Genomic DNA, 254,087 nt, shown 5'->3' with positions numbered 1-254,087 from the left:
AGAGGAAAGCTAAAGATAATGCCGGTTTGGTTTTGCTTTTTTTGTTTTAGTTTGTTTTTTCTTCTCTCATTTTGCAACTTCCTACAAAGGAAAGAACATATTAGTGGCTTGCAGTGGCTACTGGTTTAGAGGAAAGGAAACTGAGGGTTTCAGAATTAACCCAGTTCATCTTACCTAGCTGTGGTCAGTAAACAAACAACAAATACAGCATCTCTTAAACACTTGATATTTATCCATTTATTTGCTGTTTTTCACTAGGAGCCCATGAACTTAATAGGAACATCCCTGAAAGGTGGAAGCCAAAGGCTTTTTGTGACCATTTCCATCAGGATAGAATATCAGTATTCAAATATCGTATGCCCTCTGTTATGATGTAAAACCACTGTAAGGACATGAAATAATATTCTCCACCCCACTCCCCCGAATGCTGATGGTGGCTGGCAGGTGAAATAGGTTCATTTCAGTGTTTTTGGAGAGTGTGACTTTCATTTCAAAGGCTCTAAGTAGTAGTATGCTAATTCCTTGTCTTGGGCTATTAAAGCATTCTATTAATTAGGCTTAACTTACAGTGCAGTCACTCCTAGATCAGTTTCACCACCCCCCGACACACACACAACGGAAAACACCGTTAAAAGCTTGTAAGTTGACCATTTGAGTGGTGCATTGTTGTCTCCAAAATATAATCAGGCAAGGACTGGACATTGAGCAAAACTAAAAAAAAAAAAAAGTTGTGCAATGATCTTGTTGTAATAGTTTAGGAGACTGTCTAAATAACATCCTCTTCTCTTGTCAGGGAACATTTAAAAGTGACATTTGTGGCTTTAAGTTTTACTTTCTAACTTTTATACTTTTAGAGAAGTGGCAAAATCCACGGGCACCTACGCATGATTTCTTCAATGTAAGTAAAAGACACAGAAACAAAAGTAAAATGCCTTCATTCTTCCTTCTTCTTCCTAGTCCTTCAAATTCTTTCGAGGAGTGTTTAGTTGCACTTAATACAAAAATATTGTGCGATCAGGAAAACCAGGTCTTCCCAGTTTCAAGCGAGTGTCTTCTGAGTCCCATAGCTCTGTCTCTCCGTGAGCACCATGGTTTCACTAGGAGGAAAGATTCATGAATCCTTTTCAGTCTGATTTACTTTCCTCTTATGATTTTCCTGTGTCTGCTCTGGCCTGGGGTCCCAGAGTTGACTACTCCAAGTACATGGCAGCCCCTCTCCTCAAGCCACTGAGCCATTTCCATACCTACATCTCGACCACATAGTGGATCAGCATTTTCCAGTGCACTTAATACTTCCACAGTCTACCTGAATTTTAGTGACCCCCTCCAAATTTATGTGTAGAATAATCTGAACTTCCCTGAATTAGGTATGTGTATTACCCAATACCCTCCCCATCCCCTGCTTTAATAATAGCAGGATCCTGATTTTTTAGAAGATTTTATTTATTTGACACAGAGAGAGAGCGCGCAAGCAGGGGGAGCAGCAAGCAGGGGGAGAAGCAGGCTCCTTGCTAAGGGGAGAGCCCAATGCGAGCCTCAATCCCAGGCCCCTGGAATCATGACCTGAGCCAAAGACAGAAGCTTTACAAACTGAGCCACCCAGGTGCCCCTCAAATAAAATAGTTTAAACCTAAAATTGTGATTCTGCTTTACTTAATATAAAAGACAGGTTATGGGTCACAACGATATTTCATGCAAAACTTGGCAAGGCAGAATTTTATCCACCCCAGAGTTTTTAGAAGTGAAAGTACTGCACTGGTTATTATGTTGCTCAGTAAAGCTGATAAAGTGAATGTTTACATTCTGATGACCACAGAAGCCTAATGCAAAAGAGCATTGGTAGGGCAAAGGTGTGAGTATGTGCTGTTGCTGTTATGATATATTTATCATACTTGTGCTCTGTTGCTGTTGTATTAATTTTTTCATCAATGTGTACTGGAAAAGAGCAAGTGGCTCTCCAGGTGAGTTGATTGTTAACTTGGAAGTTACTTAATCTCCTGGAATGTAACCTTTAACTTTAAAGCATGTCATGACCTCATCAACATGGTTGTTGAAGGAAATCCCAATTGTTTAATCTATAGGATAGTTAATCTATGGGATATGGGTATTACAGGGAATACAATGTTTTCAATTAAGCTGCATATGAATTTACCCCACTTGTGATTAATAAAAAAAATCTACCATCATTTTAGTGGAGTGTCTCTTATTTTTTTTTTTTTTTTAAGATTTTATTTATTTGACAGAGATCACAAGTAGATGGAGAGGCAGGCAGAGAGAGAGAGAGAGAGGGAAGCAGGCTCCCTGCTGAGCAGAGAGCCTGATGCGGGACTCGATCCCAGGACCCTGAGATCATGACCTGAGCCGAAGGCAGCGGCTTAACCCACTGAGCCACCCAGGCGCCCCTGGAGTGTCTCTTATTAATCAGAATGCTCCTTTCACCCTTCTTTGTCCAACTTTTTCTTGGAGGCTCTTCAAAATAAAGGTGCTTCTAGCAATTTAATATGTAAATAAAATGTAAAGCCTTACCCGACCATAGTATTCCAACATATGAATGGACCAAATTCATTTAGCCATACCCCTATGGGTGGATAGTTAGAGCGTTTCCAACATCTTCCCTTTAGAACAATTGCTTTCAGTAGAAATTCTAGGTCAAAAAGCATATGCCAAAAAAAAAAAAAAGGTATATGCAATTAATATTTTTTAAAGAGTTTATTTATTTATTTGACAGAGAGAGAGAGACCATAAACAGGCAGAGAGTCAGGGGGAAGCAGGCTCCCCACTGAGCAGAGAGCCCAAAGTGGGGCTCCATCCCAGGACCCCAGACCATGACCCGAGCCAAAGGTAGCAGCTTAATCCACTGAGCCACCCAAATGCCTCTGCAATTAATATTTTGATATATAGTTATAATTTATCTTTCATAAAAAGGTTGTTGATATGTATCTTATTTACTTTAAGAACTTTAACTTTTAGGGGCGCCTGGGTGGCTCAGTTAGTTAAGCGCCTGACTTAGGCTCAGGTCATGATTTCGGGTTTTAAAGATTTTAAAATTAAAAAAAAATGCTTTCTTTGACTAATGCAAGAGTCACTAAAAGGATATATTGTTAAACAGGAAAAAAAATGCAGAATACTGTGTATAGTATGGCTCTCTAGGGAGGGGAGGAATAAGAAGGAAAGAATCGTTAATATAATATTTATTTTTAGTACTTTATTTAAAAACATCTCTGTATTGACTTATTTTCTTACTATTGCTTTCTTAACATTAGAATTTGGTAGAATTTGGCTGATCACTTCACCATTCATTTCTTATCAATCCCCTGCCATTTTCCAAGCTGAAAGGTAAAACTTCATTTTAACTTTTTAATATTTCATTTAAAACTATTTCTAAATAGCTTACAGAAGTTACAGAAATAGGGGTACCTGGGTGGCTCAGTTGGTTAAGCATCTGCCTTCAGCTCAGGTCCTTACCCCTGGGTCCCGGGATCTGGGTCCCTGCTCAGTGCAAGTTTGCTTTTCCCTCGCCCTCTGTCCCTCCCCGCTTCATGCATGTTCCCTTAAGCTATCTCTCTCTCAGATAAATAGATAAAGCTTTAAAAAAGAGTTACAGAAATAACACAGAGATTCTTACATACTCTTCATTCTGCTTCCCCTAATTTTAATATCTCACACAATCATAGTGCAATTATCAAAAGCAGGAGATTAACATGAACACAATACTATTAACCAATCTGCAGACATTTTGCAAATTTTGCTGATTGTCCCACTAACATCCATTTTCTGGGCCAGGATCCAATATAGGATCTTACATTACACTTAGTTACCAAATCTTTTTAATCTATTTATTCTGGGGCATTGTTCAATCTCTTTCATACTTTGAAATAGTACCTGGTCAGTTATTTTGTGGAATGTCCCTCAACTCAGGTTTGTTCTATGCTTACTCAGGATTAAATTCAGGTTACGCATTTTGGGCTGGAATTCACAAATTGACGTTATATCTCTGTGCATCACTTCAGAGGGTACATGATGTCCATACATCCCTTTACGGGTGACATTACCTGTGATCACTTGGTTAAAATGGTATCTGCTAGGTTTCTCCACCATAAAGTCACTATTTTCCCCATTATAGGGGTTTTTTTAAAGATTTTACTTATTTATTAGAGAGAGAGAGCATGAGAGAGGGAGGGTTAGAGGGAGAAGTAGACTCCTTGCCAAGCAGGGAGCCTGATCTGGGACTCGATTCTACGACCCAGGGATCATGACCTGAGCAGAAGGCAGATGCTTAAGTGACTGAGCCACCCAGGCAGCCTTCCCATTATAGTTAATAAATATCTAAGGAGGAGATAATCTGAGACTATGTAAATATCTTATTTCTCATCACATTTTAGCCCACTAATTTTATCATCCATTATTCTTTTTTAAAACTTACAGTTGTGGTTCCTGGGTGGCTCTGTTGGTTAAGCATCTGCCTTATGCTCAGGTCATGATCCCAGGGTCCTGGGATCAAGTCCCACATAGGGCTCCCTGCTCAGTGGGGAGTCTGCTTCTTTCTCTCCCTCTGATCCTCCCCCAGCCAGTGCTCTCTCCCTGAAATAAATAAACTCTTAAAAACAAATAAAAGTAAGGTTACAGCTTTATTAAAGTGTAATTGACCTAGCATAAAATTCACCAATTTTAAGTGTACAATTCAAGAGTTTTAATTCATTTATACAGTTGTGCAACAATGATTACAATCTAATTTTCAAACACTTCCATCATCCCCCAAAACCGTCTGTGGACAATTGGTCTTCTCTCTACCCTGGGTCCCAGGCAAACATTGATCTACTTTCTATCTTTATTTATACAATCCTGTAATTTTTCTCATTTGTTTCCTTGACTTTTCACCCTTGTTCATGTGCACAATAACAGACATAGTTACTTCAGGAATGAGAAGACTTAAATCTAACACATTGTTAGCTATTTGACACAGGACACTGATAAGCCTGGAAGTCAAGAGAAATGTTGAGTCATTCAGACTTTGACCTCAGACTAAAAATGGACTTCGGATAATCTATATATTAGCAGGATCTCAGTGGTTCTCTTGCTTTAGATCTTCAGTTAATTTGTAGAAGTTATCCCAATTAAATTCTCTCTGTGAATATGTGAAGTCAAAGGCATAATCTTTGATATTTTATAAGCATTAAGTAATTCTGATTTTATCATATCAGCACGCCTTAGAAAAATGTTCTGGTCCAGAGGTTTTTGTTTCTTTGTTTTGTTTTGCTCTGGCTTGTTAGTTTTATAGGTCCTTGCTCATTGGTTTGCTGTTTAAAATTACTTTCATCCAGAGCCAACTTCACTAACCCAATGCAATATAATTTCAGAGATATTAGGTCTCTCCCACATCCAGGAGAGGATGAAAAAGCTTCATTGCTTTAACTGGTAGATTATGGGCCAACTCTCTCCCCCAGCTATGTTTTTTTCATAAAGCAATGGTTTAAAAATCAGGACATTTTTCATTTGTAAAAACTTACAGATTTGTCTTCTCTCAAAAAGTCCTTAAATTTTGTGATACATGTTTTTACAACTGGAGCTAAATAGGGACAGCCCACTTGAGGAACAGAGCACGTCTTCTTTGGTTTATTGTGTCCATACCGATACCCCTTCCCATCTTTTTTTTTTTTTTAAAGATTTTATTTATTTATTTGACAGATCACAAGCAAGCAGAGAGGCAGGCAGTGGGGGGGGGGGGGTAGCAAGCTCCCCGCTGAGCAGAGAGCCCGATGTAGGGCTCGAGCCCAGTACCCTGAGATCAAGACCTAAGCCGAAGGCAGAGGCTTTAACCCACTGAGCCACCCAGGCACCCCTCCCCATCCCATCTTATCAAGACTGCTTCACCTAGTCAAGCTCCTTGTACAGCCCCACTGGGCATTTGTGTTTGTGATCCTAAGTTGAAGCCTGAGCAATAGTTGGTGTTTTTTTATTTTAATTGAACCATAAACAATAGATAAAGTTTACCAATCTTAAGTGTGCAGATGAATGATTTTTTTAATATAACCACAGATTTATACATAGGAAAATGTAACTCTCTCTCTCATTTCTCACCTACACATACACCCGGTACCCACCACTCTTTCTGTCTCCCCACACTCCCCATGTGTGTGTTTGTCTTGGTGATATTAATATTTATTTGAACATTATTTGAATAAGTGAAAATTATATTTACACTTGAGCCTCATGGTGTCCTGCATTTGTTTCCTACTCAATTTTCATTTTCCCTGAAATTAATGTTTTTCTTGTTTTTGTGTTTCTAGTGTTGCTTACTTACTATTGTGTACTTATCACTAATTCACCTTAAACTCTTACACACTTGTCCGAAATGTCCTTTTCAAAGATTCAAATGGGTTAGGTGTTCCTTTAGTTTTACATCCTCAAAAAAAAAATTCTATTCTGGGGTCTATAACACCTTGATAGAGAACTTCCAGGCTTTAAAACCAAGATGAGGATTTCTGTTATTTAAACCATGCACTCTGTGCTATTTCGTACACCAGCCCTAGCAAACAAATGTATAGTGTTTGGAAATTGCACAATGACGTGTCTTGGAGTGGGTCTAATTTCATCTAGTATCTGGACACTCAGTAGCTCTTCCAATCTGCAAACTCATGTCCTTTCCTTGAATTTTCTGGAATTATTTTGTTGGTGATTTCCTTCCTTTGGTTTTGTCTGTCTCTCTTTATGGAACTCCTCTTACGCAGCTATTAAACTTTTTATTCTGGTCCTCTAATTGTCTTTTCTTTTTTTTTCAACTATTTTCCTTCTTTCTTTTTTGATTTATTTTCTGGGAGATTTGCTCAACTCGATGATGTGCCCTTTCTCTGAATTTTTTATGCTGTTATCATATATCTTTTTAATTTCCCAAAGCCTCCCTTAATTCCTTGAATAGTCTTTTTAGAATTACATAATATTCTAATTTGTGGATATAATATCACCTCTGATCCTTCTGTACATATTAATAATAGTTTTCTGATCCCATTATAGTTTTGCTTTCTTCCAAGTTGCTTTTTTTGTTTGTTTGGTGTCTACCTTTTGATAAGAGAGAGAGGAGAAAAAAAAAAAAAAACCTCTCTAAAGGCCTGATATAAAAGGGAAGGCATTTTAGATTTCTTTCTGAGTTAGTAGGACTGTACATAAACTTGGTTTGAACCAAAAGCCTGGTCTAGGGCACTCCATGGTTACGTGGTAGGTCTGCCTTACAGAGGAGAAGCCTAGGGGAAAACCCATCTTGTTCTTAAGATATTAAGCAGTAATCCCTGTATTCCTTGATGTTAACACTTGTGATTCCTGCCTATAATCTTTTGAGCATTTTACAAAATGTAAAAATGTGTCTAACCCTGTAAAACCTTTCAATCTCATTCACTCTCGTACCACTTTCTTCCCTATGAAGAGCATGTTTCCAGGGCAGTTGTCTTAACTTGGTCTCAAATAAAACTTTGTTTCTTGTACTAAAAAAGCTTCTGGGAAATTCTGGTCCCACAGTGGGGGTTGGGGGCGTTGGGAGTCTCATGAACTGATGGCTTCAGTTTCTGGTACTCTGGCTGGGCCATTGAATTGGGACATTCTTTCTAAAATTTGTTTATTTTATTTAAATTCAACTAATTAACATATAGTGCATTATGAGTTTCAGAGATAAAGTTCAGTGATTCATTGTTGCATACAACACCCAGTTCTCATCACATTACATGCCCTCCTTAATGCCCATCACCCAGTTACCCCATCATCCCTCCCACCTCCCCTCAGCAACCCTCAGTTTGTTTCCTATGGCTAAGAGCCTCTCATGGTTTATATCCCTCTCTGATCTCGTCTTATTTTATTTTTCCCTCTCTTCCCCTAGAAGAAATAATTGGGCACTCTTGATGTCAATATCTTTATGTCCTTCCTCTCCACTTGGTCAAATACCCCAGACATTCCAATCTCCAGGTCTGGAATCAGAATGGACGTAAAAGACCTTGGCTTTTATTTGGTTACAAATGTTTCCGTAAGTGTTCACAGAAACCACCTCCCTCAGTTCACTGCATTGAAATCCCATCCCCAAATGTGCCAAGCGTTCCCCAGAACGTGATGCTCTCTATTACTTTATCCAGTCTCTGCCAGGCTGGGAGAGGGCAGTAATCTGGCTCTATGTTAGCTAGGGCATCTAAAGAGATCTCACTGCTTCTTAAACAGACTTAAGAAACAATCTTCCTGTGTTTAGCCCCACTTGATCCCCATTTCCAGAAGTACTGACATTCCCACAACTTTAGGGAGGTCTGCGATGCAATCAGGCCTTCCCTAGCCTTCTGGAGGCAAGTTTTGGAATCATCTTTCTCAGATCTAATAAATAAGATGGCTTCTAATTTTCTAAAGTTTGTTTTATCTTCCCTCCTAATCTCATCTGCACTGTGGGTTTCTGCCTTAAAATAATAATTCCTTTACTATCATTACACTAGGTTTCAGAAGAAAACCGAAGTAAATGCAAATATCCAATCGATCACCCTACCCAGAAGTCCATTCTCCATTTTCACAAGGGAACTAAAAGCTAGCTCAGGAGTGTTTGAAAACAAACAAATCTGCTTTATAATTCTGCTGCTGGCCATCCCTACCCTTGGCATGTCCGGTAAAGAATTAGGTCCCCCGAACATAAATTATTACTCTGACTGGTGCTTTTATCTGAGCAACCACAAGTTCATTCACTTTTATGGTTCTCTTGTCAATTGAAAAGGAAGCTAATTGCTAGTAGCTTTAACTCTAGCCAAAGGCATCTTGTAAAACTCTTTTTATCTTCCTGGATTTTTTTTTTAAAGATTTATTTATTTATTTATTTATGAGAGAGAGAGAGAGAGAGAATGAGAGAAAGAGCATGAGAAGGAGGAGGGTCAGAGGGAGAAGCAGACTCCCCTCTAACCAGGGAGCCCTATGTGGGACTCCATTCTGGGACTCTAGGATCATGACCTGAGCCGAAGGCAATCACTTACCTAACTGAGCCACCCAGGCGTCCCTGGCTTTGGTCTTTGAATACTCATCCTCCCCCTCATCCCTCACTCCTGATTTTCTTCCAAAATAACAAAGCCTCCAATTTTTGAGCTCTCAGTATGGGCTAGGCACTTTTATATGCATTATCCCACTGAATCTTCACTACAACCTTACAATGTCCACGTTGTTGTCCCCCTTTTACACAGTGGGGAAACTGAGGCTCTGAAAGTTAAAGTTAAAGGATCTGTTTAATCTCGCGCATCTGTCAGGTGGTGAAGCTAGGGTTTGAATCGAAGTTGGCTTGACTCCTGACCCATGTTTACTCTACTAAGCTGTCTTACAGATGATTTCTTTCTGAGCTTTTTGAGTCTTTATTTTTAGGTCCTCAGCTCATTTATGTTCTCCTCTCCTTTTCCAATCCAACTTTTATACTATATGCCCTATGTCGGGTAATGGCATCCGGTTGCTTCAGCCTTTGTGAATGTCTACACCGCTCTCCTGCCTAACCTATACCTGGCCACCTACCTGAGGTATCACTTGCTTGGGGAAAGAGTCCATGGCCATCCTAGGATGCTTTTGGTGCCTTTTATGTGCTCCTATAACATACGCAGAATCCTACAGCACATATAGAAGCAGTGATTATCCTGTCTAGAAACTATCTCTTTACGTATTTATCTCTCAACTACGCTGAACTATAGGCTCCTGAGGACAACAACAATATTAACCAAATTCATACGACATGTCTCTAGCCTAATGCAATGCCTGGTGCACAGTGGATGCTCCTCAAATATTTTGTTGAATGAATGAATAAACTTATTTATTTATATATATGTATATATTATATATTATAACATATATATGTATATATATATATATCTTAGTTTGAATGAAAATATTTTCTTTTTTTTTAATTTTTTTTAAAGATTTTATTTATTTATTTGACAGACAGAGCTCATAAGGCAGAGAGGCAGGCAGAGAGAGAGGAGGAAGCAGGCTCCCTGCAGAGCCGAGAGCCTGATGCAGGGCTCTATCCCAGGACCCTGGGATCGTGACCTGAGTGGAAGGCAGAGGCTTTAACCCACTGAGCCACCCAGGTGCCCCGTGAAAAGATTTTCTAATTTGAAATGGTGTTCTATGGGTGCCTAGGTGGCTCAGTTAGTTAAGCATCTGCCTTCAGTTCAGGTCGCCATCCCGGGGTCCTGGGTTTGAGCCCCAAATCAGGCTCCCTGCTGAGTGGGGAATATTCTTCTCCGCTCCCTGCCCCCCACTTGCTTCTCTCTCTCTCTCTCTCTAATAGTCTCAAAAAATCTTTAACATAATAAACTAAACTAAAATAAAATGATGTTCTAATGATACTCTAATGTTTGTTAAACAGAATTTCATGAAAACATAAGTCTTTAGTGCTTTTCACTTATTAATAAGAGTGTAGATCCTATTTTAACGTCAACATTTTTAAACTGAGGTGTTGCTGTTAGTCTATAAAGTAAACTCTGATAAGTTTTCAAAACACGTATTGAATTTCACTCTGGAAATTTTAAAATGTGAATTGTTATTGAAATAAACTAAAAAGCCATCTTACTCTTGATAAAAATCTATCATGCCTTGAAGACTTTCATTTTAATTAAAATAACATCTACTACATAATTACAAAGTACAACGTAAGAAATATTCAGAGAAGTATTTCTGGTCTTCCCTTGTTATTGTAAATAGCCTGTTGTAGTTTTTCTTGGGGCTATGTGATAAAACTTCTCCCTCTGACAAGGTCTTGTCCAGGAGGATCCCTTAGAGGGCAGAGGACGCTAGCCATAGGAAACCGGAAGTAGCTGTAAAAGAATCAGTGAACACTATGAACACAGGTGCATGAGATAAGTGAAATAACCTACCAGAGAGAAATCTCCAGGAAAACAGTCTCCCAAAAGACCTAAGAAACCCCAAGTAAGGACTCAGCTTTGCATATCTATTGGGCACAGAAATTTCGAAGCTAACTCATGGCGGTATCCGTTCTAGAGTTCTTTTTTCCCAAAAACTTTTTGGCATCCTTGACATACAATGTTATATCCATATCAGGTGCACAGCATATGGATTTGGCAATTCTGTACGTTACTCAATGCTTACTGCCATCAGTGTAGTCACTGTCTGTCACCGTGCAACATTATTACCCTATTACTAACTGCGTTCCCTATGCTGTACTTTTCATCTCTGTGACTTAGTCATTTTTTAACTGGAAGTTTGTATCTCTCAATTCCCTTTATCTGTTTCTGCCATCCCCTATCTACCTTTCCTCTGGCTGCCATTGTTTAAGAGTCTATGTCTAAGAGTCTGTTTGTTTCTTTGTTCATTTGTTTTATTTTTTTTTACATTCCACATATAAGTGAAATCGGGATATTTTTCTTCCTCTGTCTGACTTAATTCACTTAGCATTGTACATTCTAGGTCTATCCATGCTGTCACAAATGACAAGATCTCATTCTTTTTACGGTTCAGTAATATTCATTGTACATGCGTCATACATACAGAGAGCTTATATCCTATCTTTTGATCCATTCGTCTCTGGATGGAAACTTGGTTTGCTTCTATATTTTTGTAAATAGTATTTGTAAATAATACTGCAGTAAACAAAAGGATATGTGTATCTTTTCAAGTTAGTGTTTTCGTTTTCTTTGGGTAAATACTCAGTAGTGGAATTACTGGAGCTTTCTTATATCTCACCATTCATTCAACCCCAAGAGGTCAGAAACTGGCTAGCCAGTCAGAGTGGAAGAAGAAAAGAGGAGTGGCGCAAAGTGAAGGGAAGAGCCAGCCATGCATCCTTCCCCTTCTTTGCAGCTGCAGCCAGCTGGGGGAAAATCTGTCATTAAAGATAAGGTGGAGTTTTTTCCTGATCTCAGACCTCAAGCTATATTTGCAGCTAAATTGTACCCTAGAGTAAGAGAAAAGTCATGGGACCTGCCCACATTCCCATATGGGATTGTCAAGGATTGTCCCCACTGAATGCAGTGGGTACCCATAAAAAAAGATGTGTTTTGGTTCCATCAATCAATCATACATTCACCTTATGTGTTACATGGGTTTTACTTAAGTATACTGTTTTTTAAGCGGCTGATTGGTGGAGGCACCTGGGTGGCTCAGATGATAAGCATCTGCCTTCTGCTCGGGTCGTGATCCCAGGACCCTGGGATCGAGCCCCTTGTCGTTGGGCTCCTTATTTGGCTGGGAACCTGATTCTCCCTCTCCCTCTCCCTCTGCCTGCTGCTCCCCCTGTTTGTGCTTTCTCTCCCTCTCTCTTTGTCAAATGAATAAATAAAATTTTTATAAAAGAAAAAGAAGCTGGTTGCTGAACCATGAGTTAGTCCTAGAAAGAGAATCACTTCAGGATCCTAAATTCCAAATGCACCTGCCCATATAAATTTTCTACTTTATCTGTCATTGCTTCCAGCTATCCCTCTCAATTCTTCATCCAAGCTAAACCTCCGACAGATAAAAGTTTTTAATCTTATGCTTTTAGGAATAGTTTCATTTTATTTGGAAGCTCTCAAACAATGGTTCTCTAACTATGATATGTAACAGAATCACTTGGAGAACTTGACCAATGTAGAGGGGTCTTTGCTTTCTCCATCCTACTTCAATGAGTCTGGGACTTTGTTTACTATTAGCTCTCTAGGTAGTTCCCACACTCGCAAAGTACGAGAACTTCTGTCTTAAAGACACAGATTGCTCCTGAATGGGACATAGGTTTGGAGACCTGGCAGTCATGTCACCTGGATCTAACATCCATATTCTATGTCTTAGTACCATGTAATTATGCTGTTTTAAGAACTGCAGTGATCACACAGTCAAATTGTGCAGTGATACTGCCTGCGACTTTGTGCGGGCAGTAGCGTGTAGGGCTCAAGAAAACTGAGTCAAGCAAATCTGTCCAAAGAACCACCACACAGCTTGCTTTTCCCTCTTCTGAAGATGTCCCAGTGCTTGTCATGGTACCTAAATGGTTATGGCGATATGGGATTTGGGAGGGGGGCACAGGGTAGAGTGAAATGACTGGGAGGATATTGGAGAATACTGAAATGGGAGAAAAGCATTTCAAAAATTCATATAAACTTTGGTTTGACGCTGACACTCAGCACGGGCCACCAAAATTTCTAAAGATTCTTTAAACCTGTCTGGTTTCAGTCCTTCCCCAAATGGCTCAAGATATTTAGAAAGATCATAGTTATTTAAAGAGAAATACTCCACATTGTTAATATATTAAAGGGCAAATACAATTAATAAGAAAAATGCTAAGATTTTAATAGACAAGTGGGACAAAACATAAATGGACACATCCCCACAAAACACAACCATGTCCTAAGATAACGTGGAAAAATACTCAGCTCATCTAATCAATACGCACCTAATTAAAACACTTCAAAATGTATTTTTAGGCTAGTAAACTTACAAAACTACAGATAAATGCTAGCATAAATGAGGGTAAAATGAAAGTCTTTTATTTTAAGCATTGCTTAGAAATTGTCATGAGCCAGCAAAAGTCAAATTTATGCTTGTCAATTTTATTTTTTATCTTTAACCTTATCTTTAGAAAAATTTTCAAATGTACAGAGCGGGAACCTTTACATAATCTTCAGCTAGGTTGGCCAACTGCTTTATTTGTGTTGTTTATCATCTTATTTTAATGTTATCAATATTATCGTTATTGTCATCATCAAGGGTGAGCATCTGAACGTACGTTGCAGACATTATACCTTTCTGCTGCTTTATCCTAAAAACTCGAGTATGTATCCCCTACGAATAAGGATAGTCTCTTACGCAACCACAGTATAAATATCAAATTTAGAAAATATAACTTTGAAATAATATATTGTTATCAAGTATGTAGTCAAGATGCAGATTTCGCCAATTGCCCCAGTGATTTTTTTTCTGATTCTTAAAAAAGTTTATTTTATTTTATCAGTGTTCCAAGATTCATTGTTTATGCACCACACCCAGTGCTCCATGCTCCATGCTCCATGTCCAGCCCTCCTTAATACCCACCACCAGGCTCACCTAACTCCCCACCCACTTCCCCTCCAAAACCCTCAGTTTGTTTCTCAGAGTCCACAGCCTCTCATGGTTTGTCTCCTCCTCCCCCAGTGATATTCTTCAGAGTAATTATTTTTCTTGATCTGAGGTCCAGTCTAGCATCATCCCTTATTGCCTTTACTTGCTCTGTGTCTGCAGACTCTCTCTCTCTCTTTCTTTAAGATTTATTTATTTATTGGAAGGGGTGGGGCCAAAGGGAGAGGGAGAGAATCTCAAGCCAACTCCCCACTGAGCATGGGGCCCAACGTGCTGCTGGACATGGGGCTCGATCTCACCACCCTGAGATCATGACCCAAGCCAAAATCTAGAGCCCGATGCTTAACCGACTGTGCCACCCAGGTGCCCCTCTGTAGTCTCTTTTCATCTGAACCTTTTCCTCAGACTTTCCTTGTCTTTCATGATGCTGACATTTTTTAGAGACTGCCTTGTTAGTAGAATGTCCCGTAACTTAAGTTCTTCTACTATCTCCTCGTGATTAGATTTATGCATTTTTTGGCAGGGTCTATAATTTTTGACTCAATAAATTCTAGTTCCGGGAATCTGCAAGGAGAAAATAATAGTAAACATGTAAAAGACAGCTTTTATGGCTTTCAAGGAGCACAAATGTTGAATAATAATAAAATCACAGCCCACATGCCCTGGGACGATAGCGGCTGTCCAGCAGTATGCTCTGTCCTTCATGGGCATTATCTTACTCAAGTTCTCAACAGTGTGAGTGTGGTAGGTTGTCTTCACTGTCTACACCAACTACCCTCCCCTTTGTCCCTCTTCTGTTTCGGTAGCTCAGGAGAATGAGTCGGAGCTCTTCTAAGCCAACCACAATCACCCACTCCTGTCTCCAGGTATGATTTTTTTCTTTAAGGAGAAGAAAATAGAGTGATGGGGAAGTGGATCAGTGGGGGTGGCCTAAGGGAAGTCAGTGAGAGAGCTGAGGTCAGAAATGAGGCAATGACTGTACCCCAGTGAGGCACTCCAGTGAGAGGCGGAAGGAACCAGACCAGAGCACCACGCCTGACTTTCTGTCCACCGTAAATCTTCCCTCTCTCCCTATCCAATATGACTCTTGGAAACCTGCCTAAATCCTTCTGTAGAGAACTGTGTAGGTCTTCATTCGTGTCCAGTGTGTGTGCGCAGGGTGCAAAACATGGGGATGGCAGTGCCAGATCTAGGAGGCCTGATCCTCACCACGCTGGGTCCGTCCTCTACTGGATGGTCCTCACCACGCACCTCCAGGTAGCAAGAGGCATCAACCCCCAGGAGACGATGACCTAGATACAGAAACAGCAACCACCACCTGGTAGAAGAAAGTCTCAACTCTTCTACAGGATGGTCCTATTCAGGCCTCGGCCACCTCCAAAGCTTCCTTTCTCTCCACTTGACTCTATGCCGGGCAGCTCCCCTTGTACTTTTCATTCTTGGTATGGACCATGGCTGGTCTGGGCTCTCCACTTTGGCACGCAGTGCTCCTTGTGCCTGCGACGTCCTGAGCGCCCTTCTCTGCCGGCGAATGCTTCCTTGTTGTTTAAGATCCAGTCCCCGTGTCACTGCGTGAGTTAAGTCACTCTTCCTCAGCGTCCGTCCCTCTGCCAAACACCCTTTCCACTAGAATAAATCACTTCCCCTCTGTGTTTCCGCACTCACCAGAGTTTTGGGAAACAAAACATCCCTGCCTTGTCACAGGAACCCAAGCTGCTTCTTTCCTTTGTAACGCATCACGTTCCTAGACCCTGAGTTCTGCGAAGTCCGGGAGCAAGTATTGTTCATTGTTTTGCCCTTAGTATCCCTTAGCACAAAGCCTGACACATGCATGGTCACCACTCAGTAATGTCTGGGGAATGAAGACAAAGCATACAGATGATAATGAAATAGTGAGTTAATGAATTAATGAATTAATCCAAGGTCTTTCTAGTTATAAAATGCTATGGGACGAATACTACTATTGAAATAACATTGCACGTTGGAATATGGGCTAAATCCTAAATTAAGAAAAATATAAAAAGTGTACAAATAAAAATATATACATTATTCTCATACATGTGTGTTTATCACCATGATCATTAAGGGAAAGTTTCTTATTCTATATTCTTTTCATACTTACAGATTTCTTGTGACAGTATAAGGAATAAAGTGGAGAAAAATAGGAATTCCAATTCTCATGTTTGAGTTATGGCTGGATTTAAATGCCAGCACACAAATCTCTCTGTATCTGTTGTCAATGACAAAACAATAATACAAACATATACTTTCTCATAATAATGTACCTGCTGGTTTCGTTTTTCCACCCAAGAGAGAAATACAGAGATTTCAGACAAAGGCACAGCTGAAAAACTCAAGAGAATAAGAAAAGAGTTTTACTTTCTCCCGAAAGACACAGGAATCTCGATCACTCCCATCCAAGTTCACTTTAACAAATACTGAGTGTGTGGTCTGTGTTCAATACTGAGTCAAGTGTGCATTCATTTATTCAATGAGTACTTGTCAAACACTTACTGTGCATCAAGCATTGTTCTAGGCAATAGAGGTAGAGCAGTGAATAAAACAAAATTCTCTGCACTTATGGAATCATATTCTAGAAGCATGAGGGATAATAAACATAAATTAATAAGTCTTAGAGTATGTCAGATAGTGAGGAAGTCCTATAGAGAAAAACAAAATTGGAGACGGAGTTAGAAGTGTCAGAGCTGAGAAGGGGGCATTCCAGTGTTAAACAGATGCTCTCAGAAGGTGACAGATGAACACATCTTAAATGGCTCGAGGAATAAAGAAGGAGTTGTGCAAATGATCACACTTTGCTCTGCAGTCCTGTGGACCTTAAATTCCACTAGGTTGTGTTCTTTGACGATGACCTACCCTTTCTAGCTAGTTCAAGGTGCTGTCACATTGAAAGACATACTCCTTCAGGTAGAGGTGGAGGGTATAAACTCCATTCAAACTTAGAAGGATCAGGAGAGACTGGCTAGGACTTCAGGTGAGGAAGGCAGGAAGAATGACACCAGCAAAGAAGGAAAGATCTTCTTTGCTTCTACAGAGAGGTGAGGTTCAGAATTAGTTACATAGGGTGGGTCTATAAAAAAACCAGTTGCAGAGAACACACTTGGTTGTAGCACTATGGGAAGTCACCAAAGTTAACTAAGCAGGGAAAGAAGATGATGAAACAAGTGTCTTAGTAAAATTCATACAACAGTAGAGTCTGATTCAATCAGAATAAAAAGAAGCAACGGACAGGGAGGCCATTAAAAACTTTTCTTTGTGCTATTACCCAGAGGTTGATTGCTGAGAGCTTGGCCCAAGGGGAAGGAGCGAGGACAAGGACACTAAGTAGGAGTGAGGTTTCTGAAGCATAAATAACAGGGCTTGGTGGATGATGAGACCCAAAGGGTAAAGAAGAGGAAGAAGTTAGAGCTGACGCATTCAGAGTTCAGAGGGAGGCAAGCAGATGGCGTCAGCCTGAGGCAGAGGGCTGGGTCAGCCCAGCGGGGGGTGACTGGCTCTGGGTCACACGGTTTACGAAAAGCTGGAGCCAGAATGCAGGTTTCCTGCTTTTCCCACCCTAGATGACTCCAAACTCCTCGAACTGGCAAACGGGGAAAGAGGGCCATCAGCAGAAATGAGTGATCACAAAGGGACAGCCAGGTTACAGATAACCGGGTAGAGGGGATGGAGAGTGTTAGTTTTAGGATAGTCAAGTGGACGCATTTAGGATTGGAAATGACTCTGTCCCTTACTAGTTTGTGATCTTGGGCAAATCACTTAACCTCTCCGAGCTTCAGTTTTCCTGGTTGCAAAGTAGGCATAATGTTCTCACTTAATGCTTGTAATTAACTAATTAATTAACATTTGTAAGGGCTCAAAACAGGCTCTCGTACAAGGTAAGTGTTATTTGTTTGTTAAATAAAATATGCAAGATGCCCAAGAAAGCAGTTGGCTTTCCAGAGACGTAAGAAGACGACATAGGGAAAGCGAGAGGAGAATTTGACATGATGGACATTACATCTGGTATAGAAGTCAAGGGAGGTAGATGCCTGGGTGGTTCAGTTGGTTAAGCATTCAGCTTTGGATTTCAGCTTAGGTCATGATCTCAGGGTCGTGAGACGGAGCCCTGAATCAGCTCTGTGCTGGGTGTGAGTCTGCTTAAGATTCTTTCTCTCCTTCTCCCTGTGTGCCTTCCCTGACTTCCCCACCCAGAGCTCGCTCTTTCTCTCTTAAGAGAAAAAAAAAAAAAAAAAGAAAGAAGTCTAGGGAGGAATTTTATGAAGATGAAAACAAAATCGATGACATAGAGATGCAGAGAAAGAGGAAGGCCATGAGAGGTCCTTGGTGTGGAAAGAAGGAGGCTTTCTAGAGTGCATTTTGGACAGAGTGGGTGGCCAAGAGAGACACCCGACTACAGGGAACTAAAGAAATAGTGAGAAGCCAGGGCTTTAGCTAGTGATCTGTGATCTGTGAATGTATCCCAGAGCAGAAACATTTTAAAAATAGGCATCTGACTAAATTAGTGGAAAACATACTCACAGTGAATTGTTAAAAGGCTATTGAGGAAATTTGGAGTCATTTCTAACCATCCGAGAATGGACAGCATGGAGTGTAATGCTGGCCTAACCTTTCTAATTAGGTATCCAATCCCAAGTTGTATGGAGCCTGATAGGTGTAAGGTGGGAGAATTTATGGTTCCTTCCCCCTTACCTACCCACCCCCTCCAGAAAAAGTTTCCCTTGATTGCAAATTCTGAAAACTTGAGATACTCTCATTACATTTTATTTGTGTTTATGTGGAAACCAGAATATTTTGGCTGTGTAGGCACACCTGTGTCACAAACATTTAGAAACTCCGAGAAACCATATGAAAGGCCGACCTGGTACACAGCAGACTCAAGATTCTGGTGTGAAGAATTGCCTACAAATCACCCATTTGCTCCCAGTTCGAGAAGTCACCACAGAATTGTTCTCTCAGCATCCCTAGATCTAAATGTTGGCTTACAGCTCCCAGTGCAGTAAAGAAACTCAGAATTTTTGAAAGCCAGAAACTCCACATTACAAAAAGCTTTCTTTTCTTTGGATCTTTTTTCATAGCCTATATTATCATGTTGGACGGAAGAACTTTGTCTTATGTGCTTAAAGGCATTGATTTTTTAAAAAAAATTTAAAAAGATTTTATTTATTTGACAGAGAGAAGAGAGAGAGGGAGAGCAAAAGTAGGCAGAGTGGCAGGGAGAGGGAGAAGCAGGCTCTTCACTGAGCAGGGAGCCTGATGCACGGCTCGATCCCAGGACCCTGAGATCAGGACCCGATCCCAAGGCAGATGCTTACTTAACTGACTGAGTCACCCAGGTGCCCCACAGGCATTGATACTTACAGGGAAATGTCACCTGACCTGCTCTGAGGAATTACTAATCTAACAGAGCCAGCCAAACTCAGAGAAAAGGAAGGTGATCAAGAAGAGACTCAATTCAGTCCTCAGGTGTTTTACTAATACATTAGGTTGCCAACGACAACCACACACATACGTGTGACTGTCATATGTGAGCTACCTGTGTAATTTAAACTTTCATTCACGCAAGCCACATTTTAAAGAAGGAAAAACAAACAGGTGAAAATAATTTTAATATTTTGTTTGCCTAATATCAAAACTATTATTTGAACATTCAATTAATGAAAAAAAATCACTGACAGGATATTTTTGCATTATTTTTTCTACACTGTCTTCAAAATCCGACGAGCATTTTACATAGCACACCTGAATTCAGACTAACCATCTCTTCCAATGGTCAGCAGTCACACTGGGCACCAGTGTAGTTCTGAACCAAAAATATCTTGCTTTAGTATTTTTTATTTTTTTTTTATTTATTTTTTTTTTTTAAAGATTTTATTTATTCATTAGTTAGAGAGAGAGCATGAGCACAGGCAGACAGAGTGGTAGGCAGAGGCAGAGGGAGAAGCAGGCTCCCCGCTGAGCAAGGAGCCCGATGTGGGACTCGATCCCAGGACGCTGGGATCATGACCTGAGCCGAAGGCAGCCGCTTAACCAACTGAGCCACCCAGGCGTCCCTTGCTTTAGTATTTTTTAAAGGGCAAGTTGCCAAACAGAGGCAGAATTTAGAGAGTGCTCTATTATAGCAAAACTCAGAGCACACCAGTAACTTGAAATAAACATGTACTTTCCCACTCTGGTGAGCATTGGGACTTTTCTGATTTTTCTTGAGTTGGGTCTGGCCTCTTAGCAAACTTCTCAGTCTGAAAGCGAAATAAACAGGGCCGCAGCATATTCTTGAACCACAGGAAAGAGGCGTGCAGGGTTTTCCCAGAGAAAGGCATTTATCCTTCTGTTGGAAAAAAAAAAAAAGAAAAAGAAAAAAAAGAAAGAAGAAAGAAAAAAAAAATTGAAGGGGATGTTAGGGAATGACTTACAATGTTTATTCCTTGGCTGGATTCATTATATTTACATCAAGTGCCCCAGGAAGGTTGCGGGACCCATCTTTTGGAGAAGCTGATTTGTAGGCTGGTTGGCTGGTTGGTTGGTTTTTGTTTTCAAATCTGCCTCTTCCCACCCCCCCCCCCCCATCCCCCGCCCCCCAGGCTTGGAACGGACCCTTCCGAAGGCCCAGCCCTGAGACGCGCAGGGCTGGCTTCCCGAGCCGGCAGCCGGGCCGAGGGCGCGGGGCGGGCGCCCAGCACGTTGCCCCTCGTGCCCACCCGCGCTGGCAGTCCGGCGGCTCCGGGCAGGTGGAGTTTCCGGCCGGGCCCGGGGTCGCGGGGCCCTCCGCCCGCGCTCGCTTCTGCCGGAGGTCAGGGCCCCGGCCGGAGCGCGCCGTCGGTCGGAGCATCCGGAGGGCAGTTCCGCGGCGTGTCCACACCCTCTCGCCCGCCGCTCGTTGCGTGCCGGGCCGGGCGCCGGGGGGCTGGCCGGGCTCGCGGCCGCCGCTCCGAGGCTGGGCCCTCCCCCGCGGTGACCGCAGCGCCCAAGGTGGAAATGCGGAAGTTTCCAGCGCCGACTGACAGATGAGGCTCGCGTCCCGCTCGGCGTGCGCTGCAGCGGCTCCGCGGCGCGCCGGGCCCCCGCCGTCCGCGCCCCGCGCCCCTAGAGGCCGACCAGCCGCGCGCGGGCCATGGCCACGCTGCCGGGCGCAGAGCGGCGCGCGTTCGCGCTCAAGATCAACAGGTAAGACGCGCCCCGCTGCGCCGCCGCACCGCCCCGGCGGACCGAGCGGGCACCGAGTCCCGGGGACGCCAAGGTGGGGTGCACCTGAGACCCTCGGAGCGTCCCCTGGCCCCTGGCGAGGCGGCCGCGCTGGGGCCGCTGAGCGCGCGACAGTCTCCGCGCGCGACGTCCCCCGCCCGCGCGCCTCCCTGACGATTCCAGCCCTCCCGGGTGTCCCGGCCACCAGCGTCCCTTCCCCGAGCGAGCCCTCGGGGCCACCTCCCTCCCCGACCCCGCCTCGCACAGGTGGCCGCTCCGGGCAGGGTGAAGGGCGCGGGGTGAGCTGTTGCTGGGCTCGCCGCGGACTTCCTTCTCAACTGCGCCGGCCTTGGAGGCCGCTGTGAGATGGGGCAAGTGGAGAAGCGGTTGCAGTCAGAGTTGAGTTTCCAGGCAGCGGCTGGAGGACTTTGGCTGTTCTGTGGGGCTCTTCACCGCCCCCCCCCCCCCCCCCCCCCCCCAAGAAGTTTGGCTCCTGTTGACTTCGCTATTTTTATTCCCTGGTCCAAAGGAGCTGTGAAGTGGAAAAAGTGATTTTTAAAAAATTCTCCACTTAAATAAACAAAAAGGAATGGCCTGTGGCTGGCATTTTTTGCATTTCCAGCGCTCCGGCAACGAGCGAAGGACAGTGAATCCACCTCCGCGTCCGAGGCATAATCCAAGTGGCACCACTCGATGCGAGCACGTTTGCAGCTCCAAGTTCTCGCCGAGGGGCCGCAGCTGCAGTCCCTCCGCTGAGAACTGCTGACAAGTATTGGGGGACCTTTTTGTCTTGCCCTGAGAAATTGACACTGTCCGGTGAAAAGATAACATGAACCTGGGCCTGAAGGGTCAACTTATTATTGTACGGTGCCCTCAGGGCTCTAGGACGTGTTATTCCTCTTTTAGCTGAGCCGGTGAGAGGGTAGTTGGCACAGTACGTGTGTAAGGAGTGCGTGTGGGGAGGTTGCAGCCACAGGGCATTAGACGCCCCCAATAGTCAGAGGGTAAGGACCTCCCCAGGGCCCACTCGGCTTCATTGCTGGTTGATGTCCACCTGCTGGGTAGCTGTGGGGAAAGCATTCTTGGTGCCTATTTCTTCATCTTTAAAATGAATTTAATTATTAATGTGCCTTATGTATTAATGTTAGAGTACTAAAGGTACTAGTTAAGAGGCATGAAGTCCTCAGGAATCTCTGCCTATGGGGATGTTTGTTTGTTTTTGTTTTGTTTTGTTTTGTTTTTGCATTACGGTTCATGGCTGTTGCAAACCAGAGAGGGCAATGAATTCATTTGGGGAGTATGGGAACCTAAGTGTAGTTAGTAATGGGTGTCTCACTTGCACTGCTGCGGCTCCTCTGTCCTGTGAATTTTAGGTCAGGAGGCGTGGCTGGGACAGAAAGATGTTGGAGACTGTGGGGTTTGGTGGAGTTGATCTGGGGGGAACAGCAGGGCCTGCACTAATGCTATAGACACTCGAATGCAGCCATGGGGTTGGACATGGCCTCGGGTTTAAGAATAAAGGTCTCAGCTGGTCTCAGGCCTGCTTGCAGAGTTGCCCCCTGCTACACATGGTGTGACCCCGGGCCTGTTATTTAATGTCCCTAAACATTGGTTTCTTTATACGTCAAAGGGGATAATCGTAGGACCTAATTCTTATGACTGTTGGGAAGGTTGAGTGAAATAATGTCTACACAGTGTCTGTAGTGCGTGGCTCAGAATACGTGTTAAATGTCAGCTGTCCCCATTGACATTGCCATCAGCTTCATCACTGTCTCTAACATCGTCATTTTTGAGAGCTGAGGGGGGAAGGGTAGGAGAGGAAGCTGACATTGGAGAGCACTTTGGGCTGGGTCTGCTGTTGCCAGCGACAGGTTGGAGCTGCTGGGGTGGGTGTTCTCCCTCATATGATTTCCATCCTGGTGCTGAGCTCACCAGACACACCCAGTGGAACAGGGTGTGTGATACAATTTGAACAAGAAGAGCCCCATTCAAGTGAAGTAGAGAAGGTTCCCTAATCCTCAGGCAAGGAAAAGGATTCGATATTCCTTCGGGGGTGGGGAGGGTCTGCTTTCCCTTTTGAAGCATTTGTGTATCAGGTGAGCGTTATACGAAGGAGCTTAGCAGAAAGTATTGTGCAAAGGACTGGATTGGTAAGGACATACCTAGTATTAGTATCATATAAAAACTCACCCTTTATTGATCCCTTCCTCTGTCCCAGACACTGTGATGTGCTTCATGGCTTATACCACTAAATCCTTACAAAAATTCTGGGAGACTCACATGAAAGCTCATATAAAAGGACAATGAAGCCTGGAGAGGCAGTTTGCAAAAGGCCATGTGATTTGGTCAAGGCCACGCACGCAACAGTAGTAGAGATTACCAACTACTCCAGAAACTTGTGCTCTTAATTGGGCATATGAGCTATCTGGATGCATGAGCCGTGATAATTCCCCATAAAAGCAAGCAGGGAATTACTTTAAAAAAAAAAAAACTGTCATCTCATTAGCAGCCCTGACAAACTCTTCTGTGCTCTGATTGGTTTTTTAAACCACCAATGAGACGTTTTGCAATTTTGCAGTTGGGAAAGAGAATGTTTTCCCTTGCATGCCTACTCAGTGTTGAAATGTGGCCCTCACTACCTTTAGCATGGGTTCCTATTAGAAGTCCCTATTTTTTCACCTTTCTATTCAGAATGAGATGAACTATCCCTTGAAAAATGTTTATTGGGGAGGGGGGTAAAATCAGCATGCTTCCTGTTATGGAAATATTCAAATCTGATATATTAAAATTTTTATCTGTAAAGAGCTCAGTTCTGCCTGCACCAACCTCACGAAAGAGTGAGCAGACTAACTCACAGTGGGAAATGAGTGTCCCCCACTGTTCCCAAATTCTGTGGTTTCCTGTAAGCGACATTGCTCAGTTTAGGGGCAGGGCCAAAGCAAAATAGGAACCTGGGAACGCCCACCAGTGCCCATCCCCCATGATTGCCATGGCTCTCCCAGGCTCTGATGAAGCCTAAATTCCCATATTTTGGAAATCCACATGTTGGTAGAGAGTCCCATCCTATAGGTCTTTCTGTTTTGTTTTGAGCACAAAGTAAAATTGTATGATGCAATCGTATGACCCGTTACAGTTAAACACTTCTCTAGAACCCATGTCTCAGGGAGCTCCAGGGAAAAGATCTGAGCTGGAGAAGTAAAATTTAATTTTGTGTAAGTGTCATGTACTCCTTTTCCTTTCTATGTAATTGTGGCTGAATTCCTGTGCCCAGAAGAAAGACTAGGTTGAGTTAAGAAATTCACGGTAATGTTTGCATTTGGGATTTCAAACACCGCTGCCTTAAATGTCATAATACAGTCCTTGTATGAGCAACAAGTCTTATCAACTACCCTTCTTCTTTCCTGGCATTTAGTGCTTCCATAGATTATAAAAATTATTATTAATATTTTGAAATTTCATTAAGTGAAATCTGGTTTTCTTTCACACACAAAAGAGATAATAGAATCTGGCACATATTAAAGTAAAATAAGGACTCTAGGTAAAGAGAGCAAAGGTCAGAAGGCAGAAAAAACATAAAGGATCTTCTGGACACTCAGGATTGAAAGGAATAAATAATTACAGCTTATACTTATGGCTACTGTATGGCAGTTTAAATCTTGGCACATTATGATTCATTTACCCCATGAATTAGGAATAATTATTACCTCCATTTTACACATGGAGAAACTGAGTACAGAGAAGTCCTAAAAATTGTCCAAAGTCACAAAATAGCTAATGAAGGGCAGAGCTAGGGTTCAAATGCAGGCAGCCTGGCTTCAAAATCCCTCCTTTAATCTCTGTCCCATGCTGTCATCTCAGTTTTGTTTTAAGATAATAATAAAATAAGTAATGTTTATTCACTGCTCGCTATGTGCCAAGCATTGTGCTAAGAACTTTATCCATCTACATTGCACTGTTGTAGAAAAGGGACAAAATAATCACCATTATTTTATGGAAGACAAAAGCAAGGAACCACAAAAACATTGCATTCAAGAATCCCAATGATTTTGGACATAAGGACTGGAACAAGATGAAGGTATAGAGATCTCCCTGAGAAGTATATGTATGCTATCTGTGAAGATAGCATAGGCGTACAAATCTATGTTTAAATGTACATCAGCAGGGAAGCATTGCTGTTCGTTAGTAGTGAGGACAGAGTGGGGTCTTGGTGTTTTCTGGAACTGCTTGATTTGTCAGACATGTTCTAGACCAATGGCCAACACACGAGGCTTTAGGCAATCAAACTCAGGATTTTGGTCTTCACTTTCCGAATTGCTTTCTTCCACTTTCTTGGGACAGCTCCTTGAACTTTGGGCATCAAGTGCAAATGAAAGAACCTTCTGCCAGGGTGACATGTCCTTCCTTTGGAGTTCTCTTAGTTCTTACAGTTCACATGCATTTGCCGAGCGACGGTTCACTTCTCCATGGAACATAGATATATAATTGCATCATGTGGTTACCTGTGGAAAGCAAATATAATTGCATCACCTGGGGGGAGAGGTGGAGCTCCAGGGACCCGGGTTTCCCATCTCAGCTCCCCAGACACAGCTAGTGGTGGAATGGGGTCATGTAATGAGCTCACCATCTTCCCGTCCTCTTGTTTAACAGGGATTGTGAGGAGGCAGGGATGTGATGCTCAGACTTCTTGCCAAAGAAGGCTAAGAAATGGGAGCCCTTAGTTCTTTTCAGTGGCAAACGATCAGGAGCTTATTATGTTTTGGTCAGTAGGAAAGGGTTAAAGCAACAGATGTACTGTCGGTTCCCACAAGTGTCTAGTCTAATTTATTAGCAACCAGCAGCCACGAGTGTTCTCTAGGGTCTAGGGAAATACACACGTTTATACAGTTGTGGCAAGTGTGGTCCTTCTGCTTCTGGAGTTTGCTCTGTAGTGGTACAGTTGGCTGTTTGGACAACTTGGGGACACACAGACTAAAAAAAAGGCTGAAATTTCTGAAAGTGCATATGAAGGCATCTGTACGCCTGCGTTTGGTGAAATCAAACAAATTGATAAAGTTGGCATAGGATATTGTGTCTTATTGCATTCAGATCAGATGCAGGACCAAAAAAGCAGGATTAGTGGTGCAGAAACAGAGCTTCCCCTGCCTTCTGTTCTTTTCATCCATGTTCAACATCAGAAATAGGAAACAAGTAAGCAAAAATGTCGACTACCCATAAATCACAGCTACTAACCTTTGCATGTATATCCTCCCATTTTTTGTAAAAATAAGATCGTATTGTGCATCTGCTTTAGGGCTTTTTTTTTTATTTTAAAATACCCTGAACAACTTTCTATGTCAGTCAGTGTAGATCTACGCTATCATTTGCATAAGGCCCTGTAAAACTGCCCTGACTGCATAGACAATGATTTATTGAATTCATTTTCTGTTATTGTGCCTCAAGAGAGTTTCTAGTTTTTTCGCAGTAATAGACAGAGGTTGATGGAATATCTTAAACATACATCTTGATGTGTTAGTGCTACCTTAGAAATTCTGGGAGTGGCCTTGCCTTGTCAAAGGAAAGAAACTTTTTTTAAGCTTTTGATACACATGGACAAATTGTCTCCCAGAAAAGTTACAGTTACTTCTGCTTCCCCTAGCACCCTAGCCCGAAGAGTGATCATTTCCTCATATTCACACCCCTGGTGGGTTTTATCATTCTTTTAAATCTTTATTTGCAAGCTTGACCCCTGCCCTTCAATGTCTCTTACTTCTTCCTGTTTAGCTTCTCTGCCAGATCCCTGTGTGACCTCTGAAGTCCTGCTTCAGGGATTAAAATGGTCATACATTTCTCCTTCTTTTGCCTGATAGACAACTAAAGATGGTGGTAACCTCCATCTTCCTTGGTTTCTTCCTTTATTCATTGAATGGGTAGGTTAATGATAAAGGTAGATTGTTCTAGCAACTTAACTTTCTTCATTCTCTTTTAGATTCTAGTTGTCACACTTTCACTCACTTTCTACCATCACAATCTAATCTAATCTACCTGTCCTTTGCATAAACTCTTGCTCTTTGAGGTGAAATGGCAGGTAGGGAATCAAAATCCCTTTCTATCACAAATAAAATCCAGATGACGTCATTCACTGTGTTTCCTCTTGGGTCTGGGTGTACATAGACTGACCTTCTTCCACGCTTTTTTGGGTCCCTCTGGCTCTGGGATTGACTTTATGTTTATACGACCTGTTAGTGTCGCTCTGCTCAGAAGCCTGGAGAGGTTTCACCAGTGCTCTTATCATCCGAAGGATAAAATTTTTTGTTCTTCCTATGCAAGAGGTCAAAGATAAAAAATAGGGAACAGGTTACCTAATGGTATTCAGGCTAGACTGGAACTAGATCAAGAAATGCAGAACTGTAATCAACTTCTTTCTTCCATCTGTTGGCTTTCTGGTGCATGGATGAGTTGGAAGTCTTTGCAGATCCTAGGCTCATAAGTTGGAGGTCGTATTCATGAATGCACTCCAGCTAATGAGCCTTACTCTGTTCTAAGCGGGTCATGGAAGTCGTGGCCTTGCCTGCAAGGAACAAGGACATTGACCCAAGATTATGGACTGGGAAAGGAGGGAGACTTCCTTTGCCTCCTAGCCTTGCCCTTTGGGGCATTGTGCTTTTAAAGTGGTCATTTTGGCTTCGTGCTACTTATTCTCAGAATCCATCCAGAACATTCTTGGAGGTCCTTTAAGAATTGCTCTCAAAGTTTAGAGTACATTTATTCTAAAAAAATAAGCTCAGTGGCATGAAATCTTTTTCCCTTGACGGAGAATCTGCTTTTTCTCTTACTTGGAAAGTTTCAAAAATGTAGCAAATTTAGAGAGATGGTAACATGGCAGGTACCCCAGGGCCTGCTGGACAGAATGAACAAATGTGAACATTTGGTCACTTAAAAAAAAAAAGATTTTATTTATTTATTTGGCAGAGGGAGAGAGAGAGAGAGAGAGAGAGAGAGAGAACACAACTAGGCAGAGAGGCAGGCAGAGAGAGAGTGGGAAACAGGCTCCCTGCTTAGCGGGGAGTCCGATGTGGGACTTGATCCCAGGACCCTGAGACCATGACTTGAGCCGAAGGCAGAGAGGCTTAACCCCCTGAGCCACCCAGGTGCCCCCACTTTTTTCTTTTTTTTAAGTAAGCTCCATTCAGGTCTCTATCTCACGACCCTGAGATCTCGACCTGAGCTGAGTAAGACCAGGTGGCAGGCGCTTAACTGACTGAGCCACCCAGGTGTCCCAACATTTGTGACTTTTTTCTTAGATATCTCTAAATGGAAAAAAAAAAAAAAGGACATTACAGATAAATCTGAAGGCCCTGTATTCTGCTCCCCCATCCTGTTCTTTCTTTTGCTCCTCCAGAAGCCAGCACTACCACCAAGTTGTACTTTTAGTGTGTGCGCACACATGGGCACACATCCATAAATGATATATTGTGTGGTTTCTGGCATGAGCCAAAGTCATTAGCATTTGATCAGGTCTGTGAAATTAGATAATCTCAGTTTGAGTTAATGCAAAGATATGACTGTAGAATCACGGAGCTGGTTTTTAAAGGCCTCTTCGAGTAACTATGAAAGCAGTTGCCAAGAAGAACTCCAAAGATGATTTCAGGAGGACCGCTCTATCAGAATAGACTGCACGGCCCTTCTTGGGTGACATTGTAAGAAACAACCAATGAGGAGCGCCTGGGTGGTTCAGTGGGTTAAGCCTCTGCCTTCGGCTCAGGTCATGATCTCAGGGTCCTGGGATGGAGTCCCGCATCGGGCTCTCTGCTCAGCGGGGAGCCTGCTTCCCCCTCTCTCTCTGCCTGCCTCTCTGCCTGCTTGTGTTCTGTCAAATAAATAAATAAAATCTTTTTAAAAAAAAAAAGAAAAAAGAAACAACCAACGATAGGTATTTAGATGTGTACAGTCTGGTCATGCTTTTTTCAATCACTCCTTACATTATAGTCACATTATTCCTTTCCTGGAAAAGCCAGGAAATTAAAAAAAATTTTTTTTTCTCCATCTGATGATTTGCATTTGACCTGAGATAAGGAGTTGAGTTGATAACATGTTTATTTTTAAATAATATGTCATTTTTTAAAGATCTTATTTTTAAAATTTATTTGAGAGACAGGGAGAGCCTGAGCAGGGTTAGGGGCCAAGGGAGAGGGAGAGGGAGAAGCAGACTCCCTGCTGAGCAGGAATCCGGACATGGGGCTCGATCCGAGGACCCCAGGATCATGACCTGAGCTGAAGGCAGACCCTTAGCCAACTGAGCCACCCAGGTGTCCCAGTAATATGGTTTTTAAAACATAGAATAAAGAGTCTGCCTCATTGCCTGGACTTTTGATTAGAAAAAGTAGGTAGATTAGCAAAAGAGGGTATGGTGTTTGCTAAGAAGTGTGTGGCTTCTCTGGCATGGGTAGGACTGCACGGTCGGGCTGGATTCTCCCCTGTTTGAACAGGGAGATGTAGTCCCCTGGGACACCAGACCTCCCGTGAGAAAAAATGGGAAGAACGGCCATAGATAGCAGGTCTGTCCTCCAGATCACCACTTTGTTTTGCTGTGACAGGACGCAGGTCACAGGGCAGCAGTCTGCACCCAGAAAGCCCCTTCTGTGGTAGAAGTGTTTGAGCTGTCTGCCTTGGGTTCTTGGTGCTGTCCTTGAGAACTCAAGAGAAGAGCTCTCACCAAGATAATAGCCCCTCCCCCTGGGGTCCCGGGTCCCTGGGGAGGCCAACCAGAGCTGCCTACGGGGTGCTTATCACCGGGCAGGGATGTGCACCAGCATGACCGTCTGCTTTCCCTTCTGCTCGCAGAAAACATCAGGCTCAAAGTCCGCTAAAAAAGTACCTTCTCCGGCGAGTTCACAGACATGTTTCAAGGCAGTGGCGGTCATCTGTTCTCTGCGGGAACAAGATTGTCACCTCCCTGTTGAGGTCCTCACTGGGTTGCTTGACCTACTAGTATTGCCCTCTTTTGTTCCACATTGCTGCCTGCTCTCACTCTATCCCTTTACAAGGTGTTTCCACTTTACCTGTTGTGTGTGGCTCTCTCGCCAATCACTTTGTTCAACTCACAAGAAGTTTTTTTTATTGTATTTAACTTTCTCTAGGCAGCGTGAGGAGGGAAAAAGTAGCAACCAGTATCTGTTCCCCAGAATTCAGCGGGAGTGAGCAGCTTGACATAAGAGAACACAGGAGATGGAGTTCTTGTGGCTGGGTGGGGAGCAGGGCTGGAGTGTTGACAGAACCCTGGGCAGGATGGAGGGAATTCCACCAGCCCTGGAGGGGTTCAGCCAGGCCCAGAGGCATAGGGAAGGGAGGGACAGATGAAACTGGTGTAATGGGGAGATTAACTGGCCAACCAGGAGTGGAATGGGTAGGGTAGAGGGAGCTCAGTGAGATGGATCTGGAGGGAGCTGCAGTCATCCCCATGGTGAGGTGATGAGGTCTGAGATTAGGCTCTGGTCACGAGAAAGGACTGAGAGGGGACTGTGTCCCCAGATACTTCAAAGGAAATCTACTGGGCTTGAGAAACACCTAAATAATTACTCATTAGCTCGTGTCATGAACATTGACTATAGTCTGCTGTGTGCCTGGCAGTGTTTTAAGGGTCAAGGATAGGGCCACGAGCAAGACAGACAAGGTTCTTGTTCTATAAGAAGTCATTTTCCAGGGGTGCCTGGGTGGCTCAGTTGGTACAGCGATCGACTCTTGGACTCTTGATTTTGGCCTGGGTTGTGATCTCAGGGTCAAGAGATCGAGCCTTGCATCAGTCCTGCACTCAGCATGGAGTCTGCTTGACATTCTCTTTCCCTCTCTTCTGCCCCACCCCCTCTCACACACTTGCTCTCTCTCTGAATAAAATAAATAAACCTTTAATTAAAAAAAATAAAAGAGGTTATTTTCCAGTGGGAAAATCATAAAGTAAAGCAGGAAAGAAATAAGGAAATACAGCTAAAATGATTGCTATGCAGAGAATGCTCAAGAGCCACGTGGAGAGTGTGGATACCTCAAAAGAATGGACGAGGGAGGCCTCCCCGAGTGGGTCAGTGACGGGGACCGGGACTAGGCAGGGGAATCAGCAAGGGCCGTGGCTGGAGTAAGAGTAAGTCTGGTGTGCTGGAAGGAAAGAAAGAGCCCGTGTGTCTGGAGTAGAGCAGGTGAAGGGAGAGTGGGAGAGATGAGGAAGTAGGCAGCAACGAAATCCTTCCAAGTCGTGGGGAGAGTTTAAGTATTACTCCCAGTGCAGTGGGAAGGTTTCTGGAATAGAAGCGTGACTGAATTGACTTTTGTTTAAAAGTGCGCTCTGGCTTGCCCACAGAGAAGCAAAGGGTGGGGACAAGGAGTCCGGTTCTAGGGGACTGGTGGTGGCGGCAGCTGGGTCTGCAGGGGAGAGGGCTGTCAGGTCAGAGATACAGCTTGGACATTGAGCAGATGAGTTAGATGTGGTCCAGGAACAGTGGGAGAAAAAGACAAATCACCATGTCTCTGGGGTCGGAGTTCTGGGTGGACAGGGATGCTTTTTTTTTTTTAAGATTTTATTTTTTATTTATTTGACAGAGATCACAAGTAGGCAGAGAGGCAGGCAGAGAGAGAGGAGGAAGCAGGCTCCCTGCTGAGCAGAGAGCCCAATGCAGGGCTCGATCCCAGGACCCTAGGATCATGACCTGAGTGGAAGGCAGAGGCTTTAACCCAGTGAGCCACACAAGCGCCCCAGGACGTGGATGCTTTGCACAGAAATTGAAAAGACTGGGTGAGGAGCAAGCTTTCAGGGTGAATCAAGAGTTTAGTTGGAGGCATATTACATCTAAGATGCTTATGAACAATGCAAATGGAATTTTCTCTTATGTAGGGAATATAGTAGTAGGAAATTTCCTATTATGTAGGTTTCTGAGACTCAGGAGAGAGGTTAGAGCAGGATACTTAAATTTGCAAGTCATTATCATGCTATTTTTCAAAACAGAAGAAAAGAAAATATTGCAGTTATCTTGATAGATTTTGATAGCCACAGAGCTGTGTGTATGGTATGAAATCATTCTTATTGAAAAATAAATATGTATATATCTCCCTGTAGAGATAACAGATCAATGCATATGATAAGGAGACCAGAAGGACATATGTGGATGGGTTATCTGTGTTACACCTGGGGAGTTAGTTGTATGACTGATGATTTTTGTTTCCTGGCATGTGAAGTGTGTGTTTGCATGGTACGTATATTTTCCAAATTTTCCTACGAATTTTTGTAACTGGGAAAGGTGAGGTTTCTAAAAGAGATAATGCCATGATTTCCATTAGGGGGAAACTGGATAAGGATGGTGGCAATGAGTCATTATGAAAACCTGGAATCCGAGTAAGTTTTGGGTGGCTGACTGGGTACTTCTCTCGTAGAGTTTTTGTTTTTAAGAGGACATGGGAGGCTGCGCACTGATTTATAGTTAGCCCTCCTGCCCTGTGAGAGGATTTTACTTTTCACCTTACTGAAGGTGATGTGGTCACTTGGAGGTGAAACTTCAGGAGCCAGCCTGGCCTTTGCCATGTCCTCTTTTCCCCATTCTGCACCATCAGCAGTGTTCCAGATGGGTCCGCAGCCTATGCCCGGGAGTCAGGACAGTCAGGGGAGGCGGCGCTTGCTCTCTGGAGGTCTTTGTATTTATAAACCATGAAGATTTTTGGACTCTTTGTTATGACAGCATAACCAGGCCTACTCTGATCGATACAGAGAAGCATAAAATACACAACATATCTCATAGGGTAGCTCGAGATGTAGTCTTGGAGCTTGCACAAGAGGTCAGGATGGCACTTATTAATTAGGAAGTCATCAGTAAAGGTGGGAAGATGTAGTGGGAAAAGGAAAATAATGGGACACGGGCATGAGCCCCTGCCAGTTGGTATGAGAGGGAAAAGCTGCAAAAAGAGAGGAAGAAGAATTGGGCTCAGACCTGGCAGACAGTGTAGTGCTAGAAAAGCAAGCTAGTAGGGCAGTTTGAAAGGTCAGAGGACAAAGGAAGAGCCGTTGGGTTTGCCTTGCTGGTGGTCAGCATAAAGGTCTGAAACGGTAGTTTTAGTGAAGCTGTGGGGAAGGAAGTCAGATTTCAGAGGGTTGGAAGGGAGTCAGGGCAAGGGAAATGGAGGAAGCTGGTAGCTTTAAAAAGTTCGGACGAGGCAGAAGAGAAAGTGGGACATCGGTAACCAGAAGGTTCGAACAGACCTTTGACTTTGGCGCAGACGTCACACGCATGCTTGACAGAGCATGCTCTGACCAGAGAGGGAAAGTGCACATAGGTTTCATTCCCATAAAATGAGTCTTAACACGTGGATAAAGATAAGATTCGATACTGCCTGATAGATAAAAAAATTTTGCTTTGTGCCGCCGCTGAGACCCTTAACGATAAATACAATATTCTGTTTATCTGTTCTCTTGGGGGGAGATTCTGAAACTGTCTAGACACTGTCAGGTGTTATCTTTCAGAACTGAAAATCCTTTCTATTTTATTATCTTTATGTTTCTGTGCTTGAAGGACAAAAATTATAGGAAGGAGCATCAGGATCAGTTCCATTTTGCTACCTAACAAACCACCTGTTGTGAGTCAAATTGTGTCTCTCCCCAAAGATTCCTGAGCCCTGGTACCTGCGAATGCCATCTTGTTTTGGAAAGAGGGTCTCTGCCGATGTAAGCTAAGGTGAGGTCATACTGTATTAAAGGGGGCCCCACATCTAATCAGTGTCATCCTTATAAGAAGAGCCACAGAGCCATGGACACACACAAAGAGGCCACGTGAAGACAGAGGCAGAGACGGGAGTCACACCTCCACAAGCCAGGGAACGCAAATCTGCCGGCAACCCCCAGAAGACAGGGAGTCAAGGAAGGTTTCTTCCCTTGAGCATCAGAGCTGGAGCATGGTCCTGCCGACACCTTGATTTTGGACTTTCCCCTTTCCGGAACAGTGAGGGAATAGATAGCACTGGGTTTGTGGCAATGTGTCATGGCAGCCTGGGAAACTAATACGTTACCCCAAAGCTTATTGACTTAAAGCAATAGCAGTTTCTTGTTTCTCATGATTCTGTGAGTTGGCATTTCGGGTTGGGCTCAGTGGGACCATTCTGCTGGTCTTGCTGTGGTCATTGGTGTGGCTGCCATTATCTGATGGCTTGACTGAAATGGAATGTCTGTGATAGCCTCGCTCACAAGTTTGGGGCCTTGGTGTTGCTGTCCCTTTTCACACGGTCCTTATCCTCCAGGAGTCCGGCTCACTATTCCTTCTGGGGTGGAGGGAGCTTTCTAAGAGGAGGAGAGTGGGAGCCACAAGGCTCCTGGAGGCTGACTTTGGAGCTTATGCAGCATTCCTCCCACCACATTGGTTGGTTCAAACAAGTTACAAGGCCACCTTTAATGGGTGGGGAGATAGACCCACTCCCTCAATGGGAGGAGGTGTGGCGTGTTTGGCCATTTTAGTCTTTTACAGCACTGAAGAAAGCAAGCAATCATATTCTGCTTTAAACTCCATGGATTTCAGCAGAAGGTCTTGTCATTTTCTGCTCACATCACAATACCCATTTTACTGGCTGGGAAACTGAGAACAGATTTAATGGACTCCTTCGAAGTTACCAGTGAGTCATGCTTTGTGAGAGACTTCTCTGGCCCATGGAAGCCAGCTCTGTGTCTGGAAGAGCTAATCACAGTCCTGCCTGGAGGCAGGTGAATGAACGTAATAACTTCTTGGGTTTCTTTTAAATCCCATAATTACATCGATGGAGCCGAGATGGCAGAGCTCTCTGGTGCAGAGGCGAAGCAGCAGTGGGGGGATACTGAAGAGACAAGGAGCTTGGAAATTCCCAGGTGTCACTCCAAGGAGCAGGATTTGAGGCTAATGACTAGAAATGGGGTCAGCAAGCTCTTTATTTTCAAGAGATACCCTATGGGCTTAGAGGTTCGGTGGTCCAGTGTGAGTCCTGGCTGGGAAGCATTAAGGTGAGTAGAAGAAGAGAACACACCAAGGAAGGCGGAAAGATCAGCCTGTCAGGACGATACATGACTTGAGCTGTGTCTGAAGGATCACAGCTAGGATTGCTTTTAGCTGCTGCAGGAGCAGACAACCCTACAAAACAGTGGCTTCAACAGATGAGGAGTTTATTTTTCTTACATAACAAGAACTCCAGTGGTTGGCAATCCAGACTTGGTAGGGGAGCCCAAGATGCCACTGGAGACTTTGTGTCTTTCTGTCCCATCATCCTTAGTCTGTGGCTCTCATGCTCGTGGTCGTAAGGTGGCTCTTGAAACTCTACGCACTGGAAAAATATTGAGGACAGGAAGAAGACAGAAGGCCAGAGAGGCATGTTGGCTAACATTGCTCCCCTTTAAGGAACTTTCCCAGAAACTGGACATTTGCTATCTATCACACTTGGTGAGATCCCTCTGCCTACAAGGGAGGTTGGGAAATACATTTTTTAGTGGCCCAGCACATTGCCACCTCCAACAAAACCTGGGTTGAGTTAGAAGGAAGGGGATAATGGCTATTGATAGGCAATTAGCGGTCTCAGGCATAGTCTCCCTCCCCCCAAATTGCAGTGGGCATGAATCAGTGACAGGACTTCCATTGTAGCATTGTGCCACCTCCAACCCATTAATACTCATGTCAGATTCAGGCTCATCGAATTCCAGGATCCTAATGAGGGGGATGATCTAGATCTAATGAGCTAGGCCTCATGAGGAGGGTTTTCTGGGCTTATAGGTCCAGTATGATCAGGGTAAAAGAGCTGTCATAACAAGTAATTCCAAAATCTCAGTGGAATCACCCAACAAACATTTCTTTTATATTTATGTCACAGACTGACACAGGTTAGGTGGCTCTCCTCTAAGCAGTGGCTCTGAGACCCAGGCAGCTTTGATGTTATAGCTTGGCCATCTTGTAACTTTTAGATTACTCTGGTATCATTCAGCCAATGGCCAAGATGAAGAGACAGTGAAAGACTTTGTAGCTAATCATTAAATATCTCAACTTAAAAGTGGTACACATCTCTTCTGCTCACATTACATGGTGAGAACTACTTATAAGGCCTACTGATAGGCAAGGAGGGCTCGTGAATATGGTTCTTGTCTGGCAGTCACTTGCCAGCAACAGATCCTTCCCTGGGAATGGGGAACTTGAATCTTTGGGGGTCAACTAGCCATCTCTGTCACAGGGCCCCAGTCACAAATGAGGGGCCGTTAACCAAATGTCAGTGAACATACGGATAGGCCTGGTTTGCTGTGCTGTTGGCAGATAGATGAAGACCGTGGGGTCTAAGTCACAGGGATATGGGTGTGGAGACAACCAGAGAAGCAATATCCAAACGTCTATAGCTAAGCACCTGAGATTCCAGATGGAACCACTCAGAATATAAGGCATACCCATCCTTTAAGGCAGGGTGGCTGACAGTAGGAAAAAGAAAAACAATTTAAAATCTCATTGAAATTGAGGACACTAGAAGTACCATGTGAAAGCGAATCTTTTCTAGAAACCCTGCAGATTGGTAAGGAGCCAAGTTGCTCAGCACTTTTTTTTTTTTTTCTGAGAACACACATTTAAAAAGCATTTGAGGAAAAAACCAGAAGATTAAGATATTTTTAAAAGCTTTTGAGTGATTAAATGAGAATTTTTTATTTGACAGGAAATAAGATGTTATCTAAGAGAAAGAAGCATTCTAAAACATTCACTCCCACTTGAGGGGTAACCTTGTGATGGTCCCCGCTCCCCTCTGTGACAGAATTTTGATGAGAAGCTGAGTCACTTTGCTTTTTGTGACTGGCTTACTTTGGGTTTGAGGAATCCTCTTGTTTTATTTGCCTTTTAATCATTTTAGTGACCTGTGAAATCAATCTTCTCATTCGCGTTATCATTTGTAGTAATAAACAACTCAGAAAGCCCTCACTGGAGGGAGGAGAGAGCATAGACCTTCAAGTCAGAAACTTGGGGAGGCAAACAAATCTGATTCCTGTCCCCCTTCACTGATTCTCGGTGGGAGCATCTTGTGAAGGTTCTTTAATTTCCCTGAGTCTTTTTTTCACCTGTAAAACAGAATAATACCTATGTCATTGGGTCAAATGATATAATCTCTATGAAAATGGTACGTAAGTCAAAGAGCACAACACACATATTAATGACACATTAATAAAATGTGAATGAGTGCCACGTTTCTGTGATTAGTCAACGTGTCCTGTGTGATATACCTGCAACCAGGTCTCCAGCTAGGAAGGTGCTCAGAAAAGAAAACTAAGAGTGAGCACAGACAAAGTGAAAAAACAGCAAACACAAGGGGTAGAGAAATGTTAAAAACAGCTACCACCACAACATAAAGTCAGGTTTCAACCCATTTACAAAGCCTGTCCCCCAGAACACGCACGCACATGTGCATATGCACACACGTACACACCACACACGCATTGTAGCTCACTCAAATGGAAAGAGATGTAAAGGCCAAGGGGAAATTTGGACCTTAAATTTCCCCATGACCTCACATCTTCTGAAAACCGAAAGAGGTGGTAGACACACACTGTTGCCTTTTCCAAAAAGTAGTTACAGAAGTTCTGTGGAAAATCAGGGCAGTTCTGAAAGTCTGCAGAGGGAACGGTAGAGCCACTTAGATAAGGTTCATCCTGTGATTGCCAGGGATGTTTTATATGAGAGATGGGGAAGTAATATGGGAAGGCAGAGCCGTTCAGAGAAGATGTGGTTCATCCTGAAGATGACCTAGAAGATGACCTAGAAAAGCTAGAGTTATAGATTGGAGACTGCAGACTTGTTTCCTAGACTTTCCTTAAGTGAAGGATGGCTTCTTATGAGTAAAGCTCTATGTGCGAATTATAGAAAAAGCAGGAATGCACATGAAGCAAATATTTTTAAAATATTTTTTTAAAAGATTTTATTTATTTATTTGACAGACAGAGATCACAAGTAGGCAGAGAGGCAGGCAGAGAGAGAGGAAGGGAAGCAGACTCCCTGCTGAGCAGAGATCCTGATGTGGGGCTTGATCCCAGGACCCTAGGATCATGACCTGAGCCAAAGGGAGAGGCTTTAACCCACTGAGCCACCCAGGCTCCCCATGAAGCAGATATCTTTAAAATATAAATTATTTCTAGGGGTTCCTGGGTGGCTTGGCCAGTTAAGTGTCTGACTCTTGATTTTGGTTCAGGTCTTGATCTCAGGGTCATGAGATTCAACCCCTGCATCAGGCTCTGGGCTGAGAGTGGAACCTGCTTAAGATTCTCTCTCTCCTTCTGCCCCTTCCTCCTCCCTGCTTGCTCTCTCTTTCTCTCTATCAAATAAATAAATAAATAAATAATTTCTAGTTCTTTGACCAAAAGTTTGTCACTTTTAATAGCTTGATATATATATATTTTTTCCACACAATTATGTGCATATTTTCTACAAAATTTGAAGCAGACTTATAGACTATTTTGTAACCTGCTTTTTAATTTAAAAATATATTATGAACTTTTCATGTCACTAAATATTCTTGCATGACATTTCTAAATGAATGCATAATATTTCATTGTGAAGGTAGACTGTTATTTTTCTTTTTTCTTCTTGAATGATTCTTCAGGATAAATGCTGGAAATTGAACCACAGACTCAAAGGTTATTCAGTGATTTATATAGCTGCCCAGTTGTCTTTCTGGAAGGTTTTGTGTGACATCTGTCTTTAGAAGGAAATTTAATTTAATTTAGGAAATTTGAAAATATGGCATTCCTGAACTTTGCCTTAATTCTTAGGGGGAAGTACCAAAAGATGGTTTATGTCCAAATAGATACAAACAGGTAAGGTCAATTTTTTATAGATACCTTCAAGTAAAAAAATCAACCTCAAAGGATCGAACTGAAACCATTATTGTGATTGAGTCAATGAACCCAAAGATAAATTTGGTTTGGACAAATACTATTAATTCATGAAGTTTCCTTGTGGCCAGTTTTAAAATGAATGTTTTTCTGGATAATCTCAGTCCTATTTTAGGGTATCAGTATGCTGATATTAGTTACCAACATTTCCAGCTATACAAGAATCTATAAACTAGCCCTCTTGAGACAGTTAAATTCATATGTTCTTAAAGAGAATACAATTATATAAACGTATGAGATCACCTAGAAAAAATAATTTATTATGTACACTTTCTTTTTTATTGCCAGAGTTATATGCTATTTACGTTTAAGTCTGACATTTGGGGGTACCTGGGTGACTCAGTCGGCTAAACATCTTGCCTTTGGCTCAAGTCATGATCATGGGATTGAGCCCCATGTCAGACTTCCTGCTCATCGGGAATCTGCTTCTCCTTCTCTCCCCCCGCCCCGCCATCACTCAGTCTCCCTCTTCTCTCTCTCTCAAATAAATAAGTAAAATCTTTAAAGAAAAATCTGACATTTAACTCTCTATTATATCCCCTTACTAATTCATTAATTAACTCAACAACTTATTTATTCATTCCTCCATTTGTTCATGTGACAAATATTTACTTGAGCACGTACTATGTGTCAGGTACTGTTTTACCCTTGGAGGATATAGAAAGATCCTACCCTCATAGAACTTAGGTTCCAGTGAGGGAAATAGATAACAAACACACAGATCAACATATAATATAACGTCGAGTGGTGTTAAGTTGCTGTGAAGAAAATCACACAGGGTGAGAGCTTTGGAGACACCAAGTCATTTTTGGAGCAAACACAAATATTTGAATCTCAACTGGGTTCCAGTGCCCATTTTACCGCTTCCTGATCAGCTTTGAACAAGTCCTTTAGTTTCTCTGGGCCTCAATTTCCTTATCTATTCAAAGACATTCTTGTATTTCCTAGTGTTGTTAGGGGGAGTAAATGCGATTATATAGAAATTGCTTATCATGTTGGTGTTTGAGAAATATTATTCCTCTTTCTTCCTGTCTTTTGGGAAAGGGAAAATGATTTGGTATAAATAATTGAATTCTCTTGTGAGATGAAGAAACTAGCATATTCTTTATTCCATATTTAAGGAAGGGATAGGTAAAAATTTTTTAAAGTTTTTTTTTTTTTTTTTTTTTTTTTTTTCCTGAGCAAAATCAAATGCCAGCTTCTTCTCAGGAGAGAAGGGCAGAGTGAGCCTTTGCATAATTAGACAATCTCTAACATCCCTTTCAGTGCTAACAGCATTTTGTCCTCCCCTACTCCATCCACTTGAAAGGGTGAGGGCCAGGCGCCAGACTCTCCTTGAGAAGAAATTTGGGCCCCACGCTTATCAAAAATGATAGTAATGTGACTGTGACTTTTTAAAAAAAATTCTGTTTGGCTGAGAAGTAGAAAGATCAATTGTATACTGTGTCTTCATTGACAGGGGGAGACTAATATAAACTGGGGAAACTGAGAAACCAGTGGTGTGTTTCTCGCTGTGCCAGAAGGAAAGAGAGATACAATGTGGTCACTAATAATTATTTTAAAACATTAATTCTTGGGCCGTCTGGGTGGCTCGGTTGGTTAATAAGCATCTGCCTTAGGCTCAGGTCATGATTGCGGGGTCCTGGGATTGAGTCCCACATCAGGCTCCCTGCCCAGCAGGGAGTCTGCTTCTCCCTCTTCCTCTGCCCCTCCCCCTAGCTTATTCTCTCTCTCTCTCTCTCTCTCAAATGAATAAATACATAAAATCTTTAGCCACACTGTCCTTGGGGTGATCCGTGGTGGACGTTCTTAGGACAGCTGACCCGCTCTGGCCTGCCCTGGACCACCTCCTGTGGAAGACTGAGCTGGCCGTGTAGCCTTCTCCCATTGTCTCATAACCATGACCAACAAGAATGTTAATTCACCAGCTGCTCAGCTTAACAGATTCAAGAACAAGGGGAAAGACAGTGCAGAAATGAGGTGGTGCCGAATAGCTCCTTAGCTGAGGAAAGCTAAGAAGGTTGACCAGATGCTGAAAGGGGGAAGCATAAACTGATTTCCTGATGATGCTCCCTCAGCGCTGCAGGAAAACCACAACAACTAGGGCACTGTACATTGGTCTGTTGATGACATTGTCAAAGGCATACATAGCAACAAACTGGAAAGCCAGCTCCAGGCTGCTCAGGTTGCTAGGAAACTGCTTTCTAGGGAAGAACAGCCCCCCCGTAGATGCCATAATCCAGGCTGGTTAGATTCCAAAATTTGTGTCCTTCTTGGGCAGAACTGACTGTAGTCCCACTCAGCTTGAATCTGCTCGAGCTCTCACTACCATTGCTTCTGGGACATCAGCACCAACCAAGGCTGCGGTAGATGGAGGTGCTCTCCCAGCATTCATTTCTCCGTTGGCATCTTCCCATGCCCACATCATGGAACAAGCTGTGGGGGCTCTAGGAAACACTGCCGGTGACGGTTTGGTTTTTCGAGACTTGGTTATCAAGCACGGTGCAATTGACCCGCTATTGGCTCTCCTTGCAGTTCCTGACATGTCATCTTTAGCCTACGGTTACGTACCTAACCTTACTTGGACACTTTCAAGTCTTTGTGGTAACAAGAATCCTGCACCCCCGTGATCCTCTTCAGCTGATTCTTCCTACCTCACTTGGTCTCCCACATCACGATGATCCAGAAATACTAGCAGATCCCTGCTGGGCCATTTTCTTCCTGATGGTCCAAATGAATGGTCTGAAAACAGGAGTTGTGCCCCAGTTTGGGAAGCTTCTAGGAGCTACTGAATTGCCCATTGTGACTCCTGTCTTAAGAGCCATAGGAAATACTGTCCGTGGGACAGATGAACACACCCAGGTGCTAATAGATGCGGGAGGCTTGCTGCCTTTCCCAGCCTGCTAACAAACTGTCAAGCCAATATTGAGAAGGAAACTACATGGACAGTGTCAAACACCACAGCTGGCCACCAGGACCAGACACAGCAAGTTGTGAATCACGGGTTAGTCCCCTTCCTTGTTGGTGTTCTTTCCGAGGCAGATTTTAAGACTCAGAATGAAGCTGTATGGGCTGCTGAGAAACTAGGTGACATGGAGACAATATAATGATGGAAGAAAGCAGAGGTTTGGACCAAATGGAAGCTCTGCAAAACCACAAAAATCAGTGTACAAAGCTTCCTTAACCTTGACTGAGAAGGATTTCTCTGTAGAGGAAGAGGGAGATTGGAAGGTTGTGCCAGAAACTGCCCCTGAAGGCTCTCCGTACCAAGTTCAGGGTGGCACTCCTGGGACCTTTAACTTTTAGCTTGTACAGCTGAGGCGCAACGTGGTTTGTTGTGTGCTCTGTTTGGTAGGAGTTTGTCTTACGGTTTCTCTGCTAAGAACTCCTTTTCAATGTGGTTTGTTATTGAAGCACCTTTTACAACGAAGATCTACTTGACCAGTTCTAGACTGTACAAACTGTACAGAGCTTCTCCTCTCAGTGGGTTTCTTATTTCTATGTTGAATCTTCTCTCTTGCAGTATTCTTAAATAAAGATTAAATTCTACCTTTTTTAAGAAAAATCTTTAAAAAGAAATCTTAAAAAAAAACCTCAACATTAATTCTTGTACTTATGGACACCTCTATGTCCTTCCCATGCATGTAATTATATGTATTATTATATATTCATATGCATATAATTATGTCTTCTAGTATTAAATTATGTTGTTATAATTCTATAGTTCTTGTAATAGGCTAACAGGAGTTCTTGTAATAGGCTAACAGGTGAAGGGTGTTCTTCTGATCCCAAAGTGTGGATTTGGAAACAGAGGCTGGCTCAGGTTATGCAGTTGTGAGTGGTAAGGCAGTGGTGGAAACCCAGGTGTAGGAAACCCAGCTAAGGCCAGACCCGTGTGGTTAACCCCTTGCTTCTTGTCATCGCCAGCCCTTGCTGCCAGCAAGCTGGCTCGCCTGCCCACATCAGTTCTCACTGTGGCCCGGCCGTGGAATTTGTTGACATTGTTTTTTCCATATGCCATGATATGTTTAGTTTTGCCTCAGATGGGCGAGCGGATTAGCTTTCAAGAGAGATGGACCGTCTCCACTCTAAACACAACTAGACGTGACCTTCCCGCATCTGAAAACCCTATGGTAGAATCCTTTCATCACCGTGCACATTCCCTTTTATGGGGTTGGTTTTCTAATCTTCCTATTAGAGTGGTCAACACTGACTCAGTTTTCCTCTGGAATTAGCTATGAATAGAGATGCATTTTCAAACTTAAAAATTCTTTTTTTTTTAAGATTTTATTTATTTAGTTGTTTGACAGACGGAGATCACAAGCAGGTAGAGAGGCAGGCAGAGAGAGGGGGGAAACAGGCTCCCTGCTGAGCAGAGAGCCCGATGCAGGGCTTGATCCTATGACCCTGAGATCATGACCTGAGCTGAAGGCAGAGGCTTAACCTACTGAACCACCCAGGCGCCCCTCAAACTTGAAAATTCTAACTTTCCCTGCCCCCAAAAGCACTAAAACTAGGACGGATGTCCTAAAAACACTGCCCTGCCTTCAGAGACTTAATCAATTCAGTGATACAATGCACAAAACTTGATTTTCAGATGGAAAGGAGGAGAATATTTGGGATGGTGGGAGATGACCTCTCTGTATTTTGGTGTAACAAATGGTGAAACACCTCATTTGAGAAGTCTCTGCTGAGTTCCACCAACACTGAAGTGTTCTATACATCCACACTCAGGCTCTACCTTGGGCTTGTGTCCCTGGAGCCCCAGAGGGACTCCTTGGTTGTTTGGTTATCTTTCCCTATACTCTCCTTGGTATGCATCTTTTTTTTTAATTTTAATTTTTTTAAGATTTTATTTATTTATGAGAGAGAGAGAGAGAGGGAAAAGGGACAAGCAGACCTCATGCTGAGCAGAGGCCAATGCAAGGCTCTTGTCTCAGGAACCTGAGATCATGACCTGAGCTGACATCAAGAGTCAGATTCTTAACTGACTGAGCCACCTGGGTATGCACTTTTAAAAGAAACCATTAACATCACCCTGTTCTTTGGTCTCCAACTTTCTATCATCATATGGCCTGGTTCATTTACCAGATTTATTTGGTCAATATCACATTTCTTCCTTTCAAAGAAACACCATTCACCTATGTAAAGAGCTCTCTCTCTTTTTTCTTTTATCTGACTCAAATATCAGAGCCCAAAGAAAATCGGGACGTAAGTGAGGTTGCCTTTAGACCCCCTCCACCTTCCAGTTCCCTTCCCTCTTTGGCTCCACCCATTTCCAGAATGTTCTGGGGTTCTCATCCAGGCATGGTCTCCAAGGGTTCTAACATTTCCCCCAACCACCTTCAAAACCGGCCGCCGGCTGATGTGTTCTTCAACCTGAATTGGTTTGGGCTGGTGTGGACTCAGGGTGTTACTACTCATGGACTTAGCTGCGTTTTGACTGAGCTAAATGCAGGGTTGCTGTCTGAGGAAGCAGAACTAACTCTGGAAAGTAGGGACTTTCCACAGACATCATCACCTTAACAGATGGGCATCTGTGGCCTGATCTAGCTACCTCAGCCTGGGTGCCAGAGTTGGTTACGGGCACCACATGTTGACTTACCGGAGAATGATTACACAGAGCAGGGAGGAATGCGATACCCCATCTTCTCCTTTCCCTCTTGAAGCCTGGTTGTCTTTGTAACTGCTCTTTCTCCTGTAATTACCTTTCCTACCTGAGAGCTCCCAAGACAGGGTGAAGGCCCAGGCAAAGGAATATGGGGAAGATGCCCAGGATCTTGGGCCGGGGCCAAGAACGGCAAGCCTTCAAGTCCAGAGCTAGCCCTATGGCATGACCTTTTGGGGACAGATCTTCCTTCAAATTTGCCATGGTGAATTCTCTCCAACCGTAGGCTCTCTAAAGCAGCACAGAGACAAGCCTCCCCCCAACACGTAGCCTGCCTCTGACCACAACTTGTCCCTTCCAAAGGTAAATGCAAGAGAAAAGTCAGTGATGTTTTAGATGGTTGTCAGCTCCCATTGGACAACCTCAGTACATTTTCCTTAAAAATGTTTAAAATACAATATCAAACCTTTCTTTTCCATGCCTGGTCGGTGAGAGTGTATCGAGTCTGCCATGTTAATTTTGGCCTTTCAGAGAACATGCTGTTATTTTTAATTATACCATCGAGACAATTCGTAGCATCCTGAAAACTCCATGAAGTTGCCGTTGGCCCAAAGTCCCTCTCCCTTATTTTATTTTATTTATTTATTTGACAGATCACAAGTAGGCAGAGAGGCAGGAAGAGAGAAAGAGAGAGAGAGAAGAGGAGCAGGCTCCCCGCTGAGCAGAGAGCCCGATATGAGGCTTGATCCCAGGACACTGAGATCATGACCTGAGCTGAAGGCAGAAGCTTAACCCACTGATGCCACCCAGATGCCCCTCCCATCTGGTTGTGCTTATACAACCACAGGCTATATAAGCAGGAAGCATGTCTTGGGACCATCGGAACCTCTCAACAGATTCCACACTCTAAGATCTTTTAAGTTGTCCTGTGTCTTGGACAAGCATTTACCATATCTTGAGGGGCATGTGGAGCTCAAGATGTGAGGGCAAGAGAGGGCTGAGTTGTTTATTATTAAACTGACAGGAAACAGCCCAGGCTCATTTGCTGCTGCTTTCAGCTGGGCAAAAGAGGATAAATTAATTGCTTTATAGAAACTCCTTTCTGCATTCCTTAGGAAAAAATTTTCCATGTAAGCTAAATGATCAAACTGAGCAGTTTTCGGCTCAACAACTTTGACATTGTCCCTTGAAAGAATGAAACAATTAAAGCAACTGATTTCCTCGGAGAAAAGGCCAATTGTAATATCGGTACTCTGCAGAAAATATTCACAGCAGACTCGTCGCACGATCTTGTAATACCACGTAATATTGGGTTTTTCCTTGCTGGGATTTCCCCACACCCCCCTGCCTTTTTTTTTTTTTCTTTAATGTTTTAGGCATACGATGTACTCACTGAGCGCACCTAGGTGATCCTTTCCCTCTCGTTTCCAGAGTTATCCCAGTATCACCATTTGGGAATAAACAACATTTAAAGGACCCAAAGGGGAAGAGAACCAATTAAAAAAAAAAAAAATCGAAGACAGTTGGCTAAGAGAGTTGGCAGGATGTGTATAATCCCAGGGAGGGGTTTCATGAAGAAGGAGAAGGTCACTAGTGTCTGATGCAAACAAAGGTCAAGTTAGAACAGGACAGGAAAGAAATCACTGGTTGCCCAGGGAATGGTCATCAGTGGCTAGATCAAGGATAGCTTCTGCAGAGGGGTGAGGGTGGACGCCTCCTCAGGGCAGGGCAAGGGAGCAGAGAGGAAGTGTAGGCTTGGGGGTCAGGGCAAGGGGAGAGAGGAGCTTGACGATGAAGGTTTTCTTTTCAGATGGAACTGAATTGAGCCGGTTTCTAGGAAGAAGCAAGGAGTCAGGGAAAGGAGGGTGCTGGCCAAGACAGGATATGATGTTGCTATCAAAACTGAAATAAAAATTTCTGTTCTGGGTGCCTTTTCTGCCTTCCCCATCCCACATCCCAGACAAATATTTGGTGCATGAACAGATTTTGGACTTCAAAAAGCTCCACTTTTATTATGCTTGGGATTTGTTCCTTGGTGAAACGTAAAGGGACAAAACTGTACATACAAGAAGAAAATGGTATTTGGTGGAAACTCTCCCTTCCCTAATTGCTCTTAAATCGTTGCTCGTATGGATATTTGGAATATATTCCAAGGCTGCTTACCCCTGGAAGAATTCATGTTGTTGGAGCTGAGTTCAAAGTCTCAAAAACAAGCCAAAGCCTGTTCCTTTCAGTAGTCAGGATAAAGTTTAATATCCTTCTTCAGAAAGCTTTCACGCGTTAAGTTTGCCACTGCTAAGCTGCTGGAAAGGGAAAATGCCAGAAGTTTAACTCCTATAGCAACTTTCTGGTGCAAGTTACATAACCGTTCTGGATTTGAAAAGCAGAGGTAATAATACCTACTTCTTGGGGTTGTTGTGAGGATTAAATGGGCCAATTAATACAGTCCCTGTCAGACAGTAAGCATGTACTAAGGGTGAGTAATATTGGTTACAGCAGCGGGCTTTTCTAGGTTGTAAGGGTTACAGACACTGTCAGGTTACCTCTGTTCATAGTGGATTATTTAAAGGATACACCACAAGGTAAGGAGAACAGGAGACTACTTACCCAGCACACTGAGTCTGCAAATCTAAGGGCAATTCTTTTTTTTCTCTCACTCTCTCTCACTCTCTCTCTCTCTCCCGCCAGCATTTACAAACTGCAGGTTTCACATGAAAATCCAAATTTCCAGTAGCACTAGGCATATTCTGCAGCTCTGTCTGGAGCTCAGTAGTCCCTTACATCTGCACACAGGTCTGGGATCTCAGGTTTGCCAAGATTAGTGCCAATCCCTGCCAAAAGTAGACATGAGCCCGAGGCCTCCATGTAAGGCCATGCAGGTTGCTCACTGTGCAAGGCACCCAGCTATTGGGCCAAATATGGGCTAAGTTCCTATAATCTGCAAAGGGCAGTTATTAAACCCTGATGGATTTGGGACTCAGGGTCTCCTTTTCTTCTTTTCTCTACCTGCTCTGCCTTCCTCATCTGCTCGCCCTGCTGACGTCTTTCCATTTCATGGCTTCCTCTCACTTGTAGCTTCTACTCCTTTGCTCCTTCTGTCTACAGCCTCCTGTGTGTTTCCGCACCTGTGCCCACCCCACCATGCTTGACAAGATCAACTAACTGATTTGCCTAAGATCGTACAATTAGTAGGTGAGGAAGACGGATTTGAACCGAGCTTATCCCTTGTTGGAAAATGATTACTGTGTAAGTTAGCATGAAGACATTGAAGATAATTTCTTACTAGATTTGGTTATTAAAAGAAATTCTCATATAGATATCCTTGTTAAATGAGGACAGGCTTTATTGTTAACTTTTATGCATAACCCAAATGCATTTAAACTGACTTGTTATTTCCTGGTCTAAGGAAAACTCGGAAGGGGGCTAAGTTGATCCCAGGGCATTCAAAAGCGCTAAGTGCTTTGTTCTGTCCTTGGGACAAGGGTTTGATTCAAAGGTGTATTTGTCTGGGACTAGCCGTGAAAACCTGGTATTACCTTCTTTACTCTCTGTCTCTCCTGGCGAAGGACTGGACTTGCATTCTCATCATTGCACTTTGGAAATCATTATCTTCCTCAGCTCCCTAGGCCCCAATGGGATGGTCTGGGCTTCATTTCCTCAGAGTTCCTGCACGCAGCGGAAGCAGGGTGACATGAACAGTGACCTGACATCATGGCCAATTTCGTTTCTGGGTTATTGTCTCAAGTGACTGACCATTCAGCCCAGTGAAACACTTCCTTTATGCTTTAGAGGGTTGGGAATTACGAACATAGGTCAGGGATTCCCAACACCTTTAAATCATAATGCACGGATTTCTGCTTACTTAATGATTGTACTTAATGCAACTTTCTACAGGAGCAAAGACCGCCATGGACTTTCTTGGGCCTTAAGAGAACCGAGTTCTCATCTCATCTTTGCTTGTTAGTTTAGGCAGTGGTTTAACCTCACGGAGTGTTTTCTGACTTGTCCCTTCCCCTCCCTGAGTGCTGTGCCCTTGTCTTGCTCACTTCCCAGGCAGTGAGGCTCTGGGCGGAGAAGGTGGGCCTTCACAAGGTTCTAAATTTATGCCAAAATAAGATACTAGCAAAGCTGGAGACACGTTCCCTGCCGTCTTATGGAGAAGACCTTGGGCTTGACCGAAATCGATGTGACGGGAAGAGTTGTGTGTGTCGGCTTTGCACCCCCCCGATGTGCGATAGCTTCAGTTCAGAAATCCGTTTTAAGTTTTTCGTTTCTAAAATCTCATACATGTTAATTACTGTGTATTAACGTCACCTCAGTGGGCTCCGTGCAAAGGCACCTGGTGCAAAGGGATTTGAACACCCTCAGGGATCATAACTCCACATTGAAGCATGAGAAAAGGGGGTGCGGCCAACATTTTGAATTGTTTTCAAATGCAAATTTTTGTAAAACATGGAGTATTCAGGAACTGGAGAAAGTTAAAGCTTTATGTTATTCCCTTGTGGATGGTGAGAAGTAAAGCTATTTTCTTGTGTGTTTAATATTACGTTAACTGCATAGGAGTTTAGTTTAATAGGAACCACAAAATCAACAGTAAGATACATTCTTTTTTAAATAAGATTTTATTTGTTTATTTGAGAGAGAGTGAGAGAAAGAGAGAGAGAGCACGAAAGTGGGGGGCAGAGGGAAAGGGAGAAGCAGACTCCCTGATGAGCCAAGAGCCCGATGTGGGTCTCAATCCCAGGACTCTGGGATCACGACCTGAGCTGAAGGCAGACTCTTAACTTTCTGGGCCACCCAGGTGCCCCACGTGACGAACCCTTTCATAAGGGAGGAGCAAAGGAACTTATTTTTATAACTGGGTAGAGATGATATCAAGGATATTATCAGCATCAGGATTTTTATGGCCTATAGTGGATGGAAAACAAGAACGAGGCTCTTTCTGATACCAGCGGGAAGGACTATTTACGGAAAAGGTAAAGGACATGGTGGCCTCCTGACAAATGTTGGCAGAGGACGAGTGTTCCAGCTGAGCGGGTGGGAATGTGCCCATCCAGCCCAGGGAGACCCCTGGGAGAGGACACGGGACTCCTTAGGTTAGAGGCTATGAAGGCCTCAGAACTGGCTTCAGGCCCTCAGGTCTTCTCTGAGGGGATATCGGGGATATTATTTATCCCGTGGGAGAGCTGTGTGAGGGTGAGTGTGGCTTTACAGAATGTGTATAATACTCAGAACTTATAAGGATGTACATTTCAGAAGCTTCGGGGAGGTTTCCTTTGCTCTTAGCTGAATATGTTAGTTGAGGTGGGATCTGGTCCCATTTTCTTTTTTGAACAATTCTCCCTCATTTTGGCCATCTCCTGCCTCCAGTGAAGGCACCAAAAGGTTCTTTTGTCTCAGATGCCTGCAGTCATGAAACAGCAGGACCCTGAGCTAAAAGCTCACTGGCTAGTGTAATACTTGGTTTAGAATAAGGAAGCTTCTTACAAAATACAGAAGCCTGGGCATCAGGGCCCATTTGCATATATGCTTCTCTTAAGGGCAGGGGACCTTTGTCTGCTGTTCTCACTGTGGAACCTTGACAAGATGGCTGCTTAATAATTGTTGAAAGAAGAAATCAAGGTCAGACATCTGGGCTTTTGTCTCCCCTTTCCTTCCTAGTCTTCCTAAGAAATTCTCTTCATTCTACAACTTTCCTGATCTGCTCTCCAGAACATTGGCCCTTATGGACCGGTCTTCCTCCTCCCCCACTAAAGAGCTCTTTTTGTTTTCTTTTTCTTTTTTTTTTTTTTTGAAAAACATTTTACTTATTTATTTGACACAGAGAGAGAGAGAGAGACAGCAAGAGAGGGAACACAAGCAGGGGGAGTGGGAGAGGGAGAAGCCAACTCCCCACTGAGCAGGGAGCCCGATGTTGGGCTCAATCCCAGGACCCTGGGATCATGGCCTGAGCCAAAGGCAGACGCTTAACGACTGAGCTACTTGGGCACCCCTAAAGAGCTCTTTCCTCAAGTGAGCAATAGTTAGTCATTAGAAGCTTCCTGACTTAGGAACAATGTGGTTTCTCTAGTGTAAGAAGCATGGTTCGCATCCCCCAATCTATAATAAATGTTGAGGGGCACCTGGGTGACTTGCTTAGTCAGGTAAGCATCTTACTCTTGGTTTCACTCAGGTCACAATCTCAGGGTCCTGGGATCAAGCCTCACATTGAGCTCCACACTCAGCGCAGAGTCTGCTTGAAGAGTCTCTCTCTCCTTCTCCTTCTGCCCCTACCCCTGTATACCCGCTCTCTCTCTCTCTCTCTCTCTCAAATAAATAAATAAATAAATCTTTAAAAATAGGTACGATTAAATAAATTTTGAGGGAAGAATGGAGATAGTTTGGATTTGGGATTTGGTTTTTTTGGGGTGCATTTATTTGTATAAAATGGCATATTTTGGCTAAATCTGAGGAGGAAATATAAACGTTGGTCAATGAATGTCTGTTAGAATCTTGATTTTCAGGGGCGCCTGGGTGGCTCGTTGGGTTGAGCCGCTGCCTTCGGCTCGGGTCATGATCTCGGGGTCCTGGGATCGAGTCCCGCATTGGGCTCTCTGCTCGGCGGGGAGCCTGTTTCTCTCTCTCTCTCTCTCTGCCTGCCTCTCTGTCTACTTGTGGTCTCTCTCTGTCAAATAAATAAATAAAATCTTTAAAAAAAAAAGAATCTTGATTTTCAGATTAACTGGGTAGGCAGGGTTCATTAGGCTAAGGGAGGTGGTCAGATGGCGGAGTCCAAAGTCTGTGGGTGGGTGAGTAGAAGGCAAGGGCAGGATGGCAGGTGGAGCTACAGGTTCTTGGCTCACATCAGAGAAGCGGTTCTCAGGCTTGAGAGTACCTCAGACTCATTTGGAGGCCTTGTTAAAACACAGAAGGTTGCGCCCCCACCCCTGAGTTTAGGACTCAGTAGGTCTGGGGTGGGGCCCAATCGTTTGCTTTTCTAACAAATTACGGGGGGATGCTGATGTCGCTTGTCTGGGGACCATACTTTGAGAACAGTTGCAACATAGAAAGAATAGGAAGATAACGGCCGATCTTACTGGCCTCTGCTTAGTACGTTTGTCCCCCTCAAGCTGAGGCTGGGTTCGAGAGCAAACAACCTCTTTCTCAGTCATCCCAGTAAATTCCGCAATTTAAGGAAGGGGAAACCGACAAGAAAGGAGGGGGTTAAAATCGTCCCGTTTCACCTCAGAGTAAAAGGCATTTTTGTACTTCACAGTTGTAGTCACCTTGGGGGGTAGAGGCCACAAGTCTCTGGGGGTCTTACTGAAGGCACTTCACTAAGACACAGACAAGCTGCCAGTTCACTGCCTTGGCCATGTATCCGAAAACAAATAGCCTTATTCTACGGTCTTGGATGGAAAAAGAGCGTGTGACCTCTCAGCGGGCAAGGATCTGGCCAAGCCCAGGACCAATGATCTGGATAAATCGAAAGTCAGAATGGAGAAACGAGGTGCTTTGAATTAATGGCACCCAACAGTGTTTGTTGAGTTTAATGGAATTCAGGTGGATCAGGAGGGGGACATAAGGGCTCGAAGTCCGCTGAGAACACAGTTTTATTTAGGAATTCCAGGAGACGAAGGAACATAATAATAAAAGAGCCCTCAAGAGACTCTTAAGATGTTCAGGCCCATTCCTATGTCTCAGCAGAAGAATTTATGTTATTTAGAAAGCTGATGACATTGTAGCTTAAAAATGTGTGTGTGTGTGTGTGTGTGTGTGTGTGTGTACACAGTTTCTGTCACAAAATTAGTGCAGCCACAGCACAAACTATATGGAAAAACAGAAGAGAATAGAAGAAAAGATTATTCTTGTCTCTCTAACATACCCGTGAATAGCATTTCCTTCTAGTGGTTTTCCTTCTATGTAATTTTAAATTGTGTATTTAGATTTAAAAATATTTTTTTAAAAAAGCTTATATAATCATAGTGTCTAAGAGCCCAGTCTCTGGAGTCGGATAGTGTTGGTTTCAAATCCTGACTCCAGACATTTCCTGCCCTGAGTTTTGTACTTGTCCAATGGGGGAAGACAAACTCCATTCACAGTGTTGCTGAGGAAATTGGGTGGAAAGGTCCACATCCCGTGGTCAGCGCAGAACCAGGCCTAGAGCAAGCACTCGATCCGTATTGGCATAATTTTCTGTTCTCACTAAGAAGCCATGCCAATGTTCCACAATCCTAATATTTGGGAACATTATCGACATCTAGAAACATGCCTATTTTTATTTCATGAGTCTGGTAAGATTTCATTCCACAAATTCTTCTGTGGTTCAGACTCTGCTTGGAAGAGGTTCTTCTTTGACCAGCTTACTGAGAGCTCTTATTCCTTGGGTTTTCCTCAGAAATTAGACTCATCAAGGAGCAGTCCAAGCAAAAACATACCAATGACCTTTGGGCTTGGAGAGTTTGGTTCATTTGTTCTCTAGCAAGGCTGCGTGACTTTCCTCCAAGACCACAGACTCTGCACCATTGCAGGCATCACTTACAGCCTTGTTGATGGTGGGTTGCTAGGGAGACAGGTGAGAAACCATGGGTGGAGAGAGGAAGATCTCTTACCTCTATTGGACAAACAGCTGTAAACTCAGGCTTAGCCAAATCTACATCTGCAACCTGGACCTATCATTTCTGCCCCAGACCTGCTTATCCTTTTGCCAACTTGACTGCTGCTGGGAGTCCTCTTGGGACCACAAACCCAGAATGTCTAAACCAAATCTTCAGGCTGACAGAAGGTAACCACACTGTTCTGAGTTTTATAGTTGCCCTGTAAAGGAAGGGATTAATTTTTAGATAGCGACTTCTTGCCCGTAAAGGGAAAAAAAGAGCTCGTCATTGAAGACCTTAGTTTTGTTTATCAGATAAACAGATCTTGACGCTACAGGACAGTTATAGGTACAATAAGCAGAATAGCCAGCTGGTTCATGAACTCCTTAAATTTGATGCAAACATGTTGTTCATTCTCTTATACTGCTAAAGTGTTAATTGATAAAATACTATGAAGAACAAGTACGCAAATCCTTTGGCCCAGGAATTCCACTTCTAAAACCTTATTCCACAGCTATATTTATAAATATGTGAATTAGCAAATGTGCAATTTACTGAACATTATTTGTGCTGGCAAAAAGTTGGAGACAACATGGGAATGTGAACTGGTGCAGCCACTCTGGAAAAGAGTATGGAAATTCCTCAAAAAAACTTAAAAAGTTTTGCCATTTGCGATAACAAGGATAGACCTTGAGGGCATTATACTAAGTGAAATAAGTCTGAGAAGGACAAATACTGTATAATCTCACTTATATGTAGAATCTAAAACAGAACCAAAAAACTGAGCTTGTAGATGGGGAGAACAGACTGGTGGTTGCCAGAGGTCCTAGGTGGGGATGGGCAAGATGGGTGAAGGGGGTCAACACGAGCAGACTTCCAGTTATAAAACAGATAAGTCCCAGGGATGTAATGTATAACATGGTGAGTATAGTTAATGGATACTATGTTACAGGGCGCCTGGGTGGCTCAGTCAGTTAAGCCACTGCCTTTGGCTCAGGTCGTGATCTCAGGGTCCTGAGATCGAGACCCATGTCGGGCTCCTTGCTCAGCGGGGAGCCTGCTTCTCTCTCTGCCTCTGCCTGCCTCTCTGCCTGCTTGTGTGTGATCTCTCTCTCTCTGACAAATAAATAAATAAATACAATCTTAAAAAAATACTATGTTACATATTTGAAAGTTGCTGAGAGAATAGATCTTAAAAGTTCTCATCACAAAAATAATTTGTAACTGTATGGTGACGGGTGTTAAGTAGGCTTATTCTGGTGATCACTTTGCAATATTTACAAATATCATTATGTTTTATACCTGAAACTAATATAATTTTATGTCAGTTATACCTCGATAAAAAAATTGGAAAAAACAAAAATATGTAAAGGAGATTAGTTAAGAAAATGCGCATCTATATATCATAGAATATGTATACAGCCATAAAACAAAAAAGGAGCTTAATCTATTAGGTGAAAAGAGCAAAATGCTCATCAGTGAATGGATAAATGGATTGTGGTAAATTCATACAATGTAATACTCCTTCATTAAAAAAAGGAACAACTATTATGTTCCCATTTGTGTACAGTATTGGGGAAAGAATATATATATATGTATTTGCATCTAGACTGCATACGTACAGTAATATCCACAAGACACTATTATGTAGATTGTCTATGGGGAAGGAACTTGCATAACTGGAAGACAAAAGTGAGAGGGAGACATTTTATAATGTTCTTTTTTATATTTAAAAGTACAAAAAATATTACATACTCAAAATAAAAATAGAATAGTTTACAACTATATCTAGATATTACATATAATTTTTCTTTTTTTCCTTTTTGGTTTATAACTAGTTTTTAAAAATTCATTTAATCAGCCTATGTGTATAAACACAAAGGAGAGGTTTAATATTATTCCATCTGCAAAAATTAGCAAATATTTAGAAAGCTAGTATTTTTTTTTTTACTCTGAGTTTAATTCTACTGTGGTGTGTGACTACCTGTTCTATGTGATTTCTGAACTTTGAAATTTGTTGAGGCTTGCTTTTTGGTCCAGTATATGTTTACTTCTGAAAATGGCACAGGAAGAATGTGTACTCTGTCATTAAGTGTAGATTTTCTGTATAGGTGAAATAGATCAAGTTTGTTTATCATCTTCAAATCTTACATATCTCTGATTTTTTGCTTTACACGTTCTATCACTTACCAAAAGAAGTATGCAAGATTCTTTCACTAAAATTATATATTTGATGTTTCTCCTCTTCTGCAGTTCTTGCTTTATATGTTTTGAGCCTTTATTACTTGGCACATACACATTTAAGATTGCTACATCTTTCTGCTGACCTGACTTTTGATCATTCAAAATGTCCTCTTTACCTTTTGTCACACTTGTTGCTTTAAAGTCCTTTTTGCCATATTATTGTAGCTACACCAGATTTCTTTTGGCTATTTTTGCCTGCCTTTTTTCCACCACTTTGTAAGGAGTTTATCTAGGCATTTACCCAAGACAAATAAAAGATGTCCCTAAAAAGGCTTGCCCATGAATGTTAATAACAGCTTTATTTGTAATAGCTAAAAACTGGAGAAAACTCAAATGTCCATTAACAGGTGAACGGATAAACAAATGGTCATATATCCACACAGTGGAAATAGTCTATAATGAAAGGAAATGAGCTATTGAGAGATGCTACAACATAGATCTCAAAATAGTTAGGCTTGCGAAAGAAGCCAGAAAAAAGGAGATCTATTGTATGATTCTATTTATGTAAAATTCTAAAGAATACAAACTTATCCATAATGATAGAAGACAAATGAGCGGTTACCAGGGGAGCAATGGGTTGGGGGAAGGAGGGAGATTAAGAAGTGGCAGGAGGAAGTTTTGTGATTGCAGTGACGGTTTCATGGGTGTAGTTTGTGTCAAACTTATAAATTATCCACTCTAAATATATGCAGCATATTGCATGTTGGTTATGCCTCCATAAATCGGTTAAAAAAGAAAAGTATATATGTCTCTTGTAAGTAGCATAAAGTTTTTTTATGTAATCTGATGATCTTTGTCTTGTAATTAGTGAATTTACTCTAACTACAGTTAATATAATCACTGACATGTTTGAGTTTGTTTTTTTCCCTGCACTCTTTCCTTCCGAAGACTGAGATAACTTATCTCAAACATGATGCTAAACCATTCTACCTATTTCCCTGGGTCATTCTGAGGAATGAGATCATTATATGTAAAAGTCTCAGTGAGTTATAAATCATTATAGTTTTCAATTTCTTTCTTGGTTTTCAGAAATGAGCAAGATGAATCCTAGATAAAATTCTAAAGCAGATGCCCCTTTTCAACAGAAAGGTTTATATTTTGGCAGATTGCCTAGCCCTTTTTTTTCACCTTTTGAACCCCTTCATTCATTTTTCTCGTGCCTTTTGGCAACCACTAATCTGTTGTCTGTATCTATGAGCTTGTTTCTGGTTTTGTTGTAGATTTCATATGTAAGAGATATCATATAGTATTTGTCTTTCCCTGTCAGATTTGTTTCAGTTATCATAATGTCCTCGAGGTCTGTACATGTCGTTGTAAGAGGGAAGATGTCATTCTTTCTTTTTCTTTTTTTAAATATTTTTTTAAATTTATTGGTGGGGGGGCAGGCAGAGGGAGACAAAGAGAGAAAATCCCAAGCAGACTCTGTGCTGAGCACAGAGCCCCATGCGGGGCTCAGTCCATGACCCTGAGACCACAACCTGGGCCAAAATCAAGAGTCAGATGCCCATCTTACTGAGCTACCCAGGCGCCCCAAGATTTTATTCTTTTCTTATGGCTGAATAATACTCCATTGTGTATGTATATACAATTTATTTATCCATTCATCCATTGATGGACACTTAGGTTATCTCCATGTCTTGACTTTTATAAAGAATCCTGCAGAGAACACGAGGGTGTCTGTATCTTTTCATGTTAGTGTTTTTGTATTCTTTGGATAAATATCCAGAAGTGAAATTGCTGGATCATATGGTAATTCTATTTTTACTTTTTTTGAGGAAGCGCCATACTGTTTTCCAAGTGGCTACACTAATCTACATTCCAACCTATAGTGCCTGGGGGTTCCCTCTTCCCACATCCTCACCAACCCTTATTATTTCTTGCCTTTTGATGCTAGCCATTCAGACAGGTGTGAGGTGGTAGCTTCTTGTGCTTCTGATTTGTATTTCCCTGATGATTAATGATTCTGAACATTTTTTTCATGTGCCTCCTTTGGAAAGGACATCTTCTTTGGAAAAATGTCTATCTTCTGTATATCTTCTTTGGAGAAATGTCATTTCAGATCTTCTGCCCATTTTTAAATCAGATTGGCTTTTTGCTATTGAGTTGTATGAATTTTTTAATATATTTTTGATATTGGCCTCTTACCAGATACATGATTTGCAAATATTTTCTTCCACTCAGTGGATTGCCTTTTCATTTTCTTGATGGTTTCCTTTGCTGTGCAGAAAGTCCTTACTTTAATGTAGTCCTCTTTATTTGGTTTTGCTTTTGTTCCTTTGCTTTTGGTGTTAGATTTAAAAAATCATTGCCAAGACCTATTTCAAGGAGCTTACTGCCTATATTTTCTTCTGAAAGTTTTATGGTTTCAGGTCTTATGTTCATGTTTTTATTTGAGTTTAAATGTATATTTCTACTGTGTTTTCCCCCTATTTTTCGACTTGTCTCTTGTTCCCAGAGAGATTAGAATACATACTTACTAGAATTCTATAATTCTATAATTTTGCAGACAATATAGGAACTTTAGAAGATATGAACTCCGTGTACCCTTCCCACCTTTTGTGTTATCACTGACATGGATTTTGGTACTATGTATATCTTGGGTCTTAGTTTTTAAATTTCTTAAGATTTTTAATTTTTTTAAAAGATTTTATTTATTTATTTGACAGACAGAGAGTACAAGTAGACAGAGAAGCAGGCAGAGAGAGGAAGGGAAGCAGGCTCCCTGCTGAGCAGAGAGCCCAATGCGGGGCTCGATCCCAGGACCCCGGGATCATGACCTGAGCTGAAGGCAGAGGCTTTAACCCACTGAGCCACCCAGGCACCCCAAGATTTTTAATTTTTTAAAGAGATCTCTAGGGACGCCTGGTTGGCTCAGTCAGTTAAGCCTCTGCCTTCGGCTTGGGTTATGATCCCAGGGTCCTGGGACGGAGGAACCCCGCATTGGGCTCCCTGCTCAGTGGGGAGTCTGCTTCTCCCTCTCCTGTTCCTCCTGCTTGTGCACATGCTTGCTCTCTCTCTCTCTCTATCCCTCTCTCTCTGTCAAATACCTAAATAAAATCTTAAAAAAATAAAGTGATCTCTGCACCCAACACGGCGCTTGAACTTACAACCCTGAGATCAAGAGTTGCAACTGAGCCAGCCATACAAATAGTGCATATTTTGAATCTTCATTATGGTCATTACTTTGTACTGTCATTGCTGCTTGGATTTACTCACACATTTATCCTTTCGATGCACTTGATTGCTGTCAACACTTCTGTGCCTCCATCTGAAACACTTTTCTGCTTTCCTTCTGTCTAAAGAGCTCTTTACTCTTTCTTTTAGTCCAGCTATCTTGGTAATAAATTCTCTCAGTTTTTGTTCATCTGGTGAAGTCGTTATTTACCCTTCTTAATGAAGGATATTTTCACCAGGTAGAAAATTCTACAGATGTCATTGCATTCGTTTTGGGGTTTCACTTTTTCCCTTGAGAAGCCAGTGATCAGTACTACTATTAGGACTATTAGTCCTACGCTTTGAAGGCGATGTGTCTTTTCCCCAGATTTCTTCAAGAACATTTAAAATTTCACCTTGATTTTTGTCAGTTTTACTATGAGGTGACTAGGTTTGATTTTCCCTGTATTGATTCTGACGGGAGTTTGTGGTGCGGTATGAATCTGGGTCTTTGGTGCCTCTGTCAACAATATTTCTTTAAATCTCACTTCTGCTCCTGTTTTGTCTCTCCTCCTCTTTTGGGACTTTAATTTGCATATGTTAGATCTGTTTCTTTATGTGTCAGGACACTTTTTTGGAGGCACCCCCCCCCCCCCCCCCGCTGTAAACAAGTACAAATATGGGGCACCTGGGTGGCTCAGTCAGTTAAGCGTCTGCCTTCAGCTCAGGTCATGATCTCAGGGTCCTGGGATCGAGACCGTGCTCAATGGGGTGGTGGGGGGAGATTGGCTTCTCCTCTGCCCCTCCCCCTACTCCCTCTCTCTCTCTCAAATAAATAAATAAATCTTTAAAAAAATTAGTACTTACAGGTGTACTTTTATGTATTTATTTATTTTTAAAAGATTTTATTTATTTGAGAGAGAGAATGAGAGAGAGAGAAAGCACACGAGGGGGTGGAGGGGCAGGCAGAGGGAGAAGCAGACTCCCTGCTGAGCAGGGAGCCTGATGCTGGACTCATCCGGGACTCCAGGATCATGACCTGAGCTAAAGGCAGTAGCTTAACCAACTAAGCCACCCAGGCGCGCTATAGGTGTACTTTTAGGTGATGATTCTGCCTCACCAGTAGGACATGACTATGTCAGGAGAGAAACTAACTTATGTCATGTTTTTCTGATAATATATACAGGCTGGGAGACAGTAATGCCTTAGGGAGACCCTGAAGACGTTGGCTCACTCTTCTCTAGGCTCCCTGTGGGAACGCTTAAATGCTTCAGTCATCGAATAAACATTCTTCCTATTCAGAGGAATTTTCCAAGTGAAAGGAATTTGGGACTCCCCGTGAGGAAGAAACATATAAGCCCCACAGCTTGTTAATAAGTGCAAACTTCTCTTTGAAGTCATGTTTCCACCTGTTGAATCATCTTTATAGAAGTTGTCCACTGAGGGCATGTCTGTTTATGAGAAGAGACGGAAAGTATGAGGCAATCTGAAACCTGAAATATCTATTACGAAGCCCCAGGCTGACGAACTTCTGAGGAATTTGTTCCAGACTCCAGTGCTCAAAACGTGTGTGTATACGTAAGGATGGAGTTATGTATGTATATGACAATATCTATAATAGACATAGAATATATATAATTTGCATCAGCTATTCATTTTGTAGCCTTTTCAATTTAAAGGTGCACTTTAGGGCCACCTGAGTGGCAGAGCATGCAACTCTTGATCTTGGGGTCGTGAGTTCCAGTCCCATGTTGGGTATAGAGATTACTTAAAAAAATTTTTTTTTTTTAGATATAAAGGTGGGCTTTACTAAGAGTATCTGAGGATGCCTTTCAGAAAAAGCCTTAGATCATTTTTTTAAAAGATTTTATTTATTTGTTTGACAGAGAGAGACAGCGAGAGAGGGAATACAAGCAGGGGGAGTGGGGGAGGGAGAAGCAGGCTTCCTGCAGAGCAGGAAGCACCCTGGGATCATGACCTGAGCTGAAGGCAGATGCCCAATGACTGAGCCACCCAAGCAGCCCCTTAGATCATTAAAAAAAAAAAAAAAAAGATTTTATTTATTTATCTTGGCGACGTGGCGAGGAGCAGAGGGAGAAGGACAAGCAGACCCCAAGCCAAGCGGAGTGTGGATCCCAATGCAGGGCTGGATCCCACGATCCTCAGATTATGACCTGAGCTGAAATCGAGAGTCAGACACCAAACCAACTAACTGATCTACCCAGGCACCCCACCTTCCATCATTTCGATGTGGTCAGCTCCAGGAACTGCTCACTTGTAAGCCCTGCTGTGTGTTTTCAGACTTGACCCATGCCGTGCTCTGTGATCCAAGCTGGCTTATTTACATCATTCAGAGCTACTTTTTCTACATACATTTAAACATCTTTATTGTGGTTGTTACTCTATACTGCCCTAACCTTATAATTCGGGAAGTTTGGGAAATAACATTCTTTCTTTGCTTACTTGGTGCAAACCGTTGCTGGTCCCGAACAATGGTTATTTTGCAGGGTTTAATGATACCATGTGCCTGTGGTCACATACATGTGTGTGCCACCCACAAGTGTCTATAATTAGCATTTATTACTAGCTCCCTACTTTACCCTTGTATTTGTTGAGTGTTTTGTTAGTTACAAAGTCAGTTGTTAGTTACTAAGAGCAAATTACAATTTTGCTTTTCTCCATTTCATCCCTTTCACTATTGTTTAAAACATATCGCATTTGGGAAAACCCTAAGCCCCTTTGAATACTTACTTGGTTTTTTTTTTCTTGAATCAGTTTTAAAATTCTTCCAACCATTGTGGCTGCTGGCCGTCCAGCATGTAGTGAAAGAATTTTCTTTTAGGGATGAAAGCCAGTGAGAAGCCATCCGGGACGATGTAGTTTCCCAGCACAGCTGCTGGTGTAGATCATGGTGCTAAGTGTTCCATTTAGAGATTCTGGATCCTCTTTGCCAGTTCCAGCTGGAAAGGTGCCCAGATCCGATAGCCCAGCCCCTTCATTCCACATGTAATGAAACTAAGACTCAGCCTGGTTAAGGAATCCACTTGAACTCCAACAGCTGGCAAATGGCTACATTTATTGTAAACAAACAGGACAGACTGATAGTTAAAATACTTGAAGTAGGAGTATGGAAACCTAATACTTAGATGTCATGAAATGGTAAAAGCAAACAAACAAACAAACTGCTTTTTTCCATCAGGTCTGGTCCTACTTTTTTTTTTCCCCCCCCCAAGTATGCCTCGAAAGTCCTCTTTTTGTTAGGGGGTCAGAGGGAGAGGGAGAGAGTGAGTCTTGGGGCTCTTGAACTTCCATGGACTCAATCTCACAACCCTGAAATCATGATCTGAACCGAAATCAACCTACTAAGCCACTGGGCACCTGAGCTCGACAGTCCTCTTATTCCAGAAGCTTCCTAAGCGTTCCTAGGCTGAATTAATAACTCCCTGCTCTTTGCTCACAGGGCACGGTCATATTTTTTTATCGTGATACTCATCATGTTGTATTATAATTATTTATTCAGTTATCCATCTGTCCTCCTCCCTCCCACCCACTGGGCTGAGCCTCCAGGAGTAGCTACAGGATCATCTTGGACTTTAATCCCTAGCACTTGGCAAAGAGCCTGGTACTTTTGTGCTCTCAATGTTTTATGAATGAATGAATGAACTAATACTCTCATAGTCTTGCACTATTAGGGAATCTTTACTGACATAAAATCTCCTGAAGTTGCTGGCTAACCATGCAGTTTTCCAGGTCATGCCATAAAAGATGCTGTTTCTGGACGGGGATAGGGTCTAGGAATCTGCATTTTATTAAGCAGCTGATAATTTGAAGCCTATGGTCCATAGACTGCACTTGGCAAGCTCTGCTCCATCATTAGTTCCACTGGCCCTTAGTCCCAACTGTGTGTATCACAATTATCCATCCATCTGAATAAACACAGCGCTTTGCTACACATCCCCCTCTACCATTTTGACTCCTGAGTATGGGTACCAACATTTAAAACAAGTTCCAAATCTCCCTCCCAGTTTAATATGTATAAATCAAGAAAATAATATTTTAAAGCATTTTGAGTTATTAGAAGAAGAGTGTCTTAGCTCATCAAGGAAATATCATGATACATATAAATCTGGCATCAGGAAAATTATCTGAGACTTGTTGAATTTGGGCTGAAACTCAAGTACAGAAGAAATAAAACCCACACGCCAGGACTACCTGCATGGACACAAGTCTGGATGACTTCTTGCCTGGGCTGAATTCTCTTAGCTGTGTGGGCAGGCTTTCCCCTTCACTAGGGTCAATGTAGAGATGAGGAGGGTTGATTCTGATGCTGGGAGGCTAGGTGCTCTTCTGAGAATGAAGTTCCATATCTTGGAAATTTAAACAATTTTTAAAAAATTTGAAATTTACAAAACTTTAAAAATTCCCAAGACTGTACCTGTGCCTGCCTGCCACTTTGTATGTACACACCTTTTTTCAAAATGCCGAACTTAAGCAGCTCTACATCACAGAGAGCTAAATGAGGTGGTTATTAAGCTACCTTTAGATAATTACCGAACGGAATTTTAATCCTTTTGTTGTATTTACACACACCATTAGTCATTTCTATTCGGTTCCTCATTCTGCTTTTCATTTGTAACTTACTTGGTATGCGCCTTTCCGTGGGTGAACCTAATTCACATTTTTATTTGAGATGGTTAAAATCACATTTCACCTATTTGCTGTTATTTGCTTCGTGCTCTCCCTTGTGTTAGATGTTTCGGTTATTTTCAGTTATTTGCCACCATATGGAATTCTGATATTCATTTCTTTTTTTTTATCATTTTTTTTAATTTATTTTCAGCATAGCAATATTCATTGTTTTTGTACCACACCCAGTGGTACTCCATTGCTCCATGCAATCCGTGCCCTCTCTAATACCCACCGCCTGGTTCCCCCAACCTCCCACCCCCCCACCTCTTCAAACCCTTCAGATTGTTTTTCAGAGTTTCTGCTCAAATTATATGTTTGTTTGAATCCCACGGTATATACTCTCCAAAGTGAAGTGACTACATTGAAAGGTAACGACAGTTTTAGGGTTCTCGTTGTGTATCACAGTGTTGCTTTCCAGAGGCACTGAACCTATATACAACCCTGGGGGGTTCCACCGAGGTGTGAGGCGTGCCGATTTTCCCACGGTTTGACCAGCACATGATTTTGTCATTCTAGCTTATTTTTGTTGGTCTAGTATGTGCACAGGGCCTCTCCAGAGAGATTTAGTTTTGATGTTCTTTAAACGATGGACGTTCTTTTCCGTGTGGGACAATTCACTATTTTCATTTTAAGGACCAACAATTCCTCTCCATGTTTGACAGTTTTGAAGGGACGGGTTTAATTGCCTTCTGTAGAACTGATCCTGTAGGGATGAGAAATGGGGTCAGGCTCAAGTGTTAGGGAAGAGGATCAGTTGTACGGCTCCGAGTTGGGAACCCGATGTGGAGAATCGCCATGGAAATGCCCGCAGACCCTCTTTAAGGAGGATTGAAGAGTGGAAACATACTGATTCCGTGCTGAATTAGATCCTGGGGTTTTGGCATAGGGTGATAGATTTTGCTTCAAGATGGAAGCAAGAATGTGTCCCTGCTTCCTTTCTTTGACTCTCTGTAACACCACACCTTTCCTGATCCTTTTTAGAAGTTCCCATTTAAGGGGCGCCTGGGTGGCTCAGTGGGTTAAGCCACTGCCTTCAGCTCAGGTCGTGATCCTGGGGTCCTGGGATCGAGTCCCGCATCGGGCTCTCTGCTCAGCGGGGAGCCTGCTTCCCCCTCTTTCTCTCTGCCTGCCTCCCTGCCTGCTGGTGCTCCCTGTCTGTCAAATAAATAAAAAAATCTTAAAAAAAAAAAAAAAAGAAATTCCCATTTCAGGTAGACCCGTCTAGTCTACGGCAGGAAGAGCTTCTGAAGGAACAGGCGACGAAATCATGTTATTTGAGAGGTCCTATGGGGAGGCCTTGGGGGCAGAAGTCTCAGGAGCAATAAGTCCTGTCTGTTGAAGGCCCCCAGGTCACAGCAAAGGGCCTTTGCTTGGTTGTCTCATTCCTCTGTGTGTACCATCATCTCCCCAAGTAAGCACATAACTGAACACCATGGTGGTTTGGTTTCTTTTGTAGTGCCAAATGCAAGATACAGGGTTGTTCATGCAAGATGGGCCTTTTGAAATGGCCAGGGGTCTAATCTGTTGGTTTTTAAAAATTGGTGATGGTTCAGCTTGTAATGAAAATCAGCCTATTGAGTACTTGGAATCAAATTCTGAAGGTTTTCCTCCATTCTTGGCTCTTTCATTCAATTTGGTAATTTTTGCCTTCCCTCTTGTGTCTTTAGGACACTTACACACATCCGTATCTATATCTGTATTTTTATCAGCTTTATTGGGAAATAATTCACATACCACTTAGTTTACCCATTTTTCATGCACGATTTGCTAATTCTTAACATATTCACAAAATTATGTTTCTGTCACCACAATCAATTTCATTTATTTATTTTTTTAAAAAATTAAAAGTTTATTTATTTGAGAGTGAGTGAGAGAGAGCACAAAGTTGGTGAGGGGGAGAAGGAGAGGGACAAGCAGACTCCCTGCTGAGCAGGGAGCCTGGTGCAGGGCTCCATCTAAGGAACCCGAGATCATGACCCGGGCTGAAGGCAGACCCTTAACCGACTGAGCTACCCAGACAGCCCACCACAATCAATTTTAAAACATTTTCATCACCCCAAACCTCGTTCCCATTAGCAGTCACTCCCCATTTGTCTCCAAAGCCCCAGCCCTACGCAACCACTCATCTCTTTCTGTCTCTGTAGACTTTCTTGTTCTGGAAATTTCATATAAGGGATAATAAAATGCGTGGTCTTTGGGTTTAGCTTCTTTCACTTGACGTGATGTTTTCAAGGTACATCTATGTTGTCCTATATGGTAATACTTCTTTCCTTTTTTGTTGCTGAATAATATTCCTTTGCATGATAGACAGAATGTTGTTTATCCAAGCAACAGGTGATAGACGTTTGGGTTGTTTCCACTTTTCTATTATGAATAATGCTGCTGTGAGCATTCATGGCTAAATTTTTGTAGGAAATTATGCTCTCATTTCTCTTGGGTGTACTCCTAGGAGTACAGTTGCTGGGATCTATATGGGAACACTATGTTTAACTTTTTGAGGACCTACGAGACGACTTTCTAAAGCACTCGCATGATTTTATATTCCCACCAATAACGCGCAAGGCTCTGATTTCTCTGTACTCTCACCAACACCTGCCATCGCCTGTCTTTTTTTCTGAAATAGCCATCCTAGTGATTGTGAAGTGGCAGCCCCTGTGGTTTTGGTTTGCGTTTCCCCAGCAGATCATAGAATACTTCTTATCCTCGTGTGTTCTTACACTTAAAAAAATTAAATAAGGACAAGATCTCAGGAAATTCAGGAATACAATGAGAATGAACTGCTTTCACTTCCTGTGGGAGGGGGTCTCCCTTCACTGCTTCATTCTGTGGGGTCCCCCCTGCCATGAAGCTGCTCCGGCCATTTTCTTCTATCCTCGTCCCCACTCATCATCCAGAATCCTGGGGAGGAGAGATCATTGTCCTGTGTTGGGTTACGTGCCCACCCCTCTGTTTTGTAGTTACGCCTAGACAAAGTATAAGATGAGAGTGTGGATCCTGGAAGGACATTGAGGTGCTCTCAGATTGGGGGAATGAATGCCCCATGTGAGACCAGAACAGGGTTTCTGCCTTTCTGGAAGTACCACGTTGCCATGTCGGAGGGCCAAGCAGACCATGTCAGAAACCTTATCGTGCAGGGTAATTACCAATTATGCCTTAGCACACAGTGTCATGGAGAGAACATAATAAGCTTTATTTATAATATTCAAATATTATATTTTAAAGTCATCATTTAAAAAATTTATATAGCCCTTGGCTCAATAAACAGCACGTTTCAAACACACGATCTTACCCGATCCTCAGGAAACGTCTGTTCGTGTCTCCTTCTGTTATGTAGTTGTCTCACTGGGGTTTAAATACACTTCAGAGAACTAGCCCAGGAATCCACCCACCAACAAATGAGATCGGATGAGAAAGGTGACGTGAGAAAATGTATTCTGAGCTCCGAACAAATGACTAACACATGAGTGCCTCAAAGACAATCTGTTTGCAAGCTGGGGTTTCCCTGGTCCACAGCTCGGGCCAGTAGGTATGAGCAGACAATGGGGAACAACTTTCGTGTACCTGGTTTCCAGCTACCAAGGATGTTGGCTGGGGACAACAGTGTTGGGCTATGAATGACTCAAAGGATCACTCTGCTAGGAGCAGTTTGGAAAGAGTGCAGTCCTTGGAATCCTACGTAGCACTCAGGGTACCTGGAGGAAGGTGGGATTGTTCATATCATAGATCTCTAGAATGTTCTGTCTTAGCAGGCAGCCGACCAGAAGGGTTCAACTGCTTAAAATGAGAATGGCCGGATCAGAATGGCAGCATGGTTATTAAAGGACTCTAGTCTGAGACCAGATGTCCTCATGCAGAGACAAGGCCTCTGAATGGCTCGGGAAGAAGGATCCAGGCACTCTGGATCTTTCCTCTGGCCTCAAACTCTTCCCCTCCTTCATGCTCTCATCCTTTCAGTATTGGGCAGCAGCCATGGTCGGCTGTGGGTGTCCTGGCCTTTGTGAACTTTTCGAGGCTGTATATGGTCAGACAAGAGCTACGCTGTCCACTCATAGGCCGCTGAGGACATGTTAGTTCCGCCAATTGCCCAGCCAACGCCTGGGTTTTATAACACGATACCAAAGATCGTATCTGTAATTGTGATATCTGTGAAAATATCTTCTTCATTTGGATGTTTGTATTTTACCCAAGGTATTCTTCCGCGGAAATAAGGAAGCAGTTCACTCTCCCTCCGAACCTTGGCCAGTACCATCGACAGAGCATCAGTACCTCTGGCTTCCCCTCTCTTCAACTAGTAAGTATGAATATGGGTTTGCTTAGAGAATGGTCACGTGCAGAAAGGCGCAGCGTGTCTTTTGCTTCCTGCTTCTCCTTTGCTCTTCTGCTGCCGCCTTACACCTCCAACTACCAGTTCCTACCTCCATGCCTGCTTCTTGACATCACACGGTTTCCCTCTCTCCTTCCATCTGCGGGAGCGGAGAGTACGGTGTGGACCTCCAGGGGCTGTGCTTCTGAAGTCTCGGGTTTTAGTGGGCAAACAGGCTGCTTGATTTCCCCCAAATTATGATTCATATTTTGGGGAAGGGCGGAGTGGCCTGGAACCCAACTATCATTTGTAAACAGGCTTTTATTAGGAAAATAAATCCCGAAATCTGGAAAGCCAAGTTAGGAACCTTAATTTTTAAAAATGGTTTTCTTGGACATATAATTTACACAACAATAAATTCACTCATTTTAGGTGTACGGTTTAATGAATTGGGCCAGTTTCTAGTCATTTAACCCTTACTCAATCAAGATACAGAACAGTCTCTTTACCCCAAGATACCCCTCATGCCCCTTTCCAGTGGGTCTCTTCTTTCAGCCCCCAGCCCAAGGCAATCACTGATCCACTCCTGTCACGATTTTGCCTTATCTGGAACTTCATATAATTGGAATCACGAAACAGACCTTAATTTTTTTTTTAAGATTTTTATTTATTTATTTGTCAGAGAGAGAGAGAGAGAGAGAGAGATAGAAGAAGCATGGGGAGCAGCAAGCAGAGGGAGAAGCAGACTCCCTGCTGAGCAAGGAACCGGGGATCATGACCTGAGCTGCAGGCAGATGCTTAACCAACTGAGCCACCCAGGGGTGTCCAGACTTTCATTTTTGAAACACACTCCCCCTTTTAATTTGAAGGTTGCTTATATTTTTACATTAACACTTACTGTCAAGTGTGTATTATGTGTTACATTATTTGAGGGCTAAATGCCAGACATATGTCAGGTGGGCTAAACCTCACTTAAACGAGATGATTTGTAAAACCAGAAGTTGAGTATTCACTTCCTTTGTGTGAGGCTACAGCCCTCGCTGTTCTCACTTCCTCACACACAGCACGGCGGCACCTTCTTGCTTCTAGTGGTTATCTTGAGGAGGTTAGGTTTTTTTTTTTCATTTCTCACTTATTACTTCAAAACCACTTCTGCTCTTCGAAGTTTTGTAACCTTCCACTTGTTTCCGGTAGCTGCCATCTTGCCTCCTGTAACAATTACAAGACACGGCGTGTAACTCTGTGTCTTTTAAAGGTATGTTTGCTGCAGTGATGTGTGGTGATTTCAGTAGGATAATTTGTGTGTTGTATCATGGATGAAATGAGAGTAGCAAAAAGTGGATAGCACCTTTTACTGCAAGAGGTAATGACATTTCTTCAAAAAAATCTATTTATGACTTCGGTGGCTTGCTAACTGTCCTTTTTGTTTGTACTTTTCCTGTTTCAAAATTGCAGATTATAATAAAAGCACATTCAAGGCATGATGTCTGTGCTTTCAGATGGATTAGATAACCTTTAGACTAAAATATTAGCTATGGGTTTTTTTTTGTTTAATTTGATGCTAATCTATATTTCATTGAAAACCCTCCCCAATTTTTTTTTTAAATTTCTGCCTCACATTGTATTCCAAACTGTGCAGAATTCAGTTAAAAAGTGACCAGATACATGTTTATAGTTCAAACAAGGTAAGGAGGGAGGGTTTGGTGCCTCACTTGTTGGTTAATTAAGACTGTGGCTCTCTGCAGTGGCTGTCTTGAAGTGGACATCATCATTAAGAGGCTTTAAGGAAGTTGAGCTCGCAAGCATTAACCCCTTCTCTGCACACCAGCTTTGACGTTAATGCTGCTGTCTTAAGATTTTTATTTAAAGACAAAGAAAAAAAAAACTTGCTGAATGTCTACAGGTGTTCTTTTGGTAATTTTGCCTCTTTACCCGTAGGTTTTGACGAAAGTGAGTTTTGGTGAATTTCTTTGTTAGCTAGGTAGTCAATTACCATGCGGCTTAACTACCCATTTTCTAACAGAGGCTATCAAAGAAGTCGCAAAAAGAAGCAGCAACGTTTAACTACACAAGATTCATGCTGTTCCTGCCTGTCCTAATTTATTCCTGGTTCTATTTGCAAATAAATAGCCTTTAAAATAGCCATATATTTAAAATATATGGCTCTTAGCATTCCAGGTTAGCTCCTGGTTATCTCTGCCCAGATCACAACTCCAATTTCAGCACTGGGTGCTGCCCTGGACCCTTCTTGTTAATTGCACGAGGAGGAGGAGAGGCATGAGGGAGGTAAGGGGACTTATTTTAATTCCCCTTTTTTAAAAAAATGCACAACCTATTGAGGAAATCACCTTAACATTTACCTGCCGTCACGCTGTCATATCACCATGAAGTGGCCTTTCTTTTCCCTGAGTCGTCTTCCCGAATGAAGGCTCCTCCAACAGAAATCATCAACCTAATGGTGATTTCCCTTTACCTTAAAAAAAAAAAAAAAATCCATTTCGTAGAAAGCTAAATGGGACATTTCAGCAAGCTTCATTCCTGGCAAGGCAGAGAAGGAGCTTATCATCTAAAGACTCTGAGACTGAACTAGCTTTAAAAAACAATTTTCTTTTTTTTTTTTTAAGATTTATTTATTTATTTATTTATTTGACAGACAGAGATCACAAGTAGGCAGAGAGGCAGGCAGAGAGAGAGAGAGGAGGAAGCAGGCTCCCTGCAGAGCAGAGAGCCCGATGCGGGGCTCGATCCCAGGACCCTGAGATCATGACCTGAGCCGAAGGCAGAGGCTTTAACCCACTGAGCCACCCAGGCGCCCCTAAAAAACAATTTTCTTAAATGCAAAGCTATTGGCTGTTCATTGTACGACTTTAGACAATTGGAAAATAAGACCAAGTGCATTTTGACCTTTGTTTCCCTTACCTTTATTTATTTATTTATTTATTTATTTATTTTTAAAGATTTTATTTATCTATTTCACAAAGAGAGATCACAAGTAGGCAGAGAGGCAGGCAGAGAGAGGGGGGAAGCAGGCTCCCGCCAAGCAGAGAGCCCGATGCAGGCTTCGATCCCAGGACCCTGAGATCATGACCTAAGCCGAAGGCAGAGGCTTAACCCACTGAGCCTCCCAGGCGCCCCACTTACCTTTATATAACTATCCATTTCAACAACCAATGGCTGTTTAATTTTTAGAAGTATTTAATGGTGCCAAGTTATTTAAAACCCGATCGGGGGGGAGAGGGGGTGGCACCTGGGTCGCTCAGTCACTGAAGCATCTGACTCTTGGTTTCTGCTCAGGTTATGGTCTCAGGGTCATGAGATTGAGCCCCACTTGGACTCTGAGCTCAGTGGAGAGTCTGCTTGAAGATTCCCTGCCTCTGCCCCTCCCCAGACTCACCCATAAGCACTGTCTCTCTTTCTCAAACAAATAAGATCTTTAAAAAAATAAAAATCAATGATTAGCTTGTTGTTTTGCAAGCGGTCTGAACTTGGCCACAAGCCCAGGTAGACCCCGTTTTGCGTGACTATTCCTGCCTTCTATGAATTTGTGTATGTGAATAGAATTTTTGTGTTGCAAAAAGTTGCATTGCATCATGACGTTGTATCATAAAATTTACTTTTCTTTTAGACATAAATCATTAAAAATAACCATGAGTTTTTTTTCTACAAGAACTCATGAGATGGATCTGGATGAGAAGCATTACTGCCGCTGATTAGGTATCTAACCGGGAACAAGTTAAGCTCTGTGAAGGCTTCAGCTTTTTTTATTTGCCATGTTGGATGAGTGCTCCCCGCCCACCCCCGTCCTGCTCCCTTAGGGCTGATAGAATGGTGTCAGACGTTGTGTAAACAGTATATTGAAGACAGTGTGAGAGATTAACTGGTGGCCAGAGGTGGTTTCAGCTCTGAAAAGCCTTGTGGTCTACTTGGGAGGAAAGATGATCCCGAGGACCTATACTGTCTTTTAGCGTGCTAGTTGTCCCAAAGGAGGTAAAAGCTTGCTGGCCGAGGCGGGGAAGACTTAAAGGAAGGTTCTCAGCCAGAGCTGCCCGTTAGAATCGTCTGGGACCTTTAGAAACACCGGCGGCCAGGCCCACCAGAGAACAATGAAATCAGAATTTCTAAGGGCTGGAGCGTAAGTATGGAAAGGGTAAAGTTCCCTGGGATTTTGGCATGTGATCTGGACGGAGGATTCTTTAAAGAACCGACATTGGTTCCAAATAGGAGAAAACATAAAGATCGTTTCTTTTGTGGTCCTGGTTACTCTGGATTTCAGAAAATGTGGTAGGTAAGGACCACTTGCTAGCCCTGTGGATATATCCTTATATAAATAGAGAGGCTTCTATTGTAAATGGATCAATCCCATGAGAGAAAGGGTGTGTGTGTGTGTGTGTGTGTGTGTGTGTGGTTTTGTTGGATTTTTTTTAACTCTAATTATAAATGTCAGCTGTGAAGTATGGGGTGTTTTCAAAGTAGATAAAATATTTTTGAGTCTTGCATTCTGGAATATGAGGAGGATTGACATTACAAGCTGGCTTTTTAGGCCTTGTGATATGGTGATAGACCTGCCTTGGGTCTCTTCGACACCCCTGTCTGAGTCATTTGTGACCAGTGCTGGGGAACATGGCCTTGTGCACAGACTCATCTGTGTGTAGCATTGCCCTCTGGCTTTGGAATCTTCCATTGCCACAGCCATTTGGACAGGTTGGCCAGACCCCTTCTCATGCTAACCATCCACACCAGCAAATGACTCTATAGCTGACATCTTCTTTAAAATGAAATAGTAAAGGACTAAAGTCATATTCTGATCATTCAAACTCAAAAGGAGAGTGAACTACAAGAAAAGGTTGGGATCGCTGTCCAAAGGTAGAAAGGAGGATTTGAGATGCCGTACGTGGTTAATAACCTTAACCTACATTTTCATAGAGGGAAAAATTCTATTTTTAGAAATGAGAATAGAAAAGATTTGAAGTGAAATGGAATGAATCATCTGGAATGTAACGGTTCTTGCTGAAGAAAAGGATATAAAAAGCCACATCCTAAACACTATGGTTACATGACTTGTTTGTGTATAACATTTATGTAAAAAAAAAAAAAAAGTCTCATACCTTTGAAGGCGTTCATTTCTCTAGTGTGTTTAAGCTTCTGTGCAATAAAGCAACCTTTTGCTTTTACTAGCAAGGATGACCTAAATGTTAGATCACTTGATAAATACAGTTTTTTTTTAATTTTTCTGATACTGTTGTCCTTTTGTGGATCATCTGTCAAGGAGTCGGGCTGTCCTCAGGTTTCATTGATTTCCCTTGAGGGGCATGATGGAAATGAAGATTTCAATACAGTTTTCATGCAGATTCACAATGGAACATAAAATGACAGAGTGACAGCCTGAGTGCAGAGCGGGAATTTCATTACCGTCTTTGAAAAGCAGGGACATCAAAGTATCTTGTAAAAATAGATTGATGCCCGTGATGGCCTATCAGCCGTCTTCCCCTCGGTGGAAGATTGCCATAGGTAGAAGTAGGGTATCATTGTTGGATCTAAGCCATAAAGTTCTTTGAATTAATGAAGGAGAACTTTACTGTCTTCAGCTCTGTTTACCTACATATAGTAGAGAACTGAGAGGATTGTCGTAAGCCTGGCTTCCTTCCTTCCTTCCTCCCTTCTTCCCCTCCTCCCTTCCAGAAATATGTATTGGGTCTCGCTCTGTGCCAGGCACTGGTCTAGGAGCTGGGGATGTGCTAGTGGCTACAACAGAGAGTCTAGTATCATGGAACCTATGTTCTAGAATGGGAGACATAGACAAACAAATGAATGCGGACTCTATCAAGGGGTATTAAGTGCTGGAAGAATGAAAGAGGGAAAGAGGATAGAGAATGATACAGAAGAGGAGTTATTTGGGTGTCTGTTGGAAAGGAGACACTTGGGAAGAATTCTGCATGAACTTGAGAAGTGTCTGAAGGAAAAGTTTTCTACTCAGAAGGAACAGCAAGAGCAAAGTCCCCAAGACAAGAGTATGTCTTCTCTTCCAGCGACAGCAAGGAAGTGGAGTATGAGCTGAGCAGAGCAGACAGGAGAGATGAGATCAAAGGGAAAGCAGGGCTGGGTCCTAGGCCTCAGAGACCACAGAAGAACTTCGGCTCTTACTCTGATTAAGAAGGGAAGTCTCTGGAAACATTGAGCCAGAGGCCAGGCATGATTTGACTTTTTATAAAGATGACTTACAGAGTTCCTTTTATAAGGATCACTGTGGTTGCTTTGTGGAGAGTAGACTGGGGGTAGGGAGGGTATTAGGAAGTTGTCACAGTAACTATGGAGTAGGGCTGTAGAGAGTGATGCCAGGAGAGAAGGAGAGGAGGTTGGATGCTGAATATATTTCCAGAAGTAAAGTGGATCGGATTTTCTCATGGACAACGTGTAAGGCATAAGAGAAAGAGAGAAACCAACATAGACTCTGAAGTTTTTGCCCCAGGCAGCCGGCAGAATGGAATCACCAGTCCCTCAGATGCCAAGACCTGGGAGATAAGGGAAGAAAAGATGGGCAGGAAAATTAAGAATTAGTTTTGAGTTTGTTGTGTTTGACAGTCCTGTTAGGCCACCAGATGGTGATGTCTGGGTGTAGCTGGAAAAGTCAACCTAGATTTCAGGGCAAACATATAAATTTGTAACATTAAAAAGTGATATTTAAAGCCATGGGATGGATGAGCTCCTCTGGGAGTGAATGGAGATTGAGAAGCAGGGACATTTAGGACTGAATACTGGAGCACTGCATTGTAGGAGGAGAACCTGGAAACAGCGATATCCCAAAGGTAGAGTGACCAACCATTTCAACTTGCTCAGGACTGAGGGGTTTCATGGTACACGGACTTTCAGAGACTGCATCACCTTCCATCTGAATAAAGTATTGCAAGAAAGAGGGGGTGATTAACTGTGTCCTGTACTGTAGATAAACCAGGGTTGAGCAATGACCATTGAATTTGGCAACAGGGGAGTCTTGGATGACTTTGACAAGACATCTCTCATGAACAACCAAGGAGATTTGAGGACCATCCCAAAGGGGTGCACACACATGAGGGCACCAGGCCAGTACCCTGGAGACATCACACCTCTCCCCCAAGCCCCACACAGAGCAGCATGAAGCAACCCCTTCCCCTTCCCTTACCGCCCCCCACCCCCAGTGCTGTAACGAAGGACCCTTGTGATTTCCTGTGTGATTTGGGGCAAGTCATTTAGCCTCTCTGTTTTTCAGCATCCTTATTTCTGAAGTATTTTCCAGATTTGTTATTTTATTTTATTTTATTTTTAAAGATTTTATTATTTATTTGTCAGAGAGCAAGAGAGCAAAAGCAGGGGGAACAACAGACAGAAGGAGAAGCAGGCTCCGCACTGAGCAAGGAGCCCGAGGCAGAACTGGATCCCAGGACCCTGGGGCCATGATCTGACCTGAAGGCAAACGCTTAGCTGACAGAGCCACCCAGGCATCCACAGATTTGTTATTTTAATCTGGTATCCGTGTGCTCTCTGCATATACACCGTGCTAGGAGCTACACAAATTCATTTTAAACAGATACCGTTCTGGTGCTGTAGGAATTGTCAGTTTCAGAACCAATGGAATCCCATTCATGTCAGGAGAACTAGGCTTTGATGTGCATTAGGGGGCAAGGAAAAGTACTTGGGGTCGCCACCTACTTGTCAAGGGCGAGAGTAGTTTGCGTCACGTTAGGAATGGACAGCTTCCTCCCTTGTCCATTTCAGTGTAGAAAGAGAGGGGGAACTAGTCAAACGCCAGCTTGTCTGTTGTGCTGGAACCATCCTCAGTGGTCTCTAACACGGTTGACGTTTACAGTGTGCTCCGTCCTGAAATCTGTGCTGACCTCCAGGGTTTAACTCTATGATCAGTCCCGCATATTGATTATGCTTGGCGCATGGCCCCGCAATTCATGCTTGGTGAGGTTACCATGTCCTTATCATGGCTGCCCTCTTCAAAGAGAGCTTTATCTGCGAGAATGTGGCCGACTTTGCCTTCTCATGGCTGACCAGAGATCTGTGCAAAGATGCTGGAGAGGCGCTACCTGATTTTTCTGTATCCCCCGCCCCCCCCCCCCCCCCCCCCCCCCCCCCCCGGGACTGGCGTGCAGCAGATACTCAGCAAATCGTAGCTGAAGGAGGGAGTTATCTGTCCTTGTCACCCAGGTTCCTGGACACCCTGTCCTGTAGGTAACAAAGGCTGCTCTCCGCCTCGTTTGTGTCACCATTCATAGCTTTGGATTTTAGGCTCATGACAAGTAGACTACATTGGCTGCACCGGAATTATCTTCCCTCTGATGATTTCGCACAAATGCCATTTCTCTGTGGAAACTTCTACTCACCAGTGATGAATGCTAGCATCACAGTGCTTCTGAGTGTGCTTCAAATATGATTTTTAAGTATATATTTAAAGGGCCTTGGCTTGAGGGATCGATATGCCTCAGCATAAATTCACATTTGTCATTACTTTAAGTAGCTAATTAATTATGTCACTACTTTGAGCAGCTGGGCTCGTGAGAAACACAGAGTGGAACTTTTGGTCAGTGTGGTAAATGTAGTGATCACCCTCTTGCAAACACACTTACTATAGCCCTGTGTTTTAAGTATTTCTGGAAGTACAAATTCCCTAAAATGCCTGCAAGAGAAAACACAGCTATCGTGGTTAAGAACATGAGCCCACCTAGGTTTGAATTCCAGAAGGTCTACCGACTTCCCAGCTGTGGAGCCATGGACAGATGATTAAATCTCTAGCCTTCAGTGTCCTCATCTGTAAAATGGGGTAAGAAGGGTGTGGAACTTATAGGCTTTAGTGAGGATGATGTGACATAATGTATAAAACGACTGAGCCAATTTCTTGGCACATAGTAAGTGCTCAATAGTTTCTGGCTTCATGGGTATCAACTTGGCAATAAGGAGATTGGGTATGCAAAAAATGCCGTTTCCTATTTCCATTCCTGACTCTGAGTGCTGTGTACTGGGTTGTGGTAAGGAGTGGGAAAATCCACTTTCTCCTTTGGGGTTGGTTGGTCTCAGGCAGGTCTGCAGAGAGAATGGCTGTCATTTCCTCTGGCAGAGGTTAGTAGCGGCCTTGACCAACTCTGTCCCCACCTGTCTTCCGCAGAGGCTGATCCCCGGCTCCCTCTTCTCCTCTGCTGGTCCCTGTACCTTCATGGTCTTTTCCTTAGCTGGCCTGCAGGTCCCCCAAGAAACTTCCTTGTCCCCTGTCACAGTACATGGGAGCCAGGCTGAGCTAGGGATGTCTCTGCTCTCCTCCACCAAAGTATATCCTTTTGCTTCTCTTCCACCCCCTTTGTCCCTGCAGCCCAGGACATTACGTAAGCCAGCCACCTTCCAGAATCTCAGAGAAGGAGGAGGGCCCATGTTCCCCCAGTTCTTTGCTTTATCCTCCATCCCCAGAACATCACTCAGGTCTCCACCACGAGGAGGTGGGAGGAGGAGGTGGGAGGAGGGAGGGCAAGCCGCATCCTCTCTGATTTTATGTCCTTTTGCCTCTCCAGGGAGCTGCACATTGCTTCTCCTGTCTAACGTGGCGTCCTCACATCGAGTCTGGTGTGTGGTTTCAGGGTGATGAAAAACCGGTTTTGTTAGTATTTCCTTTGGATCTGGCTGTGTTTCCCATCGTGCCAGTTCGAATCAGAGTCTGGAGTGTTTGTTTCATTGGTCCCTGGTTGGGGGTGTAGAGAGCAGTTACCTCCCAGGGCCGGTGATTCCAAATAGACCTTCGTAAGTCACCACCACGGAGCTGCTGGTCTCGTCATCCCACGACACCACTTGCTCTGGTTCTTTCACTTCCTTAAGACAGTGGTTCCCGTTTTGGGACTTCACAGACAAAAATAATAGTTGCTTAATCGCCAGCTCTTTATTTTATCAACTAGAGAATTGTCTATTTCAAATCACCATCTTCTTCCGTCACTTCTTTTGTCCTCTCCCCGCCCCCCACTGCGCGTGGATGTAGTCAGAGAGCAAAACAAGACAGTCCTGTAAAAGGGAGTACGTTGAGGCCTGTGCAAACACTGCCAGTTGCCCCCAGTTTACTCATTTAACTGTGGTCCCGGTGAAACCGTCCTCCTACCCAGCACTAGTCTGTCCAGAAACATCTGGAAATCACTGCCACCAAGTCTGGCTCACCGTGGGCTGCAATTATGTATGAAGTGTTTTCAAGAAGCAACACATAGGATAAGTGAGGCCAGCGGAAACACGGGGCCTGAATAGTCCAACAGCAGGAGTGTAGCGTTCGCTGGGATTTAGGGAAAATTGCCTCCATGTGCGACTTCACTGTATTTGGGTAGACATGGCCGCAGAGCGCTTTTGCAGGGGAAATTATAAAATTCAGCAAAGCCTCGTGATCTCATTTTGGATCTCCTCAGGATTCCTCATCAAGACGCAATTAAGCAGAGAAAAATTCTGCCTTGGGGTGTGATTTGGGTGCCTCACCGTGTTCTGACTTGACTTTCCGTGCTGTGTCTCTTTCCGTATCACTGCCTCTGGCTCCGACAGCCCCTCTGAGGAAGGCGCAGCTGAGTTGTGCACTAAGAGCCAAGTGCTTTGCCGAGTGGAAGGGGCAGGCCCAGGGCGCGCCGGCTGTGGCCTTGGTGCTTTCCCTGGACACCCCGTGGGAACCTCCTTCTCCTTCTCCTTATCTCTGCAGCCTCAGTTTTATGACCCGGTGGAGCCGGTGGACTTCGAGGGACTTCTGATGACACAGCTCAACAGCCTGGACGCGGAGCTCGCCCAGGAGCTGGGGGACTTCACGGAGGACGACTTGGATGTGGCGTTCACGCCAAAGGAATGTCGCACTCTGCAGCCCTCTTTGCCGGAGGAAGGGTAAATCATTTCCCTAAACTTAGCTGTCGGTGTGAAGTCGTGACTGTTAGTGGTGTGGAGGGGAGACGCCTTAATTCTGGACTTCTTTTGGAACTCAGGGTACCCCGATCCATTAAGATGGACAGGATGCCGACTCGTTACTGTCGCCTATGATGGTTTTTAAATCGTTTCAACCAGAGGCTTTAAAAAGGCATGTGGGGGCTAAACCGCTTAAGAGGATGCTCAAGGACAGGAGGAGGGGGCAGGTGGAGGCCTGGGAGTCTGGACTGCCTGGGTGTCAGCTCAGCGACCTTGGGTGACTCACCTGAGCTCCCAAGAACCTCAGTGTCTCCATCCGTAAAAATGTCCAATGTTTCAGTAATAATCAGTGAAAATGATTCAGAAGCATTTGAATTGTTTCCACCAAAGACCCTGGATCAAGTCACAGACACGTTCAACTCACATTTTTTGAGCATCTACTATGTGCTGGGCACCGGCATGCGTAGATGAGTAAGGCAGCGTTCCTTCCTTGGAAGAAAGTTTTGCTAAGTGGGGAGACAGTGGGGAAAGCTCTGTGGAGGGAATATGTGGAGATCTGGGTGGAACTTGAGTTTCCGCGGTGGGTCAGTCAGTGTGTTTCTAGGCGTGGGCATTAGCTCTAGGTAGCAAACAATGGAATTGCATGCCAGTGAAACTCTTGTGACTTCCATGGTGGAAAAAACAGTGCCTCTTTACAAGTGTAGGGTGAACTTTTATGGACATTAATTTTCAAAACAAAATCAAGATTCATGTCTCTCTTGGACATTTTCTACTTCGTCACCTTCCCCAAAAATAGTCCCCAGAAGGAGATCATGAAACATGGCCCCGCCCCACCACTCTGCGATATATTCTAGTTCTCTTTTGGATTTTCTTCCATCATAGTTTAAGGATGTGGGTGACAGAGATACGGTATTATCGTGAGTCTTTGCTCTCCTGTTTTCATAGTTCTTATTCACATAGGAAAGCTTGTCACGTGCTCAGCTCAGACTGTTTTAGAAATACTCCCTCCCCAGAAAACAAGCAGTGGGAAACACTTCCCCCACCGTCAACCCATTTATTCAAGTGTAACTTTCCTGTAGGCAAGCTCTGTTTTTTCACCGTTGACAAAGAATCATTGCCTATCACTTCATCGTCTGAAATTTATGTTTACTTATTTACTCATTTTCAAATGAGGTCAGAGTCTGGGAAAATCCTGTTTCAGATACTTTAAAAAAAATGTAGAGGTAGGACTTTTGAATTTTGATGAGAGAGGCAGGTTTTTCCCTTAGCATCCGTTATTTAGTATAATACTGCCTTGTGATCAGGATTTCTAGCTCACCCTGTCTGTCCGATGACTTTAAAACAACCTCTGCTATTTCAGTCATTGCCCAGAAGTCTGCCATTATAATCAAAAGCCAGGAAGGCCTTGGTAGCAGCAGCAGCAGCAGAGAAAACAGCAGCTGACCCCCGTGGCTCCAGAACTTCGTGGGGGAGCTCTGGCAGTGTGGTGGCTGCCAGCCTACACTGCACAGGTCCGAGGCCTGGGTTTAAGGCCCTGCTCTTCCCCTGCTGGGTGACTTTCAGCCGGGTCCTTCTCATCTCATTCTTCTGCAAAATTCGGATAATAGTGCAAGCCCATGCCCTCGGGGGCTGGTTGAGAATTAGCTGGATTTTTTTCAAAAAAGAGAGAAAACATGCATACAGTGGTTATCGCAGTATCTAGTGCATAAGAAATGGGTCGGAGGCATGAGCTATGGCCAGACACGCTTCTAAAACCTTCCGTGCTGACTTAATCCTCATCCCAGCTCTCTGAAGGAGGCACTCCTCTATGTAGTGCTCTAACAGGAGGACCCGGAGATAAAGAAGGATCGCCCCAGGCCACGTAATTAATAAGGGGTGGGGCCAGGGTTTGGGCCGTCAGTATTTAGCTTGTAGTATTTCCACCCATTCATCTCTAATATCAAAACACTTGGGAAAACAGCCAAAAGCTTCGCTACCGTGTGGAACTGGTTATTCAAAAACTCTGATGCACCTGGAGAGGGTCTCCCATGGCACAGTCTTCTGCAGGTAGGACAACAACTGCCCAGATTAAGAATCACCAATGAAAGAAGCCAGGATCCAGTCCTCAAAGCACAAGACAGACCTTCTTCATGGCTTTCCAAAAAGGAAACCTGCGTGTCCTAACAAGGTTACACATGAGCAAAAATTAGGCCCAATTGCCCCTGTGAGAAATTGGTATTTATGCTTATTTTTCTGGTTCTGGATGTGATTACAGCTAGTTCTACCTGTCTGGCGTTGGAATGCCTTTAAGGGATGGGTGTAGTTTAACAGGATTCTCTGTAATAAAGAAATCCCACAGAGCATCAAATGGCAGTATGTTTGTCTCCTCCAAGTAGAAATGCTGTCGCCGGAGGAATGCTTCAGACACTTGATGGATGGGTAGGAATGCCCCTGGCGTTCTCAGTTGATACGGAATTGAATCATGCTGCTCTCTTTGGTTATGATAAGGGATGGTTTTGTTGTCTTTATCAGGTACTAACATGATTTTATATCATTTTCCACCTCATTAGGGTTGAACTGGACCCTCATGTCAGGGACTGTGTTCAGACTTACATTCGGGAATGGCTAATCGTGAACCAAAAGTAAGCTCCTTTTTCTTTTCTCTTTATATATATACGTATATTGTTAGCTTTTACAATTGCTTTTTTTTTTTTAAAGATTTTATTTATTTATTTGACAGAGATCACAAGTAGGCAGAGAGGCAGGCAGAGAGGCAGGCAGAGAGAGAGGAGGGGAAGCAAGCTCCCTGCTGAGCAGAGAGCCCGCTGTGGGGCTCGATCCCAGGATCCTGGGATCGTGACCTGAGCCCAAGGCAGAGGCTTTAACCCACTGAGCCACCCAGGCGCCCCTACAATTGCTTTTTAATGAAAAATTTCAAGGGCAGTTTTAGGTTTACAGGAAAACTGAATAGAGAGTACTGGGAGTTCTGGTATACTGCCTTCGAACAGTTCCCCTTAGTGTTAATGTCTTGCAGTTTGGGTGCTGTTAGTTTGTTTGGGTTTTGTTTTGGTTTTTTGTTTGGTTATTGCACACATGCCCACATGACTGTTCCAAAGAAACTTTAGCAAGGAGGGGAGTTTGTAAGTACAAAATTCATGAATAATGAATGCGGATCGACTTTATCTTGTGCCCTATTCGGACACCTGCTGTAGGCTCTGTATTACCTCCTCTATCAGATATCAACTCTGCCTGCTTGCCTTTCAAGGGTCTTAATAATCTGGTCCCACTGTATGTGGGCCAGATCCACTTCCTTTCTGCTGGGCCTGGAGCCTCTTCCTCCCTATTCGTCCTCATAACCCACTCAGTCCTACCTCCACACCTGGGCCCTTGCTGTACCCTTCTGGATGTGCCCTCCCTCCTTTCCCCTGTCCATCAGATCCTACCTATGCATTCAAGGCCAGGACACATTTCTTTCTTTCTTCTTCTTTTTTTTTTTTTTTTTGTCTTTATGCAGCCTCCTCTGGCTGATTCATTCTTTCTTGGATGGACCTTACTTAAGATACATGATACATTTGTTATCCCTGATAAGCCCATAGTGATATACTATTATTAACTAAAGCCCAGAGGTTACATTAGGGCTCATCTTTTGTATCCAAGGTCCTACAAGTTTGTCAATTACATAATGCCATGTGTCTGCCATCCCAGTATCATACAGAAGAGTTTCCCTGCCCTAAATATCTCCTGTGCTTCCCCACATTCATTTCTCCCTGGCAACCACTTACTTTTCTACTGATTACACAGTTTTGCCTTGTTCCTTCATGTGTCGTTGTGATCTGAGAGCTCATTTCTTTTTCTTGCTGACGAACATTCCACTGTGCGGATTTATCACAGTTTGGTGAGCCATTCACCTATGGAAGGAGAAAGTTACATTTTAAATATAAAGAAGAGGGCGTTTTTGTTTTGTTCCATTCTGACAAATTCTGAGGGGGGGTGGGAAATTAATGAAGTGAAACTTGGCCTCAGATTCAAAGGTAACATTTAAATTCGTGACCAAGAAATGGATAACTAAGCTTCCCGTCAAAAGGGCCCTTCTCTCCTGGATTAGCCAAATGTTCTACCGCATTGTCTTGAGGTTTGTGTCTCTACGTCAATAACCGGACAGTACCATCCGTGAGAAACATGTAGACACACGAAAATCCTCAGCCTGTGTGTGCGAATGAGTTGGGCACCAGGGCGGGAAGTGTGTGCAGACTGAGGACACATCCCAGTAGAAAAAACATCAGAGAGACTCTGTCAAGACATAAATAGTGAAATTCTGCTCTCCTCACCTCTCCTGTACTGCTGGAAGAATTAGTGTTTTATGGGATAAAGAGTGGAAGACTGTGGGGGTTGGGTTTTATCCAGGTCCTGGAAGTGTGCCAATGAATTTGTGCTGTTGTTTTTTGGAGCAGTGTCAGTAAGCATACTATTTTCAACAGCCAAGCAAGAGAAAGCAGAGCTTGTAAACAGTGATTAAGAGAAAGTTAGATGCTAATCCATCATGTGTTCTAATTTCCAACATGAATGGAAAATGAAGTTTGCCAGGTAGTCAAGGAAGATTATGCTTGGCCGGTAATAAATAAAAAATTTCAGAACAAGTTGTTCTCAAGCTTTTTAATGTTGTAATTAGAGATACTTTCTGGATATTAAGGTTCTAAAAAAAGTCTGAGAAGGAACAATAAATAGAAAGGTCTGTTTTACTACATTTGGTGTCTATTTGCTTCTTGGGACACTATTTTTTTTTTTTCATTCCTCATGGCAATTCCCATTGGAATATTCTTTTTTTTCCCCCTAGGTTGCACAAACTTAAAAGAAAAAAGGACTCCCTTGGAATACTTATTTTAGAAATTTTAGAGTTTATAGGGAAACAAAAGGGGAAAAACCCACTCAGTTTCCTATAGACAGATAACTGCCATTAACATTTGATATATAGCCTTCACATCATATTTCATTTTATCTGTATTTGTATAAAAACTAAATCAGATTATGATACTATTTTGTAGCATGATGCTATTTTGGGTTTTTACAGTAACTAGTGATTATCTCTGTTTGCTATTAAACATTCTTCCTCAACCCAGTTTTTAATGGTTGTATGATATATTTACATCAAAATTCATTTAACCAATTTTACTGTTTGCACGAGTCCCTGTTTTTCAGGATTATACTCCAAAATGGTAACATCCTTGTGCACAGCTATGATTTTTTTTCCTTCAGAATAAATCCCTAGAAGAGGAATTTTTCTGTCTAGGGTTATGCACAAATTTAAGGATTTGGGAATAATATAACAGAAAAATTATCAACAATATGTGCACGAATCCTCAAAAATATTGGATGTTATCTTTTAATAAATTGCCAATTTTTCTTGCAAAGAGACTATCTCTTATTTGCATTTTTTGATTATGAAATTGGGGAATCTTTTGTCCATATATTAAGTTGGCAAGCTTATAATTTTTCCTTCATGTCCTATTTATTCCTGAAATTTGTGCGCCTCTATTAATGTATTCGTCTGGGCCTGTTTATCTCTAGGACTACCTTTATTTATTAGGGATATTAATTGTTTGTCTGGCATATATTACACATTCCTTTTCCAGTATGTTCTTTGTCTTTCAAACTTGCTCCTAACTTTTTAACATTCAGATTTATTTATGTAATCAAATCTGTATTCCTAATTTTCCTTGTGATTTCCATTTTTGCTGTCATGCTTTAAATGTAATTCACAAACCTGATATTATTTACTGGGAATTTTAAGTTAAAATGTTAATCCATTAGTCACGTGATTGATGTTCTGTTCCCTTTTGAGTCTCTATTTGATTTTATCTCTTCTATAGCAACAATGATTATTCGTATATTTATTTTATTCAAATTTTTGTGTCCTTTTTTCCCCCCCATGAAACAAAGTAGTATTTTATTTAACTTTATCTTTGGCAACATGCTGGGGCTGGGAGTTGCTCTTGGTCCTGTCCTCTGCACGCTTGTATAATGGGCCAGTTCCCTTCTGAGAAATTCGGTAGGAGTATGCAACTCTAAAACTCATTGTCAGTTTCTGGAAGCTTTTTTTTTTTTTTTAAGATTTTTTTTTTTTTTTTAATTTGACAGACAGAGATCACAAGTAGGCAGAGAGGCAGGCAGAGACAGAGAGAGTGGGAAGCAGGCTCCCCGCTGGGCAGAGAGCCCGATGTGGGGCTCGATCCCAGGACCCTGGGATCATGACCTGAGCCGAAGGCAGAGGCTTTAACACACTGAGCCACCCAGGCGCCCCAGTTTCTGGAAGCTTTGACTGGTGTTTTATTTTTTTAAAGATTTTATTTATTTACTTGACAGACAGATCACAAGTAGGCAGAGAGGCAGGCAGAGAGAGAGAGGGAAGCAGGCTCCCTGCTGAGCAGAGAGCCCAATGCGGGGCTCGATCCCAGGACCCTGGGACCATGACCCGAGCCGAAGGCAGAAGCTTTAACTCACTGAGCCACCCAGGTGCCTCTGACTGGTGTTTTAGAGAGGAAGCACCTTTTTCTGTTCCACTGTTTGATCCTTTGAATTGGTACTCTGAATTTGGTACTCCAAACATGAAAATACATTCCTAGCACACATTCTGCCCCATATGTACCTGTAATATTTTATTTGTGGGGAGTATACAACATACTATGATACACTATTGCCAGACATCTCCCAACCCTGCATACATTTTCAGCTCAATTGTTTCTTATGGGTTATTTCTTTTCTTTTCTTTTAAGATTATTTATTTATTTATTTATCTGCCAGAGAGAGAGAGAGAGCACACACAAGCAGAGGGAGCAGCAGGCAGAGGGAGAAGCAGGTTTCCTGCTGAGCAGAGAGCCCAATGCGGAACTCGATCCCAGGACCTTGGGATCATGACCTGAGCCGGAGGCAGACGCTAAACAGACTGAGCTACACAGGCGTCCCCCTCTGGGTTGTTTCTTAGTCCTTGCTGAATGATGGTAGAAAGAGAAAGGCAAGTCAGGTGGGGTTTCAGGTGGCAAAAAAGGAGTGCAACCAGGGGGAGTCTGGACTTGGCTCCATCCATAAGCCACCACCACGAAGAAGGAGCATTCAGATTTCTGGCTCATGTAGACCTTGACTGCTCAGGGCCTGGCAGGAAGGACAGTATGAAGTGTCATGTGTTCCCCTTTATGGGGACAAGGAATGGGACATCATTCTGCCAGCTCCATCTGATCCACAGAGATTCTGTCCAGATTCAGGTGTTAATTTGTCTGCTCATTTGGGTGAGTTTCCATTTGTCCTGGGTCTTCTTGAGCAGGGTACTAGGAAGTTGGAAGAGGACACTGTGGACGTGATGGCCAGTTGCTACTTAGTGATTAATTGGCTCTCCTTTGAATCTGTCATTTTATGTGTCAAATAATACATGCTCATTTTGAAAGAAATCAAGTCATGTGGAAGTGTATTAAGTAAAAGGCGGTCTCTACCTCACTCCTTGCTCACTCCCCGCCCTTCCTTCAACCCACTCTTAATGCACGAATGTTGTTGCTATACAGGCTTCCAGAGTATATCATACCCTCACCAACATATAGATGGATATTGGTATTTTACATAAATATTATGTATGTAAGTACACATTTATAAATATGTATGTATGTTATATATATACACAAAATACCATTTTTTCATAATATTGTTTTTTTAAGATTTGATTTATTTTTTTAAAAGATTTATTTATTTATTTATTTGACAGACAGAGATCACAAGTAGGCAGAGAGGCAGGCAGGGAGAAAGGGGGAAGCAGGGTCTCCGCTGAGCAGAGAGCCCGATGTGGGACTTGATCCCAGGACCCTGGGATCATGAGCTGAGCCAAAGGCAGAGGCTTTAGCCCACTAAGCCACCCAGGTGCCCCTAAGATTTGATTTATTTATTTGGCACAGAAAGAGAGAGTGAGAGACTACAAGCAGGATCGAGAGAGGGAGAAGCAGGCCTTCTGCTGAGCAGGGAGCCCAACGCGGGACTTGATCCCAGGACCCTGGGATTATGACCTGCGCCGAGGGCAGACTTTCAACAACTAAGCCACCCAGGTGCCCCTCAGTAATGTCTTTGACATTCCTTCCATGTCAGAGATCTATCCCCCCTGCCTGGTATTCTAGGGGTGAGGTTAAGGAATATACCATTAAATTACCAAATCTTTCTCTATTGATGGACATTGAAATTGTCTCCAATTTTCACAGTCATAAATAATATCAAAATACACATCTAGGCACACTTGCCCCGACACATGCATGTGAGGATTTCTGAGGGTAGATATGAAGTCTGGGCACATGACACGTCCTCCTAAGGACTGCCAGATTTTTCTCCAGGAAAGCTATACCGATTGACTCCATTACCATCTGGGCATGAAAACTGCCCTGTCCCCCATATCCTTGCCAGTGCTGGACATGATTGGTCAAAATAAAATATGAATTCCTGAACTTGTATTCTAGTTCTTGTAACTGGATGCTACTATATTTACTTTCTGAATATTGTTTCTGTCATTGAGTTTTCTTCCCTTATCTTCCCTAAAGTCCCAGTTCAATATATGCTTATCATACCACCTGACTTCCTACTCCTAGGTATTTACCCAAGTGAACTGAGGACTTCTGTTCCTATAAACATCTATATGCAAATATTTATATCACTTTTATTTGTGTCTGCCAAAAATCAGAAACCGCCCAAATCATATGCAATGGGGTAACGGATAGCCAAACTCTGGTACGTCCATACAGCACAATGCTACTCTGCAGTAAAATGGAACAAATTCCTCATGCATGTGGCAATACGATGACTCTCAGTCGTATCACGCAATGAGAAAAAAACCAGACAAAGGAACATAACGCATGATTCCATCTGTATGCTGTTCTGGAAAAGGCGGAGCTATAGGGACAGAAAGGAGATCAGCGGTTGCTGGAGCCTACGGGTGGTGAAAGGAAGGGACTGCAAAAGGTCATGAGAGACTTTTGAGGTGTTGGAACAGCTCTAAATCTTGATTGTAGCTGTGCTTACACAACTCTGTGCATTTGTCACAACTCACTGAAGTGTCATCTAAAAAGGATAAATTGTAATTGGGCCCTAAAATCAATGGGTAGGAATCTAAGACCGTTCCTGACATTGATTAATTACTCACTAAATGGAAGACCTGTTACTTTGCTATGGTTTTATTTTATTATTTCTCAGAATGATGATGTCTCTGGAGCAGGAGTAAATGGTTTCAGGTCCAGGCTCCCCTACTTACCTGCTGTGTGACCTAAGACAAACTATTTTTTGTGTGTGTGCCTCAATTTCCTAATTGGGAAAACAGGAATTAGAACAGTGTCTACCACACAAGTTATATTATATGCAATAAATAAATTAACATATGCAAAGTGCTTAGATATCTTGGCCTATGGTAATAGATTAGCTACCACTTATGATATTGTAAAAATAGTACTACAGAATATGGCTCACTTGTCCCTGCCCAGTTGACAAATAACTTCAATTAGATGTTAGTAAGATTATATGCAAAGGAAAAAAACAAGGGACAACTCAGTGTTAATGAAGATTTCTTTTCAATTAATGATTATGGGTAGATTTCCCCTCAAAAGCACTATAATTTCCATATTCTTGAAATACAGATAAAGTTTGGAAAATCAGAAGGCTTTAGGGTTTATCTAGTTCCAATTCAACCCATCCAAAATATTCCTTTCAAGTGAAATAAGATCTGAAAACTTCAGATAAAGCACTTATATTAGCCTGTCAAAGGAATAAACCAAAAATTCTACCCGCATATTTTAATGCACTGTGTGGGGGGTACTGCTTTCCTCTGGAAGACCATACTAATGAAGCCATTTCACCTTCTATGGACATGTCTCTGTCATCCATAACCACACAGTCAAACACTGATTTAGTTAGCTCTTTTATTCCTCAATTATCTCCTTGCTGATATTACATTTCTCGGTAATATCTAAGGATGGTCTTTTATGTCCTTGCTATCTGTGATAATGGCTTTGAATCCCACTTAGGGGGCAGGGGAGTGGAGTAATGGCCACTTGTGTTCCCTCCCACGCTCATAATTCTATAGAGCATTTGCCACTCAAGTTCTATAATTGAGGCTTTTAAATCAGACAAAGAATGCTGCCTATGAAGGAAAGAGGAAAGTTCTAGGATTTCTTTTTCACTTAATAAGAAAGATTCGACTACACAGAAACACAAACTACGTGATCTCCTTTTTGAAATATGTTTTCCTACTTGAGATGTTTGTGGTACTTATAATGGAAGATGCCTTGAATGGGTTCCATTCTATCCTTCATGTCTAGAAACATAAACACCATAAAATGTGGTGTCATTGCTCTAAAAATGATAGTGTTTTTCTCTACATGACTTTTGGAAATGACCCTGATCTAACAAATAGAATGGGGCCATGGTTGCATATTCATCTCATCTCATTTCCAAATATTTGATAATTTTGCTTGGACTGATGTTTGTAGGCATCTTTGGGGTCACATTAAATACTTAAGCATTATTTCCTCTGCCATTTTCTCTGCATGAACTAAAGAGTGATTCACTTATGTTGTGTGTGGTGTCTCTGAGGAAAGTCGAGCTCTAAAGTAATTAAACTTGTTCACATGTTATTTATTCTTGGTATATTATCCACAGCAACAGTGAAACATTTCATGAGTGTTATGAGCAACATCGTAAAAGCCCTTAGACTTTGTCTTTCATCCTGGGTGATTAAAGTAATTCTGAAGGAAGGTCGTGCTCAAGGAGAGCTGGGACATCAAGGAATGGGGTATCATCTGTTTTATTACTCCATATTTTACTCCCAGTGAACTGGTAAACAATTAAAATTCAAACACATCAGTGCATATAATTCAGTTACTCCCAAAACACCATAAAAATGTCTCCCTGATCAATAATTGCTTATTATGACATGCTTTTGTTGTGCTGGCTGCCAAGGTATTCAGCTATTTGCTTTCTAAAAGTATAGAAAGCAAGCAAGGCTCGTCAGCCTGTGCAGTTACAAAGAGCGATCCAGCTGTGGAAATCACTGAGCCACTCCTGAGCTGTGACACACACCCTCCCATCCCCATGAACCCACACCCCGCTGAAGCCCCAAGGCCAGGGCTTTCATGAAGCCTACCCTGACCTGGCTGGAGGAAGTGGCTCCCTTCTGTGAATTTTCAAAGCCTGCTGTTTGTATTTCTCTTGGAACTCTTGTCATACTCTACACTGCCCTCTTTTTTTTTTTTTTAAGATTTTATTTATTCAAGAGAGAGAGCATGTGAGTGAGAGAAAGCAAGGGCAGGGGGCAGAGGCGGAGGGAGAAGCAGGCTCCCCACTGAGCAGGGAGCCCAGTGTGCGGCTTGGTCCCAGGACCCTGAGATCATGACCTGAGCCAAAGACAGACGCTTAACCGACTGAGCCACCCGGGTAGCCCTCTTATAGAGGGCCTCTTGCATTCTGATGACTTTTCTCAATGTTTCTCTCCCCTATTGAATATGTATTTCTCACTAGATTATGACTTCACGGAGGACAGGGACTCCCTTAAAGCTAGGACTTTTGTGCATTCCTCTTTGGTGCCTTATTCTCAGGAGATAGTTTATAGACACATGTTGAATGGGAGAATGAATGAAATGTTAGCAAGCAAACATCCATATCCTGTTCCTTAAGACAAGTTGTTCTTGGATCTATCAGACCCAACGGCATCTTTCTGTGTAATGAATATTTTATACCATCTTTGTCACCCATGAACTTTCTCATTTTTAAAAGTTAATAAAATGTCCCAACTGTTACATAAAGGAGAACTATAAGAAGCATAATACATTAAATAGCATGTATGTAAATATGCAAGTGCTTGGACACAACTCCATCAGAGAACATGATCAAGTAGCTCTTTGCAGCTGCGGGAACCATCACTGCCAGTATCACACTTACAAAAGCAGATGACAACAGGTGTGTTGTGTGGGTGACTCAAAGACCACAAGCAGCATTGCTGTTAGTAATGTGATTTTCCAAAAGGGGGGAAAGCTCTTGGTAGAGATCGAATCATCACAGAGTTTAATTCCCCCTACATTTATATGGTAGTTGTTTTGCTGGAAAATTTGGTGCAAAAATACTGGGGGCCTGGTTCACATATTTACAGGCTGGTTTTTCACCTCCATGAAAGACAGGATATTTGATAGTTGTGTTGGATGCTGATAGATGTGTTGGGATCATTCTTCGTTGTGTGGGATGCCCCAGGCATTTCAGGATGTGAAATATAGTAGTACCTCCCAGTCATTGAGACAATCAAAAATGGAAGCATTAATTACCCTCATTGAGAATCATTGGTACTAAGCCATCAGAAAACTGAAGTCCCAAAATCCAATCCAAACCACAGTTTTAGCTGCACGACTGGGAAAGGTAATCAACTAAGAATTCCTAAAAGGGATGGAGTGGAATGGAAGAAGTTTAATGAGGACAGTAACCTCACTTGGGTGTTAATTGGTCTTTTGGGAGAATTCTACAAGTGAAATCCTAAAGTGAGTGCTTCTCCGAGTTCTACTTTTGCTTTTGGTAAGAAAGTAAATTTCCCATATAAAAATGATATTATTCACAAATAAAGATGTTAGAAGACTTTAAATTCAGCATCTCCATAATATATGCTCATCTAGATGGTAACACTTGCATTGGGGCTGCATCTAATGGTATTGCCATTGCTACTACTAATAATAACTATTATTCATTGAGCTGGTAGGTGATTTCTTAGTTGAGATGGTCTAGAAGCTGAGCCTGAGGTAGGGATTCAGGTGCACATGATTTTTGAGAGTGTCCTCTTTAGGAAAAGCCTGTAAGGGAATGAGGGAAGCAAGACAGAGAAGCAGAAGGAGTCAACTCAGGATAAGACCGCAGATAAATTCTTGGCCAACATACAGGGTGCCCTGGAGGGACCACAGTACAAAGTTTTCCCACTGTCCAGCTTTGAGGCAAGGTGTGGGAATATTGCACCCCTTATCAGTCAGTCATTGCTCATAGCCACTGAGCCAATGTGGGAAGTTAGAGGGCTGGCAGGTAGAGGGAATCACTCTAGATGTCTAGATGTCTCTGGACATGAGGGCTCCTATGTTCACAGCAGCTACAGTAATGGATGCACAGCCTGGTAAATAGGACCCACTAATAGAATTATTACAACGCCAGACACTCAATCTGTTCTTCTCCTTTTGTTTTGAAACAATCTCAAATACCAGAAAACTTGCAAGTATCTTTTTCCCCTCCCCCAAACCATTTGAGGGTAGGTTGATAACCTAATTCTCCATTACCCCCCGAATACTTCAGCATGTAATCTCTACAAACAAGGACATTCTCCACCATAATTAGCATATAGCCATCCCATTCAGGAAATTCACATTGATACATTATTACCATTTAATTCTCAGACCCTATTCAGCTTTCACCAAATGTCCCAAGAATGCCCTTTAGAGCAAGACAATCTAGTTGAAAGGCGTGCATTGCACTTAGATGTCACATGCTTTTAGTATTATTTACTCTGGAACTGTTCCTGGATCTTTCTTTGACTTTTATGACCTTGAGATCACAGCAATTATTTTTTTAGACATAATAATCCTTCCATCTGGATTTGATTATTGTAAAATGCTCAGTGCCTCACCAAACTTTCAGTTTATTTGTATCAATATTGGATCATAGTTTCCTATTTTTTTCAGTAAGTTTGAATTCAGTTCTGTAGTTTATTTTGATGCTCATATTGTCCTCACTTTGACCAGTGTGAATCCCTCCAGCTGGTCCTTTTGTCTTTTTCACATGCCCTCAAACAGGCATTGATCCCATCCTTGCTTTTGGTCACAAGATATTCCAAGCTGATCTTACAGTTTCCTTTCCTCACCCCTGGATTCAGCCATTTCTCCAAATAGATCTGACTCCTTTTAAGTGGAAAGTGGTACTTAGAAGCCAAGCTGCAGGTGTTGAGTGTGCTCATTGCTATTAAAGTGTCACTCCTGGGACGCCTGAGTGGCTCAGTTGGTTAAGCAGCTGCCTTCGGCTCAGGTCATGATCCCAGCGTCCTGGGATCGAGTCCCACATTGGGCTCCTTGCTCTGCAGGGAGCCTGCTTCTCCCTCTGCCTCTGCCTGCCATTCTGTCTGCCTGTGCTCGCTCTCTCTCTCTCTCTCTCTCTCTCTCATAAATAAATAAAATCTTTAAAAAAAAAATAAAATAATGTGTCACTCCTCCCATGTCTTCTCAGTGAACAGTGGTAGGGAGTGTGTGTGTTTGTGTGTGTGTGTGTGTGCACGTGCACATGCACATGTGTTCTGAAAACCATGAGTTCATGTTGATACATATAATTCCAACACGACATCAGAGTATTCGTTCTAATTTTCTTCCTTTCCATATTTTTATCCCTTCTCAGGTAGTGGAAAACATGACTCTTATTGTCCTTATGATGTTTATTTGATTAATCCTCTGATATGCAGCCACTTTCAATACCACTCCCCATCCCCATACAGTCACCCTCCTCCTAATATGCTGGCTCTGACACTAACACCGTGTGACAGGTACCGTGGATGGGCACCATCCACACTGTGTGGCTTGCCCTGCACTGATACTGAGGGCCAGGCCACCCCTCCATAGAGACACACTTGGCAGGCTGCCCCTCCAGGTGCATGCCCTCTTTGTTCTATGCAGAATGTCTACTCTGTTACCACATGCCAGGCTCTTCCAGGCGTGGGCGCCCTCTCAGCCCAGGTGGGTTCTGATTCTCCATGCCAGGCAGCCCTTTTCTATGCATGTTCTCCTCCCCCTGTTTGGTCTTCAGCTTCACATTTTGGTCTTCCTCACCTACTCCCCATCCTGAGGCATGGAGGATTACCATGTTCTGATGGTTTTAGTGCCAAATTGTATGGAAGGGATAGGAAAGAAAGGGAAGTGAAGGAAGGAGAAGAAGATATATGTGTATTTGTTTCCAGTCATCACACAGGCTTTCAAAATGAGCAGTGTTACTCCGCATTTCACCCTTGAGGAAACTGTGACTCAGAGCGATGAAGTTGCTTGCCTATGGTCTCATGGCCAGTACATAAGGAGGCAGCATCTGAACCCTGATCCCAGCCTCTAGAGCCAAATTCTGTCCACTCCACACTTTATCTCAAGACTTTGGTCTTTAAAATCTGTTTGGTCTTAGGGTGCCTGGGTGGCTCAGTTGGTTAAGCATCCAACTTTTTCATTTCGGCTCAGGTCACCATCTCAGGGTCCTGGGATCGAGCCCCATGTCAGGCTTCTCGTTCGGTGAAAGTCGTCTTCTCTCCTTCTCCCTCTGTCCCTCCCCCAGCTTGCACTCTCTCTCTCCCTCTCTCTTTCTCTGTCTAAAATTAACAAATCTTTTAAAAAAATAAATAAAATATGTTTGGTCTTCGTGTGGTTCCCAAATATACAACAGTAGTGTTTGGAGAAAAGGAATGCAGTTCTCTTCAGAAGCAGTAGGTTTGTTCATTTTAAGAATAGATTTCCTACCACTTGGCCCACTTCCCTCTCTTTCTCTTGTCTGCAGAGAGGTTCAACAGGAGCAGGGCTTTATTTGGCTCAGTTGCCCACATTGGGTAGCGAGGCTGCAGTTTCTGGTGGCCAGTGTCACTCAGCAAGCAGCCTCACTACCTACCCCGTGGTGGTTTCTGCCTTCCATGGCTGGCACTTTTAAAATGAGTCATCTTTACATCCTTGCCACCCCTTATCCTCTCCCCCAGCCAGCTCTACCCCTGCTGCCACAAGGGAGCTTTGTGACTTTCTGAGACTTCAAAATGGGGAAGTAGAAGTAAATCTGGAATGAGGAAGGGGAGAAACATTTGCTCTGGTTTCAAACACACAACCATGAAAAACTTCAGTCTTAATGCTTTCCATACCCCAAATGCTGAGGCCTGGTGCATATAGAGAGTTAGCATATATCTATGTTGTGAACTTTTAACACTATTCTGTGACTCATTTTCTTAATGCCTATTTGTCAGTGTCTTTGGAGTTCATTTAAGTAACTCCAGAAAATGTTCTAACAATGGAAGACCAAAAAAGAAAGAAAGCATTTATTTGCATAAAATAGCAGAAGAGCAAGAGCCAAATAAATTTGACTTCTCCCAGATCTAATTTCTTTGGAAGAAAATTGATTTGAATGTTTCCAGATATAGTGTATGAACTTTTTCCTCATAAAATCTTAAAGCTGGGCAGATATCCTAGAATTCACCTCGTGTTTATATGTCACCGATGTAGAAACAGAGGCACTGAGGAAAGTGACTGAGGGTGATGGGGGCAAATGCAGAGCTGTAACTGTGTGTGTGTGTGTGTGTGTGTGTGTGTGTGTGCGTGTGCGTGTGTGTGTGGTTCACTTGTCAGTAAATACTCGGAAATAGGTATACTTTATAAGATAAGAAATAAAGCTAAGGCAGATATAGTTCTGGTTGTCAAGACACACACGGTCTTAAGTTAGGCTGCTACCTGATTTTTATTTCTGTGGCCCGAGCAGGTGGCTTTGTGAGGAGACATGTGACATTGAACCTCTGGCATCAATACCCTTTGGAGTGTACATGCCCGAAGGAAGGCCAAGGGCAGATACCAAAATGTGAAAACTGTGTTTTAATTCACTGTTTGCATTCGATTTTAGAATTAATTCATTAATCAATTTTTAAAGGCGGGGAGGGGCAGAGGGAGTGGGGGAAGAGAAGTTTAAGCAGGCTCCATGGCCACGCCCAGTGAGGAGCCCGAGACGGGGCTTGATCTTACAACCTCGAGATCATGACCTGAGCAAAATCAGGAGTTGGACGTTAACCCACTGAGCCACCCAGACGGCCCTAGAATTAATTTATAGTACTTAATTCCTTTGGGAAGTTTCCCCTTAAAACTGGATCCTTCAGGAAAAACAGGCACGGATTCAGTGTATTTTAATGACGAGAGTGATCTTAGGACACAGCTGACTATTTACCACTACTTTGAGCTGGGTACTTTTTCCCCAAGACATTAAATTCCTTGTAGCTTTTTCTTTGAACTCTTGGAGAGAGTCCCAAGAAAGCCATTTTATCCACTAGCAAAGCCATCCATCCAGCGCACACATGCGTGTTGCTGGGGAAGTTTATGTGGATGAGAATCACTTTTAAAAAGCTAACACGTTCAAAAAAAAAAAATGCTAGCAGGTTTATGAAATCCCATGTGGGGCTCTCTCTCAAAGGTCTCTGCTCTTAGAAAATATTATGGTAGAAAATAAATTTCAAAAAAAAGAAAAAAAGAAATTTTGCTCACACGTTTATCTCTTCTTCTTAACACTGCCATTTGCACACTTAAAGCAACTGGAACCAACATAATTTTCTTAAATATTTTAAGTGGTTAATTACGTCTGGGGAATTGTTTGAAGGGGTCCCCCAAAATACTTTTTGCTAATTGATGTTTATGAACAAGATGATATATTACATTTTATTTATTTGGTTGGGGTTTAGGAATTCTAAGCCTGAGATTATGCTGCATATTTCTCTTGAAATCTTTTCTCAATGCTCACTCTTTTTTCCTTACTTAGAGTGTACCTTACTCATTTACTTACTTTCTTCAGTTCCCCAATTTGGCGTGCTGTTCCCCCAGCCCCGTGAATACAGGTTTGGGTTTAGGGCAGTACAAGCAGCCAGGAGACCCCGAAGATGACCATTTATAGCAGACAGTGACTGGGATTAGTCACCAAGCCCATCTTGCCCCTATTTTGGGGGCCATTTCTTGTCTCCTTTTCTTCAAATTGCTTGTCTTGAGAGCACAATAAAATCTAAGGACAGAGCTGGTTCTCCCTGTAGACAACACTGGGACATCTCCTTTTTATTCCCCCCTTTAATTAACTTAATCAGTGACAATTGATTGGATACCAAGTCTGCACAACCCAACACTTCGCCCTCCCAAAGAGTTATAAACTCCGTGTGTGGATCATTGAGAGTAACGCTCCCACATCTCCTGCTCGATCTGTCTCCTGCTTGATCTGCCTAATAAATCCGTACTCATTTCATATCCTTTACCCACTCACTCAGGAGTTTTTCTAATAGCGGGAGAAATCAAGCCACATGGGTGCGTGGTTGTGCGGTTGACTTTGCAGCCTCTTCTCCAAGAAGACCTTGAGTCATAAAAACGGGGAATAGGCGCGTAGGTTTCTCCAGTTGGTACCTGACAGCCTCTATCTGTTGCCTTTTTCACGATGGTCTAATGTCTTTCTCCAGTGACAGGGCTGGCCATTATCTTTGAAACCCTTTTCATAGCTACAGTTTTGAAACCCCACTTTGATGGCGTGCACGGGGTGGAGATTGAGACCGTTAGCAGAGATTTTCGGCCTGTCCGTCATTTATTTCTATTTTTTTCTTAACCATGTCCCGCCTTTCTAATTCACTGTGAAGCACGCTGATGGGGACATTCAAAGTTTTCCTCTATTTTTAATCTTCAAACGATCTTTATTTGCTGCTCTGCACATTGCTAGATTTATTTCAGCCTCTTAACACTAGGGTCATAGTTAAGCGTCAGCTTGGAGCCAAATAGCCCGCAGCTGAAATGACCACACCTCCGAAGTGGCATTTTCCCAGACCGTTCCTGCCTTTAATAATGAGCCAGCCAGGAGGCAAGTCTGTATCTCATTACAGCAGAGCCTTGTATTAGGCCTGGTGCATAATTAGATGTGAGGAGTCACAATCGGTCCTCTCTTTGCAAGATTTCTCAGCGTCGCATCTGCTCCCAGCCATTATTTTTATTTTTAATCTAACGTGTTTGAACCTCTCTCTCTTTCTCTCTCTCCAAATTATGTAACAACAACAACAACAACAACAACAAAGAAACCAAGGCAGTCCGGAGATCGCTGGCTTTAAAAAGTCTGGGTCCCGAAGAGATTTTCACAAGACGCTGCAGAAACAGACATTTGAGTCAGAGTCCTTGGAGGGCCGTGAACCAAGCACACAGGTATTTTCTAGCAACAAACATGGTTACCAGGTTACTGGGCTGTTCTGCCCAGGGCATGATGTTGGTGTTTGAACTAGAGAAAGGGTTAGACTCAGAGAATGTCAGAGGAGGAAGAATGCTACTGGCTGACTCAGTGGGTTTCTTTTTTTTTTTTCTTAAACCTGTTTGTAGCTGTAGAAGTTGGTGTTCAAAGGAGAACCCGCAAGTTCAATAATGAAAATAGGTAGAATTGGAGGGGGATGCCCTCCCCCCATAACAATTCCTGAGGAGACACAGTGGGGCCTCCAAGGCAGGCTGAGGACTGAGTGAAAATCCACACTGTGGCCAGTCTGCCCGGTTTCTCTTCATGATTTTGCCACATATTAACTCTGTCGCCCCAGGCAGGATAATTAACCTTTCTGGGCTTCCTTCCCTGGATGACAAGGATGATAATAAAGCCATCTCGTTTTATTTTAACTTTTATTTTTAGTTCATCAATCCATTAAATTTTTTTGAGTTCATTTAAAAAATATATGTATGTAAGTGAGTTGTATCATCTGTACATGACCTTTCAGGAGGGGAAAGGAGGAATTAGGAAATACTTACATGAAAAAGGAGTGTTGGGTATGGAGACCGGCTGGTGTAAAGGGAGTAGCGCCTTAGGAGAGCTGCTTGGCCGCCATCTTGGTCAACCGTTGTTTGATCTTGGGGAAGTCACTTTACCACCTGAGTCTGCTTAGTGGGAAATAATGGGCTGCAGTGGTTCTCTTCCAGTTTTGAATCTCAGCTCTCTGACTTTGACATTAGTTTGGTTTGAGAAGATTTAAACCCTTTGGGAAAAAATGGAAACAGCTGAGCTAACGAGGCAAAGTAGTGTTTTGAATCTGATACACTATGTTGGATGTATTTGAGTGATTGCTCTAGAAAAGGACAGCCATGGTTAATTGGAAAGTTTGAGAACTCAGGCAGAGGTTCTGTGGAGGAGTAGTTGATCATATATACTGTGTGCGTCTGTTAAAACCACACAGCCACTGAAAGCTTAGAAGAGAATGTTGAAACTATGGGAAATACTAATATGTTAACCCAAAATCAAGAATCCAACTCTTGAATTTGGTAGGAAAGATATGCCTACAGAAATATAGAGGGCAGTATCTTTGGGTACTAGGACTCTTGTGTCTTCTTAAAAAGTATTCTTTTCTCAATTTTATACAGTTTCTATAGCAAGTTACTTATTAATTATTCAGGGGAAGCTGTCTTTCTTTAAAGCATTTTTTGACTTATTTTAGAGAGAGAGAGAGTGAGAGAGAGCGAGAGTGAGAGCATGTTCATGTGAGGGAGGGAGCAGCCGAGGGGAGAGGGAGAAGAAGAGAATCTCAAGCAGACTCCCCACTGAATGTGGGTCCCCACTTGGGGCTTGATCTCATGACCCTGAGATCATGACTAGAGCTGAAACCAAGAGTCAGATGCTTAACCTACTAGCCACCCAGGCACCCGAAGGGAAGCAAACTGTCTTAGTCAACTTGGGCTGAATAATAGAGTACAATAGACTGGGGTCCCTAAAACACCAGACATTTATTTCTCATAGTTCAGAGGTGGGAAATTCCAAGATCAAGGTGTCAGCTGATTTCATTTCTGGTAAGAGTCCTCTTGCTGGTTTGCAGACACCTTGTTGTATCACCACACAGTGGAGACTGAAAGAGAACAAACTTTCTCATATCTCTTATATGGGCACTAATTCCATTCACGAAGGCCCCATCTTTATGACCTGATCACTTCCCAAAGGCCCTACCTCCCATTAGCCCGTTAGGCAGTAGGATTTCGACACATGAATATTTCAGGGACACAAATGTTCAAGTCCATAACACTAGTCACAATGACACCAAATAGTAACTGACACATGGGGTTGTTTGCATATTAAATGAGTTAATATGTGTAAAGCATTTAGGTCAATGCCTGCTCACCCTTAGTGCCCATACCTTCTAAGTAAAATAAACCAGTCATGAAAGAACACAAATTATATAGTTCCACTTATGTGAGGTCCCTAGAGTTGTCAGATTCCTAGAGACCGAACATAGACTGGTGGTTGTCAGGGACTGTCGGGAGTGGGAGGAATGGAGATTATCTTGTAATGGGTACAGACTATAGTACAGATGGGTACCAACGAAAAGAATTGTGGATGGTGGTTTGCACACCAGTGTGAATGCACTTCACCCTCCTGAGCTGTACTCTAAAAAAAGATGAAGAAGGTAAATTTTACATTCTGTATATTTTACCACAATTAAAAAAATTTTTTTAAGAAAGCCAAGTCTCTATTCCAACTTGTCCATTTTATAAATAGGAAAAATAAAACAAAGGGGAAGAAATTTGTTCAAGTTTTATAGAGCATCTTCTGAAATTTAAAACACCTATGGAGTTTTAAGCTTTCAGGCTCTCCCATTATAAGCATCTTACCACGCTGAATGGTTAATGACTAGAGAGTTTTAATACCTATTTTTCCAACAATGTGGTCTTTACCGCCCAGCTGACTACTTAATCTGAGCCCTGCAGAGGAATCAGCCATCAGTTCCAGGACTGAATATGGGGGCTTCCTGAAACATGGGACATCTGCACTCTGTAGGAGATTTTTAAGGGATTTTTCATTGGGAATTTTGACTAAATTCAGTTTTTATTTTATATCACGAGCAACTGAATTTTTCCTTGTCTTCCTCAGACAGAAGTCACAAAGGAAATATAATATGGGGAATTGGCTAACCAATGTGGGAAGACTGAGAGAACTAAATGGGAGAATCCAGGTCCTACAGAAATAAGAACTGGAAACAGCAGGCCATCCTGCAGCTGGGGCCCAGAGCAGAGGCTCTAAATCTGGATTTTTATTGCAATTCCCCGGAGGGCTTGCTTGAACCCACAGAGCCATGCCCCACCCTAGAATTTCTCATTCAGTAGGTCGGGGTGGTGCTTGATAATATGCACTTCTAATTAGCATTTCCCAGGAGATGCTGAGGCTACTGGTCCCAAGACCACACTCGGGAACCATGGGTCTGGTGGGAAGAGTTTGGAGTTATCAGAACCTGAAGCTCCGAAGATCCTTAGAGCGAGGATTCTAGTCTCTGAGGGGAGGGCCGGACCTAGCTAGAGGCGGTGTCTTGGGAATCTCAAAGGAAATACCCCACGGGGTCTGGGAGTCTGGACTTGGACCTCTTAGAAGGGTCTGACTGGCTGGTGCTCATACCTCCAAGGAGGTGAGATGAGGATGGTTCTGGAAGCGTCCAAACTCCCTGGAGTCCAGAGCCCACTGCCACGACCAAGGTTCCAGGAGCTGCAAGTCCCTTCTCCCTCTTCCAGCCATCCAGGCTCTCTCTAGCGCCACCTACTGGCAGAACCCAAAAGGAGTGGTGGCAAAGGAGAAATGTGGCTTGCTGAGGGCCAGGCCCAGGATCACAGAGCTGAGTATAAACTTTGGAACGGAGAGACAATGGGTAAATGACCATCACCCCATGAAGCACCCTCATTTGGCATGCTAACAGCACTCCATTAAGTCATCAGCTAGGTTGTAGAGCCAAGTTACACAAACATGGTTTGTGTTTAAGTGTTAGACTAATAATACTCATTGTGCAGAGATGCTCAGGCAGTGAGACAACCGGCAACACCTTCCATGTCGCTCCCATTCTTGGCACCTTCTGAGTGGAATGGGGAGGCCAAGTTCCTGAATGTATGGACGTTCAGTACGTGTATGGTGCAACTCCGTGGTACACACATATTCCATAACAATTAGAGGATATTATGGATAATACTGAATACCTTCCCTTTTCATATTAACAGTACAGTGTGCTGTGATCACCTTTCTTGTCCAGGGATACAAGTTTACTTGGGTTTTCTGCAGATGGCTGCATAACATCCCATTAGATGAAAGTTCCCAAATCTTTGAATGCTACTTCTTTTGGGAGATATTTAGACAGTTTCTATTATTTTGTTACTACGATGTTCCAGAGATGCTCTTGTCCTCACAATCCTTGCTCACTTGTCCATCATATCCTTGGTATGAATTCTGGAGATGATCTATATTGACATCCTTTCAAAGAAGCTTGGTAAATTAAATTCATTTTCCCAAGGCCCTCATCAATTCTAAGCAAAAAAAAAAAGTATCAGTAATTAAAGTACAAATATTGATTATTGCTAGCACATTCGGTTAGGTAAAATTTATGATCTAGCAGAGTAACATTTTTATAAGGTAGATGGATGTCACAGGAAGGATGTTTTATAGAGAAATTGTATAGTGACATATCCGTTTCATAGAACTTGAAAACATTTTACCATTAGTTTTATAGTTATTTATAATAGTTCATCTATATTCTTATGATATATCGCTGATTGTGGTTATTTAGTCTTTGCCAAGTCTTTGCTTGGGTTTGCCATTCCCCATTACCGGAACATTCCTAATGGAATAAAGCATCCGCTTTGTGAAAGCTTTCAGACTCTTTTTTTCAAACACACTGCAGCTAAAAGAGGACGCCCTTTGAATAGCAAAGGGCTTTTCTGCTTTTTGTTCTGGTGCTTTTTCCTACAACTGCTATGAAAGTCCCGCAGAAGAATATTCCCAGCCCCACATCCCTGTCTTCAGAAGCATAATATTCAGTCTGAGAATTTCTGGAAGGTTTCTTTGGGAAGGCTCCTCTCGGGTCATCTTATTTTCTAGTTTCGACAACCAGCTTCTGAAGTTGAGATTAGGATGAGGTCCCTGCACACCCCATTCCAGGCTCCTCTCTGTTCAGCCTCTTCCAGTTGTGTCCTGTCTGAGTGTGGGACAGGAGCGACGTGCCCCAGAGATTCGACTCCCCACCTCCGGAAGACAGCATGCCCCAAACGGATAGGAACACAGTGCTGTTTCTCAGGCCTCTCCTCAAGGACCGGTTTATCCACATCCGAGGAGTAATGACCTGCTTTCAGGTGGGAAGGAGACATTTAATTTTAGGATATTCAGGCCAGGAAGCAAAGCTGTGATTTTTCTCAGAACCTCTGGTTTGCTCAGAAGCCGCTTGAGGCCCGATCCTGCAGTCCTACGTGGGTGCAGGGGTGAGACCTGCCGGGTTCTCGCGCTCTCATTTTGGACCCACCGTCTCCCTCTCACAAGATGGGTCTCTTCCCGCAGGCACGTCCCCGCCACTTAAACGTGCTGTGCGATGTGACTGGCAAAGGGCCCCTCACCGCCTGTGGCTTCGACCTCCGCAGCCTGCCGCCTGACGCGCGGCTGGAGAAGCTCCTGCAGCACGTGAGTGCCGAGGACTTCGAGAAGCAGAATGAAGAGGCCCGGAGGACCAACCGGCAGGCCGAGCTCTTTGCCCTGTACCCGTCGGTGGACGAGGTGGGTGCGACCCTCCCCGTGCTGGAGAGTTTCAGGGAGGAAGCCGAGTCTCCAGGAGAGTATTATCTGGTCATGACCGGATAGCCCTGTCCAAATGCTTCATTGTATGATTTCTGGGCCGTTCTTTTCCCTAGGACAGGCCTGTGGGATAGCCTTCAGTTACTAATCAGTCCTGCCAAGAGATTCCAATAATAACAACCAGGATTTTCATTGCTCTCTACAAAACACTTTCACTGACTTTTGTCTCCTTTCATCCTCCCAACATTTCAAGGGTCTGCAGGTAGTGACCTCACTCGGTGAGTCAAACCATTTAGTTATTTGGGGGTCTGTTTTGGGGTTAACCCAGCAAGACGTGCGTTACTTGAACTTTGATATTCTCAAGTGTTAAGATCTTTGTAAAAAAATAATCTCTATGAACAACCTGAAGGGAATTGCTTTGAAAACATTCCAGCCTAAAATGAACATACCTGTGTTCTTTTTTTTTTTTTTTAAGATTTTATCTGCTTATTTGACAGAGATCACAAGTAGACAGAGAAGCAGGCAGAGAGAGGGGGGGAAGCAGGCTCCCCGCTGAGCAGAGAGCCCTATGCGGGGCTCGATCCCAGGACCCTGGGATCATGATCTGAGCCGAAGACAGAGGCTTAACCCACTGAGCCACCCAGGTGCCCCCATACCTGTGCTCTTAATGCATGAACTTCAGGATCCTTATTGCCCACTTTTTTCCATGTTGGAGCTGACCGAGGACAGTGCGATCACTTGGGCTTTGCCTTGTGGTCATTCTCTGGGGTACTTCAGATGGCTGGCATAAGGAATGACCGTTACTCAAGCCTGTTTAGTATCCTGATACTTAATAGAAGGCTCTGTGCCTTTCCTCTGTCTGTCAGAATGTCTGTACTTCTGGTTCTTACCAAAACTGGCGACCGCAGCAGCTCTGCTCTCTGAATTTTATTGAAAACTCAGTTGCAGGATCCACAGTTTGGGAGCATTTTTGCCCAAGGGATAGACCATCATCCCTGCCTCTAAATGTTAGAAATTTAATTTTCGGATCCAACAGGAAGACCATTAGGGAGCAGGCTTCTTAACCTTGCAAAGCCCCCACCCCTGGGCGTTGTGTTTGCTGACTTGCCCTGGAATGAGCTTACTGGTGGTCAAAAAAAAGCCTAGTAAGGGAGGCAGCAGTCACAAGATGGAACGTGATGTCCACTGTGCAAATATTATCGAGGACACAGACATCCTCCTCATCCAGCACCTGCTTCATTGAGGATGCAGAGGGAAATTGTCTCTCAAGCCTACGGACAGAGAAGAAGTTGCATCCACTGGGGAAGCAGGAACACTTAGACGACTGCACATCTTCTCCTCAAGTCTTTACTTCAGGTCAAATTTCTGTTTGCAGCTACTAAATCTAGTGGCTTACTTATTGGAATTTACTTCTCCTTTGTTCCTTTGTTCCTTCCTTCCTTCCTTCCTGCCTTCCTTCTCCTTATATTCCAGCCACCTTGGTTTTCTGACCTACTTATTTCATTTGCAGTGGCCTCAAATCCTTTTCTGAATGAGGCAGGTTAAAAATAAACATGAATAATTTGGGCAGTGTTATCACCACCATTCTTCAGATTGCAGAGTAAGAGTCAGGAAGGTTAAGTAACTTGTTCAAGATTCAACAGACAAATTAAAATACAGAATGGGCATCCCAGCCCCTTAACCCCAACCTTTATAGTTGCCTGTTTATGTATCTACATGGGACTGCCTTGTGTGTGAGACCACCTAATTGAAATCCAAAGATGATATAAGCAACCACATTGTATATCATACCTTTTCAGTTTCCATAGAAAATTGATTTTTTTTTTTTTTACCAGCTTTGTCAAGAAGTAGTAACCTGATAGGTTTGATTTCCACTTACATTCCTTTTCCTCCCAGTTCCATGGTGGAGGTGCCCGTAGGTAAGAAACTGTCCCCACGTGGATGCCAGGAGAGAGAAAACAATTAAGGGGTGAGGAGGACATGTCCAGTGGGATGTCAACTCACTGAAGTCCTCATCGGGGGACTAAATGAGAGGGTGTCCAGTCTTGCACTGATTACAAAAAGAATCACGGACTCTGAGGAAGAAACTTTGTTTTATGGTCTCCAGAACAATGCAGAAACTTGATTAGGACTAAAAGTTATAGTCTAGAAGAGGTCCAAATAGGTATGCTTTATTGAGTGGAGAGGAATGCTTTGTAATTATTGTACCAATTATTTGTAAATTGCTATGTCTAAAATGCTGGAGGGCCCCTCTACCAGCCTTTCATAATCTGAAGCTCATACACACAGAAATTGCATTTGTCCTTGTGATTTGAACTTCCTCCAAAGGTGGTCCTGTGGAAGAAAGGAAAATTTCAGACTATGCTGAAGTGATCACCCCCACTGATTTTTTTTTTTTTTTTGGAAACACATTAATGAAACTATTTAATATTACCATGACTTTATTTCCTGGCGAGGAGAATGAGAAGAGAGGTGAACTATTATATCCAAATTATGACTGAGCCTACAGGAGAGGTAAAAGTAGAACATAACCATAACCACCAAACCTCTGTGAGGTGACTTCTTTCCCTGATTCACTCTCGGTTCTGTGAAAGGCATCCTGTGTATTGGTCCCTACAAAGATGCCCCTGTCCTCCGGATCACAGAAGAGTTTGCATTCAGTCTCCCTAGGCTGCAAGTAACAGAACACAACTAAAAATCAATTATGAAAAAAAAAATGGTGGTGGGGGATGGGATTTATCCATTCACATAATGCCATCGCAGGCGGGCAGATGGAGTGTTGGCCTCAGGATCTCCTGCATCAACTGATAGAAGGACATCTCTCCTACCGTCTTTGTCTTTCTCTCTCACTATCTCTCTCCCTCCCTTTCTGTCTCTGCCTCTCTCTCTCTCTCTATATATATATACACACACACACACACACACACACACACACACTCAGGAAAATGGAACTACAGACATCCACTTAAAAGTTCATATTTGTTCTTCTCCTCTGGAAACTAGTTCCAACTTCAGATAACTATAAAGGCTCAAGAAACACATATAGATTAGAAGAGACTTAGGAAATGCATCAGTATGTAGACCTTATTTGGATCATGATTTAACAAACTAACTGCAAAAAAAAATGGAGACAGTTGGGGAAATTTGGAACTGTTTAGTAACAATAAGAAATTACTGCTAATTTTTTAAGAATCATCATGATATTACAGCTGTGCCTTTTTAGAAGTCTATCTTTTAGAGATTTACAGGTGAAGTTATATGTATCTGGGGCTTGGCTGCCAAGTAATCCACTACTGAGTGGGGAGAGCTAGTAAGTGGGAGTAGAGGTGAAACCAGGTTGCCCACGACTTGAACGCGTTGAAACTTACATGATGGGTAAAGGTGGTTCATTACATTTTTCTCTCCAATTATATGTGTGTTTACATTTCCCAATGAAGAGCTTTTAACAAAGGATCCCCAAGATTCAAATCCAGACCAGAGAGAGAGGTAGCCTTAGACACCCATGAATGTTGTTCAGTTTCTTCTCCAATGGCGGGGGGCTTCTCGTTTTGATGTGTCTGCTCTGATCACCCTGCAAGTGATCTGAGCTTGCTCCGAAGGAGCCGAGCTCAGTGTGGGCGCCGGGCAGTGCCTCCTTGGAAACAAGCCCAGCCCTTCCACCGGACAGGATGGCCAGCAGGATTGGGCCTTGGAGAATAGAGGTTAGAGTAGGTGTGACTTAACTACTTTGTGTCACCAAACCTGGTGTAGAGTTATCGGGAAGGCAATTCTGTTGCTATTTCTAAAAATGTTACCATTGCTGTCGGGTATCTGGGAGGAGCTCCCATGCTTTATAGCCCAGGAAAATATAATTAGACCCGACTCTATTCTTTGGAGCCTTGTGAGCTGCAGACCACCAGGGTTGGGATAGTCTATGACAAGGGCAGGAATTCAAGTTTACAGGACTTGGCATTGTTACCTTTGCGTGCATGAAAATAATTAAGATCCTGTGATAGTTCAGGTTTGAATGTGAAAAGTTTCCTTAGGGATGTGGTGTTTCTCTTTAAGTCTTGAGTCCCAATGCAGTAAAATAGAGTCCCAAATGTGGTTAGTGGAAAAAAAAAAAAAAAAAAAGGTGCATTTGCCATTACTAAGTCGTTACTTATGTGTCATTACTAAGTTTCCTGTACTTAGAACTTCAGCAAGCTCTACCTGGATATGCATGTGTAGAACCTATATGTTTAGCCTCAAATCTTTTTAAGAAAATGGTCAACTGAGAAAGACACTCTAGTGAGTATTGGTGGTTTACATACAGCCTGCTGTGAGCTGTTCTGACTCAGGGTTCAAGTCTGAAACTCACTATTTAGTAGAAAAATCTGGCAGGAGAAAAGTTCTGAATGGGGACTTAGAGCAGCCAAAAAATAAATAAATAAATAAATAAGAAAGAAAGGGGAAAAAATAAAAAAGAGAGAGAAGCCAACCATACCAACAATAGGTGTAATATTTTGCGATGCCATCTGGTGGATGTTACTCAGTCCTATTCGTATTCCCATTTCCTTCCTTCCTCCCTCTGTCTCTTTGTCTCAAATGCCTTGCCTTCCTAAAGGAGAAATTGTTTGCAGTCAGCGTTGACTTCGAAGCTCAGGACTGAATAACAAACCCTCTTATAAAAGGCAAAGTGTTATCTGTCTGTTAGAAATAAGGCCAATGCAGGTTGAGCGCTGGGCAGCAGCCTTCCCTTCCCTGGACTCACTCTGGCCTGAACCCCTCATGGAAATTCACTTATGATTTCTTCGCCATGTGATTCATAATAGGAGGATGCTGTGGAAATACGTCCGGTGCCAGAATGTCCAAAGGAACATCTGGGCAACAGAATACTGGTCAAGGTGCTGACCCTGAAGTAAGTCTCAGCAAACATACTAACCACTGCACGGAGCTGATCTTGCCTTTTACATACAAGCTGCGTCTGTAGGGACGGAGCTCGAATGGGGAGGGCCGTCCCGCGCCCTTGTAACCGTGTGTGGCTGTGACATGATGGGAGGAGCAGCGTTTGGAGTCAGCTAGACCCAGATTCTAATTCTCCCAAGCCTTGACTCCCAAGCCTTGAAGTCCCCTCCTGTGTCACAGGGAAGGCACACCCTGAAGGGAGTCATGGAAGGGAACTGAGAGAAACAGAAGGAACAGGGAAAGCTGGGCAGGGAAAGAAAAAAAAAAAAAAACCTGAAAAGGAGTAAATGGTGTACTTGAGTCCACTCTGACTAATTCATGAGTGCCGGCGGTGCGTTTCTCTTCCCAGCTCTGTGTCTAGTGACTTCACATCAGTCAGTCACATGAAATTGGCCATGGTAGGATATTTGTAACATAGAAATGAGAAAATGTTACAAATCAGAGTTTTTTTTCTCCCCCCACAGAGACTTGTTTGTTGACTATTGAAACAGCATTAAATGCTACTAAAACCCAGTCTCCATGCCGGGGACCCCAGAGGACCAGCAGTGTGGACTCCAGCAAACCATTTTAAGGGAGTCCCCACTGCTAGCAAGGGCCAGTTCTTACCATCTAAGGTGGCCAGCTGTCTGTTCTGTTTTTGTTTTTGCTTTTTCAAAAGAAGCAGGAAATTCAGATTTTTCTGCATGATTTCCTGACTTCTTACATACCTTCTCATTTCCTTTTTAAATATCCTACGACCGCATGTCTGCCATCTGGATTCACCTGGTGGGCCAACTCTTTGCCACATCTACTTTACAGCAATTACCTCTAATTTTTTTTTTTCTGATGGTTTACTTTTAGAGTAGGAGAAAGTCTGCTGTCCTCTGTCGACGTATATTAATTTGATACGTGCCGATCAAAATATTACGTACATTATTGAATACACATAAATGAGAAATTGAAATGTATGAACTAATCACAATAAATCCAGCACACAAACAGATTGTTGCATATCTAGATGGAAGTGTTTGCATGCCTCTTTTGCAGACGTCTACTTTGGAGAATTCTTCCAACTTCAAATCACAGACTTCAAATCACAGACTCTCGAAAATATTCAGTTGTAAAATGCTCTATCTAGGCAACAGTACATAAGCATATTATATTTTCATACCCCATTAGGAGGGTCATTCATCTGCTGAAGTCACTTCAGGGACCCTTCAAACAGCACCTGGTTTGCAATTAGGGCACCTGGATCCTGGATTCAAGGCTGTATTTCAACCCTGGGAGCTTCTCTGGGTGTTTTAGCTCTTAGGGATAAATGACGTTGTTCTGCCAGGCGGTCTTGAAGTTCCTACCTGCCCTAAACTTCTGTGATTCTAATGAACAGTTTCCCCAGATCCTCTCCTGAGAACACAAGCAGGCAGAGCTGCTCACCCAGTCGTGGGGGCTCCCTTGATGTGGTAACCCCTCCCCCCAGCCAGCCCTACCGGCAAGGGGAGGGGAGTGAGGGCCTTTTGTCTTATACAGGGAGATGAGCAGCTCATAAAACAGCTCTCTGGCAAGTCTGGGCTACAAAAGGCAGCCTCTAGCCCTTGCAGGCCAACCCGGAAGTGGGAGTCTGCTGGCCCTTGAGCAGGGGGACTGAGTGGAAGTGACCACTGGTCTCCTCTGCGTTGCTCAGGAAGTCCCCCTATTGTCCGAGGCACTCACCCACCCCCACAGGATGCACATCAGGCCCCTGGTAGGTGCAGTAACTATGCTCTTCAGGATTGGAGGAATTCTCCCTCCTGATGTCACTTTGCCACCAAGCCTTCCAGATCCTTCCAATAAATAAAGAGCAGCAGTTCTCACAGGTGGGAAAACATGGCCACTAAGACAGACATGTATTATGAAAACAAAACAAAAAAAACAACAACAAATAGAGCCATTTGGATTTCTCTTAATGATAATTGTCAGTTTTCTGGCAATGTTTTTCCCCATTGTCAAAGCAGGAATCAGGTAGAATTGAGGTGTTTTCCCAGTGTACTTTGCCCACTCAAGTGTCTTAAATAGTGTCCTATCAACATACATCTGTAAGAGGAGCGATGGATCAAAGAAACTGTCCCAGTTATAACTACTCCAAATAAACCAGATTAAAAAAAAAAAAAAAAAGCAAGTTCTTATAAGTAAACCTACAGGGTCAAAATTATGAATAGTAAAAATGTAATGGTAGTGTTAAAGACCCCCATTTCCCCATTGACACGGACATGCAGTATTCTGTTTTGACCACTACAGATTTTATCAGCTTGGGAATTTTTCAGAATCTGTTGAGATCTCTAACTGTCACTATTTTGCTTTCGAGAAACATGTAAAGCCTCAAGCATGTAGAAAGAATCAGGCTGGTGTGGAATCTGTAAATGTTGGGGAAAAAAAAAAAAAAGGATGGCAACAAAGTATTTTTCTCTTTTGCATTTAATGTGCAAAAATCTTTAATAAAAGATTTAATGCTATCTTATGTACAGTAACCTCAGTTCAAGGAGTCTCCTTGCTGGTGAAACTGAGTGCATCATTAAGTTTACTCAGATAGACTGATTGATTGATTTAAATTTTATTTATTTATTTGAGAGAGAAAATAAGCAAGGGGAATGGAGGGAGGGAGGGAGAGAGAGAAGCAGACTTCCGGCTGAGCAAGAAGCCTGATGCAGGCTCCCCAGGACCTGGAGATCATGACCTGAGCTGCCCAGGTGCCCACCCCCGACCCCTGAGCGTGTTTTAAATGCAGATTTTCAGAGACCTTGCACCATCCTTCCGTCTAAGAGATTATGGTTCACTGGACCTCAAGGGGGACAAAGAAACCTACATTTTGATAAACTCCTCATTTGTCTCAAAATTTAAGTTTCTGGGGACTACCCTTGGAGATACACTTGTAGGAAGAAAAACCTCAGGTTCTGTGATCAGAAAAGGCTGGGCTCTTTTTAGGGATGCCTGAATGGCACAGTTGGTTGAGCATCCGATTTTTGGTTTGGGCTCAGTTCATGATCTCGGAGTCATGAGATTGAGCCCCATAATGGGCTCTGGGCTCAGCATGGAGTCTGCTTGAGTTTCTCTCTCCCTCTGCCTCTCCCACTCATTCTCTCTCTCAAATAAATAAATAATCTTAAAAAAAAAAGTCTTCTTTTTAGACAAGGTTACCCAGCAATAAGGCCATCCTCTCACACATGCCTTGAAACAAAATTTGGCCTAATTTCCATGGCTTCTGACATAATGGTGGTCCAGAGCCTGGTTCCTGGTGCGCTCAGCTAGCAGGATCCTAAATCACGGGTTGTTAGCCTGAGAAGCTTGGAACGTGTTCATCTGTGCTTCATGTGTCTTCCGTAACATGTGGAATAATAATAATAATAATATATATAATAATAATAATAATCCTGGGGATGCAGTCTCCTCAAACCCACCATTTCAAGGGAAATGGGCAGTTAGGGGTGACATGTTTCTAGCTCTCACTGGGTCCCCACAGCTCAGTGTTTATCAGCACTGCTCTGCTCCTTGCCCCAGCAACTCAGCAGCTCCCCAGGCAGAGAAATTAGGAAAGACCAGACATTCGCCCACACGAATGGTCCCACTATAAATTAATGCAAAAGCAGCAGAACTTTATTTAACTCTCTGAAATGCCTTGTCCCTTAGAATTGAGTAATAGAGATTCTTATCCTAGCAGTAAAGGGTAAACTAGGAGTAAAACTTTTGACTAAGACAGAGGCTTTACCATTAGAAAACACAGCACCTACAATGGTAAGTAGGGCCATATTGGATCCCACTGTGGCGCCATTCTGCCCCCTGTCCCTTGCATTGCCCCCGACAAGTACTTTTTAGGAGAAGGTGCCATCCAGCCCAGTCTCCAGTGATTGGGCATTTTCCACCAACCTCCCATCTTTCTCCACTAATATCCCAGTATGAGTCTCATCTGTGTGGAGTTATCCAAATATTTTGGGGGAATGGCATACATTTTTAACCAGTTTATAGAGCTCAGCACTTTCAGCAAATTCAAAATCTTCTAAGTTAAAATGCTATTTTTTTCTTTCTCTGACAGGTTTGAGATTGAAATTGAGCCTCTGTTTGCCAGCATTGCCCTCTATGATGTTAAAGAAAGGAAAAAAGTAAGGAAGCAAAGTTGGGGGGCACACTTATTGCTCATGATTTGGGGGGGTTCATGTTTTCCAGATCTTACTTCTCTGCAGCAAAAACACATCAGATTTGAAAGTAGATGACCTTTGACACATCTGGTCCTACTGCCCTGGCAGTTTTTGCAGGATTGATCTGGCAATGTTAGTCATTTATGTTCTTCGAAGAATCTTGAAGGGAAAGCCTGCTGGTGGTAGTGGCCTGTTTAGGATTGAGAGACCAAAGAAATAGCAACATACGGGATGACACATAAACAAGGCAATTTAAATACATTTTTGACAAGTTCGGATATATATGTAATGTCACCTCTGTTTGGAAGTTTTTGCACTGTGAGATAATCTTGTCACGGATGGTGAGGACTGTGAGGTGAAGACCTCACTAAATGCGATGTCCTTTTTTTTTTTTTTAAGATTTTTTTTATTTATTTGACAGACAGAGATCACAAGTAGGCAGAGAGGCAGGCAGAGAGAGAGGAGGAAGCAGGCTCCCTGCTGAGCAGAGAGCCTGATGGGGGACTCGATCCCAGGACCCTGAGATTGTGACCCGAGCCGAAGGCAGCGGCTTAACCCACTGAGCCACCCAGGCGCCCTGCGATGTCCTTTTAATGAAGGAGTTTTTGAGTACCTCAGCCTCTTCTCCAGGAGTGATTTACTGTTTAGTCACTTTGTGAACCCTGGAGGAGGACAAAAACAACACAGCCACAAAGGACACTGTTGCCCCTTTAACCTGTAACCTCTCTGTATTTAAGGAAGTGTGTATCTCTTGGATAAATGTTCATAATAGCTGAAGTGTACATCAGCTAGGGTAGGTTTACAGCTAAAATTGCTAACTCCTAAATTCCAAAGTGTAAGGTAGTAATTGTCCCACCTGAGCAGGTGTCAGAGATCCCCTGGAGGACTCTGACGTCCCAGATGCTGGGCTCCCCTCAGAGGACTCCAGAGGTCCCGGGCCGGGGAAGAAGGGGCGGTGCTGAGAATCTGCATTTCTAACAGCTTTCCTGGTGATGCTGAAGCTGCTGGGCAGGGGACCACATTTGGAGAACTTCTGGTTTAAAAAAGAAGTTTCTGGGGGCGCCTGGGTGGCTCAGTGGGTTAAGCCTCTGCCTTCAGCTCAGGTCATGATCCCAGGGTCCTGGGATCGAGCCCCACATCGGGTTCTCTGCTCAGCAGGGAGCCTGCTTCCCCTCTCTCTCTGCCTCCCTCTCTGCCTACTTGTGACCTCTGTCAAATAAATAAATAAAATCTTTAAAAAAAAAAAAAGAAGTTTCTGTCTTGGTTTCTTAGCAATCCAGGATGGCGTGGGGTGGGGTGGGGTGCTAGCTCAGCAGAGATCTGCTGCCCTGTCTTTCTAGAACCCCTGCTGGCAGAGCTCCACCATCTTCGGTATGCACCCTCCCTAAGCCACTCTTGTCCCTGCCACTGTACTCCCCGCAAAAAGGAAAAGATGGGTGGGGGAGGGCTGGAAGTGTTTCATTTGTTGGTTTGCTGAAGTGCAGGGGGCAAACACTCTTATACTAGTTTTGAGTATACGACGCAGGAATTTGACAGTTCTATACATTTGACAACACTCACCCCCTACCTGTCGTTACCAGCTGGGCGACACAGCCCCTGTGCTCACAGCTCCTTGGAAAGAACCTAGTCACATGCTCACTCCACCTGCAAAGGATGCTGGTAAATGTAGTTTCTGCCAAGCAGCCAGTTCTCAGCTACGACTCTTAGCGACCCACTACCCAGTGGCTCTTAACTAACGCGGCACTGGTGAGCCCAGCAGCACGTGGCCTGTCCTGCTCTTGCTCAGAATCTCGAATGGGGCCTCACCACCTGCAACATGAGAAACACTCTTGAACTTCCATGCCTGGCTTCCTTCCCGGGTTAGCCGGTGAGAGTCAAGCTAGGGTCCTCGCTGTGAGCAACCCTCGCTCCTGGCTCTGCACGCTCTGAGAACTTTCTCGGGTTTCTCTGTGCAGGGCTCTCTCCCCAGTGAACTGTCACCCTCCAGCTCTGCCCATCTGTCCCTATCCAGGGACCTTCTGTGTCACATGCCTCCTGACCGCCATCCCCCCACCGGATGTGATCTCCCACCCTCTGGAGCTTCCCCTGTGCTCTTCTGTATGAGTGTGGTCCCTTATCTCTAGCCCCTACTAGTTAGTGGCACAATTGCCTTTTTCTTCATTCTTTTTTTTTTTTTTTGAGATTTTATTTATTTATTTGACAGAGAGACAGAGATCACAAGTAGGCAGAGAGGCAGGCAGAGAGAGAGGGGCAAGCAGGCTTCCCGCTGAGCAGAGAGCCCGATGCGGGACTCGATCCCAGGACCCTGGGATCATGACCTGAGCTGAAGGCAAAGGCTTAACCCACTAAGCCACCCATGCGCCCCGCCTTTTTCCTCATTCTTGACTGTAAACTGACTGGGGAGGGCAAAGACAATTTCTTGTGTTTCTTTGCCTCAGTGCCCAACACATCATTAGTATTCAGGAAATACGGATGGGATAATAAAAATGCAAATGTTTTGAGGAACATCTCTCAAACAGCTCCAAGACATCTAGAAATTGCGACGAAATGGGTATCAGATTTTTCCACCACCCCTGGTCATAAACACCCTTATTCCTTTGGCAACATTTCTTCGTGGATTCCTTACCCTTTAAGCACACATAGACCAGGAGAACAGCAGGGGTGACTTCTTTTTTGTCTTGCTCCTTGTTTACAGATCTCAGAAAATTTTCACTGTGACCTGAACTCTGACCAGTTCAAAGGCTTCCTGCGTGCTTACACGCCCTCCGTGGCTCCCTCAAGTCAGGCGAGATCAGCGGTCTTCTCGGTCACCTACCCATCCTCTGACATCTACCTGGTAGTCAAGGTAATTGAACACAGCCTGGCTTGCACATTCTGCATTCGGAAGCTCTCCTCGTTGCCTTATTCCCAGAGCATGTTTGGGTGGAAGAGAGGTCAGAATGGGTCCACATGTTCTCGGAGAGAGTCACTTTGTTTCATGTTCACCTGGCCCCTTTTCCTTCCCAAGCAAATCCTGTATCCGAAGCTAGCACAACTCTGGGTTTGGGAGTCATACACTCTTGGTTTTGAATCCCGGCTTTGAAACTTTGTAGCTATAGGATGTCGGGTGATTATCTAACCTTGCCGAGACTTCGCTTCCTTATGTGTAAAGTGGAGGCTCTAATACCGGCCTCAGTGGGCAGTTTCGATTGCAGAAGAAAGCTGGGCCCATTACAGGCTTTATTCCTGACCAACTGTACCTCCCACCCTCAGTGGCCCCGTTCTGGGAGGCTACTGTGGAGGAAATCTTGGAGAGAGTTCCCTAATACTGTTCATGTTCTTCTAGACACCTGTAGAGAAATGTTCCCAAGTCCAGGCTCTGACAATTTAAGGTGTGGCCTGTGGTTTCCAAATTTCACTCCCCCCCCCTTTTTTTTTTAAAGATTTTATTTATTTATTTGACAGAGAGATCACAAGTAGGCAGAGAGGCAGGCAGAAAGAAAGGGAGGGGGGAAGCAGGCTCCCTGCCGATCAGAGAGCCTGACGTGGGGCTCGATCCTGGGACCCCGAGATCATGACCCGAGCTGAAGGCAGAAGCTTCAACCCACTGAGCCACCCAGGCGCCCCTCACTCTCCCTTTATATCAACGTGTCACAGACTATGACTATGTGTGGTACAAGTCAAAATTTATGGGACAATTCCGAGTAGAAGACTTTGCATTCTCGGCTGTACTCTTTGCTGATGTAAGAAAACCAGAGGCTTTCTCTGCACACCAGAATGACTGGTTAGAGGTTAACAATGAACATTGGGTATTTTACTTAGCTTAAGCCAGATATTTAATTTTATTGACTGTTTACCCCAAAATTGTAAATAATAATAATAATAATAATTTAGGTTTTTTATTTCACATCCATGCAGAGTTTCAGGCTTGGAACATTTTCTAGTTAGCACAGTGTTTTACTTCCAGGATCCCAGTGATTACCCCATGATCCTGAGAGAGCAACCTAGAGATTCCAAGAAATTAAATGACTTACTGGTGTCTAACCTCAACAAAGGCTAATGAGACTAACGCCACTTGTTTTTCTCTTCAATCTCCAAGTAAAACTACATTTCCTTGGAACAGAGGGTTGGCAAATTTCAGATCTCTCCTTTTCTTTCTCCCAAACATGGTGGTCACATTTCTGGCCAGTCAGATCCTTCCCAAATGGAAGAAGGTACTGGACAGGCTGACATTCATTCATATTTCCAGCCAGTTAGCCAAGAGAAAAGCTGCCCTATTCCATGCCTTTCCGTTTCTTTCCATGTCTGTTAAATCCAGAGAAGCGGCCCTAATAGGAAATACAAGCGAGACAATTACAGATAATTTATTCTGTTCATTTATTCATTTTGTGGAAGGTTTTGGTCCCCAACCTGACTTTTACAGAGGCCATATCTCTTTTTTACATTGTAAGTAATAATAAAGAAAATGAGCTTTTCACTTCTTACATATGTCTTGTGGGTTCTGTTTTATAAAATAACTTTTATTGCATTTTTTATTGTAGGCATAATGCATGTTTATGGTTTAAAAATAGAAAATACACATAAGCATTAGGAAGAAGATAAAAATAGCACGTAATCTCACCATACAAAGATAACTACTGTTAACATTTGCTGTGTATCTACTATCATCCTTTAGCTCAGCCTTTATGATTTTTTCTTTTTTTTACAAAACTGTGTAGTACTCTTCATGCTAATTTTTTTCACCCTAAGTTTTTAATAAAAAATAGCATGAGCATCTTCCCCTGTCATCAAGTACTGTGACGAAACCTCATTTTGATGGTTGCATTGATGCCATTATATGGGTGTAATTCACAAGTTTTGTTTTAATATTTTTTTGTTGGTAGATTGAAAAAGTCCTTCAGCAGGGAGAGATTGGAGACTGTGCCGAACCGTACATGGTTATCAAAGAAGGTGATGGTGGAAAGGTATGACACTTTGGCTGTTACTAAATGGTGGTATCTTAGAATAAGCAGCTATTTTTTGGAAGTTCCACAAAATAGTTAAGTCCATAATATGTCTATAATATGTCCCCATATGAGACACTGATAAATTGTGTCTTAAAAAAAGAAGAAAGGAAAGCTGGACATTGATAACTTTTTAAAGAAATAAATTTTTGAGTTCAACAAATGACATATACACCAGTGTCTAAAAAGAACTTGGCTAGGACAAAAGCCACATCCTGCTGTCTTGGTTCCAAGGCCCTGACCCAGGTTGGGAAGGCCACAGAGACCTCACGAAACTAAACGGTGTCAGAATTCTGCTGGGCTTTCTCAACAGTCCCAGCCCATTTCCAAATATCTTTTTTGGTGTGGTTATTTGGAAATAGGCTGAGACTTCTGTACGTGATAAATTCACTGGGGCAGCACAGGTACTGAGCCAGTGAAAAGGACATCTTTTCTCCGTACCCTTTTGCAAAGGTTTCCAACGTGACTCTTAAAACATGGCCTTTCTGGAAAAAGGCTTGGCTAATCAGCATCCTTCTCCAGACTCATAAATTTCAAATACAATTTCTTGAACTCAAGGCATTTATTTTTTAAAATCTACCTTCTCTTTTGAACTCATAAAGAACACCTTGGACATGTTACCAACCTCGTAAGGATATGATTAACCATTATTGATTTTTCTAGATTTTCCCAAGGCAACTTTTGAAAAATAGGCTCTCTTGACAGCTTGGTATTTAATTTGTAAAATGTTTCATTTCAGAATTTTGTTGTGCAGATCCAAGTCTTAGAGCTAGCCCCTAAAAGCACTTATTGGTTAGCTGGGATAATGAGACTTGGACTTTTTTTTTTAAGCTGAAGGTATATTTAATAATTGAATGTTGACTTTCTTTGAACTCTTCGATTTCTGATCTGTATTCTCTTGTCAGCGAGAATCCTAGCCTGAGTCGTATCATTCTCCTGCCCATTCACTCTTTTTAATTAATAGGGTAGGGACTTTGAAAATGGCTGTCATATCCATGGCAGAGACCATTGACTTGGTGCTGGCGCCATATTGTTTGTTTCTGCTTGTGTCTTTCCACTTTCCTCTAGAGTAAAGAAAAGATTGAAAAACTAAAACTTCAAGCGGAAGCCTTCTGCCAGCGTTTGGGGAAATACCGGATGCCTTTTGCCTGGGCTCCCATAAGCTTAACAAGTTTCTTCAATGTCTCCACCCTGGACAGGGAGGTAACCGATGTGGAGTCCATGGTTGGTAAGATTTTTCAACTGCAGTGGGAAGGGAAGGGGTCCCCAGTGCACTGACTCTGAGTTCAGGGGCTTAGGAATGGGGGCTCAGAGTGCAGTAAGGTGTGGAGAGTAGGAACAAAGAAGGTAAATAGAATGAAACACGTCATGACTGACTTATGAATGCTTGATTGGTTGGTGATCCCCAAAACAATTACCATGAACATTTGTGGAACTTAAATATACTCTTAGAGTAAGACTTTTGGTTGGAATTTTCTGGACACTTTGACACTATAAAAAGTTAATTTTCAGTAGCTGCCTCCCTTTCAAAGTAAAAATTTTGAAATAACAAAGTACAGTAACTATCTATAGTGGCTTAAACAATGCCACCATGGTTGGCTCTTACAGGCTTCAAAAATCAAAACTCAGGTTTATCAGCAAAATTTCCAGTCCCTTCAAAAAAAATGTTTTTTTCCTAGTGTAATGAAAAAGTAGATGCCAAAAGGACATTTCTGTTACTGTTCCAACTTACTTAGTGTATTTCTTTTCATCACCTCTCCCTGGATCTGAGTCATTAACTTCCCGGAACAGTTTGGGTATGGAAGTGTCCAGAAGGGTTCAGAGTTCTCCAGCTGACCCACCCAGCCTGTGGCGGAGTGTCTTTTGTCCTGAGTGTCTGTATTCAGCAAATATGTGAGGCTGTTCACTTTCCTCTTGTGTTCCCACGCCCTTCCTTTTCCCAAATGCTGCCCTTAATGGAGGACCGGAGGGAAAGGTATTTTATCATCGCTGCTACTTCTCTGGAATTATTGCTGTGAATTACCAGTCAGAACTGCGGGGTTATTTCTGATTTACCAACAACAAACCTCATTCAAGTGCATCCTGACCTTCACACCATAATAAGTGGGTTTTTTTTTTCATGCCAACTTCTATATAGACCCAGGTAGCCTCATTTGAAAAGAATTATGCACAGACTTTAGAGGGGACCATAAACTGGGTATTTTAGCCATAGGGTAATGTCCAGGTCATGGATAAATTAACCTGACTATAGAGGCTGCTTCTTAAGAAGCAACCGGAAAATGCAGTGTTTAATCCTGGGGCAGTATGGCAAGTTTAGGCGGGCAGGAGAAGCAAGAAGTTCCTGTTCAGGGGCACCTGGGTGTCTCAGTCAGTCAAGCATCTCGCTTCCACTCATGTCATGTTCCCAGGGTCCTGGGATTGAGCCCCACATCGGGCTCCTTGCTCAGCAGAGAGTCTGTTTCTCCCTATCCCTCTGCCCCTCTGCCTGCTCTCTCTCTCTCTCTCTCTCTCTCTCTCAAATAAATAGATAAAATCCTAAATACAAAAATAAAAACTTCCCATTCAGCATCCCAGCAAGAATTAAGGATGAGAGAATATTCACAGAGTGGGCTTGGGGACATTAGAGTTCGAGGCAATTTGACCGTTCACAGTGGAACCCCTTAATTTTGCCGTATAGAAGCCACAAGGTGCCCACCTCAATCCCAAAAGGGGATAACAGTTAACTACGCAGAGTATCGGGGTCCCAGCCCGGGTGTGGGTGTGACTCAGGGTTCTAACCCCTATTGGACAGGTCAGCCAAGGAACCCCTTTCTGCTGCCTGGTGTCCACAGGGAGAGCAGAAGAATGCTCAGATTCAGAACGCACACAGGCTAACGCTGGCACCTGGGTCACAGTCCCAAATGCCTTCAGGGGCATTCGGCCTCAGGCCTCTCCCAGTGGGATGCAAATGTAAAAATAAAACAAAAACAAACAGTGTTGGCTCAATAAAGCTTCCCTGCAGACCCAGTTCTGGCAGCAGTGCCGGGCCCTGCTGGGTGGCCTACTCTGATCTCCATGTGGGAGGGGACTGCGGCTGTGCATGGCTTCTCCCGTCTGGTCAGAGGAAGACGAGGGGCTCCGACAGGGGGACAGAGGAAGGTGAGGCCAGTGGAGGGAAATTTTTATCCAAAACAAGCATGGCCACTTGCCATGTTCTCGTTTCATGACTTTAAACTTCTCTTTCATGTACACTGAAATGAAGAAAACATTGGTGTCAACTATGCTTCAATAATACATTTTTTAAAACCTGTCTTTTATACGATAAAGGTCATGACTGCTGTGTATTCACACAGAAAGGCGTGTTTTCAAATGACAATTGTCTTCCTTACAGGGAGAGGCTCCGTGGGTGAGCGGAGAACTCTGTCCCAGACTAGAAGGCTTTCTGAAAGAGCCCTCTCCTTGGAGGAAAATGGAGTCGGATCCAACTACAAGACCACCACCATGACCGTCAACAGCTTTTTCAAGCAGGTATCTCTTCCCATTCCATTGGGTCTGAACTTCTCCCCTGAGTGGTATGGGTGTTGGAGCCCAAAGGGGAAGTATATGTAATGATTAAGGGAGCAGGTTAGTTAACCTCATCAATCCTTAGTGTCATGATCTGCAAAACAGGAACGACGGTGCTTGCTCCGTGGGGCAGTTGGGAGTGTTAGATGGCCTGAGGTGTGTAAAGCTCTTCTCAGAGAGCCTGGGATGTAGCAAGGGCTAAATGAGTGTTGGCTCATTTCACTGACAGAAGATTTTGTTCCCACTAAGGCAAACCCTCCTCTTTGAACAATCATAGTCAAGTTCGTAATCAAATCAGTTCATTCATTGGGCTATTAAGAGCATCTTAATAACATCCCTTTCCCCTTGGTCTTGGGCTTTCCCAGCCCAGCTGTTGTCCCTATCACCCCTATTCTGTCTGCAGGCTTTCCACATTTCTGCCACATTTATTTCCTCATAGAGGGTGACCATCGCGGATCTTTCTCTTTATTAGTTTGATAGATAATCAAGGTTATTTAAAAATCAGAGAACTTCTGAGAGTAACCACATTCATAGAGACAGAAAGTAGACTGGTGGGTGCCAGAGGCAAGAGGAGGAGGGGAATGGGGAGTTGTTGTTTAATAGGTACGGAGCTTCAGTTTTGGGAGATGGAAGAGTTCCAGAGATCGATTATACAACACTGTGCATGCACTTGGCCCTCATCACTGTGCGTTCCGAAAGGGATACGATGGTGCTGTTCTTATTAGGTCTATTTTACTACAAACACATTTGACTTAGACCTGGTTTGACTCTGACTTGGAAGACTTTCCAAAGCTCAAGCAGTCTTCACGAAGCAGTTCAGGGGCCTCTCAACAACTCCAAATGCAAAAGGGATGCTGGGGGTGGGAGGTGGGCTGCATGCCCATAGAAGTAGTGTGGGACTGAAGAGTTTCTGTTTGGAATCTAGCCCTTTCTCTTGTCCTTGTGGGGACAGGGAACAGAAGTACTTAATTGACTTTTCTTGTCTGTACTTGGGAATAATACATATCTACTTACTTATCTACCTTAGCTACCTAGCTACCTACCTTCCTGGGCTATTGTTTTAGAGCTCTTGCCCTTGAATCCTTGGCAGAGTACCTGGCCCATATAGGTGCCTGGAGAGTAGTATTTCTTGTTCGAGACAAATCTGAAGAAAAGGAGGATAGGAAAAATATGGAAAGATGCTTTCTCTTTCTTTAAATGTTTGAAGAAGGAAGTAATCTTATTCTGCATTGTCTCAGAGGGTAAAACAAGCATTAGTGGATTTAAGTTACCGGAGAAGAAACTTTTGGCTTAGATTTGTACAGGTCAAGCAGGCTTCCTTAGAATGTAGTAGAAGGATTTTTGTTGAGAAGGATTTTTGTTGAGACAGAAAGTTGGGAGTGGTACAGAAGGAATGTATTTTCCTTGTAAAAGGTAGCTTTATTTTATTATACTTATCTTTCATTCAGTCATCTCATATAATTGCGTTATGGTCAGTCTCTTGTTTCTTGTCCCTGCAACGTCCCTAAAAGCAAGTTTTAATTGTCTGGCTTAGCCTATGACAGACCAAATGAACAAATCAACCCATAGAATAGTAGCATTTATCAAACACTCAGACCCAGAAGTACTCTTCTGAATGCTTTTGGTTAAGTACCCTGGTGTGTTCCTCTAAGTAGTCTTTTGAGGTGGGGTCTATTACTATCCTGTTTTGCCAGCAAACCAAGAAGCATAGAGAATGAAAGTCAGGATACAGAAGAATTACATAACATAACTGATGAGGCATATCAAGTTGATGCCCTGAAATCCCAATCCTGAAAAGAATGGGTGCTCCTTCTTTTCAAGTATCCATGGAGCAGACTTTATTTTTATTTTATTTTATTTTGCTTTCTTTTGTTTTACTTTATTTTGCTTTATTTTATTTATTTGCTTTACTCACAACAAGTGTACTACTTAATCCCCATCAACCATTTCCCCCATCCCCCCCACCCACTTCCCCTCTGGTAGCCATCGTTTGTTCTCTATAGTCAAGAGTCTGTTCCTTGGTTTGCCTCTTTTCTTCCCCTTGTATTTATTTGTCTTGTTTCTTAAATTCCACATACAAGTGAAATCATAGGGTCTTTGTCTTTCTCTGACTGACTTACTTTGCTTAGCAGGATACTCTCTGGCTCCATCCACGTTGCTGCAAATGTCAAGATTTCATTCTTTCTTATGGCTGTGTAATATTCCACTGTGTGTATATACCCATATTCTTTATCCATTCATCTTTTGATAGATACTTGAACTGCTTCCCTAATTTAGATACTGTAAACTATGCTGTTATAAGCGTAGGAGTACATGTATCCCTTTAAATTAGTTTTTATATCCTTCGGGTAAATACCCAGTAGTTCAAATACTGGATCATAGGGAAGTTCTATTTTTAACTTATTTGAGGAAGCATCATAGTCTTTTTTGCAGTGGCTGTACCAGTTTGCATTCCCACCAGCAGTGCACGAGAGTTCCTTTTTTTCCACATCCTTGCCAACATTTTTTTTTCTTGTGTTTTTGATTTTAGACATTCCGACCGGTGTGAGGTGATACCCCATTGTGGTTTTGATTTGCATTTCTCCGATGATGAGTGATGTCGAGCATCTTTTCATGTGTCCATTGGCCATCTGGTTGTCTTCTTTGGAAAAACGTCTCTTTCTGTCTTCTGCCCATTTTTTAATTAGACTGTTTTTTGGGTGTTGAGTTTTATAAATTCTTTATCCTGGATACTGACCCTTTATCAGATATGTCATTTGCAAAGAGCTCCCATTCAATATAGACTGTCTTTTAGTTTTGTTGATTGTTCCCTTCACTGTGTAGAAGCTTTTCATTTTGATGTGGTCCAGATAGCTGGTTTTTGTTCCCCTTGCCTCAAGAGCTTGAGGCTCTTGTAGCTGTTGCTACAGCCAATGTCAGTGAAATTACTGCCTGTGCATTCTTCAAAGATTTTTATGGTTTCAGGTCTCAACATTTAGGTCTTTAATCCATTTTGAGTTTATTTTTGTGTGTGGTGTAAGGGAATGGTCCAGTTTCATTCCTCTGCATGTGGCTTTCCAATTTTCCCAACACCATTTGTTGAAGAGACTGTCTTTTTCCCATTAGACATTCTTTCCTCCTTTGCTGAAGGTTTATTGACCATATAATTGTGGGTTTATTCCTGGGCTTTCTGTTCTGTTCCATTGATACGTGTATCTGGGAAGGAATATTTGACAAGAGGTTGAACTAAATTATTTCAGCAGTCGCTATAGTTGTTGTTCCTATGAAAACCAAGGTCTTCCTGGAAATCACTGACCCTCACCCCAGGAGCCAGTGATGTCTCTGCACTAACCCTGAGTTCTCTTTTTGCAGGAGGGGGATCGCCTCAGTGACGAAGACTTATTCAAGTTTCTGGCTGACTACAAGAGATCTTCATCCTTACAGAGAAGAGTCAAGTCAATTCCAGGTGTGGATGGCTTGTCTTTTCCTCTCTAACTCTCCCAAAGCCATGGATGAGTAGACACACTTTTGGTCTAATGCTACAGTTTATAAAATAGTGTTTGTGGGACGCCTGGGTGGCTCAGTGGGCTAAAGCCTCTGCCTTCGGCTCAGATCATGATCCCAGGGTCCTGGGATCGAGCCCCGCATCAGGCTCTCTGCTCAGCGGGGAGCCTGCTTCCTCCTCTCTCTCTGCCTGCCTCTCGGCCTACCTGTGATCTGTCTGTCAAATAAATAAAATCTTTAAAAAATAATAATAATAAGGTTTGCTAAGTGAAATGTGGGATTTTGCTTCAGGAGGGAAGAGTTTGAATTGGTCTATGTTTTTTGGAAAATCTTAGTATTTCTATTCCTGTTAAAGGAGCATTATGCTTTAGATCTAGCTTTTCAGGTAATCGGATAATAGTTTGAACAGAGCAGCATCTTTTATCAAATAAAATATTATATGAAACTCTTAGTGCAAAAAGAAAAGTGAGAGTGAGGTGCATTGGTAGAAGCTGAGATCATCTTCCTTTTTATCAGCTTAATAGGTCCTGAGGCACCAGGGAACCCAGTTTGAAAACCACCAGTTGTTAACTATGTGCTATTATAATGTGGTATTTTTAGAAGGAAGCTTAAAGATCCATTTTTTCTCATTGTACAATTCCTTGCTCTTTAATTTCTAGAAACTAAATCTCAAAAGTTATCAAAAGATGATTTTTTTTCCAAACTAGAGGAAATTAGCTAGGAATTCCAAAACTCTTACACTTCCACAACTCATCCTTTCTTTCATAAAAGAAATAGGGCACAACAGTCTTTCTTGATTCCCGTGTCACATGACTGCATTTTTACTGAAATAGTCCTGTTTGCCCTCTTTAGGCTTGCTCAGACTGGAAATTTCCCCAGCTCCAGATATCATCAGTGGCTCTCTCACTCCTGAAATGCTGCCAGTGAAACCTTTTCCTGAAAACCGGACACGTCCACACAAAGAGATTTTGGAATTCCCAATCCGGGAAGTCTACGTCCCTCATACTGTGTACAGGTAAGAAACTTAGGCTCGTGGGAAACTGTGGAACCCACATGTAGAGTTGTGCTTGGAGACTCCTCTCCCTATCCTTCAACTGATCTTCTTACTTCCTAAATTTTGGGGAAAATGAAATATGATGTTTACATAACTGTGGATAATGGTGAGATCAATTTCTAAAAATGGCTTATCTAAGTTTATTTAACCAGAACATGTTACTTGAGTCAAAGTTAGAATGTGGGATTACTTTGGACATATTCCTTCCAGAAATGAAATAACGTTCCTAGTCATTACCTTGGTTTCCCTTTGTGTAGGAGGATGTATTAGGGAAAGAGCAATGTGACCAAAAATGTTCTCATTGTCTAAAAGAAAGATTTTTTAGCTCAAGACCAAGTCTGTCCTATAACATTTACAGCAATGGTAGACACCTTCATTAGGTGTGTTTCCCGATACAGCAGCCACCCACCACCTGTGGCTGTTCAGCATTTGAACTGTGGCTAGAGTAACAGAGGAATGGAGATTTTTATTTTATTTGATCTTTCTTGATTTGACTTTAAATCCAGATGCAAGTGGCCGGTGGCTACCATATTGGGCAGAGCAGAGCTGGACAGTAAAGGCCTAAGAGGTTAGGCTGCCTTGGTTTCTTGGTGCCCCTTCACAGAGGGCTGGGAGGGAGCTGGTTCTCACTTATTTTGTCAAAGACATTGCTGCTCATATATTTTAGTTTCTATTTTGAGAAGATTTTTTATTTTTTTAAAAGATTTTATTTATATATTTAAGGGAGATGATGAGCATGAACTGGGTAGAGGGGGAAAGGGAGAAGCAGACTCCCCACTGAGCAGGGAGCCCGATGTGGGGCTCGATCCCAGGACCTGGGATCATGACTTGAGCAGAAGGCAGATGTTCAACTGACTGGTCACCCAGGCACCCCTTGAAAAGATTTTTTATTTTATTTTAAAAATATTTATTTATTTATTTATTTATTTATTTGACAGAGAGAGAGAGATCACAAGTAGGCAGAGAGGCAGAGAGAGGGGACGGGGAAGCAGGTTCCCCGCTGAGCAGAGAGCCCGATGCCGGGCTCGGTCCCAGGACCCCGAGATCATGACCCAAGCCAAAGGCAGAGGCTTAACCCACTGAGCCACCCAGGTGCCCCTGAGAAGATTTTTTAAATTGCAGAGAGGAATGTTATAACCAGTACCTTTTCGCCACCATCCAGAAATGACGTTTGTTTTCGTGCATTTCATACACATACACACGTACATTCTTACTGGTTATGTTGAAGTCTCCTTTATCCCCCGTCTGCAGACACAGGCTTCTACCTTGCCTCCCACACACCACAGTTATTATGAAGTTGGATGGTTCCTTTCTTCTGTTTTCTCTGGTTACAACACTCACACACACAACACACAACACACGTGAGCCACGAATGGTCTTATTTTTATATTCATTTAAAATGTACATAAATAGCTTTACACTCTGTGTTACACTGTACTTTTCAATACAACAGTATAATTTTTCTTCTTTGGTTATTATTGTGGCTTCGTGAATCCTATTATTTCAATGGGTTATACTCAGTTACGATCATTATCCTACATAATTACTCCGATTTTCACAAATTTGACCAAGTTCTTAACAGCTTGTGTTTTGGAAATATTACTATAGATGCAGATAGCGCTTAGTCGTGCTTTCAACTGGTATATAGTATTTTGTATGAAGAGGCCCTACTTTATTTCTCCACTTCTTATTTTTCTATTGATGGACGTTTATGTTCTTACCAATTCGGGGCTCTTCGAAACACTGCAGTGAGGGTTTTTGTCCTTGTTTCTCTTTGCACATGTGTGACTGTCTCTCTAAGCAGCGTGCCTAAAAGTGACACTGCTGGGTCACAAGGAATCCGCATTTTCAGTTTTATTCATACCGCCCCCTTTTCCAAAACCATACCTCCTTGCAGTCCTCCCAGCATGAAAGTGAGCTCGTTTCCCCACATCCCCACTCACTCTTCCCAGTATGAAGTGTGTGTATGCAGACCCGACATGCAAAGAATCTCAGAACTGACCCGGTCCCCACCCCCACATCTCCAGATGCACAAAACTGAGACCCAGGGTGGGGAAGTGAGTGGTTTGTTGAGGTCAAAAATTACAGAGAGAAGTACGAACAAGCATCCGTTCAGTTAGAAATGGACCTTTTCCTTCAGTACCAAAGTCCCTTCCAATTATTCCCTGTTCTGAAGCAGCTTTTCATTGTCCTTGCTCATTCCTCAAACACAGACTCCGCCCCCATCCCTTTCCATCGATGAATAAGTATTTCTGGCTTAGTGGTTTCAGCTCCCCATTCCCAAGAGGGAGATGAAGGCATGAAAAGGTTTGCTTGTGGAGGCTGTATTTGTATCTTTTTAGAAACCCTGTCCTGTAATTGGAAAAAGAAATGCTCTGGCATTGGAATAAACTTGCATCAAATGAATTCTGTGGTTACTCAACTTCTCCTCAGTATTTAATCACCCCGGGGAGGCATTTACAGCGCTTTCTACTCCTTGCTGCAAACATTATCCCTTAATTACATCACAGCGGGACTCAGAGTGCATTTGTGCGATGTGGGATTCAGGAGTTCTAAGGAGGACAAGTCCGGACAGATTCCTCTGAACCTGACTTGGCCTCATGAGAAACGGACCCACAGGGACCCAGTGAATGTTCTTCAGCTCTACTGGATGCTCTAGACACGCCAAGGCCGGCCCACTAGGAACCCGGTCTTCAGTTTCCCTTCGTCACCGTCGCTGGGCTCCTAGGCCACCATATTTTATAGCTTCTGTGAGGAAGGAGAGTCACAGTGAACTTGGTTCAGAACCTCACTACTGGGAAAACGTCAAGGAATTCGGAGAGCGTCTTGTCTACCTCTCTTGTGCTCTTGTTAAATGTTTAATATTTTTGCAACAGTCCCCACATGCTTTTTCGTGGTTTTGATTAGGTTGGTCTTAAGAGCAGCCCAGCCGTGGGTGAATCTTGCCTTCCACACGCCTCCAGCTCCATTTCAGACAATAGAAGTGGAAGGCTTGGGTCAGATCTGAACGCTGGGTCAGATGGGTGAGCTGACTGTTGGCCTTTGCTGACCTAGTCTGCTCATCTCTGCCCAAATCCACCCCTCTTTTGTGCCTTCTCATCTCCTTATACCTCCAGAAACCTGTTACCTTGTGGCTTTTCTATCCCTTTCCCCTCTGATCAAAGCTTTTTTTCAAGCAAAGATTTCCAAACCTTCTTACAATGTGGTATCAAGAGTGGGTATGCCCTAAAAGTCTTCTCTGTCCCACAGGTTTTATCATTTCAGCAGGAGTAGCAGTTCCTTTCTCTTTTAAAAAAATTTTTCCTTCGACCTCGTTGAATTCTGGACAGCATGCTAAGGGTTTGGCCTGTCGGTAACTGTCCCTGTTGACATTGCTGTTTCCCTGTCTCTGAGCCCGTCACAGCTGCATCCCTTTAACAAAATCAAGGGAATGAAAATTAAGATTTACAGAGTTGGTGAGTTAGTTTTATAGAGGGTCCACTGAAATATAGCTTGACTTACAGAAATTCGAATTGCCTGGAACTTGTGGGGAACGCATCTCTTGGGCCAAGCACGGATTGCCTGCAGTGACAAAGCCAGGATTTGAATTTGGGTAATTTTCACCTGAACCGTTGAGCTTCTTTGGTGCGGGGAACTCTTAAGTGGATCCAGTGGGAGGTGTTTTCTTTTAAAAAAATTATTTATTTATTTATTTATTTATTTGACACAGAGAGAGAGACTACAGGCAGGGAGAGTGGGAGAGGGAGAAAGCTGCTAAGCGGGGAGCCTGATGCGGGACTTGATCCCAGGACCCTGGGATCATGACCTGAGCTGAAGGCAGACTCTTAACCACTGAGCCACGCAGGTGCCCCAGGAGGTGTTTTGTGGGCTTGAAGGGGAGGGGTGGCCAGAGTCACGCATGATCAGAATCTAAGTACGGGTGAGGCTTCGATTTACCACCGTGTGAGTAGAACTCAAGAGAACTATTTTTTAGTCTCTTCGAGGAGCATCTGTTGCAGAGCCTCAAATACAATGGGGCTAGGATAAGCTGACGTTGACTTCCTGTTCTCAGTTCCCCTCATCCGTCCGACCTCTTCAGGAGCCCTCTGTCAGCTTGTACCCAAAGGAGCTCCATCCACACTGTCTTCTCTGTGGAGTCCTCCTTGGTGCCTCTGCCTTACTCAGAGTGATTTACAAAATAATCTAGACCAGTTACAGGAGCGCTGCACGCGGCTCCAGAAGCACCCACATGAGCCGCCATGGGGCGGTCACTTGTGAAACAGACCCACACTCTGAGAGAAGAGGTGGGTGAACTTCTAGAGCCAGAAATGCTATTCGCAGGAATGGCCGGCCTCTCCCGAACCAGGGGCTTTGGCCATGGGCGCGCCACATGCGACCTCCTGGGACAGGGGCATGGGGTGGGACGAGCGGTCCCTGACACAGAGCCAGCCCAGCCCCATTGCGAAATCACGGGCAGGACAGCTGGGAAAATGAGGTTGATAAACAGGCTTATCCACGTCTGACTTTGGCACCCCTTTCTCCACGGCCAGATGCAGATGTTAGCCCGGCCACATGTTTGAGCCCACTCCTGGCTTATGTCCCAGGGGCCCAGCAGCTGGTAAGGGGGACGCCAGCTGCTGCCTTCCGTGGGGGTGGGGATGGGGGAACAGCGGGGCTGGCGCCGAGGCCCAGCCTGACCTCTCTGGGCACCCGGTCCTGTGGCTGCCACGGGGGTGTGTGCGGAGATCACAGGCGCTGAGCTTGTAATGAGCTTGTTAACCTCCTGGCCGTCCCTTTAGTGGGTGATTAGATCAGAGAAAGCCCCATGAAGTACGTTTTCATCTCCTATCCCAGCCTCCCAAAGGCTCTGAAGCCTTTTTATCCAATTAGCAGACTTGCTATGGAGGACTGAGCTTGCCGAGAGCAAGTATATCTGTTGGAACAGGATTTCTTGGATGGATAATGAGCTGGTTTTAGGCCTCCCCCTTTTTAGCAAAATGTTCTCAGACCAGCAGTCCACATGCCCAAAGTTCACCTGAGGCCTTGTTGATCAGGGAGGTGTCTCCCCTATCACAGGGGGGAGCGGGAGGTTGAAAACCATCAGACCAGCATCCTACAGAGGTAGGGAGAAGGGTGTAAGATAAATGTACAAGCTAATCCTGAACAGATGTCTGGAAGTCAAAATTTCGTGGAAGGAAAGGAATAGAAATAATTCTGGAGGGGTGGGTCAGAGGGAGCCGGGGCACACAGAGTAGAAGGTGACCTTGAGATAGACTTCTCTTTGGTCCATGGCAATGGACTCCCATTCTGAGCTCCACTGTCTGTACGTCCAGACTGGATCTTTTCCGCGCTCTGTGTTGGGGCCACAGCGGATCCTGCTGCTGGAGTATCAGGTCAGGAGAATTGGGAATGACCAAGTGTTGGAGTAGGAAATCGCTCCCCAGGAGGACGGTGTTTTTTATAACACGATAGGCTAAGATGCTGTGAGTACTCCAGCATGACTGCTAATTAACAGTCCGTGGCTTCTGATAAGATTGGGTGTAAATCACCATCGAACAATACCTTCCTTAAATGGTTATCAAAATAATAACTCCCCGTTCTTACGTGTTTCTAATGTTCCTTGACTTTTATGTCTCTTGGAACATACAGCCTACTCTGGCAGTTCAAAATTATTGAAGTACAAAAATGCAGAGTAAATTCTCTCTCCCACTGCTGACTTCTAGTCATCCAACCCCTTCCTTGGGGAGAGCCTTTTAAATATGTGTACATATACATCTATTTGATTTTATCTGCATTTTTATTCCACAAATACTGAGTGCCTACAGTGTGCCAGGCCCTTTTCTAGACAATAGAGAAATTCTAGTGAACAAAATAGATGAAAATCCCGTAAATTCCACAGTTCTGTTTCTGACCCTTGGAAACAACCATTTTTTACCAATGTGTGTCCTTCCAGAGATGGATGATGTCTGTACAAGCCAATATAGCTCTGGTATTTTTCCTTTCACAATGCAAGCACTGCAAAATCTCTACACTGTTCTGCGTCTTGAGTTGTCATCAAATACTGGGTTTTGGAGAGCCCTTCTGATGAGTACGTAGAATTACGTCTCTTATAGCTGCACTGAATCTCATTGAGATACATTATGATTTACTTAACCCATGATAACGAGCATCTAAGATGTTGCCGATCTTTTGTAACAAATGATGTTACAGTGAAAAAAAAAATCTTATATAACTTTTCACACCTGAGCAAACATACTTATTGGATCCACTTCTCCTTTTCGCCTTTAAAGGGATGTTGAAAGAACTCTGCCTTATAAGACAATCCTAAAACCCAGTCCTTGGTTTTACTAGCCTCAGCAAGTAGTTGCTTGAAGAAAATAAACCCTATTATAAACAAACATTTTATTTAGAACAGCAGTGCAACACAGGCAAAAACGAAATGAATTCCTACTGCGTGAACTGTCCCGATACTTAAGTCCTTGTACGTGATTTCGCTGTGGCAAGTTGGGCTCAATAATAATTCGGGAACACGATCCCACTTTCCTGATGCCTTGCTCCAAAATTCAGTTGTCTTCCTTCTTTTCAGAATGAAAGAGATCAGAAGGGAGGCAGTGACCTGGCATGACTTCCCCACAAACGCAGGCTTTGCCAAGCCAGCCCGCAGTACATCCTTCTGCCACTTGAGGGCACAATTTGCTCACTTTCTAGGTGCCGACCCACCTGTTTTGGTTCCCCCCCCCCCCATTACAAAGCAGAAGGAGTCGTGATTTATTAAAGGAAAACACACATTTTATTGATTGATTGATTGATTGATTGCCTTTGAAGCGCAGGACCGGGAAGAACTGAAAAGTATTGCAGTGTCCTGAGAGATTACTTTTGTCTTTTTTTGGGGGGTGGGGGGCAAAGACATGAATCCTAACTGGTCCCCTTCTGCCTTCTTTCATTAAGTAAGTCATGACCTTAGAAAGCGGGCACTTTTCAAAGCTCTGTGTTGTCCATCTGAAACTAATGTAATGTTCCGTGGCAACTGTACCGAAATTCAGAATTTGTTAAAACGTGAGGCAGCAATGAATCCACGTGGAGATTGCGTGTGCGCGGTAGTGTCCCTTGTTCCTCAAGTCCCCGCCCCACGTTCATCTGAAGTTTAAGACTCATTCCCTGGGAGGGCACCATGATGAATGTGACTGCCCTCCTGAGAGACCCTGCCCTGTCCCCTGGAGGGTGGTGTCCTTCTCCTCCCTGCAGATCCTTTATCCGGCCCTCCGCAGGCAGGTTCATGCCGCCTCCTGTTTGGACCTGGGCGCGAGCATAAAGTTGATGAGGCAGCGGCTTCAGGGAGACATTGATGCAAATAAAGCAGACCAGGGTATGTATTTAATTATGATGATGAACAGTCGGCCTGGCCTAGGAGGAGCCCCCTAAAATTCAGAAAGCCTTCTTTCTTTGATTTCGAGACTTTTTTTTTTTTTATATTAAAATCGGTTCTTTGAAGTGTCTTTCTCCTGATGAGACATCCTTCAGGGAATAATTTCCTCTTACTCCCGAGCCGAGCAGGTGCAGAGGGAAACAGCTTCTCTCCTTTTGAGCTTTTTCATGCTCGGATCTGACTTTCTCCTGTGCTTTGTAGACGATCCAGGGGTGAGTGGTCACCCACACCTTCCTGTGACGTGCCTGACCCCCACTAACATAGAGGTGTTTTAATAGCTCTCACTCGTGATGGACGTCCTGTGGTTTCAAGGCGTCGGACCCCGTGCCCTTGACCCTTCTCAGCAGAAGTCACAATACCCTGGGGCCAGAAGTTAGAGGCTGTGTCAGTCTTCCCAAGGGACAAAGTGGGTAGGGGTTGGGGCAGGACAGGTGGGCCCCACAGCATAGAGTGAAATAGACTTTACTGTTTTAAATGTTGCTGCATTAAATTCAACTATTTATTGATAGTTAAGTACTAGGGAAAGACTGAGTTTTGCAGGGTCATAAGGTAATTTTTAAAAATGCTCATCAACCAGATTTTGTGTATCTTTTATAACTAAAAAATGAATTTCATTTATCTGCAAGCCTAAAAACCAGATAGGTTATAGAACTTAAAATGTGCCAGTTTCACCTCATGTGTTCTATGTTCTTTGTTTGACGACCTTCAAAAGGTCTGTTGGGGGTTGGGCGTGTCTGGTGGCTCAGTCAGTTAAGCCTCAGGCTTCCTGGGATCGAGTCCCTCAGCAGGATCCTTGCTCAGCAGGGAGCCTGCTTCTCCCTCTGCCTGCTGCTCCCCCTGCTTGTGCTCTCTCTCTCTCTGACAGATAAATAAAATCTTAAAAAGAAGAAAAAGAAAGGTCAGCTGGGATCCATGCAACCATGTAGAAATAGAAATATTATAGGTTAATAAGTATAATAGTAGAGGAATTCAACTTACTGGCTCCTTTGAGCAATTTTAAAGAGATTTCCATGCCTATGGCTAAAAATCCCACACTTAGCAGTAAGAACCTCTCATAGATCATTTCTCAAGTTTTCCTAGAGTTTCAGGCTTTAAAACTGCACCTGTGGTTCCTTTGGCCCCTCCCTACTTTCTTCATTGGGGGAGACATGGGTGGTGTTTTCTCTCCTATCAGAGCCCCTAGACCAGTGCCACAGCTTCTCTGAGGTCCCTTTTTGGGTTTATAGACAGGAAGTAGACCAGTTTCTCCATATTATTATTAAATTTGCACTCTGGCCATATCAGCCTGCCAGCTTGTGCCCACCAGGGTGACACACAGAGATACACCCTCTACTTCTTTCCCCTTTGAGAAAATCGGAAAAAAAAAAAAAAAAAAGAGGCAAATGCAGAAACCTCAGCTCCTCCCAACCTCAGAGTTCTGTTCTGTCTTGCCCTCCTTGCATCACTGACCTTAACATATCCCGGTGGCAAAACTTTGTACCCCACCATCGTTGAGCTGAGTCCCGCCAAAGTCCGCACTGTCCAGGACTCTTGGATGATACTGTAATTCTCCCATAACATCAATGAGATCTTCCCAGGGAGGAGAGGGAAAAGGAAGGAGGTGACTCATTTTCCCCAGATGGGCTTTCTCTCGATGTCCTCACCGGCCAGCCCCCAGGTGAAGGGGTAGCTGGGTGGCTCCTTTCTCTTTTGTAAAGAACAAACCTCAGCTTAGTGGTCTGTCCTTACTTGGTGAAAAAGCAAACTGAGAGCACTTAGCAGTGCAACCCCCCCCCCCCAATAGTATTTTGAAACCAGTGAAATTTTGCTGAGACCAGACATAAAGAACAGCTTTAATGGGGACAAAGGGAGGAAATATTTTTACCAAACAGAAACATTCAGCCTGAGGGGAAGCTGCTCTACTGCCCAGAACGGTACCCAAGATCAGAGTCAAGAGACTGAGTCTCAGTTTCTTCATCTGTAAAATGGAGTAACTCCAAGATACTTGGGGAGATTAATAAAGACTTCACGTGCGAACATGCTTTGCGAAATGTAAGATGCTCTACGGTACACGTGCTAACGGTTGCTGTTTGTGATATATCACATCAGTAACTGCTCTCGGTATTGGCATGTAGCAGGGGAAGAAGCAGGTTGAATTTAAGCTGACTTGCTGGTGTTTTGCTCTGGTGGGGGTCTGGTGGGACCATGGCGCCGGCTGCACCCCTTATGTCTCTAGCATCCTGCTGGGTGGATTTTCTCCTCTGCAAGGCCCGGGCAGAGCCAGGGTGACTGCCCCAATTTGCCTTGTGTGGTCCGTCTCCAACTGAGAGTAAACTGTAAGCAGGTGCCTGGGGAGGGCATTATTCTCATTCGAAGGTTTTGATGTGATCTCGTTGTCGGGGATCAGGTTGGACCTAGAGCAATCCGTCGTTCTGTAGTCTTGTTTAGGAAGTGTAGCCCTGGTCTTCTGCAGCTCAGGAGGGCAGATGTCATAGCCCGTGACCACCTTCCATGCCATCACGGCTGGAGAGAGGCCCTCTTTCCCTCATGCCCTGGAACACGCAGCTTTCTCACAAATCGTCAAGAATAGAAGATGATTGTCTGCTGTACTTTATTTATTTATTTAAAAAAAAATTTTTTTAATTTATTTGACAGAAAGAGATCACAAGTAGGCAGAGAGGCAGGCAGAGAGAGAGGAAGGAAAGCAGGCTCCCTGCTGAGCAGAGAGCCCGATGTGGGGCTCGATCCCAGGACCCCGGGATCATGACCTGAGCCGAAAGCAGAGGCTTTAACCCACTGAGCCACCCAGGCGCCCCACTTTTATTTATTTTTAAAGATTTTATTTATCTATTTATTTGAGAGAGAACTTGAGGGTGAGGGTCAGAGGAAGAAGCAGGCTTCCCACTGAGCAGGGAGCCCAACGTGGGACTCGATCCCGGGACCCCAGGATCATGACCTGAGCTGAAGGCAGACACCTCACTGACTGAGCCACCCAGGTGCCTCTGCAGCTCTTTTAAATGCCACGAAGCTGTCCTTGAAACTGCCCATTGGTACATGATGTAGAATTTTTTGGAGTGTCACATTATTTTCTTCCCTGTTTCCTTTCCCTGGTCCTGGAGTTCAGGCCAGACTCCGTCTGACGAGTTAGCTATCGTGCGGACGAAGCAGACCTTGTGAGGGTATACGAAGAGCCACATTTCCTGAACTGGTGTGGACAGAGTGGAATGGACAGGGAGCTTGTGAAGGGTAGAAAGTTCTTGTTGCGTCCGCAGTCTGTTTACTCATCGGGACGGGATGGTGGCGATGATTTCTGGTAGACACTGGCCAGCTAGTGTCAGGCAAACCCTACGTTTCTGGCACTGTGCCCATGGAGAACTTGCCCTCTGCGGCTCAGGATTTGTACCTAATACGTGATTCGATGGACATGTCCGCACCTCGTGGAAGCTTCTATGCTTCTTTGGTGGATATTGGGTGTGTGACCATTTGCACAAGCACACGGAGGAAGACACCTGCTGCGGGGGTGATACTTGATGTTACCAATGTGAACCCCAATGCAGGGCCCGAACAGAGGCTGCAGGGTGACTCCAGACACACAGCTTGAAGGTGGCATCTCCAAGGTTGCCGAGACCCTGGGCGATAGGCCAGACAGTCTGAGGGCTCCCCCAGGGTAGCCAATGTTTCCAAGAACTGTGGGACATGATGTGAGCCCATAATCACTGCAATGCTGAGCACAAAGCCACCATGATGGCCATATGGGGAGCAGGACACAGGGGCTGCTTCCTTCAACGGGGTTCTAATGTCCTCTCCCAGAGTCTCATTGAAATGAACCCAAGCCTTGGCACGAGAATCCAGACAACAACATGCCAACTCCGTGTGTCTCTAGGGCAAGGAGAAGCAGAGCCTGTGACAGTGACTGTGACTCCGCCCTCCCAAGGGGTCTGGGGATAAGCACAGCTTCCAAGGACTTGTCACACCAGTGTGAGAGTGGGGAGTGAGAACTCATCCCTGTCCTCCCTCCTTACCCTCTGTTGTGGATCACCATACCTGTCCTTTGAAAACCTTGCACACCTAGCAGTGCTCACGACTTTTGAATAATATTCATGCATCCACCTGTCCGGTGTCTAGGGCCGCTACCGCATGCCAGGCATTATGCTTGGCATTGAAAGAGACCAGGAGGGACTCATCTCTTTGGAGGCACAGCCCAGCCTCTTAAGAGACACCAGAACCACTTGCAAGTGTGCCAGTCTGCTGAAAGACGCATGTGAACTTTTGTCCTATAACCACCTTGAGAGTTTCCAAGTTCTCCTGCCTCCAAAATGCAGACAAGCCTTCTCTCTCCGCACGTCCCCAAAGCAGGCAATGTTTATAGAGGCAGTTGGGGGCATCAATTTCTGTCTTAGTAGACTTGCTCTTTCTCTCAGCTCCAATACTTAATTCCCAACCCAAACTGAGACATCTTGATAATAGTAAAACCATCAGGAATGATGTAGCATTTTAATGAAAGGTATTGACTTATTCGTTGGCTGTTTTTTCATATGTTTTTTTTTTATTTGTTTGTTTGTTTGTTTGTTTTGAGTGAGTGGGGGACTAATATGGTCTCTGCCCCAAAGGAGAAAAAGAGTCAGTTTCAGCAACGGCAGAGATTGGAAATTTTCTGGTATGTGTATCTGTTTTTGTCAGCTGGCAGATTTGTTTTAGGAAACGATTTGGAAAGCCTGGAAAAAATGTGCTCTGTCTGTTCCTTAAAAGGGCGAACGGATTGGTTCCCTCATCCACGTGATCATTCTGTCTGGTCGTCTTTTTTTTTTTTTTTTAAGATTTTATTTATTTGATAAACAGAGATCACAAGTAGGCAGAGAGGCAGACAGAGAGAGAGGAGGAAGCAGGCTCCCTGCTGAGCAGAGAGCCCGATGCGGGGCTTAATTCCAGGACCCTGGGATCATGACCTGAGCTGAAGGCAGAGGCTTTAACCCACTGAGCCACCCAGGTGCCCCATGTCTGGTAGTCTTAAAAAATGCAGCCCAGTCCCAATATGGCATTGGGAGAGTGTCTTTAATTTGAAATTTGGGTCTTTTACAAAGCCGAATATTACTGAAATTCTTGTTCTGTTTTTACGTGGGGAAGCGATCCTTAAAATTTTGCTGCTTTAGGGGAGAAGAAGGATGTTTGTGGCTGGTACTTCTTAGCATTCTTCTTAGCTTTTATCTGACTGGTCGCAGCCTCTCAAAGAGACATTAATTAGTTTGGTTAATGGAATCAGAGCTAGAACCAAAGAAAAATTACTTATGTTTTTAGTAATTCTCAAGTTTTTATACTTAGTTGGAGATAGAATGGATGCCAAAGAGGCTCTTTCGGTACTAAGAACATTATCGTCATTATATTATAATGTAATGGGTCGTCATTATATTATACTCCTTAGGCCAGGAGAATAGCTCTGAGATCCGGTTATGAGGCAGGAATTTTACAGGTAAAGCATTTTCTAAAGGAATCCCATGTTTACATGTCACTGAAGAGCTGACCGATGATGTTTTAAAAACATACACGCATGTGTTATCTATTGCTGTGTAACGAAACTTTATAGCATAAAACAACACACAGTTGTTCTCTCCCAATCCGTGTGGTTTATCCAGGTGTGGCTTAGCTGGATGCCATGAACTCAGGGCTCTCAAAGGCCACAGTTCAATAGTAGCCATGGCCATGATCACCACAAGGGCCAACCAGGAGAGGATTCACTTCCAAGCTCATATCTGTGGTTGTTGACAGGATTCAGTTCCCCTTGGATTACAAGGGCTTTCGTTCATCACTAGCTGTTGGCAGGAACCCTCCAGAGATTTTTGTTATATTTGTCTCTCCATAAGACAGCTCCCAACATGGCGACTGGCTTCCTCAGAATGATGAGCAAGAGGGTGTATGCGTAAGCAAGATAGAAACCAGAGTCTTTTTTTTTTTTCCTAAGATTTTATTTATTTATTTGATGGAGATCACAAGTAGGCAGAGAGGCAGGCAGAGAGTGGAGATTGGGGTGGAGGGAGCAGGGCCCCTGCTGAGCAGAGAGCCTGATGCAGGGCTCCTTCCCAGGACCCTGAGATCATGACCTGAGCCAAAGGCAGAAGAAGCCACAGTCTTTATGTAAACCTTCAGAGTGAAATCCTGTCACTTCTGCTGTCTTCTGTTGGTTAGAAATGAGCCACTGGGTCCAGCCTACAAGCAAGGGGAAGGGGTTTCACAGAGCAGGAATCCCAGGAGGCAGGGTTACTGGGAGCCATGTTGGAAGCTGCTACCACAGTTCTAACCAAGCTACAAAAGTTGGGGTGGAAGATGTAGCTGGGAAGGGTGAGTTTGTCAGGATGTCTAAAATGTATACTGCTAAGCGGGTCTGTTCTAATCCTGCCCATGTAGATAAAATATATACTTATTAAATGCTTTCTAGTCACCATGGAAGGAAGAAAGAAAGACAGGCCGACACTAGTGATAATAGAGTTCTAATACCCCGACTGGGAGCTTGATCTATTCAACAAATTTCTGAGCCCTCTCTATGTGGGAATCACAAAGAACATCTAAACAACAGACCTTCAAAACCACACCATAGGTTTCATGTATGTAGCTGGGAGTTAGGAGAGATGTGGTTAGCCATTGAATGTTTTGACTGTTTCGTCAGGGCCAAGTTTAAGAATGTTTTAGGGGAAAAAAATGTGGAATAAAAAAATTTGGATTTGAGACCTTCCCACATTTCCATGTTTTGTCACTTTCCTTGATGAGTTACATATCCAGATCTTCCCAAGAGCAGTGCCTCATGATTAAAAATTACCCCATCTTCCTGTCTATCTCCTTTCTCCACTCACACCAACAGTCCAAATCCAACCTCTTTGTAAGGAGGAAAGGAACCAAGAAAACTAATTCATACTAAGGTGGTTGTGGATGATATTTAAACCTCTTAATACTTGAAAACATCTAAGTGGTGTTTCAAAAAAAAATATTTGGTAAGAGGGATGTCTTAATTGGTAAAATTTCAATGAGCACAATGAAGTATGGTCTAAAAAAGTTTCAAGTGGGATTGGAGAGAGATTTACTCTTTTCTAAAGCAGTTGGTTTTTCCCCAGCAGGTCTCAAATGCTTATGTATTTATGATTCTTCTCAATGGGAATCTGATTCAGACAAGATGTAAGATTGTGAACATCCCAACTTTCCCTTCGGGCCATTCTTGTCTGTGTTTGGGGAAAATGAAATTGTACTCGATCCTATGCATGCACTCTGGGCCCGCATGGACAAAATCCCTCGGCCAGAAACAGTGAGTCTCATCCTGCTTATGGGCTACCTTCTCGAAAGTCATTAGATGACATAATTCTTGGATTTTTCTCTAGCTAACATGAGGCGTGTACCTTATCACATATAAAACATAGAACCCATTCATCAGTGTCTTGGTAATCTTACCTGGTTTAGGTTCTCCAGATTACTGAGCATGTGGGTAGATCTTCCCTCCCAGGAAATAACATTCTTATTTTCGTGGACCCATTTTCTCTCAAAGTGTGCCCATTTAACAAAACCATCAGGTAACGTTGATGCAGTAAGAAACATAATGATCCGTGGGAGATTCACCTTCCTAAAAAAAAAAAATGTTTAGGTAAAGCCATTTAACCTCCCTGGAGTCAAGTTCTAGGTTTGCAAAAAAGGATGTTGAGCTAAATTTTCTGGAAGTTTCCTTTCAGCTCTGTGTCCTGTAGAAAGTGCATTCCGTATGGGGCAGGGAACTGAGTGCCCATGGTGATGAGGTTTGAGGACAGGGGTTGAACATTACTGTGGAACAGTGTGCGAAGTTGTGGACTGGTGTTGGGGGGACAGGTGGGTCAGGTTGGCGGTGCCCCTCTACTGGGACATGGGAGAAGGGTGTGGGGACAGCTCATTTGCTTATCCATTGTGATTTACACGGAGCCTTTGATCGAGCTCCTTGAAAATGTTTTTACAAACTCTGGCTCATTATTTCTTCAAGCCCAGAATAACAGAAGGTGGGTTGGTGTTTTTTTTTCTGTGGATTCAAAGATGAAGAAATTGAACTCTACAGAATCGAAAGAGATTTTTCCAAAAATACAGCACATCACAGAGGGGCAAGATAGATAAAGTGTACATCACAGCTTAATAACTGAGAAAGAGGAAATAACCTGGATGCTTATTCTTGGACACTGGTGTACATGATGGCATCGTCATCCCATGGAATTATCATGTAGCCATTAACATCACGTTCATTGAGAAAACGGTCGTAACTGAACAACACTAAATGATACAAAACCAAGATAAAGCTTCATCTACACAGTGGGATAAAACTGTTCAACATACAGAGGAAATAAAGACAGAAGGAAATAAGCGTGTCTGAACAACAATTTTCCTCAATGCAGTAGGATATTGGGTAGTTGAGATTTTATTCTTTATGCTTTCCTGTACTTTTCAGCTATTCAAGATTGAAAAATGGATTCATATTATTGTCATAATCCTTGTGCTTTCATATTTATGATTATAAAAGAGTTTGTGTAGGAGAGAGAGTGGAGTGGACCAACTCTAGAGGGTGATAGGAAAGATCTCTTTGATGATGGGACATGTGAGCCAAAGCCCAAGAGATGAGAAGGGACCAGTCATTTAGAGAACTGGGAGAAGCTCTTCCTGTTTCCTATCAGCTCTTCCTGATCTTCCTATCCAGGTGAGGGGAACAGCAGGTACAAAAGCCCTGTCATAAGAATCAGTTTAGAATGGTCTAGGCCTTGGGGAAAAAAACGAAAAACCAAAAAACCAAAAAAATGAAAACAAAAACAAAAAAAACAGCGCAGGAAAGTAATGAGCGATAGGGTAGAAGAAATTGCCAAAAGCCAGATCATGTAGGGCAAATGATAAGCAATTTGGGATACCCTTGTAGGGGTTTGCCATAATCTGTTTCACACTTTTGGAAAAGTCCTCCTGACGGATATATAAGGAGTAAATTATAAGGGGCAAGTGTAGAAGTCCAGAGCTGAACTGAGAGCATTGCACTGGTCCAGGAGAGATGGACGGTGATTTGGAGTGGAGCATGTAGGCCGTGGTGTGTGTCTGACCTTGCTGTGTGCAGGAAATCATCGTCATCATAACTGTCCTTAATAAGTTCTTGCTCATTGATGCACACCACAGCCCTGCAAGGTCCGTGTGACTATTAACCCCACTGGGGCTTTGGGAAGCCTAAAGAACTTGCCCAAGGCCAGCTCTCTGGCTCCAGAACCAACACCCTTACCCACTCTCAACACGACCCCTGGGAAACTTTGGCTCGGCAGATGGGAGCTGCAAAGAGAAGCAAGCGTGAGCAGAGAGGGATCTGTACCCCCAGCCACGTGCCCACACCCAACTTTGGACTGCCTTCTGCCCGCCTTACTACATCCATGTCCATTCCCAACAGCCTCACAGTTGGGCTCCCTCAGTTTGACAGAACAAGATCTGGACCGTTCCACGGACACAGCCACAGGCTAGGTTCAGAGAGGACACACTGTCCCTTTACCTTCCAGGGCCTTCGTTTTCTCATTTTCAAAGATTGGGGCTTGGCGTTGGTGTCTCCCAACTCTCGCTCCCCAGAATTCTGTGCTCATCCTTTCACTCTCTCCCGACCTGCCATCTCCTCTTTGGAGGAAGTAGTCAAGACTTTACTGACTTTTGAAGCTTATTGAGTATTATGCCCGTTCTCTAAATTTAATTATTTTCCTGGTGATGACTCTCTTGCCTTGCATCTATGTTGTTTTCCACTTAAGGTGCAGGATACAGTCAATGTACTTGGCCATTCACACCTACTCTTGATCCTGAGATCACAAGAGATCACCAAGAGGACAGGATAATAGCTAGAAAGAGCTGGAAACAGAGGCCAGGAGGCAGGGAAAGTGTGTGCCCCAGTTGGTATAATGCCAAGCATCAGTGCCCGAAGCAGAGTGGCCTAGAGAGGTCCCAAGATCAAACAGTTCAGATCTGTCCCCAGCACTCTGTCACCCCCATCCTGCCTCCAGCGAGTCTGGGGGAAACAAAGACATAGGAATGTTACTTATTTGCATCCTTGGCCTTTGAACTTGCACAAGCAAATTGACAGCTGCTGGGTGTTCTTGGTAATTCCAAGTAGCATTTTCTCTCCTCGAATACCTGTGAGTCTTCACTCATCATCCTGCAAAACCATTACAGCAGAGAATCCACCTGCATTTTTCCTCCCTTGATGTGGGATGTTCCTGTGTCCCCGGAGAAGTTTATTTCAATGTTTTCCCAAGTGATTTCTCAGAACATTACACATGGGAAATATACCATGAAAGAAAAGATTAACGAAACGAGTTCTGAGGTCAAAACATTTAGGGAAAGGAGGTGCCTCTTTCCCCCTTGAAGCAGTTCAGGAAGCACATTACCTCAGTCTCCCACCTCCCCGGGTTCCCCACGTATTTGTTCACGTTTTGCCCAGTGCTGGGGTTCTGCAGAAGAGCGCAGGCACTGCCGGTTTTGCTGGGTTTTCCGTGAGCAGCTGGCTAATGGGATTCGCCTTGCCTGATACCTGGTGTCAGACTAGAGGCTGTGTTACACTCAGGGAAATAAGCATCTTTGCTTTTAACAATGATAAGTCACATGAACTGTATGACTCTGAAATTTTATTGTGAAAGTGGGATTCTAAGCATCGATGCATCCATTCCTGGTCATTCAGGAAGCTCTCCCTTGAACGTGACCTCTGCCACGTGGCTCTCTATTTACATGTCTGGTGCCAAATCATTGACTGGGGGCTGTGAGCCAGCCCGGTCCACCGGGAGTGGGTTCACTCAACCCCTGCACTTGGTCTTGTCTGAGGTGGTGGTTATGAGTCTTGTCCCTGCTGATACTATCATACCAAGGAAGAGCCATGGGGTAAATCCAGACGTTTATGCGGAGGCAGGTCCGCAATGACCATTGTTCCCTGCACGCGATGGCAGGATCAATCTGCCTATTACAACTAAGGGGTTAGAGTTGCAAGAATGGAGTCGAGGCCAGCTTGGTCCTTCCCTTTTGATTTTCCTATTAGAGATTTCATCAACCAAACAGATACAGATTTTTCATCTTCTGCCTTATACTTGAACACTGACTTCACCCTTTTCCAGTGGGACATCCTTTACATTTGAATATGGACCCAGTGAGGGGCAGCGACTATGTCTTCAAGATGGGAAATCGGCCGGGGATGGAGGCACAAATCTTTCCTGTGCAAATTCACATGTGTAAATAAGTGGTTCTCAAACCGGGGTGATTTGGAAGCCTTTGGAACAAGAATATTTCTGTCTGGAGTGAATATGCTTTCGAGGATTTGGAATAGTGGACCAGGTGGGAAGAGGACAAGACATTTGCCTGAAGTAGGGGACATTAACTAATTGAGTCAGTCCTTGTGTCCTGTGGGGAAGACCCAGAAAGTTAGGCAGACTTGTCACTGAGAGATGTCATGAGTGACCCAGTATGGCAAGGTCATTCTTGTCATTTCAGTGGGGGTCTGATAAGAGGGAACACAGCTCTAGAGCCAGACTTCCTGACTTTAATTCCCGACTGACATTTCCTACCTATGTGATTTGGGGCAAGTTGTGTGACATATCTGCATCTCATTTTTTAAATTTATGACATGGGGATGATGTCATGAACTTAGTACCTAACTATAGGATAATTATGAGAATTTAAGTTGAAATTAATAAATAAGACGTATTTGAGAATGTCTGTGTGACTCAGATGATTAAGGGTCTGCCTTCGGCTAAGGTCATGATCCCTGGGTCCTGGATTGAATGAACCTCGTGTTGGGCTCCCTGCTCAGTGGGGAGTCTGCTTCTCCCTCTCCTTCTGCCTTTCCCCACCATTCATGCTTTTTCTCTCAAATCAATAAAAATCTTTAAGGAAAAGAAAAAGAAGTACTTGGGAATATTGCCTGACACAGGGTAAGTAAGTGCTGTAATATCATTGTTTCTTTGAGTCAGGAATATGATTCATCAAAAAAATACACATTTGTTCTTCTAGTCTACAAATATTTATTTAGCACCTACTATGTTGCAGGCACTAGTCCAGCTGCTAGTGATTCATCAGTGGATCAAACATCAGATAAAAATCTCTGTCTTCCCAGAGCTTTCCTTTTAGTGGAATATATTAGTAAAAATGCAAAGGGAAAGAAAAAAAATAAAAATTATAGTTAGCCTAGTACCTGTTCCATCGTTGTTAGATAAATGGATATATTTTTCGTATTGTTATTGTGTTATTGTCCTATAACTTTATTGGGCTGGAGGTTTGAACTCTCATCTTAGATAGGAGAAGAAAGCTAAACCTATCCAGAATGCCATGGTAAGAAGAAACGGAAACTACTCCATACAGACTAGAAAGGGAAAAAGAGAAAGAAAAGAAATGAAGTTAGGCCCATCGCCTGTGGTCACAGATTGTGTGTAAAACGAGCTGAGGGGCACCTCACTGGCTCAGCCGGGGAGCCTGTGGCTCTTGAGCTCAGGATTGTGAGTTTGAGCCCCACGTTGGGTGTAGAGATTACTTAAAAATAAAATCTTTCAAATAAATAAATGATATGATTAATGAATTAAAAAAAAAAAAATAAGCTGAGCCTTTTGTTGCTTTCTTATCCCTGTATCAGACATTCCACCGCTAGGCAGATTTCCATGTTGGAAGGCAGTAAGACATTCTGAGCAGCAGACCCATCTCGCTACGTAGCAAAGCAGAGAACAGTGTTGGTTCTTATCAGCTGGCTGCAGCTGAAGAGAAGAATCCATAAGACCTCATTCCTCCAAAAATAATTCACTTCTGAAAGGAGACACTTCTTTGTGATAGTGACCTCCTGAGCACAGGGTTTTGCGTTGAGGGAAAAACTTGGCACAAATAAACTCCAGACTTTATTCACTAGTTCTTTTTTTTTTTTTTTAAGATTTTATTTATTTATTTGACAGACAGAGATCACAAGTAGGCAGAGAGGCAGGCAGAGAGAGAGGAGGAAGCAGGCTCCCTGCTGAGCAGAGAGCCCAATGTGGGACTCGATCCCAGGACCCTGAGATCATGACCTGAGCTGAAGGCAGAGGCTTAACCCACTGAGCCTCCCAGGGGCCCTCTTTTTTTTTAAACAATGTATAATGTATTATTTGCCCCAGGGGTACAGGTCTGTGAATCATCAGGCTTACACATTTCACAGCACTCACCATAGCACATACCCTCCACAATGTCCATCACCCAGCCACCCCAGCCCTCCCACCCACCTCCCCTCCAGCAACCCTCAGTTTGTTTCCTGAGATTAAGAATCTCTTATGGTTTGTCTCCCTCCCCAGTCCCATCTTGTTTCATTTTTCCCTCCCTTCCTCCCACAGCTGCCCGCCCTGCCTCTCAAATTTCTCATATCAGGGAGATCATATGATAATTGTCTTTCTCTGACTGACTTATTCCACTAAGCATGATACCCTCTAGTTCCATCCACGTCATTGCAAATGGCAAGATTTCGGTTTTTTGATGGCTGCATAGTATTCCATCGTATATATATACCACCTCTTCTCTATCTATTCATTTGTTGATGGGCATCTAGGTTCTTTCCATAGTTTGGCTATTGTAGACATTTTTGCTATAAACATTCGGGTGCACGTGCCCCTTCAGACCACTACATTTGTATCTTTAGGGTAAATACCCAGTAGTGCAATTGCTGGGTCGTAGGTAGCTCTATTTTCAACATTTTGAGGAACCTCCATGCTGTTTTCCAGAGTGGCTGCACCAGCTTGCATTCCCACCCACAGTGTAGGAGGGTTCCCCTTTCTCTGCATCCTCGCCAGCATCTGTCGTTTCCTGACTGGTTAATTTTAGCCGTTCTGCCTGGGGTGAGGTGGGATCTCACTGTGGTCTTGATTTGTATTGCCCTGATGCCAAGTATTCACTGGTTCTTTGTCTTTTCTTTTCCAGGAATCTTCTCTACGTCTACCCGCAGAGGCTAAACTTCGCTAACAAACTGGCTTCGGCGCGGAATATCACTATAAAGATCCAGTTTATGTGTGGAGAGGATGCTAGCAGCGCGATGCCGGTAAAGACAGACAAACGTGTGCCTTCCACCAGGGCAGGCTGAACCCCCCCCCACCCCCGGTTGGTCCAGGCAGACAAAATGCAGAGCTCGTCCACGTGCAGAGTCCGTCCAGTCAAGCCTGCATGTCAACACCTGCTAAGGCCTTTAGGGCTACTCCAGTATGGGTCCCAGGGTGCTGAAGGGGAAACAGGGTCATTCTAAGCTGAAAGTCTCTTCCCCGACTTAACTCGGTAGTGATCTGTGACATTTGGAAGAGCAGATCATTTTAGAACATTGAAAAACGTTACGAAATCTTTCCACATCCCCCTCCTGGTGGAAGAGCTGGAGGGCGGGTCTGCTGTGTCGGCCACGTTTGCACTCACCCAAGCCCCAGGCTGCCTCTGGAGGTAAATGTGAAATATTGCCTAGTAATGATAACACCCGCGCCGTCTCAGCGCCCTTCAGGAGTGGGTCTTCAGCCTGAGACAAAATATAAATCAAATAATAAGATATACTACCGCACTCTCAAAGGCACCCAAAAGGCCAGAATTTGTGTTATTTTATGTTTCTGCCACTAAATGAGATGGGCAGTTACCCATCCCTAAGCCCTAGAATTCCGGTCCTATACCTTTCTACTGAAGGAAATTTTTTCCAGTGTTTCTATTCTTCAGATACCTACTTTTTTTTTTTTTCTTTAAAAAAATCATCCTTTCTTGACACATGCACCTTCCCAAGGCAAGGTCTCTTTTTGTGACAGTGATGTGAAAACAGTCCTCAAGGAGGGCTCCCGTGGTTCCCTGCTCTAGCCCTTAGCAAGGCTCCCAGGGCTGCCTGGTACAGCTGTGCAGAAGCTTCTGGGAGGGGACACGTGAGGGCCAGTCCCAGCCTGTTCTCCACTCCCCAAGCCCTGGGACCTTGTCATGACTGTTGCTGCAACTAGGAGAAGGCTCTTGTTTTCTTTGCCCAAAGGTGAGTCAAATCATGTACCTTCAGGGCTGAGTCAGGCCACAGGAGGTGTCTTTTTTTTTTTTTTTTTTTTAAAGATTTCATTTATTTATTTGACAGAGCACAAGCAGAGCAACAGACAGAGGGAGAGGGAGAGGGAGAAGCAGGGTTTCCGCTGAGCAGGGAGCCCGACACGGGGCTCGATCTGAGGACCCTGGGATGTGACCTGAGCCGAAAGCAGACGTTTAACTGAATGTGCCACCCAGGCACCCCAGTGTATTTTTCTAAATAACAGGAGCACGTTGACAAGCCAGGGAACGTCCTGATCACACAAGAGACCAGGTCCATGTCTTTGGAGGAGAAAGAACCTGGATCAGAGTCACTGGGGACAAAACCGTGTGGCTTTGCCTAGAGTACGGACCTCTAGACAGCGAGGCAAAGTGGAGAGGGTACTGGTTTTCTAGTCTCACACCCATCTGGCTCTCGGTCACTAATACAGCTCCTTGGGGCCTCAGTTTACCCTTCACAGCTGGTTCTTCTACATTGGTGTGCAGTTGGGTCAGTTGTAAACGCAGCACACTTAATTTACAAAATGTAGCTTTGCCAGACCCAAACATCCATGGGGCTGATGACAGTTGCTTTGGTATGCCCAAAACCCCCTGCTAATCTGGTCCTTTATCTATTGGCACGCAGGTCATCTTTGGAAAATCCACTGGCCCTGAATTTCTGCAGGAAGTATACACAGCTGTTACGTACCATAATAAGTGAGTACATTTCCGCATCTCAGATATATGTCATGGTTGTGTCAGTATCTCCTGGCTTTTCTGAATCCCCTTTTGGTGATTCCTCCCAAAAGTTTTTATAACTCAGGGACTACGGGACAAAGGAAATATGTCGGTTCTATGATTCTGTGCTGCAGATGAATACTTTTTGTCATTAACTAAGACTGAGAGAAGAACATGTCTTTAAGAAGTGAATATTGTTTTGACTTTTCGGAAGCCTTCTGATGTAGCATGACACAGAGAAGTTTTATGGTATTAAACAAAGTAATACATTTCCTAACTAGCTGGAGATACTGCAGGGGGTCAGAAGCAAAATCCAACTCTCCTTTCCCTGTCTCCTTGTCTTCTAAATAATACTCCACATCTGTGCTACTATCTACTTTAAGAACATGGAAGTTGGCCAAAAGAGAAATGGGACCCTCGTTATTCTGTGGGTACACTGAGTCACAGATTAATGTCTCAAACCATCATTGACATTTCACAGGTTGGGGAGGGAGCATCAGATGGACTCAGGTTTGATCCTGGCTTGATAACCTTGGCCTATTGAAGTATTTCTCTGAACCCTCTTTCCTGCCTTGGGACAGGTTGAGATGAGTAATGTACTTGAAGCCCTTAGTCAAGTATCTGGGTCTTTGTAATTCAGTGAATCAGGTTCCCTTTCCTTCCTGTCGGCATTCATTTGCTAATCTAGATTCCTCTGATGAAGGCCAGAGATGGGCCTGTCCCTGTTCTTGGGGGTGGAGATAGAAAAGGAGGCCACAGCAAGACTGAGTCTTCTTTTGGAAATAAGTTGAACTTTCCCATTATGTGTGGAGTTTGTTTGTTTGTTTGTTTTCCTGAAAACGCCTTAAGTTTGTGAGGAGTCCTTTGTAAACAAAGCCGGTCTGGGGGTATAAAGGTTGGTCTCAAGGATCTTCAGCGTGGGAGCAGAATGATGCAAAATGAGAAGCACACCAAGCAGGCAAATTCTGAGGTGCAAAGGGCCTGTGGCATTAGAAGGGATCGTTGGAGAAAGCATCATTCTTGCTTAAGCTTTCTCATGTACAATGTGCTTTTGAAACAGGTCTCCTGACTTCTATGAAGAAGTGAAAATCAAGCTCCCGGCTAAGCTCACCGTAAATCACCACCTCCTGTTCACCTTCTATCATATCAGCTGTCAGCAGAAGCAGGGGGCCTCCGTGGAAAGTCTCCTGGGGTACTCGGTAAGTCGTTTCCAACTTGCCGATTCACACTGTGGTGGTTGGACTCCAAGGTCCCTGCAGACATAAACAACTCAGTTCAGCTCACTTGCTTTTTTCCCGTCAGAATTAGCAAAATGTGCCAAACCAGATTCTAGCAAAGAGCAGAAATGACTTGACTTGGCACATGACAAATTTCTGGAATGGCAAGCTAGCAGGTAGTAGATATTGGAAGAATACGCATTTATAAAAAAGCATCGCAACATCCATTATTTCTAGATCCCATATATATGCTCCACTTCCCCCAGGGGAAGAAAGTTATTTCTTTAAGAAATATAACGGGTAAAATAAACGTTGATGTTGTCTAGACACTCACAAACATGGGCCATAAAGAAAAATGCTACTACTTTGGCTCTGAAAGCAGTAAATCACTGATACCCCTATCTCAGGAGCTCTCAGGGAATTTAAAATGCAAAGAATTTGACAGAAATTACTGCTCGCAAGAGGCCTGGTCAATATCTAATCATCATTCAGTTGCATTTGATTATTGTGAGCTAGATAAATGGCCAGAATGATATGCTGTAATAATTCTGCTTTATTCTTTACATCATCTGTTTCAGTGGCTGCCAATTCTCCTAAATGAACGTCTTCAGACTGGATCCTACTGTCTCCCTGTTGCCTTGGAAAAGCTGCCCCCCAATTACTCCATGCATTCAGCAGAGGTAAGCAGCAAGCTAGCCACTCCCATGCCTTCCTATCTTCCAGTTCTCCAAGGAAGTTAGAAAAGCAAGCTTTGGGGGCACGTGGGTGGCCGGCTCAGTTGGTTGAGCGCTCGGCTCTTGATTTTGGCTCAGGTCATGATCTCAGGGTTGTGAGATCTAGCCCTGAGTTGGGCTCCCTGCTCAGGGTGGAGTCTGCTTGAGATTCTCTCTCTCCCTCTGCCCCTCTCCCTACTTGGTCCCTCTCTCTCTCTTTCTCTCTCAAATAAATTTAAAAAAGTCTTAAACCAAAACAACAACAACAAAAAAGGAAAACAAGCTTTCATGTGAAATTTCTTGACTTTCAAATGTTGGCAGCTAGTTCAAAATGTTTCCAGCTCTGGGCCACACAGAACTGTCTGGAGGCTGGATCCAGCATTGGGCCCCAGTCTGTGACTCTGTCTTGGAGAGTTCCGGAAGTCCACATGCCAGGCACTCCTCCCACTCCTGTGAGGACAGCGTGCTTCCTTCCGCTAGCGTACAGGAGGTGCCCACACTCCCATGGCTGGGTCAGGCTAGGCCTTCTCTCGCAGGGCTGTATGATGGTGTCTCTAGAGGATGACTATTCTGGTGGGGCTGTAAGGCCAGAAATGGTCCCCAAGGACTTCAGAACCACCAACATATAAAGGGTATAAAAGAGTCATTTTGAGTAATGAATGCAGAAGCCTTTGGGACTGCTCTCTGGAAACCTTTTATTTAAAGGGAAAGTGACTGCAGGCTCTCCAAGGCATTAAAGTTTCATGTCTTATAAGATATTCTACACTTTGTCTCGATGTTCCTGATTAATGGGGAAATTACTGCAATATGACTTTTTTTTTAAAGATTTTATTTATTTATTTGACAGAGATCACAAGTAGGCAGAGAGGCAGGCAGAGAGAGAGGAAGGGAAGCAGGCTCCTGCAGAGCAGAGAGCCCGATGCGGGGCTCGATCCCAGGACCCTGAGCTGAAGGCAGAGGCTTAGCCTACTGAGCCACCCAGGTGCCCCAATATGACTTTTTTTTTTAAAGAATTTATTTATTTATTTGACAGAGATCACAAGTAGGGAGAGAGGCAGGCAGAGAGAGGGGGGGAAGCAGGCTCCCCGCTGAGCAGAGAGCCCGATGTGGGGCTCGATCCCAGGACCCTGAGATCATGACCTGAGCTGAAGGCAGAGGCTTAACCCACAGAGCCACCCAGGCGTCCCCAATGCAATATGACTTTATTCCCATCCCTAGAATCCAGGGTCATCAATGCTGGATGGGAGCTTAGGATCCATCACTCACTTCAGACCCCTCCCATCAGTATAAGAAAATGAGAGTTAATTTGACTCTTCAAAGTAACAACAACTCGTTCTGTGAAGAACTGAACCCAAGTGTGGGACTCCTGACTCCTCGGCTAGTTCTCTCAGGCTTCCAGGGAGGGACACACCTGCGTAACCCTGACATTCACACTCACGCTGCCTTGCTCTGCTAGTCTGTAACCAGAAAAGTGGATTGGATTGCTAATTGTTTTTTTTTCTTCTTTTCCCTTTAACACAGAAAGTCCCTTCACAGAATCCTCCCATTAAATGGGCTGAAGGACACAAAGGGGTATTTAATATTGAAGTGCAGGCTGTTTCTTCTGTCCACACCCAGGTAAGGAACATATCAGCGTCCTCTTCAAGTCAGAGGTAGAGGGCTTGCAAGAAGAAGGGGGTGCAGCAGAGAACCGTCTGTGGACAGGCCAGTAGAGGACCAGTGACAGAGTTCGTGCATGGATAAAACAAGAAACCACCTTCACTGCATCCTGGAGGCTTACAGGCCTGTTCAGGTTTTACCGGTCATTTAAAGGGAGAGACCTCCTAATACTGTCGAGTGCCTAGATGAAGGAATGCAGTATCTGCCCTTTGGGCTGAGACACCATGCAAGGGGCACCATGAACAACCTTTTCCTGCTGCCGTCTCACTCCCCTCTGTCATTCTGCCATTTTCCCCAGCTTTTTGGTTTTTTGTTTTTTTTTCCAGTTATCCATTTCCTCCCTTTTTTTTGCCCCTGTCTGCACTTTCCCTCTGTTCAGACCCCATTTTGGCTGTGTGTTTAACCAAGTGTGCTCGCCTCTGCCCACAACCAGATCAGATCCGAGGCCAAATTCTATTTTCTTCAGTTACTAGTCATCAAGAGATTCTGTTCTGTGCCTGCCGTTCTTCCGAGGTGGCCATAGCCTCGGTCTGAAATCGGCGGGTCCTAGAGCTTCGGGTCATGAGCCCCCCCGCGGAGCGTGGACGGGTCCGCCCCAGGTTGCCTGCTGTCTGTCTTCCCAGGACAACCACCTGGAGAAGTTCTTCACCCTCTGCCACTCCCTGGAGAACCAGGTGACCTTCCCCATCCGCGTGCTGGACCAGAAGATCAGCGAGACGGCGCTGGAGCACGAGCTGAAGCTCAGCCTCATCTGCCTGAACTCCTCCCGCCTGGAGCCGCTGGTGCTCTTCCTGCACCTGGTGCTGGACAAGCTCTTCCAGCTCTCCGTGCAGCCCATGGTCATCGCCGGCCAGACAGGTGGGGCCCGCGGGGTGGGGCGGGGCCGGACGGGCAGGCGGCGCCTTGTGTGACACATGACTGTCCAGAAATCCCGAGAATGGGGACAATGGGATCTTCCTTTCTATCGATGATGTGAGTCCAAGGGAAGCCAAAACCAGGGATAATTTTTTTTTTGAGACTTCCTGGACATTGAATAAAAAACAGATTAATATAGGATGCTTAAAATGATAGTTTTCAAAAATAGGTGTATTGAATGATTAGAGGTGATTGTTCCAAGTCCATTCCTGGTAATGGATGGATTTATTTGAACACTGGGATATTTTTATTTTCTTGACCAACAAGGAAATATGGTGTTTTTAAGGAAGTAAGACAGCTTGTTATTAAATGGAGGCAAAGGAACTCTCCAAATGGAAACTCAGTGGGATCACTTCTTTAATTGAGCCATAAAACACGTACCCTAAAATCCACCAAAGTGTACAATTCATTGGCTTTTAGCACATCTCATGGCTGGGCAACTATCACTGGTCTCCAGTTCCAGAAGATTTTCATTAGCCTGAACTGAAACCCATGCCCCTTGGCAGTCACTCCCCATTCACCCTTCCCCTCAGCCCCTGACAACCACTCATCCACTTTCCGATAGTATGTTTTAAATGCTTAGTTGGCACAAATTAACACTATTTAAATACAATGTGTAAGACTTCTCTTGGAGACAATGTCACGTTAAGACCTGGGTCCAGTAGTCCTCCTGACTCCTGCAGGAGAAGGATGGCCAGGCGGTGGGGCGCCTTTGTTGGACGCTGTTTTCAGCTGGGCTGATGTCATTTTGAGCCCCCAGACTTGCAGATGTCTTTCAGACGTTGCTCGTGCTCCCAGGGCTCTGCTAAGTCTTGTGGGCTTGGCAGTAACAGTTGAGAGCAGGTGGGACCTCAGAGAACTTAAAACAGAGCAAAGAGCATCAGCGCAGGACTGTCCTCAAAAGGACACAGCCAAATATTTGGGGGAGGTGAGAACCTCAGTCTAGGAAGATGAAGGAGGCCCCCAGGAGGAAGACAGCGGTATTGAGATAGCTTTGAAGGATGGGTGGTAGGCAAGGGGCCCACATGGGGATAGTCAGATGTGCAGGGCAAGCGCAGAAACCTGGAGTGTCTGGTTCAGAACAGAAGGGGTTCCGAAAATGGTATCAAAAGACACTTTCCTGGGAGTGTCAGAAGAGAAATGACTGGCACAATGGGGCTATGGCACGGGAGTGAGTGGGTGGGGAGGGAGTGAGGCACTCAGAGCCTGGCACACGCTGGGCAGCCTTCAGAGCCAGGGAAGAAGAGGACCTCCGAATCCCCCACTCACGCCGTGTCCTGGGACGCGTCTCTTGTGGTGCCACAGTTAAGGTATCCTGTGTTGCAGACCAGCGTTTCCTCGCTGCAGCCGTTGCCTCTCCAGCTAGAGCCCTGCTGAGTGGCTAGCTCCACCGTCCCCAGATTCCTTCCCATGCCCCCACATATTTGCACTCGCACACAGACCTGTGCAGTAGACAAACCATTCATTCCTAGGTTTTAAGCTGCTTCTTTGTAGCAAGTTGCCACCCGTCCTGGGGCAACAGCCACCGACTAGGTGGAGGCACTTAACATAGAAGCATTTATTCAGAATATGTCAAGTGCTCTGGTCATCACAGGGGTGGAGACGAGAAGAAGGGAGAAACACGCTTCTCCCCAGAACGCTGGAAGCCTGCTCTGGGAGACAGAGGTGACCACCAGAAGCAGCCAAAGAACTTTGAGTCTTGGCGTCCCTGAAGCCCTGTACTGAGTCATGTCCGAGGCTTCATGGAGGAGGCGGATGGGGCCCAGCGGTGAAGAATTGATGGGATTTTGCTGGCGGGAGCACAGAGGGCTTTCCAGCTGAGAACAACAACATGCGAAAAATTGCAGAGCTGAGACAGAGCAGACACGTGATGGGGACAGGACAATTGCCTCATTTTAAAGGAAGTTGAATTAGAGCAGGAAAGAAGGGTAACAAGTTTGGGTAACAAGGGTGAAGCCAAACTGTGGAGGGCTGGGAGCTCCTGAACAAGACCGTACACAGTAAATCAGTAGTTTTGTGCAGACCCATGTGGAGGAGAGCACGACACAGCTACTTTTCTAGATTAACCTGTATGCCAAGAAACTGCATGGTGCAAGGACACATCTCAGACGGGAGGGCGTGTGAGAATCACCAGGGCATCTTGCGATCACGGCTCGGTGGCGGGGGGAGGATGCCTCGACGGTCTCCTGTCTTTGCGGTGAAGACCCGCAGTGCTGGCCAGAGGAGGCCGAGGAAGGGGGAGAGGTGATGTGGTTTGCAGTCAGCAGAGCTGGGATGGAGGAGTTGTCCCCACAACCACTCGCCCTGCCCTGGCCGCCATCTTGCCCAGCCTGGTTCAGCAGGTCCGCTGTGAGGACTCCTTGACGCTGCCCCAGAGAACATTCTAGCTTGGGTTCCTTCGGGACCAATTGTGAAGCTGCCTGTTTTTCTCTTGGTTCCTCAGCCAACTTCTCCCAGTTTGCTTTTGAGTCCGTGGTGGCCATAGCCAACAGTCTGCACAACAGCAACGACCTGGCCAAGGACCAGCACGGGAGGAACTGCCTGCTGGCCTCCTACGTGCACTACGTCTTCCGCCTGCCGGAGCCGCCGAGGGACCCACCCAAGTCAGGTAGGGTTGCCCCCCCCAACCCCCACCCTGGCCATGGGTGCCTGGTGGGTGGGACCCCGCGCCTGGCCTGCTACCCTGTAATTCAAAATATCATAAAAAGCCCAAAGTTAAATTGTATATTTGATTTTTTTTGGTTAAAATTGATTTTATTCATTTTTAATTTATTTTTGTATTGGTGATACCAAACTTACTTGAATGCTGAAATGAGAAAATTTGTTTCTAGTTTTTTTTCTGACTCGCTTTCTTGCTGCCTCCCTCCTGCCCCCCCTTTTTAAGATTGATTTATTTATTTTAGAGGGACAGAATTCATGAGCACGGGGAGGGGAAGAGGGAGAAAGAAAGAGGTTCAAGCAGGCTCCCTACTGAGCATGGAGCCCAACACCCAGAGCTCTGTCCCAGGATCCTGTGATCACGACCTGAGCAGGAATCTAGAGTTGGACGCTTAACTGAGCCACCCAGGCACCCCTCCCTCCCTCTTTTTATACCCAAAGCACTTGTTTTTTTCTGCCTCTGTTGATAACCCAGTGGATAATTTGATTTGGGTGAGGATCTTTATTTTCAAAAATGGAGACAACAGGTGTCTAGGATGCTAGGATAAGAATGACAAAGGAAAACAAATATCCCAGAGTAGTGGTGAGCACCGGTTCCTCAAGTTTTCGTTATGAAAAGCTAACTCCCTTTCCTCATTTCCCCCAAACTAAACTTCTGAAATAATAACAGTGCATCTCTCCATCCTTCCCAGTTACGTACAGAGGTAGTCATCACCTGATACTTCCAGTCAGCAGGATGTAAAAAATAGCATGAACAAGTTTACAAAATTCGAGGTTCTAATGCAGAAACTTGCCCTTTTTATTAGTCCATGCAACCTCATTATAAGTAAACCTGTAATTTTTTTTTTTTTTAAGATTTTGTTTATCTGGGAGAGAGCAAGAGTGGAGAGGGTGGGGGGGTGCAGAGGGAAAGGGAGAAGCAGACTCCCCGCTGAGCAGGGAGCCCGACTCCAAGCTCAATCCCAAGACCCCAGGATCATGACCTGAGCCGAAGGCAGATGCTTAACTGACTGAGCCACCCAAACGCCCCAGAAAACCTATAATTTCAATTTAGTTTTTAAAGAACTCGCATAATCAGTTTGGAAGACATACCTGTACTGAAAAGTGAGAAACGATGTGTGATATGTACTTATCCTTGGATTCTCCTATCAGAAAATTTTGCATGACTTATAAAGTTGTCTTAATTTAAATATTAATAAATTTAAAAGTCCCCATTTCCAGCTTGTCTGGAGCAAGCTGCAGCGTGGGCCACCCTGGGGGCTGTTTCCCTGTGGCCCTAAGAGGGTGAAGCTCTGTAGCCGCCCCTGCCTTCAGATGAGGCTGGTGTTTCCCAGCTACCACAGTCCTCACCCCCTCCCTGGGGCCTCGCCCTCATCTATTTACCCGCAAAGCCATGCTCCTCTGACCTCCACTAGGCCTTTGATGATAAGACCCTAATTCCAAGATCTGCTCAAGTGGGTTTTCGTTCCACTCTCCACCCTGTCCCTCTTCAGTTCCGTCCCCAGCACGGTTCAGTGACGCGGATCCCCTCTTTCTGTTGACATGTCTGGGCCTGGTGGGGTGCAGGTGGGACCGCCGCCCTCCCTGACCCGCGCTACCACACGTATGGACGCACTTCCGCGGCCGCGGTGAGTTCCAAGCTGCTGCAGGCCCGCGTGATGAGCAGCAGTAACCCGGACCTCGCGGGGACACACTGCGCGGCCGACGAGGAGGTAAAGCACATCATGGCTGCAAAGGTACGGGAGATGCAAAGCCCGGAGCGTGACACAAGCTTTTTTAGTTTTATTTATTTTATTTTTTTATAGATTTTATTTATTTATTTGAGAGAGAGAGAGAGAGAGCGCACAAGCAGGGGGAGAGGCAGAGGGCCACCCAGGCACCCAAGCTTTTTTAGTTTTAGTGAAAACTTAGAAAAACAACACAAAATGGACCACAACCAGGTCCACGGATCTGCTGGTCACATGTTCTCATGCTTCAGCTGTTGAAGTGACCGAGACCGTTCTGGAAAGAGGCAGGAGCAAGACTGGCATTTGATCTGCTCCGTTAGTCTAAGTGGTTGGGAAGTTTTTAGAGCGCAGCTGATTTAGCCACTTGGAGTCTGTTTTCAAGGGAAACAATGTAGCTTTAACTTTTTTTTTTTTTTTTTTGATGCCTTGGAACAGTTGTTTTTTATTTCGTTTTATTAATTTTTTAATACCTGCCCTTTACATTCGTTAACATCCATAGATTAATTATATCATATAGTCATTCCCCAGAGCAAAGCCAGGGTTGTTTTTTTTTTTTAAGATTTTATATATTTATTTGACAGACAGAGATCACAAGTAGGCAGAGAGGCAGGCAGAGAGAGAGGGGGAAGCAGGCTCCCTGCTTGAGCAGAGAGCCCAACACGGGGCTCGATCCCAGGACCCTGGCATCATGACCTGAGCAGAAGGCAGAGGCTTAACCCACTGAGCCACCCAGGCACCCCACAAAGCCAGGTTTTATAAACAAAAACAGATTGCAGACGGTTGATGACTTGGGCTATACTATTTTCCTCCCATGAATTCTTTGCTTTTTCTTGATAAATATTCTTTTTATTTTAAAACAGTTGCAGATTTATGGAATTATTGGGAATAGAGTACAGAAAGCTTGTGTATCCATCATGCCTAGTCTCTCTGTTATTACCATTTTACATTAGAATGGTACATTTGTTCCAATGCATGAACTAATATTGGTCTGTGATCATTATTAACCCAAGTTCATATTTTATTCAGATTTCCTCCATTTTTCCCTCATGTCCTTTTTCAGTTTCAGGATCCCAGCCAAGATACCACATTACATTTTATAGTCCTGTCTCCTTAGTTTCCGCTTGGTGGTGACAATTTCATAAACTTCCCTTGTTTTTGATGACCTTGACACTTTTGAGGGGTCCTGGTCAGATTTTGGTAGAGTGTGTCTCATTCGAAAATTTATTTTGAGCTTGTGATATAACCACACACTATAAAATTGACCCATCACAAAGCTACCGTGAATTTTTCATCTGAATTTTCTTTCCAGTTATCTGTGGCCCCTGTGACTAAACTTCTAGAGTAATATCATTTCCCCTGAGTATGATAAATCATACTCTCTAGGTTTTGACATAATTTCTCTTACAAAATCGTCCCACTTGAGACGGTATATTGTGAGAAAAAGGAATTTGGAGACCGGGGTTGGGTCAGGACTCTACCACCCCTCAACTGTATGATCATGGGCGAGTCCACTCCTACTCTGGGGCTCTCGTTGCTCATCTCCATAGAGTTTCTGAACCCTGGATGGATTTAAGGATCATCTATGGATCCGCCACTGGAGATTCTGACAATCTAGAGTGTGCACGCACCTTACGACGTTGTTCCTACGCCGGTGTTTTTGACTTACAGAATCAACCCACAGCTGGGCTAGAGCTGGCTCCTACCAGTTTCTGAGAGTCGGTCACTTAAATTTTCCGGAATTTTCTGAGCCGGTTGTTAGACGCTATTAAAAAATGAAATTATATAAAATAACAAGTTATATTAAATTTAAAATAATCTAAATGCACTGTGGTATCTTGGACTGTATCTTGAAGCTGAAACTGGACCTCAGTGGAAACCTAGTAAAATCTACATCGGTGGTTTAGTTGCTAGTAAGGAGCCAATGTTAATTTCTTAATTTTGACAAAGGTACCAGAGTGATGTCAGATGTTAACATCAAGAGGAACTGGGGAAAGAAGCCGTGCGAGAACTCTCAATCACCTTTGCAACTTGTCCATAAATCCCAAATGACTCCGCTTTAGAAAGGCAGTACTCAGACACTATCCCTTCCTTGCTAGTTTACTACATTTTACTCTTTATCTGTGTACTTGAGGCTTTTTTGTGTCTCTTGTATCTGTATGGTGGAAATACTCTATAATGATTTGCTGGTGCACATTTCTTCCCAACACTGTGTCCGGTGACATCATCTGAACTTGCAATCTGTCGTGATGAAAGCATTTAAGGTACAGAAATAAATATTGCAAATCAGGTCCTCCCCCCAAGAGCTGTTTGCTAAACGTTTGCCAGCGCACCACAGTACGCCTCATACGTAAGGTCCCTGTAAGCAGTAACATTTCCCGATTTCCCAGGACACGTGGCCTATTATTCACAGCCTTGATCATTCTGGTTTCCTTTAAGAAAAGTGAAAATACTAAATTTCTATGTGGATGGGGTTAAGAATTATCTGTTTTGTAGAAAGGGGAGAGCATTTGTCCACAGTGGTTTTTGACAATTTTTTAAATACAGTGTTTGGGAGCTCAGGAGAGTACCATCCTAGCCCACAGGGAGGCGCTGTTCCCACACTTTGTTTTATGCTCCCCACCTCCCCCCAAAAGTCAGAATATACAAGAGACTTCAGCACCCCCTGTCCCTAAGTAGGTTTTTTTTTTAATTAACATATAATGTATTATTTGTTTCAGGGGTACAGACCTGTGCTTCCTCGGTCTTCTATAATACCAGTGCTCATTGCAACACTTTCGCTGCCCAGGGTCCATCCCCAGCCACCCTATCCCTCCTCCGCCCTCCCCTCCAGCAACCCTCAAATTTGTTTCCTGAGATTAAGTCTCTTACGGTGTGACATCTCCCTCTCCGGTTTCATCTTATTTCATTTTTCCCTCCCTTCCCTCATGATCCTCTGTCTTCTTTCTCAAATTCCTCCTATCAGCGAGACCATAGGATAATCCTGACTAGGTTTGCAACTATGTGTTGTTCTACACATGAAACCACTAACAGGGATTATGTCAGGAGCAAGTAGAATGTGCTGTGACTTTATATCCTTTGCTTTGTTTTGTATTCACTTGTGACCAGTGTTTTACCTTCGTAACCAAAAAAAAAAAAAGTAAGAAATAGGTTGTAAGTGAACATTGAGGGTATGAGTTCCAGGCCGCAGGCTCAGCTTCTAAGGGGACCTCTGTCAACCCGCGGATGAGTCATGGGTTGTGTATTTCAGAATTCAGATCGCAGCTGCAATCGGATGTCCTACTATTGTTCAGCCAATAATGACGTCCCAGGCTCCACCACAGCCCCGAGACCGGCCAGCAAAAAGGTACTGAGTGTGAGGACAATTTGCTTGTTGTTCTCATTGTGATTGATAACAGACACCATCAGAGGGCTCTTCTGCCTCCTTTCCCCGCCCCCACCAACACACCCACACTTCAGTAGCTCTGTTCCTTGTCATCCATTTTTTTGACCAAGTGATTCCTGTTCCTGAAGGGTGGTCCAACTTACCATGCATCCAAAGTCCCTGGAGGGCTCGTTAAAATCCATGGCTGGACCCTGCCCTCCGAGTTTCTGATGCCATAGCTCTGAAGCTAGGCCTGAGATTTTTCATTTGTAACAAGTTCCCAGGGGATGCTGGTCCAGCGATCAGTCTGAGAACGCCTGCCTTCGTTTCTTCTTCAGTCGACGGTGGACTGGGAGCAGTTCATCCTTAGCAAAAGCGAAAGGCAATGACTGGGCCTCATTTATTTCAGTCCTCCATCAGGTGACCTGACAGGCTTTCCTCCAAATTCATTCTAATCTGCTTTACTTAGGAGCTGGGAGACGTTACAAGCTGCTCACCAGAACATCTGATAATAGCAGAATTCTCCAGTCATCGCCACGGCCTGTGTGGTCTGAGGGCCCCGGGGGTGTCTCGCTTCAGTTTTTTCTCTGCCAGACACCCGAGGATTCCTCCCTGAGAGCAGTGACTGAAGTTAAGGTCTCAAGAGTCTTTCCAGATCCTTATTAAAATGTAAATATGCTGATTGGAAGGATAACATGGGAAGCCATTTGCAACAGCTGATGCCACAGGGAATGTTTATTAAACATGTCAGGAGGGGAGCGAGCCTCAGCTCAGCTCGCTGTGCACCAAGTGAGGGAAAGATCAGGCATAGGGGGGTCCTGCCAGGGCCTGAGGGTGCAGACTTCTCAGTGATCCCAGCACAGGGCACCCTATGTCTGGAGAAAGGTACAGGGAATTAATTTTTTAGAAAGTGAAAGAAGATCGGGCGAGGTGCTGAAGATATTTCACTTACCCTCAAACTCGACCTTGGGCTTGGCAGGGACTGGTTCCACGAACCATTCGACATTCTTTGAAAGCCACAGTTTGCCTACAGCCTTGCCTCCTGCAACAAACAGTCACACTTGGCTTTCCCATTGCCTTGCTTTGACTTTGTTCTCAATGACTAGAAGAGAATCATTTCATCTCAGAGGGAAGTTTAGACTGTGTTTCTTCACTAGCTCAGCAAAAAGGATTTTAGCTGCTTGGCTCTCCTCTCTACCCTCCCGAGCAAGGTGTTCTTGTAATAATGTTGCCTGGTAAGCAACATAAATTACTTTAAGAAGCAGCTTATCCTCCTTTAATCTCTAAGACTCTGGCAGTCAAACTGACCTATTTCCCAGAGGTTACCTTTGAAGCCGGTGGAGTGAGGCTTTCCTACACGGGCAAGATCCCCGCGTAGCTGACTTACGTCACCAGCACACGCAGACCACCTGCTGGGTTGACAATCCGCCTCCCGCTGCTTCCAGGTCGGTGAGCTTCACGGATGGCTCTGGACAAATTTGATGCAGACAAATGCGTTTCTGTGTCTTAAGGTTATAAAGGTTTGACTCAGCTGGCAGAAGGTCTGCGAACCTTCTGACATGCTGAAACACTTTAGCATTTTGGATTCATCACCGTTAAACGGCTGAAGCTTAAAAAGTTAGAACACCCAGAGATCTGCACGTAGAGTTTCCATTTGTGTCCTTTTAGCACGGCTTAGTAACTCTCCAATTATAATGTGCATAAGACAGTGAAATGAGCTGCAGACACGCTGTACAGGGCGGACACCGTCAAGGCATATCAAGGATGGTCTTTGCTGTCATCAGTTTTTGTTTTAGGGGTTGAGTTTGAAACTTAACTGCTGTATATACCTGTAGCTTAGGGTGTGGTATGAGGATGTTCAAATAGTTTTAGTTATTTTACCCACAGAACAATAAATAAATTAGTTCATCTGTATTTATTCTAGGTGTTACGGTCAACAGATTAATGAAATCCACAAACACCCAGGCATCATTTTTGCCGTTAGTTAAGGCGATCACGCATCCTTGTTTGCCCAGGACCAAAGGCTCGCTGGGATGCAGGACTTTACTGTTTTCAGACTGAGACAGTCCCAGGCAAACTGAGAGGAGCTGGCGGCCCTACCTTCAGTCTTGAGCTTCTTCCCCAACAAAGCTGTTGTCAAGAGTATAAGTAGCCAGGTAAACCAGGGAACAGGAAATGTACCAAAGATGCGAAAGTCACCACCTGCTATGTTTGCTCTCAAGCAGTTGGATAACTTGAAGGGAAGTGTAGGCGTAAAGCAGAGCTGAGTAAGCTTCCAGAATCTGACCCTGGGACAGAGGGGGTTGAGCAGTTGGGATTCCAGGCTGCTACCGCTGTAATGGAAAGGATCTGCCCATCAGCCCATCATGTTCCCCGCAGCGCTACAGTGGGATTAAAAAACCAAGAACTGTCCTATCCGGGCGGCAGTTTGGAAATCACCGTGACATCGATTCTCTAACGGAGGTCCCTGCACCAATGGCGTCACCAGCACCTGGGAACTTGCTAGAAACGTGAATTCCCAGGCTCTGCCCAAGACCCACCAAATCCAAATTCGAACCTCTGAGGGCAGACCCAGCAGTCTGAGTGTCTTCACAGTCCCCCTAGGGGATCCGGATGCACTGTCCGTTTTGACCACCATTGCTACCACATTACTACCACTTTGAAACCACTAGATTTCACAGATGAGAAAATGGAGGGCTGAGAGAGGAATGGCTTCCAGGGGTCACACAGAGGGTTTGCAGCAGGGCCTGGGGGAAAGGAAGAGGCCCAATTCTGACTGCTTCCCCAGAATGCAGAGTCTCTCCCAGGCTGAGGCCATCCCTTCAGACCAACTCTCTTACCTGATGCCGCCACCGACCTTCTCCCACCCATTTGGAAGGTCCTACCCCTCAGTTAACCTCTGGCATTGACTTTGCCATCCACCTGGGGTCTGGGACAGCGGGGATGCCCATGTCAGGAACTAACCGTTGGTACAAAACAGAGGGTGTGTGGTGTAGAGAGCCCCTGCCTTCTCGGACTGGTTTTTGTCCTTATCGCCCAGCATTTCCACGAAGAGCTCGCCCTGCAGATGGTGGTCAGCACCGGGATGGTGAGAGAAACCGTCTTCAAGTACGCCTGGTTCTTCTTCGAGCTTCTGGTGAGGTTCTTGCCGGTTTCTGTCTGCGCTCAGCAAGGCACGAGGCCCGTGGCCGAAAGGCCGCAAAGTTGCCCTCCCCTGCCCCACCCCTTAGGAACTGATGTTTTATCTGCAGAGTTGCTCCCGCTAAGAACCTGGGATTGTTCCTTAAAACCCAGCTCTGCCTCACTCCTCTGCCAGATTCCACTCGCTCTTGTGGCTGCTGCCTTGAAAACATACCTCGCGCCCGTCGCTTCTCCTTATCTTGCCCCCTCCCCTGCTGGCCGGCCTGCCATCCTCTCTTGGAGGCTTCTTAAAATCACTTCTTCTTTTGCCCACCTGCCTTTCTTTTTGTTCCAGCCCATCTGTTCTGCCCCAGGCTGCCGTTTCTTACCACAGGTCATGCCAGTCTCCTTTGGAAAATCATCCATGATTTCCGGTGTACTGGAAATCACAAATTTTATCATGGCCTGCAAAGCCTTTGCAGAGCGGTGGGGAAGAGCACAACTGGGATTTAGAGAAAGTTGAGGCAGAGCGGAGGGTCCCCCCTGATAGGAGACAGAGTCCTACAGAATGTCGTCCCTGCCAGAAGCCTGCCACGGCCCAGTTGAGGGCAGTGGAGGGGACATCTATCTCTGCCTCATCTACATCTATCCTCTCCCTCACTCATTCCCTGCTGGTGCCTCCCTTGGCCAACTTCAAGCAGAAGCCCGAGGGCAAGGAGGCCTGAGAGGTGTCGTCCATAGAGATCAGCTTCCCGAGGGCGAGAGATTGACACAAAACACCTTTTTTTTTTTATTTTATTTTTTATAAACATATATTTTTTTCCCCAGGGGTACAGGTCTGTGAATCGCCAGGTTTACACACTTCACAGCACTCACCATAGCACATACCCTCCCCGATGTCCATAACCCCACCCCCCCTCTCCCAACCCCCCTCCCCCCAGCAACCCTCAGTTTGTTTTGTGAGATTAAGAGTCACTTATGGTTTGTCTCCCTCCCAATCCCAACTTGTTTCATTTACTCTTCTCCTACCCCCTTAACCCCCCATGTTGCATCTCCTCTCCCTCATATCAGGGAGATCATATGATAGTTGTCTTTCTCCGATTGACTTATTTCGCTAAGCATGATACCCTCTAGTTCCATCCACGTTGTCGCAAATGGCAAAATTTCATTTCTTTTGATGGCTGCATAGTATTCCATTGTGTATATATACCACATCTTCTTTATCCATTCGTCTGTTGATGGACATCTAGGTTCTTACAAAACACCATTTTTAAACACAAAACACCCAAAATTGGATCTCGGCACCGGGGCAGAGGCAGATGGAAAGTCTTAGCCCCAGCCAGAACTTTGCGCAGGAAACCTACCCCAGACTCGGACACGGTGCATGGTTCTCTATGCATTGTTTGTGCATTTGCCTTACGGATGCTCAGGAAGTTATTTAAAAACAAAAATAGGGTTTTTTCCCCCCAAGAAGCCTGACAAGAAAGAAAAGACACCCTCCTTAGACTCAGCCAACAACCTGGGCCCTTTAACACCCTTCAGCTGTACTAATGCCTGAGCGCTGATGGACAGCTACTTGGCCTCAGAGCTGTTGGACACAGGCCTCGGGCCAATTTCACACTCGCTAATAAATAAATGCTTGCGCTTCTAGAAAGTGCTGAGGCAGACGTTGGGGACCCACAGGTAAATACGTGACCTAGTTTACTCAGAACGTGAAGTATTTCACCAAGGGGTTCTTAAGAGGTACCCCGGCTGTGACGGATCACAGAGGCCAGTAGGGGGAAAGAATTTTCCTGCCTCACCCCACCTACAAATAATAGACCAAGGATCCACAATATTTATTTCTACTGGATGTTCTTCTCTCAAGAGCCAAAGGACACACAGCTGGCAAGTGACTTTAGAGTCTGGAAAGAGGCCATCGGTTGGAAGTACGGGGTTGTTAGAATTATTTATTTGACTATAAGATGGCCAAGCTCAGCAGGAAGGAGCCGGATAAAACAGTGAGTTCTAGAAGTCTGGTGCTAGGGCGAGTTCGCCAGAAGAAAAATCAGGATGGGGACAGCTCGAAACAAAGAAGCCTTGTCTTCCGTAGGTCCTTTGATAGGAACCTAGTGAGAGAGACACGTTTGTCAGACAAAACTGGAGCCCAGTCCCCATCCCTCCTCCTGATCCTCCCTCCCACCAAGTATGTGAGACTCTGTGAGATACAGACTTCTCTGTGTGTCCGGAACCAGGCAGGACCCTACACAGTGAAGAGAATCCATTGGTCCTTTCGCTGGGCTTAGGATCTTACATTCTTGGGTCTCCTCCGAGCTGGCCATGGTATCATCTGAAAACATAAAACACATAAAGCCTGTCTGTTATCCTTTTCTTGTTTTACCATCTCTTTGTTTTTTATCTCTGCTTGTCTCAATGCTAATGAAAATTGTTGGCCCTGGATTCTTGGAACCAGAAATCTGCTGGTCGTGCATGGAAGTTCTCCCATATAGTGACTTCAGCTCTCATCATAGGATTGGAGAGCATTTTTTCCATATAACTGGCTTTGTCCCCTCTTCTTCCAGCTTTGGCCTAGGAGGTCATCTTCAGGCAAAAGTGGGCAGTTAACTCCTAAGGCCATTTCTTTTTGCCATGACTCTCTGACTAGCCTAGGGACATTCATGAACATGGCCTCAGACGTTAGGCATCCAAGGGTAAGAACTCCCAGCCTTGCCCAACAGAGTGTTCCTGAGGAGACATGACCTCAGATGGTGTCAAAGGGGCTTGTATTACTCACAGATCTCCTGGCTTCAGGAAGGTGTCCAAAATCAAAACATGATCTTGATTTTAAATGTGCTATATTATTGTATATTGTATATTGTATATTTTTAATACATTTCCTTTAAATAAATAAATAGATACTTTAAGTGGATACATAAAGCAAGATAGTCTTATTGAATTCAAAACATAACTTCTCCTAGAGACAATGTTGCAAATAGTGGTTAAGTTTCCAGCTAGCTTAACAAAGAATTGTTTTTGGAAAACTGTGTTCCCTGTTTCATCTTGAAACTCAAGAGAAGTATTTGTCCCCTCTTCTCCTTATTGTGGTTTGGGGACAGAAGTGACTTCAGTTCACATGAACAACAGTACCATAAACAGTTCCTTCTGTGTCACGTGTTGGTGCCATCACCAAGCAGGGCCGGGAAGGGGACGGGATCCCCATCTAGCTCCGCCTTCCCGTGGGCGGTTGAGGGAAGGGGAATCTTCCTACACCATAGCTAAAGAATGAAGCTCCCCAGCTTTGTGAGCAGCAAGAAGGAAGCCCCCTGACTTGGGGTCAAGAGGAGGACATCCTTCCCAAGAGCATTTCTTGTCCAGAGTCTTCTTGGGCAACCACCCGGGCAGATAAAGCATTAGGAAGTCCACAGTTCATGAGCTTTCCTTTACGTCTTTGCCCCTTCTCCCCGCTGTACCAGCAGCTCACCAATTTCTGAGTTTCCCCTGCCTCCTCTGTAGGTGAAAAGCATGGCGCAGTATGTGCATAACATGGACAAACGGGACAATTTTCGGAGGACTCGTTTTTCTGACCGGTTCAAAGATGACATAACTACTATTGTTAATGTGGTCACCTCAGAGACGGCAGCCCTTTTAGTGAAACCTCAGAAGGTAACGGGGCCTTTATTTATTTTCTAAATCTTTGCCCTTGCGCGTCTGTTATTTCTGTAAGTGGAGAAAAAGAAGCATCCTCTTAAGATAGTGATTTAAATATCAGCAAATAAATATGACACCTAAGTGTGGTTATTACACCGGCTGGGGTGGGGCTGGGGGATTGTCCATGCAGATCCCAGAGAGAATGTTCTGGTTCTTAGAAAATCCATCTTGAAGTGTTACGTATGAGGTCATGGGTGTGATTTTTGCAGCCTACTCTAAGGGTCAATGACTCTGGACAAAAAAACCAAAAAACAAAAAACAATTGTTATATACAGAGAGAGCAGGATAATATGATGTAGTAATAATAGTAATAGTATAATAATAATAATAGTAGATAATATGATGATAATATAATAATATGATGTAGCTGAATATGAAATATTAACAAATCGGGTCAAAGGATGCATAGGAGTTCTTTACATTCTTCTTGCACCTTTTCTGTCTTTGAAATTATGTCATAATAGGAAGTTGCAAAGTGAATAAAATGAAGTAGAACCATTTTAGAAGGTGACTGTAAAATGTGAGGCGGCAGTGGTCATTATTTACACCTTTATTGTTATTAAGAATGTGTTGAGTCCCCAATGCTCAGGAGATTTCCGTGTGGTTATTTCTTATGGCGAAACATCTCAGGGCAGCAGGGCTGTCTGCATTTTGGCAGGCGTGGAAAAGGAGGTGCAGGGAGGTTGATAGAGTTTCCAAAATCCACGTGGCTAGCAGCAAAGCCAGGACTGAAGAAGACTCCAAGCCCAGAATATTCAGACAGTTACGTAAGCTGCCCGAGAGTGGTCCTTCCGCGGGACCCTGGGGCAGGCAGACTTGCCTCAGAGATACGGTGGAAACTTCTCTGTCAGGTCCCTCTCCATCCCAGGGGCTGTGCAGCTTGGCCTGAATTTGCAAACAGCCCATCAGAACAAAAGGACGACATTCTGAAATCCTATTTTCAATAGAGGCAGAGAAAAGTGATTTATCCTCCTGAGAATGAAGGACATAAACATGGAAAAGGGACTCCCAAGGGGCTCTGAAGTCCTGTAGAAAACTGCAGTCATTGCCTCCGTTGGTGCAAGAATTTGCTCTAGCGTGTGCGACTCTGACCTCTCCTGGGCGGGAACGCTGCCTCAGTGGAGGGGAAAGAACTCCTTTCGTAAAAACCAGTTCTTGTATCCTGATGAGATTTTCTCAACTGTAAAGCATCTGTCTCACTGAAGATAGCGGGTACATTTCACGTTAGTTTTGCCAAAGCAATAGTTACCAGAATCAACCAAGTTCCGGTAGAAGCGTGTTTAAAAATACGAGACAGCCATTAAAAACAGGTTTTGAAGAAATGCTAAACGTGCGGGAAGGTGTCCTTAGTATAATTCTGAATGAAAAGATGCGAGGCCCAACATCGTGTACGCAGAATGAGCCTAATTCTGTACATGTCAATGTGCATGTAGGGGAAAAAAGACGGAAAAAATGTATCTAAATACTAACCGTAAATGAAGAAATGTTTGATTCAACCTCACACGCATGGCACCTGCTAAGGGCTGACTGGTATTTGCAGGGTCACCAGCTTCATCCCGTGTCTCCCCCAGGGACAGTGGCCGAAATAATAGTGAATTTTTCCCACCGCGGACCTGGTTGTTTGTGATCAGGGTTTCCCGCAAAATGACTCAGGTGTTGGTTTGGGGTTTTTTTAGTTGTTGTTGTTGTTGTTTTTATTTATTTATTTATTTATTTATGTTTTGTTTTTAAGGAAAATGAACAGGCAGAAAAGATGAACATCAGCCTGGCGTTCTTTCTGTATGACCTTCTCTCACTCATGGATCGAGGCTTCGTGTTTAACCTCATCAAACATTACTGTAACCAGGTGAGCGTCCCACAGACGTAGCTGTGTTGTCCCTGGTTCCTTTTCTTCCAATGTCATGCTTATTGCCAAGTTAGCTTAACTCCTGTATGTTCTGGGTTTCGTGATCATTTTATGTCATTTGTCTTCTGCCATGGACATCCCTAGACACACTGGGCCGCAGGGATTCCCGGAGCATTTGCCAACCCAGCACAGAAGGGTCAACAAGTTAAATGTGGGAGAACTGGGAGGTGTTAGTGCTCTGATTGTCTTCATTGGAGCAGTTAATAGAAATCACGTGATGGTCACATTCGGTCTCAGACCGGGTCTAGAATTCAATGTATGAGGTCTCTTTTCACATATTAGGGCCATTAATTAAAATGTGCTTATGGATTTGGACTTTAAAGAACCCTGATAAAATCAGCCAAATAGACCAAACCTCACTGAGCACAAAGCAAATATTTACAATCCAAGAGTGTCTTAGCAGTGCCCACATCTCAGATTTTTAAGTAGAATTCTTCTGTTGTTCACCATTCCCCTTAAATTGCCCCAACAGTAGTCACATAAATAGTGGTTGGCTGGGGTGGATGCTTCTTCTTTCTTTCCCTATTCCTGCTCTAGCCACCCCCCCCCCCACTGTCACTGCCATGTCACCACGACCCACCAGCACCGTCACCACCTCCGACTCCCACTGTCAACCCCCAACTCCCTGAACTGTCACCAGCCCTGTCACCATGGCTGGGTTCTTCCTGCAAACCAGGTACTGGGCTGAATGTTTTCTAGAAATAGTATCTTTAGTGCCCCAAGGTATCTTCTACCTTTTGCAAATGATAAAGTCAAGGTTTAGAAGAGTCATGTAATTTCCCCAGGTTGGAAAGAGCCACGTCTACTTAACTCTAATTACCCTCTCCCATCAGGCCTGGTTCTCCGTGGTTAATCTCTTGGTGACCCTAAGTAATTCATTCAAATTCTCTGGGTCTCATTTCCTCATTTGTAATAGAAAATGTTCTCCCCATTCCTCCCCACAAAAGACCATGACTTTTCCAAAGGAACTACTGATAAGGAAACCGACCTGTAAAAGGAGAATCCTAGGGAAACCTCAGGATTCCCAGAACACCAGCATCTTGAGGGCCCCGACCTTCTGACCCTGTGTGGGTCTTCTGTTTCGGATTCCACCAGAATGGAGGGATGGAAGACGATGCCTTTCCTCTGTGACCTCCGTCTTAGCTATTGAGGACTGTAGGTCATCAGATGGATTGCAAATATAAGTGTATATATTTTTCAAAACAGGTCATTGGATGAATTACAAATATAAATTAATCCGTTTTTCAAAACTTAAAGTTGGATATAGAGAAAGGAGATACTGAACATCACGGTAGGAGAGCCGCTTTTAAGAAAAATTGAATCATGACACTTATTAAACAGTAAGGCAGACTTTTATTCAGGAACCATCGAGATAAGTGTGGGGACCGTTGCAATGGGATTTCACCCTACCGGACACTGGACTACAAAGACAAGGAAAAGTGGGAACTTCGACCCAGGGAGCGGGGTGGGGGGATTCGTGGATAAAAAATTTGTAAGCAGAAGCCTCAGAAGTGAGGAGGATTCTGGCTGAACCACCCTAAGAGGATTCTTGGTGAAAGCAGACCAGGGTGACCAGAAACCATCTGGGGGCTGGTGAGGGATGAGGGATGGGGGATCAGTCAGACGTTGAGGCTGGGGGGTCGGGGGGACTTCGGCTAAACTGACGAAGTAGGATCCTTGCTAAAATCGAGCTCTCGGGGATGTGCCCAAGGGTGGGCCTATTCGGAAAACAACTCAGAGTTGCCTGGCTCGTGTTCAGTGAAGGAGAGACTCTACCACATGTGGACACTTTTCATCACTGAAAAACCAACCAGGTATCCAGAGGAGAGGCCGGCTGCCCTGCCCAGGCCCTTCATACTTTCTCTCTTGCTTTCCTTTCTTCTCTCTTTCTCTCTCTCTGTTTTCAGTCTTCTCCTTTTCTTCTATGTTAGGGTTGCTTCTCATTTCCCCTCTCTTTCTTCCTCTGTTGTGTCTCAGCCTCCAGAGATCCTCAGACTTGGAATCTGGAGACCTGTGTTCTAATTCCCGTGATGCCGTTCTACGCCTCTGTGATTGGGGCAGCCTTACATTGGCCTCCGTAGCTCCCTCACCTGCCAAAAGCCAGAGTTGAGGGGCCCCTGGGTGGCTCAGCGGGTTACGCATCTGCCTTTGGCTCAGGTCATGATCTTGGAGTCCTGGGATGGAGCCCCGCATCGGGCTCCCTGCTCGGCAGGGAGTCTGCTTCTCCCTCTGACCATCCCCCCTCTTTTGTTCTCTTTCTCTCTCAAGTAAGTAAATAAAATCTTTAAAAAACAAAAAGCCAAAATTGGATTAGATTTGTTCAGGCTTTGTCGTTTTAATTCTGTGCTCTGTTTGCCAGTGACGTCTGTGGGTACTGCTGGCATAAATTGCGTAGTGCTCAGACCTGCAGTGATCAGTGCCTCGAGTCAAGGGCGATTGAGCCCAGCTGTGTAGGTTGAGTGTGAGCATCCTTCCTGAGGCAAGTTATATTCTTCCAAAGTCCTCTGATTTTATCATTTTGCATACCATCACCCAAACATTCTGTCATGTTTTCTGCCATTTATAGACCATGTGACCATAGGTATGATCTCAGCCTTTTTTTTTTTTTTAAGATTTTATTTATTTATTTGACAGACAGAGATTACAAGTAGGCAGAGAGGCAGGCAGAGAGAGAGAGAGGAGGAAGCAGGCTCCCTGCTGAGCAGAGAGCCTGATGTGGGGCTCGATCCCAGGACTCTGGGATCATGACCTGAGCTGAAGGCAGAGGCTTTAACCCACTGAGCCACCCAGGCGCCCCGATCTCAGCCTTTTTTAAATAGTCACTAACAATACACAGATCTAAGCTTTTCAGTTGCTTGAGGTCACCTTCAGCCTGCCCTAAGGGAACACCCATCCCTTGGGGAGTGCCACCATGGGTCCTGACCTTGGGGGAGGATGTTTCCAGAACTGTATCTTACTCTCTTCTCAAATCACCAAAAATATTTTTGAAATTTCCATCTTTAATGAAGTCTCAAGGGACCTATTGAAGATACCTATACTGTGACCTTCTTTCAAGGACAAATATCTTACGCTTTCATGTTCTGACTGGTTTGACCCAGCAGCTCCTGGTGAGGGACCATTTGGTGAGGGGCATGCGATCCAGTTCTGATCAGTTGAGTTTGCTGGTGGCTCCACTGGTCCAAAGTCAGCCAGCAAAACACACTGACAAAGAGCATAGGTTCTGGTAACTTTGTTGCACAAAAGCCACATTTTATTTTTTATGTAACACATAATGGTATTCATTTGTTTCAAGTAAAAGTCTAACTACAGACTCACCGATCCTATAGGCAAAGTGACCCACAGTGTAATGGCTTCTTCTAAGATGGCTGAAAATATGTTGCTCATTTCAATTATGTCATTTATAAAACCACTCTCAAGAGTCCACAAAGAGGAGGCGTGTCCGTTCACAAAGATGAGAAGCTTGGTTTCCCTTGCTGGGGCGCGAAGTTGCTGATGATGGGCGCGAGGCTGCTGCTGATGAACTGAGAGGCTCACGGTCCCACATGGCCCCCCTTTCCCTGCTTTGCCTTAAAAGAAGCTGCCTTCAGAGTCTGGGTCTTCAGTTGTCACCTCACCTGAGGGAAACAAATGTTCTCTTCCATTTTGTCACTGTTGTCCGCTTTCCATTGCTTATTGCATGGTTGGTTTCTGTTTTAATTTTTTTAATTGAAGTAAAATTAACAGTAGAATCTTACATTAGTTTCAGGTATGCAACGTCATGATCCAACAGTTCTATACATTACGCAGTGCTCACGATGACAAGTGTGGTCCCCACTGTCACCGTACAGTGTTCCTACAGTGCGGTTGACTATCCTCCCTATCCTGTACTTCTCATAGTTTCCTTGTTGAAGGAAAGACTCTCCCAGCTGTCTCTTGCTTTCTCTTCCACTTCCTCCCCTCTTACTTTGGGGCAAACTCCAATCTTTTTGCTGGGACCACATACTTTCCTCAGTAATGTGATGCCTTTACCTAGGGAACTGGTCTGAGAACTCCCCATCGGGGACTTTAATTAGCAACTACAAAAGAACAGTTGTGACGTGAGAGTCACCCAGTCGTATTCTGTTAATTCTGTGTGACCCCACGTGGGGTCAACTCCTTTCATTTAGCTCCTCAGACACAGTGACATTAATTGTGAAGTTAATGACATTATGTGGCCCCGAAGACATACCTCCAGCTTATTTGCTGCTCAGATTGGCCACAGCACTGTAGATGTGACAAGGGTGGGTGTCGGGTCAAGGAGCCAGGCCAGAGTTGGGCTAGAGTTATTAAAGGGAACAGAAATGCGTGACCACTCATTGGGCCTCCCCAGAATATAGAACTTTCCATCTGTTGCACTGTCCCATTCATTTTTATTACATTGATTGTCTTAATCTGGAGAGAAAGGAGATTTTTGTATCTGCCAGCTTCGACTCCATTTGCCTTATAATAAACATGTCTTTCCTGTTTTCATTCTTCTTCCCAGCTGTCGGCCAAGCTCACCAACCTTCCCACGCTCATTTCCATGAGGCTGGAGTTTCTGAGAATTCTGTGCAGCCACGAGCACTACCTGAATCTGAACCTCTTCTTTATGAATGTCGATGCTGCTCCGGCGTCCCCCTGCCCCTCCATCTCTTCCCAGGTGATCAGCTCCAGAATTCCTCAAACTCTGATTTGATTAGTCAAGTCATTTATTACTGTAAAGGTTGGTTTTATTCATTACGAGAAAAATCAAGCTGTTCACGCTGGATCAGTTGATCCAGATGCACCCAAATACTGTACCCAGTGTTGCGCATCTAACTGACCCCTTACACAGTACGCGACTGGTTTCTTCCTAAGCTCAGGCGTCCCTGCTGAAGCAAGGAAGAGAACGGAAACCACACGCATGATGAAAATTTAGAAATTCATAGATAAGCCACGAAGCTTCCTCTCTCTGGCTTTAATCATCTTTCCACATGAGGGGGACCATCTTCTTTGCTCACTTTCCTTTTTCTGCACCCCAGAATCATAAAATTCTTGAAATTGCCTATGCCTTTATGTTTATTCCAAAATGATCTACTAGTGGTTTTTAACACTGGTATTATATCTTTGAGCTATTCTAGAACTTTCTGTTGGTACTGTTGTAAAATGCAGTTGGGTGCAAGATAAATCCATCTTGAATTATACTTCAGATTATTTAGTTCTTGAAGCACTAAAAAGACCTTGTCATAAATGAATCCGACAGTCTCTTTTATAGAGAATGTATTTCTAATGAGTCTTGTTCTTTAACTGCCACACACAGAAAAAATAACACTTGTATAATATTTAGAGACAAGGCTTTGACTGACGTGGCCGATCTTTTTTGGTAACAGTTTCTCACAGGTTAGGTTCAGCGGGGGCCCCAGATTCTAGAGGTATTATGCAAATACAGAATTCCAGAGTCAAATAAGTTTTTGAAACCCTGTTTTGTTAACCTGTGTTAACAGGTCTGTTTGCAGTAGACCACCCAAGAATCTCTAGCTTGTTAGTGTAAATTGTAAATACCCAAGGGGTGAAGGAGAAAAGTGTTTAATAAGCACTGATTCCCAAAGTGATTTCGCTATTGAAAACCTTTTTTAACACTGAAAGGAAAAAAAAAAAAAAGCTGCAAATAAAATAAAACAAAATGTTAAAAAAAAAAAAAGAGAGAGAAAACCTTTTTTATTCCCCCCATAGATTTCTCAAGGGACTCGTGCCCTCTAGAAGAACTTTAAGGAAATGCTGTTTTACAATCCCATTCCATTTATAGGTGACAAATCAGTAGCTCAGGACAGCAAGCAAGTTTTCTCCGTGTTAGGTTCTATTTTTGTTGCATACTCCTTGAGACTAATACCAAGGTGAAGGTTTGTCTTACTAATTAAAAGGAAAAAAAAAAAAGAAAATGTAGCCATTTATGCCAATGGCAGGAGCTAGTTGTCAGCCACATGACCATCTCCGTGTGCCTTGGGGAGGATCAGACTTACAGCAGCAATTCCAAATGGGCTAACTTTGCCCTGAGTCTTCTACCCCATTTCCCTTCTGACTACCCCAGGAAGTTAGCAACCCTGGGGCCCACAGGGTGAGGTCCAGCCCCACCCAGCTGTAAAGGATTTCCAGAGACACTCTGACATTTCCCCTGCCCGACTCCCCTGCTAGCCCCAGGCAGCAGAATTCGGGCTGTGTGCAGAAGCCAGACTGAGAAGTGCCGCGGAGGAAACAGGGACCTCAAATCAGGGAGGCAGCTTGTAGGAGAAGCATTCCCTGCTCAAAGCCACAGCATGGGACACAGTGCCTGTTTCCCTGGGTTTCCCGATCCATGGATAGAAGGATATGATACAAAAGGAAGCTTTCATCTTTGCTTCTGATCTGGGGTGGGGAAGGGAGTAGGAGTCCTTTTGTGAGAGACCCTGGGGGCTCTGTTTTCATCTTTCCCAACTGACAGTTCTCTGCCTGCAGGGATGGGAACACAAAGTGACACCAGAGGTACAGCTCCCACCTGGGGACTGTCTCTGGGAAGTGCTTACAAAGTACCCCTCCAGCCACCCAGGCTCCTTAAATACTGGCCATTGTGATTTTAAGTCCTGTTCCTGTTCCTTATGGAACTGCTCTTCGCATTTCTTTTTTTCTTTTTTTTTTTAACAAGCATCTTGGTTTGTTTGTTTATTTATTTATTTATTTATTTTTATTTAAATCCTTGCATTTTTATAGAACTCGAGCTCCTGCTCCAGTTTCCAGGACCAGAAGATTGCCAGCATGTTCGATCTGACCCCGGAGTACCGCCAGCAACACTTCCTCACGGGTCTTCTCTTTACGGAACTGTCTGCTGCTCTGGATGCCGAAGGAGAAGGGTATGCTGCGGATGTGTTCATTGCGATACAAAGCAAAAACAAAAACAAAAAAAAACCAAAAACCAAAAAAACCTCTGCAAAAACCAAAAGCTCTTTCCTAGAGTTTGTAGTCCAACCTCTCCTACTTGGCAAAAAACTCTACCATTCACCAGCTCTGAGGAGTGGAAGCATTCATGTGCTGAGAAAAAGGTGTTCATACGAACGTGGAAAGGCATGAGGGACTGAGGGAAACCCTCATAAAATGGCTTTTTCCAGCCACTTAATCACTGAGTTTCCCGTTTCTACTAAGCTGGCTTCCCAGGGATGGTTTGGTTAGTGAACTCAGGAACAAAGCTGTTTATAAGACATGCCCCAGGTGATCTATGTACACAGACAGCAGCAAGGTGCCCCTTGGCTTCATGTTGACAAAGGAAGTGGCCGCTGACCGGAAGGCAGTCACCCAGTGTCCAGATTAGGTTTCTTGCAGAGAGACCTTCCCAGGTTAAAAGAGATGTCTGAGGTCTAAGGCTTATAAATCCTTGCACCTTTTATAAGCCTGATCACCCAGGGCCTATGGCAGGATCTACTCTTGAAGTCAGTGGACAGGGATGGAGATCGACCTCCCCTTCTTCTTTCCTTCTCTCCCTGTGCTCCCTGAGCCATAGGATTAGAAAACCCCCATCTGTCCAGTTGGACGGAAGGAAACAGTGCCTTCCAAATAGTATACATTCCATTCAACACTCACCAAATGCTTATAGTCTGGAGTATATCAGAGGTGCATCAGTGCACAAAAGAGACAAAATTCCTTGCCCCCGTAGAACTCACCATTCAGGGGCTCAGATCTAGAGATCGTTGGCATTGATAGATAATTCAAGCTCAGCCCTTTTGGTGTTCAGGTTAGGCACGAAGAGTAGAAGGAACTTGCCCAATGTTATGTAGCAGAATCCACCCAGAGCCTTGGTCTCCTGAGTCCTAAATCTCCTTTAAGAAGGTACATCCTTAAACACCCCACCATTGCTCTCCCTGGACAACCTCTACCTACGACTCCTCCGCTCTTTCTTGCTGTGCTAAAGAAGTTTCTGGAATAAATTATGCTCATTAGTGGCAGCATTGCTGTATGTTTACAGATTTTTGTCTAATTGGAAGTTTTCAAATTTTCTTTAAGTGCTTATAATTTAGAGAAGGAAACAATGATAGAAGAACCTTCAGCTTACGTTAACTGCAATCACGAAAGTACCATAAGTGCTTTGCCCGTGTTGTTCGCCGAGTGAACATCTGTCTCTGCCTACCAGGAGGCCAGTGTGGGAAACGGAATGTTCTTCTCTCTAAAGTTTGCCTCTTTCTAGAAATTCAGGTCCCGAGTGCCTCCATAGAGAGCTTCTATCTCATCGTCTCTCAATCCTAACTACACTCCTCTCAGGTTTCCCAGTAGAACTTTCTACCGTATGACTAGCTTAAATTTCCACAGCAACACAGAGTACCCTGACCCATAAGGCTTTGAGAATGAGGTTGGAGCGTAAAGAAAATCGCCTTCACATATAGGACACATGTGCACGTGCACACACACACACACACACACACACACACGCATTTTCCTTAATTGTCTTTGCTAGCACTGATCCATGTGATATCGGAAAGTACTCTTTAGGATTTAATTAGTAGAAGTCTCTAATTTCTGTTTCCCTTCCCCAGATGTCAAGGGAAACAGCCCTGACATCTATTTTGATTCGTAATAAAATTGTTGCTGTAATTTCACTAGCAATAGAGTAAGCCTATGTTCAGAGGACGTCATGTAATTTTCAGTAATTTAATTGTCACATTCTTCAGACACACACACACACACACACACACACACACACACGGCACCTTTTCTACCCCCCAGAGGGTAGCTGATTAAGAGTGTCTCTCCTTTGGCAACACAATAATTCCTGATTTCTGGGTTGTCAGTTACTCCCCAGGAAAGTCATTAGAAATAACTGTCACATACTTATTAGTGAGTTTACCATGTGGGCTAAAGCCTCAGAAAAATATCCTTGAACAATCCTTCCTCTTTATCATTACTTCCTTTCGCTGCCAAGGCAATGACTAGACTCACCAACACCTGCCCATCTGAAGGGCAAGGGCCAGTGAGACACGTCTCAGTGTCTGGACTCGTGCAAGAGCCATAGCTTTAGTTTCTAATAAGTCTCCCTAAAACCCCTTACCTGGGGCTGCCTACAAATGTCTACATGTCTTAAATCCCTAGTGTTTTTCAAGCATGTGGAAATTATCTAGCAGCTCTGATTGAAGACTTAATTCCAATCCTTCACATGCTCTTCCAGAAAATAGAAGGGAGAGATCACTTTCCAACTCATTCCATGAAGCCGGCGTTACCCTGATACCAAAATCAGACAAAAGACATCACGAGAAAACTGAATGCTAAAATATGACTTTAGATACAAATATCCTCAACAAAATACTGGAACACTGAATTCAACAGCACATAAGAAGGGTTATACACTGCAGTAGGATTTATCTTAGGAATGCAAGATGCCAACGCAACACTGGGAAAATCAATTGACATGATACACTCAATGCATAGAACAAAAGATGAAACCCATTCAATCATCTCAAGAGATGAAGAAAAAGCATTTGACAAAATCTAATACCCTTCTTGAAAAAACACTCAACAAATCCTACAGAGGTAGAAGAGTACTTTTTCAACCCCAGAAAGGGCATCTATGAAAAACCCAAAGCTAACATTGTACTTATAGTGAAAGGCTGATTGCTTTTCTTCTAAGACCAGAAACTAGATAAGATTATCCATTCTTACTATTTCTATTTTACTTGTCATTGTACTGGAAGCCTTACCCAGAGCAAGGAGGCAAGAATATGAAATAAAGGCACCCATGTTGGGAAGGAAGAAGTGAAACTATCTCTGTTCACAGATGACATGATTTGTTTTTGGAAAGTCCTATGGAACCCACTAAAAACCTATTAAAGATAATAAATGTGTTCAGCAAGGTGGCAAGGTACAAGATCAATATGCAAAAATCAATTATATTTCCATATCCTTCCGGTGAACAATGTGGAATGAAATTTAGAAAACTCCATTTAGAATAGCATCAAAAAAATAATAAAAATCATAGGACTATATTTTTTAACAAAAGAAATATAAGATTTGTATACCAAAAACTATAAAACACTTCAGAAATAAAAAGATGGAAACAAGTGGAGACTCATGATGTATTCATGAGTCAGAAGACTTAATTCTGTTAAGTTGGTGATACTCCCCAAATTTATCTATAAGTTCAGTACAACTCCTCTCAGAATTCAAGCTAGATTCTTTGCAGATACTGACAAGCTGACCCTAAGAGTCATATGAAAATTCAAGGGAACCAATATAGCCAAAACAATCTTAAAAAAGAACACAATCAGAGGGCTTACATTTCCTGATTTCAAAACCTACTACAAAGCAATAGTAGTTCTGCCATAAAGATAGACCTATCAATCAATGCAACTGAATTAAGAGTCCAGAAATAAATCTTCACATTTATGGTCAATTGACTTTTGACAAGGGTGCCAACACAATTCAAGGGGGAGAGAGCAGTGTTTTCAACAGATGGTGCTGTTGTAATTGAGTATCCACATGGAAAAGAATGAAGTTGTGTTCCCATCTCATACCATGTGCAGAACTTAACTCAAAATGATCAAAGACTTCAATGTAAGGATTGAAACTACAAAACACTTAGATGAATCATAGGGATAATCCTCATTATCCCTATGAAGAGGGATCAGGCAATGGCTGCTTAGATCTGACACCAAAACTAGGCACAACAAAAGAAAAAAAATAGGTGAGTTAGATTTCTTAAAAGGAAGAACTTCTGTGGTATATAGGACATCATCAAGAAAATGAAAAGACGATGCACAGAATAGGAGAAAATATCTGCAAATTGTAGACCTAATAAGGGATTTGTGTGCATTATTTCATTTTTTAAAAATATTTATTTTTTCATTTTAGAGAGAGCACACGTGCATGTGAAGGAAAGGGCAGAGGGAGAGGGAGAGCGAATCCCAAGAGGACTCCCCACTGAGCACGGAGCCTGACAGGGGGCTTGATCTTGTGACCTATGGGATCATGACCTGAGCTGAAATTATGAGTCAAAGGCTTAGCTGGCTGAGCCACCCAGGCTCCCTGCTCTTTATATAATTTTTAAATCTTACAACTCAATAACAAAAAGACAAGTGACTCAGTTCTTTAGAAGGCAAGGATCAGAATAGACATTTCTCCAAGAAGAGATGGCCAATAAGCACCTGAGAAAAGTATTCAACCACATTAACCATCATGAATACCCCTTCTCGCTTAGTTCCTTTAGGCAACTGTAACAAAAACACCATAGGCTTGGGGGCTTCTAAACAACACAAACTTATTTCTCTTAGTTCTGGAGGCTGGGAAGTCCAAGGTCAAGGCGCTGGCAGATTCAGTATCTGATGAGAACCGACTTCCTAGTTCACAGATGGTCATCTTCTTGCTATATTCTCTCATGGCCAAAGGGCAAGGGAGATTTCTGAGGTCTCTCATAAGGGCACTTGTCCCATGAATGAGGGCTCCACCCTCGTGACCTGATCCCCTCCCAAAGGCCTTTCCTCCATCATCACGTTAGGAGTTAGGTTTAAACATACGAATTTTGGGAGGACACAAATGGTCCATAGCACCTTCATACCCACTAGGATGGCCATAATAAGAAGGTAAATATGAACTAGTGTTGGCAGAGAGAAAAAGGAAACTTGGGGAGGCTTGTAAAATGGTGTATTCACTGTTGAAAACAGTTTGGTGGTGGGGCGCCTGGGTGGCTCAGTTGGTTAAGCTTAAGTTGGTTAAGTTGGTAAAACAAACCCTCAGTTTGTTTCCTATGGTTAAGCATCTGCCTTGGGCTCAGGTCATGATCTCAGTGTCCTGGGATCAAGCCTCTGGTCAGACTGTGCTCAGTGAGGAATCTGCTTGTCTTTCTCCCTCTTCCTCTGCCCCTCCCCCTGCTTGTGCTTTCTCTCTCTCAAATAAATAAATAAAATCTTAAAAAAGAAAAGAAAACAGCTTGGTGATTCCTCTGAAGGATAAATATAGTTTCCATAAAATCCCGTAATTCGGGGCACCTGGGTGGTGCAGTGGGTTAAGCCTCTGCCTTCGGCTCGGGTCGTGATCTCAGGGTCCTGGGATCGAGCCCCACATTGGGCTCTCTGCTCTACGGGGAGCCTGCTTCCTCCTCTCTCTCTGCCTGCCTCTCTGCCTACTTGTGATCTCTATCTGTCAAATAAATAAAATCTTAAAAAAAAAAAAATCCTGTAATTCTACCCCGAGGTATGAAGTAAACTTGATATCTGAGAGAAGTAAACTTATATCCATACAAAAACTTCTACAGAAATAATACAGCAACATTAATAATTTATAATAGCCAAAAAGTGGAAATAATCCAAACGTCCATCAGTTGATGAATGGGGTATTAAAATGTGATCTGGGGCTCCTTGATGACTCAGTGTGTTAGGCATCTGGCTTTTGATTTTGGCTCAGGTCATGATCTCAGTGTTGTGAGATCGAGCCCTGTGTCAGGCTCTGCGCTGGTCATGAAGCCTGCTTGGGAGTTTCTCTCACCCTCTCCCTCTGCCCCTCTCCCCCACTTCACAGCCCACCCCTCTCTCTCAAAATGTGTTCTGTCCACACCATGGAATATTACTCAACAATAAAAAGGAATGGATTACCAGATGCTACAATATGGTGGACTTTGAAACATCAAGCCCAGGAACAGAACTCAGGCAGTCTCTTTCTGGATTCTAGACACTTCTCCCTCCTTTTCCTTGGTTTTCACGTCGCCCCAATGATCCAGGAGCGTTCTGATCCCTCCTTGTTGTTTAAGAGCATTTTGGCTGATCTCCTTTCACCATAACCTCTAGCTTTCTGTGTTGTGTCAGGATCAGCAAAGTGCAAAGGAAAGCAGTCAGTGCCATCCACAGCCTTCTGAGCTCTCACGACCTGGACCCGCGCTGTGTCAAACCGGAAGTGAAGGTCAAAATCGCTGCTCTCTACCTGCCTTTGGTTGGGATCATCTTGGATGCTTTGCCGCAACTCTATGACTTTACAGGTGATAATGCCTCTGTGTCCTTCAGGGACTGAATGAAGGGGGCCCCTGCCAGGTGCCCCACTGGAATGAAGTTTCCGCTCTTAGTTCTAGTGCTGATGGGTTTGTGTGAGCAGTTTCCCACACCAGTGCTCTCAGAACTTTTTTACATGAGTCCCAATAAGTTTTTGGGGTTTTGGGGGGTCTGGGTTTTGTTTTCTTTTCTTTTCTTTTCTTTTCTTTTCTTTTCTTTTCTTTTCTTTTCTTTTCTTTTCTTTTCTTTCTTTCTTTCTTTCTTTCTTTCTTTTTTTTTTTTTTGGTTCCAATAAGTTTTCTGTTTATTTTGTAAAGAACCATAGTCCTGCGTGGTGTTTCTTTTCAGCATTTTCAAAATTTAAATTCAGTTAACTAACAGATAATGTATTACTGGTTTCAGAGGTACAGGTCCTGTGGTTCATCAGTGTTATATAATAACACTCAGTGCTCATTGCATCACGTGCCCTCCTGAATGTCCATCCCCCAGTGACCTCATACCCCCATCCACCTCCCCTCCAGCGACCCTCAGTTTGTTTCCTATGATTAAGAGTCTCTTACAGTTTTTCATTTAGAAATCATTTTTTCACTCATTCACCCATCTGCTGGTATATGATGAACTTTATAGACCATCCATCACAAAGGATGAAATACTAACAGAATTATTCCCTTGGGAGATCACCATTCTAAGGCATTGAAATAAGGTGTTCCTGGTCTTTTCTCTTAAGAATGGCTTAGGAAAGAAGCAGACTCAAGCGTCCTTAAACGATTGTTCCATATCATGGTGTCAGGGCATCTGGGAGGTTCAGTTGGTTAAGCATCCAACTCCTGATTTTGGCTCAGGTCTGGTCACGATTTTAGGGTGATGAGATTGTGGCCCGTGTTGGGCTTTGTGCTGAGTGTGGAGCCTGCTTGGGATTCTCTCCTCCTCCTCTGCCTTTCCCAACTCTAACTCTGTCTTGAAAAAAAAAAAAAAAATCATGGTAATCATGGTGTCTTCCATATTAGGAAATTCTGCCATGGCAGAGGAATTTTGCCTTTGGTCCTAAAAGGCTGATTCTGGAGTTGGAAGTCAGTATCTCTCATTTTTCAGCAAAAGGAAAGGATAAATTGTCCTAAAGGAGTTTGTGTACCTCCTGAGTTTATTTACATATTACAGTGTGCGTTAGGGAACAAAGACGAATCAGAAATGGGCAAGGGATGTACGAGAGCAAGCTTGGCCCAGCGGGTAAACATTCTCTGATAGGGCCTGACTGGAGTCCAGACTGAGCCCAGAGGTGTCTTAAAGATTTAAGGATATAATCCAGAGTGCAGCCAGTGACCTGCAGACCATTTCCAGAATTTTGCTGAAAGTTTCTAGAAAGTTCCATTTAAAGACCTATGACTCATTTGTTCCCAAAGCAGAAAACTGCTTTAGCACACATTCTCCTGTGTGTCCATGTTGATGAGAATTTCCCAGATCAGTCCCTTTGGATCAGAGCTTTTCAGCACTTTTAAATCTCAGTGGTTTCTTGATGTATGGGTTTGACCTTTATAGTCATGATGTAGCTGACAAGTGGGAAAACAGTGAAAGTATTCTATTATTAGAGCTAATATAGCTTACCTATTACATATGGAATCTGTAGATTGATACACTAAGAAGGATATAGTTTTTAAAAAAGATACAGCTGAATTCAAACTCTAGCCCATTTATGGCTACACATGACCTTTGAAAAATTCCTCAGCCTTTCAGAGCCTTCTCTCACCTTTCCTCAGCTGTAAAAATGTGGTAACAATGTCTACATCTTAGGGTTGTGATAAGGATGAAACGAGAGACCATAAAACGCTATGAAAGCAAATGTTTATGTCCTTCTCTCTGTCTTTTATAACCATGACCCTGTGGGTATTTGGGAGAAGTAAGAATGCATCCTCAAATCTGATAATGTTATCAGATCTTACATAAAGGCCACAGGCTATTCATTTTACCATTTGTTTAAGAACTCCGCTACCTTTAACCCCAAATAATAAGCTATTATTTTAAAACACTGAGTTCTAAAAATATTTGAGTTCTGTTTTCAGAATTTTAGCAGAAGGATATGCTGTTTGTAATCTAATTTTCCTGTAAAATTGAAGATCCAAATACTTACAATGTTGACAAGCATAACAAAATATGAGTTTTAACGAATCAATGAGTTGCAAGTGTTTTAATACACTTTTCTAAGAACCGCTTAAGCAAAAACTTTGTGTGTCATTGGTAGTAAAAAACCAGCCTCTCAAGTGGTGGGGCCTTTTTTTGTTCTCAGACATCTAGACCTACATATAAACATAGGTATATCTATATTACATATTACAGATAATAAATTAACATTTCAGACATTTGAAATTTAATACATGATTGCCGAATTTGTGACATTAGCTTGTTATTTTATAAAGAACAGATTAGTTCTGTAATTATGGGTTCCTTTCTATTTGGTCATTATTTAAAACATATGAATAGAATAAAAAATGTTATATTACACACCTGAGGCATTACACCATGTTACACTATTACACTAACTGGAATTTAAATAAAAACTTAGAAAAAAATTGTAAAATATTATATTACAGGAAAGTGTTATGAAAGTTTTGAAAATTTTCATTTTTACAGTTTGAAAAATTAATTTCCAGCTGAATCTTTTGCTGAGCATTTTGTCTTTTTTATTTGCCTGCTTTTTCCTAGAGACAGTAGCAATTTAGCAGTACAATTAATAACAGGGATTTTTTTTTAAGATTTATTTACTTATTTTAGAGAGAAAAAGAGTGCACCTGTCAGGGGGAGGGGCAGAGGGAGAGGGAGAGAGAGAAAATCTCAAGCAGACTCCCCACTGAGCAAGGAGCCTGATGAGCGGATCAGTCTCATAACCCTGAGATCATGATCTGAGCTGAAATCAGGGGTCAGACGCTTAATCAACGGAGCCACTCAGGTGCCCCACTTGACATCAGGTTTTTAATTACTGTGCAGACTTTAGTGACTAATAAGTATCAGTGCCTCTGTGGGCATTGGGTAGGAGACATAGGGAAATACTGATTTTTGGCTTCTCATCAGCAAAGATTTTTTAAAGACTTTTAAAGAGCAGCTTTAGGTTCACAGCAAAATTGAACAGAAAGTATCGAGACTTCCTGTATGCCACCCACACCCCACCCCCCTGTATACATAGCCTCTCCTGTTGTCAGCATCCGCCCAGTGTACCAAGTGGTACATTGGTTACCACTGATGAACCAATAGAAATACACCATAATTACCCAAAGTCCATGATTACTTTAGAGTTTGCTCTTGGGGTTATAAATTCTGTGGGTTTGGACAAATATATAATGATATGTATCCATGATTATGATATCAACCAGACTCGTTTCTCTACCCTAAAATTCCTCTGTGCTCTCCCCAGTCAGTCCTCTCTCCCCCAGGCCCTGGCAGTCACTGAAGCTTCCTCCATGCCTTTTCATGGCTTGATAGCTCATTTCTTTCTAGGGCTGAATAATACTCCGTTGTCTGAACATACTACGGTTTGTTTATCCATTCATCTACTGAAGGATAGCTTGCTTGCTTGAAGGATAGCTTGCCCATTAGAAATGTGCAGATTTTTATGTGGGCATAAATTTCCAGCTCCTTGCCTAAATACCAAGAAGCACAATTGTTGGATGGTATGGTAAGGCCACTGATGTTTTCATTACAGCTGCAGATGCCCGTAGTGGAAAAAGTCGTGCCAATGGCTCTGATGAAGACCAAGAAGGAACCAGTGCAATTAACCAGAATGTGGCGCTGGCCATCGCCGGAAACAATTTTAATTCGAAGACAAGTGGAACCATACTTTCTTCCTTGGTATGTTGGTGCACCTTTCTCCAGTTTATTTTTTGTCCTGTGTCCCATCTTCCGATGGGCTTATTCTTATATTTACCTACTGGAACCCAGAGTCGAGCAGGCTGCGAGATTCCTGCCTCTTTGGTCAGTCCTGAAAGGCATCAGTGTGGAGCCTGGGGCTGAGATGTGAAATGGCTCAGATGAGGCGGTGTAGTCCCAGATGGTCGTGGATGCAGCAGTAGGTCCACGAATTAAATCCAGGCAGTCGCAACGGTGCCTGAGTTCAAGGTTCAGACCCCAGAAAGAGGTGAATTTGGGCTATCTGGGGTCAGCACAAAGAAGATCAAACCAAGCCTCCCTCGGGTGGGAGGCTAAGCGATATTTATTTTATATTTATCATTTACACTGTGTTTGCCTCCAAAAAAATGATTGAAGGGGCCAATTGCTTGGGGGTGAGTACTTCTTTGGCAAAAGACTTCAGCTTTTCTGGGTCACCAGGAAACCCAGAGTTGGATAGCTCTAGGCTTTTGCACAGACTCTGGCCTTAAAGAGCAGCACCTCCAGGAACACAGGGTCTGATTTCCTTGAGCTGGCAACTCTGTTCCTTCGGGAGCCCTGACTCTTCCTTTGGAAGATGGTGACGGTGCCTCACCATCCAGCTTAATTTAACTTTGCATCTCAGCATAGGGTGTACATCTGCAGAGAACTCCCTCGGTTCTCTCCTGGGAAGGCAGCATCTAGACCTCAGTAGCTTCTCTGCTGGATGGCTTTCCTCTCTTCCCTCCAGCACTAAGCAAACCCCTGACCCCCACCAGGACACCCCCAGGAGGGCTGGAAGGCAGGGATATAAGAAAGAGAAAAGACATTTGAGAGTTGACCTCCCTCATCATCCTGCCGTTGGAGAAATGCTGTGTTTCATGACCTCCTTCACCTTAGTAATGTGCATCGTACCCAAGTTAGTGGCCCAAGGGAGTCGGTGCCTTTTACATTGTTATTTGGCTTGAAGGGGACATCCTCAGATGCCCAGAGTTCACAGCTAGAAGATCTTCCCTGGGAAGTTATCACTAAGGTTTTCTGTTTTTTTAAAAAGATTTTATTTATTTATTTATTTGACAGAGAGATCTCAAGTAGGCAGAGAAGCAGGCAGGAGCAGGCTCCCCACTGAGCAGAGAGCCAGATGCGGGGCTCGATTCCAGGACCCTGGGATCATGACCTGAGCCCAAGGCAGAGGCTTTAACCCAATGAGCCACCACCCAGGCGCCCCCTATCACTAAGGTTTTCATAGCTTCTTGTCACCATACTCAGGAAAACTCAGCTAATTTCAGAAGCTCTACCATTCGCATCCCAAACCAACATTTCTCACACATACTCAGAAACAGGGGGTTTCACATTCCATTGGGTGTCAGTACACTGCCTTGTGAACCAAAGATGCGGTACACTGGTCTTTGTCTTGATTGGATGAGTAAGGAAAGTGCGCTCAGGACGCGAAATCGAACCCTTGGGACTGGAGTCTTCAAGCAAATAGCCTGAGCCCCCACCCCCCAACCCCCAGGACAACATAAATTGTCCTGGAAGTCCCAGCACCGAGGACTGCACTAAATTAGGGATTTGATTTCTTTGCCGAGCACTTTGTGACCCTCGTATTATCCTCCGGACTCCGACAAAGAAGTTAATTCCTGCACAGTTAGGAGGTTTCTGGATCCTGGCTAGTCTTGTTCTCTTTCCTAAGTTCAGCCCTCCGGTGTCCAGCTGGAAGGAGAAATACTTGGAATCTTAGCAGTTTGGAGGCCTCCTTTGTATCATTGAGACTGGGGGGCCCTGGTCAAGGCAGGACAGACCACCAGACCACGCTGCTCCGGAGATGGAGGGAGCCCACGGGATGGGCTCAAAAGCCTGGCTGAGACACTGCTGAGCCCCTCAGCTCAGGGAAGGCTGCTTCATAGCCCAAGAAAGGCCGGGTTCCTAGAAACCGTTCCTCAGCCAGGAGCAAAGGGCAATGCCTGTGTTCAAAGAGCGTAGCATCCCCGAAGCCTTTGGGGTTCCCGTCACTCTACTCCTTCCCCTGCATCCACCTCACCCTCTGCCTCCCTGCAGCCCTACAAGCAGTACAACATGCTGAACGCCGACACAACCCGCAACCTCATGATCTGTTTCCTCTGGATCATGAAGAACGCCGACCAGAGCCTCATCAGGAAGTGGATCGCCGACCTGCCGTCCATGCAGCTCAACAGGATCCTGGATCTCCTTTTCATCTGTGTCTCGTGTTTCGAGTACAAGGTGAGTGTGAGGTGGCTCCGCCTTACAGCAGCTCTTAGCTCCCATGTTCAGGTCAATGTCGTTACTACGGTTTCCCTTGGCTTGGGGGGACAACGGAGGCATCATCTATTGGTCTCACTTCTGTACTAAAACCCATAACCTCTTTGCGTTCTAGGTACGGCCATTTCTCAGGGGAAGGATCTCTGCCTTCTGCAGAGAGAACCCCATTCTCATTTGCAGGATTTGAGCCACGGGACCCCCTGAGCAGCCTCTCCTTGGGGGCACGTGTCCAAACTGGCAGCCGTTCACCGCAGAGTATGTTGTGTTTTGAGGATTCTCCCCACGGACAGAGATCTCACCACACTAAACATCCTTCTGCCTCTGTCCTGTCCAGGGAAAACAGAGTTCTGACAAAGTCAGTACCCAAGTCCTGCAGAAGTCAAGGGACGTCAAGGCCAGGCTGGAAGAGGCTTTGCTCCGCGGGGAAGGGGCCCGAGGGGAGATGATGCGTCGCTGCCGCGCTCCCGGTACGTTGGCCTTGCCCTTCCCTACTTCCCGTCAGCGGGTTTTACACCCTTGGTGAAGGGAAGCATCCTTAAACGCGAGTAGACCTACTCACTTTCCTAAGATGTCAGGGTAATGAAGGCAAAACGGTTCCCGGATTCGGTGCCTGCTCTGTGCTTACAAGGGAAGGCTGCTATCCTGAGGTCACAGGAACCCTGGAAATGTCCCCAAATGCATCTTCTGTTTAAGACTTTTCCGTGGTACAGGTCACCTCCAAGGACATGAGTCACAGGATAGATGGAATGTGGTTGCCCTCAAGATCAAAGCCTCTCCCGGGGCATTTGACTCGTCTTTGTAAAGCATGGTCAAGACACTGGATAATACTGATTCCAAAATTGTTTCCCCAGATCATTCAGGGCAGTTCTAGAACACAGCCGATCCCCCTGCCCCAGCCACAGGGGTGTCTGAGTGTTCCAGGCCCACCAGGAATGATCTCATCAAGGCTGAACTCGCTGCTATATGGTAGAGAGAGGTGCTCAGGCATGCTCCGTCTTAGTCACCGTGCTCCAAGTTACACAGGGTGACAGCTCGTTCCATGTGATGGGACACAGTGGCCAGGAACTTGGGAGAAGCTCAGCTCTTATAGTGCTGGGGAGGGGGCACCCTCCCCACACTCTCCTCTTCAGTAATTCATTGAGAACCCCAATTTCACTGGGACCCTCTGTTCAGGGCACATATGCTCACCCCTTCTCCAGAAAGGCAAGGGTTCTAAAACGGTAGGCTGTCCGTCAAAGTGCTGGCGGCCGGGTCCCAGGCAGCCCTGTCTCCCTGCCCCGCCGCCACCGCCCCCCACCCAGTGTCCAGCACAGGCTCTAATTAGCCAGAGGCACGGTGCTGAGTCCTCTCCACCGAGGGGGTTACGGAACTTCTGGTTATCTTGGAGGGTTTCATGCTAATCACATTCCTCTTCATGCATTTCTTAACTCCTAGGGAATGACCGATTTCCAGGCCTCAGTGAAAATTTGAGATGGAGGAAGGAGCAGACACATTGGCGGCAAGCTAATGAGAAACAAGATAAGTGCGTCACTCAGCAGCGTTGTGCTACTTTTACCTAAAATCTAAAACCCTTTTTCCCAGGCTACTTGTATTACCAAAACAACTGTTATCCTTCCAAGGGTAAGGAAAGGAAACATCGTTACCTGTGTAAATTCGCTCTGTCCAGGCACCCAGGAGGATCAAAGGTATAAGGAGCTATGATTCACAGCTCTGAAAACTTGACTGCACTGCTAAGCAGTTAAAGAAAACGAGTGTTTAGCAATGTCAGATAGCCTGACCGGAGCTGCTGGAGGGGACAGGACAGGGGACCCGAGACCTCATAGTTTGAATTCACAGTGTGCAAAATGTGTAGTCACACAGATTTACATCAGTATCGCTCAATATTTTAAAAAATGGAAACATTCTAAATGCTCGAGAATAGGGAACTTTGTAGAGAAATATTAGGTTGGTATTAAAATTGCATGACGTGGGATATGCTTATGATGTAAGGTTGGAAGACTAGGACAGACACTTGATTTTGGAATAGAATCTTAAATCTTCAGCTGCTTAGGGTAAATACATTTTAAGACTGGCAGGAAATTTACCAAAATATTAACAGCGGTTTTCCTTGGGTCCTTTGCTTTGGACGTTAAGGTTATCGATGTTTTCTTCTTTATACTTTGCTGTATCTCCTACAATGGGTGTGTGTATGATTCTCTATACACACACATACACTATATATAACATATACATAAGATAATGTATGCTATTATCAGCAAAAAATATAAAAAATGAAAGAAATCCTGCTGCTTGGATTGCAATGCCTGAGATAAACATGTGTAAGAATTTGAATATATAAGACGTGCCACTATGTATGTTGAAGAGAGCTCACCTGTGCTGTTCCTCTTTGCATCAGGTAGCCGGAAGAATCTCAGGGTTCACTGAGCAGAACATTACATAGTTCAGGGCCCCGCCCCACACACTCGACACGCAAAGGATAGGTAGCACATCTCCATGGGGTACGAAGCCCCCATCATGGGGTGTGGAGTTGGAGCCCAACTTGAATAACAGTGCTGTTTCATCAGTAAATATGGTTACTGTCTTTGTTGTCATCACAAGAATGGATAATTCTAGTCCGCTTCTGGGACTTTTGAGAGTCAAGTTTATTTTAAAGCGTGAAGGAGATAAACACGTGTCTATCGCAGACGTTGCTGAGAAGGCCCCGTTGTTGCTCTGGTTATTAATATCCATTTGCTGTGGGTATTTTATTGTTGGTGCACAGAACTCCATGTGCATTTCTCTTGTTTTTTGGGGGAAGATAGGGGCCTCGTTGCCTCAACTGATTTTTAAGATGCTCGGTTCTGAGAATCTATATGTTCTAGTTCAGGTCATGCACTCCCTCTTTCTTCCCCCAAAAACAAAATGAAAGAAATGCATGTGGAGTTCTGTGCTACAGAACCACTTAGGGGGTTGGGCCGTTTACTTGCTGAGATTAGGAGAGGAGCCTAACAAGACATGTTTGACCCGGTCTGCATAAACTGAGGTTTGGGGAAACTTTTCCCTTTTGCTTGCAGAAATAACGCCACACAGGGGCGCCTGGGTGGCTCAGTGGGTTAAAGCCTCTGCCTTCAGCTCAGGTCATGATCCCAGGGTCCTTGGATCAGGCTCTCTGCTCTGCAGGGAGCCTGCTTCCTCCTCTCTCTCTCTCTCTGCCTGCCTCTCTGCCTACTTGTGATCTCTGTCAAATAAAGAAATTAAAAAAAAAAAAAATCTTAAAAAAAAAAAAAAGAAATAATACCACACTGAGCCTTTCCGTGCAGTACCTCCCAGCACTTCCCAGTCAGGGTGATGTGGGTTTTTGTTTTTGTTTTCTTTTCTTTTTCGAGAGAAACCATAGTGAGAGTTAGCTATTTGAAAAACTTTTCGTAATTATAATAGTGGGGTCTTTCACCTTTTTCTTTCAGATCATTTTTCAATTATTTTGGGTCTGTTTCTTCTAGAGCAATCATTTTCAACAGGACTATAGGTTAGAATCACCAGGAGATATTTTAAAGCTGCCCGGGTCCAGATGGACCCCAGAACAATGTATTCAGAACCTCCCACAGTAGGACCCAGAAGTCAGTGTTCGGTAAAACTCTCTAGGCGATTCTGCTGTCCAGTCCAATTTTAGAACCAGCGTCTTAAAGGACTGGGTGGTAGGCTTTCTAAAAACTAGATAAGTGGCAATGAGAGTTGCAAGAAAATACAAATGTGCTTAATGCCACTGAACAGTACACTTAAAAATGGTTCAGATGGGAAATTTTATGTTATGTGTATTTTACCCCAATTGAAAAACTTTGACAACAAAAATGAAAACCAGATCTAGGTCTGCTTTGTCCCATAGAGTAGCCTCATTAGTGCTATAAGTAAAACATACAGGCAAGATTTTGATGATTTAGCACCCGTGAAGAACTGGAAAAGGTATCATTAGTAATTTTCATAGTGATTACACATGGACAGTTCTTTTTCTGTATTGGGTCAAAAAAATATTTTCTGTTACTTTCACCGGTTTCTTTTTGCTTTCTTTAGTGTGGCTATGGCAAAATGGAGAATGACATTTGTTTTCTTCATTACATTTCTGTCGCATCGCCCTGCTCAAAACCTATTCTACCAATACATTTAAAAAAAATAGCTTCTATATTTTACTTTTCTTATGCAAATATTATCACTTGCAGAATGAAAAACAACGTAGAGCCCCTTGGGACCCAAGACCCTGTCCTAAGCTTGAAAATTTTAAAGATGTTATTTGTTTATTTGTCAGAGAAAGAGAGCACAAGCAGGCAGAGAGGGAGAAGCAGGCTTCCCGCCAAGCAGGGAGCCTGATGCAGGACTCGATCCCAGGACCCCGAGATCATGCCCTGAGCCAAAGACAGACACTCAACCAACCGAGCCCCCAAGGCACCCTGGCTTGAAAACATTTAAAACACAAGGAAATATTTATTCTGGGCCCTCAGCAGGGAATAAGCAGTGGCAAAGCTCCCACGGTTGGGTGAAGGGGACTCAGGAACAACGAGGTGCTGGTCCTGGTCAAGACTTGTGGGCTCACATCCTGATGCCCCAACCCCTGGGGTGACATTTTAGCCCCTGGGGCATCTTGGGGAAATGACATCTTCACAATTCCCTTTTCTGGCCACTGAATTGAAATGTTACAAGAGATCCCTTCCCAGCATCACCTAGATCTTATAGGAATTGTTGAATAGTGCCTGAAATGTTCTGGTTCCTCAAGACGGAAACCTCGCGGAGAAGCAGCGCCAGGCAATTTCTTGTTCCCTACCATTCCCTCGTGGGTGGTAACACCCACCGGGATGTCAGATGAACTTGCTGTCCCGCAGGAGTACCACCTTGCTGCCCACTGGGGAAAAAACAAAAGGTCCGCACTTGACCAAGCAACCCCCCAAGGTGGTCTTTGGGATGTCAAGAGCCTGACTCTTGCCTGCCCCAGTTCAGAAGCACCAGCTTTCTTCATCCAGAGCCATTGCTGTCTGCGGAGCTCAGATCACACCCTGCCCCACTCCCTCTGGCCTGTGCCACAGGCTTCCCTTGACTCAGATCTAGAGCTGGTTCTCATGCAAGAAACCCAGGAATGGCCCGAGGCTTCACCAGCATCAGATTGACTCGCCTGGTGGCTAGTAGCCACCAGTAATTGCTTTCCTCCCCATTTTGCTATTTCTCTGTCATCATTATTCATAGTAGTAGGGCTGCAGATAACCTGGAGACGACCTAAAAAATGGTTTTCACCAGGCACTGATCTCAGAAAGCGCCTTCCACTCTCTGGTGCCTGTGGCTGCCTCCTCTGTTTTCATTTCATGATGGACTATTCAGGATATTTCTTTACGCCTTGGTGCACAGATTGCCATCACTGGAACTCAGCCGGCTTTGATAGGCTCTTTAATTTGACCTTTTTTTTTTTTTTTTCTTAGAACAAAGGCAGAGTTAGATCAAGAAGCCCTGATCAGTGGCAATCTGGCTACAGAAGCAAACTTAATCATCCTGGATATGCAGGAGAACATTATCCAGGTGAGGACAACACACACCTGATCTGTTGGACATGTTTACTGGAATTTAATAAGGAACTCTTTATAGGTAAATGGGAGAGAAATGTGATCCCCAAATGCCTTTTTTTTTAACCGTTTACGATACTGTTCACCTTACAAATTCCAGAGATAATCAACATTCTTCTGGCTTTTTTGACTCGCTGCTCCCTTGGTTGTTGACAAGGTGATCCTGTAGTTAAATATGCCAAGTGTGTACCAAGTGTATAACACAGATGGGGGCTTGTAGCTGATGGTCTAGAATAGGGATGAGAGCTAAGGTGGTTTGTTTGTTTGTTTTTGTTTTTTGATGGGACAACCCCAGTTGAATTAAGGTTGACATCTCAAATGGGAGCTAAGATTATGACTGGACCAGTGGCAGAGGTGCTGGGTCTGAATAATGAGGTCTACTTTGGACCCCAATTGGGGAAGGAAAATCACTTGTACCATGAATTTGCCATCCCCACTGCAGAAAAGCATAGTGCCACTATGAACGTTGCAGTAAGACAATTTTATATGCTAAGTGAGTGTTTCCAAAAATTCCCAAGAAGTCTAGGGGATAATGGGGTTTTGGTGAACTTGAGAAATGAGTCCCACCATGTTTCCAGTGAGAAATCATTTATTCGGGTAGATCCAGTGATGCTTTTGGGAACTAGAAAAAGAAATATTGTTGAAACCCAGGGAAACCTTAGTTATCCTACTTTTAAGTGGTCTAAAATCAAAGTAATTGTTACAGAAACAGAAAGACAAACAGTATGTGGTGTCTTTGATATCTTAAACACTTGGCCTCATATTGATTATATCTCTATCCATCACTGCTCTGATTGCTATACACTTACCAGTCCTCACAGTGATTTTTTTTTTCCCCAAAGAAATGGCACTTATCTGTCATTATCTTCAGTGGGATTAGTCTCGCTATTCTATTTGGAAACACTGCTGCCGTCAAGCAGCCCCTTTTGTACTGGGAAGCCCACAGTTGTGCTTTGAAGCCCACAAGGAAAGCTGTGCCTTCTATATAAAGGAAGAACATTCCAAGAGCTGTTGTCTGGGATGGAGGGGAGGTGTGCCTCATAACGTAGTGTAGCAGCCCTGAACTGGGCATAAATCCCAAATCATTTGGGAGTTTTAGAGTAAAGTCATTTGGATATAGGTCTTCAGCTGTCATGGTAATGGATGATGTGTGTGGTGGCCAAACCCTGAAGATCTTAGACTAAGAGATGGGATGTCAGCATCGCTGTGCTAATTGTCAAGAGGGCCCACTTGTGTCTACACCCCTCCGCTCAGGGATTCAGTGATGCTGTTCTTCTGTTCCCCCCAGGCAAGCTCGGCTCTGGACTGTAAAGACAGCCTGCTGGGAGGCGTTCTCAGGGTGCTGGTGAATTCTCTGAGCTGCGATCAGAGCACCACCTACCTGACTCACTGCTTTGCAACACTCCGGGCTCTCATTGCCAAGGTAAACTCGGGATGCTTGTTTTCTTATTCCTAATTAAGAGCTGAGAGTTTCACCTGATTTCACACATTCTCCTCTCAGGTGTCCCTAAACCCACACAGCATGGTATTAAGTGACATCAAGGTAAAGGTTTTAAGCCTCTCTAAGAATAAAGCAAATGCCCTGATTTTTTGAGAAGTCACCAGGAGAGAGTCAGTGGGTCTCCCGCTTAAAATGTGGGCAGAACTATATGCATTTGACATGGCCACTCACTGGAGACAGGAGAGCAAATGCAACCTCACACCCTTACCGTTCACCCTTCCCAGTACCGCATCTGGGTGAGATTACCGTCCTAAACGTGAACGCCCATCAGTAGGTCTTCCAGAGTGTCTTCTCGTAAAATGAGAGAAGATTTAGAAGTAAATTTTTCAGAGCCTGAAGAATATAGATTTTCCTGACATCAAGTGTTGATGCAGTTTACTTTCTCCCCCTGGATTGGAAACTCCCAGTTGGTACCTGCTTAATGGGATCATTTACATTTTGTTTTAAGTTTATTTATTTATCTAAGTGATCTCGACACCCAGCAGGAGCTCAAACTGGTGACCGCGAGATTAAGAGTAGCATGCTTTTCCAACTGAGCCAGCCAGGAACCCCGGGATCAGTTACATTTAGAAAGTAGGATTCTTCTGCTCTCCCTTCTCAGGATGATTTTCTCTTTCTTCGTCACCATTCCTTTCCCAGGGGCTCAGGAAACGTAGGTCATTCCTGCATAGAGGTGACTTTGCCGGTACATGTAGCCTGGATAACATTGCGGTGAATTACACAGCCCCGATCTTAGTTGTGTGGTTCATAATTAAATCTTAGGTGGACTCTGTGGCTTGCATTCTTCTTCGGACTCAAGGAGCTCATTTTCTTTATGGAGCAATGCATGAATTCTTCTAGCCTCTCTGCTTATCCCAGCAGACATTGCCTATTTCAGCAGGCGTCCAGTCCAGACAGAATACGAAGGGGCCAAGGGCTGTCTCATGGCTTCTGGGTCTCTCCTAGTTCGGGGATTTGCTGTTTGAGGAGGAGGTGGAACAGTGTGCGGACCTGTGCCAGCGAGTCTTACACCACTGCAGCAGCAGCATGGACGTCACCCGGAGCCAAGCCTGTGCCACCCTCTACCTGCTCATGAGGTTCAGCTTTGGGGCCACCAGTGTAAGAGCTCCCACCGGTGCGGGGGACCCAGAATCAGTGCAAGTGGCCCAGAGTCAGTGCAAACGTTGGTTGAGGGAAAGTTTGTGGGATCACCGTTTCCTTCTGTTGCATGTGACGGGGAGACAGTTGACGATGTAGATGGATAGCAGCTTTTGAGTTTGCAACCAGAAGTGAAGATGGAGACTGGTGAAGGCAGTGGTTTCCATCTGTGTGTTTCAAGGACAGCCGAGTGAATATAGGTAGATTAAAGGTTGTCCTCTGCGGGGAAAAATACACCAGGCAGGCTAAGAATTCCACAGCATTTGTCTTATTTCCAAAATCTGATGGCACGGGACCAGCGTGACCTGTGGGTGAGAATTTGAATGTTCAGCATCATCTGCCCCTGAGTTTTAACTGAAGCTTTGCAGCCTTTGGATTTATGCTTTATTGCAGAAGCATTAACCTTTGCTTTAGTTTTTCTAGATCTTTGTTTATTTAGATTTATCTAGATTTTAGCTTATCTAGATTACTTACATTTGTGGTCATGTTAATGAGCATCCCCAAGAGATCTTAAAAGATAAATGGGCCCATGGGAAAAAGATAGGATCCTCATCATGTGTGAGACATAATTATTGAAAATATTTAGGACATTTTCTTGGGGCCTGCAGGATAACCATATTTTTCTATAGGGCTAGAAGGGAAGGAGAAACAGAACCTCACTGCCTGTCCAGGGTCCAGAATCTCAGAAAATGTGGCCATGGAGATACTGTTCCTTTTTCCGGTTTAAGTCATGTCCCAAGAAGAGGAATCTTGGTACAAAAGGATCCATTTTGAGACCCAACTTTGTAGCAACCTCCCAGCCTTGCAGCATGGAGGCCATCCAGTCTTCCATGAAAATTTAAAGGCCGCTGACGGATTTATGTCAGAGCAATATCCATTTAAACCATTTAAACAATGATATGAATTTCGTGCAAGGCAGAGATCACATTTCATTGAGAGAAAAGGAAATGGTGGAGATGGAGCAAAAAGAAACGTTGGGGAGTCCCGGGTGTCTGGCGCTCCTGCCTTCCCTTATCTGCAGGCCGAGTGCCTCTTATTGGTTCCTTCTTCTCCCCTTCCTGACGCAGAACTTTGCAAGAGTAAAGATGCAGGTAACCATGTCTCTGGCATCTTTGGTGGGCAAAGCACCAGACTTCAACGAGGAGTACCTAAGAAGATCCTTGAGGACGATCTTGGCCTATGCAGAAGAGGACACGGCCATGCAGGCCACTCCTTTCCCGACCCAGGTAAGCTGAAGAGCACGCCTTACCTCACACACAGGTTCGAGATCAGCCATATAAACTTGAGTATATATGTGTGTGTGTGTGTATGTGTGTATACTGTGAATTTATGTAACACATATAATATGTAATTATGTAACAAGTTATACCTAAAATATATAACTATTATGTATACACATGTATTTAATATATAGCACACTCTCTTGTATTTAATATATAGCACACTATGTCATGTCATATATATCACATCATATATATTACCATATCATATATTATCATATATTATTGTATTATATTACATACACACACACACACACACATATATATATACAGACACACACACATATATAGTGTAAGCAGAAGTCCTAAGCTGCCTCCTATTGGTGTAAAGACTCCTGATGTTCCAGAGTACAGCTGGAGGCTCTTTTAGGTGGCAGATAACCGAAACTAGCTCAAGTTACTTTAAACAAAAAGAGGGAAGATAGTATAAGGATTCAGGGCTAAATCATGGATCCCAAGGGCAAACTCACATCTGGGCCTCTGAAGCACAGGGACCTGCAAAAGTGAAGGCCACGGACGGCCCCTCCCGGCTCCCCTCCACCTGCGAGTTCTGCTCCCACCGAGAAGCCTGCCCATGACTGGCCGGTGCCCTTCCGATGCAGCCCCAGCTTGTCACCGTGGATGACAAAGCCAGGATTGTTTAGAGCCGTTCGCTTCTTTTTGCAGGTGGAGGAACTTCTGTGCAATTTGAACAGCATCTTATACGACACGGTGAAAATGAGGGAGTTCCAGGAAGATCCCGAGATGCTGATGGATCTCATGTACAGGTACACTTTCCTGACCAAATCAAGGCTGTCAGCTGAGGGCCTAGGGTTTGTCACTTGGAGGTCTTGTTAGTGTGATTATTATAGGCTGTGTGGGTACAGTGATTTGGATGACATCCAAAAACATAAAGAGAAATTAGTAGAAAGTAATCATTAACAGTGGGTTGATTCATGTACACCCTTTTAGAAATATCCCCCTGGGGTGCCTGGGTGGCTCAGTTGGTTAAATGACTGCCTTCGGCTCAGGTCATGATCCTGGAGTCCCAGGATCGAGTTCTGCATTGGGCTCCCTGCTTGGCAGGGAGTCTGCTTCTCCCTCTGACCCTCCCCCTTCTCATGGTCACTCTCTCTCTCTCATTTTCTCTCTCTCTCTCAAATAAATAAATAAAACCTTAAAAAATTATAATTTTAGAAATATCCCCCTAATTTCAACTGAGGTATCTTTTACAATACTATCCTCTGCTTATCGTAGAATGAGAGAAAAGAACTATCTGTTATCATGTGAATTATTTCCTATGTTTTTTCCAGTTATATTCAAATATACATGTACCATTTAAGTAGAATTCATATTTTACTTAATAGTTTGAAACTTTATCTTTATGCTCCGCGTTTGGGAGAAACTACTTAGAGAAATAAATTGATTCTGATGTGATGTCATAGATGGGTTGTACTTTTGTCTTGTTATTATTCTGAGAGAAAGGAAAGAAAAGGAAGAAAATTGCTAGAGATCCATTAAGACAGACCTCATTTGATTGGGCCTTTTTCTTCCCCATGAAACTTGAAGTAAATGCTATTTCTCGAGGTCCAGCACATCCTACCTGTGGACGGAAAAACAACTGGACTGACAAATGTTTGCTTTTTCTCTCATTTTCTGAACGGGTGGGGAAAAGGCAGGTGTGGGGAGGGATTCTTGGCGGGGAGGAAAGTGGCCATCCACAGCAGAAAAACAGTGTCATGAACCAGCTGTCCTTGAAACGTTCTCAATCTCTCCTCAGAATTGCCAAGAGTTACCAGACGTCTCCTGATCTGCGGCTAACCTGGCTCCAGAACATGGCGGAGAAACACACCAAGAAGAAATGCTACACGGAGGCCGCCATGTGCCTGGTGCACGCGGCTGCCTTGGTGGCCGAGTACCTGAGCATGCTGGAGGACCACAGCTACCTGCCCGTGGGCAGTGTCAGCTTTCAGGTGGGGGGCAGACACAGCTTTTCTTGGAGGGCAGTGACTCTCAACAGAGGGGCAGGCTTGCCTCCCACCCCAGAAGGCATTAGATGATCTCCGGAGACATTTCTGGGTTGTTACAGCTCAGGGTGGGATGGCGGGGTGGGGCACTGAACCCTGACACATATAATCCAGAGACCCTGCTGAACATTCTACAATGCGTATCAGCAACCACCACCAAGAATTATCTGGCCTCAAATGTCAATACTGCCAAGGTTGAAAGAAATCTCCTTTAGTGTATTATATTTGCCTCTTCTAATTGCTTTACTATCTTGGGTTTTTAAAAAAAATATATTTACAATACATGTAGAGTTGATAGGCACTCTAGGCATTCCCAAACACTCAGATCCATGATTTCATTTGACCTTCTGTCTTTTAGGCAGATAGGCAAGGTACTATGACTCCTACTTTATGAATAACACAACTGAGAGAGCAATTTTTCTAAGGTCACTTAAACTCCTTCCCAAAGACTTGGAGTTGGCACAGGACACTGACACCTGGGAAAGTATTTTCCAGACACTAGAGAAATGATTTCCCGGATGACCCATTCCTTTGATCATATGCCCCAACTCTGTAGCGTCCCACATTTCATCATCCCAAAGCAAGGAAGAACTACAATGACCTGGGAAGGGCAAAAAGGATCTGAACCAGCACTTTCTTAGGATAAGTTGAATATTGCCCACGGTTAGCAAAGGGAAGTGGTCTACCAGGTCTGAAAATGGACTCTGGCTAGGATGCTTGGTGGCCACTTTGACAGCTTTTGCTGAGTAGTTTAATATGGTCTTTAGAGAAAATAAAAGTTTTATGAGTCCTTTTGTGAGAGAGACAGAATCTGTAGCAATGACTCTCCTTGAAACCATGAACAGTCCATTCCAGAAATAGAGCCTTTTTCAAGCCAGACTCCCAGTCATGTGTAAGTGCTTGTATTATCCTTCTTTGAATCTATATGACTGATTTTATCGAAGGCTTTTTTTCAGTCTTGTTCTTCAACACAATTTTGTGATGGCTATGTGAACCAGAGGGAGAAGACAGTTCAGAGTAGCTTCCCCAGGCTTTGGGAAGAAATTACTGGAACTGGTGCCCCGGGGATTGGGGGTGAGGGGCGGGTGGATAGAAGTCTGTTCACCTGTGCACCTGTTTGCTTCTTATTATTAATCCTCCCTTTCTTATGGCTTTCAGTAACAATAATATTTATTCTAACATTTCATCCTCAGCAAATCACTTCTCTTCTCAATTTGAAAGTATGTGTTTCAAAGGCTAAAAGTGAAATTCTTATCCAAAAGGCATAAAAATATCACATCTGATTTTCATTTGCGTAAAAGTGAAGAAAGCTACAAAAGTCATTTTAGATGCATCTGCTTCTTTCATCACATTTATTTTGGCCCTTTGATACTACCAATGATTAATATTTTAAGTGCTACTCTTTCAATTCCCAGAAAAATCTTTGTGTTTTTTTTTTTACTTAATGTTGAATCCTAATCCATGCTTCATTAACTGAACTATTTCTTATCACTCTTTTATGCCTTTTCCACAGTTACTATATTCTATTTGATATTTATCACTTGAGTATTAATGGCATTTCCTTGTTGACTCTCATGTTTGTAAGCTTGAGAATTCTCATTCTGTGTAGAATTCATTTGATTTGCTCATAAGCCATGCCAAGGTGAGATAAAATAGTTATTCTTTTTTTTTTTCTAAGATTTTATTTATTTGACAGATCATAAGTAGGCAGAGGCAGGCAGAGAGAGAGAGGAGGAAGCAGGATACCTGCTGAGCAGAGAGCCCGATGCGGGACTTGATCCCAGGACCCTGGGATCATGACCTGAGCCGAAGGCAGAGGCTTTAACCCACTGAGCCACCCAGGCGCCCCTAGGATAGTTATTTTAAAACCAATAGAAAAACTCTACATTGTCCCTACGGAGAGCCTTTAGCTCTATTTTTCATATACCTGTCCCCTTCATTTATTCTTCTGGACTATATTTATTGAGCACGTATTGTGTCCTTGTGACCTTTACCTTCTAGCCAGGGAGAGCGACATCCTCTAGGTACTCTATTCCTTATTCGATTATAATGATGATAAATGCTGTTAAGAAAGAGGTACGAGATGTCGTGAGTGTTTATAATCTGACCTAACCTGGGGTCGTGGGAAGCTCAGGAGGACCAGGAAGGTGGAGGGGGAGGCAGAAGGAGCTGAGAAGTGTGAGGTCACCGTGATGCACAGAACATGGTGAGGTCGGTGTTCTCGGCTCCCTAAGAGAAGCCAAATTATGCTGTTGCCTCTGAGGTGAGCCATTTCTCTCAGATGAGACATGCCAGATCTTTTGGGAAATGGAGGCTCGCGGGTGACAGAATCCCAAACCTCGACTGCCCTAGCGGGGAAACGGAATTAACCGCTTGCATGAGGGAGGCGAGCCTGGAGCCACCCCTGCCACAATGGAAGGGGGGGCCCAGACCACGTCCTCAGATCTCTGTTATCGCCACTGCCTGTCTCAGCTTTCCCTGACGCCGACCTCGTCCCGCGTGGGCGTCCCGTGCTCCCTGAGACGTACGGAGGCGGATGCCTCCCAGGTTGGGGACCAGGAGAATGGAGGGATGGCTCGTTTCTGGCAGTTGCCGGGGACGTTTCAGTGCCTCTTATTGGCTCTGGCAGGGTCATGTGCTCCTCCCTAAGCCAATCACAGTGACCGGAGAAATGGGCTGCTCTGATTGGCTGGGCCCGAGGAGAGGTCCGCACCTGGGCTCGCCTAGGGTCCCTCGGAGGCTGAATTCCGCAAGGGGACGGCGGACTTCGGGGCAGCGTTAGCAGCAGATGTCCAGAGTTGATTTCTTAAGTGCTGGGCGCTTCAGTTTTCAACCCCGTTCTGCTCCAGCAAAATTGAATTTTTGGAAAAGAATTAGAAACTGGAGATAAATAAATTTGTACAAGGAAAAGAACTTGGAGGCCACTGAATTCCAAGGCAGTGAGATCGTCGAAATTCGATGCCCTGGGCTGCAGTGTTTATCCCGCAAATGTAGATACAGAAACATTCTTAGGTACTGCTGACCTTTTCCTCCCTGATTCTGAGGCCAGGAAAGTCTGCCAGAATCCTTTCCCCCTGGTTACAGCTAATAAAGCTACATTGCTTCAGATCTGTTCCTCTACCGGTAGAAAACTGCATACAGTTCTCCTAGTACTCATTTCTTGAGTTATTAGAGTCTTTCAGCTGAACCCCTTGGACTTTCTATTATTTTCAATTTGGAAACATCATAATAGAAAGGCCAGGTTTGGAAAAAAGACTGGCCCCAAGACATTCTGAGAGCCTCCTGTAGTCCTAAAACTACGTTAGAGTCTTGGATGTAAAGATAGAGGACTGTGATAGCTTTTACTTGATTACTAAGGTTGATTCCCTGGATCTTGTAAGGTTGATTACCTGGATCTTGCTAGCCAGGCGTGGGGGCAGGTGATTTTACTTCACAACTCTGGTCAGTTGATAGTGGCTGACTGCAGTGCTATGCTGAGAAGACTTTTGAGAACACAATTAACCTTTGAACAGGGACATACCCTCCCTACATAGTCAAAAATACACAGATAACTTTAATTTCCCCTGAAACTTAACTACTAATAGCCTACTGTTGAACAGAGGTAACGTAAACAGTTGATTTTATTGTATTTTGTGTTCTAAATGTATAATATATTCTTATAATAACTTTTAAGTTATTTAAGGAAAATTAAGTTATGTAGGGAAAAAAATTTTCCTTAATATCTTCAGTATTTCTGAACTACATGATTTATGAGTTTTTTCAAATCATTGCAAATCTCAAAAAAATCTTTCCAGTATATTTTAAAATTTGATTTTATTTAAATTCAATTAAATAACATATAGTATATCCTTAGTTTCAGAGTCCAGTATATTTTTGAAAATGTGTATTTTAAAATTTGATTTTATTTAAATTCAATTAAATAACATGTAGTATATCCTTAGTTTCAGAATCCAGTATATTTTTGAAAATGTGTATAAGTGGACCTGTGCGATTCCAACCTGTGTTGTTCAGGGATCTACTGTATATCCAAACTTGAAGGGAAATGGTGCTATAATTGATTAGTTATGCCTGTTAAGAGTGTAGGAGTAGGAAGGAGTGGCCTGTGTGCTACCCGTTTGCAATCTCTAAGCTGGGAAGATGTGCCATTGCTTTTATGCTCTCTGTGCATTTCTGCCACAGCTGTAAGACGGGTTGAAGAAAAGAGACTCTTAACATACCAAGAGTATGAAAGTCACTGCAAGGGCCAGAGCTGGGGTGAGGCAAGAGGTGCCTAAGGGGCAGAATATAAGGAAGCGCTCACTTCTAGGGTCAGGCAAGTTCAGAGTCATCACTTACTGAGATGGATGGACCCTGAGATTGAACGCCTCTCTAAAGATTGTGCCCTCAGTTTCACCCTAGTCCGGGCCCTGGTTACTGCACTCTCTGCTAGAGACTATAAACTCTGTGGTTTGTGTAAAGGAAACGCTTGAAAGAAAGAACAAAATGAGAGACAACAACAGTAATTATTGTATTGCTATCAACATGGCCCCCAAGAGGACATTCTCACTGGCTATTATCATATAATATGGCTGTTCACCTGAAAGTCAAGTTAGGAGCAACGTGCCTCCAGGGTTCACTGGGCTGATGAAACAAGGAGTCTCGTTAGCTGATAGTTGGTCTTCACCTCTTAAAAAACCAGGACCCCCGCTGGGGTCGTTTCATGACTGTTACTCAACTGTTGTTGCTTCGTCCTTTATGTATGTCCTCAATGTCAAAAAGAAAATTCTAAGCTTTGAAGACCAGTTGCTCAGTGTATCCGTTCAAAAATAAATGGCAGCCAGGATGTCTGGTGGGTGGAATTAGAGACATTCTATAACCACAGGCTCTATGAGGATCTTTGAACGTGGGCTGGCTCAGTGCCCCACCTTGGGTTCCTCTGGTACTTTTTGTTAGTCTGGTTCCCCTGTTCCCTGGGCTTATACTGGGATCTCTTTCAGAACATTTCTTCCAACGTGCTGGAGGAGTCCGCGGTCTCTGACGACACCTTGTCACCTGATGAGGACGGCGTGTGCTCAGGCCGGTACTTCACCGAGAGCGGCCTGGTGGGCCTCCTGGAGCACGCAGCTGAGCTCTTCAGCACGGTCAGTGTTCACAAGGGTCCCGGGGCCTCCACTTGGGCTGAACTCCTAGCACTGTGAACGCCAGTCTTCACCCCGAGCCAGGAGCGGCTCCTGCTGGGCTGTACTGGGCAGGGGGTGGCCCCAGATGACTTTGACGTATGCAAATTGCATCAGTTCTGGAGGGAGCTGAGAAAGCCTTTCATCACTGCAATATTCTGGTTTCGTGGCAGGCTCTTTGGCTGGGCAGCAGCAAACACTGTATTATTCCCATTTAATAGGGTGGAAATTAGGCCACAGAGAGGTGAAATGGCTTGCCCAGGGTTATACTACATATGAAGAGACATGTTCTCACTCCCTCATTTTCCCTCTGGTGGAGAAAAATATTGGGGTGGAGCCCCTGGGAGGGGAGGGAGGGAACCGGTGGACCATCTGCATTTCTGACAACTGGGTGGCCATCAGGATTGGTGTAACCCAGCAACAGCTCAGAGAACGGTGGGAGGGCCAAAGCTGAGACTCCCCTCACTAGCCTAGTCTGGGTCTACACACTCCTGGTAAGAGAAAAAAATAGGTAGATTAAGTCAGGGAGATTGGGGGCAGTGGAGAAAGTCTCTTGCCCATTTTCATATTAATAAACCCACTCCTTCCCCCAGTTTTAAGTCAAGTAAATATCAAATACTTCGCTATATTTAGCTGATCCAATTTTATGTTCATCCTTACGGTTTTCTTTCTTTCCTACCTTTCATTTCCAAGTTCCTTACCCTACAATCTCTATGTATTTTTTTTCATTTTAACTATCTTTTCTTTTTTCTGCTTTCCATTTCAGGATTCAGAGAAAGGGCAGCATACTTACATTTTTCCTAAAATTCAAGAAATTGAATTAGTTAGAATCTGACCAACTCCTTTTGGGCCATGCATTGAACATCTTGCTTAGGGTGACCCTGATGACATTTAATGAGGCTGAGGCTGTCTTCTTCAATAGTTCCTAGTCCCTGCTGCCAATCTATCTGTTGTTATTACTTGGAAACCCGTTAGCCCACTTAACATCATCACATGTTTAGGACCATTTAGCGTGTGTCTAATTCCATTTGCATGCTCCGGCCATCCCAGGGAAGCCCAGACATCACTCCTGCTCTGTAAAATATTGTGGTGCCCAGGACTAATCCATTCTCCAGCATGTAATGAACACTGGATGCTCTTCTTAACTTTCCACTGCATTAAATCCTTGTTGATTTTCTTCTCTCTCCAAGGGAGGTTTGTATGAGACAGTTAATGAGGTCTACAAGCTGGTCATTCCCATCCTGGAAGCACACAGAGACTTCCGGAAGCTGACCTCCACCCATGACAAGCTACAGAAGGCTTTTGACTGCATCATTAGCAAGGTAACTGGGGGGCACCTTGCCAGCAGGTCCTGTTAACTGGCATCAGTGACCCCGTCCCAGAGACCCTTAGCCCTGCTTTCTCTCTAGCGAGAGATTTGCCTTGAGCACAGCATTGCCACAGTTCTCACCTACCCGATGGACAGGGGCTGGGAATAAGCAGAGCACCAGAGTTCAGACAGTTCAGACTGAAAGAAGGCACCTTGATGACTACAACCAGGAAATGTGAGAATTTTTAAAGTTCATCTCAAAGAAGTCCTAGAAATCATTCATGATATTTCTTTTTTTTTTTAATTATTTCCAAAGTTTCTTCCATAAACATTACATTTTTTAAAGACTTGATTTTGGTTGATATTAGCCATGGGATAAATGCTTTGTAACACAATAATAAAAGAATCCTGCCCTTTGCAAGCGGGTAGATCCTCATGAGTGACCTAAATAAAGAGAGATTTTCTTATTTCCCTCACTAGGGTCACAAGAGAATGTTTGGGACCTACTTCCGAGTTGGTTTCTATGGTTCCAAATTTGGGGATTTGGATGAACAGGAATTTGTTTACAAAGAACCTGCTATTACCAAGCTTCCTGAGATCTCTCACCGACTAGAGGTAAGGAAAGTGCTCCACACCATATACTTCACAAAAGCAAGTTAGAATGGGTCGTTGCCAAAAAAAAGTTGTGCATTTGTCATTGATCTGTATAAAAATTTGTCTACATTGCATTTATAATGTGAAGGTATTAGGTGAGATCACAAGGTAAAGCAGGATTTCAAGAGTTTTCTGTTTATGCTTGTCAAAGTTTATAAATGTATAGGGTGGGTCTTTATTTTCAAGACTTCCAAAAGTCAGTCGATGTCAGATGCTTTCCTATCACTCTTGAAATTTTAGTAATAGTTTCTCAGCCTTAAGAGTAGTATTACCTTGACTTTGAATCCGGCCAAACTACTGAGTTATCCCTAGAAAGTGCTGTGGCCATCCTTTTGGTCTCATTGGAGAGCACATCCCACTTCTGACACAGAGATGCTCACAGTAGCCACGCCATGAGCTGCAACATGGTGAGCTCTTCCTGCTGAGCTGGCCCAAGGAGCCCTTCTGTGCAGATTATCAGAGTCAGTGTCCCTTCTCCTAGGCTAGAAGCCCCAACTCCAGACTGCTGTCTACATTTGATCCATATTGTCACAGAAAAAGGCAGCATGTTCCTAGAGCACATGATGGAAAAACAGGAAAACAGCTTAGAAAAAAGTGAGAAAAGCAGACATGGAAAGGGCCAAACCCTGAGAACTCGGGAGGAAAGTCAGGGGGTGCCCTCCAAGCAAAACCTCCTCAGGCTGAGTATCTGGGTTTCCCCAAAGTGCTGACACTTAACTCAAGATTCACTCCTTATGCCTGCTTTGCTGTTGCTTCGAATTTATGCTTTTCCATAGCTGTAAAACTTAGAACACTTTAGTTGCCAAATTGCTCCTTATGCTGTTCATCCCTGGAAAATAAGAGACTTTAATTCTTACTGGACTCAAAGAAGCCACAGCCCAGAGTGGTTGCATAACTTGTCCAAAGTCACGCAGCTCATGAGAATGAAAACCAGCAACTGACCCTGGGCCACTTGTTCCCTAATATATTTCTCCAACGCAGGACTAGAAGCGTATGTTTTGTCTTCTCGTAAAGTGTGGTTCATCACATTCTGGGAAGCCTAGTGACCTCCAAGTTCCTAGGGTACAAAAGGCAAGATGTAAATAGTGCCATTTTCTGCTTCCAGAAAGATGAAGACATTGGCAAGATGTAAATAGTGCCATTTTCTGCTTCCAGAAAGATGAAGACATTGGTTGAATTAGAGGTCAAGCAACACTTATTTTAGGGAAGCATCCATCAGTCTGCAATTCTGCACTTCCTTATATTTTTATTTTTGTCTCCGGATATGCCAACTTGCCTCCTTAGCTCAGAAAGACTTCCAATAATCAATGTGCAAATTCTTCCTTATGCTTGTTCCAAACTTACACCACTTCTGAAACCCAAAGAGTTGCATTTTAATAAAATAACCTTTGTAATCCGTCGGTTCTCCTTGCCTAGGGATTTTATGGCCAGTGTTTCGGGGAGGAATTTGTGGAAGTGATTAAAGACTCTGCTCCTGTGGACAAAACCAAGTTGGATCCTAACAAGGTATTGAGAAATTGGCAAAAAGTCACCCTTAGGCTCTAATTCCCTTCGTTCTACCCCCGAAAACATAAAATGTTCTCCTCTGTCTGGGCTCTCAAAGTCACTTAAAAGTAACTGAATTTTTTGTCGAGGATTCAACTAGTTTATGGTTAGATCTAAAAGAAACAATATTCCGAGGCAAGAGCCATTAGAGCTACCATTTATTAAACACCAATGTATGCCTTGGCACTGCATCAGGCCCTTTGTGTGCATCATTTCATTTCATCCTCCAAGAGCCCTTTGAAGTAGGTGTGGTTATTCCTATTTCACAGATGAGAAAACTAAGGTGCAGAATTGTCAAGCAGCTTTCTGGGACCGTGCAAGTGTCAAAGCCAGGACCCAAGCTCAGGGTCTGTCCTCCTCAAACCCATCCTCTTGATCACTGCTTTTTATTGCATTTCTATGCAAAGTTTACACTCAACTTCACATATTGGAAAGATGCAAATTTCTCACTGCCAGCCCTTACTGGCACCCTGCTTTAGGCTGTAGGAATTTCTAACAACCACGTGCAGGGCCCCTGTGACGTTAGGGTAATGATGGAAGGGCTTGGACCTCAGTACCCTCCTTTGTCACAGGAGGGCTTATTCGGTCCTGTCCCCAGCTGGGTGTGCCCCATCCAGATTGGACACTCCCCACCCTGAGCCTGCAGCATGGGCTCAGACCCTCCCAGCCCTGCCCTGTCTTCTGACACCAGCCTCAGGCCATCCCCACATCTGACCAATGGTTACTAATTTGGCAGTTCCCGCAGCAGCCCTCAAGTTAGGAAATTCACTAGAGTGACTCACATACCTCAGGAAAGTGCCTTATGACAATGACAGTTTTATGATAGAGGGTACACTGAAAGCAAGGTCTGGGAAGGACCCGGGTAATTCCATGCCCCCTCCTTGTGGAATTGGGGCATGTCCCCCAAAACCCCCCTTGCCTGGCAGGCCTATACATTCACCTGTCAGGAAGTTCCACCCAGTCCTGGTGTCCAGTTTTAACGTCCAGGCATGACTGATGAATTCCTGAGCCATATTACTGAACTCAAGTCTCCAGGCCCCCCCAACCCACTGAGGTCAAAGTCAGCCCGGACTCCCAGCCCTCTCATCACATGATTGGTCTTTTGGGTGACCAGCCCGCATCCTGGGACCCACCAAGCTTGGGTCACCTCAGGAAAATAATAGAAACACTCCTATCCCCTTAGGACATTCCAAGGGTTTTGGAAGTAGCCGAGCCAGCAAATGCAAAGACTAGATATATTCCTTAGCATATCACAGGGGATTGTCCCCCTGCTCAGCACTCCTCATAGACAGATGTGTGTGTAAGGCTGTCTCAGCTGCTGGGAATAATGCAAGTTCTAGGTTTTTATGGAACGCTGGGGACCAGAGGAGCGTTGGCCGTCTGGCAGGCCTGGCCAGTGAAGAGTCCAGACTGTTCCCTCAGATCCGACCTCCAGGATATTAAGGAGATGATGCAAGTAGGGAGGAATGGACCAAAGGCAGGAGTCTGTTTTTCTCCAGATTCCAGAAGACTTGCCCACTCCAGACACCTTCCCTAGTCCAGGCCTGAGGTGGTAAGTGTGGTAAGAGCTGAGCTAGGCTTCGACAGAGGGGTCGGAGGTCCTGGGAAGACAGGCACGCACAGCACACGCCACGGAGAGCCGACAGTGTCGTCACTGACATCTCTGACACGCGGTGCACTTGTCCCCTCTTCTAAAATGTCCAGGGCAGGTGCTGAGAGTTTTAAATGAGAAGCTGAACCCAGAACGACAGCCAGATTTCATCACACTAAATAGTGATATACAGGCTGAGGTCAGTGACATCCCCCACCCTTTCCACTGGGTGGGTATGACCGAGACTGTGGTCACGTGGTCATAGTCATTGTTTTTTGGTTTTTTTTTTAGAGGCCTTCTTTCTTAATAAGGGCCCTTTGTCAGTGCATGTGTGTGTGTGTGTGTGTGTGTGTGTGTGTGTGCATGTGGGCACATTTCTAAATGAGGTACATGCAGTGAAAATCAGCTTTCTGATGTTGGGTTCTATGAGTTTGGACAAACACGTGTCACCACCATCAGGAAGAGTTTCATCACCCCCAAATACGTCCCTATGCCTCTTCCTTCTGCTCTGAGCCCCTGACTGTCACTGACCTGTCATCTGTTTCTGTAGATTTTTTTAAAAGATTTTATTTATTATTTGACAGAGAGAGACACAGCGAGAGAGTGAACACAAGCAGGGGGAGTGGGAGAGGGAGAAGCAGGCCTCCCGCCAAGCAGAGAGCCCGATGCAGGGCCCAGTCCCAGGACCCTGGGATCATGACCAGAGCTGAAGGGAGACACCCAATGACTGAGCCACCGGGCACCCCTGTTTCTGTAGTTTTGCCTTTTCCAGAAGGTCCCATAAATGGAACCCTAGAACAATAGGCACAAGCCCACAGCCCTTTGATCTGGCTGCTGTCACTGCACAGAGAGCATCTGAGATCTGTCCCTGTGGTAGTCGTCTGTTCCTTTGTCCCGCGGAGTCATCGTCTGCCGTGTGGCTGTGCCACCCTCTGTTTACCCATTCCCTGCTGGAGGGACGTTTGGCTTGATTCTAGTTTTTGTCTGTTATGAATTCTAAAGCTGTAGACATCATGTGCAGGTTTTTGTGTGAAGGTGAGTTTTCATTTTTCTTGGATGCACACATCAGAGCGGGATTTGGGGATCAGATGGCCAGTGTCACCTACCTGTGTAAGAAATGGCTAGCCTACCTTAGAAGGGGCTGTCCACTTTGCATTCCCATCATCGGTGTACGGAAAGTCCAGCGCCCCTCCATCCCTGGCCGTGCTCAGGATCGTCACTCACCTTCAGTCTGGCCATCCTCCTCAGTGGGTAGCAGTCACGGTGGCTCCAAAACACGAAAGCTTGTCCGTTCTGAATAGCAGTTGGAGAACTTCCATAGCAAGTTTCAGTTGGACCCATGAGGTCAGCTTGGAGGGGCAGCTTGGAGACCTGATGTCCCACGGGCACGCTGCCCTGTCCTCCTCGCCCACAGCCCTCGGTCTCCTTGGGGGTGCAGAGCAGGGAGGGGCTGACGTCTGGCCCCACGCACTCAGTTTCTGTGGCTTTGGGGCGCGCACAGGGGCAGAGCAGGGGCGCCGTGTCCCAGCCTGCCTCCCCAGTGCTTCCCGGGGGGCGGTTTGCAGACGAGCTCATCTCCTCCTTCCCCCATCTCTTCCCCTCAGGCCTACATACAGATCACATTTGTGGAGCCCTACTTTGATGAGTATGAGATGAAAGACAGGGTAACGTACTTCGAGAAGAATTTCAATCTGCGGAGGTTCATGTATACCACCCCCTTCACCCTGGAGGGCCGGCCCCGGGGGGAGCTGCACGAGCAGTACCGGCGGAACACTGTGCTGACCACCGGGCACGCCTTCCCCTACGTCAAGACCAGGATCAGTGTCATCCAGAAGGAAGAGGTAATGGCCCCCGGAGCCAACAAGCTTGGGACCAAGGTCACCACCGAATGCCTGGGTCTCCCTCCCAGGACAACACGCACCCCTCCCCCCTTGCTCCCTCTGGGCAGACTGGAGAGAAAACCAAAGAAGGGGACACCTTGGAAATATCCTTGTGGTGGTGATCCCCTGACTGTCATGGCACCAGGAAATCCCAGTTAGGCAGCTACGCGTTTCATAGCATTACTTAATATTTAAATATTTTATACTTTGAGGTTCTATCTTGAACCTCAGTAGAATGACAAAATTACAGTATTTAACGTGTATATTTTTATGCTACATGTATATGAAATAGGTATTTAACATTTAAGTATTTTATATTGAATTTTTATATATTTGGAAGCTTAGAGGTAGTTCAGACAGAGTTGTGTTACTAGTGGTTAGAGACCAGGAACAGCACGCGGTTATCCCCAGGAGTGGGTGATGAGCTGGAAGGAGGGCCCCGTGCAAGATGGGCAAGGAGACCCACGGACTTCGAGTCCCAGGTTCTTCTTGTGACATTGCCCAAGACACTGACCTTCACCCAGCTTCCTCACCACCACACTGACAGCAAGGACCCCTTTCTCTTCTCTGGTTCATTGGAAGCGTCAGTTGGAAGAGGGCTGATCCACAAAGTGTCTCAAACCTAGACACAGCACAAACGTTTCATTTTACTTTAAAATACACCCGCGGACTTTATTTTTCGTTCAGTTTACAGAGGGCCTCCGCCCCTCCTGCGATCTGCCGTTGCTGGATCCCAATTAGGCTTTGTCTTCCCGTATAAGCCCCACCCTTAACACGCTGACCATAGTTTCCAGCTTTCGTTTCTATAAAGCAGACAAGGAGCTGAATAATGTGAGGGCAGGTCCTTCTGGATGCTGATGACTCCTCGCCCCAGCCTTTTACGGTCGTCTCTCGCGCACACCTAACATGGCAGGAATCTTGACAGCGACTCACTTTCATGCTGTCCTGCCCCGGCATTCAGCTTGGTGTTCGTAGAAACGGTTCGGTTTCATTCCACACCCACGGTTCATCTGTTGGTACGTTATTTAATGAGATGAGGTCATGAAAATAACAAGCATAACAGGCAGCGTCAGGTTGGTGAACACGCAGCCCAGCTGTGGTGAACGGAGGCCTCGTGGGGCGGGAGCAGAGGTGACTGAGCTCACCGCCCGCCGGCGAGGGTGTTCTGCAACCGCATCAGAGAGCGAGCCTCCCGGCAGTGAGAGAGATGCTGAACAAGTGACTCGGTTAAGAGGAGGTTGGTTTAGAAGGCATCTATTACATTTCTTATTGTTTTGGACTTTTAAACACTAGGTAGGCATAGCACAGAAGTAAGCTCGTGGTCCCAGCAAGAAGCACCACAGCTTTTCTTGGCCATGTTGCCCTTCCCTGAGAAGCTCAGTGTGTTAGGTCACTAGAACTGTTGTGACAAAGGACCATGGGCCACATGGCTGAAAGGCAAAAAATGCATGGTCTCCCAGTTCTGAAGGTCAGGGACCAAAGAAAGATGTTGGCAGGGTTGTGGGGGATGGGTGTGTTCTGGGCCTCCCTCCCTGTGTCCTCACATTCACTCCCTCCACGTGTGTCTCTGTGTCCAAATTTCCTCTTTTTATAGGGACTCCTATTGTATAGGGCCCATCCTAAGGACTTCTCTTTGATTTGATTACCTCTATAAAGTCCCTATCTCAAGTAAGGTCACATTCTGAGGTACTGGGAATTAGAAGTTGAGCATAGGAATGGGGGGAGGGGCATAACTCCACCTACAACATTCAAGAAGGACCTACCCCAACCCGCAGAACTTGGCAACCAGCAGATTGACCCTTAACAGAATTCTGTTAACCAGGAATTCACCTTCAGGGTGAGTTAGAGAAGGTACACATGATGCCGAAGTCGTGTATTATGGCGGAGACAAAAACCTTGAGTGCTGTGCTTCTGATACCTTCCAATTATAAGTCAAGTTCAAGTAACTTGTTCAATATTTGGAGAGGAAACTGAACAGAGTAGAAAGAACTCAGATTTTGAATGTAGACATCATTATGATCAAATTCTGAGCTCCCTACTTATTCCCTATGTCATTTTGTGGCACTTTCTGAACCTTACAAATCCCTCTTGGGCTGTAAGATGGAGAGGATACAGAGAAACGGAGAGAATACGGGAGAAATGTCTGCAGCGGTTCCCTGAACACATAAGTGTTCATGAAATGTTAGGTCTTTCATTCCTCTTAACCTATCCAGAGTATTTTAAGTACTCTGGAAGTCCCCTTACCTGCTTCTTCAAATCCACGTCCGTCATGGCCCCAGGTTTGTCCATGGCATTCAAGACCGGGCAATGACTTCCCCATGCTTCTGTCTTGTGTTCAGTTTGTTTTGACCCCCATCGAAGTCGCCATTGAAGATATGAAGAAGAAGACGCTGCAGTTAGCGGTGGCCATTAACCAAGAGCCCCCCGACGCCAAGATGCTTCAGATGGTGCTGCAGGGTTCCGTCGGAGCTACCGTCAATCAGGTGAGCCGGACCGGCTGCCGGCACCTCCCCTGGGCCTTGTTCCCTGGGTTTTCATTATCTGTCTACACCCTCCTTCCTTGAGGTTGATGAGGAAGATGGCTCCATCCACATGTAAACAGTATCCCTGCACTTAGACCCAACACCTGTAAGGTGTAGAAGACGACACCTCTTGCCATGGTAGCAACGAGGCAGGGACACCTGGGTGGCTCAGTCAGTTAAGTGTCTGCCTTGGGATCAGGTCCTGATCTCAGGGTGCTGGGATTGAGCCCCGCATTGGGCTCCTTGCTCAGCGGGGAGTCTTGCTTCTCCCTCTCCCTCTGCCCTTACTTCACTTGTGCTCTCTCCCTCTTGCTAGCTTTCTCTCTCACATAAATATATAAAATCTTAAGGGAAAAAAGAAAGAAAGAAAAGCCATCCCAGACACGAGTGGACAGTAGGTAAGGAGTACTATTTCCACAGAGAGGTCTTCACTGTGAGGCCAGTCCTGACAGCGTGCTCTAGATCTGGGGTCCTGTTGCAGAAGGCTTGGTCATGCCCAGTATAGGCAGAGTTGTTGCAGAGTGTGAGGTCAGTCTAAGATCACCTGGTAAGGGAGAGGGGAAAGGGTCTAGAACATGCAGCCCCTGGGTCAGTCACCAGACAAATCCAGCCTTGCCAACCAGGAGTGACCAGGGACCAGGCTTCAGACCCAGCTGGGCATTCTCAAACCCCTTAGAATCCTTACCCCCAAACTAAACCAGTCTCAGATACAGGGAGGGCTGGACCACAGTTTCTGTCCAGTGGGCTTCCTTAACTACAGATCCAGATTTGCTCTTGTCTACACCTCCACTCCAAAACCCAGTGAGTATCATGACCTTTTCCTCACTCAGCACATCTGGACTTCCCTATAGAAATTGGGTCCAGAAAATATCAAGGGAGCAGAAATAGCACAGAGGGGAAATGACTATTAAATTTCCCAGATCAGGAAATATTAGGAAGTTTTTGCTTTACGTCCCAATCCTTTAATGAAAATGGAAGACTTTTATGAGCCCATAACCATGTACTGTGTGTATCTCTGACAGAAGCCAGCAATTACACAAAATGGCGCCCACCAGTAGGGCCACTTAACAAGTGAATGTGAAAGGATGAATCAAGACAGTCCTCAGTTTTAGAAAAGCCACTCAAAGTACATACCCTAGGATGTAGTAGTATTGCCTTTAACTACAAAGAAGAGCCTATTATTAGTATAGCATTTAATTAAGAAAATACATCTGGGGACACCTGGATGGCTCAGTGGGTTAAGCATCTGCCTTCATTTCAGGTCATGATCTCCAGGTCCTGGGATCGAGCCCTGAGTCGGGCTCCCTGCTCAGCGGGGAGTCTGTCCCTCTCCCCCTCACTTTCAGCCCCTCCTCCTCCCACTCCTGCTCTCTCTCTTACTCTCAAATAAATAAACAAATAAATCCTTTAAAAAAAACCAAATACATTTATACTTCTGAGTATTCTCCTAAATCTCTAGACTCCTAAGAAATCAAAGTTTCCTGAGAAGTTCAGTACCTTCCTTTGATTTTTAAAAAAATTTTTTTAAATAAAAAAAAAATTTTTTTCCTTCCTTGATTTTTTATTGTGGTCATGCTACCTACAGAATTAAATGTCCAAACTAGGAAGTCAATCCAAGATTTTCTCCCAAGTAATTTATTTTTTTCCCCCAATATCCTATTGTTCTGTTCCCTTTTCCATCAGGGACCACTGGAAGTAGCCCAAGTGTTCTTGGCCGAAATTCCAGCTGACCCAAGACTGTATCGACATCACAACAAGCTGAGATTATGCTTTAAGGAATTCATAATGCGGTAAGATGGACTAGGGCTGGGAAGGCAGCCGAGCAGCAGTTCTCAGAGTGGGGTCCCCAGAACAGCAACTAGGGCATCCCTGAGAACTTGCTAGACCTATGGAATCAGAACCCCAGAGGTGCTGACCGGTGGCTTGGGTTTTAACTAGCACTCTGGGGATTCTGATGCAGACTCACGTCTGGAAATCATTGCAGTAGATCAGCCTCATGTGTACTAAGTAACTGACATTGAAACTCTGTAGTGTTTTCACATTTACCGTCTTGTGTGCGCCTCCCACATCAAACCGGTATTACCACCAGCCTCATTTTGCCAAAAGGGGAAACAGAGGTTTGGAGATGGGAAATGGTTTTGCCTGAGGTCATGCAGCTAGTTAGTAGGAGAGCTGAGTTCAAATCCAAATCTTCTGAGCTGCATAGCCCACACCTCCATTCATGTGCTGACTGTCCACGAGGCTTTCAAGTCCAAGAGGGTGTTTTAGTATCATGCAATAACTTGTTTTTGGAATCTTAAGAATAGGACCTGCTTCCAGTTTGGTGAAAGCAGTTCTAACACTGGGCTTTTTCAAAAGTATCATCTCTCGGGCTGTTCCCATTGTCAGACAAGCCTCTGTGGGCTGGCATCAGGAGCAGCCCGTTCAGGCTGCATAAGAGTGGGTCTTCGAGCAAGGTCTTGCAAACTATCACAGCATAGACAGGTACAGCTGGGTGTCCTGTGGCCCTGAAATGAATGATGATGAAGGTTGGGATGACCTTTCACCCACAAGAGGGAACAACATCAGGAAAACGTGTACCAGTATTTCTTTTCAACCTTAGAGCAGCATATCAAGTGTAGGAATAAACTTACCTGGCAGATGGGGACTAAAGGAGGCTAAAAGTGAAAGTTTGCTAAATTCACTGGAAACTCATCGGCATGCCAGTGTTAAGATGAGAGGTCCCTCCTCCACAGGCGTCGGCCAGAGGTTTGCAAACCTGCTGTGTATGGAGACACACTCGTTCTGTGTGCACACACCCACACACACATATGGCCTATACACAGATATTATATTTATTAATATTTTGGGATTTGAATTGCTTCCTGTATCTGATAGCAATTCTGACATTACACAAAAGCTGCATTTTCTTTAGTAAATAGTGCCTTTTTACGGAACAAAAAACTAGAAAAATACTGTAGGAATTTTTAAAAATCTCTTTCCTTTCCATTTATCTTCATTTAAAATTAGTTATGTGGGGACACCTGGTTGGCTCAGTTGGTTAGGCGCCTGGCTCTTGATTTTTGCTCGGGTCATGATCTCGGGGTCCTGGGATGGAGACCTATGTGGGACCCCATGCTCAGTGGGGAGTTTGCTTAGTGGGAGATTCTCTCCCTCTTCCTCTGCTCCTTCCCGTGGCTTGCAGTCTCTCTCTCTCTCTCTCTGAAATAAATTTTTAAAATCTTTTAAAAATAGGTAAAATGGGGGCGCCTGGGTGGCTCAGTGGGTTAAGCCTCTGCCTTCGGCTCAGGTCATGATCTCAGAGTCCTGGGATCAAGCCCCGCATGGGGCTCTCTGCTCAGCGGGGAGCCTGCTTCCTCCTCTCTCTGCCTTCCTCTCTGCCTGCTTGTGATCTCTCTGTCAAATAAATAAATAAAATCTTAGAGAAAAAAAATAGATAAAATGAAATAAAATAAGTTATGGTTGAAGGCCCCTGAAGTTGGCAGTGGCCCAGGCCTGTCTGGCCCTCTGGAAGTACTTCAGAAATGTTTAATGAGACAGAGTATGGCCCGGGTTTGATATCAGTTGTGGGAAGACAGGAGCTGAGTGTCCCTCTAGTCCCGACAGGACCCCATGTCCATGACCGAATGCCAGCCCAGGGCAGCTCACTAGCCCCTGCTGAGAGCGCAGGAAATACAGGGCTTCGGAGCTCAGAAAGGGATGGTCTGTGACATGCTGGAGGCTGGGGAAGCCTTCACTTAACCTTCATCTGGAATATTTAGGTAGAGCAAAGGAGATGGTCAGACATGGGAGCCATGCCTGGTAAAGCGACGGACCACAGAACCTCGGGGGTGCCTCTGGGTGCCTCTGAGTCAGCCAGAGTAGTGTGTTCTGGAAGCCTGCGAGGGCCAGAGGAGAGACCAAAGACAGCCGTATTGGCAGATGGGGCTCGGACAGAGTGGAAGTGTAAAAGCAGCTTCGTGAAGAGCTGACGGATTCGGCGCCCTAGTCTGTGGCTCATACCCTCAAGGCAGCAGGAGGCGAGGAGACCTTCCTTTCCCCTCGCCCCCGTTGCTTAATTGCTTCTCAAGTCCCCTCAGCAAGTTCCAGGCTTTTAAGAACCAGAGTCAATGTTCTGTCACATTATTTGCACCCGGGTATTTCCCCCTGGCTCTCTGCTTCCGATGGCCAGACGAGGTGACGCAAGACTGGAAGATTCTGGGGCTGGAACAGCTCTCGGGCTTTCCCGTGGAGGACCTCCCACTCCTTGGCAGACCCGAGCGGAGGGTTGATAGCCCAGATTTCCGGGCTGAACGCTGTGAGCCCTCTGACGCCTCTTTGCTGAGCGCGGAAACGCAGGCCTGCCGGGTCCCAGGCAGTGGGCAGTGAGGGCCCGGCCCTGGGCGTGGCCTTGGACTCGGCTGTGGCAGCAGCACCGGACTGGCCACAGAGGATGTGGCAGGTGATGCTGCTCATGGAGCCGGTCCCAGAGCTCCTCAGCCTGTTGCCAGGTCGGGACCTTGATCCCCTCCTGCCTTTTCCTGCAGTAAGAAGAAAAAAAAAATCCCAACACCTCAGGGTTTCAGAAGCCAAGATGGTGAAATACACCATCTGTTTCCTTTTCTGCTCCCCAAAGTACTCAAGCTGTTTCAGACAGCGCGGCCAGAGCCAATCTGGGTGTTTAAATTTTCTTCCATTTTTGCCTTAGCTCAGCCAGTGTCACCAAATACCATGGACCGAGTGGCCAGATCAACAGACTTTCATTGCTCACAGCATTGAAGGCTGGGGAGGCTGAGATGGAAGGTGCTGGCGGGCCAGGCTCCGAGGCAAGCCCTTGTGCTGGCCCGGCCCCCTCACGGGGTGGAGAGAGAAAGAGGAAGAAAGCTCTCTGACAAGGGCACTAACCTGACCCCGTGGGTCCCATCCCCACGGTAATTCACACCAGAACTCCTCTGAAAGGCCGTTCCTCCAAATACCATCACGTGGGGTGTTAGGGCTCCAACATCGGAATTTGGGGAGGCAGAGAACACAAACCTTCAGTCCATGTTATCTGAACGCTCCCAGCCTTACAAGGACTAAGAGATCCTTCCATTTATTTTTATGTTGCAATAAAAGACCACGCCCTCCACGGCACCCTCACAAGTGGTCTTTAGGGGAAGTAGTTCCTGCCACACCCAGACGGGCTCCTTCCGCACCGGTGGTCCCAGAGTCAGGACCCGGCCCACAGAGCGATGGTCACACAGCAAGTAAGTGGCAGGACCAGGACTGAAATTCTTACCGAGGACAGGCTGCCCTTGGGGTCTGGGGTCTGGTCAAGGCCGCCCAGGGAGGGAGGAGGGGAAAGGGCTGAGTTGGAGAAGACCACTGGGGAGGGGTGCCTGGTGGAGCCATGGCCCTCTCACACCCGATGGTAGGCGACCACCTCAGCCCCTGGTGTCCTGCCCCCACGTGATCCTTCCTTGCCTTAAGGGGCCTGGAACCCAGTCCCGGAGGGCGGGAGGGAATGCAGTCCCCCGCCTCTCCAGTATTGCTGCCAGACCCCCACCGTTCCAGCAGTTCTGTTTCTTTCCTGGGCCTGGAGTGGAGGTTTGCTAAAGAGGGACAGGGAAGAAGCTGAGAAAGGCAGAGGATGACAAACTGGGGCTCCAGACAGAATACTTCCAACTTGAGACTGAGGCCATATGCCTGGATTCTAGCTGGAAAGGCCAGCAACTTCCCAGGTAGAGTACACGGTGTCCAAGTTAGCAGTGTGAGCTCCTGAACCAGGCTGCCGGGGTTCACAGACCCACTGGGTCTTAACTAGCCATGTGACCTTGGGCATGTTGCCTGGCCTCACTTTCCCCAACTTTAAAATGGGAATTGTATGTATTCATAACTATCTCTTAGACCTAGTGCCAAGATCTGCTGAGTCAACACACAGAGCTCAGGACAGGGCTGGGCACACACTACGTGACCGACCAATGGAACATCATTTGGTGGGGCAGAGAGCAGATCAGTCTGAGGAGGAAGCAGAAATTTACCCATCTGATTTAAATATAGATGTCCACCCATGACTCGGGGGCCTCAAGTTTGTACCATAGACACAGTGGGGCAGAGGACACATGAGTGGGAGAGTGCCAGGTCTCTGGATTTCCACCTGACTCTGCCGTTCCTGCAGGTGTGGGACTCAGGAAAGGCCATTCCATCTTTGCATCCTTCATTAACTGTGAAAAACAAGGGACAGGAGTGGAAACGCTCTACTACTTCATCATCCTCCTATGGGACAAATCGTTTCTGTGCTCAGACTGCGTCCATCAGGAATCATAACCATAACAACAAGTGTTCTTACTCCAACATTCTAAGCATTTTGTATGTTTTCACTCATTTAATCCTTACAAGCATGACCAGGTTAGCTATTATTATCGCATCTGTAGCACAGGTAAAGAAACTGAGGCATAAGTGCCCAGCCTCGTGTCACAAAGCTGATACGCCACAAAGCAGGATTCAGAGTCTATACCGGTAACGACTATGCTGTGCTATTCTCTTTAGGAACTGTGTTCGGTTGCTCATAACAGAGAACTGAAGAAGGAAGATGGCTTAAATAACATAGGAACTTATTTTTTTTCTCATAAAAGTAAGATCAGAGATAGTCGTCCCAGAACTATGTCATCCTGGCTCTCTCCATTCTTTTGCTCCACCATCCTGATTGTAGTGCATCCGTCCTCACAGACACAAGATGGCTGCTTGGGCTCTAGCCATCATGACCACATCCTCGGAAAATATCAAGAGCAGAAATGAGGAAAGAGCAAAAGGGCTGTGCCCCTTTAAAGAGCTTTCCTGGTGACTTCATTTTGTATCTCATCAGCATCCCTATCTGTTAAGGGAGGCTAGGACCTGTAACTTCCCAGGGAGACTCACCAGATGGAGTTCTGTTATTAGAAAAGAGAGAATGGATTGAGGAAGGAACTAGCAATTGTTGGCCATCCCAAGGGACTGATGTGAGGACTGTGCTAGAGGAGCATCCTAGAGGAGGGAGGCCAACAGATGCAGAGATGGAGGGCTACCTGATGACTCTCTCTGTAGGAAAGACACCTACCTCCTTATGGAGAGGCCACCAGAGGTGACTGTCTACAAAAGCCAGGAATCATGTTCTGGAGATAAAATTTCCTTCCTCTCAGTCTGGTTTCTGTAGGATTCTGAGTTCTGGAACCCCCCAGGCACCTCTGCTATAAGAAAATGCTTGTGTTCAGTGACCTGATCAACAGAGGGGACAACCAAAGAGCTGGGATGGTGGCGTCACTGAGTGAGAGCGGCACAGTCTGTGTCCTTAGACAGTGTGACAGATAAGGTCACTTGAGCAATCATCCCCATCGTAGATCTATGATGTTGTATAGATTTCCAGAGAGAAATAGCTCTTCTGGAAGAGGTAGATTTCGTGCATGGCTCTCTCATTAGTTTATGGATTTAAATCAACATGATGGTGGAGTATCTGCTGGCTCAGTCGGTTAAGAGTCCGACTCTTGATTTTGGCTCAGGTTTATGATCTCAGGGTGGTGAGATCGAGTCTGGTGTCAGGAGGCTGCTGAAGATTCTCTCTCCCTGTCTCTGTCCTCTACCCACCCCATCAGTTAAGCATCCAGCTCTTGATTTCAGCTCAGGTCATGATCTCAGGGTTGTGGGATCGGGCCCCCTCATTGGACTCTGTGCTCACCTCGGAGTCTGCCTGTCTTCTCCCTCTGTTCCTCCCCACCACTGCCTCCTCTCTCTCTCTCTCTCTCAAATCAATAAAAATAAAATCTTAAAAAAAAAAATCTAGAGTATAGAATCCAAATGGAGGAAAGGAAGAAATACAGAAAATGTGTATGAAACAATTCATAAACTATAAAATTCGATAAAATATAACTTGATGTTACTATGACAACATCTGAAAAATTTTTACCCCACCTATGAATATATTCATCTTTGTAAAGCGCTGTGTTCATCTGTCGCTCTACAACGAGTTACCTCCAGACTTAGTGGGTGAAAACAACAACATTTAATTATTATGCTTAGGGCTCTAGGGGCTGGTGGGCTCAGCTAGGTGGTTTTTGCCCAGTCTCTCGGTGGCCCCCAGGCCGCGGCTGTGGCCTGAATTACCTGAGGTCTTCCTCACTCACATGTCTGGTGTCTGGGCTGAAAAATGCTCAAAGAGCAGGTGGTTCGGGACTCCAGAGGCACGTGTCCCAAGAGACAGAGCCAGGTAGAAGATACACTGACTTCTTCACCCCGTCACAGAGGCCTTAAAGCATCCAGCCAGGTCCAGGACACATGGCACACCTTCAGAATGTGCCAGCTGCCTCTTAACTACTTTGGACCACAAAGACTAGAGGGAGTTTAGTTCATTCCCCACAAGTTTTCAGAGACACTCCCAAGGATGTGGTCAGCCCCCGCACGACCCTACAGTCTGCCGATGTTACAGACCTGGACCTTGAAGTCATCCTGAAACTGATTGGATTTTGCACACTGATTTTACAGCGGCTTTTACGGATTGGATTTTACACACATCCTGAAACTGATCAGATTTTATTGCTTTTTAGTTCAGAAGCAATAAAAACATAGGGGCTGGTGGTGATTTCTCAGGATTCAGAGGTTCTGTACCATCCCTTCCCAGCCCTACCTGGAAGCTTCGATATGCAACCTTGGACATCCTACAGTTTGCTGCAGTTAACATCAAACTTGAAAGACTGGTGAAGGTCCAGTTAGGCGAGTTCTGGCTTCAGGCTGAGTTAAATCGGGGCTAATTGTGTGGGAAAGCTGTGGTCACGGGTTTATTTTTGCCGAGGCCAGATAGCTTCCCCCCGTCCTGTGGCCACCTTCCACCCTGTTTGCCTTCGGCTGTCACGCTGAGAATGTGTTCAGTGGTAATACAAAGGCTTGGGGTCACAAGGTCTGGGTATCCCCATGACTCATCCCAGGTTTAACCTTGCAATTAGGAAAACAGTTTAAACCACATTGATCACCAGGGCCCCATTCATCTGCAGGGCAATAAAGAATTATTACTAATTTTTGCATGTCAGCTGGGTTTTAACCATTATGATGTCCCTTCTAGGTCTGTAGATGTGTAAGTTTCCTGAGGTAGCACAGCCTAAAATAAAAGGCAAGACTCTATCATGTTTAAATAATACGGTTTTCTTCTTTGGTATGTAGTGTACTCTGTGGGAGACCGTGGAAACACTAGGCTTAGCTGTTTACAAGTTAGGTCAACACAGTGAGCTTTCATGATTTTCTTTCTGATGCTTTGCAGTTTCACCATGTGGAGCTCTGTAGGGATCTAGTTCTGTCAATGAGAGGATTTATGTCTGTTTGCAATTCTGGAAAATCATCAGCTGTTATCTCTTTTAAATGTTGCCTCTTAATTTTCATTCCCATACAGAGTCATTTAGATGTGGGCTGGGCATCTCCATTCTATCTCCAGGTTCTTTTTTTTTTTTTTTTTTAAGATTTTATTTATCTGAGAAAGAGAGAGAAAGCTTGGGTTGAGGGGAGGGGCAGAGGGAAAAAGAAAAGCAGGTTCCCCGCTGAGCAGGGAGCCCAACAGAGGGCTCAGTCCCAGAACCTGATATCATGACCTGAGCCAAAGACAGAAACACTTAACCAACTGAGCCACCCAGGTACCCCTCTATCTCCAGGTTCTTAGCCATTTTTAAATATTTTTGACTAAAAAAAATTTCTTTGGTGATTTCCTTAGATCTGTGCTATAGTCCGTGTGGTCTCTCATTTGTGTCTGGTTTATTCTCTACCCCGTCCATTGCGATCTTTCTCTTTATCTTAGTGCCTATATTTTTATTTATAGAAGTTCCATTGTTTTTTTCTGAGGTTTCCCTGATCTCTTTTTTCATAGTCTCTGATTATTTTCATCATGAATTTTGTACCTTTTTTTTTTTTTAATTACATCTCTGGATTAACCTTTGGTCTTTTATATTGTTCTGTCATCTCGAATTCTTTTTGGTATGTTTCTCCTGCTTGTTGCTTCTGTGGGTCTTCTCCTGTGATGATTGTATCGTGAGCTCATCTTTGGCAGGGGTCACTGTTTCTGTGCGTGGCCCAGGAGCCCTGATGCAGAAAGCATTTCTCCAGAGCAACTACACACTCATTTCCGTCCGAGCCCTGGGGGTTCCAGTTACCTTGGTTGCTTTTTAAGTTAATTTCTCACCTTGGAGCACACACCACACAGGAGTATAAATTTGTAACCACACCCACGTGTGGTGCAAACCTAGAATTTCAGTTCTTAGACTTGCTTTCCCAGTGATGGCCCCAGACTGTTAGCAAGCTTTCATTCCACCTCTCTGGACCCCTGTAGCAGCTTTTCAAGCCCCCGGACTAGATGCAAGCGGCATATTCAGAGCCCCACTTTGCCCTTGGCCGAGGCTGCCTCTCTTGTCTTGTGTGGGCTCCCAGCACGCCACACCACGCACCCTCCCCAAGTCTCTAGGACCCCTGTGCAGTCTTGAAACTCTAATGGGCACATCTTGGGACAGCTGCCGTGACATCAGCTCCTGCTATCACTCTGATTTGGATTTTTCTCCTCCTCTCCGGCACCTGGGGCTCCCCTTCATCCTACGACAAATGTTTGCTGTACGTTCCAGCATTTCTATGTGTATGCAGCGGGGGGCGGTGGGGGGGGCGGAGGTGGTAGGCTGAGTGCACTGGCTCTGTCTACCATGTCGCCATAAGTCACCGTGAGTTCCTTGTGAGCACAGCAATGACCCTGAGTTTGAATCCCGGACTCACTGCTTCCTCACAGCGTTACCTCGGGCAAGTGACCGAACTCTTCTGAGCTTCAAGACAAAAATGAAGACAAATACAGGCTTTCTGGGTTTGTTGGGAGAATTAACCAGATAATGTACGGAAAACTCCTCATATAGTGCCTGGCTTGGGGCAACTCGGAGGATCATGATATCTGGGTCGCTTTTCAAAGACATTGATTCCTGGGTGTTCCTCCTTTGGGTTCTGATTCCTGAACTCTGAGGTTAAGGTCCAGAAGTCCAAACTTTTGAAAGGCTCCACGGGGGATCCTGACAGGCCATCGAGTTTGTAGGCACTCTTGGAGGGGGTCAAGAAGTGTTAGATAATCTCCAAGCACCTCAGACTCCTACAAAATACCACCTCATTCCACACCCCCAACCCCTGTGTTCCCATCTCAGGTGCGGTGAGGCCGTGGAGAAAAACAAGCGTCTCATCACGGCGGACCAGAGGGAGTATCAGCAGGAACTCAAAAAGAACTACCACAAGCTGAAAGAGAACCTCAGGCCAATGATCGAGCGGAAAATTCCAGAACTCTACAAGCCGATATTCAGAGTTGAGAGTCACAAGAGGTGAGTTCAGGGCAGAGGAGGCCTCTTGCTGGGGGATGAAGGACAGGGCTTGGGGCCTAATGGGTCAGGGCACACTCTGCTATTGACTCAGGAGCCGCACAAGCTCCGGGGACTGGGAGTGCACCTGCAGTCAGAGAATCCATCAGAACCTGCTCCCATCCGGCCTCTATCCTGAGTGCCTTCCACTCCCTCTACCTTCTCCTTGACCTCCCTGGGACCCCTTCATGCTGGCCTTCTGCCTGTGGTCTTCCCCAGGACCCATTTCCTCCGGTGTTTTCTCTGATGCTGGCATGAAGGGATCTCAGGACCTTTGCACATTCACTAACTTAGTGAGTTGCCCATACTCCCTGCCTTTTCTGGTGGGTGGTTTCCCCCTCCTCCTTAAAAGATTAATTGATCTTTCTTACCTCTGTTTTTGTGTTTTTGTTTTGTTTTGTTTTCCCTCTCTCTCTCTCTCCTTTGTAATTTCAGAGACTCCTTCCACAGATCTAGTTTCAGGAAATGTGAAACCCAGTCATCACAGGGCAGCTAGGAAAAGCTGTCCTCACACATGGAGACCAAGGCTCTGTGACCCCGGAGAAGTACTCGCTGGTACTTAAAGCACAGGACATTTGCTGCATAGGATGGACTGCATTCTCCTTGATGGGACAGCGCCCTGGAAGCCTTAGGATCCCAGGGACCATGGGAATTACACCCAAATGGGGTCTGACCAGATTTTTTGGCCATCCATACTGCAGGTTGGGGAGAGTGGAGGGTGGTCAACCAGGGGAGCCTGTGTATTTATCAAAGCATGGTTTTCCACAATATCGTACAAAACAAGGCATAAACAGTACCTCCTGCTAAGTGGTCGGTCACTGTTTACCGGAGAGATGACTTCCTCTGGCCAAATGGGATTTACAGGATAAACCGGCACTGCCCATGGGAAAATGGAAACATTGTCCACCGTCCCATTCAGGGTGGACCTCCTGCATCCCCTGTCTATGGGAGAGGAGGGTGAGCTGGCAGGAATGCAAAAACGTGTTCAATAAATCCGTGATGGGAGGCCGCACTGGAAATCCAAAAATCATGATGATGGTTGGAAACCTGGATCTAGGTGAATTATTTGTGAATTTGGAAACTTTTTGGTAACGGTGGGCTAGTTGTTGTGTAGTTATTTTTGCCTAATTGTTACTGTGTGTTAAGTTAATTGAACAAGTGTTTATAGAAGAGGAGCCTGGACTTACTGAGTTAAGAGACACCCGGTACTTGGCCATTTTCCCTTCCATTCACAGGCTTCTCCCGCAACACCTTGCACTTTTTTTTCCTGCTCCTTCTCGCACCCTCTTTTCCCCCTCCGGCCTGGGACCAAGTTTATTTTTGTAAAAGGATAATAGTTCTGCTTTCATTTCAGAATGCCAAGCCGTCTGTCAGCATGTATATATATCCGCTACAGAGACAACTGAGCTCGGACGACTTCAGACAATGTACTGTAGGACACACATGAACGCCATTATGGCTCGAGGATTAAATCGTATATTTTTCATATGCCTGATGCCCTTGACTGGTACTAAAAATGTAATAGGAATGGCAAGCGAAACATTTTCCTTCGCAACTCGTATTTCTTATTTTGACAACTTGCAGCTCTCGCAAAGCACTTTGGAGAAAAGGAAAGTTGCAGTAGGCGTGGTCCTCCCGACAGGGCTGTCCTGGGCCGCGCCTCTCTGGCAACATTTAATCTGGAGTTTATAAGAGGGAGAAGTGCATTTGGGTAATCCAGAACTGCTGAGACATGAATTTATATTCTGAAAGTGATTTTTTTTTTTTAATCATAAAAGCTTACTAGTTCACATGGCAAACTCTTTGGTGTTTAGGCATTTGGGGGAAGAACTCTTTCTAAAGGATATTATACCTTTAATTGCTTTCCTAAATGAGTACATAAGGAGACACTTTAATTCCATATGCTGTTTGTTTGGCGTCTTCTGTGTGGGAGGTTTTGGGTGAGACTCAGGTCACATAACATCGTCCCTGTCCTCCAAAGCCTGCCGCCTTAGCGAGGAGGGAGCACCTCTGTGCACATAGCCACAACAGAGCGTCTAGAACAGGCAACGGGCCCTACAGAACCGAACCTTTCATGAGTGACTCAAGGCTGGCCGTCAGTCCTACCAACATCTATTCTATTTTGCCCTCAAATAGTAAATGGTAGTTGCTAAGCTACCTCCGGCTCTCTTTTAACTCCAAGAGTCTTAACAGTCCCGATGAGCTAAGATACTCTTGATTAAAAGTCCCCTGTGTTTAGCTACCTGTTGTCACTCGTTGTTTTTTTTTGTTTGTTTTGTTTTTGTCTTTTGTCTTTCTTGTACCACAGTGGGTGCAGCTTGCTTCCCAAGTTCAGGGACTGTGTTAACTTCTGCCTTCTACCCTCTACCCCAGTGCTGAATTTACAGAAGATAGTAAGTGTTCACTGGACGGCCAAGTCCACGAGCGTGTGTGAGTAGACTTCTGGAATAGCCCTGTCCATTAGAAATGCAATACAGCCCACAGGTCTAATTTTAAATTTTCTAGTAGCCACTTGAAAAATAATCACGAAAAGAAACAGGTGGCATTAATTTTAGCAATGTATTTTAGTTAACCTGATATATAAAAAACATTATCGTTTCAACATATTATCAATACAAGAACTATTAATGAGGTATTCTACGTTCTTTCTGACGCTGGCTGCAATATCTGTCTGTCTGTATTTGACACATTCTGATTTTATACTTGCAGATTTAATCTCAGTTAAAACCAGCCGCATTTCTGGAGCTCAGTAAGCCACATGTGGCTGGCGGTCACTCTCTTGGACAGTGCAATTCTAGAAGCTTCCAGCTTTTATAACTTGATGCCCCGGATGTATGGGCTCTGAATAGGGGGTTGGGTCTGGAGAGAGAATGACAGAATTCTGATTGAGAGCCTGTGGGCTTCCCTAGAGGTGAAGCTGGTGGAGTTGGGGGTTTGGACTGGCCAACCTTGGTTTTGGTTCTCCTACTCTTTATGCGTTAACCCTGGCTCTTTTCTCAGTTCCAGAGAATTTAGTCGTTCCTCAGGTAACAGTTATAAATACAGTGGAGGCATTACTGCACTTACATAAATTAATAGCAGAAACAAAGAACTTGGACACAGTCCTCTTAACCCTTAAACATGAGGTTAAGAAAAGCATTTTAAACATTCCTTAAAAAAACAAAAACAAAGAAAACCAAAAAGCCTTCCCAAGAGTAATGCAAATTAGGGACGCCTGGGTGGCTCAGTCAGTTGCACATCTGCCTTCAACTCAGGTCATGATCCTGGGGTCCTGGGATCTGCCAAGTATTGGTCTCCCTGCTCAGCAGGAAGCCTGCTTCTCCATCTCCCTCTGTCTCTCTTCCCAGCTTGTGCTTGCTCTCTCTCTCAAATAAAATCTTAAAAAAAAAAAAGAGTTAAGCAAATCAGGCCTTTTGGTTTTCTAAAAATTAGACAAACCTGATATACCATGATAGCATTTTGATTTTACTTTGGAAAACCCTTCTGTGCAAGTTTTTTGGAGGCATCCACTGATTAACTTCATGCTGCCTCTCCTTTGGCAAGGTCAAGGGCGCAATTATCCCTGTCTCCTAGGGATCTCCAGGAAGGGGCACCTGGCTGGGTCAGTTGATGGAGCATGGCAATCTTGATCTCAGGGTTGTGGGTGCAAGCCCCCCTCCCACATTGGGTGTAGAGATTGCTTAATACTAACATCTTTTTTAGAAAAATAGAATCTGCAGGGAAATGGGACATATGCTGTACAGGTCTGATTACATTGTCACGCCTTGCACTGTCTTGGACTCTAATTCTATTCCCTAAGGAGTTCTTTCCATGACAATAGGTTTGTTTTAAAATGAAAAACTTTAGAGCTGTCATTGCTAATTGTGGTTGCAAGTATGTTTCCAGAGACAGGGAGCCTTTGTTTTGCCTTGAATGTATTTTTAAATGCTTGTGATCTCAAATGTTATAAAACTGCTATTAAGTATCATTTTGCAAACCAAACAAAACGCCCCAAAGGTTCTAATACATCCCAGAGTGCTGGGTGTGTCCACTGTATCCAGTGCATATTTTTTTTGTTTTCCTTTTTTGTGGGTTATTTTTTGTTTTGTTTTTGTTTTTGTTTTTGTTTTTGACTGAAATCAGTACTCTCTAATCTTTTTCACACCATGGACTTAAATGTGATCTATTGAGGCATAACAAAAAGCCCACAAACTCGTTAGCTTGAAAACAGCAATCAACAATATCTCACCCAGTCACTGTGCGTTTGAAATTCCGGAGTAGCTTACCCGGACTCTCTGATTTGAGGTATCCCATGAGGTTGCGGTCAAGCTATTGGCCAGAGCTGCCATCATCTGAAGGCCTGACTGAAGCTGGTGGATTCGGTTCTAAGGTGCTCATTCCTAATGTTGGAAATTGGTGCTGGTCTTTGATGGGAGGCCTTAGTTCTCCCTGCGGACTTCTCTCCAGATGCATGAGTGCCCTCCCGACATGGCTGCTGACTCCCCCTAGAGGGCGTGATATAAGAGAAGTAAGGCCAATGTGGCCCGCCACGTCCTTCATGAGCTAGTCTGCACAAGTCAGACTCCCTCAGGTCTGCCATCTTCTGTGTTTTAGAAGTAGGCCACCAGGGTTGGGCCCCATTCGGGGGGAGAATTATTAGGCTCCATGTTTTCAGTGGAGAAGTGTTAAAGAATTTTTTGAACGTATTTTAAAATCACCATAATGGGGTATGTTAAAATTCTGTATTTGCTGTCTCACTTGGACCTGTGGACAAAGCTACTTGCTGCTAGAGATTTCCAGCCCTGGAGTCCCTCCCAGGAGGCTAGGCCAGTCAACCTCAAGTAATAACTATAACCCAGTTCCTGGGTGCACCATGGCACACCACTTGGGAAACTCTATCTAGCTAAAGAGTAGTTCTCAGTTGACCATCTTTTGTAAGGGACAGAAAACCAAACTCGGTTTAGTGTTTTCAAAGGGGGTGGTGGAATTTACAGGACATAACAGGACAACCCAGAGGTATTGTTGGGTCAGATGCAGCTTGATTCAGGACCCACATAGTACGTCCTGGGTCCATTTTTTATCTCTGCTTCCTCCTGGCTGGCTCCATTCTCGCACTTTCAGTAGTGGCCCCTACAAATTCCAGCTCATCCCTCGGGATGGCAGTCTATCAGGCAGTCCTGAACCTTACAACCTCATCTGTTCCAGAATTCTTAGGGAAATCTTTTAGGTTCATTCTAAGTGGAGTGGCTTGTGCTAACCAAAGTTCTCCCCTCACACTAGAAGTGGGGTCAAACTACATGGCTAGTGATAAAGGGACCAGTAGTTCCTCAGAGAACAGGGAAGAAAGGGGGAAAGGAAGCAAAGCAAACCACGAGAGGCTCATTACCAAACATTTCGCGTTACAGTATTCAGAAGCAGGAGATTGTATGGACATCAGGATAACAATTTCTTTCCTACCATGTTCACAACCATTGACTCAGCAGGACCCTCCCCAGGAGGGGAGCTGAAGGGGATATGCAGTATAGGAAGCAGGACCTAGGGCTTATCGTAGACAGAAGGAAAGTGGGGACCGGAGAGATGGAAGTGGGATATGTCACTGTACCAGCCTTTCGTCCTCTGGAGTGTCTTGCCAAAAATTGTGTACATGATCAGGAATCAGAACTATAGAGCTGAAGGTGGGGAGGGGCACTGGTAGGAGAGTGAGGGACAGGGAAATGGAATAACAGTAGATTTGACTGGGTTAAGTCAAACATCAGAATTGTGCCTTTCACTCATCATTGCATTCCCAGGGCCTGGCCCATAATGGACACTCAGTGGGTGTTTATAAACAACCAAAATAATGGATGAAGGTGGCTACCAGTGATGATTTCTTCCATACTGTTCCTTTTCTGTAGCTCTGAGCTAAAAGCAGTACCTAAAGGAGGACAGTCCATTTGGGTCCATTGGCCCCAGAGGAATGCCTTTCCATTCATGCTTGACTCTCTCCTGTCAGTGCATGGCGCCATCCCTTGACTCATCCTAAACTTTATCCTTAATAACCTTAAACCTAACCAAACAGAGTCTGATTAAGAACCCAAATCTCCAATGGTCACGAAATTTGCAGTCAAAGAATTCCTGAAGGAAATGCAACATGGCCTCAGTTGAAAGTGATTTGGAGAGATGTCCCTGTCCCTGACCCCGTGGGGGTGTGGAGGTGGGGGGTGGGGCACTGCTCTCTCTGGAATGATGCTACTGAATCCAGCCCAGCTCCTAGTCTGACCGTGATGCCTGTGGCATTTGCCTGGCAGCTAAAATGGCTTTCACTTTTACTAATTTCCTCACGCCCTGGAAGACGGCAGTCACCAGCAGCAAGGATAAGGGAGTGACTTTCCAGGTGGTATAGCTCCAAAGGATACAGTGGAAAAATCAGCTTTTGTCCCTTATCAGTTCCTTCATGCAGTGAGAGAACAGGACATAGATGAATACGTTCTGTACGGATAACAAGTTCTGTTAGCCAACAGGATTGTCAGGATTATCAGCGAGATGATATAATAATAATAACAAATTATTATTATTATTATATAGAAGACCACGTGACTGCCCAAAGCCTCTGGACCAGGGATCAGAAGCCCTGGTTTCTCACTCCTTCGCTCTCTAGTGCGGCAACTCTGGCCAAGTCACTATTCTGCTCAGCTTCAGGGTTTGTTTTTTTAACTGTAAAATATAGATAAACATTGCTCTGTCTTCTTCCTACCTGCTGAGGAGATCCAGTGAGATAATGAAGGCATGGGACTTGTTTTGGAAATTCCGGAGGGCTTGCTCCCAATATAAGGAAGCACTGTTTGCACCCCACACCTTCAGAAAGTTTGGCCAGCCCCCCACAGTCTGCACACCCTTCCCCAACCCCCTGGTGGCGGCATTCATCAAAAGGAGGCCAAAGGTGGCCACAGGACAGGGGCCTGATTTCCCAGTAAATCTACGCCTGGCCTATTCAGCTTGAAGTGCCCGTTGATGCCGGCTGGCAGGGGCCAACAGCGAGGGCCTGCAGGGGAGCGGAGAGCAAGTGTCTCAGTGGAATGGAGAGGGTGCACAGGGGCGCCTGGAAACCCAGTCCGACCTGGCTTCCCTTCCTTCTCAAGCACAGTGTGTTTCCAGGGCATTCCTCTGGAAGGTAAATACACGGGCTCCAGCAGCCCACCTGTGTCCACCCCCCCGCAACCCCCGCCCGCAGGTGCTCCTCCAGGGTATCACAGCACACCGACTCCCCTGGAAACAAAGCTACCCCAGTTTGCCCAGAGCCCTAAGGAGCAACAACAACAAAAAAAGACAAGGCCGGAGCAGGGACGCGCGGTCACTGAGCTGACAGGCTCCTTCAGAGGCCCGGCCTTCACCCGCGGCCTCGCCCGCCCCGCTCCATCCGCTCCAACTTGGCCGCCAAGCCTCCCAAGTCTCTAGATGCATAGGAAGCCAAAGGTTTCACAAAAGGATGGTGCAGGGCCCGGCAACGGAATAAGAAACTCAGTGGCCCAGATCCACGGAGAACTGAGCCCACGACAGCCCAGCCGCAGTTTCAGTGGGGACTGGCAAATCCCGCAAGCCCTGGGGTTTTAGTGCGCCTGTGCTTGGGGGGGTGAGGGACGCTGGGGGGGGGGTATGCGTGGTTTTTTGGTGTGGTTTTTTGTTGTTTTTGGTTTTTTGTTTTTGCTGTTGTTGTTGGTGGGTTTGGTTTGTTTTGCTTCAGGAGCAGAAAACTGCTTCAGCCTGTCATTCATGGTGATTAGCTGTACTGGAGAAAGGAAGGATATGGGCAGGCCCTGGAGCCTTTTTTCCTCAGGAGCTGTGAAGCTGCTGGAAAAGGAGTCCAAGTGGGAGCCAAGCAAGGTCGTATCATGAGACTTGGGCACAATCCTAAAATCTTCCCCTCCCCCCTCCAACTAGAGGAGCCCGGACAGGGGCAGCTCATGGTGCAGTTGGAATGAAAGGGTAAAAAAAAAAAAAAAAAAAAAAAGTGGGGGGAGCAGGGGCGTTGTCCAGTGGAGTACCCCCTGAGCAGAACCCCCACCCGTACCAAGCTTGGTGTTCACCTGTCTGAGTTCTGGTTCTTATGGCAAACCCACAGCGTTGGGAGGCCAAGGGGGGTAGCATTTCCTGCAGATGTGAAAGTAAAACCCAGTCTCTGCCCTGAGAGAGCACCCCCATCCAGGGGGCACACACGTGTGTGCACACAGCTGGAATGAAGGATTGGAAGTGTGCCCCCCATTACCCCTGAGCTCCAGCAGGAGCTCACTCCCAACTGTGCACTTGCTTCTTGAAACTTTCTTCCCTTTCCCACCCATCCCTCACTGACTTCTCCCGCTCTAGTTTCATATGAGTATAAGACCGTCCAAGTCCCTCCCCTAACACACACATGCGCCCTACCCCCGACTTGTTTGGACGTTCTGTGCAGCAGGGAGCTCTCCCTCTTCTTGACCGCTAAGAGATTGAAGATCTGGAAACTCTTATCCAAGTGGACACAAGCCATCCTGGGTAGTGAAGACGGTCCTATTCAGAGTCCCCATGGGGATTCTTGCCATGTAAACCAGATGCTGGAGAAATTAAATTCTCCTTCAACTAAACAATGCCAAGGTTATCATTTTGCAAAGAGCTGCTCAAAGTCATGTTAATAGAGGACGTAACATTTCTTCAAATAACAGGAGACGCTTGTGGCTGGGTGATATTGAAGCCTACTTAGTTGAAGTTGGTTGTTCTTTATGTAATGAATGAAAAACAACTACCACTGGGAGGAACCTGCCCGGGGATCTGATCACCCACCAAGGTCTCCTCCACTTCCTGGACTAACCACATTCTCCTGCAAAGCTGGGCACAGGAAAGCCCACAGCACCAGAAGAGGCCATACATGTTGGAGTTTGCCAGAAGGTACCAAGAAAATATCAAGGAAGGACACTCGGACACCTGACCAAGGGTGGGAAGAAGGTAGGATGGAGAGAGGGGTGGGGGGGGCAGGCACGCTGAATACAGAGGGCACGAGATGGGCCTACCCTTGTGGGTATGCCTCCTTGAGAGAGCCTAAGTCTGCCGTCTTCCCTGGAGTGGGACAGGATCAAGTAAGATAAAGTCACACTTTCTGGTCCTCCTTCACACAGCTATTCTATGAGGTTAGTCATGTTTTAGGAAAAGAATGCCTTCTCTAGATTTCCATTGTAGCTGGGTGTTGTCACATGAGGACATGTGCCCCAGCCAGCAAGGAACAAGACCCACTCCCTGTGTGCAAGGAACAGTTAGAAGAAATCTGCTCCCCACACTCTTCTCTCCTTCTGCTTTGATCAGAGGTAGCAAGAAATGCCCTTATGTGACTAAAAAGAAGGGCCCTTCTCCTCTAGGGCCAACTTATATCCCCAGAGGCCCAGGCATGGTATTGTACCTCATAAATAGCTCATAAATAGACAAGCATTTCTGTCAGGTTATAGGGTCCACCTCATCCACAGCCCCTTGCCGAGAGCCTGCCCTGCCCATAGTCTCTGGAAGGGGCAGTTGTTTCTTCTGAAAGACAGGGGCCTGCTGCTCCTCGCACACCATGGCTGACTGACCAAGGAAACCAGCATGATCCTGAGAGCCAAACATTGCCTCAGGCCCTGAGTTTCTCTCCTTTCCACTTTCTTGAGGTGTGGTCACCTTCATTTCTGGGAGGTTTCTGACTCTTGACCATAGATCCCTTTTTTTTATGAGCTGGCTTGAGTGGGTTTCTGCTTCTGAGCACCAAACAAACTCTCTCAGGACCTGATTGCTTATGGGAATGCTAAATGTACACAAGATTTTCCTCTTTCTCTCCTTGGATCGGGATAGCTTTTGGTCCCCAGAATACAGTGAGGTGATATGGTGTGAGTTCTGGCCTTGGTCTTAAGAAGCTTGCAAGCTGGGGCACCTGGGTGGCTCAGTGGGTTAAAACCTCTGCCTTCAGCTCCGGTCATGATCCCAGGGTCCTGGGATCGAGCCCCGCATGGGGCTTTCTGCTCAGCAGGGAGCCTCCTTCCTCCTCTCTCTCTGCCTGCCTCTCTGCCTACTTGTGATCTCTGTCTGTCAAATAAATAAATAAAATCTTAAAAAAAAAAAAAGAAGCTTGCAAGCTCCTTTTTTCATCCTCTTGGAGTTCTGATCCATTGTAAAAAGAAGCTATGTATTGTGCAGGACTGAGTCTAAAAGGAAAATGCAAGGTCCCTTCTTTAAAAAATTATTAAGAATTCTGAGATAGTGGCAATAGGGTGTTAATCCCGGCAGGGACCCCTTTGGGTGTGGGAAGCTGTGGGTCTGTTGGATCCCTATGAAGCCAGCCTTGCTGGCTGCCCTGGTGATGGGATCTCATGAAAAGACAGATTCCTGGCCTTGTCCCCGCTGTTCCAGCCATCCCAGCCAAGGTGTCTGATGCAGGAGGGAAGCCATCTTGGATTTCCAGCCCCAGTTGTGCCTCCTGGTGGGGAGGTGTGAGTGCACAGGTAACTCCAGGTAAGACCAGCAGAAGAACCACCTAGCTGAGCCCAAGCCAGACTGCAGAACCATGGGCAGAGAGATGCGTTGTTCTTCATGGAAATCTCACTAAAGCTCTCGGGGAAGGTGGCGCAGACCCAAGGGCTGCTTGCTTGGGTTCTCTGTGTGCGCCAGCTCACTTGACCCCCACAACGACCTGCCCTTCTCTCCTGTTTGCAGGAGAGGTAGTAGCATTTCCATGTGGGAGAGACTGCCCTCCCACCCCCGTTCCACCATCAGTAAGTGGCAGTGGCCAAATTTGAACCTGAGTCTGACTGATCCCAAGAACTTATGATGTTCCTACAATAGAACAAAGAAGGATCCAGAGAAGGTATGTGGACCTCGGAGATGGTTGGGTCGGGATCTGGTTGGTTGTTCCCATGTTTCCTCATGGATCCCAGAGTTGAAATATCAGCCAGGGAAGTGATTCTTGATGGGGCACCTTCCATCACTGCTCACTCTGCTTCTACTGTAATACCTGTGCTTTCGGTCACAGGCTAGAGTGAGGCTTGCTCTGCGTTCCTGATGGGGGTGATACTAAGGACATTGCATGGGATTAGCTAGGGTTAGTCACCGCTGGATTTATATGCCTATTATCCCCCAACAAACCTCAGACACCTGTGGTCAGCTGGGAATGACATGGGAATGTGTCCAGGCACACATTCTGGGATCTCGTACCCAGAAAGCACAAGAATTAACTTCAACAATAGATGAAGCCAGAGTTCATTAAGTTGAAACAGCTGTCCTTATGCGATGGCATCCAATTAAAAAAAAAAAAAAAAAAAGACTTTCTATTTATGTTACTCACAGTTTTGAATTTTCTTTCCCGAGCCTTCTTGAGTGTCATCAAGGGGTGAGTGAGTGTGTAGGCAGGTGCCCGTCTGTCTGACTCTCTGCCCGTGGGTGGTGAACTCATCTCACTAGGTCAGCCATGAGATCAAGGTTAAATGCTAAGTCAGCCTTAATTAAGTAAAAGAATGACATTCCCTAGCACAGAGGATGTACTGGGCAGGAAAGCAGTGTGGACGGAGTCGAGGAGCACAGATCTAGAATCAGAGATGCTGAGGTCCAGCACCTTGTTCTGCTTCTTACTCTCAGTCATTGCAGTGGGCTGAATGTCTGTGTCCCCCCCAAAATTCCTGCGTTGAATCCTAACCCCCAATGTGATGGTATTTGGAAGTCGGGCCTTCGGGAGGTAATTAGGTCATGAGGGTGGAGCCCTCAGGAATGAGAAGGGACCCCAAAGGACTCTCACCCTCTCTGCCGTGTGGGGACACAGCTAGAAGTAGGCCATCAACACTCGGGAAGAGAGACTTCACCTCACACTGAATCTGTGGGGTCTTGGGCTCAGATTTGCAGCCTCCACACTGTGAGAAATGAATGTTGTTTATAAAGCCTCCCAGTCTGTGTTAGAAACTTTGTCACAGCAGCCGGGACGGTCTGAGAGGGTGATGTTGGGCTCTTTGACGAACTTTGTAAGCCTCAGTTTCCTACTTCTCTGGAAAATGAAATGTGTGAGGACTAAATGAGGGAGAACACGTTCCACAGGTGACAGGCCTCGGATGAGGGCTTAATCAACATCCGCTGTCGTTTGGTGTGATAAGCATAAGAAGGCAAACATCCGTTCTTCGACTCCCTTGCCTTGTCCCCTGTGTCCTTTCTCTGAAAACTGTGTGATTTCTGTCTTCCTTCCCCTCTCCCCTCACCTGCCGTTTGATTCCCTCTTGCCTCTGATTCCCCTTTTCCCTCTCTCTGTTCCCACCTTCCTTCACCTTCTGCTCCTGAGCTGGGATTGAGTACTGGAGACGACAGAGAGGCACTGGTGTCCGGGTGACAGTGCAGTTCAGTGGGGGCTATCTAGACTTTTCTACCTCTGAGCATACCATTTTTCCAGGACTCCTAACATTAGGCAAAACCTCGGCCATCATCTGATGGTGTCCAAACCCCTCACTTCCCGGTCAGGAAACTAACTGATGGAAGGAGCTTTAATGGCCAGTGTTGGCCAAGCCCGGGTAAAAACCCAGGTTTCCTGGATGCCCATCCAAAAGCAAAGGGGGAAGGCCAACCCCATGTTTCCGTCTCAACCAGGATGTCCTTACTCCCCAAAGTGCCTCTCCTCCTTCCTTGCTCAGCTGTGGTCATATCAAATCGTACCAAGAGTTTGGCCACGGTGGACCCCCCTCTATGCACAGAGATGCTCATTTCCGGGACACGCATAGAAATACCATTAATAAATATTAACCCTTGTCTTTTTCTGAGACCTTACTATTTTCTAAGTAGTATGTTAAGCACCAACGTACTTGAGTTTTTTTTTTTCTTTTTTGTGTTAAAAATGTTACATTTGCAGCGTTGGAATACATGTCTGGCGTCTGAGCCAAAGTGAACAAAAGCAAAAAAGATACAAATGTGTTTTTTAAAGTTGTTTCTTCCTCCGAGTTAGCTCTGTTCTGTTGTACAAGTCACCTTTTCTGAGATGCCTTTCTCATCTGTTTCACTGGGGACAGAAACATCTGTGGGAGTATTGTAAAGTTTAAAAGCACGTTTGTCTGACACCAAGTATTCAATAAACACTAATTATCATCATTACTCCATTTTGCAGTTTGGCCAAGGAGTGTCAGGGAGTTGGGATGACAGGTGAGAAAGTTAAGAACATAAGGGAGTCTGAAGGGTATAATAAGGATAATATACTTTAAATAGATTATTCTTTTTTTTATATTCTGTGAATGATGTTCTCTCTGATCAGTTTGAGGTTTCTCTGTGCCTTGGGGAAGACTGTGATTTTTAGAGCAGGAATGCAAAGTAGAAAAAAAAGAAAAAGTAAAGGTCCAGCATTTATTTTTGTTTTTTTTAAAAGATTTTACTTATTTATTTGACAGAGAGAGAGAGATCACAAGTAGGCAGAGAGGCAGGCAGAGAGAGAAGGGGGGAAGCAGGCTCCCCGCGGAGCAGAGAGCCCGATGCGGGGCTCGATCCCAGGCCCCTGAGATCATGACCTGAGCCGAAGGCAGAGGTTTAACCCAGTGAGCCACCCAGGCGCCCCAAGGCCCAGCATTTAACTTTCAAATTTGAGTTTCTAGAAGGACAGTCTTTAGAAGTCATCAATTGTCTGGAGCACCTGGGTGGCTCAGTCTGTTAAGCGTCCAACTCTTCATTTCAGCTCGGGTCACGATCTCAGGGTCTTGGGCTCAAACTCTGCATTAGGCTCCGCGCTGGGAATGGAGCCTGCTTGGGATTCTCTCTCTCCCTCTCTCTCTCTCTTTGCCCCTCCTCCTGCTCTCTCATTCTATCACTCACTCAAAAAAAAAAAAAAAAAGTCATCAGTTGTAGAATAAGAAGAGGATTTTCTAAATTCCTACCATTTCCATGAATGGATCAAGGGTCTGGATGGCAGACCTGAGGTTGAAGCCATAAGTAAAGAGAAGTAAGTTTGACCTAAGGGGCAGCCCCTACCAAGCTGGAGCCCTGAAGAACGCAAGTCACAGTGAGGGCGTTTTTGCGTGGCTTCGTGGAGGCTCACGTGTGGCTGTCTCTGGTCGTCTGGCACCTGCAGTCTGGCTCATCAGACACCCGCCCCCTCCCCACCACCCCGGCTTTCTCCCCAGTTCACCCCCAACAAAGTCAGAGTTGAAAACCTGAGGTCCGCCATTGAGGGGGTTCAATGCCAGGTCCACCTTGACTCCCCACATCAGCCCCCCTGGGTCTGTTTCTGAAAAAGATGGGTAATGACCTTGCCAAGGCCCCCAGTGACTGGAAGGATCCAAGGCTGATGGGGAAACTGGCCATTCAGAACAGACAGGTCAGATCACCAGAGCCCCCCAGGGACCGGGGGGGAGAGAAAGAAGCAAGAGAACATGAAGCACAGCAGAAATCAGACATTGTGGGACAGATGAGATAGTGGTCTCCAGCCAGAGAACTCTCTAGAACCGTTAGGGAGATCCTGCACCTGGGGCCTGCCCAGTCTGTGGGCTGCGGGGCTGATGGTGGCGGCCCCCTCATGATGTCATAGGTGACATCACCAGTGGTTAAGAACAACAAAGGAAAGTATTTCAATAAAGGGTCATTTCACAACAGAGTACAATGTGGTTATGAGGTCTAAACCCCAGGTGGCCCAGGAGGGACCCATCCATTTCCTCAGGGCCTTGAGGACGTGGGTGCCAATGAGTCAGGCAGCTGTGGCAAGGGATGAGCTGGATGGCCCAAGTAAGAGACCAGACAAGGAGAGTGGCTGAGACACAGAGGGATCTGCAGGGCCACCAAAGCCAACGTGGGAGCTGGGAGCAAGTCACAGGGAAGAACCCCGAGCCCTGACTAAGGCAGAAAAAATCACAGTTTTCCCAAACACAGACATCAACAGTGCTGTCAGCCAGATACCCAGACACATTGCTGAAAACATCAGCACCAACGATCTTGGCTCAGGCTGCCATAACGAAATTCCGTAGGCTGGGGGGCTTACACCACAGACGTTCATTTTCTCACACTTTTGGAGGCTGGGAGGTCCAAGATCAAGGTGCTAGCCAATCAGGTTGCTGGCGAGAGCTCTCTTCATAATTTGAAGAGGGTCAGCTTCTCACTGTGTGTATGCACCTGGCCTTGACACCCCCCCCGAAAGGCCCCATCTCCAAATACCATCATCTACAGCTTGGTTCCCATCTACTGCCACCAGGTCACCCACCTGCCCCTGTGACGCCACAAGGCCCTGTCTTGGAAAGTGAGGCAGGAAACAAACAAGATTAGACATTTACCTTGAAATGAAAACAAAACAAAACAAAACAACTCTTAAAACCAAAACTTCTTTTCCATCTAAAGAGACTAAGATATGTTAATGGTTAGTGCAGGGAAAGCTGATGATAGAGATTTGGTCAGTTTTAGGAAACAGACCACATTTACTCTGCACACTGATTGTAATTTGGTACATTTGTATGATGTATGAAATTGTATGAAAGGAAAAAATATTCCCCTTCACTACGCTGAACATTCATTGCATATTTAAGGTATCCCTTTCCACCTGTTTTGCATATGCATGCTTACTTTTTTAAAAGATTTTATTTATTTATGTTAAGAGAGAGCATGAGAGAGAGAGAGAGAGAAAGAGAGAAAGAGAGAGAGAGAGAGAGCACAAGCGGGGGAGGGGCAGAGAGAGAAACAGACTTCCCGCTGAGCAGGCACCCCCCCCCCCCCATGCGGGGCTCCATGCAGACCCAGGATCATGACCTGAGCAGAGGCAGGTGCTTACTGACTGACCCACCCAGGTGTCCACACCTGTGCTTATTTTAAATAGCTACAATGTGTATCATTCACGTAATTTTATCTGGTGCTATTTGTAAAATTCACCAAAATCACTTTTCCGTGCTGCTGTGTGGTCTTCCCAATTATCAGTGTTCATGGACACATAAGCTATTAATCAAAAATCAAAAAGCAGTTCCAAATAATGTAAAGCCAACCCCAACTAGCTTAAGGAAAATAGAAATTTAATGGGGGGGGCAATACTGGGACTGTCCACTAAATTGCAAAAAGCAGGTGGCCTTGGGGACCCAAGTGTTAGGGGCCACATGTCACCAGAGTTCTTCACTACTAATTCTCCTTCCAGATGACATGTGATGGGAGCCTGCTGGTGTGGGTATCAATCATGTCTCCAGCATAAAGGGAAGACAAAGTCTTTTCTACAGAAATCGAAGGGAAAGCCTTTGGCTCGTGTGTCCATCCTGGATCAAGCACTGTGATGAAAAAGAAGGGATACGGCGGCCCTTTCTGTCCTTTCCGAGTTGATTTTCTACTTCTTTAATGGGAACAGAGGAGGGCAGAATTTCCCAATAGAATTCTGGTATCTACAACACATACTTGATTTAAACAGCCTGTTTAACATTTAGACTGTAATTGTTTTGCTATGTGGAATTACTCTCAAGGAGACCTCCTCTCCTTTGAGATTTCTGACTTGTAAGAGAAGGGAATTCAGGTTTATCGATCCCCTCTGTGCTCCAGCTTCCCTGCAGGAGGTCCATTTCCATTAGCCACATGTTCCAAACAGGGAAGCAAAGGCTAAGGGGTTAGAAGGCTCCCTTAAGGTAGTTCAGCTCCTAAGTGACATTGACTTGAAAATGTGCATCTTGATCGAGATCAGTGGACCCATACGAGCTTGCAAAGGACAGTGCTCTCTAAAAGTATATGAGGAAGCTGCATGGGAGAAAAACACATTAGATGTTGCGGGGACTCCAGCTGAGGGAGAAGAGAAAAATCCAAACGGGCTCCCATTTCCCTACTTACAGGAGCTCCCTTCTTCTCAGGCTAACAGGCCGGGGTCTTCTCGACCTTTGGCTCTCCCTCAAGGAAGCTCACAACAGCGTTGTTTTCAGAAGCTGACACTGTATCCTCCTGTCTCTACTTGCAAGAAAATAACCGGGCTTCCAGTAAATGTAATTGGTGTTAGAAGTGATTTATTATCCACGGAGTTCTCCAGATGGCCCTTCGTATGGAGATTATTTTCCCTGAAAACAGAAAAATATGGAATTTTCTCCCCCTCTCATCAGGTTATAACAGGTCCACAATCTACTCTGTCGAAGCTGAAAACCAAAAACATTGACAGAGTTCCCTTAAGACAGAAATACAAAAAACGCATTCCATCGGGTAAATAATTGCTGGGGTTACATTCCTGTGCATTCAGGCACGAGCTAACTTCTGTACAGCACAAAGCTGTGAAAATGTCTAGGTCTAATGGGGCAACTGGAGATAAGATCTACTTAGATTTACCATATCCTGGAAATGCAGCCTCCTGGGGGACAGGTGCCTCCTAGACTCCCGGCTCATCATAGTCAGATGAGCTAGACGGACCTTTGCCAAGTTCATTGTGAGATGACCGTGGTTGCAGAGACAAGTCGAACGTGGTGCTAAGTTACCCGTTTTCTTCCTGAAGAGCAGGTTGTAAAATGTATCGAAGAGCTACCTCCATCTTTCGATGGGATGCTTGGGAAAGGGAAAAGCATTCAGCAAGAAGCAGGGAGCTGCCAAAAGGATTGGAAGTGCAAGAGTTAATATATAGCACATTAATTTCAGCTGGTGAATCTATGCTATGATTTTCATTCGAGAAGCACTCTTTTTTTTTTTTTAAGATTTTTATTTATTTATTTGACAGAGAGAGAGACCACAAGTAGGCAGAGATCGAGGGGGAAGCAGGCTTCCTGCTAAGCAGAGAGCCCGATACGGAGCTCGATCCCAGGACCCTGAGATCATGACTTGAGCTGAAGGCAGCGGCTTAACCCACTGAGCCACCCAGGCGCCCCTCATGCAGGAAGAACTCTTAAGTCAGAGCTTGCTACCCATGGAGCCCACTTCCTCAAAGGACCTGCTTCTGGAAGCATAGGCAAGGAAGCCACATGCTAGAGATCTTCTGTGTATATGTGTGTGGCGGGAGGAGAGATCCAGGAATTTGGGAAGCTGGGTTCAAGTTAGAGCTCATAGACTCAAATGTCTCTTACGGCTCAGGTGGTTAAATTGTTGGAAACGTCAAGAGATCAGGAAGTGGATCAGACAGGGAACAATTGGACAGGCACACCCCACCTAAAGGCGTTCAAACTCAATATTATCATATATTTTTTAAAAAGCATTGTCTTGGCCAAATAAAATATCTCTGCAGGATTTGGCTGTGGATCAGGAGGATGGTTTGCCACTCCTGAACGGAAAGATCCCTCAGCTTTCTTCGACTTCTTGGTTCTGTGATGTTCTATGTGGAAATAATGCATTTTAGCTCTTTTTGTTTTGCATGTAAAATAACTTATCGATATGGATGGGTTTCTTTTTTTCTATTATGTTCAGTTAGCCAACATGTAGTACATCTTAAGCTTTCAATGTAGTGTTCAAGGATTCATTAGTTGTGTAGAACACCCTTTGCTCATCCCAGCACGTGCCCTCCTTAATACCCATCGCCCGGTCACCCAATCCCCCCACCCTCTCCCTTCTGAAACCCTCAGTTTGTTTCCCGGAGTCCAGGCAGGTGCTCCTGGCCACTTGCTAGTTTCTCAGCGACGTAGAGGCACGGGCCTGCCAGAGTCAGATAGCTAACATCCAGGGGTGACGTCACTGGGGTCATGCTCTCGGGAGTGTGAAGTCAGATGTGCACTGGAAAGGAGATGCCCCTTGCAGGGCCGTGACAGCGAAGGGGGCCTGCAAACCACAGCCAGACTGGTGGGAAGTGGAGGGGCAGCTCGTGATTCAACTTTCCCGCCTTGCAGAGAGGACAGCACCTGCTCCAAGCCCACCTCCGCTCAGCCTCGCTGTGCCCTGCTAACCCACTTCTCCGGGTCGCTTTCCTCGCATCTCAGATGAGGATGAGGTTATCCACGCTTGGAGGATGTCGAGCACTCAGCCCCAAGCCCCCTGCTCGGCACTCCGGGACCTGGCTGCTGTTGCCTACTGTGCCCCTCTTCCCCAAAGTAAGAAGAGCCTCGGCGCCCCGTCTCCCACGCCCTGGAAAATCGGGTGAGCTGCAGCCCCATGATTCATTCCAATCCATTACCTACCCCCTCCTTCGGACCCACAGTCACAAGCATTGCAAATCAAGCTTGGAAGAGATAGTGAGAGGTGAGATAAAGAGTATCGATGACCCAAAAATAAAGGCAGAGGATCTATTTCTGGTTCCTTCTCAGGGAGCATGGGGTTGAAGACTTGCAGAGTGGGGCACAGACAGGTGGCAAAAGACTCCCCCCAGATCTCTGGCCTGCGACAGGCCCCAGGGAACTCTATGTAGCACCTGAGTTCAAACAACACAGCACCAAAAAATGATGTGCTTGAGCCTGGAGAGAAGGACCTTCTGGATTTTTCTGGGGATGGCTCTTGTCAACATCTCTGAGACTAAGAATCCAACACAAGGTTTATCCCACCTTGACATTTGCCGTGGAGAAGTTAAGAAAACAAAAGTTAGGCCTCACAAGGTGCACGTGTGACAGTGGTTTGGCCCACGATGGACCCAAGTCTGACTTTAGAGAGGCCCTGGAAGTCAGCACTGGTCCCAGGTCAACCTTTGGTCCTTGGGCCTTAGAAGCAAATCCATTAACCCAATTTTCGACTGGCAGACAGATGACCCTCTCTCCAGTCTTGGTTGCTGTGCTTTGGATGAAACAGACTATATCCCTGTCCCCAGGGAATAGGTGTGGTAGTCAGGCCTGGTCAATCAGAGCATCACATTCTCCTGACATAGTGATAGGTTTCCATCATCTCAAAACGATCTCTCATGTTCATCTGTAGTCATAAGAGAACTTCAGGTGAGATACTGGGTGAGATTGCCACCTTCCCTCTGGCTGGGCCTGTCTGCAGTCATGGTGACAGGTGCCATCACACAGAACCTGAGAACGAAGGAGGAACTGCCAAAGGGAGAATGAAGAGATGGAGAGATATTATGTCCTGAGGTCACTGGTTCAGACTCTGATCAAGCCGAACCTGAAGCAAGTGTTTCCCCTGGACTTTTTACTTACATGAACCAAGAAGCTCCCTTTCATCATAAACCAGCTTGACAAGGGGTTTTCCATCTCTTGCAATGGAAGCCTCTCAACGGACTCCAAAAATTATTGGCCAAACTCCAGTGACTGAAGTTGAAATCTTTACTTGTTGGCTATTGGATTTATTTTTTAATTAGATGTTAATCGGATATATTATGATAGGAATTCTTCAGATCTACTGTAATCATAGAATTTTTTTACGCATGACCATAGAGCTACCATTTTACAAATGAGAACACATAGCAAAATCTGAATGAGTCCCAGGCTCTGTGTCATCCAGAAGTTGATCTCACATTTCTCCTCTGTTAATTAGCATCATTATCATCAAATGAGGCCTCACTTCCCCAGGCCCTCCTCTCTGGGTTTCTTCTGTGGCCCAGACTGATCTCCTACTGATGATGTGAGGAAACTGACCAGCTTGACCACCAATTCCCTAAGAACCTGGTTGTGTTAAAAAACCAAAAGTCCACAGGGTTCATTGGAGGGTCTCATTGGCTTTATTGAACTTCCCATGAGTCAGGCAACCCACCTAGCAAAGAGAAAGGAGGTCCTTGGAGCTGTGGAAGAGGAAAAAGCTTTTAAAAGCAGAGATGAGGTGGGGGAAAAAAGGAAATTTTTGGTGAAGAATGTATTGTTTGGGGTAAAGTCACCTTCCTAAGGAGAGTGAAAAGGACCTATCAGTAAATTTCTGGTGCTGACCATGAAATGCCATGTTGACTGGGCAAAGGTTACCTCCCCAGAGGGTTGAAACTGCAGTTCGGTTAGCTATCAAAACTCGGTTTGCTGATGTGGGCCCTTACTGTAAGTGAGGGGCTGTGGTTTTCTTGTTAACTGACTAGCTCATCGCCTCCATGATTCTCTATACACATGGCAGCACACGGGCACGGTTCCTGGCTCACCCCTATGCATTTGGGTTGAGGATTTTCTGCAATCAGTCTGCCCTTGCGCCGTTCGGTGTGCGGGAATGTGGAGCCTGAGAGGAGGGCAGGACACAGCGGCTGGGGCCGGGGGCAGCTTCAGTGTGAGCAGGCAGGCTGGTCCCTTACTGGCAACCACTGGCTTCCTGGCCTTGGCTGGCCAGCCCTGCAGAAGGAGGAAGAAAAGCCAGTCGAGCTCTTCATTCACCCTCTGATTATTTTATTCACTCGGAGAGACAAAACCTGGACTTGAGCCCTGTTTCTGCCACTTACAAGTTGTCTGAACTTGGATACGTATGCTGATCTCCACTACTTCAACTGTAAAGGGCAGTGATGGTGATGTCTTCCCTGTCCCGTTCACAAGGTTGTTGGGAGAATCGTGGGTTGATGGACATGGTAAGTGCTGCACATACATACTCTGTAGAGTCAAATGCCAGGAACGACGGCCGGTGTTACCCAGGGTCAGGATTCTCTGTTACTGTGTATGTGTGTTGACTGCTATAATCGTGGTGTTATCGTTACAGGGAGAGCACCCAGTCGTATTAAATGTATGAGTTTAAGAATGACATAGCTTGAGGTGCCTGCGTGGCTCAGTGGGTTAAGCCTCTGCCTTCAGCTCGGGTCATGATCTCAGGGTCCTGGGATCAAGCCCCACGTTGGGTTCTCTGCTCAGCAGGGAGCCTGCTTCCTCCTCTCTCTCTGCCTGCCTCTCTGCCTACTTGTGATCTCTGTCAAATAAATAAATAAAATCTTAAAAAAAAAAAAAAAAGAATGACATAGCTTCTAGGACTTTATTTTGCAAATCAAAGCCTGTAATTTTAGGAACAATAGAATACTAAAAGGGAAGAGTTCCGGGAAATTGAGGACATATGGTCAGCAAAGAGATATAAAAAAAAAAACAAACACCTTAGCTAAGAGTTTAGAGACTTGATCTCTAGTCCTTCCTCTCTGTCTGTGACCTTGAGGCATGGTGGCGCCCTTGTAGGCTTCCGTTCCTATGATCTGTAAAACTAGGGTGCTTGACCCCAGTGTTTCATAACTGGGTGAGGTTTAAAAAAAAAAGATTTATTTATATATTTTACAGAAGCAGCTTGAGAGAGCTCACATGTGCATGGGGAGGGGGTGGGGTAAGACAGAGAACCCAAGCAGACTCCCTACCGAGCACGGAGCCAAGATCCCCACTCAATCCCGAGATCATGACTCGAGTCGAAATCAAGAGTCAGATGCTTAATCGACTCAGCCACCGGGTGCCCCACTGGGATGAGTGTTTAAAGTTCTCTGGGAACATCCACGAAGGTGGAATATTTGTTTTGTTTCCTGCTGCGTTTCCAAGGCATAGAAGAGTACTTGGTACAAGGTACAGACCCAGTATTTTTTAAAGGAACAGATAAAAGTTTATGAACATTCACAGGCCTGGCTACACTCCAGAATTGTCATAGAGTGTGTGTTGTTATTTGCCAGGTTTAGCACATAAAAACTCGAGACATCCAGCAAAGTCTCAATTTCAGATGAACAGTGACATTTTTTTGAGCGTTCCTATGGGGCGTGCAGTGTTAAGTGTCGGCTTTCATGGAAAGATAACCAGGTAAGGCTAGTGCCTCGGCTGATGGTTAGGGCCTGAGAACTGCACCTTGAAACTGGCCCAGATTTCAGAATCAGACAGATAATCTTGGTGTGAGTCTCTGCCTCGATTGTGTAATTTTTTTTTAAGATTTTATTTATTTATTAGACAGAGATCACAAGTAGGCAGAGAGGCAGGCAGAGAGAGAGGAGGAAGCAGGCTCCCTGCTGAGCAGAGAGCCCGATGCGGGGCTCGATCCCAGGACCCTGGGATCATGACCTGAGCCGAAGACAGAGGCTTTAACCCACTGAGCCACCCAGGGGCCCTCAACTGTGTAATCTTAACAGATTGCTGAACTTCCTGGGCTTTGGAACCCCGGTGTGTCTCCTGTAGTGTTGCTGAAGGTGTTTGAGATAATACAGGTCTGGTCATTAGCACTCAGCAGGTATCTTTACCTCTAGAGCCAATGGGGCAGTTGATTTGAAGAAAACTACTCGGCATCACCAAGACCTTGACCGAATGCATTGCCAACTAGTAAACTGGTGTTTGGAAGTAACCGGGAATAGAGTTAATAGTTCTAGGTAGACCTGAGTCAAGTTAGACTGAATGCTGACCTCAGTCAAACAATACCTCTATGTCTGGGGGAGTAAAACATACTCCAAATTAATAGTTTGTCCAGAATAAATAAAGGAAGGAAGTTGTTTCCTTTCCTTCGTTATGAGACGTCACATGCTTGACTGACTTTTTGCTAGTGTCAAAATAAATATTCAGGTTTCCTAGAGTCACTTGACAAAGGGATGGGCCACTACTTGGGCAGTGAAAATACTTCAATCCTGACCTGGGTTCTCTCTCTTTTAAGTTAAAAATACCTTCTGTGTCCCGAGTGTTTGTTGTTTCTAGAAATGTCTGATACATCGCCTCTGGTTGAAAAATGAACCTACATGGCAACAAGTGTAAAATGTTCCTTGGAAGGAAACAACTTTCTAGAAACACATATTTTTTTTTTTTAAGATTTTACTTATTTATTTGACAGAGAGCACAAGTAAGCAGAGAGAGAGAAGCAGACTCCCTGCTGAGCAGGGAGCCTGATGTGGGACTCGATCCCAAGACCCTGGGATCATGACCTGAGCTGAAGGCAGCCACTTAACCGACTGAGCCACCCAGGTGTCCCTAGAAACACCTATTTAATGTTGAGTATATATTATGTACCAAAGACTGACCTAAGTGCTGGGACTCCTCAGCGAACACAATAGCGGTCAGTGAACAAAACAGATGCAAATCCTTGCCTTTGTGGAGATGGCATTCTGGGATAGGGAGAAAAATGTAAGTGCCCCAAATAAGTGAATTCTGTAGGATTTAGACTAAGTTCTATGGGAAAAGACCACAGGGGAAGGAAGCAGGGCTAAGGATGGGAGGCTGGTCATTTTAGGCAGCAGGGTAACAGTGGGCCTCTCCTGCAAGGTGGCATTTGGGAAACAGAGGTGATAGAGGGAGCCCAGCTGGTCTGAGGGGATGAGAAGAACTTGGAGCACAAAAGACCGAAGGCAGTCACATGCCAACAGTGGTCCAGGAACAGCGGGGAGCCCAGTGTAGCCAGAGTGGAGAGAAGGAAGACAGTGGGAAGAGAGAAGACACAGGTCACTGTTCTGGTCTTAATCCAAGACTCCATGAACATCACTGTGAATCTGTGTCTTAATTGATTTTCTTTGTACTTGCAGGGACATCCTCAACTACCCACTTGGAATGATGGCTCTTAATTTGTAAAGCACGGTTAGGTTAGAGATTTACCCCACAAAACTATGACTGGGGAAGGAGCACAGCTTAGCGAAGATAGATGTGCTTTCATCCATAGATCTGAGTTCCTATTCTGATGTCCTTGCTAGCTGTGTGCCCTTGGGCGAGTTACTTAACCTCTCTGTGCTTCAAGTTCCATCTCTAAAGTGAGGTGCCTAAAACTGCCTCCTCTGAAGGCGTGATGGTTGTAGGGAGGGTCCATGGACAACCTTAATACAGTGCTTGGCCTCTAGGAAGTACTAACTAAATACTGTTTTTATTTCTTGAAAAGTATAATCAGGAGAATTGGGTATTTTGACATATCTATTTCAGTGTATATTTGGAATGCATATTTAATAACCTAAACGTGTTTTTGAGCAAAAACGGCCTTTGAGCCAACTTCTGAGATGGTCCCTCATGATCCTATGTCTGAGGATTCAGCCCCATGTGTGGTCCCCTCCCACCTTATATCAGCGTTGGTCTATGGGACCATAGACCATGGCAGAAGTGATGACATGCCAATTTTTTAGAAGAAATATTTAATTAAAATTTTTTTCTCTAATGATATGTCACTTTTAAGATTAAATTATAAAAGGCATTGCAACTTTGGTCTGGATCTTGCTCTCTCTCTCTCAGTCATCACTTGCTCTGGGGGAAAGCCAGATGTTGTGTCCTGAGCAGCCCCATGGAAAGGCGTCCCCTGTGGAGGGGTCTGCATGAGTCCTTTTGCCAATAATCGTGTGAGTCAGAGCCTTTTTGGAAATGGACCTGCCGGGCGCAGTCAACAGCAGCCCTCGCTGACATTTGACCGCACCTTCAGGAGAGCCCCTGAGCCAGACCCATCCAGTTAAGCAATCCCCAGATTCCTGAGCCACAGGAGCCGGGTGAGAGGATAAATATTTGTTCTCTCAAGCTTCTAAGTTTTGCGATAATTTTTTTATGCAGCGACATATCATTAATACAGTTGTTTATACACACATATATTTTTCTAATTAACTTTTGATTATAAAGGATTTACTGGACCTAAACCTATTTCTCTCATGTTTGATCTTTCAACATCGCCCCTGGTCCTTGGTAAGTCTACAAGCATTTATTTTTTTACATAGCTGTTACCAGGGTAAATCAATGTATATACTCCATTGGTATTTTGATTTTTTCTCCTCAGGGTCATTCCATTGGTACCAAGAGATTGCAACATTCTTAGCGTTCTTACTGGCTCTATGGCGTTCTTTGTTATGCCAGGTCCCCTCAGCTCCACAGTTCCCTATTAGAGGACATAGTGAGTTACAATAAAAGTAGTGCCCACGAGCCAGGCAATGTCCTGAGAGTTCCAGAGACTAGGTCCCTGCTCTCAGGTACGAGAAAGATGGGCAACATGGAGGGGCAAGTCCTCCCCAGGGGCACAGAATATGGCAGGTATCAGACATGAACTCTTGCGTTGGTTAGGAGAGTGCCTTGCCCTTGAAGCTGACCTAAGACCGTGGGTGCAAAGGAGCTGGGTGAACGTCATTGTTAAGACAACAAGAATCGCTTTCTAGAATTCTGTGTGCTTCCTGGAGAAATACAGAAGCGACAGTAGACAATAAAACCTTGGGGGGATAAAAGAATCTTTGCGTTGACTCCAAGTCTCAAAGCAGGATTTCAGGGAGGGTGTCCCTGAACTAAAGCCATTGTCCCCCAGTGCTGTGTGTCTGCCTCCCCCTCTCAGCATTCTCCTCCCCTCCTTGGCTGTGCTTTGTCAGACCATTGTGGCTGGAAGAAAAAAAGTTGACTGAGCCCTTCTTTGTTGAAATGCAGCACAATGTCACACATACCGGGTCTCTTCTGAATATAGCATTCATTACAGGGCTCCTACGTAACCGGATCCTACAAGCAGGGAACACCATTTCTCCAGCTTGGTCAGTTCTGGGGCTCATCATCTGACTTTCCCAACCTTCCCGACGAGATTCGGTGGGAGATCATGGGGTCGACAAGCTGTTTTCACCTTAAAAAAAAAAAAAAAGGTGTGGTAAAGGGAGCTGCGTTTAGGGTAGCAAGGAACATTAAACACAACCGACTCTAAATCATCAGTCTACTGAGGCAGGTGCAGCCCTGCCAGTGACGGCAAAGTCAACACACTCCTTGAGCGACAAGCCTGAGGTGGCATTGACATCCGTGTTCCTTACTAGGTTCCAGCTGTGCTGATCGTCAGATGAATGTGGGGCAGCCTCGTTCCCTTCCCTCTGTCCCCCTAGAGCCCACGGAAGACGCCCCTCCCTGTTCTGCTGCACTCAGAGAACCTTCATTTTTGTTAAAAGTCTGTTTGATGACAAAGCACCCCGGCTCAAAAGACGGCGGCTCCAGTTGTTTGAAAACTCCCGGGTTCGAGAATGGGGCTATGAGGTCAAGGTCAGAAGGTCACCAGGTCAGGACGGCCTTGCCAAAGGAGAAAAGGCTTCAGGGCCAATGACTTGGGGGCAGAGTTATTACTAATATGATTAAAACAAAAACGAGCAAACAAACCAAAATACCTCCGGCACCAGGCACACGGTGTGGCAGCTGAAAGTGACAGGGTGGGGGGTGCGGTGAGTGCTGGCTCTGCACCTTTGCAGCCCGGGTTCGAATCCTGCCCTCACCACTTGGCACTGTGGCTTCCTGTGGATACTTGAACTGCCCGGAACCTCTGTCTTTGTTTCTGCGATGCGAGTAATCATCACGCCTACCCCGTGAGTGTTCTCAGTAAGTGTTATCAATTATTAAAGTTATACTGTCTGAATTATGGTAATATTTTATACTTCATTCAAGCCCAAATCTTTTACATCATGCTAAAGTTTGTACATGGATCAGCTCCTCTAAGTTACAGGTAGTTTCTTTGGATTCTTCACCTCTGTGTCCTTTATAGAGCTCTGAACCCGGCGCTCTGGGCACACTAGGTCCCCAGTAAATATTTGTCAAATAAGTCAATGTCCTAACGATACAGAATCTGCAGGGACAGGCTTGGACACGTAATCCCTCTAGTTAGGAACCTATGAGAATGTCACACACCTTTTGAATACTCTGTAAATATTTTCAGTGAGTAACAAGGATATAATGAAGATTATAACTGTGAATAAAGATTACTCGCAGTTCCAATCTCCCAGATTAAGGTTATGTCCTTCAGCAATGTATAAAACATAGTCATACGGGGTCTCAGTTTACTGCAGACCAAACCTTAACTTACTTTGCAAAACAAAACAAATGAATCCATGTGTTCTTTACTTTTCAGACAGGTGTTCCCAGGAACCAGGAGTGCGGGGCTGAAATAACCTCTTTTATAGCTTGAAATAACCTCTTTTCTTTCGAGATTTAGATAACAATTGTATGTTTTCTAACACCGTCAGCAGCTGGATTATTTTACATTCATTTCCTAAGCTTCGTAATGCTTAGAACTCAGTGGCAAACTCGTGAGATCTGTGTTACGAGCTTTGGGACGTAGGAAGAAGCAGAGCTGGCTCTGCGGGCCATTCCCTTCTGCTTCTCTATTTTAGTTTTTTCCAACAACGGAGGCTGAAGCACTGTTTTGGAAGAGAGAACCACAAAGCCACCGGCAGGAGGTAAGTGTTCCAGAATGTGAGTCATGGACTAAGGTTTTGTAATATTAATAAATGTTCTTCAGCAAGAAGACTCCTTAGTGGCAGTAAGAACTGAGCCAGGAGGAGGAACACATTGCATCCTTTAATAAAATCTAGAGCCTCCAAGCTTGGCCCTGGGAGAGGATCTGTTGTGGTGAATCCAGGGGTCTCCACTGTACAATACACAGCCACCACTCCCTTCAGTTGACCTTTTCTTTCGGGGAGACTCAATTGTGCCCTGGTTTGCACACATGTACACACACACACACACACACACACACTCAAGGTTATGAGAAAGGAAATGACTTCCAGGACCTGCCCCAATTCTACCTGTCCCAAAGGTCTTGTGTGACTTTGGTGACCTCTCATCTCAGAGTCTCCCTTGCTCTGTCCTGATTTATCTCCTTACTGCCATAGACCTTATTAGGCTTCAGTGCATGGGACATTCAGGGCGCCATAGTCCTTCCTGCAGCACACCCTATGCCCTTTCTGCTGCAACTCACTCTTTGAGGCTTGATCCTTACTGCAACGTGAGGTTGGTGCTGTTCCCATCTTACAGATGGGGAGCTTGAGGCTCAGAGAGGTAAAAGAGT

At 44.6% G+C, this 254,087-nt stretch overlaps 1 protein-coding gene, 1 long non-coding RNA gene and 1 pseudogene across 5 annotated transcripts; all 3 read left to right on the top strand.

Moving 5' to 3' along the window:
* Window positions 1-21,044: 21,044 nt before the first annotated feature.
* DOCK8 (dedicator of cytokinesis 8) lies at window positions 21,045-227,233 on the top strand. Of its 4 annotated transcripts, none has more exons than XM_032866561.1 (48): window positions 21,054-21,213; window positions 67,568-67,670; window positions 78,373-78,548; window positions 81,116-81,187; window positions 97,381-97,504; window positions 102,630-102,842; window positions 107,654-107,739; window positions 111,829-111,895; window positions 114,627-114,776; window positions 116,794-116,874; window positions 117,982-118,141; window positions 120,284-120,420; window positions 123,808-123,901; window positions 124,792-124,954; window positions 146,295-146,412; window positions 148,030-148,100; window positions 149,182-149,320; window positions 149,917-150,018; window positions 151,573-151,668; window positions 152,334-152,568; window positions 155,069-155,233; window positions 156,850-156,995; window positions 160,258-160,353; window positions 163,412-163,507; window positions 166,984-167,133; window positions 168,911-169,024; window positions 173,586-173,741; window positions 175,805-175,944; window positions 181,870-182,039; window positions 185,741-185,886; window positions 187,960-188,142; window positions 188,516-188,648; window positions 189,616-189,703; window positions 193,620-193,716; window positions 195,049-195,183; window positions 196,207-196,359; window positions 197,466-197,624; window positions 198,345-198,445; window positions 199,438-199,630; window positions 204,661-204,804; window positions 206,031-206,162; window positions 206,630-206,764; window positions 208,220-208,309; window positions 211,544-211,780; window positions 214,159-214,302; window positions 216,025-216,131; window positions 225,483-225,653; window positions 226,125-227,233. In XM_032866561.1, exons 1-48 carry the CDS (start codon window positions 21,161-21,163, stop codon window positions 226,183-226,185), a joined length of 6,282 nt encoding a protein of 2,093 aa, XP_032722452.1. In that variant the 5' UTR covers window positions 21,054-21,160; the 3' UTR covers window positions 226,186-227,233. The 4 variants fall into 4 exon arrangements, with proteins under 4 accessions (XP_032722454.1, XP_032722452.1, XP_032722451.1 ...); XM_032866560.1 differs by having other exon boundaries at window positions 156,850-157,019; XM_032866562.1 differs by lacking the exons at window positions 21,054-21,213; window positions 67,568-67,670 and adding an exon at window positions 68,814-68,937 and having other exon boundaries at window positions 156,850-157,019.
* On the top strand, window positions 40,885-42,415 carry LOC116872989 (annotated as a pseudogene).
* On the top strand, window positions 217,535-218,884 carry LOC116872990. Its single transcript, XR_004383724.1, has 2 exons — window positions 217,535-217,575; window positions 217,778-218,884. It is a non-coding gene; the product is annotated as an uncharacterized LOC116872990 (long non-coding RNA).
* Window positions 227,234-254,087: the final 26,854 nt, after the last annotated feature.

Source organism: Lontra canadensis, unplaced genomic scaffold (assembly GCF_010015895.1).
Source record: "Lontra canadensis isolate GAN:19392208 unplaced genomic scaffold, GSC_riverotter_1.0 scaffold31, whole genome shotgun sequence".
Classification (NCBI taxonomy): domain Eukaryota; kingdom Metazoa; phylum Chordata; class Mammalia; order Carnivora; family Mustelidae; genus Lontra; species Lontra canadensis.
The sequence above is the reverse complement of the archived record's forward strand: the minus strand, read 5'-3'. Positions and strand labels throughout refer to the sequence as shown.

Excerpts from the sequence above, each read along its gene's own strand:
- DOCK8 (XM_032866560.1), top strand. The coding sequence starts at position 21,161 with ATGGCCACGCTGCCGGGCGCAGAGCGGCGCGCGTTCGCGCTCAAGATC. Across the intron at positions 97,505-102,629 it reads GCCGTGAACCAAGCACACAG|GCACGTCCCCGCCACTTAAA; the intron begins GTATTTTCTAGC and ends CTCTTCCCGCAG. Across the intron at positions 123,902-124,791 it reads AAGAGTCAAGTCAATTCCAG|GCTTGCTCAGACTGGAAATT; the intron begins GTGTGGATGGCT and ends TGCCCTCTTTAG.